Here is a 246,281-nt window from a genome sequence, read left to right on the forward strand (position 1 = left end):
TGCCACATAAATAAATAAATGAATAAATAAATACTGTATGTAGGTACAGTAAACATTAGAAAATGACAGACATATTTTTGTGTAATATAGATTCATCCCAGAAGGACTGCAGTGCTCTTGTGGACCCGACTGGTATACAACAGGCACCAAGTACAAGAGCGAATATTATTCCTACTTCCTCTTCATCTGCTGTTTCTGCTGTCCCTTGAGTCTTATCATCTATTCTTACTCACAGATCATCAGAGCTCTCAAAGAAGTAAGTTAATATACTGAATTAATCTTCACTATTTCTCTTTTATAGTACGTTGTTGCTCTTATATCGATGTCATCCATTCATTTCTGATAGGTGCAAACATTTTTATGTCATATAAAGAAACCATTCATTCTTAAATCCACTATAAAACAACAAATAAATTGAAGAATTTTGATTTATTTTGTATATACAATCTTGGCTTTTTGACATCCGTGACAGTTGCATTGTTTATTCTCTGGCTCATTGCCAGGTGGCAGCCCAGCAGGCAGAGTCAGCCACTACCCAGAAGGCTGAGCGGGACGTCTCCAGGATGGTGGTGGTCATGGTGGGCTCTTTCCTCCTCTGTTATGGTCCTTATGCTATTCTTGCCATGTACATGGTCAACGTCAGAGGTGGAGTGCAAGACCTCCGATTGGTAACCATCCCTGCTATGTTCACAAAAAGCTCCTGCATTTACAACCCCTTAATCTACTCATTCATGAATAAACAGGTACAGTATGTGGTCTAAAATATACAGTACATAATGAAAAATACAGGTGTTTGAGATTTATGTTGTCGACTACTTTTTACAAATATTCAGATTTATTTCAGTTACCCGATGAAGACTGCTGTAATTTAAAGGAAGAATTTGCTATAAATAGCCTCTTGTTTCAAATTGACCTAGGTGATGCTGTTAGTACAGTGGCACATCTAGTCTAAACAGGTATTTATATACCAATACACAAACCTGTGAAGTGTGTGCTGTAGACATTTCCTTATTCACATTTTTATAAATACCTCACTGTGCATAAAAAGTTTTCAAATGGTTTTAACTAAACGCTTAAAAGTTTAAATGAAACATTTATTTTTTTATTTAGAATGTTAAGCATTTTTTATACATCTTTCTCTTGTATAAAATTTTGCTTTTCTTTGCTCAGTTCCACGCCTGTATCATGGAGACGGTGTGTGGGAAACCCATCACAGATGAGTCCGAAGTATCCAGCGCCAGTAAAACTGAGGTGTCATCAGTCTCCTCAAGTCAGGTCAGCCCCAGCTGAACGACAAGCGATCAGCTCTGAGTTCAGACGTCTGCAGGGATACCTCCTCACTCATAAACCAAAGGGATAATCTTTAGAAAATAGCCTTAGAGAATTCTGGGCATCATCTGTATATTCATTGTTCTCATAAACAGTAGAATAGCGGATTTCATTTATTCATTTGAAAATAAAATCATATGAGCAGCTGAGAAAAACTGACTGAGACTTTTTTTGACACAGAGGCACATTTCTAGTTTAGTTACCATGCATGAAAATACCACTTATGAGACAACTGGTCTTTTAAAAGACAAAAAGGTTAATTATATCCCCATACATACATACAGTACATTGGGGATATATGCCTCAGTGTTTTGAATAATATTTTTAAGAATATGTGAAAATAGGATTACATTTAATTCATTAAATAGATCAAAAACGTTTAATCCAAAGGAATATTTATGAAAATGATCAGCTTCATCACATATTATTTATCTAAATACCATTTCATATATATGTCTTTTGGCTTGTCTTCAGACGATATTCTTATGAAAATCAGCAAAAAATGTTATTTTGTTATTCCAAAGCTTTACTGTTATTCACAATTAGCACCATTATTATCACTGTATGTGAACAAGTAAAGGTTTATTCCACGCTGAAAATAGAAGAAAAGAAACACAACGTTTCTGCTGTGGAGCCTTCTTTGGGTATATGTGAACATCCTGCTGTCTGTGGTGAGATTTTCATATAATGGCAACATCTGTTTCCTTTTTGTTCAGAAAATTGTGAACCACTGACATGATTATAAGTCAGTTTACACTATGGATATTCCAGAAGAATAAATTACAGCTCTGCTGGAGTTATTAATATTAAGAATACCTTCAAGGATCAAACCAATAGTGGAGGACCACCTTAGCAAAAATTGTGGCTGCCATTGGCTGTGAACAGATGAAGAAAACTGAGACAATGACCATATAATATTATTGGTTGGAACAGACAAGCCAATCTCTTTTTGAAACCACTATCATTACCAGCTTTCGCTATATATGTCACGCCCCACACTCTCCCTCGCAAACGACATTACATTCCCGGAACCTCTGCTTCCCAATCTCATCCCCGATTGAACCCAGCACATTCTCACATGCATCAGATTCCTCAAATTCTCACTCCCTAACCAATCATCCAATCACACCCCTTTCCTTTCAGTATTTAACCCCCCCTTCGCACACCTTCCCTCGGTCACTATTGAGAAGCCTTTATAGTATTCTCCAGTGTGTGTTTCCAAACCTTTTGACTGATCTCCCGTTACGAATCTTCTGCTTCCGCCTCTTGACCTCGCCCTTTGGATTTTGTCTTTTGGATTGTCCCTTTGCTACTCTGCGTCCTGTGGGATTCCGGTCACGCATAAGGATCCTCCTATTCCACCTATAGGCTCTGTGACAATATATATATTGCACACACCTCTCATTTTGTCACATTCTTCTCTTTTCAGCATGGAAGAAACCTTTACTTGTTCCTTTGCAGCCTACGTGTGCTGATGCAGCTCCCCACTTGTATTTCCATATTCCTTCGGTCTTATTCCCCATGGTTGGTTCTGGGGTTCACTTGTTTCTTTTGGGATTTGATTCCACATTCCACAGAATTAATTTTGGATATATGAGTAGCCAGGTGGGCATAAGCTAAAGGCTGTGTCTGAGCTTCTGAAGTTCTGGGAGAGTGTTAGGAAAAGAATGAATTAAAGGGAGTTTAGTTGATAATTGACTCTTGTGCTTTAACATACAGGATCCAGCCAGGCTGTACTGTAGTTCCAATTCGAGATTCTTGAAAGATTTAAGAGTGTTACAGAAGAAACTTGCAAGTATTTGTCTTGGAGTGGGTTTAATTAGTGAATGATACAACAAGAGTGAATTTAGTATATTTGTATCTTTGTATTCCTGGATATAATTTGAATCCTCCATCATGTGTGAAGAGTTAGAATTTGGATGCCAATAGGGTAAAGATAAGCGTAGTGCACCAAAAGGTCTCTGAGAAGACAAGAGATATCTTCCTATTAAAGGGGAAGCCTGGCCATTTATTAAGCCAATGTGCCCAGTTTAGTGCTGGGGTGTCCCTGGGTTTGTTGGAAATAGTTACTGAAAAGAAGAGAAAGGAGTGTTTCATGAATTCAGCTGTTCCAGCTTCTCCGGTGGCTTTCGGAAGACTTGAAGAGTTGGTCCGGAAGAGATGAAGAGGAACGCAATTTCATCTAATAGCTCTGTGCTTTTTGGGACTGAGCTGGCTGCTCTCCAAGGAGACCAGCGGTACATCCTAGAAGCCTGGAGGGGTTCTGAAACCCAATAATAGTGTCAGACTGTTAAAATGCCTGTCCTAAATGAGTGATGTGCTGTCTCCGGGTTAAAAGTCGTGGCCTGGGTGTTGGCATTCAGCAAATCTTTTGATTACAATTTGGAAGTTAGAAATTGGAAGGGTATAAACAATTCACATTTCCAGATCTAAGTAATTATCATTTAAGTTAGGTGTCTGAGTGTTTAATCTGTGGTGGAGATCTTCCACTAGCCCATAGAATGTATGCTATATAATGTATTCAGTAGCCAATGGGCATTTACAATGATATTATTTCATCTTAAATATAATCAATCAGTTGTATTCAGAACTTCCTAAAACTGAATAATTCAGTTCAGAAACCTCATGTATTCTTCACTATGCGCTGGAAGAATACCCCAGGTACTGTATCTAACCCATATAGTTTTCTTGTCCTATATTGTCTGAATATCTACATTAAAGAAGTTACTTTTTTAATATTAGCAATTAATAATGCTAGGTATTATACATTTAATCTAATGTAGCTTTTAATATTCTAGTCAATGCTGAATTCTTGTGTATTTATCATTACACAGGAAAATAACTGTTCTTGGATTTTTTCTGTAACTTGCCTTTTTAAAGGGCTAGCTCTCATGTGGGGGACTAAGCACAGATGATCTTGAAGAAAAATAAAAAAACACAAAAATAGAACATAAGTAGAATGTGGAATAAAATGACATCAAATGGTTTTGTTATTTTCAAAAACCAGAAAGTAACATATGCTCCAGGATAGACAAACAGTATTATCTAGCAACAGGCTGGCCTTGCTTTATATTATTCTTATAAAGCAAGTTATGAGAATAGGAAATGCAATGAATCTGGGAATGTCTTAAACAATTCTTGTCCTTTGCACGTCCTATGCTGGACATGTATTACTGTTGCACTGTCAAAGGCACAATGCAAAATGCTTTTCGCCATAAATGTATTTTTGATTTGCATATCACTCACCACACCTCCAGTTTTATAAATCCAAATTTGCCCTGAGCCATAAATAAGATTGCAGACATGGGTCTCTGAGTAGAAGAATGTCGTGGCAATGTATGGACAAATTATATAAATATTATGTTGAAAAGATGTTCTTTTAAAACACCTTTTAGTCATATTTTCACAGATTTTCATATGGTGAACTATGATTTTTGTGGTGCGGCATTTTGCCATTGTACTAGACTTTCACAACATGCATTTTTATAAATGCGTCTAGTTAAATTTGAATTTGTTTCCATGTAATCACTAGAGAATTCTGTTTCTTTGACAACTTTAAAAATAGTTAACATCATGTATATCTCATTATTGTGAATGTAAGGTGATATAGTATGTGTTTTCCAAAAATTGGAATCTTTTAACGTTGCTGTGGAAACAAAAAATAATTTAATCTATATTAATTTATCCTATGTAATGTATGTTTCATAACCAAAATAAAAGCATTGAATGAAAATCAAATCAATTAAGGATAGTTCTTTTTTATATTGTAGAAGATTAGAAGCCAATCTATAAACATTATTAGTGTATTTTCATGTCTCAACTCACAATCATAGTATGATCCCTGCAACCTCATATGGGTAGAATAAGGAAGTGTCATTATAGATGTGCTCAACCAATATTAATTGATTTTTCAGATTGTAGTTGAAAAATATGATGGTGCACAGTATTTGGATTAATTATTAATCAATTGCTTAAAATGGCTATCAGGACAACTTCTGTGCCAGTTTGCACATCCTCATAGTTTCCACTTATGACCTCTGGTTCATGTTTCACTTTTGACACCAAAAACATCGACTGGAACAACGTTTCCATTTCCTTTGAGGGCTTTGAGCACTGTGACGCAGCAAACGAGGCTGGAGGGATGAAAGTAGAACAAAAACTCTGTGAGCAGCATGTCATCACTCCAGCAAATTAAGGAGCACTGTCAGCATTCTCACAAGGAATTGAGGAAATCGGGGGAGAACTGATTTCCTAATACATTATATAAATGTATTAGTGTAAAGGCAGACCTACTTTGTTGATAACATTAGGTTGAAGACCAGTAAAGTCGTAGGTGCGAAACAAGACTTAGGAAGATAGGCTTACACATTTTCGTAGAGAAAACATAGTAGCTAAAATGTGTTTATCATGACAGATTTTCAGCAAAAAAAAATCTTCCACTTTTTCTTCCTTACCTCTGGACAAACAGTATCCACTGGATTAGCCACTATCTTAAAAATCTCAGGTCCTAACAATGTATCTCTTAAGATGGCTACCAAGTACAGGTTAAGATCTCGAGGGAGGGAAAGGGAAAACAGGACAGCTCAAATCTCAGCTGGTACTAAGCCCAGAAGTCTGGGATATCATTAACAGGTCCTAAAGTAACATGCTACACCTGAAAGAGATTTGTTACAATACTTAAGAACTTAAGAATGGTTACAAATGAGTTCCCGTTTGGTGGTTAAGAAGTCAAAAGCGACTGCGTTGCGTGGAAAGCTCAACAGCATGGAAGGTAGTTATACTAACCACTACACCACCAGTGCAGCAGTAAACTGGGATCAAGTCCCAGTCTTAGTCTATAGACCAGAGACAAGCTGAAAATGACCATTTCTGATACCACTTTTTTTCCATGGTCACCATGTAAATGGAATTAAAATCTATTGAGTAGATTTAAGTTTTAAACACATACTGTATCTGTCTGCAAAGGTCTATGGTTGCTTAATTATTAACAGGCAGGCATCTCTGTAGAGGAAAAGTATTTCAGTAATGGTTCAGCAAAGGCTGAGGCAGGGGCAATGTTTGGAGTGGCTCCTCAGTTTTCAGAATCTTTTATTGGGAATTTAAAAGATAAAGTCTGAGGAGCACAAACAACATGTACTGTAGGTGTATAGGGAGTTAGTTCACTGGCGCAGTTAAGACTCAAAACATTCGAACCGTCATGTTTTTTTAGTTTTGGCTAAAACACAAATAGCTGAGTTCTGAACATGCTGCAACTGGTTGAGATGATGTTTGCAAAATCCAGCTAGTATTGTATTACAATAATAAGTCTGGAATAGACGAAAGTTTTTGTTGGCTTTTCCGCATCAGAAAGATGTAGAGATGATTAAGGAAAGATGTGTAGGGATACGTGCAATGTTACAAGGAGGAAAAAAACATATTTGTAAAACTATGAATGTGAGCACCACATATATGTCTCGGGCCAGAATTACACCAAGTTACTTCATTTGAGTACTTGGACTGATTCCAATAGCCAAATTAAGGATGACATGTTTGCAGAGTTGATGGGGGGGCCAATCAATGTAAATTTGGTTTAATCTGAGTTAAGATGCATTAGTATATCCATTTTTAATGTTTTAATTTTTAAGTGACTGATTGATGTCAGTTTTCATGTGCATGTAAATATGAGTGTCATCAACACAGAAATGAAAGTTAATGTCATACCTCCAAACGATCTAACCCAATTGTAACATATAGCTCAACTGTCTGGGGACTCTGGGGATAACATTTCCATGAGAACTCACATTCGAAACCAGCCTGTGAGGACCAAGTCAAGCCACAAGTCCCTCTCCCATTCGGTCAGGGATCCCATCATCCAATTAATCAATGTATTTAATCCCAAAACCCCCTTGATTCAGTGCTCTGACATTGAGATACTGGTGTATTACAATTCCCTGCCTGCTTCAGGGACCTGTTGTTGCTAATTGTCACTCCATTGCACTCCTTGCTAGCAGTACTGAATTTAGTGGTCCAGTCCTGTGGCTTCCAGTCCTGTCAGCCATATCACAGCAGGCTCTCCTCTCTGTTTTCTATCCTTAGGCTTCTAGTAGCCTCTCTGCACCAGCTCCAGTCTGTCCAGTCATCTTTTTTCCAGGCTGTCTTGCCACTACACCATAGCAATTTTCTGTCACCAGTATGGAAAAGGAAGCATTCAAAGCCAGAAATCCTAACAGCTTGAACTCCAAAGATTGTTTGATCCAGTATCAAAGTCAATCTCTGATACTCTCTCAGCAACAAAACTCCTCTCAGCTCACTCTCAGCTCTCACTGCCAACATTTCTCACTTACATGACATGAAGCTATAGAAGCAACAGGGTGTATAGAATACAACTTGTTTCTATTATCAGCAGTGAACATGAAGCTTGTCACAGAACCAAAAGGCCCAAATGGAACATAAGAAAAAACATTTAAAAGTGAGAAGGAACTACTTTAATAATAATAATACTCCACTCCACTCAAAGTGCTTTACAGGTAATGGGGACTCCCCTCCACCACCACCAATGTGCAGCACCAAACCTGGATGATGCGACGGCAGCCATAGTGGGCCAGTATGCTCACCACACATCAGCTCTCAGTGAGGAAAAGAACAGAGTGATGAAGCCAATTCACAGATGGGGATTATTAGGAGGCCATGATGAAGGTAAAGGCCAGTGGGAAATTTGGCCAAGATGCCGAATAATGCCCTTATTCTTTTTGAGAAACACCCTGGGATTTTTAATGACCATAGAGAGTCAGGAACTCGGTTTTACGTCAAATCTTAAGGATGGCACCTTTTTACAGTATAGTGTCCCCATCACTATAGCAGGGCATTAAGACCCATACAGACTGTAGGGTGAGCATCCCCTCCAGCAGGAATCTTAGCTTTCCCAGGAGGTCTCTCATCCAGGTTCTGGCCAGGATCACACCTGCTTAGCTTCAGTGGGTTGCCAGTTGTGGGTTGCAGGGTGATATAGCTGCTGGATTCCTTAAGTAAAGCTTTATGGGAGTTTTGACCAAGCTGCCCAGCCAAAACGTTAAATCTGACATTCTGGTTTCTCTCAAGGAACTAATGGATGAAATCTTCAGATTAATTAACAAATGAAAAACTAAACAAGTAGGTTGGACCAAATGATTTCCGCTCATTTTTAAACTTACAATCCTAAAGGAGTAGCACTGGTCTTATTGTCTCAGTGTTGACCTTCTGTCACATGTGTACCCTTTGTCCTGTAAGACAAGCAGCAAGATACAGACCTCAAATGATGAAGTGAAAAACGTTGCCTCTATATAACCTGTGTAAAACTTCAGAGTATTATCTATATCTTCTGTTTAAATGTAACTATGGAGATGCTCACCAGTATAGATACTTATCCTAATAAGTAGTTATTTTTAAAATCTGATAAAACAGTTAAAGAATCTAAGCTGCAAGCTTTCAGCTGACCTCAGTAATACCTGTTTTCACTGCTGTTAAATCCTTCTTTACGTGATACTTAAGTTTCCTGTTATGGAATCAGCTAGAACTCTGCTCTTAATGGAAGTATTGTTAGAACAATACAAGCATAATGACAATAATAATAATAATAATAATAATAATAATAATAATAATAATAAATAGCTTTTAAACATTTAAAGCAGGTAAATTAAAATAAAAAAAAAACATATGTACTGATATGTGAGTGTGCTTGTGCAACCTATTCATATAAATTATGCATTTTGTGAATATTTTGATATATGTAGTTTAGAAAAATTAATTGTTTGACATTACTGTCAACAGGAATGTACACACAGTGAAAACTGGGTTAAACCACACCCACATATGGTCCACAGTGACATGACATGACTTCCACTGAACCTTTTAGTTGGTTTAAGGGTTGAAATGAACCTGATTTACTTAAAAAATAAATTTAATTAGGTAACAAGGTCACAACAAGAAAATCCTGACCTAACTTACAAAACACACAAGATCAAAAGTAATTTCCTTCCTGCCTTCACATAAGCATGCCAACCAAAACGTCTGCTCAGCCACTAACAGATTTCACATTGTTATCAAATGAGATTACTCTCTTTAAAGACTTTAAATGACAGAAGGCAGGGTTCTTACAAAACCTTAATCCCAAAGTTTGCTCTTAAGAAGATCAGGTTTTGATCCTGATCTTCCAACAGCTCTGAAGAGGCCCGGGACTTTAAAAATGGGATGCCTCAGGGCTTCCACCTACTCACACTAGACAGGTGTGCGGTGAAAATGGCAGGCACAGAAGAATTTTACCTCTTTGAGAACATCTCTTCTGTGGGGCCCTGGGATGGACCCCAGTACCACATTGCCCCAAAATGGGCCTTCCACTTTCAGACTATATTCATGGGGCTTGTATTTTTTTTGGGCACCCCTTTAAATGCCATTGTGCTCATAGTAACAATCAAATACAAGAAGCTGCGGCAGCCACTTAATTATATATTGGTAAATATATCTGCTGCAGGGTTTATATTTGTTACCTTTGCAGTTTTTACTGTCTTTGCAGCAAGTACACAAGGCTACTTCTTTTTTGGAAAGGTAATATGTGCTTTAGAAGCTTATGTGGGAGCAATTGCAGGTAAGATGTCTTTTTCATTCCTTTCTCCAGAATTTTTTACTTAAGCCGTTATGTCCACCTGGTTTACGGCACCAAAATTCAATCTAGTTTGTAGTGGTTGATGCTGAAATGTTTCTTTATTTGAACATTAATTATTGGGTGACCATAAATAACATATGGATCCCTTTAATACTGCTTTTAACCAGCAGAACAGCATCATTATTACAGTTTTTGATATACTGTATGGATGAAATGAATGGTGAGTAGTGATCTATTGTAGATGTGAAGAGAAAGCAAGTACAGGAATAGAACGTGATATTCCAGTACTTTTTCAAATGTGTGTTTTCATGCATGGCGTTCTTGACAGAACGCAATGACTTTCAGTTAGCTTGTTCAAATACAAATGATGCAGGCAGTTTACATATCAAAGCTAATACTATAACATTCACATAGAGCTTTGAGATGCAGAGTTTTTTAAAAACTTGAATTTAACAGCACCACCCATATATTTCTAATCTTAAAACTTTAACAGAAATGGGAAATTTGACATTAAATGAGGTAGACACTTTATTGTTATTTAGTAGTTAATCTTCAGATTTAACCTCAAGAAGTATTGTATTGTGGACATCAGGCCACACGTTTGTGTAGGCTGAATCATATCTAGGAACAGGTTATAGGTTTATTCCATGCTGAAAAGAGAAGAAAGAAAACACAATGTTTCAGCCGTGGGGCTGAAGAAGGCTCCAAAATGTTGTGTTTTCTTTCTTTTCTTTTCAGCTTGGAATAAATCTATAACTTGTTCCTTTGCAGCCTACGCATGCTGACGCAGCTACCCACCTGAACTGAATCATATTTATATTCTTGTTTTCGGTAAATCCACTCTGAGGCTGTCTGAAATCTTCACAAACTATTCAATTGCACAGCTTTTATTCAGTAATTTTGCTTGCTGTTTCACAGGGCTGGTGACTGGATGGTCTCTTGCCTTCCTCGCCTTTGAAAGGTATATAGTCATCTGCAAGCCCTTTGGAAACTTTCGCTTTGGTTCCAAGCATGCATTGATGGCTGTAGCCTCTACCTGGGCAATAGGAATTGCTATTGCATCACCTCCATGGTTTGGCTGGAGCAGGTAATTTGTAAGATTTCAGAAAATCCTTTTTTATTAGTTCCTTGCAGAAAACCTGTGGAATCACGCTTTTACTGTATGCAATAAGGTTTGGCAGAATGCTATTTTATTTATTTTAATTTCTTAACCCGTGAAATTTCTGAAGATGTAACCAGCCATCTTGATATGCTGATAAGGCTGGGCTAAGGTCGCATGTACAGTAGTTGTCACCAGCTTTCATTTGTAACAACTGTTTCAATTGCAAACCAGTAATCATTTACAGTAATTGATTGCTAAGAAATTATAGGAATTTACGGATTTAGAAAATGAGACTGGTATATTGACAGATCTACTGTCTACCCCAAATATGAATGTCCCTTATATAGATGATGCTTGAGTATTACTTGACAAAATCTAAAAAGAAAAATGGAAAAGCTCTGTAAAGAATACAGATTTTCTAACTACAGTTATTACACCATTCTCTATAGTTACAGTAACTACACTCATATCGATTAACCCATACCAGACATAAGTAACAGGAAATTATCATTCAAAACGTATAATACATAGCCATAAAATATAAATTATTAATATTTTAATTTATAAACCATTAATTGAGAAAACCAGTAATATCCTGAATTTTTGTGTTATGGAAAGCTGTTTACAGGTTTCTTTCTGATGTCTGTCACAGCTGCACATTTGTCACAATCCTGCTGTATACTTATAATACCTATAATTTATTAACCTAAATTTTCACAGGGGAACAAGTGGAACTTGAATTTTACTGCTTCTGTTTATCTAAGATAAACCTTCCTGGTACTGAATATTTATGAAACATTGCCTAGCTTTAAAAAGGGCACAGTAATTTATTTAATTAATAAGCAGAACATTGAGGATGAAGACCCTTTTTTACATGAACACAAGATCCCTTCAGATGTGTTTATTAGAAGGCCAATAACCTCGTCTAACCACTGTGCAAAGATCAATTTGGACAGTTTTTGTTGGTCTCCTTTCAGATGTGTTTATAAAAAGGCAATAACCTAGTCTAACCACTGGGCAAACATTAATTTGGACAGCTTTTGTTGGTCTCCAGGTAATGAAATTCTCTCCCAAGCCATCACCTGAGATAGAATATATATTGTATAAAATTAGTTACATATTTTTCCTTATACAAGTACAGTATATACTTAGAGACCAACTGGCCCTAAACTAACAGCATTAAAAGAGTTTCTAACAGACATTCTGGAGGACGGTTAGACTCTAATCTCACAAACTTCTGCCCGTCTATATATATAAATCTTGCACCCAGGACTTCCTTTCGTGTATCTCTCTCCTGTATCCTTCACCTCTAACTCTCTATCTACATCATGGCAGCAACTTTTCTAGTTCAATATTGACAATAGCGGAGGGAGGGTTGGGCATTCCCTTATCTGTACGAGTCACGCCAGATACTTCGTACATATTTGTCTATCACATTCATCATGATCTAACTGGATTCCTGAACATCAGTGTAGGTTATGGGAGCTTTATTTGTTTACCACCTATTTTGTTCCTTGACTCAGTCTCACCTAAATGTGTTTTGCACTACAGATTCATCCCAGAAGGCATACAGTGCTCCTGTGGTCCAGACTGGTATACAACAGGCACTAAGTACAAGAGCGAATACTACACCTACTTCCTCTTTTTCTTCTGCTTCATCTGTCCCCTGAGCCTTATCATCTTCTCCTACTCACAGCTCCTTGGAGCCCTCAGAGCTGTAAGTTAAAAGAAGAAGCTAATGTCTAGGGCTTTGTACTCACAGTCCAGTCCCCAAATCAAGCAGTACCTGGGATGCCCCACACATCATTAAAAGTTTGTATATGTAGACCACGATCATTCTCAAACATTGTCTTGAGCCCTACCAAATTCCACCTTAGATTAGGGGATTCCATTATCTTAGCCTTATTAATGTGACATAGATGATTCATCCTTTCAGGTTTTTTAAGTTTTCATTCTATTTGGCTGTAATTAATTAGAAAACTTGGTGAAATTATATTACTTTTGCAAATTTTAATATTTAGCACTCTCATGTTTCTGGCTCCATAAAATAAGCATGCTACAGTTTCCAAATTCTCCATTAAATTAAAAAAATATATCATTCAACTAAATTAAGAACGCTGTTAGGGAAAAACACAAACTCTAGTATGCCTACTGATTTTATAAAGCTAGGAAAAAAACATGACATTGTGTTTCCAAAATTTAGACATTCTTTATACTGTACATGTATTGTATTTGTATTTTTTCAGTTTGGCCTTATATTGGCATTTTGAAAACGCTCTTACTCTGGAACTATATAAAAACCTTAGCTGTAATACCTTGGCGAACATTTTGGAATTAGGAACCTGCCTTTTATTTTTTGTTGGAACACTGTGATCTTTTGGTACAGTGGGGTAAGTATGTGCCTATCACCCAGAAGGTCCCATGTTCGACCTTTATATTTGACTTGTTTATAAATTATAAATATTTCAAAAAAGATTCAAGGTCTTATGAATATGGCTTTACTTCTTTCCCACCTCCTCTACAGTTAAACAGAGACTTATAATAATAATTGCTTACACTCATATGGCGCTTTTCTGGACACTCCACTCAAAGAGCTTTACAGGTAATGGAGACTCTCCTCCACCACCAATGTGCAGCATCCACCTGGAATAATTAAGCCAATTCATAGATGAGGCCATGATTGGTAAGGGCCAGTGGGAAATTTGGCCAGGACACCACTACTCTTTTCAAGAAGAACCCTGGGATTTTTAATGACCACAGAGAGTCAGGATCTCGGTTTTACATCTCATCCGATGGACAGCACCTGTTTAAGAGCATAGTGTTCCTGTCACCATACTGGGGCATTAGGACCCACATGGACCACAGGGTGAGCGCCCCCTGGTGGTCCCACTAACACCTCTTCCAGCAGCAACCTTAGTTTTTCCAGGATGTCTCCCATCCAGGTACTGACCAGGCTCACACCTGCTTAGCTTCAGTGGGTTGCCAGTTGTGAGTTGCAGTGATATGGCTGCTGGTCATATCACATGCAGACAAATCCATAATGACACAGCATCATCATCATAACAATATTCCTTACACTTATATAATGTTGTTCTGGACTTTACAGGTAATGGGGAATCCCCTCCCAATGTGTAGCCCCCACCTGGATGATATGATGGCAGCCATAGTGCACCACACACCAGCTATCAGTGGGGAGGAGAACAGAGTGATGAAGCCAATTCATATATGGGGATTATTAGGAGGCCATAAATGGTAAAGGCCGATTGGGATATTTGAACAGAACAGGCATGGATGAGGCTTTACGTCTTTACGGTACCTTTGTACAGTAGTGTGTCCACACTACTATACTGGGGCATTACTGCAGGGCAGCACCCCCTACTAGTCTAAAACCTCTTCCAGGAGTAACTTAGCTTTCCAAGAAGGTCTCCCATCCAGGCTTATACCTGCTGAGCTTCGGGCTGCCAGTTGTGAGTTGCAGGGCGATATAGCTGCTAGCCGAAGGAACAAAACGTCTTTTACAAGACCTGTGACTAGCATCTTACGCAGTGTGTAGACCTACCTTGTGCCCTGTGCTACCAGTACAGTTTTCTGATGAAAGATGGATTAGACTAGTGATTATACAGTACTTCAAAGCAACACTTTTTGTTGTGACAGTAGGGTCCTTCACATAATGAACACCCCCACAGCAAATTCAAAAGACAGCTATCTGTATGGTTGTTGAAAACAAAAGAATTTTTGCCAATGGCTCATTGGGAGTACCCTTTTGTCTACCGCTAGGTGGCAGCCCAGCAGGCAGAGTCAGCCACTACCCAGAAGGCTGAGCGGGACGTCTCCAGGATGGTGGTGGTCATGGTGGGCTCTTTCCTCCTCTGTTATGGTCCTTATGCTCTTCTTGCCATGTACATGGTCAACGTCAGAGGCGGAGTGAAAGACCTCCGATTGGTCACCATCCCTGCTATGTTCTCCAAGAGCTCCTGTGTCTACAATCCGCTAATTTATGTTTTCATGAACAAGCAGGTAAGATTCCCAAAACATAAAGTCTTCTCCAAAGTTAGTGTTTTTATGTAGATGAACCCCTTGAGCTGTATCTCGGCTGGTATAGTTCATGGTTTTGTGATGTTTTGAAAACATATACCTTTCACTGAAATCTCACTTAACATTGTATAACCCTTAAAAACTAACCACCACGTAACACATTATTGAAATTAGGGAGGACAGCACTGGACTTCAATCTTCTTCCATTTTCTTCGATTTGAGTTTTTTCATCTGGGAACAGAAAGCAATCTGGCACATCAAATTTAAGTGGAAGACTTTCTTTCAAATGTAGCACCCTCTGGGAGCTTCTTTAAATACCTCCGCTGTTGCGCCTGGAAAAAAAAAAAAAGGCTGAAATGTGAAAACCTGCTCCCTTCCCCACTCAGTTCCGCGCCTGCATCATGGAGACGGTGTGTGGGAAACCCATTACGGATGAGTCTGAAGTATCCACCACCAGTAAAACAGAGGTGTCGTCGGTCTCCTCAAGTCAGGTCAGCCCCAGCTGAACGAGAAGCGACCCGCCATGACCTACGACTTCTGCACCGATGCCTCATGGCTTGTAAACAAGTGGAAGAGCTATTAGAACAAGGGCCCTCACAAATTTTGGATAACTGCTATTCCAGGACAAAGATTATTTAATCATAGTTTATTGAAAACACCATGTAAACCTTATTAAAAAGTCACAGGAGTAAAACTGGTCCACTGTAGATTGTATATTACATGTGGATTAGCATAATTTAGGTCTTTCATCAGTAGTTCTGATAAGAATGCATATATTCAGTAGCAATATTAAAAAGATGCCGTCAGAATATTAACAATGCATCAATTTTCAATCCTCCTGTTCCAGTGAGGGTCATGGGTAAGAATATCAGAAATCATGAAATAGGAATTAGTATAATAATGGTGAAGAATGCAGATCGTATCAAATAATTCAGATTTGAAAGAAATTCCATTTTTGGTTCTTTAACTCATCTCCAACAGTCCTGGATTCTTTAAGAAGATGGAGAAGGGTAGTTTATGTCAAACTGACAGCATTAATATTTATTGCTAGGATCTGTCAAATAATTGATCTAGTATTCTAGCACTTGACAGCACTAGCTTAGATTTGATGTTTCAGCTTGTAGCCGTTTAACATGCAGGTTCTCCATTGAACATAATTATATGCATGCTAGAAAAATGAGAACCTACACAAAAACGTGTAGAAACCTCCTAAATTTCTATTCAAAACCTGGTAGAAGCCCATCCCCAAACTGTGGTTTCATCTATTCCCTACATGAAAAATGATTTGGAAAGTTATACTTTGTATTCAGTCCAATTCATGTATACTGTAAAGTCACATTTGTTACACTTCAAACGTGCTACATTTGAGTTGTGGTACAGGGAAGCATAGCCCCAGTAATGACAATTCTGTAAGACTAAGTAAAACATTAAAAGGAGTAAGACACTCCACAGCTGAAGAAGCATTGAATATGAGGAGCTTAGATACAGTATGCACATTTTGTTTATTAATATGTGGACATGACTTTTAGCGTGATGTGGTATGACTATCGCCTATGAACTACCAAATCTCACATCTAGTATCAAAGAAAATTAACTGACCGAAGCCTTCCAGTACTTTTATAAAATGAGTTCTGTGTGGTGTGACTTGTTTATTATAAAGTTTTCATGTTTGTATCCCATTTTAAGTTTGAGAAAGAAAAAAAGGGCTTGGTTCAGGCCATTAGAGAACATTTTTTCTATTGACAATAAAAATTACTTAAAAGCAAAGAAATTATTCTGCTGTGTACAAGGATATATTGTAGTATGTTTAGTCTAAATAAAGATGTCTTGTGCACTTTAAAGTGGTATAATTTGACAGAATATACATTTTTTTAAGAGGAGACCTGTAACAAACAGCCATATGCCATATGTGCAAAGAGACTACTGAAAAAGTTTCTGGCTATCTGCAGACTAAGAAAAAAACTTTAACCGACATCAGTCAAGTAAGAACAGACTCATTTACAATAGGAGAGATGTACCTTATAAAACCACAGCGTCCTTAAAAGAGGTTTGAATACACAACCACCCTTTTTTGCACGCACAATCCAACTTTTCTTACCAGTTTCAACAACGCAGGGGTACAGATCTTCATGTTCACAAAGTGCTGGTCAGTTGCAGCAATTAAGCCAAAATCAAACCCCTTACAGGATTAAACCAGCAACACTAATGGGGGTGAACAAGACCAGATGATAAATTAATTATAACCTGAACAGACATTTCTCAAGTAACACATTTAAAAAAAAATGCAATACAAAAGTACTCTTAAGAGGGAGTCTCCTGCTTGACTGTAGTTTCCCAGGAATGGGACCCTCTGCCCAAAAGCAACAGAACTTCAAAGAACAATTTACTGGTTTTATTGAGAAAGACTGTCCATTGGCATGATTAAAAACTGTTAAAACATTCTGCTTTCATAGCATGTGGTATAACATTAACAGAGGCTTTTAACTTACAGTACAATAACAAGGAAATGACTGCACCATTCCACTGAAATGTACTACATGAAATACATCACAATTTTTTGATCATTAACAGTGGGGAGGGGGAAACAGTAACATTTCAATGGTAGCACTGTCCTATCCTGTATATAAATGTAATTCAATACAAAATATGCACTTTGTAGTGTGAAAAATCACATTGATCTTCTATAATACAAGCATGGTTTCAAGAAATAAAATTATATTCCTGGAATTGTCTACATTAACATCTCATACACCCAAGCTAAACCACTGGGTGTCAGTATGAATATACAATACAACTTGGTGTTTAAAAAAAACATTTAAGGCAACAATACACAAACTTTAGATTTCTCTAATGTTCGACTAAATCCCAATAGTGTTGTTTCTATATCCAAATGGGGAAAAAAAGAAAAAGGTAAAGAAGTTATGCTTGTTTCAAAGGCATTAAGTATTTTTGGAATGGTGGAAGTCCTTAATTCTCAAATGAGTTGGATTTCATCTGAGCAGCTTTACAAAAACGTCCAAATGTGGAAGCTTAAGTTTTATAAACTTAATCCTCAAACATGCCTCAGAAAAAACCCTAACATGCATGAAGGGCTCAAAGAAAAGAAAATGGCTACTGATGTTAAAGCAAAAATCCATAGTTTTCAAAATACATCCTCAGAACATCTAAAATGTGCATGTTTCCAAGCTGTCTGTTGCAAGACAAGTTCATAAAGTTTATTCATCTGAAGCAGCGGTCATGTTATAATTATAGTTGCCTACACTTATATAGCGCTTTTCTGGACACTCCACTCAAAGCGCTTTACAGGTAATGGGGACTCCCCTCCACCACCACCACCAATGTGCAGCATCCACCTGGAGATATCACCTCCTGCAAAACCTGAGGGTCCCTTGAAACTGAATTCATGTGAAACTCTAGCTGATTAAGAAGCTACTTCCCTTGAGATATTGAGATCTCAAGTAAGTTTGTCAATGGTGCTCAAAGGCAATTGAGAATAAACATATATTTGAAAGGACTGGTTCATTTACGTCTTCGCAATTATCATGATTTGAAAAATCCATGTGGATGACATGTATAGTTTTTAAAGCAAAATTTTGTCTTACAATACGTCTTGTTTTAAGCTATGACCTAAAACAGTTAGTATCCGTGCATGACTTGCACTGAATTTAATGCTTTAATAAGGAGCAAGGAGAGAGGACTGGGGATAAAAAAAGCACGTGGGCACACATTTAGTTTCAGATTATGTCCTGCTCTTGCACTTAATAGAGGACTAAGTCAACATTTTTTTGCCTATACAAGTTGAGCACATCACCGGATTATCAATCTAAAAAGGAGGTTTCTGAGCTGAGGAACCCAGGGGTCCTGCTGTTTTAGAAGCTATTTTATCATTTCACTTTTTATACATTTAAAACATTTTCAGGTGGTCTTTTCATTAAATTATTCAGGATCATTATGATGACTGAAAATTGGTTTCAGTTGTCTGAAGAGTTGTTTTTAAAAAAAAAGGATCCATAATCAGTGCTAATCTTTTCCACAAAAGAGACTCACTGCACGAAACAGACTTTTAAACGTATATGTTAAATGGATTCATTATAGTTGTACTAAATTCTGCAGTATCCAACTTATTTTTCCAATACAAATCACAATCTAATTGCTATACTGCAAATCCTGTACTTCCCCACATTTTGCAAATTAAGTAATCAAACAGCAAAACAAGCAATAATGAGTTATTTGGTATGTACTCACAGAGCAGTATCTTTAATATCCTACGAACATCAAACTTACAATTGGAGGTAGAGCTACAACTGTACCAATAAATGTTTACCTCATTTAAATTCAGAATATTTTTTAAATTGTATGGTATTTGTTTTATACAATTGTTAAAAGTACACTGGAAAAATAATTTGCACTCTTACTGTATTAAACTAGCTCCTTTTGATTATTAACCTAGGCATAAAATGGAAATGCATTCCCATTTTGAAATACAAATTTTGATTAGTGTTTATGTACTCCAACACCCAAGTCACAAAGCCAAAAAGGCTTGAAAAACATGCACCTGCCCAAACTGGCTGCCAACTTGAAATACAGAAGACGCAAACTCAAGTTCAGTAGTTAATGGAAATGGCACTCAACTACTTAGTTTAGGAAAAGCAAAACTTTGCTTAAAAAAGTCCAGTGCATTAAACAATGGGTTATATGCATAGACAGAATACTACATGCCAAAGCGGACGTGACATCAACTTAATTTTAAAATGTGAAAGTTAACCAACAATTCACTGCAAGAGGCTCTTCATTTCACAAAATCCGCAGGCTTGTATACACACAAAAAATAGGTAAAAGTGATATACCCAAATTTGATATAACAGTCTTGGTAGAGACTAAATGTTGGAACCGGAAGCCATATAAAATAAATTATCTAGTAAAGATTATCTACACAGGACTAAAACTCATCATGTCGTAATAAGGCTTCTCCAAAATCAGTCGCCTGGCTTCCAACAAACAAGTCATACTTATTGATTATTTCTTCTCTGGTGAGTTTGCCATCCTGAAATAAAAAAAAAAGTTGTGATTACTATATTATGAATTTTAAAGATGGGTTTTCCCTAAATGAAAGATTTTATATTTAAACACGCATTGAACAGCTGAAGCCCTGCTGCCTGACCTTGTCTGCGTCTGACTCATAGACAAGGTGTTTGGCCTCTGCTTCAGCGTGGTCATAGTCTGAAGGCAAGATCCAATCTCTGGTCTCCTCTTTGTCCATTTTTCCATCTTTGTTTTTGTCTCTGAACTCTACAAACTGCTCTCGCTCGGTCTTGACCCATTCTGGTTCCTGCGAGTCTCCGTCATGACTATACATGTCCCCTGTGAGGTAAAAAAGGAAAGCTTGAGCAATAGTAAGATCTTGGATTTCTCATAAAGATGGTGCTTAAATCGTCCACAGAAAAAGTTGAAGTTGCCCCAAACACACTTACCAATGTATTCTTCTAAATCAATAAAGCCATCACCATTTTTATCAATATCTTCCATAGATTCCTAAGACAAAAAAAGAAAAGGCACCAATATGATCTTCATCTGCTAAAAACATCAACTAATTCAAACACCCCTTGAGTTTCTGAAAAGTTGTTCAGATTATTCTCCTGTGAACTTACCAAAACTACTATATCCTTCATGTGGTCATATTCCTCTGGGTGCAGGAAAGCAGTAAATTCCTCCTTGTTTGCTATCATGTCTCCATCTTGATCTGCTGCTTTGAACCGCCTTTCATCCCTCATCATCATCTGCTTGTAGTTGAAGCCATCTTCTGGATCAGGATCATCTGTGGCCGAAGATTTTTATAAAAGTTACAACTGTTCTTGGAGTCAATTTTCCTTCACAAAAATCAAATGAAATGCACGCTCTTTCACCTCTACATATGCTTTGGATTAGCAGTGATCATTTTTATCTGCATTTTCATCACATTTTCTGTTGAAGGTCTCATGAGTCAAAGTTTAATTTTTTACAATGCAAACAGTTTAAAATTTTGGCCGATATCATATGCTACAGGGAGCCCTATATAATTTGATTTGACAGCATTCTGAATTTCACTCCTATCCATGGATGCACCTCCATGGCTACTACATCCTGTAGAGAGTTATATTCTGCAAAACAATTCTAAAGATCCTCAGCATTTCACTCATAAAATGCAAAAAAATATTCCCTCATGAAGATTCCTTCTGCCTATTTCTACAATTAAAAATTAGAAGGTCGAGTAGCTAAGGCAGCAACCTAGGAAGGAACAGGTAAAGGTTTATTGCCAAAACGGTGCGTTTCTTTTCTTTACCTTTTAGCGTGGAATGAATGGGCTTTTAAAGTAGTTTTCAGAACAGAACATTTCAATGACATTTAATATTTTTTTGCAGCCCCTCTCTCTCTCAAAGAGATCTAAGCAATTACATACTGGATTCCGTTCCTTAGTATTGTTCATATCACTGCCTGTAACCTGACAAAAAGTGGGAGCTGAATGCTTTTCTTCAGCTGAATCTCTCAACTTTCACCCTGCTGCTCTTACCAAGGAAAGTGCCATATGTAACATTTCTGTACTCTTCCCAGGAGATAACACCATCATTGTTTGCGTCAAAATCTTTCCACTGACGATCCACATTGTCATAGATGTATTTCTTTTGGGCCTTTTTAATCCATGCTTTCAGCTCATCCTCAGTAACATACCCGTCTTTATTGGCGTCGATCTGATCTACAATCATTCTATAAGAGAAAGAGAGCCGCACAGGTTGTTTCTGTGGAGTATCAAGAGAAACCTACCTAGAATGTAGCCATAAGTTGCATTTTTATACTCCTCCCAAGAAATGAGGCCATCCTCATTGAGGTCATGCCCCTTCCACTGACGGTCTACATCTTCGTAAATCCAGCGCTTTTGCGCAAATTTTATCCATTTTCTCATCTCCTCTGTTGTTACAAAACCATCTTTGTCTTCATCTATTTTATCTACAACTTTGCTGAAAGATGAAAGGCAGACAACCCCAGTTATAGTATTAGATGGGAGATGCATTCATCTGCATTTAGAAAACTAAAGCTGGATAGTTACAAGCTAATATATGGTTGGGTTAAATTCTGTATCAAGAGACCACAACAGGAAAAGTGTAAAAATCTTGACAACCCTGTGCCGAGAGAGACTTTTTATTTGCTTCTGATTTTTTTCTATAATGTTTTAAAAGGATTTCAGAAGATTAAAAAAAACATTAAATAATCCTTAATATGACATTTTCAGTTATTCCACAGTCACAGTGATAAAAAGAAACCAATGAGACAAAAGTAAAGTTCACCCATTTAACTAAAAAAAAAAGCTTGGTTTATGATACGGCAGAAACAAAAAGCATACAGGATGTTCATGTTCATATAAATGAAAAGCAAGAGGTTAAGCTACAGTAAGCACCTCTTAGGCAGTAGCATTATGAACCCAGAGTGAAAGATTCACAATTGTAGACAAAGATTAAATGGACATCACAACTGAAAGTCAAAGAAACAAGTCAAATATTTACCCACTAGCCTTCATATAAAAAACACAATAACAACTCTGGCACAAAACTTGGGAAAAGACAGCTTCCTACCCAAGCCTCTCTTTGCTTTCCTCTGGGGTGAGCTGCTCAAAGCTCTTGGCTTCGTTTGCTCCCAGGAAGGCGTCGTGATCATAATCGAAGTTCTCCGTGTCATCGTGCTCCTTGTCGCTGAGCTTCGGGTCATGGTGCACGCGCTCTTTCTTATCGGTGGGTTTGCTCACGGCACACACCACACAGAATGCCAAGTACAACACGAGCGTCCTGAGCTCCATCCTCAAACAGCTCACTGAAATGGAAAGCAAGAGCAAATTATACTTCCCCATCTACCCCCTCAGGCCCTCCACTCACGTTGAAACGAAAAAGCAAATGTTCTACCACCGCAGCTCGCTTCATCCACAATGCTGGAATTTCAGGCCTAGGAATTCACAAGCAAGAAATCGTGAGCTGCATTTTTTTTTGTTTGAAAGAACTGCGCGGTAAAACAAAGCGAACGCTTTTCCTGAAAAGAGTTTGCAAGAAAGCAAAACTATGAGCCTATGCGTTTTAAAGTGCTTCTCACTGGCGGACTTATGAATGATGTGGAAATCAGTTACATTATCTTTGCATATCTTCATAGAAGCAAAGTCTCAGTTAATGTTTTGATCTTTTGCCACCTAAACTATGCAAAAATGAAATTCAATCACATTAACTACTGGGAAAATATGTAAAGTCTCTATGTTACATGCAAATAAAAAAAACCATTAGGGTTAAACTAAACTATGACAATCAATCCCTGCTCTTTCTTAATACTCTGAAAGGTGGGGAATGATGTTCCTGATAATTTCAGAAGGTGAAGAGATGGCTAGGATTAGTTTTGTAATCATGCTTATACATGAACACAAAGTACAACTATAAACCCTGCACCTGTTCTCATCAGGATGTCACATAACTCCAACATGCTGAAAAAGCCTGACCTCAGGGTATACCAGCATGTTGTTGAACAAAGGAAGTAGATACACTACACTTAACACTCAGGCTACAACTGATCAAACAGTCTTCACCAGTGTGTGGAAAATGATAGCTTCCTCTGCTGGAAGCCGAACGTGTTACATCTTCAAAAAAAACCTTTCATGTTTTTACAGTTATAAGACTTCAACATTTCAGCCCCACGTTGATTAAATCAAGCAACAGATACATGAAAGCTAGGTTTGTATTGAGTCTAGATAGCACTGCAAAAAGGCGTATTCCATCTTGCTACAACTGTTCTAATTGTCGTCTAAGATTTACACTGCATTATATTTAAAAGAAAACGCACTAACACCTGAGCGGATGAAGTGAAAGAATGGCCGTGTAAATATGTATTAATTGTAAAATCTAATAACAGCCACTTGGCATGCGGTTGATATTCTGTAATTCATACAAAGGACAAACGTGTGAGAAAATGAACACTAGTATGTGAGGGAAAAGCTTATTGTTTGCTAATTTCACCGAACTATTGATTTTACGGATTAGGCTACAGTAGTCCACTACCATGTACCATTATACATTATTGAAAAGGGTCAAAAACAACGAAGTATCACCCCTTTAAAAACAAAAATTAAAGTAGCGCTGTTTAACACGAATTGAAAGTATCCGAAACACAATCTGACTATTATTTCTTGCCATTCTGACCAAGCCTGGAACCAACTAGATTAAATACGAAGCGGGTGTTGGGCTTTTTCTTCTGAACATTCAAAAGCTAGCTCTGGCAGCAAAATGCGTGTTTGTTCATAAACAAAAATACAATGGGCGCAGTCAAAAAGCACTTAATATTAGAAAGGATAAAAAGAAAAGGGCACAGGCAACACATCATTAAGACCGTTAACCGATAACCATTAGTACAGTCAATGCATTTATTAAACCTTAGTAACACACCATCAGATTCGCCTAATCTCCGAAAATTACAGGCTACAGGACCATATAAAGTGATCACGTTAAGATGAAAATGTTCTATTTTTCAATACGACATACATGTAGCTAAACCGAACAATACTGACATCTCCTTAAATGTACGTAATTTAGCCTTTTGCTGATGCCCAAAGCTGCCGATCGCAAAGCTTCCCAACAAGCGTATAAAAGCCAAAAGAGGGGAAAAAACTTCAATAATACAAAAACATTTAAAAAAAATTAAATATACAAACTGACTTACCACCTTCTTCTTCTCTACTAACTTACTCTAGTCTGCAGAACCACCCAGGACCGCCGGATATACACCCTCCGGCTCCTCAGTTTCCTGTGCACAAAAAAAAATCACGGACCAATCACAGTCAAGAACCGGCTTCGAAAACCTTTGAAATGCGGACACTTCGGCGGCTTCCGATTGGTCCACTTCATTGGAAGAGGGGCGATCCCATTGGTTGGGAACCGCCACGTCTCCAGGCTAGAGATAGGATTATGTGCTGAACCTTTTATAGTTCGGAATAATAGGGCGCGTACTTCAGGGGTTCGCATTGTGTCTTTTGATAAATGAGAATACAATACCTCCCTAGTAAAAGTAGTTTTGTGAATAAGGGATTTCGCTAAGACGCAGTAAAAATAATCATATTAAGCATGCATACAGTATATTTTGTTCTCTTTATTTAACTTTAAATGTTATCCCTAAAAAACGTGCCTAGCTAATGCCATTTATTATTTACTTGAACTGTTTGCATGGATTACGCCTTTACTGCAGTGAAATAATGGGTTAAGGGGTTAAATTAGCTTCTGACTATATATCTTAACAATTTGTTTGGCCTTTCATTGCTTCCCCATATTGTTTAGAAGATGTAAAGGATGTGACAACATTAACACCAACATTAACACCTGATATGAAGGTCATAAATAAGGGTAAAATAAAAAGAAAATAACAGTTAAATAAGAATGCTCTTAGAAGAGGCAGCATTGTCACTGACTAACACTTCAAATAAAATCCAAAGCGCGAACACCAGATCCCGAACAATTCTTTCCCATCTCCTTTCTGTAGGAAATGTTGTTTGTACTTTAACTCCTCTTCATTGTCCCAGTGAAAAAGTAAAGAGAACCATTTGATATAAACTAGAAGCTATTCCTTTTATGAACAATCTGGGAGAGTTTTGGGAAAACAAAAAACGATCTTGAAAGGTGGATTATTTCATAGACTAGTTTTAAATATAACTCTTTTAATACTCATGTTTAAACCTGCTATGATTATATTCAATTTTCTTTATAGATTTTATCCGAATAGATAATTTAAAGAATTATACAGAGCCACGTCAAGTAGGCCCATACTAAGATTTCTTTTACATTTTTACTTTTTTATTTTTGATTATATATGATATATGATCTTTAAAGATTTTAAAGATATTTTGAAGATTTATTGCAGCGCAGGAGAATTGATTTACTGATTTTTAATCCGTTCTGATTGTTTGTCCCTAAAAATGGCAAGGTAGCTCTTGTTGCTTAATATAATAAGAGTCACTAAAACCCTGGACGAGTCAGTTCAACACTCACAGAAAACTTTAAAACACACTGATTAAAGCAGCCAGCATATCTCCAACGAGTGCACTGTGGAAAAGCCCACAGGAAAACAGGGGAGCACATCAAGCTTCACACAGGTGGCACTGACCGGAGTCAAAGCCAAGTACACAAGTAAAAGAATATCCCAAGTTGCACCAAATTATTGTTATTCAATATATTTTGTAAGTGTAACGTTTTCAACTTCAAATGTAGATTTGGTTTGTCACTTAACAAAGGGCATTTATTGAGATAACGCAGAAATAACTGCACAACTGACAAACCTAACAACTTACACTACGTGCTCATATATACTGTATACACCAATAGACTGAAGTTAAACTAAGTAAGGTTGAAGAAAAGGATCTTAAATCTAACTACAATCAATGCCATCCTAATATAAGTACTCTTTTTAACATCACTTTATGAACCCTTTACAATTTCTTGCATTAGGAATTTGTCTTTTTGCATACCCCAGCTTGCTCTCCATGAGACACACAGACAGGGAGAGAAGCTTTGGGTCAGAGCACAAGGTTGGCCATTTATATGGCATCCCTAGAGCAGTTGGGTTTAAGGGCTTTGCTCAGGGGCCCCAACAGCATAGGATTCCTCTACCAGCTGCAGGATTTAAACCCACAACCTTCTAGCCACAGCCACAGATCCTTAGCCACAGAACCACCACTCTGCCCCAGGTTTAATATTTCTGGCTGAGAAGTACAAAGTCATTTCCAATAAAATAAAACAGCTGCCATGTACTTAAATTTCTGCGCAAAAAAGGGTACCTCTAGGTACTAGTGTCAGATAAGAACACAGAGTTAGATTTTGGGTTTATGATATTCACCAGGGCAAATTTAACTTCCTGTGCTTCATCATTTCCACTTTATATAAAACTAAAGTTTTTCCTAGATGCAAGAATGGTCCCAAGATTAGAATGTTGGCATTTATTTATAGTAATAAAAACTACTATTGAAAGACAAGATACTGTTTTTTACTCAGGAGCTGAAGATATTGGGCTTTCAGCAACAATTATTCACTATCAGATTTATAACCTTATGAAATTTGCATTATAAAACTGCAGAACAATGTGGGGACTTGCAATTACCATACCTTACCTAGTCGTATGTTGAAGTGAGCCCTCTTTCAAATATATTTTTTGTTGCAGCTATAAACAGTTAAAAAGTTTTTTTAAGTCATGTTTATGTTCTCCAAAGCCTCTGTGTATCTTGTATTTTTGTAATGAATGACTGATAGATTACTTAACCGATATCATGATGTTCACCTCAAAGTAGCACAAATATGATCTTCACATATAGGATGACCTACTTCCTTTACCTCTGAATTGCGGCACTGAGTTGGGTGAAACAGCATTTATTATGTGTTAGCAGCCCCACTACACAGCAGATCCGGTGGAGAAGTGAGAAATTGCTTAATCTGTTGAATTAAGGGGGGAATTTAGATAGGTCAGATTGTGCAAACCTAGAGTGAACTTTAGCCAGAGCACTGGGGTTACACTGGGTTACATGGTAAATGCCATATTTAACTGAAACACCACAGAACACATGACAAATCACTCAATTCCCAATCCTCTTAATGCAAACTGCATAGGTGCTTTTGAACCTTCAGGTAACGAAATGCTATATACATTACATTTAAGGTGAATTTTGCTTTAAAGACATTTAAAATGTAGAGTGGGTTCAAAATGCTAGAAGACATAAAATTAGAACTTTAAACACATATAATTTCACATATAAACAAAAAAAACAGTCAAAATCTAAACAAATATAAATATAAACACATATAAACAAAATTTTCTCTTTTAGAAACAGAGAAAGAAGAACTACAGAAATGGTTCATGTTAAACTTAGAGGAGGTGCTGGATAGCCAAATTTCTGTATCTAGCCCTCACCTTAACTTACCAGAAAATGACACCAAGTCATATAACCCTTATCCATCCCAAAACATCCGTACCCTATGCCTAATTCCTGTCTTTTCACCCTGTCACATTAGCCAGGCCCTAATACAAAATCACAGTCTAATGACCTGCAATTCAAATAGTTCAAATAAGTATTTGAACCCTAAACATTGAGCAGTCTCATTCAAGCTCAAAACCTCAGTGAACTCCAAACCCCAAACCTTATCCAACAGTTGCCCAATCCTAGCCTTAATATTACAGTACATAAGAAATCGCACACATAAAATGTGAAGCTCTGTACATCACAGTAACATAAGTCCATTCAGGGCTATAATTACATCAGAAATGTTTTCTTCATAGTAGTACCTGGGTTTTGATCATTTTCAGTTAGGCACAGAATAAAACAGGCAGGAACGTTTGTACAGTTTTTTATTAAGACCATAAGAAAAGTTACAAATGAGAATCGGTCATTTGGTCCATCGAGCCCATTTGGTAGGGAGTCTCTAATTTGTTTGGATCTGCGACAGCTGTTTCTGGAAAGAAACCAGGGTATTAGCTTTGGCAACGTGGCTGGGTATCTTGTTCCATACTTCTATAATCGTTTATGTAAAGAAGTGCCTCCTGTTCTCCATTTAAAATGTACTTTCCACTGGTGTTCTCTGGTTTGGTTTGTGTTTCACTATTGATTCTGAAGACGTCCACCAGGTTGACTTTGTCAGTGCCTTTCAGGATTTTGAATGCTTGGATCAACTGTATTGTTGGCAGTGGAAGAATACTTTTGTTTTGTTTATTCCTTGAAGGCTTATTCAAGGACTTACTTATAGTTTCTGATATCCCCTATTCTTGTAAAAAATAAAAATTCAGAAAAAATGTATAGCCTTAATTTCTATATTTACTAGCATATACAAGAACTAACAGAAGTGCTTTGACCTTCATTTGAAATGTAAGAGTTAATACACACCTCAACGATCACCAACCCATCAGGGTAACAGAAAAAAAGATCACCAAGCCATAAAAGTTACAGGAAATTACAAAATTGTAATTAATCAAAAAGTGGCATTGCATTCAGGATTGTTAGAAATATCTCATGGGTAGGTGACAATTGTAAGAGAAAATATGGATGTATCTGCAAGTCCAATGCCAAAATTGAACAGTTTTGCAAATTATTTTTATAAAATTCAATCCTGATCACATATCTTATAAAAAGGTAAAACAAGAAAAATAAATAAACTTTATTACATTCTGTATTCTAATTTGAATTGGCCATTGAGAAGTTCACAAGATAGAGTAGCCATTTTTCTTCTTTACAGATATCACACATATCAAAATTAATTCCCCATACTTACACTATATTGTTCTTCATTCTACATGACATTTTGTCTTGAATATTCTGTTTTTTTGTCAGTGCCACAATATAAAAAAAAACATTTGTGCATAGCTATCACTCACACTCTTGTTTAATGATTCTCCTTTTTACTCAGAATTGATTAAAGCAATACTGCTTCATCATGCTGATATTCCCCATTTCACTAGATGTTGGAGTGGTTCCCAGTAAAGTATGTTCGATTTTGTCATGTCTGCAGAGAGAGGGAAGCGTTCCTGTTCACGACTGAAATGGAATGCAACCTGATTTCAACTTTAAAAACACTCAGTTAAAAACTACAACAGACAATTTGTTCCAAAGTTTAACATTATATGGTTAGAATTTAAGAAAATACGCAACGTTCTAGTTAATATAATTCCTAGCCTTAGCATGGAAATACTGTATGTCAGTTTTAAAGTATTAAATGTCATTCATTACAAACCAATGGCTTTCGTTATTCTTCTTAATATTTCTCGGTGAAAAATCCTTTCTTTGCAGTGGTAGCGAGAGTTGTCCGTGAAGCTGTCCTGAAGATCTGATTTCAGAAGACAGATCAAACCGCCCAATAAATCCACTAATCCAATAACTAGAGCTGCCAAGGACACACATATTCCGTACATATATATTTTCACTAATGCTTTCATGTTTGAAATGCGATGTTAGACGTATTTCTTATCGCAGTACCCAGAATGAAATCGGATTGTGGTAACACCTGTAATAAAAAAATCGGTTAGCCCCACCAGACTTCTCACATGAGCTGTCGTAATATTCTTACGTACGTATGACGGCACTAAGATACCCTAAACTTATTGAAAACAAAGCAGTTACCAAGATGAAAACACTTAAGGTGACTATTATGCTATGATTTCCGTCATGTCAAGCAGAGGGAATACAGTCTATGTTTGTCAACAGGAATTGAGATCCGTTCTTTGGGGTTTTTATAAAAATGATTATACATCTTTGAAACTTGCGTATCTTCAATGTAACTACTGTACCTCATGGTATTAGTGTATAATAACAACATAAAGATCCTTCATGCAATAGTGTTCTATCTTAAGAGGAAAACTTACCAGAAGAACGTTTATGAATAAAATGAGTTTTAGACTTTATCAGGATTTTGCTGAATAGATCTCACTGTCGGTCTTCGGGGAGGTGTTCCATCTCTCTATGGGATTTTTCAGTTTGTTTTTTTTAAAGAAGTGGACTACGTGTACCACTTAAGCACCTCCTCCAGTCAAACTTCTCTTCTTCTTCTTCTTCTTTTGCAGTGTATAAGAGTCCGTAACTGTATTGCGAAGAAAATGCATTGCATTGCAACTGGAATTGAAATTTATACAATCTGAGATGATTGCTTTCCTTGTACTGTACAGTACTTGTGTTGCTAACCGAGACAGGAGTAGGTTACCAATGTCACAGATACAACAGAGTAGAGCTCAGGAGGCAATAAAGACCTAATAAAATAATTATATGCTGGTCTAAGTATGGCTATACCACACTGATGAGCTTATTTGTACTTAATACACATATGGTAGAACTATCTTCCTAAACCTTCAGACGTCTAACGATGTGACACGGTCAAACCTAATTGCTATTCACATGTCCCAGGACAGATACAATTCTCGTTTTAAAGTTTGTAGTTTCTTTCCTACATTTAAGAAAAAGGAGATTCCAAGAAAAAATATATTCAGACATTAACTATAACACCAACCAAATTCATAATCTATTAAATAATCACCCACAATACCGTAACATAAGAACAACAACAACAACAACAACAACAACAATAATAATAATAATAATAATAATAATTACTTTGAGATCATAAGTGGAATAACATGTAAGATTTCCAAGATGGGGAGACAAGTCCGTTTGTCATGTGAATTTACAGTATGTTAAATATGACAGCATTAAATATGAGTATACTAAAGTGTACCTGAACCTTCAAGGCTCATCAGTTTGATGCTCATCTTGGTTTCCATGGCGTCAATTGAAAGTATGTGAACCCTCCTGCTGGTACCATTTGTAAAAGCTGGCACACCAGAGAAGTTGGGCTATCCTTGCCCATGGTCCACTTGACCAGCAGTGTTCATAGCTGAGACCTATTCCCAAACTCTGTAAACATTCTACAATATGAAAATATTTCCCAAATGACTGTAAACACTGTGGTAAACCAAGAATTAGAGGAAAATCTCATTAGACCCATAAAACAGACAATGATGGCCTTATATATAAAAAAAGGTTTTTTCCTTCTCTGTCGTTCCAAAGCAAACAAGTGCAGTTGCCACCCACTAATTTACGAACTTGAGGTTAATTTTAACTTTTGCGCATTGCATTAATGAGACAATTCCTTTGCAATCTGTGCTTGTATAAAGGAGAACTGCTTACCCAAAGCTTACTCACTTCAGCAAGTCGGAACAGCTCAGCTTTGACTGGAAAACTTAACATTCTGTTCCAAAAGACAAAAATATTCCCACTAGACCATACAGTTTATCCTAGTCAATAAAGTCTCAATCCAGGAATTAGTTCCGTGTTCCTAAAATGTAATTTGTAAAAACAAATCTCATAATTTAGTAAATTATATTTTTAGTGTTTTTGAGTTGCAATGATTAATAATAAGATTATTTCAGATGTGCAAATTACTTTCCAATTAACTACAACTTCTATAGCTCTGAAAATCGTAGAGCATTTACTAAGCCTATGAGTCAGTGGTTGTGGAACTTGTTACTTCACGTCTCATCATTTTTTCCTGCCATGTGGCATGCCAACACATAATATTTTAAAGGCATCTAATATCCTTAAAAGTTAGAGGTGGAACTAAAGTCATCAGTGTCTGATCTGCAAATGAAGAGATAGAGGTTCATCCGACTCTTAAAATTAGAGTGTAAAACACACAATAGAGCCAAAACATACTTATTACAGTTAAAAAGTAACAGTATATCTAATGCAGAACAGAAAACAAGTACTCCTGTACATTCATTCATGATCAAGAAATATGCTTATTTCCTGAAAGGGTCTTGGCAAACCAGTACCTACCCTGATGGGAGACACTGTGGCCATGTCCCTGCCAGTCCACTGCAGAACAGTAATTCAAACTGGTTGAAAGCTCTGACTATCAAAATGTATTTTTAATTTAATCCATCTTCTTACTACTTTATCCAGTACAGGGTTGCGGAGAAGCCAGAGCCTGTCCTGGCAGGCAACAGGCACAAGGCAGGATACACTGAGGACGGAACGCCAGTTCATTGCAGGGCACAAACTGTACAGACACAAACACCAACACACACACACTCTTACTAGGGCCAGTTCTCCCAGAAGCCATTTCACCTTCCAGTATGTTTTTGGACTGTGGAAGGAAATAAGGGGAAAACATACAAACTTCACACAGATAGTGTAGCGGAGCTAGTTTGGACACGGTGACGTTATCGCCCTCCCTGCGCGTAGCAGGGACCTCAGCTGCCTGAGCTAGGGGAGGTCTCCTTTAGCTCATTGTTGCGGTATGCTGGAGATCCCGGTCCAGGTGTTGAGGGACGAAACGGGCGGCGGAGAGCACGAGCCCGCGCGAACCGCGACGGTTACAATAGCACCCCATGTGCATAACTAAACCCAGGGTTCCAGCTGCTAAATTATTTTAGCATACATAATTTAGGGTAGTAACTGTTGTTAGTAACATCTTTACAACAAACCTTCAGATTTTTGACTGCAATGATCCAGTAAATTCTATTTCCAATTTGAACATTTATGTTTGATGAAATATTTTCATAATTGTACATGAATAGACCTCTCTTAGTTTTAACTGTATAGATGTGCTATTATGGATGTAAATGTGCCTTTTCTTTGTATTAAACAAGGCATAATTGTTAAAATTTTACACATTTTAACAAGTTCAGAATGGGAATTCCCCATAAAAGAGGCTAGACAAAACTGTGAAAAAGCCTTTTGTGAATACCCAATATTATATCACAGTATGCAAAAACAAAATGCAAGGCAAAATATAAAGTTTAATATAGCCAACAAATATCGCCAGCAGCCATATCACCCTGCAACTCACAACTGGCACCCCCCTGAAGCTAAGCAGGTGTGAGCCTGGGTGGTACCTGGCAAGGAGACCTCTTGGGAAAACCTAAGGTTGCTGCAGAAAGAGGAGCCAGTAGGGGAGACTCACCCTGTGGTCTGTGTGGGTCCTAATGCCCCAGTATAGTAATGGGGACACTATACTGTAAAGGGGCACTGTCCTTTGGATTAGATGTAAAACCGAGGTCCTGACTCTCTGTGGCCATAAAAAATCACAGGGTATCTCTTGAAAAGAGTAGGGGTGTTATCCTGGCTAAATTTCCCATTGGCCTTTATCAACAATGGCCTCCTAATAATCTCCATTTTTAAATTGGACTCATCACTTTGTTCTCCTCCCCACTGAGAGCTGGTGTGTGGTGAGCGTTCTGGCGCACTATGAGTGCCTTTACATTTTCTAGGTGGGGCTGCAAACTGGTGGTGGTGGAGGGGAGTCTCCATTACCTGTGAAGCACTTTGAGTGGAGTGTCCAGAAAAGTGCTATATGAGTGTAAGGAATTATTATTATTAAAGTTTGATCAACAGAGATAGACGGTTAATGGTAAATATGTTGGAAGTTTTAAGACTTGGACTTCATACCCTAAGTTAAACATTCCCATTAGTTTAGTTATTGTTCTAAATATGTGGGGTAGTGGTACATTCCTGTTGGACATCACCATGAAAACCAAAATAGTTCGAATAATTAGGGTGTTTCACAAGAGTTCAGGTTAAATACACCTGTCTCTGGGAGGTCCCACAGTTGATTAGTAGTTTCATGAAGACAAAAACACATTCAAAGCAAATCCAGGTTAGGGTTTTTTGAAAAACATCAATCAGGGGAAGGGTATAGGCAATCGCCATCTGCGGTCAAGTAGCTGACAGTATTGATGTAGAGAGCTATAAGATCAACAAGTTTTGGAGGTAACCACAAATTTAACAGAAGCAGCTAGATGACAGCCACTGCTGTCAACAGAGCCAAATGCCACTTTCAGTTTGACATATGTAATCCTAACGCAAGAAATTACATTCTCTTCTGGTTTGCAACAAATTCAATGTTCTGGTGCAATCAGCTGTTGACATACCTGGCACATAATCAGTCTGCTCTGAGAGGCATGTTTGAAGCAGCTCTGGTTTCATCCTTGTGAGCATTGTGATGCTATAATAAAAAAAAGGTGCCAGCCGTCAGATGAGATGTAAAACTGAGGTCCTGACTCTCTGTGGTCATTACAAATCCCAGGGTGTTTCTCAAAACGAGTAGGGGTGTAACGGTGTCCTCGTCAGATTTCCCTCTGGCTTTTACCAATCACGGCTTCCTAATAATCCCCAAATATGAATTCGCTTCATCACTCTGTTCTCCTCCCAACTGCTAGCTGGTCGTGGAGAGCGTACTGGTGAACTCTGGCTGCCGTCGCTCTTCATCCAGGTTCGGTGAAGCACATTGGTGGTGGTGGAGGAGAGTATTCATTGCCTGTAAAGCTCTTTGAATGGAGTGTCTAGAAAAGCCCTATATAAGTGTCAGGGAATGATTTTTATTATTGCAAAATACCATTTTCTGAAAAGCAGGTATCTGTACCTGCCATCCCCAAGAGATGGCACCACTTACCTAGTGGGAGGCTCTCCCAAATTCTATAACAGTCATTGTAGCTGCCTAGACAGATTCCTGTTGCTCACACTGTTCACACAGATATGCTGCACAAATCTGGCATCATCGTAGAAGAAGTCTGTTCGCTACTGACATATCTGGTTAAAGAAAGGATTATCAGCATCATTACCGACACAGAATTGACATCAACTGAATATGATTTCCATATTGTACAGTATTAGATAATCACTAGTCTCTGATGAATTCTAACAGTCTGTGAAGATGTAGAACAGGCCATTAAAAAACAAATATGTACTGTAAATGAAGACTGATACTGTATTATCATGGTACTGTTAAAGTCGCATGGATAATCATTTTTGAAATGGTTTGTAACACTGCTAAGGTGTATGTTGAAAGTGATGTGCAAATTGAGGAATTTAGATTGGTAATATCCAAAAATTGTAGCTACCTGCAGATGTTAGCCACATATCTGGCCTGCTGATCTGCAGATTGAGAAAAGATGTTAATACCCCTTCAAATTCAGTTTTACTATGCGAGGTAAACTTAAAAATGTTTTTTGCCCTACATTAATGTCTCATCTAGACTTTCCTAAAAATTCATAATGATGATACACAACAATGTGTGAAATTATGCATTATGTGAATTATCTGTTTGTGTTGACATAGTAACAAAAGACTTTGTGTGTGTGGCAGGAGATATACTGTAAATGTTATTCCACCAGAATCTCTAAAATAAAAAAGAAACATTCCTAAGATTGTTGAAAAGTTATCTTTACACATTTGCCTGTTAAATAATTGAGTTATGAATAACTAAAAAACAATTGCAAAGTGTACTTTCTAATGGACTTAATACATGAAAATGAAAAATATACAAATACCTGCCTCCCTAAAAACATAAAATGGACATAAGACTGTATTTGTTTTCTCCTTTCATTGCAAAATTAAGAAACATCTTATAAGAAAACGCTTACAAAACATGGGGCTACAGAAAGCAGAAACAACAATATGCTGCATTGCAAAACATCTGCACATTTTTGCAGTTTCAGAGAATACTGTCATGCTGGTTCCACAATTGTAATTTTTTAAACGTTTTTAACATGATTTAGCTGGATTTAGCTCTAATCTGCCTTTTATCACTTCATATCAGTAATTAAACTCTTAGAGGTGTACAGTGATAAATATCAAAACAGATACAATACTGTGCAAATTTGTTTCAGGAAAGAACACAATGTAATTAGTCATCCCAGTCATAGGTGGTATGAACACAAAAATAGCCATTCACTTTACTTATATACTGAGAAGCATTCAAAATGCAACAAATGAGCATAGGAACCAATGGCATATGCCACGTTTTTAACGCTTCTCAATATATATCCATATTTCAATATATATAAGATGCAAAACCTTTTTAACAACCCTTACTTTTCAGGGTACATAATAATAAAGTGTATATGTGTACATACGTTTTCAGCTTCCTTTCTTTTTCGTTGCTCCGTAGTCATGGATATTTAAATTAAATCTCTGAACCATAAAGCTAGTTTTCGAACAAAGCTTGGCTCCACTCTTAGCCTAAAGCTCCTGTGTGTCGGACGCGTCTGCATCGTCTTGAGTCTGCTTATAAGCTGAACAGTCTGCAGTTGATAAGTCAGTACTACCCAGTTCCTGGCTGTGTTCAAAGGCTTCTGTATTTTCTGAATCGGTGACCTCTGAATCGGAGCTGGGTATTCCCATGCGCTCAGCACCACCAGTTTCACTTTTTTCTTCCATCTGATCCTTGGCTGTTGACGTGAAACTGCAGATTAGGTTGGATGACCGTCCCGAGAAATCCCCATCGTTCAACTTCAGCACCTCTATGCCTGTAGATAAAGACCACAGTTTGCAACTATAAAGTACTGCACAAAAATAAATACAAAACAAAAACCAAATGTTGCAAAAACGTATGCAACAAACCTGAGCTCTCCTGTCCTTCTTTCTTCTCAGACAAGAAAGTTCTTTGCATCATCAGCTTCTTCGCTGTGTGACACTTGTATTTTAGTTGGGGTTTCTCTTCCGATTCTGTGTCTATAAAATCAGAATGTGAGTGATAGCTTTGCTTTGAAAAGTGGTCACCAATCATTTTCCTGGTTCTAGTGTTTACTGAAACATATACAGATTCAGTATCTGCTGCAAGCTCTTAGAGAATGCTTTTCTGCAGACATCTAGTAAAATTCCAACACTATACAAAACACAAAATAAAAAGGTTTTAAGAACTGATGATCTTGCTTTATAATATTGTATGTATTTCATTACAACTTTTACTTGAAGTTTGTGGGAGTATGGAACAAGCTACCCAGCCATGGGTTGACACCTAATACTTTCCTCTCCTTTCTTATGTTCATACATATGGACATACGCACACTAAGATTTTTAGATAAATTTAAAATGTAAAGTGCTAAGTTCGTACTGTCTGGCTTCCATACATATCCATTTACTTACAATAAGCAATTCAAAAACAGAAACTGCATCAGAGTTCGTCTATAAATCCCCAGGAAAGTTAGGCTGCTAACAAATATTTTCCTTTGTTATTGACATACTTAGAAATAAAACGTACCTTGGCCATTTTTTTCTTCAAATATAACACAGGACCCCAAAGCATCTATTACAAATAAATGTATAGGTTAATACATGCAATAGAAAACATTGTAAATTAAGAATACAATAACTTTGGCAATTATTCCTCTCTCAAAACAGTTAAAATAACATCCTGCTAAAGAAAAAACTAAATTCAGTGTGACAAATACAATCATACTAAATGACAAAATGGTAATTAGATTACAATGTTGTTTTTGTCAACCTTATTTGCACCTGGTGAAGAGCTACAAAATTAAATGGCTAAGGAATAAATACAATGATTACAAGCATGCAGCACAGAGATACTCCAATACATACCAAATAAAAAAAAAAACTTACCTTCATACTTTCCAGCAAACACATATCTTCCCACTTGAATTATAGGCTGCTCACTATCGATTCCCTTAAATTTATAGAAGAAAAAATATTCTATCCATATATAAAAAAGGCACAACTAGACTGACAAACAACACCAACAGTACATTACTGTACAGTATCTCATGTAATATTCAGCCTCCATCCAATGGTTTTGTCGAATTACAAGCTATGTTACACTTGAAATATAAGCTACGTAATTGCAAGATATTTTATTTCTAAGTATGTCAATGTATACATTTATTTTTTGGGAAAAGAAACACAGACAGGTTCACAGGCTCAGGAGATGGTGAATAGGCTCATAGGAATGTTGCCAATGAAGTATTCAATGTTAAATCCCCATGTAACTTCACAGAGAGATCTCAAACTCAATACCTCAAGGGCATAGTGTCTTCTGGGTTTTTTTCCCAGTTACACGGCTGTGAGGTGATTTCTAGGTAACTGTACCTTTAATTAAGTGAATGTCTTGACCAAAGCAGTTAAAATAAACATGGTATTATCCTGCCTCATTACTTTCAACATAAGGTTATCTTATTACATTCATTTACATGTCTAAAAACCCTCAGGTATTGAATAAGTCCTTGAAGAATCAATAATACACTTACCACTATTTTGCAGTTACCCTTGCATTTTGTTAAGAAGTCTGAATTAATAACTCCTGAGAGTTCAACCACAACAAGCTGGTCCTAAATACAAGAGTAGAAAACATTTTGAAAGAGTGTTAAATAATGGGCTGAAAATTAAAATTTGATCTGTAAAAATCTAAACATCAATACACTTTACAAAAAGCAAATTAACATTACCTACCAATAAAAAATACTAGATAAATGATAAATGGCAGACCACTTTAGTGCAATTTAAATTTCCTCACAACTGTCTTTTAGTTTGCACTACGATCGTAACGACTTCTTTAAAAAAATCTAATTGAACTAGATTCAACATTTAGTAAATGTGTTCTAATGAAATAATAAATAAATTCGCACAAACCTCTTCCTCCCAGTCTCCATCCATGACGGCAATATTACTACTTTTCTTTAATCTAAGAGTACCGTGGAAAAAAATTAAACGGGAGACGCCATCTTTGCTCAGTACCAATAGACATAGAAATCAACTTCAGAACAATCGTCAGCGATCGATTTAAACTGAAAATAAAAGGAAATTTAAAGACTCAAGCAAATGAAAACGGATTCATTGATTTCATTGTGTTAAATGAGAATGCTTAATCCCTGAAATAATTCACTTTAAAAGGGTCCGAAAAAATTAACAGCATCTGCAAAAAAGATTAAATATAAATAACTCCCATCTTAAAGTGTCTTTTTTTTTTACATTTTACCATGTTGTCTGGTGATTTGTTATACTTCTACTGAACCCACTAAAAATGTTTTTTTTCAGATTTTTGAGATAATAATCTACTAGATGTTTTCGTCCTTTGCTTATAATGCAATATTTTTGTTGTTTCTGAAATGATTCCTCAAAAAAAGATAAAACAAGGTAAATAATAAAAATTCTTTGCCAACATTAAAACATTTTATTTCTTAATGATTTTATTGTTTTTACTCAAAATACAAATTCCATTCTTGATTTGTTGAGACTACATCATTTTTCTCTTAATAATACAATAATAATTGCTTACACACTTTTCTGGACACTCCACTGAAAGCACTTTACAGATAATGGGGACTCCCCTCCACCACCACTGATGTCCAGCCCCACCTGGATGATGCGATGGCACAGTACACTTAACGACACACCAGCTATCAGTGGGGAGGAGAACAGAATTTTAATGAAGACAATTCATAAATGGGGATTATTAGTCCAAGATTAGAAAAGGCCAATGGGAATTGTGGTCATGATGCTAAGGTAACACCCCTGCCCTTTTCTAGAAACACCCCGGTATTTTTAATGACCACAGAGAGTCAGGACCTCAGTTTTATGTTCATCCTTTTACAATATAGTGTCCCCATCACTATACTGGGGCATTAGGACCCACACAGACTGCAGAGGACTTCTCTACTGGCCCCACAAACACCTCTTCCAGCAGCAAACTTAGCTTTCCCTGGAGGTCTCCCATTAAGGTACTGGCCAGGCTCAAGCATGCTTAGCTCTAGTGAGTTGCCAGTTGTGAGATACAGGGTGATATACAGGAATGCTAATTATACCCTCCTCCCAGGAAAGCAGTGGCTAGCGACACCAATTTTATTTTTGTACCTGACCTCTTAGGCTGTTCCACAGTTCTACCTTAGCAGCAAATGGTCTATTACTGAGCAGTTTCAGAGAACACACTAAACAACATCCTAGAAAGACCTACTGTTGTGTGTGCTGTCTAGCTCCTGAAACACAGTGGAGCCACTAACCAGCTGTGAGCACTGTCCAACTGGTACTAAATGTTAAATTTATATTCCATAATTCATATAACATATAAATTCAATTCAATTAAGTTCAAAATACTTTATTCATCCCCAGGGGGCAATTTAAGCAGCAAGCTTTACAATATACAACCCAAGACAGAAACAAATACAAAAAACATTGCTAAGAAAAAATATACATACATATAACAGCAAACAGACCATAGAAGTGTTTGAAAATAACAGTGTGTAGTATTTGGGAAGGTATTAGTACATGCACATTTGTATGTGGGGAAGGGCTCTGTCCAATAGACATAATCTTGATAAGACTTCTTTACAGTCATTCACATCAGTTATCATGAAGTGCTTCGAGCGGTTGGTCAAAGCATACATCACCTCCTCACTGCCTGACACCCTAGACTCACTTGAATTTGCATCCCGCCAGAACAGGTCAACAGAAGATGCAATTGCCACTGCCCTCCATACTGCCCTCTTACACCTGGGTAAGACTGTGTCACCAGGCATAACTCAAACTCTGGCAACAAGTTTGCGGACAATACAACAGTCATTTGCCTGATCACAGATGGTGAGGAGTCTGCATACAGGGAGGAGGATGAAACGCTGGCAGTATGGTGCCAGGAGAACAACCTCTCTCTGAACATCAGTAAGACTAAGGAGATGATTGTGGACTATAGGAAACATCAGGGTGGAGACCACACACCTATTCACATCAATGGGACTGCAGTGGAGAGGGTCAGCAGCTTTAAGTTCCTGGGAGTTAACATCTCAGAGGATTTAACCTGGACCCACCACACCAACACCGTGGTCAAGACAGCACAGCAGCGCCTGTTCTTTCTCCGCAGGCTAAAGAAGTTCGGCATGCCATCACATATCCAGGCCAACTTCTATAAGTGCACTATTGAGAGCATCCTGACTGGTTGCATCACTGCCTGGTATGGGAGCTGCTCCACACGGGATCGCAAAGTATTGCAGAGGGTGGTAAAGTCAGCGCAGCTTATCACCAGCTGTGAGCTACCAAGCATCCAGGAGATCTACTCAGCTAGATGTCTGAAGAAAGCCAGGTCCATTGTGTACAAAACACATTTGCGTATTAGACATTGCCAGTAGTCAGCAGCTACAGTATATCAACCTGCAGCTCTCAACTGGCTACCCACTGAAGCTAAGCGGGTTGGGTCCAGTCAGTACCTGGAAGGGAGACCTCCTGGAAAGATATGGTTTCTGCTGGAAGAGGTGTTAGTGGGACCAGCAGGGGGCACCCACCCCATGGTCTGTATGGGTCCAAATGCCCCAGTATAGTGGTGGGCACCCACTATCTTTCAGATGAGACATTAAACCGAGGTCCTGAGTCTCACTGGTCATTAAAGATCCCTGGGCATTAATCGATAAGAGTAGGGAGTTATCCCGGTGTCTAGGCCAAATTTCCCCCCTCGGCCTTTGCCGTGGCCTCTAAATTGTCCCCATCACGGGGCAAGTGCGATGGACTGGCGCCCGGTCCAGGGTGTACCCCGTCTTGCGCTCGTTGCTTGCTGGGTAGGCTCCAGCTTCCCATAACACCGTATGGTATAAAGTGGTTTGATAATTGACATGACATTACATTCAGGTGGGTAGCTGGCCCTGCTAGTGATCATGATCAAATCCTGGCACAGGCATATAGTAGCCGCTCTCATCACATTGGTTTTTCCCAGTTTTTCGTATGTTCTCATTTCAAAGTAAATCATAAAGATGTCTATTTTGAAGACTTTGGGTGAAAATAATTTTGATGAACTAATTAAGATGGCAAATCCTTGACAAAAATAAATAAGAATGAACCAATATACAAGTGAAACAAGCTTACTTCTATGGCTTTACAGAAGCAGGTATGATAATATTTTACATATGAACAGAAAGATCACAAAAACATGCAAAAAATGGATAGTTAACAGCTAACAAAAACTGTTCCTTCATAAAATGATAAAATGTCTGATTACCCGGTGTCAAGGTGCAGGCAGGCTAAGCTTTTATATCCCACCATCAGCTAGGCTACTTTTTTAAAGACAATATTGCAATTACACATTCACAAAGTTATCAAAAAATGACAATACAACAGCAAAAAAGAATAGTTCAAGACCTTCACAAGCACACATTAAAAAATATTACATTTTGAGATTGTAAATTACTAAACAAGCATAGCTTTATACATTATACAGTAGCTATAATTGCTCTAGCTATAATTAACCTAATTCAACTCATACATACTCATACAATTCAAAGTTAATGATTAAACATTAACATGATTAAAACATTAGATGACTTTTATTCATTTATTTGTTTATGACTGTACTGTACAAAACTTCATCATTTTTTCTTATATGTGTCTTCTTAGTACTAATTTTTACTGTTGAATATGAAACAAAATCTTCTTCCTAGAAAAAACATTTTATTAGCATGGCAGGCATTTTTTATGTAACTACTGACATGAACATTACAGTAACTCCTGGACACAGAAGCCTGTATACATGTACTTTAATCTTAATTATTATTATAATTGTATTATTTTTTTCACAAATTTCAGCTTTTATTCACATTTTATTCTTGCTATCAAAACTAAAGTCTAGCATATTTTTCATTTTCCTCAAGTGAGTGGCACAGAGAATTTAAATATAGCTGAAATGTAAAATACCTTTTTTTAACTGTTCAGCATTTGATGTGTTTCTTAAAGACAAAATGAAGCAAAATAAAATAAATGAAAGGAAAATAAATGTATACATACCTCATTTCCATTGGTTTCTGTTGTGTTCATTTTGCCTTCAAAGTAAATAAATTATTGTAAACAAAAATGAAAAAACTGATCTTGACTGTAAATTAGAGCAGAAATGAAGCGGCGATAATAGTATAATCAGTTGATTCATTAAATTAGAATATAATTATTTTCTCCCTAGGACCAATTCTGAACATCTCAATGCCTTTTTTATAATACATCTGATCAATTGTGCAGTACTTTATACAATAATAATTCCTTACACTTATATAACATTTGTCTGGACACTCCACGCAAAGCGCTTTACTGGTAATGGTGACTCCCTTCCACCACCACCAATGTGCAGCCCCCACCTGGATGATGTGCCAGTACTCTCACCACACACCAGTAATCAGTGGGGAGGAGAACAGAGTGATGAAGACAAGTCATAGATGGGGATTATTAGGAGGCCATGATTAGTAAAGGCCAGGGACAAATTTGGCCAGGACACCAGGGTAACACCTAGTCTTTTTGTGAAACGCCCTGGGATTTTTAATGACCACAGAGAGTCAGGACCATGGTTTTACATCTCATCCAAAGGACAACACCTTCTTACAGCGTAGTGGCCGCATCATTATAATGGGGCATTAGGATGCACACAGACCACAGGGTGAGCGCCCCCTGCTGGCCCCACTAACACCTCTTTCAGCAGCAACCTTGGTTTTCCCAAGAGGTCTCCCATCTAGGTATTGGCCAGGTTTACACCTGCTGAGCTTCAGTGGGTTGCCAGTTATGAGTTGCAGGGCGATATAGCTGCTGGCAAATTGGAACCATTATCTACCAAACACTTTCATTTAGCCTGCCAAGTGGCTCACTCAATAATGGTGTTTTCATGAGCTGAGATCAATGAATACATGTTCAATCCTGGCTCATGTTACTAGTGGATTATGACTGGGATTCCCCAATTGGTGTCACATACTATAGGTGACTTGGGTGGAAGTTGGATGGAAATAGTTGAGCAGAGCTCTCTTGGTTCCCAGTGGCCTAGCAGCCCCTGTTATCTCTCAGGCACTCACAGGCTTGTCCTGGTGTCGATCAGATAAGTAGCTGTGTTGCCTGTGATGTGTTAAAAGACTAGAGGCTTGAAGGCGGGCATATTGGAGTTGTCAGCCTGCACCTCCTCATTCACTACAGTGTGTAGTTGCAGGGTTCCCAACTGCAAGCCAAGAAATGAAAAACACACATATGGCTATTTCACATTGGCTGGTCATAACAAAAAATTCTGTTTTATGTTGACATTCACACACCGAATTTGAGTAGAAATATGCTTTTTACTTTACGGAGTAATTTTATGAAATTAACTTTGTGATTCCTTATGTTTGTTTTTAATGGAAATGCTTCAGATAAGAAAAAAACATGATGTGTGATTAATTTTTTTCATAAGACAAACTTTGGTTTAAAAATACAAAAGATATTTACAGTATTTCACACATGTGCAGTAAATTCAGACTTTAAAAAGTATGTCAAATACTATTTTCTTTAAGAATATTTTTTCTAAAAAAACTGCTTTAGGGATTTTGTCTTGAAACATTCTATCACATGTTGGTACTGCATGCTCATTGCCTGCCTATTGCCTCCTTGACGCATACTAAGGTAATTATGTATCTGTTGTGGTGTTTATTGCTATAAAAAATGTATCAATTTCCAGCTGCTATTAGGAAGCTGGGGGGGGGGGGGTAGTAAATTAAAATAAGTGGTTCAGATTTTTTTTTCTAAAGTATGAAAAAACAAACCAGAATTTTTTGTCTCCCTTTAAATAGCAGAAAACATCTAAATAAATACTTAGACGTTACTGTGTATTTCAAACCATGATGTTCAGTTTTTCTTACCATGCCATGATAAACCATCCTTTTGCAGAGCATTCTGACTGAAATGAAATGTAAGGAAAAGCATAAAGTTAATGCTATATGTTCTGAAATACTGTCAAAAACAGAAAGAGGGTGATGATGAAGGGCAACAAACAAACTGATATAATCAAACAGGAAATTGCTGCTGCATATGCATTTACTTTTGCACAGATGCACAGCTGAGCCTGTGTCACGTCACTAGCCTGATGTAACCAGAATTCCCCAAGCAAGAGTGCAGAATTGCCAATGTGGCACCAAGGGTGATGATGGTTTAGTTAACTACAGCTCTCTCTGCTCTAGGACAAACAGAAACTGTGATGTCCCCTGCGCGTTTATGTTAATGTCAGTGAGAGACATGCCACATAACAACATAATGCCCTTGAGGATTCTCAATACTCATTCTCCGTTGGATTCTATATTGTATCAGGTCCCTTCATAGACTTCTCTGTTCGAGAATAAAACTGTTCTTTCAGTCTGGCAGTGTAGGACATGCCCCTTTATCGATACTCTCTGTTTTCTATTTATTAATCAAATCTCAATCAAAACACAAACATTTTCCTGAATGCCTATCATTTATGTTCAATTTGTTTATTGTTTTTTCAGGGAAAAGAAAGAATATTACATGGTACTATATACAATAATGAATAAATGTGAACAATCATCATGAAAGAGTTGGATGAGGAACTTTATATTAGGCTTCTGAAATACAGTATGCTCAGTGTTGTGATCCTTTACTGTTGTTGCTCTAAGAGACCTCTAAGAGATTGGTTAAGCTATCTTTTCTAAATCTGTACTGGCTATTCCCTAGGATGTTATTTCCATGTAGGTGAGCCTCTAGTTTAATTCTTACTATTGTTTCCTTTACCTTACATGTGAAAGAAGTAAGAATTTTTGGTCATTAATTACTTGATTCAGTATTCTCACCTTATAATGAATGGACACTACATTAGCAATTATCCAGTCCATTGATACTACCCCTGTCTTGAGTTGTGTCAATGGCTTTTTAGCCATCTGGATTGTATTCACTCTCCCAGTGACAGCGGCAGGAGCAGGGAGGTGTTTTTCAGAGTTCAAGCTGATTAAAACACACCTGAGGCCTCAGTGGACTCATGATGAGCATCAAACATACAGTGGGTTGACCGTTATTGCATGAAGATGTAATTAATGATTTTGCCTCCTGGAAATCTAGCCAAATCGATTTATAGAATATTTTTTATAAAACATTCCCATATGCTCATCCTTACTGATCTCATCTCTCTTGTTATTGAGTAAACTAATTTCTTAGTTAATTACATATTCATTTCTAGAATTCCTTGGACAAAGGTTTCAATGCAGTTAGTTTAACTTATGATTTGCTATAATTTGTAAATAACAGAGATCCCATCTATCATTATATATTGTTATTAATGCTCCTATTTATTACTTTCAATGTTAAAATAGATGTTATCCTTGTTCTTGATTCTTGTAACCTATTAATTCTGTGTTCTTCAAAGCTGGTTGATAGGTTTTCTAGTTATATAATTCATTTATTTAATTGTTCTAAATAGTAAAATAGTTTGGAGTGGGAGCTGATAATAGTAGTGTATGTGCTAATTACTTCCCCAGCTCAACCATACAATTTGTGTCATGTTTCTTGACTTAAATCTTTCTCTAAAAGCAAACAGGATCTGTGATGTGGTTTCACACCTTATTTTCTTGACCCTTGACTTGATTCACTGCTCAAATACTTCAGGTCACTGGGTTTTGAATGACAGCTTGTAATAGCTAGTGGCATTTTATCTCAGCATCAGCCCTGCAAGCATCCTAGGATTTTTATTTTTTTGGGGGGGTCATATTGGCCATAGAGACACCAAATTGTGAATGTGTAATGAAAAAAATAAAACATCTACATTTAATTACATTTTTAAATTAGGAGATCTAACACTGCATAAAAATATTGTAAAAATATACTTGAAGCTTTAAAAAACAGAACAGGGCAGAGTCTCTCACATTTTGCTCTGCTGCTGATGCTATTTCTGCCAGTGTGACATCAGAAGTGTTTGTATTTCTAGCTAAATTTATCTACATTTATAGTTCATTTTGTCTGCTACCTGCAAGTAATGCTCAGTGCTTGTCTACATTAAGTGACATCTGTCAGGTTTTTACCCAATGTTCAATACTGACTTTAATATTGTCTACTCTGTTTTCCTGATTCTCCTGTTTAACAATCATCTGTAGAATCATATTACTACGCCAAAACCTAGATCACTGATTTAAATTAACTGTAGTGGTACTAATTCAGATGCCTGTGGCACTGCAGTAAGTATATCACTCACCCTTTATTGTCACTCCATTAAACATCTCTGAACTGGAATGTACCTTTCTGATTGTACAATTAGTTTCCTTATGTTTCAAACATAATAACATAAACTCCCATCTTTCCTCTGCTTCATGTTACCCCTTTACAAGTCTTCCCTTATAAATGCCTAAAATAACATGAGATGGGTGCAGGACAAAACCTACAACAAAACCTACAGCAGAACTGTCACAATCCCTTCACTGACTTTGTGAATACAAGCAGTAGAGAGTGCCAATAAAAATAAGATGAAGAGAGGCCAAGATCAAATAAGGTCAGGAGGGGGACTACAGTGGCTCTGATTCTAGAGTGAAAATCATATATTTCAACACCCAGATATCTGAAGTGTTTTGTCCAATGGTATGAAACACCACTCATACAGAATAAGTAAAAAGTAAGGAACTAGTCACTAGTCATGTGTATCATTTCCATTCCTATTGATTTGAAATTTGAAATCTCTCTTGAAAAGCACTTCTTTGTTTGTAATTGTATTATACAATCTGTCATTGCAAGTAATTGTAATTGTAATTAAAAGATGAAATGGTGGTCTGCATACTATGCCCTTTGAATGTTTCCAGAATTCTGAACCATACACAGTAGATTCTGAAAAATTTAATTTTAATTCATCTAGTTTAAATGTTCCTGTGCCTGAATATTTTTTTTACCTCAGACTCTTCCATCTCTCCTGTCACTGTCGTACAGTGTTCATTCGTCAACTTTGGTCTTTGTTAGCCATATTTCTGTGATCTCATTTGCATCATAGTTGCCTACTGATTCATTCTATCTCACACATTTTTGCTTCTTATACTCTTAGAATTTTGGCATAAGCGCTTATTGGTATAGTCAAATATACTTGACTGGTTTTAGACACAATTATGGCGTAAATCAAAAATCTGTGTGCTTCTTTTGGAACTGGACGGGACAGATCATTTTAATACAAGGCTGGTACAGTACCATCCGGACTGAGTCCTATGACAATAGGTTGGTGGCACTTTGCATTAATTCATGGTGCTGTCATCTAGTGTACCTCTTGGTATAGACAGCCTTGCACAATATGCTTCCTTTAACAACTGTTACCACATACCATGAATATCAAGTAACCACAACTTGCAAGAAACAGTTATTTATAAATTCTCGTCAATGCATGTGGTTATGTGTTAGCTCTGCAGATGCAGAATGTTTCGGAATTATAGTGGTCAAGGTGTCTTGTTCAATAAAATGTTTTTCCATCACTGAGGACAGTACGTAACGTATACAGTGTGGGTTTAAAAAAATAGTAAAATAGAGTACTGTAGTTAAAACAGTTCTGAACTATAAATTGTATATAAATATATACAAACAGAATATTAAATATTATAAAATAAGATTAAATAAATTGCTGAGTTTTGTTCAGGGGTCAAATAAAACATAGCTGCTTAATCACCAACTTACGAAATCCCATTATTCAATGAGCCAATTGGAACTTTAATTCAATTACTTCTTTAGTGTTATAAGGTTCTTCAGTGAAGAATTTTTTTAATGCATTATTGTGTTTTGTGGTGAAGGTCTTGTTATGTATCATGTCTATTATTATGCACCGTGTTTTTTTTAATACCAGAGCTACTGGTAGAATAATTGTAAAATATTTTAAAATAGTCTTTAAATTGTAAAGGGTAAGTTTGGAAAATAATCATGAGATTAATTAAAACAGCTCTGAAATATTATCTTTGGCTAATTTGAAGTTGGAATAAGCAAAATGTTTTGAATCCTAGCCACACCTGACAAGATGTCCACAACCACATAAAAAATGGAACTAGAAAAATACAACTAATTTTAAACCAGTTTGGATTTAGAATTTAGGTAGGATTTGGTTTCAGTAGACCTTACTAAAATAACTTTTTTGAGTTTTTTATTAAGTATCCACTGCACGGAACACACATAAAATACACAATATGGTATATCTAGATATTCAGAAATCTTTTGATGAAGTTCTTCATTAAACATTAATTCACAAATTGGAGACCATAAACATTCAAGGTACTGAGCAATAGTAAATGGGTTGAAAACAGGAAGGATAAATGTAACTACTTAGTAGAGTACCATAGGGATTTATACTAGGACCACTAATCTTTCTGATTTATATTAATGAGTTAGCCCCATGTATCTAGATCCAACACTCTAGAAGCTGCAAAGATAATCAAATGTTTAAAAGAAAAAAATACCATTAAACAGAATATAGATATTTATGAAAACCATTAATGAAACTCTACAATTAGAATTAGACATATGAATAAGCCACTTTATACAAATATGTCATTATGTGATTTAAAACATCAACAGAACTTGAATCTTTAAGAGACCTAGACTTCCAAAGATCTTGGGCCAACACACTTTCACTCCATGCAGTTTTGTCCTTCAGACAATAAGGCTTTCTTTGGCAGAGTGGAAGATAAATTGTTGCACATTGTTGCACATGTTGCAACAGAATCTTGTTGCAAAATTGAGTATTTAATTGGTAACTACAGAAGTCATACTAAGATTTTTCAACCTTTAACTTGTTAAAACCCATGTCACACTATTTTGAATAGTTTGCAGCACCTGCAATGGCTTTGTTGAAACCCCAGCCAAAGATGCTTTGTAACCGTCATGTTTTGAAGAAAGGAAAGCATTAATCAGTTCTATGTGTCTGTTCTCTTGTGTCTAGGCTGAAGTAATCCGAAACACGTAATATTTCACAAAACCAGAAAAATACACTGTATTCTGCCCTGTTGATTTCTTCTACACACTAATAAGACAATACAGAAATGATAAGATGTCATGAGCGTCAATCACCAATCTAAAAGCTCGATCTATCCTGACCTGGTTTGGAAGATCCACTAAAATTATCTAAATTTTGCCATCAGAGTCAAAACTTGACTCTGATGGCAATTTAAACGGTTAATTTAAATTAATTTAAACGGTATACTATATACAAAAGCTATGAATGTCATATGTTTGAAAGGCTCTTAAGTCCCGAAAGCTAGCCCTGTTAAGTGAAGTACCATGCAACACCAGGTCAACAAGAAAAATGGGTTAAGAGGCCTGCCTACTAAATAAAATAATCCTACCCAAGACTAAATCTCCCTTCCTACAACATGGATGCCCCAAATTGAATATTATTATTATTAATATCTCCCAGTTGTAAAAATACATCACCAACCAGGAAAAAGAACATATTTTGCCTGAGGATTCCACATTAAAATGAAATGGGAATTTCCTAAAATAAATAGAACAGCAGATCCTTTATAACAAGGTTCAAATTGCTTATTCAGAATCTGGTCTCTAAGCCTGATCAGAACAAGGTACTCTCACATGGCACAAGCCTAGAGGAAGAGAAGAATGATAGTGTCTTTCTACTCTTTTTCTCCTCTCTTTTGGTCCCTATCTATCTCCACTCTTCTCCTTTTCCTATTCTGTCCCCTTCCTACATTCCTATCCTATGTTTCTCTGTTTGAGATGTCTAATGGTTTTAAGGCATAATGATCAAGCAGTTAATTATTTCGAGTAAACCAGAAAATTCCCTTTGATCACCTGTGTTTGCCTGTTTCTCAATCCACCTGCAGCAAGACAAACTCTTTAAATAAAACCTGTTGTTTTTAGCTTTTATGACCCTCCCAGTTGTGACAATTCTGTTAACTGATCAATAACAAAGAATTAAGAACCATTTCTGGTGCACTGATTTTGCTGTACAACATAGCCCTGTAAAAATATCTCCAGTGTCCTAAATGGAATTTCAACTAGACATCAGACAACAAAGACTCTAATTTGTTTAAAGCCAATTATATTAAGATTCAGTTCTCATCATATGGAAAGCTGATGAATAATAAACTATAACATCAAAAGTGGAAGTAGTTCTAATAACATTTGAACAAGACTATAATTTGATATTGACTGTAACAATAATTCCTGTCAATGGCAGCAGTTAATAGAACAAGGAAAACACAAACACTGAAAAGAACTGAAAAAGGATGGGGGCACAGATGGCTTAACAAAGGGTTTTAGGTGCATTAAGTAAAAATGTACAGATCTAAATATGTTTTGTTTCAACTGAAATTATTACGTGTATTTTTTATATTGGGTTTTTATATTTTTACGATATTACCTTGTAAATGACAATGTTTTATGATTTAAATTCCACACATACTGTCATTTAAGGTTAGGACATTAGTGCCTTGAATACATCAAAAATTATTCATCATCATCATCATCACATCACTTTTAATTACCACATATCCAATTCAGGGTCATGGTATACTCACAGTACAGGATGCCAGTCCATCGCAGGGCACACACAAACACACACCAGGGTCAACTTGTTCATAGAAGCCAATTAACCTGCTAGAATATATCTTGACTACCCAAAGAAATCAGAGCACCTGAGTAGTTATAGCACCCTAAGAATTGAACTCAGGGCCCCAGACCGGTGAGGCAGCAATACTAGCCTCTGTGCTACCATGCCCCACACAATAAAGTGTGATATATTTAAAATAATGACATTTTGTTACCTTTTATGTTCACAGCAGAGACATCCTTGAAAAAAAAAAGTTGTTATCATATTTGTCTTAAGAAAATGTTCTTAAATTGTATTTTTCCACATTACATAATTTACAAAACATTACAGTTAAATAATTTAGAAATTTGACGGATTAAGTCTATACAAGTAAGAACAATGTTTTTGTTTCAGCACTACAGATACCTACAATACATAAGCACTAACAGTGAATTAAAACATATCCTAATACTCACTTTAAATAGAGCTGAAACAGTATATTTCTATATTTGATAACATTAGAAATGCCAGGTCTTCTTGTACTGGCATTGACTAAGAGTAAAGGAAAGAAATGCGGTAAAGTAGAAGGAAAACAAAATGAATTACCTCTTCAAACAATTTCCTTAATTACCATGACAAATAACTACTCAATATATGGCCCTTTCAAATCAATATCTGTTATCCTTTCCTGTCCTCTTCAATCCTGATTCAATACAACTAAGACATTTGGCAGCAGCGCTTTCACTAAAATTTGTTGTTCATTAACAAATAGAAAACAAAACCAGTAAGATGCCATCACACCACAGCTGTCAGGTTTCTTGCATACTTCATAGAGTTTTCTGCATTCCTACTATATAGTTGTTCAAAAATTATGTGAAAAACATAAAAACGAGTTATGAAAAATGGTAAAAAAAACTGCAAAGGTCCTCAGCATTTTGTGTTAGTTTTTTTCTAAGCAATGAATACTGCATCTTCACCTAGTATTCTCTTATCTACTACTGATAGCCATAGTACCGATATTGTAATTTAAGTCTCTGGTGTTTTTCTATGTTAGCTAATAATTTATTCTCCTCTAAATATCTACATTTGGTATATTTTTACAGTATTTCAAATTTGCTAGATAAATTAATATTTCCTGTCTGTTCCAAGGTTCTGTCTACTGCTAAGTCTAACAAATTTTGTCAAACTGCATTACATGATTACAACAACTGATAATAGACCAATTCAGATTTTAAGATTCACATACTGTATATTAAATATCTTACCTTTTATAAGAATTGTAACAACTGCAATTATGCCAACACCAGCAGTTATCCCAGATGCCAGTAGCATAGTACTGCTGTGATAGTAACCTGCCAAAGACATAAAACCTTGTCACATATTGCATTTAGTTTTCATTAATAGTAAATGTTCAAAACGTCAACATAATTTTGGAATTTTACCTTTTTCTCTTTTAGCGGATATCCACTGAGATTTATTTAGTGTCACCCGAGACTGTGCATGATGCACTACACAGCTTATTTCTGTTCCATTGTGGCAGGCTTCAAAAGATATCACAAACTTCTTTGTGGCATTAAATGTCATATCATAGTTTTGGTCAAGTGATTCGTTTAAGGTTTGATATGTGCCACATGTACTTTGGAAATGCATCTCGATATTTTTGGGGTAGAAGCTATGTGTGCCACATGATATCAGAGAATGTGAAAGAGCTCTGAATTCCATAGTCTTTGGTGGAGCTGCATTGAAAAATAACGAATAATGAAGGCATGAAATATATACATACATAAGACTTCACATTTTTCCTTTTGAGTTTCTACCTTTTAATTTTGAATTATTTCTTCCAAAAGATGTAGCATGTAAGATGTCCTTCAGTAAAATGATTGCGAGAGTGATAAACATAACACCAAATCAAACTTTTGCCATGAAACCTATAGGGATATCTAGAAATCAACAACAAGTAAAAATGTTCTAAAGAGAGTATTGAGGAGTTACAATAATTTCAAATGAAAATACTGCATATCCATGATATACAGTATGTGCATATAAATATAATGTATTTGCAATAAGCTCCATCGCTTAGGAATTACCTTGTACACATAACTTGGTTCCATTTCCTATGCCTGATATTGCTGGTGGTGGGGTAATTTTAGTTATCTTACAAGTATAAATTCCTTTGTTTTGAACCTGGACATTTTTAACTGTTAACACGTATCTTTTATTTAACTGGTCATGTTGTGTGTGAAACTGATTTCCATAAGTAGTATCTGAAGTTATAACAATTTTGTCTTCTGTTGTATTCTCTGTCTTAAACCACCATTCTGTCTTTGCACGGGTAATCACATCTTTTCCATAGTAACAGCTGATATTAATAGTTCTCCCCAGGTCTTCACAGATATTTGGAAACTGTTCAACATGAAAAATGTTGAAAGATAAACCTGTAAATAAAATAAAACATAAGACAGTTGTTCAGAAAGCATAGCTCTTTGTTTAAAATGTCAATAAAAATAGCATTTTAATTTTTATTGTTTAGTACATTAGAGTTTTCCAATTACTGTATATTCTTATTGTCCCTAGAAACAACTTCAGTTGTATTTTAATATGTAGGTAAATATGCAACACATATATAAAGCTAAAAACATATGTCAGTTTATCATTGATATTAACATAACATATGGTTTTCATACCACATGTTCATTAACAAATTGTACAATTTGTAAAATTTCAAATACAACACTTGTATCTTTTCTGTGATTTGTCCTTTGCACTGTTTAATTCAATTCATCCCACATCTCATCAATGAAGAAAACTTCAATTTAAATTTAAAGCTAAGCTAAAGGAATTTAAAGCTAAATTATAATTTAGCATACCTGTAAAACATAGTAACACAAAGAGATGTTTAAGCAGATCCATTCTGGTTACAAGCTCTAAAAAAGTTCAGAACACATTACCTTCCTTTACAGGCATGGCTCTAGATATTGCACTAACCACAGACTTTAAACCCCGCCTTACTGCTAGATATGCCCAGTAAAGGTCACTATATTAAAATAACTAACAGACATACAGAAGGACACAAATATTCAAGAGCATTATAATTTAACACATTATAACCATGTAACAGGAACATGGATGTTACATTTAATTTGTAAACTTCTTACACTGAACAGTGAGAGTCAAATGTCAGTCCAATGTTTTGGTATATTGTTAGTTTTGTATATTTGTTTCAGGTGTTGCTCAGTGGGGGCAGTAGTTAACAATGCTGCCTCAATTACTGGGGTGCTGCCTGCATTGAATTTGTATGTTCTCTCTGTGTCTGGTGCCTGGTGCTCCAGTTTGGTCACTCACAGTCCTGGTAGATTAATTGGCTTCTGAGAAAACAGGCCCTGGTGTGAGGGTGCGAGTGTTTGTGTTTGTGTCTGCCCTGCAAAGGACTGGCATCCCGTCAAGAATGAACTCTGCTTTGTGTCTTTTGCTTACCAGATAGGCTCTGGCTTCCCTGAGATCCTGTCATGGACAAAGTAGTTAGAAAATGGATGGATGGAATGATATGTACTTCAGCTATAACTTTGGGAGAGCAATTTCCAATGTATTCAAAACATATTTTAACAGCAAGGTGGAAACTAACATTTTAGAACACTGAGTAGTTTGAGAGTTGTTTGAGTAGTTGAAGAACCACTGCAGTCCTGATTTAACACAAATTAAAGCCACCAGAGACTACATTAAGTCATAATAAGACTCTGAAAACCATACAGCTTTCTGAGGTTACACTGGGGAACAATGTAGGTTTTTAAGTTTCAAAGGAATAAGGAGTGGCTTCATTTTTGCATTTCCATGTTGAAAAATAAAAAGAATAAAATAATTAATTGTTTGGTGTTCAGGAAGCTGATTATTCAAGGTAACGGTAACACCAATCCAAAGCCCATCCCAGAAGCACTAGCGCAGAAAGTAACATCAAATAATAATGATGATTTGCATACTAGAAATACAGTATAGTGCTTTTTATCTCAAAATGTCACCAAACTTCATGCTTTTTCCTTTATTTATCCTCAGGTTTAACAGTGGAGTTAAGCTGAGTAAATTATTGGGACTCCTTTGGATCAGTTGTGTCCTCTTCCATATTAACTTGCATCCTGGCTCAAGGACAGCTATGTAAATACAGCCAAACAAGACCCATTATTCCAAACCTTCTGCATAAGGCCTTCAAGCTGGGATGTGCAAAAGCTGGTAAGCCCACCTGAAAATCTGTCACAATTTTATCAATGGGAATTCCCCCCAAAATTGTCTCAACACTTATACCTGCAGTCATTACCTCTTTATTAAAGAAGCGGAATTTAGACTCCAGCCTACTCAGTATTTGTCAGTATTTAATATCCCAATTATGGCAAAGGTTCTAGAGTAAGCTATTGCTTTTTAGTTAGCAGATCACTTATCTATAAATAAACCATATGAGCCTTTTATTAGTCTGCTTTAAGAACCATACAGTATGTATAGCACCAAAACAGGTCTTAATAGGGTTAGTAATTGATTATATATTGACTATAAATGACTGATGATGATTTTTAAACTGTTTTTTGCCCTACTGGAAATTAGTGTTGACTTTGAGACTATTAATCACACTATCTTTTTTATTGCTTCATAATGATTCAAATCTTATCTTGACAGAAAAAAAATAAATCAGTTCTTGTTTTTTCTCAACAAGGTTCATCACCTTTGGTGTCCCACAAGGCTCTGTTCATGGTCCTTTATATGTTTGCATGAAACATATGCCTTGTCACACTTCTTAGGTGTTTTTAAAATAGCCTATGAAGCAAAGGTGATTTCTGAAGTTATACTTATTGCAAGCTTTTAAAAATATATATTTTAAGTATAGGAAGTGGTTTTAAATTGAGCAGGAATGGATTGTAATTAGCGGGTATTTGGAAGATAGGATTTTTTATATTATTTTTTTATCTTTTCCACCAGGAACAGGATTCTGGCCTAGTTACTGTACATGGATGTGTGTAAGCAAGTCTGTTTGTGTCTGGGAAACAGGGCAAAAGTGCTTTCAGGTTAATAAAAGGATTTAAAAGGTCTTGAATATGCTTCAGTAGTGAGTCCATGGGGATACTTACAGATTTATCACACAACAGCATAACTTAATGAATGGCTCTAAACATTTTGAGTAGTTGGAACAGATTGGAAAATAGTATGAAATGCTAAATAAAGTAATATTATTAGGAAATGGGGTGATGATGTTAAATTTAGAAATTACTGTATTTCATGGTCAACACTTTTTGTCTTATCCGTCATTGCCCATTTTGGCCCATGTTGAGTAAGTGGTAATTTTATCCATTTCAGATGACCTCCCTGTGATCTTTTACTAGCATACAAAAATGTGAAATATCCTGTTTTTGCAGAGACATCACTGCTTTAAATAACAGGAAATCCTGCTGGTTAACAGATCAGAAAGTTTTGTTTTAGGACAGGAGTGTTTAACACAGCTTTAATTCAAGTAATGAGACATTGTTTAGACATAGGTTGCGTTAACTCTTTGAAACTGAATCTAAAATAAATAAAGCAGACTAAACTGCTACTCAGAATAATGACAATGATAAAATATTGTCATTATTGTCCAGAATTATGCAACACTGGTTTAAAGATGTTGTGGTCACATAGAAAAAAGGTGAATTAAATGCTATTGCTTATGAGGATTCTTTGTTGGTTTATTGTACATCTACTTTTTATAAAAATCAATAGGCCCTTTGGAGTCTTTTAAATTATTCGCTATTAACTTCTAGACTCCAGCTTTGCACTGATGATCTCCACCAATTAATATTTCTAATCTTATTATTTGTATAGCAGATAACAATGTTCCCGTTGACTTACATAGGAAAAGTTCCTCTAGTGTAAACACAAGGCAAAATAAGGTGAAAATAAATCATAACATTTCTATATGTGAAGACCAACTCAAGTTCATGTTTTACATTAAACAGTAAGACCTAAAATACCTTACAGTGTGGATACAGAGCAGTTTATGTAAACGTCCCGTAGATATTAGTTCCATGGTTACAGTGAATAAGTACAATTAGTTTGGATACCAAGAGTGTTTGTGTGAAAAAAACAACAGCTTTAATAAAGGATGTATTTCAGAGATGAGAGATCACAGGTGATATCTAAACAGATGAGTCTTGAGCAGGTGCTGAACACTGGTCAGGAACTGGGTCATTCTGATTCCTGTGGGTAGTTCATTCCAGCTAAAGAAACTGAATTGATGAACTGCAACCACAAGTGAAAAATACAATATTTGTTACAATATATAAAAATATATTTGGTCGCTGTTTTTTTGGTGTAGCCAATACTTTAATACTCTTTTCTGTATGTTTATCAATAGTGGGTACTGGACTTATTCAGCCCTGCACCCGTTGTTAGGTGTTTTTCTCTGCACACGGAGGATGTTTCTACAGATATCCATGTGCAGGGTTTCAGGATGCAGCCCTGTCTCACCCCATGGCCTTTGGTGAAGAATTTGGTCCTTTTGTTTCAAATTTTCACTGCACATTGGCTCTCCGAGTACATTGATTTAATTATGTCGTACACTTTGCCCCCTATGCCACTTTAGAAAAGTTTATAAAACAATCTTTCATGCCAAATCGAGTCAAATGCTTTTATGACTTTTTGCTTTTTCTCTCTCATTCTCTCTCTCTCTGCAGGAGCGCGGGCGCGGAGGGTGTGCTGTCTGTGCCGAAAAATAAAACCGCCGTTTTTCAGTCAACGAGTGTCTGAAAATAGAGTATTGTACTATTTTCGCCGAACCCGAAAATAGTACAATACTCTTTAGCCTATTTGTTCATATTTGAAATACCCCTTCAACTCAATATATTCGGACGACAGATTTAGCAATATCAAAAACACGACCAAAGCACCGAAACTTAAAATGCCAGCTACTCCCCCAGTTCCTGTTAGGCGCTTCGTGTGCAAAGTGAACCAATACCGAAACTGAAAGTACTGTTAAAAACAAACAACTCGTCTTCACCTACCTGTGTGAACTCTGGAGCTCGGCAGCACTTTGTTGAAAAGTGCAAAATCAAGAATCTTTGCATTCCGACAGGTATCTTCACAGTTCTTTACTTAAGAGTTACTTTGGCTTATTAATCTAACATTTCAACGCGCAGTTTTAGTAAGACATTTATCTGAAAATTAACCGAAAGTACCGCGAAAATCCTTTCGCTTTCGACCCTTTTTCTCGATTTAAAATGATCTCTTCACACATACAGCTGTGTCTTTTCGAAAACATGTTGCATATGTTTACACCAAAATCCATAAAGAGAATAGGGAGTTACTTTTTTTATTTTATTTTTTCATATATAGTCCATCGTTGTGCAACCTACACACTCCAAGACCTATTCAAGATCGTTTGGAGACACTTAAGTTTCGTTCTATAAGATTTCTATTTTACAAATGCTAGAATTGTTTTTAAAATAGTTTACTTTTAAAAAATATGTAATGATTCTCATAGCATTAATGTTATATCTTTGTAATTCTATTACTAAAAATTAAGCCGCTTTCCTTAAGACTTCCTTATCGTCGTAAATACTGTAGTTCATAAAAACTAGTAAAAACATGAAGCAAGGTAGCAATAATCCATGAATGTACAGGCATATTTGAAATTTGAAATAATGATGATAAGATAAACCTATATTTTTTCAAATATTTTATATCTTAAATCAATAAATATAATCTGTTATTTTCTATGTTTTCCTGTAAAAATATTAGGTGTATTAAGATACCAGCCCATGAACAAAAAACATTTTATCTTGTCACCCTACATGTTTTACTGTGCTTCATCACACTGAAGTCTTTCCTAGCTTTCACATTCTTGTTCTTAATGGAGGCAAAAGGTTCAGGAATTGTTTGCCTTCCCATACTACTCTTTTCTATTTATTCTTTGGATTTGGCTTTCTAAAGGATCATCTTTGCTGTTTCCTTTGATACAGACAGATCTATGAAGCTAAATCTGAAAGCGGGCTGTACAGCCTAGGAAAGGGTTAATATTGTACTATCCAACTGTTTTTGATTTTTGTTGTTTTCCTTTATCAACTTTTGTTTGTATGGCTACCAGCTTTTTGGTTTTATTTTTTATTATGGTTTAATTATGCTGAACATTTTACTTTTATTTCAGTACCTCTTCTTACTATAATTTGTAATGCATGTTCAATTACAGAGTCACAATGTCATATAATGTTTCATTAAAGTATATTAATTTACTTAAAACAGCTGTTATCCTATTGCACGGCTTATGGTTGGATTTTCCCAGATGCTAAAATCCATGTCGTCGGAAGCACTCCAAAGCCTTCTGTCTGAAAACATGCTTTTAACTGAAAGAATATTCATTTCAAGGAGTAACTAAGGTAAAGCACAATTAAATCATTTGTATTTCTTTATGACTGAATTTTAAATTTGTGCATGGGGTAGCGGTTTCATTAAAATTGTCCACACTTAGTAGAATTTGAGTAAGGTTGCCAAGTATTTCTGTAGCTTTGACTGCCAATCTATATTGTCATTTTACCTGAACCAATGCTGTAAACTGCAAGCAGAAGTGCATTAATTAACTTAAACATAAGAGCTGAATTAACCTAAAAGAAGATGAGAACATTAATCTTAAACTGTACATCATTCTAATTTACTATACATGTTGCCTCATTTCTTTGACAACAGATTATAAGCAAGCCATGTTCCAAGGAATAATTGAACGTTTAACTCTTCTTCTTACTCTTTCTGCAACAACAGGTAGGTAGAAATACTACTACATTTAATAGTAGTATTTTTAAACTACTAAATGTTTAATAAACATAATACTAACTTAGCTGCAAATTTAAAGATTGATTTATTAATTGACTGATTGTTTTCTTTTTTATTTTCGCAGGTGCACTTATCCTGAATGTTGTGGGAAATCAGAGTCAAAATGTTTTGCTTCCATGTACATTCAGGCCACCGATTAATTTTAGTGTTGAACATTTGGTTATTAACTGGCAAAAAGCAGAGCACAATACAATTCTACACAGTTTTTATGACATGTCAGACCATCCAGATTTCCAGCATGACCAGTTTAAAGGAAGAACAAAATTGTTTCAGCAAGAATTTTCAAAAGGAAATGCCTCTCTTTTTCTTATGGCAATAACACCACTGGATTCCGGAACATATATTTGCTTAACAGCCGTAAATGAAAAAAATGATTTTACAATTAATGAAGTGACACTCAAAGTTCAAGGTTTGATATGGCACTTAATTCTTTGTGTGTGTATGTGTGTGTGTATAGAGAATGTTGCCACTTCTTTCTGAAGTTGGTCAGTCTGTAAGTTTATAGACATACCAGATACTTTCTTAATGTGTAAATCAACTAGACAATAGCCAAGTCAATTAAGTAACCTGAACCTGAACCTGTACAGCTGTACAACAGCTATTTTACAATTCAATATTAGTTGAATTGAAATTGGAACATAATTTGGGGTTTAAATTGATAGGGACGGTCTATATGTATCCATGTGTTATTTTCTGTGTGGAGTCTGTTTGGATGTTTTTGTAAATCGACAAGTTTACACTTTCCTATATCGCTGTAATAATAATATTGATGATGATAACAGGATTATTTAATCTTGCTACTTCTGTTTTCTTTGCTGTTTTTGAATTAGTTTAATTGCCTGCCTTATGTAAAGTGCATGAAATGCCCTTTTCATTCAGTTAAAATACTTTAGCATAGCTAACATTGTATGTTTTTTATCACTGTAGTTTTCAGCCATGGAGGAGTTTATATTTGTTGAAATAGATTGTTCAGTATTTCTTGGATATTTAAAATGCCTTAATGAGAAACATAATGATAGCATAATATGAACCTGATCGCTTTCACAGTAGTTTTCCACAACCTTTATGTGACTGTGGACATTTTAGTGAAAAAGAAAATGTGTTTTTTTATATGCACAGTTGAAGGTTTAATGACTTCTGGGAAAGTTGGCCCAGGTGCGAGTGTATGCACATCTTTGTCAGTGTGTGCACTGCGATGATGGTGATGATATAGGGAAGTGTTAATTCATCAATTTACACAAACATACTAACTATACTAACATCATACAAAGAAAGTGATTCATGCATACTGTGATGCTGGGGCTTAGCTGTTACCACGATTGAGCTCTTTTTGGTTTATTCTCTAATATCTGGAAAACTGAGCAGGGAATAAGTGCAGGTGCCAAGTGCAGATTTATTCATTGGTGCCAAGTGCAAATTGAATTCACAGCTTATAGACTGAGTATATGTATATGTAACCATTTTAAACTGAAACTAAATGGTGTTTCTTTTTGGACTCCTAGCTCTCTGGCTAGACCTTATCCCAGGCGCTAAAAACTAGGGAAAGTGAAATTTAACAATCCTGATTTCATGATCCGCATAATCACGAGTACCTCTCGCCACCAATGCTCACACACGAATTAATCAATTGTCATTCATCACACTCTTCCCTGTTTATACCCTCTCACTCCACTCAGTCCCTGACCAAGTTCTACTTTTTCGACTTTGGTTTTTGCCTTTTGCCTTTGGATTTGGTTGCTTATTGGTTCCAGTCATCCTCACGCTTAGCGCCGCATAGGGTCCAACCTGGTGCTTCTAACGCCATCTTTGACATCCTGACATGCTGGCACACTTTTAACATTAGCTGGTCTTTAATTAACCCTCTTGTGGTCTCGGAAAGACTGTCTTTAGGAGACTTTCTGCTATTTGTGTTCTTTTATTCTACCTGAGTGATTTATGAGGTCAGATCTATTCTTCAGTTATCTCTCCCCACAAATCGTTGTTTTTTAGATCAGTAGGCAGGAATGGCCTTCAGGCTGTGCCTCCAGAACTCTGGGAGCTAATTGTTTTTAATTCTTCTCTGCTGGGTTTCCTTCTTTTAAGACATAATTTGTTATTATTTTCTAAATGGTACCTTTCCTTTTTCCAATATCAGTACAGATCTGGTTACACTTTGACTTACCATGGGTGGCATTTGTTTTTCAGATGTAATATTCATAATCTTATATGGTCAGTTTCTAATGTCTTTAATCACCACATACATAATATTGTGTGAATCATAAGCTTGGCTTAGATATCTTTTTCATTTCCTGTTACATTCCCAATGACATACTGTAATTGTACTTTGAAATACTGAATAGGGTTACTTAAATTATTATTATGGTTATTCACAGATTTGAAGGAACCAGATCAAAGTGAAACATGGGACACCAGACTTTTATTAGTCCTTTTGTTCCCAAGTTTGCTTGCTGTTGCCATTTATGTTATTCTAAGAAGACGAAAGATTCACATGCATGTGACTGAAGGTAAATTCAGCTTTCAGTTGTTTCTATATCAGATTGGCTATATGGCTAGAAAATATTTTAATTATTACAAGCTTCTATAAAAATTGATATTGTGTGATATTGTTACACAAATGTTGAACTACTACAACTACTAATGCAATTCTTAATTTTAGGCCAAAGTATTTTAAAAAGATTAAATCCCTTTACATTCAGTGGTAATGCTTTTTATGGCTAAGATTTTTTTAGTGTACTGGTTTTCACCTTATGCAGTTTTGCATATAATGGATTTACTGGATATACAATTATCAATATTATTATTATCAAATTATCAGATACAATACAAGCTGTTTGTTGAATTTGTTACATAGTTGAATATGTCCACATATCGGCTTGGATATTTGAGAACTTTGCCAGATGAGTTTTTCCACTCTTTATATAATTAATAGAAAATAGTATGATAGTGCAAACAAACAATCATACAGTAACATTTTACAAGTAAAAATTGAAATAACCTGCAGCAATGTGGAAACACTGTTGTGAAGCATATTTTTAAACTTTAAGTTAAAACTAAATTGAAATGTATGTAATAATATCTAATAAATATGTTTAGTTATATGAAATGTAGGCCAGAGGAACAAAATCTATGATTATGTCGAAGAACTTAACAAAGTTTACTTTTTGAAGAGTATGTATTGAGGTATAAACAAATTTGCTATGTCTGACTAGTTCATGCTTCTTTTTAATGAAATTGTTTTTTCTTTGTCCTTAGAGGGTGTGCCATTAATCAGTATAAAAGACCGTAAGTGTTTTTTTTTTGCTACTCCAAAATAATGTACAGTATATCACAAAACACAAAATGTGAAGTATAAACATATATGAACAATGTATATTAAATACTTTATGTGAAGTAGAGAATAACTTTTTTCTTGAAAAAACACTTGCTTAAAAATTGTGGGAAATGAAACACTTTTTTTGACACTTGACCAAATATGTTAGTGTTAACATGCAGGATAAAATGAACACTGTGTTGGATTGCATTTTCTAAGATGTTTGACATAGTTCATTAAACATTCAAAATAACGTTGTTTTTTTATGCAGATTTTGAAAGTATTTTTTTTCTTTTTTTAGGAGACATTGAAATGTACAAGAAAAGTATTTTGAATGAATATAACATGATTGATACAACACGTATTATATCAAGAGACCTTGATATTGTAGATCCAAAAATGTTGGCATCTGGAACTAGTAGAGAGCTAATGAACTACAATATGACAATGGAAAAAGAACCACTTGATGATTTCTTGACTTTGAAGCAGTGTCCTGCTGGAAAGCGAATTCTGCTAATAGCAGATGCTGGAGGCGGAAAAAGCTGCATAATGAAAACAATGGAGGTGGTCTGGGCGAAAGAGACAAATTTATCAGATACATGTATCTTGAACTTTAGCTGTACTGTGCTAAATTCGGTTAAGGCATTAAGTGTTAAAGAATTTTTAAATCTGAAAGAAATACCTTCGACCCTAGCTGATGCATTGCTCCAAAATCCTGATCGCATAATTATTACTTTGGATGGTTTGGATGAATTCATACATATGTTAAACTTACAAAGCACAGCCAACACTTCGGACACAGTCAGCTTTACAGATACATTACAGATAGGTGACCTGGTATCAAAAATAATAAAGAAGGAGCTGCTACCTCAAGCTTCTGTAATTGTCACTTCCAGGAGAAATTTTGACAGTTCTCTCCCCAGATGGTTTGACCGTTGTGTCATTTTACCAGCTCTTAACATAAAAGAAATCAAAGTATTCTGTGAATCTTTTTGTGAAGATCAAAAAATGTCAAATGACATTTACAGGCAAGTTATAGAAGATGAAACATTGTCTTGTTTAGCATCAGTTCCTTTGCACAGCTATTTTATGTGCCAGCTGGAAAAGACAAACAGTAAAATGTTAAACAAGTCAAACACATGCAGTAGTGTGTTCATTGGATATATATCAAGTTTAGTTAGCTCCACCTTGAAAGACTATGCAGATACTCAGGAAGAAGTTAACCATTTAACCATTAATGAAAAGGAAGAGAAAATCATTAAATGTGTGGAGAAGCTTGGGAAATTGTGTTTGGAGACCCTCAATTCTGGACAATTGAGAGTAAATAATATTGACATGAGAAAATATGGCTTGGAGCCCAAAGTCTTGGAGTACTTCTCTAATGTGCTCCTCAAGAAGAAAAATCGAGAAGAAGAATATTTTGAATTCTCTCATGGCGTTTTCAAGGAGCTTTTTGCCGCATCATACTTTGTCCATTCCATAGAAAATGACGATGAATTAATCGCAGCTCTCAATACATTGCTGTTTCTCAAAGACAGTATGAGCGGTATCTCAAAGACAAAAAATGATTTTCAACTTTTAGAAGATATGAAAACGAAACGATATACGTTATCCAGGCTTTTCATGGGGGTTTTGGCATCACAAACAGACCTCTTCTGCCAGACAGGATCTGACATTTCTGAGAACAGAAAGAAACTCTTGATGGAATGGTTTCAGGAGCGGATTCCAAAGTACACATCAGAAGACCAGCTGAATCTCCTGCATTGTTTGTTTGAGCTACAAGATAAACATGTAACATTCCATGTTTCGACTTACATAAAGGAGGTCGATCTACTTAACACTCCCCTAAGCAGTGTGGATGTCATAGCTCTTAGTTACAGCCTTCGACAGTGTAAACTTGACAGGCTTGATTTAAGATTGTGTGAAATTGGAGATGAAGGCATACAACAACTGAAAGATGTCATCGCAAACAGCAAGGATGTCAGGTATTTTAGTGCAATAATTCAATACATTGCTTTAAAAAAAATGTTTTTTGATAACTGTTTATTAAAAAATCTGTACTTTTTGTTTTTTGTTGAATAGAATCAGTGCCAACAAACTAACAGACAAATCTGCTAAAGTAATTGGCCATATCCTAAAACTGAAGGATTGCAATGTTGAAGAACTTTCGTAAGTATCTCTTTGAAATTTGTTGTTATTTTATATATTATGAGGTACTTTAAGATTAATCTGTCACACTAAAATTGTGCATACTAAAGTTAAAATAAGCAACATCTGTCTTATATTTAGGATTGGAACAAATAACCTTCAGTCTTCAGGGGCTTGCAAAATATGGGAAGCTCTTGAGGTAAACAAGAGCCTGAAGACTCTTTATTTACACCATAATAACATTGCTGATGAAGGAACAGAACAGATGAAGAGGTTCTTAAGCAAAAACACGAGGCTCGTTAAGATCAAGTGAGTTCAGGAATTCATTTATCCTATCTTAGTGAAATTTTTTATAAACATTCATGAATGGTTTTATAACCTTCCTTTGGATTATTGTTGCAAGTCAGAATTCATTTCTATGGAACAGTAATTGGGGGTTGATTTTGTTGTTAGCTATCAATATTTCTTTTGTTTTTAATAATAATTTGAAACTATTTTGATACAAATAATTAATGAACAAATCTTCAATAAAATTTTTCTTTGTTGCAAATATACTGTAGTTTTAGGTATTATGAAGGACTGTGTCACATGTTTAATAAACAGGGTTTTTGTAAATGTATATTCACAGGCATAAAAACACAACAAAGAGTATTGGAACCTGTAGTATTTGTTGCATTTTTAATGTTTCTCAGTATATTAATAGCTTACCATTTATTTGCATTTTGATTCAGTGTTTTAAAAGCATTCTAAACCTTAGTGTAGCACATTTTCAGGCAGTTAAATAGGGCTTTCAAATGGACCTAAGAACTTAAATGATTTAATTTGTCTATTTTTATAACCACTGATTCTTTCTACTTGTTATTTTAGTTTGTGTGGAAATAATTTTTCAACACGAGGTCTGGGAAACATCACAGATATCAGAAACTGCACGAAGATTGAGATTGCAACTACAATTACTGAGGATAAGCCATTCTTTACTTTTGTCCAAGAGAAAGTGGACACGTTGCAAGCAGAAATTAAACAGTATAACCCTGGATGGGTAAAAACATGCCTTGAAGCAGTTAAGAAAGACCTTGAGGAGAACATTTCATCTGAGGCACAAGCTTTGCTGGTGAAAATCAAACATTTACTAGATGAATTCAACCAAAGTCCTGTACCTGTTGTACAGTATGAGCACAGCCCTGTCTGAACCACATCTGGGAGAGTGAGCTGCTGCTCTTAGTCACCTGACCTGTAGCTGAAAACAGTTGGTCAAGAGACTTTTAAAGTCAGGAAGCAGAAGCTTCCTGTGTCAGTCTGTTGGAGTGATGTCTACCAGCTGAAGGAAAGAAGGAAGAACCTCTCTATGTGCCATTCACCTGAGGGAGAACTAACTAACTGTACATAAACAACTTTGTCTGCTCACAAAACTATGTCAATTCTGTGGAATGAATGTGTGAGTTGAGAGATTTGAGTTCTGTGGAAGTTTGGTTTTGAAGAGTCTGAGAGCTTGATCCCGGAAAGCAGTTTAGCTGCTTGACAATGCTAGAGATAGACTTCAAGAAGACCTTAATATCTTGAAAAAGAGTTTAGGCTTTTGTTTTGGTGTTTTGAGTGTAATAGATTTTCATATGTACCTAAGAACTTAAATGATTTCACTTATCTACTTTTATAACTAGTGATCTTTCCGCCTGTTCTTTAAGTTTGTGTGGAAATAATTTTTCAACACAAGGTCTGGGAAACATCACTACAATGCAACTACAGTTACTGAGGATGCACTGTAATTACTGTGGATACACATTTAAGATCTAGTTACAATGTGCCCAGAGTGGTTGTTGCACTCCATAAGGCCTTTAAGGATGATTCTTATCCAATTATATTAATCTGTTTTTTCTGCATGTTAATATCACATGCTGCTCTTAAAATTTCCTGGTATATAGCATGCTGATTTGAATTAAATGAATAGCTAGCCTGTAAGTCTTAAGCCAGGGATAGTTTGGAAATTTAAGAAGAAACCTGCAAGTATTTGTGTGCGTTTTGGAGTGGATTTGGAGTGGTGATTGAAGGAACCAGAGTGAATTTAGTATTTTTGTATTTAGGTATTCTTGGATATAATTTGAATCCTTTGTCGTCTCTGAAGAGCTGTTGAGTGATGCTGATTGTAGTTGGAAAAGGGAATAAAGGGGAGCTGCAATCCCAGATTTTCAGACTGGTTATTAAATCTTTGTTAAAAAAAACAAACCAATTCATTGATGTTATAGGAAACTTTTACGAATTGGAATTATTTGCAAAATCGTGAACTTTGTGAAAGTATTGTAAGTCACTGTGTTTTTGCAAATGGGCTCCTATGATCTGCGATGTGAAGGTTCCCTTCCTGGTCACTAGATGGATGCTTTATTGATCCCGTGAGGGAAATTGCAGAAAGTCACATTAGTCAGTGACTAATGTGATGTACTAGCAAATAAGTAGAGGTTGAACAGCAGATATTTCACTGCAGAATGCTCCAGTGTGATCTGAATGTAGAGTTAACAAGTATTGTAAGTTGGCAAACCTGCCTTGAAGTTGAAAGCAATAGTTCTATTTGATTAAAATATGTATTCACAGCTTGATTTTCAGTGTAATAAGCCTGCAACGCATCACTGGAAATTGTTGCCTCGTTCTGAATCACAGAACATGGTCCTGTGCACAGCTGGAAATGTCAGCTATTTTGTGACGTAACTTAGAGATTTTACTATGTACATTTTATTGTGGTTTGAAATGCACTCACCAATACTGATTCTTTCTAACCCCAAAATATAAAAAGTGTTTCAGTTCCCCTTTTAGTCAAGTGTGGTGTGCCAGTAGGCCTCTAAGGACACAAGGGGCATATCTTCCTATTTAAGGGGAAGCCTGGCCATTTATGAGCCCAGTTTATAATAATAATTGCTTACACTTATATAGCGCTTTTCTGGACACTCCACTCAAAGCGCTTTACAGGTAATGGGGTCTCCCCTCCACCACCACCAATGTGCAGCATCCACCTGGATGATGCGACAGCAGCCATAGTGCGCCAGAACGCTCACCACACATCAGCTATTAGTGGGGAGGAGAGCAGAGAGTAATGAAGCCAATTCATAGATGGGGATTATTAGGGAGGCCATGATTGGTAAGGGCCAATGGGACATTTGGCCAGGATGCCGGGGTTACACCCCTACTCTTTTCGAGAAACGCCCTGGGATTTTTAAAGACCACAGAGAGTCAGGACCTTGGTTTTACGTCTCCTCCGAAGAACGGCACTTGTTTACAGTATAGTGTCCCCATCACTGTACTGGGGCATTAGGACCCACGTGGACCACAGGGTGAGCGCCCCCTGCTGGCCCCACTAACACCTCTCCCAGCAGCAACCTTAGTTTTTCCCAGGAGATCTCCATCCAGGTACTGGCCAGGCTCACACCTGCTTAGCTTCAGTGGGTTACCAATTGTGAGTTGCGGGGTGATATGGCTGCAGTTTAATGTAAGGAATAGTCGGTTTGAAGAAGAGGAAGGAGTGTTTCCTGAGTTTGGCTGTTCCAGCTTCTCCAGGGGATTTTGGAAGATTTAAAGAGTTGGTCCATGGAAGATGAAGACGAAAGATATTTCATCTCATACCTCTGTGATGGAGTGGTTTTTGGGAAAGCGCAGGCTTCTCTGAAAGGAGACCAGGAGTCCAGAGGGATTCCAAAAGCCAATAATGGTGTCAGTCTGCCAAAACATGCACTTATAAACCCATAATATATTTGTTCAGAGTCTCATATTGCGGGTCGTTGGTCGGCATTCTCCACTTTATGTTAATAAAACACTTATTCAGCTGTGATAAACTGTATGGAGGTTATCTGTTTTGCATCTACAGTTCCCAGAGCCTTTCTTAGGCAGGGGAAACAGTGAAGTTCCACACGTACCAGAACATTGGTTCCCAAACACCTGGTTCCCTCTGAAAAAAAGCTTAAGAAGGTTTGTGTGAAATGAATATTCCAGGATGAGTGATCCAAAGTAGATATCGAAATTGACTAAGAAATAACCTGTACATGAATAGTTATCTACTGGAGATATCAATCAAATATCAATCTCCAGGCCTCTGGGGATCTCAATTTCCTAATATTGTTTTCTGTCTTTGAAAACAAATTGGTGAAAATCGATCTATACAAGTTAGAAACTGAATAGTAGCGTGGATGTGCAAGTACCTTTTAAACCACCAGGTGGCAGTACTGAACTACTTTAATTGACCAATACAGTAAATGGTGTTTCAGTGTATTGCAGCAGAAAATTGTATACTATAAACCCCAGAAGTATTCAAATATTCACACCCTGTGTCTTCAATTAGTTAATTCACTCATCTTAATTAACACTTGTTCAAAGTCAGAAGAGAACATTTTATGTAAACAGATTTTATTAAAGTTAATTGAAGCTGTATAGTTTTGATTTGTTGTGATCGCATTTCTGAAGACTAAACAACATTAATTAAGAACCAAGAAAATTAATTTCAATTATAATATTATAATAGCTATTATAATAGCTGTTATAATAGTAGAAAACACTGGTGGGGGCTATGAGAAAATCGTCGATGCCCATTCATTCATTTTTAAGAACAGATTAATCCAATACAGGGTCATGGTAAACTGGAGCCTAACTAGGCAGTGAATGAGTACCAGGCAGGATTCCATTCAGACAGACATCAGTCAATTACAGTGCACACACACTTATCTAGAGATGCCAATGGAGATAAGCAGCATGTCTATGAACTGGTAGAGGAAAGTAGTGACCAGTGAAAGGATGCCCTAGGGCATTTGAATTCGGGACACTAAAGAGGTGAGGCAGCAGTGCACTCTTGTGCTTTCACCGTGCTGCTCTCTCATGTCATACATGTATTTCTGATTTTATAAAAGATTTTTAAAACTTCTGATCAGCAGTGTGTTTCAAGAACACTTAACTGATGTCTGAATTTTAGTTTGGGTGCTAATAGATGACCTAATGAAAAGCTACTGATGCCCCCTTGAAGCAAAGACTAAGAAACCAAACATAATTCATTTTCCAGGGTAATATACCATGTCTTACTGGATAATTTTAAAAATATTTAAGAAACAAATCGATTCTTCTCACTTAATGATTGCACTCTAATGCTATTTGTGTGCAAGGAACGCGGCAACATCACCTGACAGCATAAAAAATCTAATGTTTCTGTAACTGATGGAGAGACCATCTCAACACACAGCTCTTTGTTCTGTTGCATGAAGTTCTTAATGAAAAGGAAGATGCTACATATGGAAAGTCAAAGGTAATCTTCCTGGCTTGGTTATGCTTTATATAGTTCTGAGCCGGAAAGCTTGTACAGCAGGCATGTGATCCTTATTACCACTTCAAAAAGCAGAGAGGGGAAGGCCAGAACACCCACTTCCCTTGTAAGTATTAAACATTTGCATGCAACGAGTAATTCTCGCATTAACATTCTGTAGGCTACTTGTAGTCTTCACAGAAGCATGAGATTTCTATAACTTAAAAATTCCTACCAAATAGAATGCATTAATTTTCCTTTGAGCTGAGAGCTGCAGCAAAGGAACTAGAAAGAGTTAATTTCGACAGTTTGACTTTCCTTTTCAGCATGAAATTCACCTCTTCATTTCCTTTAGATCAGCCCTGCTACTCTTAGGGTATGTAGGCTAAACAGGCATTTTTATTTTTATGTCAAGTCTAATGATTTCTGCATGCACTTAGGACATGCTTTATCAGATAAAATCAGGGCTATCTGTCAGAGGTGAACAAGAGGATTACAATTCCACTTTGTAATCAACCTCAAGTCTTATCTTAAGCATTTTTTAAATGCTGTGATAGACTTTAGATGTTAATTGTGTCTCATCCTAAATGAACTCACGAATATGTATATTTACTTTTATTAAGCAGTCACTAATACATCACATTGAATACATTAACAACATTTTGAGAACAAACATACAGATTGTTTAGTAATTTGACTGGCATTTACCCTATATTTAGAATTGCTTAATTCAGCTCTATGTTTGAATATTGCAGTCATGCAGTGTGCGGATACATTGAGGACATGCACAAGGAGACTGGCTGTTATGTGCCACCAAAAGTATCTCTATGTGTGGGTCTGTAAAAAAATAAACCATCTTGGTTTGTGTCAGCAAGTTTATATTTTGTGCCTTTGTCTACTCAACAAGCTCACAGTTAAATTCCACACACAAGCGCAAAACAGATTTCTCTTTTTAAAGGACACCTTTTTAATTTTTTGTATGTGCATTTGTTTTTATTCAGTTAGGTTGACAAAGAAATACTTATTTAAGATTAGTTAAAACTGGATTACACAAAGCTATGTTAAAATATACTGTAGATTATTTTAAGTATAAGTTTAAAACTCTACCAGGTCACTAAATACAGATGCAAGAACAGAATTTCAGACACAATAAATCATTTAGTGAGCACAGAATTGCATTACTGTAAACCTTAAAAGACAAAGATAACGTCCTACCAGGACAGTTGAAAATTGTTTTATGCATTTATAAATGATGGAAATGTTTTGAAATTATGTCAGCATGTAATTTATTGAGTATCTATCTCAGAAACTATAACACTATAACTATTAAGGCTGTTAAAACTGTAAATCATACTGAAATGAGATTCAGCTCCTGGGGTATCAATTCATATTTTGATTGAGTTTTATAAAGACCCACTGGGGAAAGAAAAACAGGTGCCTGTGTCATTCAGAATAAGACTAAAGGATTTAGGGAATTTGAATCCATTTGCTTTTAGCCTCAGCTCTCAGGTGTTCACCTCAATGTAAATGTCTGTTTAACCTTGTTTTCCTTGAAAGATGGGGGACTCTGCGCCACCAGTAAGAGGCTTTTCTAATTAAATCCTTCAGCAACTGTCACAGGCAGTCAGTCACCTGCAGATGAAGTCGTCAAGAGGGACCTTAGCAACGCAGCAACCTTGGGAACACCAGAGTTTACCATCACATGCTGTTCTCAAGCAAGACCAGGAGATATTCCATACGCCTAAAGAAAAGCATCTCAGCATGGTAACGAAAGTGGAAAGGGGATGCAGTTCGGCCTTTCAGGGAAAATAGTTGTGAAGCTTACTAAAGGTGACCAATGCTTCTTGCGTAATAAGGTTAAGATAAATGTCATTAGGCCTCAGACAGAACCCTGTGATACTTTTGAAGTTCATAATGCTTAAATCATCAGACTACCAAATGCAAATACCCTCGGAAGATGTTGTTCCTAAAGTCCTAGAATATATTACCTTGTTTTGAATTAGAGGAGTGTTGGAGTCATCATCCAATGCATAAAAAAGTTTCTTAAAATTGAAAAAAAAAACAACACAAAACCTGTTCTTGAAGTACTAATTCCTTCACTTATAGGAAATGCCCAACTTGTTATTTTATTTAAAATATGATTAAATCAGGTAATCAACTGAAATTCTGAAATATGTACAGTAATAGGGCTAAGAATGACTGTCACACAATGCTTCCACATGTATACTGTATATATAGTGTATATGAAATGAATTATGTTATTGAGTTGAATTGTTATGTAATTAATTTTGTTCTCTATAGCATTGTTAAAAGTATTTGAACCTAATTAAAAAATCCTACAATTTTCCAGAAACATGATTTGTGCTTAGTGATTTTAAAATTCCACAAAGAAATTATTCTGTTCTTTTTTATACTACTTTTGTCTCAGAATGTATTATAGAGATATATTACCATATCTGATTGAATGAATCACTTTACTGTCCTATAATCCCAAAACCTCTTTTATGAACAAATTTACTTAATGATATACAGTACACAATGTCGACTTAAATATTTAGTAGGTCTCAATCTCAGAAACACATGCAAATTGCATTCAAATCTTTTGCACTGTGTAATACATGCAAAGTTCAGCAAAATAAGTACTTGTAAATAGTAACACATGGAAATATTGAAATACAAAATATTTATAAAATAACAACTGTAACTTGTCCAGGAAAACATATCTTGAAAACAAGATACAACAGAGAAGACAAATGCTGCCCCAATTACATTTTTGCATTGGATGTGGTTTATTTAAAGAGATATAACTACAGTAAGCTTTCATTGCTTGTTATCATCATTCAATTTTTACTGTACAAATCTGCTTTTGTAGCATTTGTTCTCAATAGCTTGGCAACAAACCATGACTTACTGTAAATGAGCTCCTATAGAGACATGTTGACTGAAAAAACAGGAATTTAGACTTCTAAGTGAATGTATTACTCTAAACCTCACTATGATATTATGATACTTCGACTACTTAAACTCTGGCCTAAAGTTCACAACCAAATTTAGAGCTTTAAAAATATATTCTATTGTATATATTTTCATACTGTGTGTCAAGGCTTTGCATTTCATACGGCAACCTATCTCCTCCCAAAATATGTGTATTCAGAAGGTACAGGGATGTAACTTGACCTGTAACTATCCAGCAAAGGTGTGTGACAGAACTTCAAGGCTTACCTATTTAATTAGTACCACATTTTGTGTATTGGAGATTAACAAGCCATCGTCAAGACATGGAATTTCCATGTGATCATGTTTGTGTAACGACCTCTTGGGAAGCCATCCACTTAAGGTCACATCTGGGATTTGCATTTGTTTTTCTCTTACAGTGAAAGTTATATCTCTCTGGGACATGTGCAAACACACTGTTGTGATAGCAATAGGCGGGGAATGTGTGTAGAAGTGTTTTGTCGAACGCCCCTGCCCCCTTTTTTAATACTCCAATCCTCTTTGCTAAAGTGACGTATGCTCCTGTCAAAAACAGGGTTAAGCTGGCCAAGTGGAAGGATCTCAGGACAGCAGGGAAACAAAACAATCTCCCTGCCCTTTACTGAACAATCTGCCCCAGAGGCCTGCGAACTAAGAATCTACCGTTCATTGTAGAAGGCAGCTTCATCTGGGACCAGAGTGTTCTAACCAGGTCAGAGGAAACTAGGAATACCTCTCTTCAGCTGAAACCTGTTTATTATGCTGCTTCTGTTCTTATCATCGGATCCAATATTGTTGTTCACTTTGCTCACCATTTCAAGGATATCAGCCCATTAAATCTCTGCTTTGTTTTTTCAGCCTTGCTATGATAGCCAGATAGCGAATATTGCTCTGCTTTCAAACTAGAGTCCTAGAAATTGTTCAATAAAATCTGGAGGATCCATTTGTGTATCCTTCTGTAGGAATAAGAAGGCGAGCAATCTTTTTTAGAAAACTGAAAATATTTTGAAAGTCGTGCATTCCTTTGGCATCAGGAGGACTTGAGGGTTTTTTTTCTAAACTGAGAGCTGGTTATCCGCATTGAAGAACACGGTGAGAGTTCCAAGGTTTTTGGGGAGGAAGGGTTGGAATTAGGTAATTCGGAATCCCTCACACTGGATCTTGTGGGGATGGAAGGACACGGGTATGACTGTTTTGGAGAAGGGGAGAGAGAGCCCTATCAGATTGATTACCGGCGGATCGTAGGGGACACAGAACCTGCCAAGCCTCGCCTGTCTCCCAGAGAGAATGACCATCATTTCCATGGGTCACCACTCCATGGGAACCCCCATGGGCATGGGCATGAGACAGCGGCCCAGAGGTACAGTGCCACCCGCATACAGGCTGGATATGAGCCAGAAAGGTGAGGCAAACCTTTCAAACTGCAAATCTAAAAAGATACAAACAAGCCGTGAACAAACACTGACCATCCTACTGCTCTGTAGAGAGCAGTAAACTTAATACGATCATTTTCTGTGTTTTGTAGCTGCCTCTTCAAAACAAGGATGCTTTTTGCAGAGACAAAATATTGTAAATGCTGCACTGTTTAAGATTTTGTATTGCTCACAAGAAAGAAAAGAAAATCTCATTAAGCTTGTTATTAGTAAGGTATCAGGTGCTTACTGTACATAATGATGCCACAGTTTTACTATTTATAAATTAAAAGCAGAAATTCTAGACTATAGTAAGGGATCATCTTACGGCAGTTTTAATTAATTGTTTTTGTTAAATACTGCGACACATATTTCTGTGCAGGGTTATGTGATGTGCGGGATGATTAACTCTCCACACAGCATTGAGTTATTGTGCTATGTCTGCAGTACTGCATGTGGCTCATCATGTCCTTTAATTATGCCAAAATGGGGTTAAATGAATGTGGAAATTGGTTTTGTAATCTGGATTATAACATATGTTCTAAAATAGCTATAGTAATTATAATAATTTTCATTTAATAATCATAAATGTCTACATGGAGACCTGCTATGGAAACATTTTTTTGTTTACAGTGCCCCCTATGTCTGGTTTGCAAGCATAAAATACATATTTCAGAGAAAATAAATATACTGAGAGGCATTTCAACTGCAACAAATGTTACTAGTTTCAATACTTGTTGCATTTAGTGTTTCCACAGCACAGTATAGTTTCTTAAGACATTCCTCTAATTGTCATACTGTGCACATCATCATTATTATTACTGCTACCAGTACTGATTCTTTAGGAATTTCTTTTTTTCTTTATTCAATTTGCTGTGACCACTATTATTTGTCATATGCAATTGATGTGACCATAAAAAAACCATGCATTTCAGCAAAGCTAACGAAAATTCATTGATCTGCTTTTATGAATGAAAAAGAATGTTGCAGAGGCATTACAGTTGTACTCTGTTTCAAATATATTTTCTATGTAAATTTTAGGTTGTTAAGGACATTACAGTTCCATCCTTCTGCATGTCTGCAGATCTGATTTATGTTAACAGCATTTCATCTCTTTACTGCCTTTTAAAGATCTGAAAACTTTTCAGCATTGGCAGGGTGATGCATATAGGGACTGAGTCAGCACTTTCAAGGAAGCTCCTGACTGCACTGCCACAGTAATGGGGCAGAGTGTATTGATTCACTGCAGATGCGTTGTTAGAATTATATTACAGTGTTTTGAAATGTTTAAGGGAGTAGGATTATGAGACTAAAAACCTTAGGTTTTTTGGATCTTCTAGGACTGTAACTGTACATGCATTTTTCATGAAGTTGGAAGAAAAAGCTTTTGAAATCTTTTAAGCAGGAAGAATGGAACTGGAAAAAAGATGTAGCAAAGACAGATACAGTCCTTTCACAGCTCTGGAAGCTGACACACACCTGCTGTTTTTTTCAAGTTAATGAATTATTTGAATGTTTCAACGTCTAAAAATGTGGAAGGTGGCCATTACACTATTGCATTTCATAAGTACCAGAACACATCATTCCAAACTTTTCAGTAGAATTTTCTATTAAAGCAACTTGTTTGTTATAGGCTTCAGTTCAGCAAAGAACTCAGCTGGAAAGAAAACCAGATGGTGTGTGTGGTCCTCCTGGACCAGGATTATAGAATCATAGTCCCCTGCAGAAGCCAATTTTTTAAAACGTTTGGAGACACCAACTCAGGAATAGAGGAAGTGGGAGAAGTGAGGGTGAGGACAATATTGTTAATTTTTCTTTCACTCATATTCCTGAATGATTAATATATTTGCATTGATTAACACATAAGCACCTATTCTTTAATAATATATAGCTAAAATTGATTAGGAAGTTGTCTCTTATATGGCTGCTCAGTATGTGCACCCTTTTTTCTTGGAAAGCTGTACAGTTGGAGAGGTTATCTGGGTTGCCTGATAAGTCTTCATAAAGTAATACTACTAGCATATTATATATGTTGATTTCTCAGACTATTTCAAATACATTGAATAGAAAACATATTTGTTGTAGTGATGGAAAATGTGTTAAAATGTAATACATTAGAATATTTAAAGCATATATAAATATTTTGCTTTAATTAATCTTTAGCTCTTGGAATTAAGGAGGGAAATGAATAATCTTTTTTTTCTTGGAGCTGATATATAATCTTTTATAATTCTTTCTTCTCTTCTGTTTTTTTCTACAGTTTTTATAATAAATGTCACAACAAATACTGCAATGCTTTTAGTATTTATAACATTGAAACACAACAGAGAGAAAAAAAAAGAGTTAATCATTTGGGCAGAAGTCCTAGAAAATTAAATGTTACAATGTAATGTTTTAGAAAGATAATTATTCAGGCAATAGACATACATATCCCTCTCTGATATTCCCCTTATGAAGGCAAATATATTGGACTGACATGACACATCAGAGACTATATCTTCATCATTGCTTGTAGTTTATTTTGACAGAGAACGCAGTTATATATTCACAGAAGCACACAGTGTATATGAGAAATGCCTACAGTACATCTTTGGTCTAATATTCTGAATGCCGGTTTCAGATTTATTATGCTGAGTGCAAGGATAAAATTTCTGGCACTTGTGTTCTGACTGTCAAAAGATTTGGGAACATAAAATTCAATTATAAAATTAAATCTAGTGAAATAAATGGAAATGGAAATATGTTATTACTTTTTGTTCTTTTCATGGTTACTAATTAATCAATTGATTCTAGCACAAAAATAATGCTAAAAAAGGTGAGGACAGTTGATGTGGAGTACAAATTAGAGCTGATGCTGGTTCCTTTTCCAGATAAGCATTTTTCTTAAAGCAGTACTTTTTGAAGATCCATTATGACCTGGGTGATCAGTGGAGCAACACATACTGTAGCAAAACCATATTGCATTAATGATTGGCTTTTTCAAGACATGGAGGAAATCTGTTCATCGTATGTACTGTATATACACTGTACACATTATTAATTATTCCTCTCTCTGTTTCCAGACTGTTTTTGCTTTTGAGTTTTCTTATTTGCTCTATGTTTTAACTTTATCTATCTATCTGTTATAGATCTATAGATGTTTACATGTATTTTAAGTACATTGCTATTTCTTTCTGTCAGTGGTCTTGTTCCGTTAACTGCCCATTTTGGTGTATGACATTGCTTTTTTGCTTATCGACAAGCAAGATAATGGAACTACAAAGTCTTTTTGTGCAGCCTGAACAACTTCAATCCTCAAACTTAGAACAAACATGTAGTTTTCTGTTCCTGGTGTTTCTTATGTCTTCCCAATAGAAAATTTGAAAGTAAACCTGTTACCTTTAAGAAACAGAAAATATTTTGTGTTAGCCCTGTACCTTCAATAGTTGTAAAAATACATTACAAAAAGGCATCAATGCAAAAAGTGATTACAATGATTGAATCTGCTGAGTCATTTTTATTTTTTTAATAAGAAGTACACTGGGTTGTGGGGAGATGAGTATTAGTGAATCTAATTTATTATAATTTCTTGTCAATAAAGTTTCTGTAATATCATTGCTAAACTACCTTTGGAGATATCTTTAATCATTTTTGTTAATATCGATATAAAGTCCTTTAAATGCAACAAACATTTGCATGAAAAAATATGAATCCACTGTCATTTCCATTAATTTAGTTCATGATTAAATTTGTAAAAAATAAAAGATTTGCTTCGCACAAATATTGTTTGATTACATTTTGAGTTAATTATTTTAGTTGTTTAATTAATGGAAGACAGAGCTGATGCCCTGAAGATAATTAATTTACAATTTTATTAAAATATAGGTATAGTTTTGGGAAATTGTTAGGGAGAAATTGTATTTCTTGCCTTGCTTGAAAAATTGATATTCTAAAAACACATCATCGTTGTGGTTATTTAATTCAAGTCATTTTAATTTCTGAAAAGGCAAAGTGATTTGAAAAAAACTATGCTTTAAAGGTTGTGTACTGTATATCTTTTTTTGCATTTTGTACAAATTCTGATAGATACTCACGCTATCAGGTTAAGAAAAAGAAAAAACTGAAAAGAATACAAATAGAACAAAATCATTGCTTTAAAGATCTTCCATACACTGATAAACACTGATATATATCTTGTGGTCCATATTTGCTGGAATGTTTTTTTCAAATTTATGAAATCCTAGATTTATCGAGACAATTTCTGAATTATTTAAAGCACATTAAAATGTTGATCTGATCATCCATCTAAAGCATGCATTAAATGTTCTGTATTGTTGAGGTGAGGGATATACCCAGATATCCATGATGCCTGGTGCAATACTAGTGTGCATCCCAAAACAGTAGTTCTCAATCTGGGTTCAGTGGACTCATGGAAGTCATCAGGGACTGCCTACAGTTCCTCCACAAATAAATCATAAACTTTTCACCACTGAAATAGTAATGAACCTGTCCAACCCTGGGTTGGATAACCCAGGTCAGTTGTACTGGGATATACAATATATAATTGATCAATATAATTTCACTTCGTTTCCCACAGCATAAGCAATCCATAATAAGCTATTCAGAGTTTCTCTCCTGGTATTTACAATAGTCCCATCTCAAGTCAAGACTTTGAATAGTGCTCTAGTTAAGCCCTTATTGGCCCCTAAAACATGACCTGGACTAAAATTTGGTCATTAAAATATTTTAACATTTAACATTTAATATTTAAATATTAAATAATTATTTGTCATTTCATCTCACTTGAAGCTATCCAAATACTAAAAATACAGTTTCATCATGACTTAAATCAGGTCTCTGTTTATGGAATGTGAAACAATAAAAGATCAAATAGAAGAATCTATTGCATAACTGCTATACAAGGATGGAAGAGGTGCAAATATTGATAATTTTATCTGAGGCTTTGTTTTTTAGAAGCATGTGACTTGTTAAGCAAGCTTTCTGTGTGTGCCCTCGTGATGGTGGTCTTGTGTCATGTCCAGGGCATAGTCCTTCCTTTTGCCTTGTGCTTTTGGGTTTTCATAACCCTTAACAGGAGTCAATAATTTCTCACAGTGGATGGATTTTTAAAATCTATTATATTTTATATATTTATATATATAAATTATATTATACAATTATATTTTGTACTGTATGTATATCGAGTGCTGGGCAAAATACACAAGGATTTATACAAATAGTAAAAATCTGTAACAGATTCTTTGTAACAATTTATGATGTGTCCACAGTTGAAGTAAATGACAGCTCTCTAAGTCACACTGGAAACCAAAGTAGTTTATATGTATCACTACACATGTGTTATAGATTCTCTTTATCTATGAACTTTCAAAAAAAGAAACCCCAAATTATAGTAAAGAGTATTTCAGTCTTTTATTATTCATAAAAATTCAATAATATTATATTATTTTATTAAGAGTTTTTCTTAAACATGTAATGTAAGGTTAAATTACCAATCTAGACATAATATAACACTTTTTCCATGTTTGAACAAAGTGTTTTATATTTTGCTATTTTTCTAACAAGATTAAAGTAATTTCCATTTTCTTTTCAACATCTGTGGGGTGGTTCCACGAAGAAGAATGATCGATATATGCTAGTGGAAAACTTCATGCAACAGAAAGTTTCTTGTGTTAAATTTATCGAACTAGTAAGTCAGCACTTTGACAGGGTAGCTCTTTATTTCATGCACATCTCCCAGTAACTGCACAGTGCAGATAATCAGATTAGAATGGAAAAAAAACGAAGGCATTCTAGGTTCACAGGGGCCTTCATATTCTAACTGCCACTGTTCTGGCTAATTAGTCACATTTAATTGATAACAGCTGACTTTAAATTTGAGTGGTGTCCCCCAGTTCATGTGTCACCAGGTGCTTTTACAAAAGCAGTTTTGTATTACTGTGCCTTTGCAGTTCAAATAAATTACAGAGCAGGGGAAGAATTGCTGTGTTGCAATTCATATTTATTTGTGTTGGTGTTCATTCTTCTCTGATGCTGTGCTGGTTAAAAGTCTCATTTCCATATTCCGTAGCAGGGGTCTCCAACCCTGCTTCTGGAGAGCCTTGATAAAGCATGTTTAATCACCAATTTTTAAATCCCTGGAATACCTGGACAGGGATCAGCTACACTGGTGATTTGGAGATCATCGCCATCACCATCACTTTCGATAACCGTTTATCCAATGCAGGGTCTTGGTGGCCTGGAGTCTATCCCAGGAACCATTGGGCACAATGCGGGATTCCCTCTGGATGGAATGCCAGTCCATTATACACACAGACACAAACATACAGTACACACCCACACCAGGGCCAATTTCACATACTCCAATTAACCTACCAGCATGTTTTTGGTCTGCACCTGGAGGAAACCCCTACAAACATGAGGAGAACATGAAAACTCCACCCAAACAGCACCCCAGGAACTGAGTCCAGAGTCCCAGTGCTGTGCTGTGCCGTGCCGTGCCGTCATGGCAGCCATTTGGAGATCATTTGGGACAAAAATAGAAAACTCTTCAGCTCTTGCTTAATTGATCAATAACTTCCACGTAATCCTCATGTTTTGAAAACAAGTGATTCAAGGTGACCTATAAGATTAACTGCACTGCGTTCCTCCAAGCACAGGGTGCCTAATCCTGAAGATTTTTGATCCACTCATATTTGTTAATGGAATTACAGTTCTTATTTTTCTATTTGGAAATTGGGAGATTTTAAGTAATTTATGAAAAGCCGAAGATAAAAGGCAATCTCTAAATGATTCAAGATCTGAGAACAATTGAAGAGTTGTCGAATTAATCCTGTTAATCCACACCTCTTCTACAGGAAGCCTTGGCCTGATTAAGGAAAGTTGTTGTATCATATACTGTATTAGTTAAAAAAAAGGAAACATCTCCATTTTTAAATGTGCACTTAAGATAACAGCATTTCCTTTCCCTGGACCCTTGTGCAATAGCGACATGAAACATGAAAAACAGTTTGAACCTATTTTCTGTTATTTCACTTTCTGCAATTAGTATATTCTAGTGTTTCTGTCTTATTTGTGAATAGAGTTTCAGAATTTGTAAATAATTTAAATTTACCTCCTATTTCAAATGTTAGACAAGCCTGGTAATTTTGGTGATAATCTGGTAAATTTCTTCATATAACAAAATGGACAGCCATCGATTTCTGGTACTATTGCATGTACAAACGTGTACAAAGACGTTTGACTGCATTACTATTAGCAGAGGTACCAATGTGGTGAAAATATATTTGAATGCTATGTGGTATTACTGTCCATACTAGGGCTTAATGATGCCCCGTTTTGGACGATTTACACGCTTCTCTGAGGCAATTCAGCTGACGAAACTGAAAGAGTTAATAAACAACGCCTCCACCATTCTCCTCTACCACGTGTGATTTCTGTCTTGTAGTAGAGAGGATGTGACGCGTGTACAGATCCAGCTTTCATTGCGCTTAATAACGAGTTGAGAGGGAGCCACGAGCACTCATTAGAGGCATCTGGGTAGTGTTGTCTGTGTAGCGCTGAAATTGGGTCAGAAACGGGATAGGTGAACTGCTGCGTTTCGTTTATTTTACCTCCTTTTGCTTGCTGTTTGGACTCGGTTTTGTTACAGTCCGTAACATAAAGTTTGCTGCTGCTAAACCTGGGGGCATTGTGAATAGCCTTTGAATGAGAGGAAGACAGCGGTATTGAATATTTATCATCTACAAGGTGTAGTGTCTTTTTTTATTATTACGTTTAAACGAGCATGTGTTGAGGTTGTGTTTTTATGATCGCCCAGGAACGCTACTCGCCGCATTATTCTTTCCTGCAGCCGATTGTAGAATATGTTCAAACTGTTTTTTTTTCTTTCATTTTTGATAGCACTATTTTTATTTTCGGTTTGTTCAATGACAGGGGAATTAAAACGTTTGGCCCCTTTACGATCTGCAAGGCACGTACAAAAGAAAATAATGAAAACGCAGTCTACCTCGCATACTTAGAAATGTAGCTGCTTGTTTCATACCCACATGGGTGGCATCGGATGATGAAACATCTTCTGACATCGGATTTACTGGTTGTTGTCACTGGGTTTGTATGGCTTGTCTTTCCGTTTTATCGGATTCAGTACACGTCGACCCGTGTTTCTGTTGTCTTATAACTAGAATTAAATGAAACAAGGCGTGTCTTATTGATACATCTAGCTCATGTACATCTTTACGTTTTTACGTGTCTAAATCGAATTATTATAAAGGGCTTTTTGTGTGAAAGAAGGTTTGTATTTTCATTTAGTTATGTTCCTCAAGAGCTTGTTGTCTGTTTTTCTCAGTGGAGAATGAGATGGTGTGGCGTGCGCTCGTGTTTATATGTAATATAGGTCACCAGGCCAGCAGATCCGGGCTGAATCTGTGCCAGTGTGCGACAAACGCCAAGCAACCAAAAGTGTCTATTTTCTCCTTCTCTTTCCCTTCTTGACACTTCAAGTTGTCCACGAACGATACATACCGAAAGCTTTGAAAGGTAGTCTTGCACATCGCGAGCAGTGCCCCGATAAAGAAGAACTTGTGCAAATGTTCTTTATTTTTTGTCATTTCATATTAATACTTTCCCCAGTAGGTGATGCATTTGGTTATTGGTTGACACGGGGTGATGATTGAATCAGTTTGGAAGCATAATTTGATTGATATACAGTAAATACTGTTTTGGCCGATGTTTAATTGAGGGTTAGGTTTTGATGAAATGGACTGTTATTTAAAAATGAGTAATCTAAACCACAATAAAATATTTGGTTAAACAATCTTATGTCATAATTCTACACTTTATTTTTTTTTGTCTTTTTATCACTACCATAGCATGGCAGATTACCTGATCAGTGGCGGCACAGGCTATGTTCCTGAAGATGGACTCACTGCACAGCAGCTCTTTGCTATTGGAGATGGTCTCACTTACAAGTAAGTACTGTAGTTTCTGGTTGTTCTGATGAGTATGTCACCCATGCACCAGCGCATATAATGGGAAAAACGTTTTGAATCGGCAGATCAGCGCATCAATCTGATGCTGATGGACTCACAGCAGAACAGCTATGCTCTAAAGGGGATGGATTGACTTATGAGTGAGTAATCACCTGCTTTTTATTTCTTGGAATCCACGAATAAGCAATTTTGTAATGCTCTCATTAACATTGGATGGGCATAATTTGGTCAAATCTTTCAAGACGATGACTTTCTAATGAGAGAGACTGTATGACTAATACTGATTTCAGAATGTATTTGTTCATTCAACTTTAGGGAAGTTTGATTTGGGGTTCACTCATTCACCTCTTCTACATTTTTTCTTTTTTGTACCGAGGTTTTTGCTACAAATTAATGTGATATGAAGGAAAAAATGTGGGTCTGTGATTAAAAGATGTATTTATCTTTGCCATGTGAGTTCATGCATATCCGTATCTGTCATTCATATAATTTTTGTCATGTGGGATCTTAATTGTAGAAGAATTGATCTGAATTACTGTCAGAGTGTCTGTGATTAATCTTTTAAAAAAAGGGGAAGATTTCATTTGTAACGCATGCATCTAATTGGGAAATTAACTGAATTATTTAATTGAGTACTGAAGCCTGCCTTTAATCTAATCTAAGAGGATGCATTTCACATGATGAGCTAGTGTCTCGGTCATGTGAGACCATCTATAAAGACTACCAAGGAGCTTATTTTCAGATTCTTAGTTTTTCTTGAAATTTTATGTAGTTGTACCAAATAACTCCCTTTTGCTGTAAGGTGTCAAGCATTTTGATTAAATAACATTAAATATTCCTCCCTTTTTTTGTTTGTACTTTGCCTGCACTAACATGTTTTTTTTTTCATATTTTTTTGTGTTTTTAGTCTATATTTCGGCCTTTTGAGTAAAAAGAAAAATGTTTTAAGTTTTTTGTTCCATGTTTTATTAAATATACTGAGCATCATAAGAGATGTATCACTCTATGTATGTGTGTATGTTTTTAGAAAAAAATATTGATTTAGGGTATTTAAGGTATATAAGGCACACTCAAACATTTAAAGTTGAGTCATTGATGAAGCTGAAGCAAAAATTATTGTATTATTGTAGGGAAGGATTAGTTTGAATCGATTGCATATTTACTTGGCATCCTTATTAATTGGTCATTTGTGACTTACTGTGATGCAGCCAAATGACTGTTACATAAGTCTTAAATCTCCTCGTTAGTGAGAGTTGGTTTGGCAGAGGTGATCAGGTAATTTAACCTGTTGAATGTCAAGCCAGGGGAAAAATAAAGAAACAGAAAATAATTACCCTTCTTAAGAAAACCTTACTGCATTTTGGTATGTTGGAAGTCACTTTGGTGATGAATCATGGTTTTGTATGGAACATCCTGATGCAGATGTGCAGGATAATATGACTTTTGTGTACAGCAGACCAATTAGTGGGGTTGTCAAGTGTGATGAGCTGGGCAGGAGTGTGTTGTTGCGAAGGACCTCTGCTTGTAAGAATCGATTGCAACCTGATCGCAAGGCACTGCATTGATCCTCACGTGTTGCTCATACTGACATGACAACATGCCACCAGGACAATACATGCCCTCATGCTGCTTGTGAAACAGCATGTTTCCTATTGAAGAGAATGTGACAGTAATTCCATGGATGCCTCTTACCAATTGGATTGAATTTGTGGAATGAGTAGCTTCTAGGGGTCGGATACTAGTGTACAGACACATGCTTGTCCAAACACTACTAAATGAATGGGATAGAATCCCACAAGACTGTATTTGCAACACAGATGTACAGCATCCAGAAGTGGCAAGACGCTACTGGTCTGACTTTCACAATAGCTCTCCTGTTGATCAGCAGTTTGGCTCATCTGCTACAAAAATAATTTGAATCATTTAGAAAAAATAAAGAACCATACACTTGGATTACAGGGTAAACTCATTGCATGTTCTCTTTATAACTTGACTAATAAATCCTAAAACCCGCTACTGAGTTCATGGGCTATAAAGTATGTTTGTTGATATTTTGGATATGCATTTATTAACTGGAAAAAAAAATTTCACACCTGAAGCACTGTTTGGATTTTATCAAGGTGTTTTACCTATGAAATGCTTTTGAACCAAGGTATGCAGAGGTTTGTGGAGAAATTACATGGAAAAACGAAGGGGCATGAAATAATTTGATTTGTAAATTTCATACAAATTCCTCAAATCTGCTACACAGAACAGTTCAGCCTTCAGAAATGCCTTTAGAGCATTCAAAATGCTACCCTCTGCTACATTATATTATATAGCACTTATCATGAACGGAAGTGAGTTTTTTAAAAAAAAATCACAGCCCTATTTATAAAACACATTTTAATTTTAGGCACACTTTCATCCAGTTCTACAGGAATTGATTTTTAATTGGTTGTGAATTTGTAAATGATTATTTTGGATAAGGGATGGCACAGCATAGCGATTGTTTCTAGACTCCTAATGGGTAGGTGGTTGCTACTGGCAGTGCCTTTAGTTTGAGTGAGCCGATTTTCCCCAGTTGCCTCAGTCCACCCAGCTTTATGAATGGGGACGAGAATTTCTGGGTGTAATCCCTGCAATGGACCTGCAGGGGAAGGAGATCCACACTCTCCTTTCTGCTTAACATCATGGAAACCAGAATTAGCGAAACGTGGTACTGGTATGGGAATTACTTGTGCTTTTAGGCCAGTGTATGAGACCTTGCTCAATTTTAAATATTATTGGAAGGTTTTTTTTTTTTAATTGTGATTCTTTGGCCTTAAGACACCTAGAGAACATTCTGTGCTGATTATATCTGTCTGCACACCGTATTCTAGACAATGTCTTCTGTAATCAAAAACTGCTAAAACATCTATGGTGTAGATTAGTCTGACATTTTTCTGTGTGTGTGATGTTTGGTGGACAGGTGTCCCCTCCTGGGTATCTCATGCCTTCTGTCTATTGCTTGCCGAGTTATGCTCTGGCTCCCCACAATAAAATGGTTAGAAAATGCATGGATTGCCCGGATGTTCTTCGTTTCACAAATACAGGTGCAGACAACTAGAAACTAAGACCTTTATTTTTGTAGTGACACGTTTTTTTTTCTTGCATTCAAGTGTATGAGTCTCAGGGAAAGCCACGTATGTGCATATAAACGTGATGCAAAACATGCTTATTTCCACGAATCATTTGCAATTCAACGCCAGGCAATATGCTGATTAGGGAGTCTGCTTTCAGCTGCGTGGCAACCTTCAGATGGTATCCATAGAAACCCAGAATGACTTGCTCTGCAGATTTATTTCCTTTTGTAAAATGCTGTTTAAAAGTAATGTGTGATGACGTTTTTGTTTCAGTAAGGATCTTGGCACTAGAAGCTGTACTAATAATTTAGTTTGAGTTACATTTTCATGTTCCCTTATCATGATGGAAAAAAAGTGCTTCGACAGAATATTTCATAAGTCGCCTCTTTGATATGATGATTTCATTATTCCTGTATACTGTATGCTGCCTGTAAAAGACCATTTGCAAAGAGGAACGTTTTTGAATCCCCCTTATTATTGTTGTGGTTTAAGCAGCTGCAAAATAAAGTGATAAACATGTTTTTAAATGCCATTAAGGTGCCATGCACATGCTAAATTCTGCTGGGGATTGTTGCTTGTCCTTCAAAAGTCACTCTTTCCTTCCTTCAGGCCTTTTGGCTTAAGACCACAGAGTGTGCGGTGATTGGTTAATGCTTATTATAAAGTACTGTACTTCTTAAACTGCTGTCGCTTGTTGCTTGTTTTATGTTAAGAAGTAACCAGAAGTTTTAGAATGTTAACTGGTAAATGAGACACACTTTTAAATATGATGACGGACAAGTAATGAAATTTAAAGTTTTTTAATGTTTCAAAAAAAACTTTTAAGAATGTTAATCGTGTATTCAAAGAAAGAATTTGTTCAGGTATCCCTTGATTTTTTTTTTATTATTTACATGTTTGGTCGGCAAGTACAGGGTATTTAAGTGGAAATATATACCACACTGTATATTTGAAAAAATTCTGATTGTGCAGTAAATGCAATGTACAATGCCGGACAAGGACTCTAAATTGGCAAAATTATTGGTCATTTTGAAAAAAACTAAACAGGCACTTAAGGATTCTCATTTTCGGTGCTGATTGTGCCCCACCTTAAAGTTATTTTGAGAACGTTTTGTCCATTAAAACCACAAACCGTTAAATGCTTATGAAACAAGGGCAGTTGCTATTATGTTTGTCTTGACTGAACTGCTGACATTGTAACTGGAACAGTTCACAGGTGGCGGTAACTTAGTGTCTCTAATCTTATTGATATGAATTTCATTCCTCCAATAACATAGTTTACATTAGCTTTTACTTTCTGTTTCTGTTGTTACTCAGGTTATATTTCCTAAAAAGGTTCGGCAACGGAGAAGTTATTTGTTGCATGACCTCTTGTCCTTTTAGGACGGTTGTTGGCTAATCACTGCAGACAACTGGATTTTTAGTTTTGAATGACTTATTCACAATGTAAAAGAGACTTCAATACTGACAACAAAAAGCATAACGCATATTGCAGAAAAACAGAACTAAAATTCCTACGAAAAATGAAAAGTTTTGTTTTTCCAAAGAAAGTGCTGAAGAGGCTAAAATATTAACAAATCAACTAAAGAACAGTTATCTTTTCTATTGTGATGTAATTTTCTTATTTATAACCAATTAAATAAACCTAGTTATTTAATCAATGATGGCAAAAAAGAATACTATACAGTATGGCTGTGTTATTTACTATCTCTTACAGTTACAATGTTAAAATCTACAGACAAATCTAAAATCAGAAGTAAAGTTGCCAAGTTTTTATTCACCACCAGAAGATAAATGGAGATTTTTGTTTGCAGTCATGGAAAAGTAAGGAGTCTCTCACCATGGTACAGATAAGTAGAGAAATGCCCAATCCCAGTTCATACCGCAAGATGAGAACCTGTTCCACACAAATGTATATTATGTCTGGCAAAAATTAATAAGCAAATTGTACACTTATAACTGGAAAAAAAACACTTTTAAAATAGCCTATTTAACTTTAGTGTGAAATTACTGGCTGTTAAGTTTATTTTGGCTTTGCAAGAGCCGTCTTATAAACGGGATGACACATTAGGCTGAACGTTTCCACTGTGATGTTTATACTGTTATTTTGCTGTATAAATGAAATGACAGTTAGGCTGGAACATAAAGAGCTTGCCATGCCACCTGTACAGCAGGGTTGGTCTTCTGCTTTCAGTTTATTTTTTTGGACTACTAAAATGAGAAAATTTGATACACCTGTAAATGTTTTAAATGAAGTGTTACTGTATTTGGCACTCACTTTCTCGGAGTACAGTTTGCCAATGGAGAAAGATTTGCTAGGCCAAGTAAAATACTCTAAAATTAAACTTTATGAGCCCTAGTTAAGAGATGTCAGGTCGTCTGGCTGGCATTTGTACAAACGGTTTGCCTGAATTTAAAATAACATACTGTGTGAATGCTCTTGTTGGGTTGCTGTCACTTTCAGTTTTTATGAAAATGATTTTTTAGTTTTAAGAATTTTAGAATTATCAACAATTATTATTTCTTGCATTCTTAATGAAAATGACATAACATTGAATGCATTTGTTTAATTACCTGTACGCTATTTAGGTTACATTTTACAGAACTGCTAACCTTGAATTAATTGTCATTTTTTATTTTAATTCTCAAATCTATGAAAAAATACTTATTGAAAAATGAATTTTGAGCTGACCATGTGGACATGATGCAGCATAACAACATATGTGATCTTGTCCGTTAAGGCTTTTGGACTTTAGGTTATAGGTGGTCTTGTTGCTATATAGAGAGGTTTGAGCTCTTAATCTTTCTTTAATGGAGGATTTGTCTTTTGCAAATTGGGACAGGGGCTCTCAAGAGTCAGACTTGGAAAGGACGGAAGGAGTTTCCTTTACAAATACTAAAACTGAAATGGGATGAATGAGAGCCCTCAAAGTGCATACTTCATATTTTTTTTTAAAGAGCTTGCATTACCCTCAGTATATAATGTTTGATCCTATTTAAAACTATAAGTAGTTCCTTTCCTTGAGTGTCATATTCTTATTCATTGCATAATAAAGCTACTGTATTTATGAGTGTTTATTGGCTCAATCAGACTTCAAGCAGAGCAGATTATTAGGGGAAATAATGCATTGCATTGCTCACTGTCCTGTTTATTTTTTACTTCTCTGTATGCAGCCTTGACATTTGTGTTGTTAGGTATGGTTACATTACTTCTTATCTCGAATGCATTAACCAGTGTATCTTCTATTGGGCTTTGAGCCACAATCTGTAAAAGATACTGGTTGTGCTTTGAGGAAATTACTCTTTTTTTTTCATTGTTTTGACATTTCCTGGCCTGGATCCTAGAAAGGCAATAATCTGCATGGCATTAGGTGGCATTTTCTGCTGTGTAATGCATCAACTAATGGACTTTATGTAAACCCACTCCTTGCAGGATTGCATTTGGTTGGTAGCATAAGATCCTTTTTCATGGGTTTTGAAAGATCAGGGTGGATTAATATTCAGTGGAGCAGATAAGCAGGATTTGTGCTTTTAAATTATAGTAACTTTGAAATGGGGAGTATTTTTAGTTGTAGCCCACATGCAACTGGACAGAATATTAGTGGACTGCTAGAATCGGTATTACAGATTTCAGAGAACTCTAGTGGTCTGTGTCCACAAATAAAGGTTATTAGTTGGTAGTTGGTTATTAACTGTTTTTTAAATGATTGAATTCATTAAAGGGGGAAGGTAATTACTTTGCAGTTTAATATAACCTATACATTTTAAGAACATCTTTTTAGGTTTTGTTTTAACTTCTGTATAGCAAACAAATTGTTTAATTTTATGGTTTAGTGAATTGTATACCACCATTACTGGACGTTGGTTCTTCTGATATCAGCTACTGGATAAAGAGCTGAGAGTTTAATGATCGTTCAGATAACGCTAGCAAATAAAGCTTTTATAAATCCTAAAAGGGATGTTCATTTTGTTAACTTGATTGTTTTCATAAGAATTCAAACACGCATTTCCTCCATTTCCACAAAGAACAATAATGACAGGTTCAAGTATTAGCTGTAAACAATCAAAAGAAGATGATTTCCAGATTTAATACACTGATGTAGGCAGTGATCGCTTCAGTGATATTTAGTACAAATTTAAGGGAAAGATCAAGAAAGATTACATGCAGAGGTAAAATGACTGAATTAAAAGACTGGGTAATTTGCATATATTTTATTATATCTTGGTATAGTGTTGCCAGACTTCTGATGTAGCCCCAGACCTACATGTTAATCTGCCACGAATGTGTAAAGTAGCCTTATCAATCACATAATTTGGCCACAAGTCCTCAGGGGTTTTTCACTGTATTTGAATATCTTTTTCTTTGTATCCAATGAAAAGCACAACCCTGAAACTTGTTCATGTACATGACTGTGAGTTGTTCAGGACATGTTTAGCTGTAGAATTGGATTTGCTTAAAAACTGTCAAATAATGCTTTCTTTGAATGCACTTGGCCAGTTGGATTCAAGATTAACATAGGCAGACTTGGTTGGATTTACTCTCCAGATTGTTCCAGATTGACTAAAACACATAACTGTAATGAGCCAATTGAGTTTCAGGTGTGCTGAGACATAGGAACAGCAGCTATGTATGGGTTATAGTTTTTAATTTTTACATTTTAACCTATGAATGTACACCTTTGCAAACAATGTATCTGCCCAAAGAAAATCGTGAATGGTAATTTAAGTATCCTGTATGTTGTGATCTGAGATTCTGAGGACTTTGATTTATTTTAGTTACTGTTTGGTGCTGTAATATTCAGATGCTTATGGTTCTTAAAACTTGCCAGTTATTAGTTATTTATTTTTAACTCATCATAGTCTAAACTAAACCAAACTGCTATATTGAAAACAGCATGTTGAACTACTGTATCTTGGTGTTGGCGTTGCAGTGAAACTCTTAACACAGTGAAAAGAAAGACGTTGGTTAGTAAAGTGGTACAAAGGACACAGGCAGTAGTCTACTGAGCAATGGAAAAGAGTAATATGGTCAAATGAATCATCCTTCACACTGTTCTGAATGAGAGGGCGAGTACCTGTGTGGCACATGTGAAAAGAAAAGGCTCTAGTGCTTGTTTCCCCGCTGTGAATGGCTCTAGTGCCTCTGTTATGGTGTGGGGTGCATTTTCCTATTTTAGCTCTGCTCAATCCCTTAGAGAGCAAGGTGCAAGGTGCCAGTCTTCCAGGATGACAATGCCCCCATCCACAGGGCACATGTGGTCCCTGAATGGTTTGATGAACATGAAAACAGTGTAAACCTTATGTCATGACTGTCTAGGTCACCAGATCTCAACCCAATCGAACACTTATGGGAGATTCTGGAGCGGTGCCAGAGACAATGATGATGAAAATGATGGAATTTCTTGAAATGCTGTCACATTTCTCCAGTAGGGTTCAGACACTTGTAGGATCTGTCAAATTACATTGAAGCTGTTCTGGCAGTTCATGTTGGACCAGCACCCTATTAAGGTGCTTTACGTTGGTGTTGCCTTTACTTGAGCAGTTATCTGTACATTCTCCATATGTTTCCCTTTAATGTTAAACTGAAATCTTCTCCATCAATATCTCGGTATAAAATAAAAGCTGAATGACAAATATCTGGAGCATATGATTCTAAACTGCTTATTTATCCTTATCTGTGCAGTATATCACTTTACATATAACTTTGCACCTTGCAACATTATCAGTATTCAAATTTAGTTCCCAGTAACAATTATCTATTTCTTCATATCTGTTAGGAACATGCAAATATTAGTTCCAAATCTACCCTGAGTTATTGAGATCTATGTAGCCAGTACACAGTGTTCTTGCAATGTGCTTTGCAGGACTAGGTGAAATATTTTAATTGTTACTCTACCTCAATCACCTACAGAAAGCATTTCCAGAGGCTACTGTTGCTGCCATTGGTGGCCTGATACATTAAAGAAGAAAAAAACATTTGAAGGTTACAGGTGACGGCATGTGTTAAACTTCAGAAGTTTTGTATTTCAAAGGATGAGACCATTGCAGGTTTCTAGAATGCTGCTTATAATAGAACTGTAGACTTCGCAATCCACCCTTGTTAAGGAGGGGTGGTGATGGGTTTAGCTAGTTACAACACTTAGTGTGGGCAGATATTGGCAAGCTCTTATGTATGGGCTGGGACAGACTGTGAGCCATCTCAAGAATAAGGCTTCTTTTATTTAGTCAGCCCCTTGGTTGTATGCATATGTCTGTCTGTCAAGCCACAGAAGTCTTGGATCTCAAAACAGCAACACATCTTTTGTTTTTCACTTTGCTTAAATTTATACATGTAAAGAGATGTATGCAAAGTAATATAAAAAATGTTGAACAATAAAACTCATATTCCTTTGATGTATCCTTAACATGTTTTTATTTCTTGGCTAACATGTATTTAACTCTCAGACTATATCCTGAAGGGATGTCTAGAACAGATAAATATGCATCAAGAAAGGCAGTACCTTTTTCTTTAGGTAATATGTTGAAGTTTTTAAGAGAGAATTTCTAACTTATGAGGAGTCAACAGTCTTTAAACCACTAGGCTATTTTAGTTTTTAATTTATGCTTCTAAGAACAGATGTAATGCTATGGAAATGAAACCCACATGTGCTGACTGACGGATTGTATGGTGCTTTCCCTGCTTTTGAGCTCATTTAAACTTGTGTGATATTGATGCAGAAATCCTAAAATGCCGAGAGAGAAACCATAAAATCATAAAAGCTCGAAGGTAGAGCTTTTTTTCCCGTTTGCAACACAGACACAACAGTTGCCTTCTCAAACCTTCACCTTGAAAAAATAAACTTTTACTGTATTTGAAATTGTTGAAAGTGTAATCCAGCAAATATGAAAGCCAATTAAATGTGTATTTTTTTGCGCTACATCCTTTATAATCTTTCCTGTATTTATGATTTGTACATTTTTTAGTCTGTAATGTTAATAGTTTTTTCCTAGTCTTCCCACTACATCATTATAGGGATTGAGACTATGATGCAAATATATGATGAGACTGAATAATATTTGCAAAGGAAAGGGTCCAAGTCTCCCCTGCAGGTTAAATGCTAGCAGATTTCACATTCCAAAATAAATGAAGTATTTGGGTGATCTAAACATTGTGAAATTAGCGCCCTGAGTGTGGTTTAGAATACAAGGTTTTTGTTTGTCATGGTGCTCTTCTTTTTAAATAAACTGCTTAAATATAAATGAGCTTTGAGCAAACAATCCAAAGTTTTATAATACAACCTTTTCAGCAAATTAAATTGAACTCCTGTTCTTTTTGTTTATAGCGATTTCCTGATCCTTCCAGGGTTCATTGACTTCACTGCCGATGAAGTGGTGAGTAACGATCTCAGGATTAGTTACGTCCTTATGAAGTTCTCTTTATTGACAAGCAGTTGAGCAGGGTATGCAAATATTGTTAGCTGCAGTATACTGTAGTAAGTTGAAACCTGAACTGAAAATATTTGGAATATTGCCTTGTGAATCCAGAGAATACTAAATGGGTTCAATGCTAAATATGCAAGGTATACATGCATTGAAGATGGTGACTGATGAAGAGAGATATCTAGTGCCTTGTATCATACTCCTATCCACAGAGGCCTCCAAATGAACACCTCTGATGAAAAGGGAACAGAGGATATCGAACAGATATTTAATGTACACTTAGTATACAAAACATTAGGGAAACCTGCTCTTTCCTTGAATTAGACTGACCAGGTGAATCCAGCTAAAAGCTATTTGATTTCACATGTTAAATCAACCTCACTCAGTCTAAATTAAGGGAACCAGACAGGTTAAAGAAGGGTTTTTAAGGATTGAGACAATTGAGACATGCATTGTGTATGTGAGGGAGAATGGGCAAGGAAAAATTCGTAAGTGCCTTTGAACGGGGGTGTTATAGTACTGTAAGTGCCAGGTACGCTGGTTTGAGTATGTCAAGAACTACAATGTTTTTCTGGAATGATCCACCACCCAGGAGACATTAAGCCAAAGGCCAGCCAGCCGTCGAAAACAGGGTGGAAGAAGGCTGACACGAATTGTGCAGATTCAACACACAGATGGTCTACAGTTAGTCACCTGACAGTACAACATTGGTGCTGAAAGACCCGTAAAAGAATTCACACCTTATTGCACTATACAACACGAATGGGGTATGGCAGCCAACAACCTTACAGAGTTTCACTTTTTTCAGCAAAAAAAAGAAACTTCATTCCCTTAGTCCACTGCAACTGCAAACATTGGACACTGGAGGATTGGAAAACCTTGCCTGGCCTGAGGAATTCTGATTTTGTAGTTTTGTACGCTCAGTGTATTTAACGGAACACAACAGAGTTACAGGTTAGATAATGTCTTGCTTAATTCTGAAAGTTTTATACTGTGATCTTAATAGCATTGCACAGTTATTTTTTTTATCATAGCTGGATTTTTTAAAACATTTATATATAAAGTATTCCTTTAAAATCCACATGAAAACAGATAGACAACACCCTTCTACTCTTTGAGAGTGCAGTTGGTCCAAAAAGAACTTTTATCTCTGAAGATGTGTTTCCCAGAAGTATAAAAGGAGGCAAAACGTGGAAGACATTAAGCAGTAGCATACTGCACAACATTGTGGTTATAGTTGGATTGCTCTCTGAAGCCTGTACGCAAATAGCCATTGACCTTCACAAGGTGGGAAATGGCTGTAACAATCTACAAAAATCGGGATCTTCTGTAGTGTCCAATGTTAAGAAATGTGGCTCCTTTATACTACTAGACTACATTTATCTTTCTACTGCGAGACAAGTGGTTTTTGGAGGCAATGAGAAACCCAAAGGCTAAGTAAGAGATCTCTTACACAAATTTGACATCTTCAGGATACAAAGCCTACTACTTTAATGTAGTATGGTCAGATGAAATGCAATTGAACTTTTTGGACATGCTCATTAGTGTTTCTGCTTGATATAAAAAAAAGTATGAAGTACAGAACTTTGAATAAATGTGATCCTGCTATTCTTTGGATTAAAATTATGGCTTTAATCTGTGCAGTGCTATTAAGGTTACAGTATGACATTTGTTTTTCCAGAGTGACACATTATTCCATCTGTAAAAGTTTATTATACTATTCTATTACTATTTCATTGAGTATGTTAAGAACACAGTATATGTAAAGCCTAGGGTTGTGATATAGTCTTACCTCTAGGCACAAATGTGAATTCCGTTTTCATCTATAAAGTTAAGATGAAAATAATTCAGATTTTGTCAAAACTAAAAAAACAATGCATCATGTCCTGATAAAGTAGGTGCTAATAAGATGTTGCATTTGACAGAATTTTCTAAAATTATAAATGCAACAAATCTCAAATTCAGTTTCAGGATGATCCAATTTAGTTTGTGACATACAAACTTTAAAGCAGACATACAGTACATAATCTCTTTTGGAACTTTTTTTAACTATTGACGTCTTGTTGTACATGTTATATAAATTTGAAAAATGAACTCATCCCATTTTCCAAGTAGGAGGTATTTTCATAGGATTCTGTATGTTCAAAGATGGTTAAACTAAAAGTATATTGGCATCATTAAATTTTTTTTATGTACTGGGTTCTCCATTTCATAAACTTTTAAAGATACTTTTAAATAAACCTTTTTTCCCCTTAGAAATAAAATACAGATTTTTTGTGGATGTATGCTCATCTGCAGCAGTATCTTGAGACAAACTATTAGTTATACAAATTATTGTAATACAAGTGCTACATCCTCCTTACAGTAAGAGAAAAGACAATTTTTATAAGGAAAAGGGCTTGTTTTTCAGTCGGATATCTATGAACATAAGAACAGTTACAAATGCAGAGAGGCTCTTTGGCCCATCTCACTCGTTTGTTAATAACGAACAAATCCCAGGTGTTTCGTCATTTTGTTCTTTTTATAAATTCTGTAGTGTTGATCACATAAATGAAGTGCAGGCTAAAATTTTTTTTTTCTAGGTAAGCTTACGAGTTGCCCATGAGAGACCTCTATAGATGGTTGTTATAAATTAATGAAAACATCATTGTCACGTTAATCCCTCTCCTGTTAATTAACAAAGGAAACAGGTGTTAGCTGAGCCACAAACAGCAGTTAGCTGAGCTGTCCAAGATTTTGCCTTGTTGCAAAGCTAAGGGACTGGAGGTGTTGGGACATGTAAGTGTCTGTGTTTGAGAAATTTAATTGTTGATGTTTGCAGAAAGTCGTGATGTGGTTTTCTTGGAGCCCTAGTTGGATAAAATGTATAGTGGCCGAATAGAGTAGCAAAATTAAAAGACTGGAACACATTTTAAAAAAAATAATCCATTTTATGTGCCTTTTTTCTACTTTTTGTGGCTCATAACATTTGATGCTGCTGGCTGTTTTTGCATATTCTAGTCTTCTGTGTAATATAAATGTGCATAGGATATGCAGAAAGTATTGCATATTCATTCATACTATTGCCTACCTACGGTTAATATAGTACAGGCAGTGGTTTAAAGTCTGCAATTTAGTTTTTCTTCTTTCAAAACATTTGGGCACATCTTTTTTTCTGCTTAGCCTAGTTCTTTAAAAGGTTTTTTTTGGCCTGACTAATCTTCCAAATTCAAAGTTGCTTTTCTTAGAAAATCTTAAATTGGATTATTTAATTGCTCAAAGTATCCCATCCCTAGTTCCTTGTTCTTTTTGTAATACCGGCAAATTGACTGACATTGTTATTATGATTACTTCAGTTTTTAATGGAAAAGAATAATGTGATTAAGATTTTTTTGTTTCATTGTTGTTTCATTTTGCTGACAAACGGTCATTGAATTTTTGATGCTGTAGAACGCCCTTTTAGATGAATTGCTTGCATTTCAGTACTCTCAGCCATCAAGGGTTGGACAGTACATGCTTGATTTCTTTTCATTTTTTACATTCATTTAATATTTGGCGACCTGTAAAAATAAATCCATAAGGTTTGAAGCATTGAAGAGCAGGATTTTGACATTCATCCTGCAAACATTAGAACATTAGTATTGTGATCAATTAAGCAAGTGTTTGTGAAATAAGACTAAAGGTAATTTGGGAACACAGTCTTGAGTAACCTTCAACCCCCAAGATTTTCATAGCAGAAAATATTGCTTATTTTTTCATTTTTCCAACTGCAAACTTTAGAACCTCGTGGTTTATGCAAGGTAATGTTAATCTTTATAGACTTATTGCTATACTGTTTCCTTTGAAGTTGTTGTACTACCTGATTTCCAGAAAAAGATTGCTTCCCTATAGGGTTATATTTAATTAACCATGCAGATTTTTCCTTGTAGTCATTAATAGTGATACAAGTCAAAGTTAGATGTTCACTTTTCTTTTAAAAAGAGAAAACTGAACATTTCAGCTGTGTTCCAATATTCCTTATTTTCTACTTGTTCCTTGGCAGCTTGTGTGCTGAAGCAGATCCCCACTCTGTTTTTCTGTAGCAGTCTTTAAATGAGCTCTGCATCTTGTCTAGCTTGCTCTATCACATTGTTTAAAGCCTGCTAAAAATAAATGAATTTGTGACATGCCTTATCCTTTCTCTTCATAGTGAAGTCCACTTAACCGATCACTTTCTTACTTGAGTATTAGCCTTGGCGTCATCCGACAGAGTTGCGCACACATAATCCTCGATGTCCAGTGACTGCTGCCAGGTCGGGGTGTCTTTCTGTCTCTCACAGAGTTCTTAATTGAAATGCCGCCCCCCCCCCCCCCCCCCCTTGGGTAATGTGCTTTGCAAGGCCTAAAGAATTAAATTGCGGATACTTCTCTATACTTCATGCTATATTTCTCAGGTATGAGGAAATGCATACCATTATCAAAAAAAATAGTCATGTACTGTATTTTAATGTTTCTTACAGATTGTTTCCCTGATCATTGAACCTTTTATGGGGCACTCTATAATTGCGTTTTTGTAAGTGTAATGTCAGGGTGGTTGGATGTTACAAGTTCATTGTTTTAGGTGACTGCGAATGTTGCAGTGTGGAAAGGAACTTTATACTGTCCCTTATTTCTGTTGACCAAGTTGAGTGCATTGAAAAGCTCTCAAATAGTCTGAATTCTCTTGAAACTTGATTTTAATAGTGCAACATTTGTCTTTTCCAAGTTCCTTTAGTTAGCATGTTACTTACAGCCCATTTTTAGATGTAATTTGAGAGTTAAAAGTTCTTGAAGCTGAGCGTTCAAGAGATAAACCAAGTACATTATTAATAGATACATTTGCTGTCATTAATGTACTCTAAGGAATCAAGATAAAAAGTAATAGATTTTCCCTTTATTTTCCCCTTATTTTTTTGCTCAGACCAGGTTCATAAATATTAACGTTAAAATGAGCTATGTAAATTATTAAACTTTATTTATAAAAAAAGTATTTGATTTTGGAAGGCTTGTGTGCGGGTGAAACTTGACAAGTCTTGTTAGGTCTTGAAAAAGTGCAGTTTCCTTTGAAAGACAAATCACAAAGGAAGCAGATCGCAGCACAGGGTTTATATCAAACAAGTGTGATGTGTTGCACCAGATTTAAAATATCAAATACAAATGAGAAAGCTTTAATGTAGTCTGTGGTAAAAAGGTGAAATTCACTTAGATTACTTAATAGAGTTATGACTCCATTGAACTGGAATGTAGTAGCTTTTCTTATTAATCTATTATTTCCTGTTGAATCTGCGATCGTTACTCTTCTTTAAGCAGATGACTCTGTCTCTGAGTCGGGTCAATCAACACTCATAAATTACTTAATTCACAAAGTAAATTTTGTGATGATCCTGAAGAATTCAGGCCAGGTCAAAGAAACCAAGCACTCAAGAGAATTGTAACTGGCAGCTTGCTATAAAAGTCAGGCCATGAGCTGTTGATCTTGGGTTCTGCTCCAAGTGGTAAGTGTCATAAATGGTCAGTCAATTACAAGAAATTTGTACTTTCAATCCTTTCCGTGTAGGATCGATGCTGTACAGTGGGCCATTCTATTATTGAGTTATTGCTCAGTGTTATTTCTACCACCTATGTATTGTTTGCTGAAAATGCACTTTCTTTTTAAATAGGAATCTAACGTGTTTTATACAGACGTTTTATTGCAACAACATTCAGGTTTGTTTGAACATCCTATTTCAATCACGGCTGTCATTCATTTGATTTTGGGTGTAATTTTCAGATTGCTGATTATGGTAGTAAATATATAGGTTGAGCATTATGTAAAAGATGCAGGGGTAGCTTAGAGGAGCTCAGAAATTAAGTAATATCAAAGAACTCTACAGATTATAACTTTAAGTCAGTCTTTATTTGATGATTTTAGCTTTATGTGCAGTGGTTTGTTAGTTCTTTTTTAACGTTACTGCAAGTGGTCTTAAAAGAGAAAATGACTTTCCTGTTCTGATTTGTTTCTGTTTGGAGAAACTTAGTTCAGTTCTTATATCATTGGGCTATTTCTGCTTTACATTTAACACATTGTGCTATTGTTTCTTTTGTTTGCCTTCTGAATAGTCTGTTTTAAACAGATGTGATGTTTAGTTAAAATTTGTACATCCAGTACTGTTTAAATAAATCTTCATTGATAGTAGAAGTCTTATAATTGCAGTTACACTGTATTTAAAGTGTATGTTGAAAGTGAAATAACACCGGAAAAGTCTCTCTAGTCATTTCGTGGGGCTTGGCTGTGTTGATCACGGTTTTGTTTTGGGAATTCGGTTTGAGTGAGATAGGACAGGAGGCTTGTCAAGGCCAGTTGTCTGGGTCAGGGATCTTAATCTGTTTAGGAAAGCCTCTCGACCTCCATTAGAACCCTGTGAAGGTCACTAATAATAAACAGACACAACACCTTTCCCTTTCCCCATAATATTTTGTCATACTGCATTCTCTGTGTGTTTACCATTATATTTATATATATGAAAAAATCACATACTGTAAAAGCTTGAAGTAAGCTAAGTTTTATTGTTACTTAAATAGTTAATATATCAAAATGCTCTCATTGTCAAAGTGACTGCTTCATCCAAGATGACCTACAGTTCGGAGAGCCAACTATAACTACTGTATAAAGAATAAATACAAGAACCCTTAAACCACTACTGCCACTACAAATTAGGTATCAAAGTGTGTCATACTATAGCAGAAAGTGCAAGTTTACATTTAACCACCACCACTTCCACAAGGAAGTTCAGGAGTGTTGACAGACAAGACAAGCCAGTTTTACCTGGCTGGTTTAGATTGCAATCATTACCGACATTTGTTTCATGCTACATCTTGCACACATCTCTTCTGGCTTTGTCGCACTCATGCTGCCTCCACCATTGCAGCTACCCCTTGGTTAACTCCTTCCTCTGAGTAGAGGATCGAGCCTACGTGTCCGGTGGCCAGGAAGTTACCTCTTTATTGAACAGGTTAAATGTTTTTCGCTTAAATACTTGGACATTGTTATTCCTCATGAATTTATTTTTCTTTGTACCAGTTACAGGGGTTCCTGCACAAAATGCTCTCTTTTAGGCCTTAGCGGCAAACTGGCTGGGGTCAATTACACATCACTAAATTGCAGATTTTAGTGGTCACATTGGTGAAATTTATAGTATTGTTAGGCAGAAGTGCCCTCTGGTGGATACATTTAAAATTTTGTGCAATGTAAATTTTATACTCTGTTTTAGTTCTTTGCATTGCAGTCATACCAAACTTAAAATAAAACATTTTACACTGTAGGGGTGTAAGGTTTGGTATTTATATTGGATATTTTGAAACGTATTGCTAGTTATACCTGTGCAGAATAGTTTTAGGCACTTTAGAACTTGGCTGGATGGCTGTGGGCTTAAGTTCCAACTGAGGACACTGGAGCAGCTGCTGTTCCATTTGAGGAAGGTACGTGGCCCAGTTTGGCCAAGTCCCAAAATTTGACTGTAAAAAAATAAGTAATTTAGGTAATCAAAAATTCTGAGGATGGTTAAAAATGGGTGCCATGTTCAAATTAACAATGCTTCTGCTATGTCTACACTTTTTTTTTCCCTAACATGTTTTACAGCCTGAAGCTGATGTGTTGTACGAAGTTACCCCTAAATCACAACTAAGATTAATAACCGCTGACATAATTGTCAACGGTGACAAAGACACATTTACAAAATGTCTTTAAAAAAACATGCACTTTCATTATTCATAGTTGCAGAACAACTGCCTCAGATAAGCATGAAAGGGGGGCTGCTTATTAAAAAATTAACTTGTTAAATTACTACTAGTCACACATGTTCAAAATGATGGCACATATATACTGATGGAAAAAAGAAATGCAACTCCTCCTCCTCCACACTCTGGCCCTCTTGTCTGCGTGGAACAGGCTGAAGAGTGACTCATCTGTGAAGAGGACCTGATGGCACTGCTGACAAATATCCATCACAGCCTCTGTCTGGTCCAAGCCAGTCGGGTGTGACGTCTAGATGTGAGCGGAGGGCAGTTCCGGCAGTTTCAGCAGCAGTACGCGTGGCAGATCTGAACTGATCTCTCAGATGAATCAGACTGATGTGTTAGTCCTGCAGTGGTGTGGTCACTCAAGGGCAACCGGATCTTGGATGGTCTACTGAAACCTTCTCTGCAGTCGGGACACAGTGGAGCGACCTACTCCATAGTGTCTGGCAACGCTGGCACAAGACATGCCTGCCAATAGCCCTCTCCCTTGCTTCTGGTGACATTATGGAATGCACAGAAAACTAAGTGTCCTTTTTCTTGCAGTGACCTAAGCTTTGAGATAAGGCCTTTTTAAAGGTGTCCTGATCAGGCATTGTTCCACCTGAACCTCATTGGGTAAAAGTGCACCTAACAAGCTTTTGTGTGATTGACAAGTTGCAATGCCTCACTCCACAAGCTGTATTGCTGGTCAGAGGGCTTAAAACAAATTGTGAAAGTACGTAGGCTATAACTATAGTATTCTCGTTCAAAAAAATGTTGCAATTATTTTTTTCCCCATCAGTATATATAATCCAAATTGTTTTGGAGCATTACATTACTTGTTGAAATTAAAGCTATTTGTCCCACTTGCTGCTTGTTTCTTGTTGATTCATCCACAGTTTAAAACACCATGTTTATCACCGTCTGCAGCTGGATTAAAACAACAGCACAGAATTCCAGTAGGAGTAAAATGAAGGGTGATATCTGTTTAGGTGCATTACCCCTCTGTATACTGCATTATACTAGTACGTCTAAAATCTGAATCATGCATCTTTAATTTTGTGAGACCTAGCATAAAAACTAACGTAAAAGGCTTTCATTTGCCAGCCTTTCTTGAAGACTGACAAGTGTTTAGCAAACTCATTCCTGTACTTTCTTGAGTCAGAAACTTACCTTTGCATTTGCATTACAATTAATTACAATGTCTGGTTGCCCAAAATACTAGACTGATTCAGTAATCTGTCCTCCCAGTGTATGCAGCTCTAACATCCTGCTCTAACAACCAGTTCAAGTGTACGTGGGATTGTAATGTCATTTTTTTTAATTCAAAGTTTTACCTTTCTTAAACTCCTCCCTTAACTACTGCATTGGTAGGCACAATTATTGTCCTTATATGTTCACATACTCAGAATGATGTCACTGTTGTTTTCAGATAAGTTAAAAAAAACATTTCCTCATCGACCTTTCAGATCAATGCATGGTTTTCTTCTGATTGCCTTTCAGGACCTGACTTCTGCACTCACAAGGAAGATAACCTTGAAGACCCCTCTCATCTCCTCCCCCATGGACACTGTCACAGAATCTTCTATGGCTATTGCAATGGCAGTAAGTCTTTCTGAACATATTGCCTTGTATTTTGCTTCTTTGCTCCTTTTTTAAGGCAGATTACACAAAACAAATTCCCTTGCAGACAAGCCCTTTGGACTAAAGTTTCACATCTCTCCACGTTATCTCCCGTTTTGAAAGTGCATGAAAAATCGAAAACAAGAAGCACTTATTTACCCCAAGGAAAGAGGAACGAGCTACCCAGCTATTTTGTTGAAGCTGATGAGCTGCCTTCTCAACAAACGGCAATCCTTGGATTTTGGAGAATGGCCAAATCTCATATGGAACCTTGTTTTTCTTAAAGATCACAACATCAGCCAATAGTTTCAGAATTTCTGCTGCCATCTATGAAATTAAGTCCTGTGTATCTTTCATTTTAGAGAGCAGGAATATGAGTCACAGGGGTGGGTAAGACAATCTCCTGTTCTCGCTCACTCCCTCATTCCACCACACACCGAAGGCATTTCCATACTCAAAACATTTTTTCTTTTTTTCTTCGGTGTGATATTAGCCTGTAATTGTTTCTTTCCTCGGGTGGCACGGTGGGTCCAATTCCCGGACCTGGGGTAAAACCTGTGTGCAGTTTGTATGTTTTCTCTGTGTTCGCGTGGGTTTCCTCCAGCTGCTCCAGTTTCCTCCCACAGTCTAAAAACATACTGGTAGGCTACTTGGCTTCTGGGAAAATTGGCCCTGTTGTGAATGTGTGCATGTCTGTGTGTCCCCTCTGATAAACTGGCATGTCATCCAGAGTGTACTCTGCCTTGTGCCCAGTGTTTTCAGCGTTAGGCTCTGGCTCCCCTGTTGCCCTGATTTGGAAGAAGATGGATGGGTGTTTCTTTCCCCATGCTAGTTTTATTGAAAATCAGGATTAGCTTTTTTAAAAGATCATGTGCAAAATAGCTGTGATTGCCATTAAAAATTGGACATCTCTTGACCAGATCTGGTCCATTATTGTACAATTGTAGTGACTCTTTTGCTCCCAACCCACTCTTATCCTTTGATTTGTAGGCCATAGAATTCATACATAAGAAAATTAATGACCCATATGCACAAGTTTTATAGTGTTATTTTTTTTAAAAGGGATTTACCTGTGACAGAAAGTCAGCTGCATTTTGCTGTGTGGTATATATGCTTTTTCTTACTGACCAGTTAGCAATGGTGTTTTTCAGCTCATGGGAGGCATAGGTATTATCCATCATAATTGCACACCTGAGTTTCAGGCCAACGAAGTCCGTAAAGTCAAGGTAAGAGTGTCCTGTAAAAACTGTATTAATGATCAGTATTGTATTAACAACCCATTTCTTTCTCCTTCCACAGATTTCATTAATGTTGTGCGTGCTATGCATTCAAGCAGCTTTGCAATTATTTTATTATATCTTGCTGACTCAGATGTCAACTTTGATAATATTTTGTGCTGAAGCCTCAATCTGTTTATCTACAGTAATTATATACAGTAATTACTCCCTGGAATTTTATTAAGCGTCTTTTTATGTCTGTCAGCTCTATGGCTGAAAATTGCAGTTATTCTGTTTAAATAATAACAGTTCCCAATGGATTTGAGGAAGTGATTAATTTCTTATGTTGATGGATTTTTTTTTTAGAAATTTGAACAAGGCTTTATTACTGACCCTGTGGTAATGAGCCCTCGCCACACTGTAGGTGATGTCTTTGAAGCCAAAATCCGTCACGGCTTTTCTGGGATTCCAGTCACAGAGACGGGTAAAATGGGCAGCAAGCTGGTGGGCATTGTCACGTCTCGTGACATTGACTTTTTGACGGAGAAAGACTACGACACACACCTGAATGAGGTAAGGAAAGAGTTCTCAGCGTAAGTGGCCATTGTGTGATGGGTGACCACTTGAATCATCACAGTGAAGGCTAAAGGTTCATTTAGAGCAGTTTTCTCCAGACATTTTAAATACCTGATCATGTTTTGAATTTAAATGCATCTCTGTAACTTTCCCCAATAAAATATAGGATAAACAGTCTATTTTTAATTTGTTGTGTACGTCGGAAATAGATTAGATTGACAAATGTATACACAGTGTCCTTTACTCGTCATGTTCCAGTGTGATGACTGCACAGATTTTTGTAGATTAAGACTGCGTGTTGGATACAGTTAATCGTATCTGTGAGGTGGAGTGATAATTGAACTTGATTATTTTTATTTAGGATAATGCAGTATCACAAAGGTATATACAACCAATGGAAACCCTTTTTTGAAAAGCACAGGATAATTGAGTTTGTACTTTGATTTTGCTGTGTTTGTGTCCCCAAAGATCACGGTCACTTAATATGACCTTCAGTTGAATATCATTTTGCATATCATTTTACAATAATGATCTCTGTATCAACTCCAATGCTTTGTAAATCCAGCACCTGCTGGAATTTGGTAGCCAGCCCATCAATGTCCAGTTGAAGTAAGTAATTTCCTGCCAGAATGCTAATTTGTTCTACCTAATACCTGAAATTGCCTGTTGAGTTTCTCTGCTAGTTTGGCTATGTTGGCACAGAAGCTTTATTTTGTCTTTGATTTTTTGTATTATTCTCCCCCAACTTTTGAAGTACTGCAGCATTTTATTCTTGGGAGAATATATGGATATTAAAACCATAGATCTAGTGTTATTTTGAAAGCATTCACAGCTCTGCTCATAAAGTATGTGATAGGTCTCTGACCTTTCCCTGCAGTTCCTGCTTTATGTCCATAAGGAGTCCCAAGTCTAACATTCTGTCAGCAAGGCTTGTTCCATGATATTAGAAAAGTGAAGATTTCAGGGATTGATTTAAAATTCTTTGCAGGAACCTCTCTTGACTCAGCCACCTCATATCATTAAGAAGAATTAGTATCAGAAGCAACATCAAAAGTTGTTGAGTAAAGACTTGAACAAGTGCACTGATGGGCTGTTTCATAAATTGGTTTTACAGTTTTGACTATTATCACATGAGAGATTTGACAAAAGGGGGGGAAATCGGGATCATTTCTGCTCAATGCAACAAATCCTCGGGTTATTTGCCATGCACGACTGGAGCCGCATCGGATATGATGGAAAATAGTTTCTTACTTCAAATGTTTTTTTTGTGAAGTGTTTTGAATTTGTTGAGATTTTGGGTGAGAAGATCCTCTTTAGTTGTCAGTTGGGTTGTCTGTCATCGTCAGATTCATCAGATTTGGTTATCTCTAACCTTGAGGCATGTTCTCATTTTGTCATGCTAGCATAATCGCTAATCCCATGTTATTTTTACATTGGTTAAAAATTGCAATCCTAGTGATAATTGTATGCATATACAAGTAGTTGAGGATGGCCATAAATATTGATGTAACTAACAATTTTGCTTTCAGTAGACAGTTTTTGCAACCTTATGTGCAAGCACTTTTTAGCCTTTTCAGTCTTCTGCTGGAATTTGTATGTATTCATTGATTGAAAACTCATTCATGTTTAAACGTAACTGCATGTGCTTTCATTCCAAATGATCAATATTAAAGAAGGCCATTATTTTCCAGGTGATGACAAAGAGGGAAGATTTAGTTGTTGCTCCTGCTGGAGTCACCCTGAAGGAAGCGAATGAGATATTGCAACGCAGCAAAAAGGGTAAGAAGATGTAAGGGTAAGAAGGCCAGATAATGGTTCATAGTACAAGGTACAATCTCTAAACATTATTCTTATTCCTTCTTCTGTAAAAGTCTGTAACATTAATGGTGTCACACACTATCCTTAAACTGAGTCATTAAACCAAGGTCCTAACTTCTTGGTTGTTAAAGATTGCAAGGTGCTTTTGAAAAGTGTTAACTTCTACATGGTTTGCCCAGTCTGGTCTTGCTGAAGTTCTTCTTCTTAATCCAGTTGGTGAGGTTTGCCACTTTTCTACATAACGTGCTGCATCATGGGTTTGCTGGCACATTATAGTGGTCAATCAAGATTACCTCATCTATATATATGCTTTGGAATTGTTTATATATTGAATTCTCCTTATTAAATGCAAGGTTTTACATTCATGATAATAGTATGACCTAAAATCTATCCATCCTCATCTCTGTCATAATGCTGCAACTATGCTGGATACATTACAGTATGATTATGTAATCTTTGATATAATGGATCATCATCCTAACAATTTGCTTCATACTCTTACTTTAGATTATGGTTTCTATATGCTATGTAATTCATAACATTTTAGGCGCTGACCACTACACTTGCTTTGTCCTCTTTCCTGGATTTTGTACGTTTTTGTGTAGTTATTTATTATACTTTATGTATCTTTTAGATTGCATATGCATTTGTGTTTGTGTTCTTTGTAAGGTGCTTCAAGTTATTAAACATCGAACAGCATCTGTGCAGTTTGTCTTATAAAAAAAATTCAGTGAACTACCCCAAATAAAATGAGATGGGTAACATCAGCACCAAGAATGTTAGGAAGGAAAGGGTGGTGTACATTCAAATGAATCTGAATTGTATAAAGAGGATTACATTATTTAAATTCAAACAGGCTATGCTTTTAAATTGTAGATTTAGTCTTTCTATCAATCATTTCTAATTGAAAGTTAAATTTGTTTTATCATTTGTCATTTTTAAATTATAACCAGGAGTGTTTTACCTAAAACTGGTTTTACTGAATACTTTGAAATTTGTGTTAGGATATGTCCTAAGAGCCAGGAGAGCATTGCAAGAGTGCTACACTACTATAGGAAATATATTTAAAAGGTTAGTGCTGCATTCACCAATGGCAGCATTTTATTCACATAATGCCTTTAACAAGAGGTACTTAACAATTTAAATGAAAAAATGCAGAATCATACACGTTATTTATAACTTTAAGGGAAGGTGAAGCCAAAATGTAAATTCAAACATTAGAGCTTTAAACAAAAGTTCTTAATCTCCACATGAAGAAGTCCAAAGTCTTAGCCGAAGGCTGTGTTAGATTAACAAAGCCGTCCTAGTAACACTGCATATGTGAGCCTCAAGTTCAAGTACAGAAACATGGTAACATTCTAATGTCTAATTTACAACTGGTTTTGATTTTTGAGCCACCTAAAAGCAATGACTAGAGCTTTGCTCTGCTGAGTTATTTCCCCAGATGCTAATAACAGAACTTCATACAATTAAATTCTGATATTGTGTAACCAGATGTTTGTCAATGATATAATGAGTACCCAACAGTACTAACAAAACTGACTGCTGCCAGTTCATTTTAAGGGAAAAGTAAATCACAGTATTTTTAAATTGAAAACAAACAGAACAAGATTGAATGACCTGGCCTGTAGGCAGCATATAAATGTTAAATAATAAGGGCCCGAAACTGCGTCTTGTGGTATACCAGAATCAAATTCACAAAAGGAGAGTTACCTAGAAAGACTGCAAAGCATCTTTTGGTATGAATAATCTAAGCCAGTCCAGAGCAGTGCCTGAGGTACTAATGGCCTTCTCCAGTCTTTTGGGGAAAAAATGCTGTGATAGATATTCTATGATAAAGTAACAGAAAGATGAAGAGGCATTCAGAACCAGCTACCATTGAATGATCATTCACTCTTCGTCCAAGAGTTATCTGTACTCTTCTCTAAAACTGTACTGTAAGGGCTCAAAAATGTTAAGTATATCTAAATCAGTGGTTCTTAACCTGGGGTGCATGCACTCCCTAGGGGTGCGAGAATTTATTTCTTAAGGGATGCAAGACATGGTAAATTTGAAAACACAAATTACTTCAACAGTTTTAATAAGAAGCATGTGAATATATTTTCACAACCAAAGGGGTGCAGGCTATAGTAAAGATTTAAGAACTAGTGATGTAAATGGTCCTGTGATCTAATGGGTCTGTAGTTGCTTAGCTGTTTGGGATCAAGAAAGGACATCTTCAACAGGATTTTAAGTGCCGTTTTAAAAATGAAAAAACCACTACTTTATGAAAGGGATTTATAATATTGAGTCAAGCCTAATTGATAGAAACAGACACCAGTGCATGAATACTTGAGTTACTACAGAGGAGACCAAACACGTTTAATCTCCTACATAAAAAAAACTCTTGAAACTCTCTCACAAAGGCAGAATTAGGTTTTATTTTAGAAACTGCAGATGGGGCTATGGATGGGGCTAAGGCCAAATGTTTTTTGGCAGTATTTAAAAAATGCTTGTATTAACAAGATAATTACATTTTAGCAGGGCAAATTCCAATCGAAGGCACAGATATTCCAGTAGAAAATCTAAAAGTAAATGTTAGTAGCATAGGAATCTTTAAACTAGTTAAAACATAATTGACAAGGCAATAATGGAAGAGTGGCATTCCATACCCTAGTGTTTGCTCCACCTACTGTATGTCCAGTCATACCGAAGAAAATTTTCAACTTAATAGGATTTTTTTCAATTATCACTTCAATAGGAAGTTCTGTATATGATTTTAAACATTGTTCGTTTCATTAGCATTTGAAAAAATATTTTATTCTTTCTTTTTGAGCGCTTCATTTTCTCAATATCTGAGTGTACTCACGATAAAGTGTCATTCTTTAACTTTTGCTCTTCAGTTAACTCTGTTTCTGTCCAGTCCTTCAAATAAAAAAGGCCTTTTTTTAAAAAGTGGGGGGCTTTTCTGTGACCAGAGCCCATGCTTGTGAAGTGTGTTACAAACCTTTGGGTATGTTGTTTTTTTGCATAAACCTTGCCTTCATTTGGGATTTACTCTTCTCTTGCCTTCACTCTCTGGCTTTCGGTCACGGAAAGCATCCTTCTCTTTTTTTTTTAAGTTACGTGTACACTGCTGACTCTGTTCACCTTTGTAGGAAGTGGAAGCAGTTGGAGCAATGATCCCAATGCCTGTCCTAGCCAGGTGCTTAGCAACAGGACTTCAGGCATTAGAGGTATTTTAGTAGTAACATAAGGCATTGATTAACGCTGACTGGCTTTACTTGCTGGCTGATCGCTGGTCGACACGTGAGTGAGGGTTTTTATTTGCAGCTTGTGTGTGAAATGTTCAAACCCAACCAAAGACTTATCATTTGAATAAATACAAAAAATGTGTTTTAACAGCACAAAACCAATCATATACAGTACTTATTTGAAGGAATGTCTAGCAGCTTAAATACCATAAAGTTTATACAGTACTTGGATTTTTTTTTTGTCAGTTTTGATGGACTTCTTCATATAATGTTTTGGATTTGATCAATGTGTAAATCAAACTAAACCTGTTCATATGATGTATGCCATGATTATAATATCTTCATTGTTCCCAAGAATCCAACTCCATTAATTTGTTTTAATTAGTTTTTTACATGCTTTTGCTGTACTCTCAAATACATTCCTTGTGCTGGTGAAGCAGATTTGATGTTGCAGTTCAAATGAGTTTGCAGTCAAAAGAAAAAGTTTCAACTTGAAACTATTTTTTTAAATCTTAAAAAAAAAAACTTTTCTCTGGTTTCGATTAGGAAAGCTGCCGATCGTCAATGATAGCGATGAACTTATTGCCATCATCGCACGGACAGACCTGAAGAAAAACCGGGATTACCCGCTGGCATCTAAGGATTCGCGGAAACAGCTGCTGTGCGGAGCAGCCATTGGGACCCGGGAGGATGACAAGTACCGACTGGACCTGCTGATGCAGGCTGGGGTGGATGTTGTTGTTCTGGTGAGTTAAAGCAGAATTGTACAGTCTGCTGGCTTGTTTTTCAAATGGCTCTCCGCATGAACGGACTTGGGAGTTTAAAGTGAATTGACAATATGTCTGCTTTTTCCAATGCTGTGCTCACAGTGAATGTTTTCCCATTACAGGGGAACTTTTGAAAATTTTCATTTTGTTTGTATGTACATAACATTGTAGTTCAGTTATTGTAAAGCTAGGAACTATTTTTTAACAGTACAGATCAGTGATGTTTGCTCCATATCTGGAAGGGACGCAGAATGCCAGGTTATCTTTGATCGTCTTTGAGGAAAGAACTAAAACAGTTACTGAAAGACCAATTAAATGAACAGTCGATTCAAATCAATTCTTTAAGAGTTCTGGGTGGAATGAAAGTGGGGAAAACCCTCCAGGACCAGGGGTGAATACAGGTAGTGAACAAAAAATGGAAACTCCAATATGAAGTATTTTGATAGGGTGTTGGGCCACCATGTGCAGCTCTACAGTCTCACAGTGATGTCCTGGTCTGTGAAGCTCTCAGTAGACCAGTTTTTGATTACACTGGTAGCTCGTGCCTTGGGTTGAAATTGCAACCACTTGATCTGCAGTTGCTCACCCGTTACACTTTATACTTTATATTTAATCAGTCTGTCACAATCTTAGAGTATGCGTTTTTGCCCGCTGTTGCCCTTTGCTGATGTCTTTTCCTCAGACATCCATGCTGACATCACCTTAGACTCTGTTGTCAAAGTCAGCAGGTCTAGCTGTCTTGTTTGCTGAAGCACCTGCCAAATGAGCTCCAGCCATCAACTCCCATTCATCAAGTCTCTGAGGTCTGCTCTTGCAGTCATATAGTCTGAACTATAGGCACCCAGGCCTCTCTAGTTTTTTATACCTCACCCTAAGGGTGCTGGGATATTACTTGCTTGATTAATCCTTGAGCCACACCTGTGTGGAAGCCTTCGTTATCAGTACACGTAATATCCCTTATTTGCCCGGGTCTTTCCACTACCTGTAAAAAAGGTGCAGAAATAGAACAAATGTCATATAAGATTTATAAAAAGGTCACTAATAATTTCCTTGTTGTTCCCTGTATTTTAAAATTGTCTTTCTTTTTTAGGACTCATCACAGGGTAATTCAGTTTATCAGATAAATATGATAAATTACATCAAGCAAAAATACCCAGACCTTCAGGTGGTAGGAGGAAATGGTAAGTTACAAACATTAATTTTCAGACAATACATTTTGCTTGTGCTGATAAGTAGATGTTTTTTCAAGTTTGTTTGCTTTAATTCTGCTCACATGGAAGACTAGCATCTTTCTGCTGTTCATCTAACATAGCAGTAAGCTTTTAAATTATGTAGTACTATGCTTAGGAGAACCTGCAAATGCTGTCAAGAGAAAAATGATTTCCAAAACTCCTCAGTTTTTCAGTCATGTGGAGATGCAGTTAAATTTTAAATGTATTTAAAAAAAAACTAAATATTCATGCTGTCAAAACAAATAGAATTAGATGCCTGTACATTACATTCCTGTGAATTAGAAAACAATATTAGTCCTTTGAACAGCTCTTGCAGTGTAGTACAAAATAACCCACATTGTTCAATATGGTAGAGTCCATGTATATGAGTAAGATTACAGTACTACTTTTGGGGAAAAAACCTTGAAGTTATTTTAGAAAAAAATAAGCTTTAAGTTTAAGGTGGCATTATTTGGATATAAACCCTTGAGTTTTTGCAATTAGTGAGAATTAATTGTCTAAAATATATTGGTTGTTTACCATACTAACAAAAAATTGTGGCCCTTTTTGTGAAATTCTATTAAATAAATTGTTGGGCAGTTCACACACTTCATACACCGAACACATTTATGATTTAAAAAACCTATATTGTCCTTATACTTGAATAGAGAGGTAAAATTCATAATGCACACTTAATGACAAAACCTTTGGAAGACAGTGTTTTTCATGTAAAAGTGTTTCTCCGAGTCTGATTCATCACATTGAAACATTTTTAACAAATTTGAGAAATCTGGCATCATAATAAAATCATGATGCCTTGTTAAACAGTTCTCATAATTGGAATGCTTTTACACTTTCAACACAGGAGATGGTGGAAATTCTTTCCCATGAATACAAAAGGCATAAATAACTGCTTGAGGTGTCAACTGATGAGTAGAAATCAATGCTGATACATAAAGGTGTCGACAAAGTGTTAAGATCACATGCAGACAGGTTGTTGAGTAGACCAGGCATAAACCAGCTACTTGGTTTGGGAATCGGTTTACATTGGATTTTAAGCAATTTTGCATAAATATGAAGCTTACACTGTTTCACCATTGTTTTTCCACATGTGAGCTTTTTAAACTTTTACTTCCTTGCTGCATGTTATATCAACAATTACACCTTCCCAATAGTTTTCTGTCATGTTAATTTATTGATGTTTAATTAGTGTTTTTTTTTTTTGGTGTGTGACCAATTTAGTCTCAGTTATAGACAATTAGATTTAGATTTTTTTTCTTAGTTTGTTTTAATCTGTGACACCAGTAGAATACAATCCTGTAGATTCTGGTGTTTCTTTCTACATGAATTCAGAACTGAAATCGAGGAAAATATTAGGAAATGGTAAGTCAGCAACTGGGCTGGAGGATGATAAGCAGTTGTAATATTCTGTTGCATCTAAAGACTGATTTTTTGGATTTTTCACTTGTCTCCAGTGGTGACTGCTGCCCAGGCTAAAAATCTCATAGATGCAGGTGTGGATGCACTCCGAGTTGGAATGGGCTGTGGATCAATTTGTATCACACAAGAAGGTGATGAGTTTTCCAATTTGCCTTCTTGTGGATTAATGATATGGCATGCCAGAAGTTTTAAAAAAGCACTTGACAGTAAATATAGCCTTTCAAATCTTTGTTGTGCTTCTAAAATGTAGGTTTAAAAATGCGTAGGATTTTTGAAAATTAGTAGAAAATTGTTTTTGCCCCCCAAATTGTTGCAAAGGAAATAAAACGTCAGAAGAAATTTTTATTGGATTGTTTTGTATTGAATCCTAAAACCACAAATATCTTCAGAATTGTATCCCTTTATTAAAAGTGTTTCTATTTTTTGTTTGAAGTTATGGCCTGTGGTCGGCCCCAAGGCACAGCGGTGTATAAAGTCGCTGAATATGCACGTCGCTTTGGTGTCCCAGTGATCGCCGATGGTGGAATTCAGACAGTTGGACATGTGGTGAAAGCTCTTGCTTTAGGAGCATCAACGGGTGTGTATTTGTCAACTAAGTCTTTGCTTTTGACATCTGCTCCTGGCTTTTCGCAAGAACTGGCCTGCTGGTTTTGCCTGTGTCAGCTGCCGTGTTTGCCGCCATTTAACAACACGGAGTCGGAAATGTTCGAAGCTGCAAAACCAAATTGATTTTCTTTTCCACCCACAGTCATGATGGGCTCCCTGCTGGCAGCCACCACAGAGGCCCCAGGCGAGTACTTCTTTTCCGACGGTGTGAGGTTGAAGAAGTACCGTGGGATGGGTTCTCTCGATGCCATGGAGAAGAACAGCAGCAGCCAGAAAAGATACTTCAGGTCAGCGAGCAGTAACAGCTGCTTGTGTTGTCGTTTTCATTTTGCTTACCCTCTTTGTGCACGATTTCTCCTTTTTTTTTTTGAGATTGCATTATAAGGTGAGAATTTCTGTATTGATAAACAGTGAAGGGGACAAGGTGAAAGTGGCCCAGGGCGTGTCAGGGTCTGTCCAGGACAAGGGCTCTATTCACAAGTTTGTTCCTTACTTGATCGCCGGGATCCAGCACGGCTGTCAAGACATCGGTGCTAAGAGCCTGTCAATTCTACGGTAAGAGGTTTTGCTTTTACCCAAAAGAATTGATGCAGCAGTGATTTTGCAGGTTCTTTGAGTTGCGTTTCCTTCTTTAGAAAATGCACGTTTATCTAAATCCAAATGAAACAAAAAAATATTTCGACCTCGATAAAATGTTTTATTTAGAAATATTACGTGTGAATTGGTTCTTTACTTGAAGATGAATACATCTGAGTTTGTCAGCTTTGGCCGTTACATTGTGCAAGATAGTTTGAAAGTAAGTCTGTGAACAGTAAGCATGGATCTATGTGAATGGTGTCTATACCAGTTATGCAGGGGTGGTATATGTATGGAGTAACACAGAACTGTTTTACTTTATTTTTAACAGTGCAGTGTTGCAATAGCCCAAAGGTTTTGAAGAATCTAGAGGTTATGAAACATGCTGGTATCTACAGAAAAAAAGTTAGTTTTCCTTAAGAAGTTGTACAAGCTGTTTTCCCCCTGTTGTTTGTAGTTCAATGATGTACTCGGGGGAATTGAAGTTTGAAAAGCGAACCATGTCTGCCCAAGTGGAAGGGGGTGTCCACGGGCTCCATTCGTAAGTATCCATTTTGCAAAAAGAACAGGTTTTGATTGAGTTGCTGCTGTAATTTTGATGGTAAGGTGATCTTGTTTCTTATACATATTGCTAGTCTATGAGCAGACATTCTGAATGAGAATCACTAGTTAAACTAAACATTTTTCATTAATGCAGCGCAATGGGCTGGTATTTTTTTTACAATTTATTCTGCCCACAAGACTATAGAATGTGACTCAGGAATGTCATTTCCTAGACTTGCGTGGTTTTAATGCTGTAGAGTTATAGAGCAGTATACTGGGATGAGGATATGACCATAGAATTTTGATTTTTGAACATTTGTTCTTACATATGAACAATATGAAATCAGGCATCTCTAATTCTATCCAGTTTCAACTTATTAATTGGAGTATGTGACAGTGCATTGAAATTTACATGTGTCTCAGACCTCTGTGGTCTAATAGTAAAAAAAAATGTGCAACACATCTGTTATTACTGGAAATCCTCCTCAAGCAGTATTTAGCAGGGAAAGTGTGCTTGAAGTTGAGCTGGTGAACGGGCTTAGTCTTTGTTCATGCTTTGCAATTTTAATTTCTTCATTTTGCTTGTCTAAATTTGATTAGAAATATGATATAAGTTACACAGACTTTACAATTGCCTTTTTTAATGCAAAGAGATTAGTTATTGCCAATTTAATTATGCAGTTTCCAAGAATAGCATGTTATATGCAGTATTTTATCAGACTTTTCTGATAAAAAAAAATCTAAAAAAATATTTTTTACAGTTTTATAATCATTGTTATCATTTAATTGTATTATCAGGTTACAGGTACACAGTATTGGAAACACAACCCTCTTTTAATGGGTAGAATTGATAGTGTGATAAAAGGAATAACATGTTTCAAATCGGGGTATTTTTTTGCAATCTGTACTTTAACTTTAATTTAAGAATTGAAGCTTAGTAAAAGAATCAGAACAAAATAAACATGCCACTTCTGTTTGCATCTTATAGCAGGACAGTAAAATCTTAAGCCTAGTTTTTTTTAAGTTACTGTTAAAACCAAAAGTTAATAAAATACTAATTCAAGTCCAGGGTATGTTATTAGCTGACTTTTACTAGGATTCCTCAGGTGACGGCAAACAGTGAGCCTCAAGTCACTGTTATTTGGTGGGTCTGACTCTGCCTGGGCTTCTTCAGCTTGCTGTGTGACGGACACTGCCGGTACATGCAAGGCTCCTGGGAACTTGCAGCGTTGAGCAGTACTTTCTTCACTGACCCCTCATTTGAGCAAACTCTTTTCTTTGGCATCCTGTGATGCCGAAAGTGAAATAGCTCTGACAGAGGGGCATGTTGGTCCTCATTCTTCCCTATGTAGAAGAGGGGGAGTGGCCAAGTCACAGTTAATTGTCAGCATATTGCCAGTCATTCATGGACACAGTGTGAATCAAAAAAAACTTTGTCAATGTTGGGAGGTAGAATGAAACTCAACCCTGCTTGGTACCTGCTTCAATTGACGGTGAAGGCCGCTAGCATCTAAATCATTAAAGCCCTTGTTCGAATTTAGAAATGTGAATGTATGCACAGAGCTTTTCCCATAATGGTAGGTTTATTGTATTTTTCAACCTTCTCAAACTGAAAGACCTGCAAATCCTATTTTTCTCTGATGTGTTAAGATTGTGATAAATTTATAAAAACTAAGCAATTTAAAGAGTGCTAAATGCTTTCTGAATGAGTCCTGTTGTGAAGTGCTCTCACTATTTCTCAGATTGCTTGTGAACAGTAGCTTTTGACAATATTGAAATGTATATTAACTTATGTTAATGGTTGTAAACCATCTATGAACATGCTAATTTTACATATTGTTACATAGAATGGTACTTATGAAAATGAAACTGGTGATTAGTCATCAAATTTCTTCTTTTTCTTTTTTTTTTACTCATGCATTCATCATAGATATTCTTTTGTGCCATGTAAGTAATCCAGTCCTGTGTTAATAATGTAGAAATATTAGGCCAAAAAAGAGAACAATGCAGTTTCTGGTACAGGTTTTATTGTGCAATGACAATTTTTCCTCTTTGAAGAACTAAATTACCTGTCCCCATTACCTGTAAAGCGCTTTGAGTGGAGTGTCCAGAAAAGCGCTATTTAGGTGTAAGGAATTATTATTATTTATGGCACATGTTATGATTAAAGAGACATTTTTCACTGTACTTATTTTAGAATCTTATTTTCCCACGAACACCCTCAAATCTTCATTATTGTTGAGAAATATGAAAGTTGTATTTTAAATTGGTAATTATGCCAGTGTGTTCTACATCATTACTGCAAATCAGATGTGTTACAATTGTCCTTTTTTGCTGGCCTTTCACCTTTTTACACAAGGATTCAAAGTAATTGCACACAGACCAGAAGCTGACTTGTTTTATTACTATATTTGAAGTAAACAATACAAAGAGAGCCATGGAATTATTCTTTTAACAACTTACCTAAAACAAGTCATTCATATGCCAAAAATATCACAGAAAAAGAAAGATATATTAGTACTTCCACCTTCATGGAAAAAGCAAGAAATATTGAAACAATAATGAGCATTGCTACTGAACTGCCAATACATTACCTTACAAATACATTTGGTTAGTCCAGCTTTTTCCTCATTTTCTAATAAATTTAAATTATAGGTGATTATAGTGCTGATTCGGACTGTTGTTCATCATGTACTGTAAATGAATATTCTCTTTTGACTTGCTGGGGTAGTTGTAATTTTTAAGAGCCTTAGAAAACAATCATTCTAAGAAAAGTGGTGTCTCTACCTTTTTTGTTTTTTTAGCCTTCTTGTTAAGAAGCAGTTATTCAGAGTTTGCAATCGAAGTATGAGGCACTGGCAGGTGGAAGCAGGGGGTGAATTTTCAGCTGTTGCTAATGCACTTCCACAGAAAATTTGCAGTGTTGGCCATCGCTGTTGGGGGAATTCTGATTGGATGGGTTGTTGAAATAAATTGGAGGCAGTTTTAAAAGAAACCGTCCAGGATTCATCCCCTGTACTATTTGTTTTAATTGTTTCCACAGTTATGAGAAGCGGCTATACTGATGCAGGGGGCAGAGCACAGCTGCGGGTTGCTCCTAGTGTCCCAGCTCCAATGGCGACCAAACATAATGGACACATCTGAAAGCCAACATTGCATTCTTGCTACAGGGAGTTCAGCCAAGAACATGTACCAATTCCTGACCTGAACGAAATTGCACTACCACCTGCCAATGAAGTATCAGGGCTTGAAATAACTCAACCAATTTTTCAAGCATTAGAGAAATACATATAGCAGAATAACTGTGGAAGGGAACAGGTGCTTAAAAACAACATCATAGCTGTTTACAAAAATGACACTTTAATAGGATGTGAATAGTATTTGTACACAGCAACGCAGATAATCCCAGTTGAGTTCATTCAGGACTTACATGGAATGGAAGAATCTAAGACCATCAGAAATCACCAGTGATGTAGGAAATATGTATCTTGCTAGTTCAAGTGTTGTGTGGCAAATTTAGTTGTCAACTTGTTTTAAGCTATTACAGATATACTGAGTAAATGTATACACCGCAGTTTCTTTATAAATTAAAAAGGAACAAATGGTGTCTTGGTTGGTGACTTTAAGCCCCAAACCACAAAGCAACCATAGGAGATCTACAGTGGGTATTGCTGCAGTTTCAGGGTGGTGTGCAATAGGGTTCTTTTCATAGAGCAAACAGTTAAGTCTGCAGAACTTGAAAAGTAAGATCAATATTTTTTCAAAGAATAAAAATAACTGCAAACCTGTTATGAATTTGAGGTTATCCACAGAAATTTTTAAATAACACAAAAACTTTGTACAGTACATTCTGTTACTAAATGCACAGTTCTTTGTTCCTTTGTACAAGTGTGACATATTGATCATACTTGCATATGACGTGACATTTGAAGTAAATGAAAGGTTAGTTCAAAAGATGGCAGGGCTAAGTAGTTTAGTACTAATTACTGTATTGTTAGTAGTTTTAGTATTAATTGCTCATATTTAGTTATTTGGTGCATAAATAGTACAACTACAGAAAGTTTTCAAGCAGCTTTATTTTTTCATTTGAATGATTAAATTGCTTAACCTTATGATATTTGTCTGAAGGCCTACTATTCAAAAGGCATCTTGCAATATCCACTGAGCAGTAATTAACAGGTAATGCAGTTGGGACCAAAAGCTAAACAGTAGCCTTATATCAGGGATATGTTATACCAGAGAGCCTTATAACTGACTGGAATTCCATTCATATCTAACAATGAATTACCCAAATCATTTGTTTCATTCTCTAGATAAAAAAATAAGCATGAAGAGTTTACAGTATATCGCATTTTATAATGCACCTCTGAACTTAATTTATACCTGGCAAGTAGCAATGTATGGTTATTTTTTCATGTTATTGGCAGATTTTCATTGTTGAGTAAGATTCTGACTGAAATGAATGAAACTCCCAAATGAAATGACCTAAATTGAAATTTTGCAAAATGTAATGCTTGTTCACGATCCATATGGAATGACAAATGGTTATTAAAGCTTTACTTTTTAGGAGAATGCCAACAACATGCCTTGAAAGCACTTTCAGAAGAAATAATTCCTATTCCTCTATGGCAGGAGTCTTATTCCTCCAAGTTTACATTTTAGCAGGAATGACCAGCCTTAGTCTTTCTCCTTGTGTCTGCTATAGCTTTGTTGTTTTTCTTATTTTTTACAGAAAAGAAGTTTACTTTTTGCTGATACATGAGTAATGGATGATCTATATACAAATTAAATTTCAGCAGTGCTCGCATAGTTTTTAGTATATTTTGATAATGTACAGTTGGCTTTCTCCTGGAAGTTTTAGTATTATATCAAAATTTTGAAGACCTTATGTGAATACTGCATAGAATGACATAACTACTGTGAAGTCTTCTGAGTTTCTTGTCTAAGATGGATCGATTTAGATAAATACTTTATCTCACTATCCAGGGAGCCATATTTCTGTTGAACTCACTTCCTTGAGAACTGGAGGAAAAACTGCTGGTCTGTAAGTGTCCATCTCTAGATTCCAAGATTATGGCTATAAACAGGCTCTTGTTGAAACTATTTTTACTTATCCTTTATATTAACTTTTTCATTTATTCTAACTTTATTTTATTTGCTTTAATTTGCAAAAAATAACAGCATTGACCCAAGAAAATTATATATGCTACTCCACTCATTCTGGGGGTCATGATTTGTAAAAAATAATTTATTTTTGTCATTTATTGAAGAGCAGACTGTGTTAATATACAGTGCATCTCAATCTCTAGAAACGTTTGATAAAAATAATGTTTGTGAGCTCTTAAGTAACCCTTCTCAACAGAATTGTGGTAAAAATTGAAACTGTGAACAAGTTTAAAACCTTTCTTATGAATTTCCACAAGAGTACCATGTACTGTATGTACATTAATATGAATCAATTTTTTCTGTTCTTAAAAATACTACATCTTTCAGAATTTAATACTATGTATCAGCACAATCAACTGTTCAATAAATACCCCAGCTTCTGTGATCTTTGTCAAAACTGTTGATTCCTTGCAAAAGATAAATTTAATATTTAAGTTCCTTTGCAAGTTAACCTTATTACAATACATTGTATAAAGAAGTAGTTATCACGAAGTATGATTTGTTTACACTTATAGTTAAACAAGTTAAGCAGAAACTGGGTTTTAATTGGAAGCGTTTGTCTTGTTTTTTTTACTTATTACCCAGGTTAAGTTCAGAAGTTTACGTGCAAGAGAAATTTCACTAGGACTCTGGTAACTTGAGGATAAGATCTCCATTTCACCTGGTTATTTGCCACAAACTAGATCTTTTAAATACACTACTTCTCTCTGTTATTTATACTTTGAAACTGCCCGATTGTACTTTGGATGAAGTGCACAATCATAAATTACAAAGGAACTTGTTATGTTTTTTTCTTTAAAAATATTCAGTATTATTTTTAAAAAGCCATCTTCCGATGTTAACACTGCATTAAAAATGAAGTAATTTTGAAAATAAAAAGGATTTCTGTGCATAAATAGGGAATAAGACTTGTTTCTTTGCAGATGACATCTGTATTTTTCGATAAACATCTGTTCTGTCTTGTGTTCAGGAAGTGGCTGCTGTCCGATGAAAGATAACAATCATTTTGGTTTAAGCAATTCCCAGCTTCTCTCTTGGTGTACCAGTTTTATTTTTTTTCTATTCTAATAGCACAGAACAGTTGAGTATAGCAAAATCTCAAAGGTGTGTTCACTGCAGGATATTCACCTAAAGCTTTAAAATTGCTAATGCTGTTCAATATTGTAAAAGAAATAAAATGAAATAAAAATGGATTTGCATCTTTATTTTAATACACACTTTTCACTGTGAACCAGATCACTACTCTTTCCTTAGCACCACTGTTTCTATCATACAGAAATGTCCAACTTTGGATGCATTTTCTTGTGGTTCCTTTGTATTTGTGAAGGAATTCCAGATGTTTTTCTTTCCGAAGGAGGGCATAACCAATTCCACAAGGACAAATATCCCAAAATATTTTATGCTGTCCTAACATTTCATTTTCTGGCAAAGTCTTTATAATGGAAGTGAAAGGACTGTGGTTCAAAAGCAACTTTTCATGGCCCCTAAGCTCTAAGTGTTTCTTCCATGATGGTGACAATAGAAATTAAAAAGGGAAATCTTAAAGGAGAACAGCAGTGGATTTTAGAAGGAAAAAATGGAGATCTAGGAGAAGTGACCAACAGTAATTTATGCCAATGTAACTGCTCTGCCTTTAACTTTTTTCCCCAGGAAAGTGAACTCAAAACCTGTTTGATGCTTTTCCTAGTGGGAACTGGAGTCTCTTGTAAATAACTTACAAAATGACATAGCCCATTTTCCATTCTTCAGTTTGGAGTAAATGTCAAAAAGTGATAGCTTTTTATGACCCACTTTATTTCCTGGTTGGTCAGGATACATGTGATTTAGACAAGTGGGGTCATTAATCACCTCTGCTTTCTTTGTAAATTGAAAGTACAAGTCATGCATGCATCAGTCATTGCCTAAACGAAGTGTAATTGTTTATTGAACCAAAGTCCTGAAGTAAGCCCTAAGACCTGTTCATTGATTGTTTTGGGAAAGAATTAATCTTCTTAATTTACGGTAACACAATAGTTCTATAAAGTTGCATATCGCATTTTGCTATAAAACAGCTATGCACAATCTCTTTTCACAGTCATGATCTTGCATGTAGTCAAGCTGTCTTATCTAGTTCATGTCTAAATACTTGAGAACCCTTCAGACAACATGCAGCCGTTTAGGAATTAGCTAGTGTTTATGACCACTGATGGAAGACGGTTACATTGGAAAAAGAAGTCCTTTACAGTTATAAGTTACTTGTAAGTTTGTTTAGATTAAGAAACTGGTGGAAATTACTGTTAAGAAGTAATGTTTTACTGTACATAGTATATACATACTGTAGACTGAATAACTATAATTGATGACTTTCCCCACTATTTCTTAATTTAGCCCTGTGCTGCAGCAGTTAGGAAATACATGCACTCCGCACAGGGGCACAAATATTACCTCCTTAGTACCGCCTCTTTTCCTGTGCCTGATCATAAATGTATTATATAGTTGTTTAGTCAGAAAAAAAACAAGTTAAGGAGAGGCTGCTTAACGATCAGTATACTTAAATTTGTTGGAAATGATCAAATGGAAATAACGTGTCAAGCTCGGAACTGAGTGCAGAAACACGCAAGTCAAATGTCAAAACAAGCCGATCCATTAAAGATATCAATTGGCATAAGAGATGTGAAGCTCAGCTGGAATGGAAAATGACTGTTGGGCTTAATTGGATGCATGGCTTTCTCATGTGTAAAGTTTCCATTTTAAAATCCAGCAGACAAGGGTTGGTGGAATCATTGTGGAACATTTAAATGAGGGGCAGGGATCTTTCAACAGACAAAATCTAGTGTCTAAATGTACAAAATGGGATGAAGAAAGGTCAGGAAAATTGTAGAACTTACATAACATATTAAATAACTGCATTATTACTTAAGAAATTCTAAATGCCATAAACATGAGGCATAAAATACAAGAACTTGAAGCTACTGCATTAGCATGTGCTTATGACAAGAATAAATTTAACATAACTAAGAGCTAATGATGGATGCAAATGTAATAGAATGAATATGTATTTGGGGACTAGACAATATTACAAGCAAGAGGAGGAAATTCATCCTATTTGGCCGGTTTCACATGTGATGTATTTAAAAGCTAAAGGATTTCATCAAGCCATTTATTTAAACAAGCCAAAATATTAATAATAATATATAGCACTTTTTCTGGACAAAGCACTCAAAGCACTTTACAGGTAATGGGGACTCCCTTCCACCACCAATGTGGAGCATCCACCTGGATGATGCGACGGCAGCCATAGTGCACCAGAACACACATCAGCTATCAGTGGGGAGGAGAGCAGAGTAATGAAGCCAATTCATAGAGGGAGATTGTTAGGAGGCCATGATTGATAAAGGCCAATGGGAAATTTGGCCAGGACACCGGGGTACACCCCTACTCTTTTCAAATACACCCTGGGATTTTTAATGAAAGTTTTACGTCTCATCCAAAGGACAGCACCTGTTTACAGTATAGTGTCCCCATCACTACACTGGGGCATTAGGACCCACATGAGTCGCAGGGTGAGCACCCCCTGCTGGCCCCACTAACACCTCTTCCAGCAGCAACCTTAGTTTTTCCCAGGAGGTCTCCCATCCAGGTACTGACCAGGCTCACACCTGCTTAGCTTCAGTGGGTTGCCAGTTGTGAGTTGCAGGGTGATATGGCTGCTGGCTATAACCCAGCCACGATGTAGTTGGGTAGCTTGCTCCATTCTCCCACAACCCTTTGTGAAAAGTTCTGCTTCGTCTTCTATGCAGACTAAAGGAACTGATGTAACAGTTTATATATGACCACCTAATTCTCAACATGCAGACGTACAGTAGCTTACTCAGAAATCAATATATCGAAGGTGATGTGGTAATAATAGTGGATTTCAACTTCTCACACAAACATAAATTGGGATATCAGATGTGAGACTCATATTGATAAAATAGTGATGCTTCATAGACCCATTTATAACGGGACCTAGAAGGGGAAATTCTAGTGTTCTGAGGAACCATCTCATGAAAGAAGTCAGAGTATTAGCTTTTTTTCAGCATTTATGGGTCGTTTGAGATTTCCACAAATTACAGTGTAAAAGTCTAAAATTAGGGTTTATAATTTTGAAAAAACCATGGTGAAGTGGGACAGAGCTTGCAAACCGTGGACAGATACATAAAGCCTATAGGATGGTTATACTTCAAAAACAATGCTCGAGCTTAATTTATACATTATTTAAATTTTATTAAGTACAAATTAATTTATATTTATGACCACATCTAGGAAAATATGGTGAAAATACTTTAATCGCAATATAAGTCCATTGTCAGAATGCTGCTTAACCCTCATAAGGGTCATACCAGGAGCCTATCCTGGAAGCATAGAGTACTAGGCAAGACCCAAATCCATCTCAGGGTACACATACAATTTAAAGATGCTAATTAACCAAGCCAGTATGGTCAGCATATTTTTGAATGGCAGGAGGAAACCAAGTACCCTGTAAAAACAGGAAGAACACGCAGTCTCCACACTAAATCTTGGATTCACCCAGGAGCTGGGAGGCAGTTCAGCAAACTGCCAGAGCCACAGAGCTTCCCATCTCCTGTTCTGCCCTGACGAGTTCAGTTTCCATTAGGTCAGTATTTATTTTTACAGAAACTACAAATGTGGTTTCTTGGTGTCTAGATTATGTTTAAATCTTTACGCAGAGTATATTTAAAACACATTTTATTAAAACGACAGGAAGCATGTAAGATTCAATAAAGATTTAATAGTCTATCTGGAACATATTTAAACATATACTGTAGCAGTTTGTCTAATTGAACAAACTAGGCTTTCATTTACAATATTACAATAAACATTGTGTCAAACATCTCTTTTCACACATGCACATCCACAATAAATTGACTTATTAAGGTAAAAAATGTACACCTTTTCAAACAAAGCTGAAAGCAAATAAACACTATTATTTAATCCTATAACAATAAAATTAGTTTGTTTTTTCATATAAAAATCAAGAAACAATATACAAAAAGTATCACACGTCTTCAAAATGCACAAGTGCAGTGGTGCAGATGCTACAGTCCTTGACTACAGACTTTTAGCCTTCAGAACCTACCAGTAGATGGAGCTGCTACAAAACTCTTATTTTCAGTGTGTTATTTTTCATATCATATATAAATATATTTAAGAAAATGTTTTAACAAAACCATGTAGGAATAAAGGCTGTTAATATAAAATGCCATTGGATGTTTATATTCACTGACCGCAATGAGGTACTTCGACACTATGGATATTGCAGCAACACCAAAACGTCTTAACAATAATCAATATTATTTGCTTCTATGTTTTTATATTCCAGCTAAAGCTGTACATAATATATGCATGAGACTCATCAATAAGTGCTTGATTAAAATCACAGTATGATTAATTTATATAGGTAAATAAGAGGAGGACTGCATACATTTAATTTTTTAATAAATGTTAAAAATTAGAACATTTCAGAAAGGTAAATCAGCCCAAATGCAAATTTCTATACATTAAGGAAATTATTGAATGAAGTCTTTATTGATTTCTGCCATTCGATGGGCTCATTCCCCAGAAATAAAGCCTAAAATATCTACATAAATTCCAGGCCTAGATTAAACCTAAACCATCTTCTAAGTCCTTTCTGAGTAAAGCCCCCTGTAACTTTTGGGTATGTTAATTCTTCCAGGCCTTGAAAAGGAGGAACCAAGATTTAAAGAAAAAATCTAAGCCTTCTCATTTGGCAATATTTTATTGTCAAGAAAATTAGCTGGTATGCTCTTAAAAGCAAATGTTAGCACCTTTTTAACACTATGATTTCCTCTGTATTCTAACTTCTTCATTTTACTGCCTTTACAGTGCTTGGTCAGAGTGAATTTGATCACAGTGTCTTACAAGTCTATGGTATCACTACAGACACTCAGTGCATCAATTTGCCTGCAGACATTGATGAATTCTGCTTGAATGGCTAAATCAGGTTCTCCAGGCTTGTCCAATGATTCCCGGGAAGAACATTCTAAGGCTTGATAACGTCTCTGAAATTGAGAGACCTGATTTAGGTTTGTCTGGGACAGGTTGCTTAGCGCGATTTGATTACTACTCAGGGAGGAGTAACCCATCCTTTCTGGACTGGAGCAGAGCACCAGGGAAGATCCATCTAAGGAGACTTTGTAAAGAGAACTGGAATTGCTTCCTCTCCACTGTTCTGTGGAAGATGTTGCATTTAATGTATTGGAACTAGAGACAGACCTCTTCAAGGGTGGGACTGCCTCCATCTCTAAGCAAGAAGAAGTTCTGTACAGACCTCGATCTGCTGCGTTTTCCTTAAAAACTCTTTTATCTGTTGTGTTTTTCAGGTTGAGGGAAAGGTTACTTGAACTGTAGAGCTTAGTGTTCTGGAAGAGGCTTTGAGGAAAAAGGGCTTCGCTAAAGAGGGCTTCATCTATGCTGCGTCTCAGATTTATTGGTGAAGGGGGTCGAAGGTCAGCTGTGGAGTCACTGTCAATATGTACACTAGTGAAAGAGGATTTCTGTGAATTAGTTTTGGGCTTCATATTTAGGTCCATGTCTTTTGCTGTCAAGACCCTGTTGCTGTGATATAAAAGATCAAGCCCATCAATACTGCTGAGGTGATTTTCCACTAATGTATAAAGTGGAAGGCATTCTGATTCACTGCGAGCAATGGCATCACAGATCACCAGTTTTTCCTGCTGAGCTGAAGACCACTGGTAGTTATTAGGAAGGATAGGTGACTTCATCGTAACATGGCGGTGGGACAGGCAAAAGATGTTTGACCAGCAGGTGCGTTGAGGTCCATCATTTGAGCAAAAGATGGGATGCATGACAATAAGGACCAAAGTAAGGCACATGCCAACCTCACAAATCCTGCAGCTCAAGTGAAAGGCCCACCAGGGCCAGGGGTGGAATACTTCCATGCCTCCAAATCCCAAAGCATGGAGCATGGCATATAGCTGAAGACCTGCACAACATAGTGCAAACATGGCAGAGAAAACAGCTGTCACTGCTGCACGGTCCCAGTCCTTTGAGTCTGCGAAAGGGCATCTATTATATCTCTCTGTTGGTGGTGAAGTGTTATTCAGATGATAAATGTGCTTGGCATCGGCCCTCACATAACAGTAAAAGATAAAAAAGGATGCTGACATGAGAGTAGTCAAGATCACAAAGGTTCCTTGAGATACGAAAAAAAGGCAAGGGAGCTGAGTGAAGATCTGCAGCATTAGTATGGACCCAAATGTTGCTGAGAAATGCAGAATTACGAGGATGGTTAAGAAACAGGGATGCTGAAAAATGGAGTACGACAACTGCATCCTTGATCTCATGGAAAGGAGCAAAAAAACTATGCCGAAGGCTGAGGTGAGACATGGAAATGGCACTTCATAAAGGAGTAGAGTTCCAGTGTCAGGCAACTTGTCCTGGTGGCTGTAGGCATCATAAAATAGTGAGAATGCTCTACAGCACCCTGTTATTAAAAGGAAAACATTGACCATTGTGAAATAGCTGCATCCTGAAGGGCACCGAAAAGGGAGGCACAGCAGGTTTAGAACAGAGAGGAAGGCCACCAGAGAAAATAAGGATCCTAATCCATAGATGTGGGCTTCCCATGCTATCCCCCAAGTTCCCATCGCCGTGTTCCAGTCTGCATGAAGAGGGACAAACAGCTGGGGAGGCAAAAGCAGAAGGGGGTTGTAGGACTCATTAGCTGCACCATCGCTGCTTGGAAATGCAGGGCTCCACCCGTCAGAAGAATTACAGATCCCAGTCATATCCTGGTTGCAGTCAGGCAAGGTGGACGATTCGTTAACGGCCATCTCTGAAGGCCAGGCCTCGTTAGAAAGTGCATCTGTGAAAAAATAAAAAGGATCAATCAATCGAGGTTTATTTATCAGTGCTCGAACAGAACAGCATACAGCGGTGTTAAGAGGGATTCAGAGTTGAAGGACGGAAGTTTAGGGATTAGGTGAGGATTACGATACAATAAATGATGCAATTGCTATTTACAATACAATTACAGATTGTGCGGAAGTAACACAAGGATAGGAGGTATTTAGCTTTCATATGTGTGCAAAGTGACAGGTGGGTGCCGGTGCACCCTATCAGTTCAAGTAGGTTGCCTATTTGCCAGCAAATATTTGGGTAATTGCAGGTGTCTGCTGTGGTTGGCTGTCTAGGCCAGTTGGCTGGATGCAGAATAATGAGACACCACCTATGCATGAGATCAAATCTAAGGAATAAATAGTATCTGAGCAAAGAAAGACAAAGGCAACAAAGACAAACTGTATTATTGTTCTGCGTCTTATACTGTATGCATTGTGTTATTTCAATTTTATAAGAAGTAAATGTGTTCATGTAATGTGCTAATGCTGTTGTTCACTCTTCATTGTCCACAAAGGAATTGCAGCATGGAGGAGGGGTCAGAAATTCCTCCTGAGTCGAGTCAAAGCCTATAATGAAGCTACAGGAAGCACCTTCTCAAATAAGAGTTGGATAGTTTATTACAGAAACGTAATTGCTATACAAGTTTGGTCCCAAAATAGCAGCAAAGCACATTCATAGGCTTAAATGAGTGCCCTACACTACTTAATGGTATCTGATTATATTTTTTTAATGCAATTTTTGAAAATACAGATTCTTACTGACTTTTTTTCCAAATTAAAAAGTGGTATTTTCAAGACAAAGGTTATGGAAATAAATTTCTAATTTATTTAGTAGAAGCACATTCTGGCATATTCCGGTGTTAACAGTGAAAAGACAGACTGCAGCTGTATTTGAATAGCAAATAATTATTGCAGATATTCAAAGATGTAACAGCTGTTCCATGGATTTATATTAAACTGTGATATTAGAATGTGTAGACAAAAATGTTTCAAACTAAATCAAGTTTGCATTTGGACAAAGCAGGTGCTTTTAAATGTCCAATTGTTTCATTTTATTATTCATTTTAATGGTTTTTCAAATGCTTTACAATTGTTATCTGTGCCAGAAATGGTGATTATATATTACAGTACATCAAGCAATTTGGCATTTGGAATATAAAGAATAGTTTTTGAGAATACACACCAAGGTTAGAGATAGAGCAATATTAGTATTTTACTTTGCAGTCAGTTTCCCTTATTTTATAAATGAACTAGATTAATTTTCTTTGTCAATAGATACAAAACAAAGTTTTAATCAAAAATAGGAAAAGGGTACAATATTGGCCACTGTTGGAGCTCTTTGAGCTCTTTTGCGCAGGGAATACTACCAAAACTACAGTAGATTTACAGTAGTATTTTGCAGAACAGAATTATCAGATGAATTGCTTGCTGGTCATTTTAACATAATGGATTTGGATAATACCACGTTTAATAAGTACCTAGATACAATCCATCAATGAAAAAGATTTGATGTTTAATGCCAAATATCTGTTTAATTTAATTTAATTTAGCTTGATTTTTTAAATTCCAGTTTACATGTTGTTTCATTTATGTAAACAAGATAACGCTATGTTCTGCAAACACTCCAACTGTACATTTTGTATTAATTAAAGTTTAAATTCTTAATCTGCACTGCATAGATTTATAGAGATGAAACAGCCATTAAAACACTCTAAATATGTACCTTGTGCAAAAACCTTCAAATCACCTTCCAAATCCAGGCCAGTTATTATCATTTTGTCACTCTCTAGTGAGTTTATTTTTAATTAAAATAAACAAGGTGGAGCTTTTCAAGACACTTCTCCTCCTGGAGCTCCCCACTGCTCCAGTTAATCTGAATTGCTGAGGAGGTGGAAGAGAAAGTAGAATAAGCGCCCTAGAGCTGTAGAGCATTTACAGAATTTTCACTTGAAATACCAAAAACAAACATACTCACTCTTCCTGGAGTAACTTATTAAAACAAGCCTAATTTATTGAATTAACATGTTATAAAAATGGAAGGAATATTTATTAAATTTATAATTGCTGAAGCTCTACTGTGTAAGATGCAACCTGCATACTAATCTATGCCCCATTTATAGTAAAGAAAAAGAAAGTGACAGTTGATTTATCTTCTAATTGTCTAAATAAAGGAGTTTAGGACATGTATACTCAAAAACCTTTACAAGAGAATGAAGAGATATTTAATTGTACAATGTAATAAAAAGTATGATCTGTAACTTTGTTTACTGATTACGGGCTGATCCTAAATTTATCCTTTGATGGAAAAAGCCCTAAAATGGTCTTTGGCTTTTCAGCTATGACCCATCAATTTGCGAATAAGGTTTACAACCATTTCAGTCTATTTTCAAATTTATTACTGAGGACAGAAAGAGTTCTTTGAACGGCAGTCAATAATTTATCGATGTGTTCCTGTTTTCGGCTCTCTGTCTGTCCTTGTTGTTTTGGAACTTAGGTCAACCTTTAATACTATTGTCTGTTCTATTCTGCTAACCAGATAAGAACACACTGTCTCAATCTCAACAGTTTTTTTTTGAAGAAATACAGTTTGTACAAATTTGTTGTCAAATTCCATTCATAATCTGGTTTTATTCTTCTTGATTCTGGTCCCAATTTACTTGGTGATTCTGAGAATATTCTAAGAATATTGGTGAGATTCATCATAGGCTTGGTCTATGCCTTCGTTGCTGTGCTAATGATACCCAAAGCAGTGCATTCATAAAGCCTTATATGGAACTAACTGTCTTTGTACTGTCTCAATGTTCTAGAGATATTATTAAATGGGCAAAAAAAAAATATCTGCAGTCTTCCTTGAAGTTTCCTGAAAGTACGTCTCTCAAAAAAAAACATGGTTACTGTATGATGACTAACATTCCACATAAATTGTACAAATATGAAAATTGTAACTTGATTATCAAAGTTAAAATTATTATTAAATTTAAAGAGAAAATAAGGATTTTTAAAATTGAAATCAAACATTGCTTAGGTGGAAAGATGCTGACAAATTTACATAAAAATCTAACTTATTCTTTAACCTCCACTTCTGTTATCTGGAAATTTCAAATGACTACAGTCTAGCTGTCTAATTCTTGATGCGACACTGACCATTTTATTAATTAAAAACAACAACAAAAGACCATTTTGTAGCTAGATTGAAATAATAATATTAAAAGGACATAAGTTTAAAATCTATAAAAACAATACATATATATTATTAGCAATGATTGATGACCAAAGTGGAGTTTAAGGCTGAAAGTGAGTATGATATGAGTCGAAGCTGTTGTACATGGTAAAAACTATTTTAAATGTCAGTTTAGTCCCAGCAGAAGAGATGCATCTCTTCAGCCTTTGGAAAAAAAAGTTATTAAATCTTGATGCGTAATGGTGGTATTATTGGGTTTAAAAGGTGGATAAAGTTGTAAAAATTGCTTAGTACTGACATCTTTTATATACAGTAGCTAAAATGGTTAAATTAAGGGTGGGCCTGGGTTCAGCTCCTGGAGTGGTATCTCCATGGAGGTTGCATGATCTTCCCCTGTTTGCATGGGTTTTCTCCAGGTACTCCGATTTCTTCCCACACTCCAAAGATATGCTGGCAGGTTAATTGGTTTCTGTGCAATTGGCCCTGGTGTGAGTGTGTGCATGTCTGTGTCAGTGTGTGCTTTGTGATGGACTGGCATCCATTCAGGGTGAATCCCACCTTTAGCACAAGGCTCTGGCTCCACTGTGTCCCTAAGTTGGATAAGCGGTAATTGAAAGTGATAATGTAGTGATAATAGTTCAGGTGGGGAGCTGCGTCAGCATGCGTAGGCTGCAAAGGAACAAGTAATAGGTTTATTCCATGCTGAAAAAAAGAAGAAAGAAAACACAACGTTTCGGCCGAAACGTTGTGTTTTCTTTCTTCTTTTTTTCAGCATGGAATAAACCTATTACTTGTTCCTATGTAGTCATAATTATTGTTTGCTGCTTTGTGCTTCTCTGTTTGTGAGGTATGGAATCCATTTTCTAGAATTTACTGTTGCAGGGTTACGGTACTTGTAGTTACTGTACTGTATATCAGAATGCTTTCAATGTCCTACTCACATTCAAAGCTCTGAATGAGTTATCTCTAGCTTATTCTCTCTAATTTCCACCCCTTCTTGCATCTCTTTTTTCAATCCCTGAACTTCAGTTTACTATTTATAACTCAACATTAACATACAGGCATTTTGTTGGTATGTTAAAATATACTAGAATACTAACTATATATAAAATCTTTGGATATAATACTAAATATATAAAATCACAGTCCATTTCTTTTTCTTGAATCTTTTACATCCAAGATGAAACCTTATATTTATATGAGGTTTTAATTGTTGTTGTTAATGTAGCTTGTCAGACATTCAATAGAAAATTTACATTAAGTGTAGAAGACAACAATAGAGTTTTAGCTAAATAAATAAATTGACAATAACAGCACAAACTGGAAGGATAATCATTCTTGTTCATTTTATCTGGAATGTTTTTATATATGAAAAATGTGATATAAAATAGAGATTACTATTCTTGTTAACAACACTCACACACTCCAATAACACCTAAGCTTATCAAAGTATCAAAGTGCAAATTTAAAGTTAATACCTATTATGAAAATATTCTCAATATTACAGATTTGTTAGGAAATTCATTTATATAATAATCACTACATTTGTACAAGTTTGAATGACAAACTTCATGCCCACTGTCTTCAATTGTATCTGAAACAATTAGCTATTTGCAGTTCTAACCAATCCCTTATTTAGATGTTTAGTATTTCTTTTCATCACACAAATGTTAAATTTTTGTAGTTCCACCCTGTCTCCTTGTGTACAAATGCAATGTATTATTTATTGTTCTTTAGAGACAACTCCCATAGGTGTGTTTATTATTTCTGTACGAGATAATTTCCTCCTAAAGAAAATGTGTTCTAAAAATATGCTGACCGAGGCCATGAAATGATCATTGTGATACTGGAAACTACATTATTAGGAAACAACCCTCCACTTTGCTAATTAAAATAATATTATTTTCCAGGGCAAATAGAAGTGTGCTGGATTCAAAATCCAAAGGTCAACACCAGTATTGTTCTAAGAAATTTGATAGTTATTGTTTTGGATCAAAAGTGACCTAAAATACGGTATTGAATTTTAAAATGAGAAAAACTTTGTTATGCTAGTGAAGATCTTCAGCTCAATATGATTCATATTAAACAAAGTGAAAATGGCTTTATATTTAGTTTTATTCTAATATCAGAGGCAAAATGTATACGAATTCTATATTTTACTTAAATTGAACTCCAAATCACCCATTGAAGAACTGTTTTTGATTGCATATTGCTAGACACAGGAATATGGAGAATAATAAAGCTGAAAACATTATACAAATTTATAAACATTTTCCTAGACTACAACTATGAGTTCCTTCATTTTTTATTTTAATTGCTTTGGACCTGTTTCATCTTCTATATGTTTATTTTTTCATTCTGATTTTCATGAACAATTTGGTCATTTTTAAAATAACAGTGACATAGTTTAATTGTTCGGGCGGACACAAATTGGGGAATATATGCTAATATGCTAATAACAGGAAAAGACAAATTCCTAATGCAAGAAATTGTATGTGGCTAATAAAGTGATTTTATCTTACCTACTGTATATCATCCCAGAAATGTTCATGGAATCACAACCTGTGCATCTTAGACCTACTTGTGTTGTTACAGAAGAGTGAGAGCATTTATGCACCTCAGAGCACAGTTGTCATTTTACAGTTTAAAAATGATGAGATATAAAAATAGGAACTAACCAGGAACAACATTACAGCAGATAACGAAAAAAAAAATTACACTTGTCAATATTTTTATAGGTGTTGTCCCTTTATATGAGTACAGATACTGTTAGCTCTTCCTGTAGTATCAATCCTATGACTAGGAACTGTTATGTTAACTTGCAGTAGTTTTTCATGACAATTCTGTGTGTGACATCTGTTCTGGTCACCTTCCACGTGCTTTTAGAATACAAGTAAATGGTAAATACATTTGGACAATTGATAGATTTGCTTGAATATTTCTTTTATAGAACATTGTGAAGAGAAAACAAATTACTGAGGATACAAACAAGATTTAACTAGAACAGATAAACTAAAAATGTGTGAGGGTTCTATTGTTCTCTTGTAAAATAAATATTGAAACATTAGCTTTGAAAAATATTGATAACGGTAGCTTCGATCTTTTCACAGAGCAAAGAAAATGTAACTGATTTCCATTCCACCATAGTATAAATCTTCCAGAATACCCAAAGAAAACCTTAGAAAACTGTCTACAATCAGAAATAGAGATTAGTGTGCTCTTCACAAAACCAATGGTAATGCTGCTGAATGTTTGCTCTGAGTCTACACGGTAAATGGGCACTATTTAAAATAATCAGTAGCGTGCACAGCATTTACAGCAGGGTTGATGTATTTCTAAAATGGCTCAATGTGACCTTCACAGCAGCTGCAAAGCAGTGGAACAAGGGTTATTTTCTTAATTGTCTAGCTTGACATACTGTAGCAAGTTCTTTTAGGTGTTTTTTCTTCATGCTTTGTTCCTGTTTGCCATATGTCCAGTACATACTGTATATGAAAAATGTACATATTTACAGTATAAACATCATGGAAAGCCAAAACAAGTTAGACTCTTTGTGTTAGAAACTGAAAACAGAGCTTATCAAAAAACACAGACACATTTGTTTTTTAAATCAAAGCCGAAGTGACCTTCAGTGTGCTCATGGTTTTTCAATCCTACAGCTGGGACTGTTAAAACATGGGGCAACTTAGCAGTGTAGATATTTCTCTGTTAACTTCTTAAAAAGATCATATACTTTTCCCAAAGCAAAACACCAAAATATTAATCTCTCATTTGTTTATATATTGCAAAAATTAATAATTCAAAACCATGAAAATAAAAATGAGAAACAATGTGTAATACAGTGTTTCCTCTTTCCCTGAAAGTGAAAGTTTGCAGATCTAAGAGCCTGAAGGAGATTTCTGTCCATAGTACATCCTGTATTGATTTGATTTTTCATTTCACCCTTCAACTTCATAACAATTGATAAAATTATTATCTTTAAATAACATATATCTGCTTAATGTTTAATTCTCCTGTCAGAACAATGGCTCAAGAAATTAATAACACCTTAGCTGTTCACCACAGTGAGCCGACAGAACATTCTGTGGCGGTGGAGACCTTTGCTGATGACATCACTAAGTATAAACTTAAGGCAGTGGTACAGTTTGCTTTCTTTAATGCTAGTGAGTGTGGTTGATATCTGTGTTTCCTCTTTTTGCCTTTTGCAAGAAAGCAATGTGCAAAAATTGTGCACTTCGTGGATGACCTTAAGCAATCATCAGCTGAGTGATTGCAGCACATTCCTGTTGCTGAAGGTGTCTGCAGGATTCCTGGAAAGTAGGTCACTGGCACACTTTCTCTGAAATAGGTATACCCATGCTGGGTTCATTTCTTGTGAACATCTTGTACATCCATCTGTTTTCTAATGCTTCATCCAGTACAGGGTCACGGAGGAGTCAGAGCCTGTCCTGGCAAGCGGCAGGAGGGACACCAGGGACACACGGACACAAACACTCACACCAGAGCCAGTTTTAGAGAAGCCAATTAACCTTCCAGCATGTTCTGGCCTTTGGGAAGGGGAATGGGAGGACCCAGAGGAAACCCACACAAAAATGGGAAGAACATACAAGCTCCACACAACATTAGCCCAGGTCCAAAATTGAACCCTGAGCCCTAGTGCCTAAGCACTGCTCCACTATCTTGCATTGCAATTGAGATTCACTGGCCCTCAATTTGAGTGTGTTCAAAGAGATTGAGGGCCTTTGAATTTTTTTATACCCTTATACCCTTTTCCTGATTTGCGCCTTTATACAACTTTATCTATAATTTGTTTTGAAAGCTTTTTCATCTCCGTGGTTTAATCATTGCTTGAAATTCTCTTACTGAGGAACCTTACAGAGATATGTGTATTGATTCTGAAATTATGTGAACCATTCACATTCATTGCACGCAGATAGAGACCACTCAGCTAATTGTGTGCCTCATTAATGCAATGCTGTGTACTTACATTTATTTTGGATTGGCAATACTTACAAATTCTTAAATACTTATGCAATTATGACTTTTCTATTTTGCTTTCATATTAATCTATTTTCTTGTTTTTGTGTTTTCTTTGAATGTTTGGAGTAGGTGGTGTATATAAAAAAATTAATTGCTTCTTCAAAGTATCATAGCTTGATACTTGAAGCAACAAAATGTGAAAACTATGCAAGGGTCTGAAAGTTTTGCTTGGTAGGTTATATACTTATTAAGATACAGGACTCCACATTGTATCTCCTTATACGTTGATCACATTTAGCTCTATTTTGCCAATGTGTTTAGCTCTCTTCCTAATCTCTTAAAGTGTTTTGGTTCTTTCTTTAGTTACAAGACTAGCTGGACTAAGTTAGTTTTTATGCCTTTGACATCACCTATAATGGACACAACCTTTGTTACAGCATTTCTATTTTTGCCATTGCTGAGACTTTTGTGTATAAAGTAATTATAATTTGTAACATTGGTGAAGAGTGGAATGGGAACCCTTGATAGAATATTGACAAAGTTGCCACTTCCCATTACTCTGCACGGTAGAATATCACTATATGAGAAATTGGCGTTCTGTCAAGGATTAAATTCCTGTTTGCTGTGGTAACTGTCACTTTCTCTTAAATTAAGTGTGAATCTTAAAGGGGAACTGCAGTCCCAATTTTTCAGACCGGTTATTAAATCTTGGTAACAAAAAAATTACAAATTTCAAATTAAGCACAAAATTTGTGAACTTTGTCAACGTATTGTTGCCATGTTGATGCAACTTACATTCAAGTTCCCATGAATTGCCATGTAATGTGGCCCTTCCTGCTCACTAGTCCCAGTAATGAATAATGTAATGGGATGTATGAGCATGTTGTGGAGCAGACATTTCACAGCAGGAATTTTCCAAATGTGATCTGCATGCAGAGTTAACAAGCAAGTAGTATTTGTTGGCAAAACCATCTTGAAAGCCTGCTTGTTTACAATGTCATAGGGTGCACACATCACCGGAAGTTTTGTTGCCTTATTCTGAATTGCAGGTGCTGTGCATACCTGGAAATTTTGTCTGTCTTCTGGTGTAAATTGGAGGCTTTATCAAGTTGATGTGTATATTTTACCATTACTGCAGCTTGAAATGCACTCATCAATGCTGATGCTTTCTAACCCTGAAATATGAAACTAGTGTTGCAGTTCCCCTTTAACTCACTATGTTCTAAATTTGTTTTGCAGCAGCAGGAACCTCTGAATCTGATTAACTACTCTTGGCACCAAAATAGGCTAGGGGTTCGCCTTGACAAGTATTCAGTTTTTTTTACTGGCCCTTCCCACTCAGTGCTCTTTAACTGTAGTTCAATACAGGTACTCACTTCTGCTGAAACCATAGAAAATAATACTATGCATCCTCATCGGGGATCTACAGAAGGTACAAAGAGCTACAAGATCTTCCCATCTTACCTAAAGCACAAAAATCTATTGATGAGATTTGGCAGTGTAATTGCTAACACCAGGTTAATTTAGAAGCAAACCTTTATTTACTCAATCACCAATATAGTATAATCATGTTTTATGACTGATTCTCATCCTTTTGTCTGTTCCCTTTGGTGGACTTGTGGTGTTTTAATTCTGAAGGACACATTTGGTGATTCTGGCCTGTGTTCTTTCCAGGACTTACAAAGTCGATTTTCTCTTCCACGTTCTTCTAAATTTTATACCTCTGGCTTCTTTCATAGTTTCATGCTTCTGGTGTTCCCAGTGATTCACCTCTCCTCTCTCACCTACTATTGGATCTATTTAATAAATCTCAAACTGTTAAAAAAGGGTTTGCTTCAGCAATGTACAGTACATTTGTTTCTCACAGTATTAAGAGTTGATTATGTGGAACGTTATATCAGACTGGGAGGTGATCAGTGATAATAGTTTTTGCATCATCCAAAGGCTAAGTGCCTCAGCTTATCCATATTAATTTTTACCATAGGTCCTCACTCCATGTAGGAGAGTTCATATAAGTTTATTAGCACATGCTACCTGTCAGCTCTGTATATCTGGGGTATTGAACACTTATTTACATGTTTGGGAGGTTTGGAAATATGAGGGATCTTTATTGGGCTATATATTCTTTCCCCATCCTCACTAATTCTGTTAGTCTCTGGTATGTCAATGATGTTATTAATGCTCAACAAGTGAGTTTTATTAATAGGGATGACTGCAGTAAAAAAGGATTATTCATAGGACATGGATAGAGTCTGCAGTTAATTTTTCTTGTGTCTGGTTAGGATATTTACGTGATATTTTACTTATATACAGGTCCATAGTTTAGCCACACTCAGCCTCTCTCTTTATATTGGGGTTTGAGACACTGCTATTGATTAAGTAGCTCGGATGATGTGATGTTTTTTGCCTCCTGTATTTCCTGCAATGTTTTATTTCATTAATTATCACAAACAATACAAATGTTTAAATTTTTGCAGTATGAAGTCTATCAGAAAGGAAAGTCTGAGACTGGGGGGTATTTCACTTGATTATCCACACATTGTCAATATTATTAAAAGTCAAAATATAAACACATTTTAAGCTAATTGTGGATATTTTATTGCTTTTTACTACATATGACTCAATTCATAGCTTTATGTCTACAGAATTATTAATAAGAAATTATTATTAGAATATATTTTTAAAATAAATACTTTAGAAAAAAAGAATTTTATTAAAACGACTTTTCAACTTCTATCCTTGATATTTTTGACGAATGCAGAATTCAAGATGCCTTACAAATCACGTATTACAGAAATAAAGTTAACCATTTTTACCACTGTTGACACCTTCACACAACAGGGTATTTAAATTTACAACACATTGCTGAACAGTGGAAAGGACAATGCACTCAAAACTTTCTTTTTATGTGTTGGCGTATAAGTAATTCTTGATGAGTCACTTTATACTTCCTTATGAAAAGGAAACTTCCTTATTATAATTTATTAAAACAACAGTTATTTGGTAAGACCGATAACTAAACATTTTCCATGATTTTTGAATATGTGAATATTTCTTTAGTAAAATTCAAACAGAACTTGTTTTCTGAGACCGAAACAATATATAGTATGCAAAGGATGAGGGGAGAAAAAAAACTACAATTTCCACAAGTTGTTAAGGATGTGGTTATTAGTGAGTTAGGTTGTGGGATGATATGGACTTTTGCTTTCTCAGGAACTGATAATCTTTATTTAAGAATAATAGGTGAATGCTGTGAAATACTAATAAATATGTATGTTTACTTTCACATTACTAAGTGCTAGAAGGCTTATTGAATAAGCATGTTTTACATACGTATAGTGACCTAAAAAAGTCTTCAAAGCCAACACAGGGGTTTTTGAAAAAATGGAAGATTACAGTTATAGACTGTAAAAGTTCCCAGACATTAATGTCATTGAGACTCTGTGGCTTTATTTCAAAATTGCTATTGCAATGAGGAAACAATGTTCAAAACTCTTATACTGTATGTTGAATGTATACGTGTTTACATATGTTGAATTTTGTAGAATGTGCAAAGCTATAAAGCAGGTAAAGGCTCAGCACATAAAATAAAGAATGGTCCACTTTCTGGAACTCTGAAGTAAGAAATATGAAGTTATTTTTATTTCTTATGTTATGTAAAATTCTGATGTTTTATAATGAAGCAGAATACCATCTTTAATTTATTTTACTAGCAAAAAGAGAATACTGCATACAGAAATTGCTTTCTTTGATTTTGTTAGTTTTTCTCAACTGCCAAAACATTTTCGTTGCAACTACAGTAAATAGGGAATCCAAATGAATCAGGAATTATTAATCTGAAACCTTTTTTTATTATATACCTTTTATAAAATAAGTTAAAAGTTGATTGATCCCGAAGGGAAATTAAGGATAATAAGTATAACACATGATATCAAAATAAGTATGATAAGTATGATAACCTTTTTGTAATGTTTGATTGGCTATGAAAAGAATTCCAAAAACGTGATAATTGTTAAACCCTTGATTTTATTGATGGTCACTTCTTACTACTTTCTCTGCCAGGGGAAGCTTGCAATGAGACACAACTGAGATCACTGTACCTGAAAACTGTGGATCCAGAGCCGTGAAAAGGGAAAAGGTAGGTACTGAAGATCCAAGCAGATTCTCCTTCTCAGAGCTGTTGTCTGGTTGGTTTTCGGATTCAGGGTCAGACTCAGATAAGATTGCTAGAAATTATTTTAAAAAGTAGAAAAAAAATAATTAATGAAAGTATGAAAGTAATCCATCATGCTTTGCACAACAAACGGGCATTGAAAATGGAGATTTAACCTAGTTGTGTCAAACAAATCCCCATCATCTGCTTAACCAGCTCCATCCATCTGTATCTGTACTTTAAATAGTTTATTAGCTAGTATTATGTTGTGCTGAGAAATCAGTACAACTAAAATTATCCTATAAAACATCATTATAAGAGTCAATTATTTTCTCTAATAAAAAATATAGCGAAAAACCATTGTGAATATACTGTATGCTTTGTTTGATATACACACAAACCAAAAGCCAAACAATCTTGTTTCTTAAGGCTCCACACTAGTAGTGTACTAAATGACTTGACTAAAATGAAATGGATGAATTGTCGATTTCTGCCCTCAACACTGTAGTGTCTGGGTTGTTTGAATTGACAAAAAACAATTAGAAACTGAGACAGTGAACACAAGTAATACTTTAGGGCAGCTAGTATTCAGGGAGTCAGATCAATGTCAATATGCAATCTTATTAACACAATAATAAAAAGTGCAAAATTAACCAAGAGTGAAGATGCATATGAATCAAACAGGCCTGATACACAAAAACGGATGATCAATAATCCAGTGATTTCAAAGATACTAATAACAGGGTTAAATACATTGACTATAAAAATAGTTATTGCAGCCAAACCTGTAAATTAACCAGTCTTATACAATTTCTGCAATATTCGTACACTAGAAAGATAAGTAAATATTCAAGTACTTTTGCTTTATTAAAATGAAATGGATGAATTGTCTGCGATTTCTGCCTTCTACACTGTAGTTTTTGGATTGTTTGGAATGATAACTGAATTTGCAGGTGTTATTATGTAACCACTGGTGAAAGCATACTCATCCAAAGTAAAAGAAATAACCAGGCTATCCAGATAAGGTTTAAAAACAATAACAGGGGGAATAGCTGGATGTGGATGCAGCCTGTCCAGTCCTTGACCACCAGCTCTGTGCTGCAAGGATGTCCTGCTCTGGGCCAAAGGATGACCAGCAGGTGCAGGAGAAGAGAGAAAACCGTTCCTCTTAGCCTCCTGCTGAAAACAGCTTCTCACATGACAAGGATTCTGTGTTTAGCTTTGCACAAAATCAGTGTTCCTGGAACATGCACAAATCCCAGGACTTGGAAACATTATACTCCAGAACAATTTGAAGCTTTACAGTATATTACAGTATATGCCAATATTCAGTGGTGTTGACAAAACCATTACTGAGAGCTTGTCACAAAATTTCTAATGTGGTGGAGGATGTCTTGAGTAAACTTCTTGTTTATGTATGGTCTCTCGATCTGGCAGTTACTTTCAGCTCAGTTAGTTCTAGCTGATGATCAGACAAAAGCAGTCACAGTCAGGTGATTTGTCTTGCTGTCAAGTTGCCAGGGGATTCCAAAAGAGCATCCCAAACTATTTTGCTTTTAAGTTGCGTTGTCACAGGGGCCGACTGGTCGAGATGTCATCAGATAGCGTATCCATCCCAATGTGGCACAATTCTCAGTGGATTTATGACAGCTGCCTCCATCTGGGATTCAAGTACAGAGGTGTCTCCCTCTTGGAGAGGTAGACAAAGAAGTGTCAAAGTGGAAACTTCATAATTGGAAGAGTCATGATGTGTCCAACTTCTGATATCCTGGTTTATGTTAGCAAGCCAGCGCAACCTGACTTATTGTGTCCCACTGCATTCCTAAGAAAATGACTCCAAGGGTGCCATGGTGATTTTACATTTAAGGCAATAGAAACCTTATGAAACTGTTGCTGAACACTTACAACACTATTAATTATAATAGCCTTACTGTTATGACACCAAAATATAATATTATATACGAGAGAACCAGTCCCTAAAAGGTTACTTCACTGTACTCTGAGTCACAATTGTTAAATCTTCTCCTTCTGTTACCTCTGTAGTCTGATCAGTTCTGCTGCTGAAAATAACTCCTCGACTGCTGAACTGCAGTTAATTGGTCTCTGTTGTCCACTGTCTCATCTTCTCTGCTGCATTTCAGAAATGTTCAGAATTTTTTCTATTCAAAATGAAAACAAGATGAACCCTTGCACAGATTGCATAGGAGAAAGACCTAGGAAGGAGAATAGGGAATGAAGCTCACTTCAATACTGTATAAGGGCAAAATTGTTTCAACCTTGCTTGCAATATTCAAAGTCATATTGTTGACTACAATGAGTTCTGAGCATGGAGCTGTGACAGCGTGTGAGCTGCAAAAGAATATGTAAAGGTTAATGAAAAGTAGAAAGATGATGAAACAAGAATGTATTGTATATAACATATTCTTTAGGTATGTGGGTGCATGAGGGAAGTGTGTTACTGTGGTGGTTTGTAGTCAACGGATAAATCAATTTCTATTCTCTTGGCAATGTGCTGATTTGCATACTTTTATTGTCAGTTGTCAACAGGTTTCTCTCTGTATGATGATTCCGTTTCTGTTTCATCATGAAGAAATTGGAATGCATTTTTCTAAGATTTAGCAACACGCTTACAGACAGTCTACTACAGTATATATGCTCTGAAGAACTAAATCTGCTTGACATTTGGACATCTTTTAAATTTGAAAAACTGAAACACAATATGTTTATAATTTCAATCCATTTTCTAACTACTTCATCTAAATATTTTCCCAGAAGCTAATTAACCCATCCGTGTGCCTTTGGATTGTGGGAAGAAACTCACTCAAACACAGGAAGAACAAACACCACATAGTGCATCTACTGGAATTATAATAATAACTAAGAAGCACAAAGGCACATGCATCTCATTTTCAATTGCTGTCTGTGATCTTTGAGTCAGTGCTGATAGATAAGGAATTCAATGAGATTAGATCAGTATTCAATCTCTCCTCTCTTCATTGCAAGAATAGCTCTTCAGTAAACCTTTACAAAACATTATCCTCATTATTTTCACTGATATCGTTATGTGTCTATTTTGGCAAAAACACTGTATGTAACATGTATATAAATTATATGTGTAATTTATTTTTTAAATATGTCATTCAATTAAATAATATTTCACATTATTATTTTTTTTACCTCTTTCTAGCCCATGTTCAAGGGAGTGGAACTGCTGTCACGTAGTAGGACTGCAGACAGTACTATGCCAAGCACCAATTAAGGTTTCCTTGACTACACCACTGCACTGTATGGTAGCCAATTACTTTTACATTTCCACTGGGTTGTATCTGAAGGTAGGGGTAGTAATAAAGGCTGTAGAAAATAGCACAATTAAATCTCCACATAATGGTCTTAAAATATAATTGCTGATAGAGTATTTTTACAGGTTCGTTTCCAATGTTTATGGTTGCTTTTTTCTGATATATTAATGAATTCTATAAAGCGAAGTATTTTAAGAATTCTTTACTTTTATGTAACTGTTTTCATCCCTTAGGATTCCAACATGCTTTAGATTTAGGAGAGGATCCACCTGGGAGATGGGAGATACATACAGTAGCAGCCATTATGCACCAGCACCCCCATAACAGCTATTCCAGTAGACAAGTGAGGAATTGCTTCACCAATTAAGGGGACTAGAGTGGCTGTACTGTGAAAGACCAGAGTGGAATTACAGATGGAACAGTAAAAAGCTGGAGTTGGAAAGATTATTCATATTTGAAATAGCATCCTATCTATGTGGACCTCACTAGAGAACCACTGTCATCGAATCTTATTTAATGTACAAATATGATTGGATGATATACATTATGCTTGCAGATTTTTTTGTATTTTAATGAAAACGCAGCAAACTATTTGATCATGCTTCACTGTACAAATAAATTCTGATAGGAATTCATGTCTAATGCATTTATGTCTCATGAAACTATATATTTAAAAATCCCCTGCAAAGAAGAACTCCCAAAATAAATTACTGTATAAATATTTCATATGACAACTAGTGTAGTGCAAGTAGGCTTCCATGAGCTGAAATTGAGATTGATCATTTAATCTTGTAAACCTATGGTGTTAACTATCCAGTACAAAATGCTGAAATAATGTGATATAACTCAACAAACCTTTGAAATTACAATAAAGATATGTAAAAATTGATACCCCCCGCCCCGTCTTGATTTGCAAGAATACCAGAGAATGTACAATGTCTTGGTAACAGGGAAAGAAATGAAGGTAGACAGTATTTCTACATTTTCATTCTCTGTTGCACGTACAACCTTTATAGGAGACGAAATGTCCTTCCTTTGGTGCCTCACAATGTCATTTTCTTGTGTAGAGACTATTTTCATTTCTTAAGAAAAATGTAAATCTTGTCTTTTATCTACAAAAGAAGAAAGACACAGAGAATAGGGAAGAGGGTGGAGGGTGTACTGCAGATGCTGTGTAACATGCTCAGCATCCATGAAGAGGTAAGGAGGTTCCCAGAGGATTTGGCATATAAATGATTCCGAGTGCTTGTGGAATACTGATACACACTGCAGCTTGCATGTCAGGATTTTTTTTTTATCATGTTCCACCCCACAGTTATGGCAGGGTCAGTAATAACCTGACTTAAAACAGGTGCTTTGCTTATTAAGAATACTAATTAGACACAACAGTCATGAAGGAAGGGAACTGCTGCCATTTGCTGCGAAAGCATTGATTTTAGGAATTTTTCTGAATTCCTGGTTTCCAGTCTGGCAAAGAACAGAAAAGCTTGACAAAACATCTTTTGGTTTAATGTTAAATTAGGATAATTTCACATTTTGGGGTGAAAAGAAACCAGAACTCAGTGCTCTGCAAATCAGTGCCCAAGTGTCGATTCTGACTACTAATTAGAAGATTTTCTGAATAGTTATCTTGCCCGTGAGATCAATATAGGATAGCTAAAAAAGCTAATTCTTCTGTGCTGACTTTATTTTTTTGTCAGACAATGAAAAACACAAAGATTGTTCTTCTCCATATCATTTACAGATCTAAGAGGCTACATTTTATACTACAAAACACAGATCTATCAGATTAAATCAAAATCATCATAGAATTGTTTCTACATAGAAAGTGAAGAAGTAGAAAACCTGCACTGTGTCTTGAAATCATGTACAGCGGAGTATTGCATGTATATGAACCTATAGAGGTTAATTCCATGCTGAAAAAAGCAGCACACGATTTCAGCTGTTTGCCCTCCTTGAGTTGTGTGGAAAAATGGAGGAGAGAATGGTAAAATGAATATAAGAGGTGTGTGAGGAGGACATGAGAATGTGAAAATGAGTATGGGGATTTGGGAAAGAGACCCAAAGAGATGGGTATGTGAGCAACACCTTCTGGTGGAATTGTGAAAGAGTGAAATCTGTAAAAACAAACGTATAGGTTAAATAAATTTGTTTTTTAATTAGACGTTGGCTTCTGCTGTCATTCTGGAATAAGTATCCTTGAATCTCCGTGAAAGGAAGCATACAGAAGGATCAGCGCAATCGTGGCAGAGTGTTACAATGGGGAAATGTCAGCATAGCTTTCTATGAGACCACATATTCTATATGTATTTGAAATATATACATATCTACAGTTCAAGATACATGCAATACAGTACATTCACATACACCTACCCGGCATGTTGTTATACAAATACATAACCCCTTTCAAGATCAAAAGGAGGGCATGTTTGTCCAGAAATCACTTACAGAAAGTGCCCTGCCACTTACATTGGTGAAACGTATGGTGAAATGGTCTCTCATTGGTGAGACGGAGAGACCATTTCAGTGATCATCAGAACAGTGAGGAAGAGGTATGATGGAGTCACACATCTATACAAGTACGGTGTATGTCTAATTGAAGTGTGCCTTTAAAACAGAATTTAAATAAAATCTTGTTTTTATAAGTATTATTTAAGTTATAGTACTTAAAGTTCAGATGATGCAGATGAGTAACTTGATCTGTTTTTTTGAGTAGAAGCAACTTGGCAACAGTTTTCTAAGCATGCTCGGGTCTTTACACTATTGGTGATGGACAGATACAGAAGCGAAGAGCTCACTAAAATCATTTTAGAATAAATATTTTTTAAATGGAAGATATATTCTAAACTGTCTTAAAATTACATATCACATCTTTGGTACATAACTGACAGTGGAGATTGGCAACAGTTATAGGAGGAACATTTTGGATCTTTCTTTCTACTACTAATGTTTCCATCAGTAGACAAAATTATTTACATTTAAAGTCCCCAGTTATTTATAAGAGATCCAAAGAGATTATTTTACTTACTTTCAGCTGTATTTGTGGTTAACACTGAGGATTGTGTTAATTTTTGTACAACATCTTCATGCATCATCTTCTCACTGATGGTTGTTGTGGCCCATCTCATGTTTTCCTCCACTGGACTCGGGATTATAGCATTTTTAGATCGATCAAAATCTGTTTTCGGTTCGGTCTCCTTAATTTTCTCATCTTGGATAACTGCTAGAGTAGCTGCTGTTGGCAACACAATGCCAGCTAGACCAGCCCCTGTAGATGACTCTTTTAATGAAAGTAAAGGTTTGCTTGTTGTAGTATTCACCATACTAGAGGCTGGCTCACTAGAGTTTTTATTTTGAGTAGTATAGACTGTTGATCCCAGCATTTCTCTCTTAGGTGTTGGCGGCGTTATTTCATTAGTAGTAGCAAAAGTGTGCACAGGCAGAGTGGTTAGATAAGGAGTAGCTTTACTGTTATTACTGAGAAGACTGCTTACAGTTCCACTGTTAGTAAATGTAGTTATAGATGTTTCCTTTCTGTAAGGAAAAGTCTCTGTACTAGATCTTGTGAATTCAGAATTCTTCAGTGTAGACTTGATTATAGCAGGCTTGAGTGATTGATATCTTTCAGATAATCTATCAGATAATGAATTAGTTACTGAAATGCCTTCTGTACTCTTTGGAGTTGTTTCAGATTTTGTGCTGTACCTCTGAAGATCAAGAGGAATACTGAAAGGTAATAGAAGCAAGAAAGGGGTTTTGGTTTCCACTGTTAGATCTGTGGGTGTCCAGGATGGCTGAGACAAGACACCCTGGTTTTCAGATAAAGACTGGTGATGATCATTAGAATCAGTCTTTGGTTGTGGCTGAGGTGAAGTGTCTTCCAGTACATTCTTGACCAAAGTTCCAGCAACAAGTGTGCCAGATAATGAATGCCAAAGAAAGAATATCACCTTCCAGACTTGAACAAGCATAGTGCTTTTGCTAAAACATCTAATCAGAACTCTAATCAGAAGTTGAATTCCAACATCTCTCAGCCTTCATGGGGCTTTAGCATTTGGCAGTTGAATCACCTACAAAAGAGAGAGATATACAGGTGAAAATGAATTCCATTTAACAGTTCTGTTCTTTCATGACAAAGTATCCAGTGTTAAATGTGAGTTTGCTGCATTGTCTTTTGTGTACAATATGTATAAATATAATGTAAATGTATCTCAAAAATTAATTCTTACAGTTCTATAATTCTATTATTAAACACTTTTCTGATAAACTCCTCAAGATGTCATTTCACTTTAGAAGCTAGAATAAAACAGTGTGCACTCTCAACTAAAATTAGATAATTTCCAATTTTTTCAAATAAAAACATAGTAAAAAGAAGGTACCACAGATTAAAGCTCCATATAAGTCAGCGTGGGTATATAGTAATTTGGTTTATATTTTCTAAATCCTGAAAAGTTGACTAATACAGTTCAGGGGTCACTCACAGAATCAGCTTTGATACAAGTATCTATAGATACAGGTTTAGAATCACTTAGATCAGAAAACAGAAGGTACATTTTGTTCCACTGAAAATTGTGGATGTCTGCAACATAGCATGTCTATAGCCATGTTGTTGGATTTGAGTCTGTGGATCCTTCTAGAAAGCAAGAGATTATTTCTTACAGGATACACATACAAATAGATTACTTTGTAAAGACAAACTCATTATGCAATTAGCACCCATAGCAAGATGATCAAGTATCGAGTAAGATGGGTCAGAACGTAATTGTTGGGTTCATTTTTGTACTTACGATTGATTTGATATTTTGTCAGCCATTTACAGATTTTGTTTCCACTGGGAAAAGCAATAAGCCCTTAAGTCATCTGTAAATAAACAAGCCCTCTGGAGCACTTCGCAGGTAGTTACTGTCCCCAGAGCAACAACTAATTGCAAACAAGTCTGAGTCAATAATTAATTGCTTGTGATTAATCACCAATACTGTGAGGCCTGCCATTTATTTGATTTTTAATGTTTTTACCTCAAAATGAGTTTAACAAAGTTCATTGCTAGACAACTGTTTGAAACCCTGTAAGGATAACATGTAAATTATAGTATTAAAAGTTGACTTCATAATACTGTAATCAAGTTTACCCGGTTTATTCCTGTGATCCTGTTGGGTACAAAGGTTTAGATATACAGTTAAAGAGTCATGCGGACCTACAGTATGAAGCAAGCTCCCCAGCCATGTTCTTCAAGCTGATATTCTAGCTTCTATTAAGAAATGAAAAATGTTTTGATTGTAACAACCAGATAGGATAAATATGCCAAATGGCCAATCATTTGTACTGTATCTGTTCTTATGTTCACTCTTAAACTGCTATTAGTTGTAGCACAACAGATTTTAGATCTCTTTCAGAGAAATTAAAACACAATAATATTAATTATTTATCTTTGTACATTGCTTTTGCAGATTAATAAAAGACACATTTGCACATTAGTATATTAGTGTACTTGATGGAAACTGATTGTCTACATATACCATTTGGGGGCCTTTTAACAAATAATAAACTATAAAGATAGACGAGAGAGTCCAGACCTAATTTCATGAAAATACCAACAATCTTTTGAAACCACAAACTACAATGTTCCATAGGCGGTGGGTGTAACACTCTTATTTACTCTTATTACTACTCTTATTTACAGAGTAGTGTTCATCTGTGATAGCATTTCACAGTTTAACATCACTTTCAAACAGAAGGACACCATACTTTTCAAAGACGACTGTCCTGTTCAATCATGTTTAAGTCATTCATATTTTTCACTTTTCTTCCAATGCAATTTTAGCCAAAAGCACTTACATCTATTCCAGCAAGACAGATCAGGCCTCACAGAATTCAGTGAGTTCTCTACATTTCTGTGGCTTGATTTTTGTTGTTGAAGGTAAATACCAGTATGCACCACAAATGAAAACATTCTGAATAATAGTACATATGTAGAGCATTCAACAGAGAGGCCTTTGTCCAAAAATACATAATTCACAGCATGTTAAATTAAGGGAATATGATTTTAATGTATAATAATGTATATGATTCAAAAATACATTCTTATTAATTGATGTTGAAAGCCTGTATTATGTTTTCTTTAATATTTTCTTTACACTGTGTAAGTTCATTATTATCAAAATTCTTATTTTTTAAAGCTTCTAACAGTTACATTTAAAATATTTCATTGAATATGTACAAATCACAAACTCTTAAAAAACTGTTAAAAAACATTCACAATATGAAACATTAGTTGCAGAGACTCATCTCCAATATTACAAAAAAAGTGTTTACAACAGAAAGATTGAATTCAAAGCACTACTATGCCTTTGGAATTTTATTATAAAGTAACTAAAACTATATTTTCTATCTGGCCTGTAGTAGATATTCCCTTTGCATAAATTGAGCAGTTTTGCTAAATAGCTACAGTACATGTCTAACAAAAGTAGATTATTTGTGTTAACAGTTACTTTGTAGTGACAACATTGGAGCATCTTTGCTGTGGAAAATACATTTGCATATTTTGCATGATACTAGGTATTCACAGATTACAAAACAAAATGGTTGAATGGACACAGCAAACAGACAGTGTGGGCCCTACAGTGATTGTTTTGTTTTTCTGTCACTGTGTCAATTACCTCTTCTCTCTATTCCATTGTGAAAGAGAACCATCAAAACACCCCTTCAGTTTGGAAGCTTTATTTCTCTCCCAGATTTGGGTTATAGTTAAGGATTATCATCATTTCTGCATGCAAATTTATAATCTTGAATACTAAACACATTCATCTTTTTGACAAATGCAAGAACACACACAGTTATCCATGAATGCCAAATATTGTAGTCATTTTGTGACAACATATCCTGTAATCTTTGCTTTATGAAGCACCACTTTCTTTATACTCTTAATTCATTTTTATGTAAAAGCAAATTAATGGTTGTTCATATTAAGTAAACCTTTCTACAACTGCATTTCTTCGGAAAAAAAACCCTTTCACTACCTGTATGTAGAAGTAAAGTTTCCGTGCATGATTGTTAAATTTGATATAGTGAAAATGACTAAACAATACTGGTATTTGTTCAAAATGTTCTGCATCCTTCTCAGGCACAAATGTGCATTAGACAATAAATATAATATATGAGTCACTTATTTATTGTGATTAATGTGGATATGTCATGAATATATAAAAATAACTCTTGTCCTAATCTTTGGTAATGTAATGATAGCATTGCTTCTCTGTAATGTGTAATTCAGTTTAGGTACATTATGACCCATACTCCACTGAGACAGAAGCAGGTTAGGAAAACATAAAAATAAATTAATATCCGTGTCACCAGCTGACATATTAATGACAGTCATAAGGAAACATTTCAGTCAGTGCATCAACAGTTAAATGATTCATTACATGTGTAGAATTAACCTCATTCATTCACAACATTCTTCCCAGTTCTACTTTTCTACCTGACATTTGAGATAGAAAGTGTGCTCTACAGTGTGCATTCCACAAAGTATTGTATTGCATTTATTGAATTAATTTCAAAATTAGCTAAACCTAGGATTGGTGTTTTATTTTACTTAGGAGTCTTGGGACTTCAAACAATGAATATAAACAACTATTTTGGACATGCTATTATTCAGGCTCAAAATGCATTTTCTGCATGAAATATCTTTGTTTCATCTTGTAACAAGCAGTGTCCATGTAAAATTGTTTTAAACATTTTATTAACAACATGCATCAGACACAACATCACCTGTGAGTAGAGGCAGGCACATACTATCCTCAATTAATAATTGCCTCTTAATTTAGCTGGGAATCGATTACTTCTAATCCTGCTTAGATGACCACAGATATCTAATGAAAGACTTTAGAAAACAAATAAAAATCAATTGTCCCCACCAGCTATTGCCCTATATTCCATGCCCTTCTTCCTGCCTCTCCTTCCTGTCATCCAAATTATTTTATTCATTTGTTATTGTGTTGAACAGTTCTATGGAACTGTTTTAGTACTTAAAGGACATTCTAGTATTTCTTTTTTTAAAGATTGAAAAATATCACTAGCAGGTGTTAGTTTTCGGCATCATGTTTTTCTTTGAAATTTTCAGACAAACATTTGTTAAGGAATCAATATGTATACAAAATTTTACTGGGATCTTATGTGACTATTTACAATATGATAACATATGTTATGAGAACTCTCACTTATCTGGGCATACACAGTACAATTGAAAATTCTCAATGAAAACTCCCACGATCAGATGTGTGCCATTAAAAATAAATGCTTCTCCAAATGCTTTAACTTGCTATTGCCTTTTATTCAAATCAGTGTGTAGTTTTTGTCATCTTTTGGGAACCCATATGGAAGAACCGAGAGTATTTTTGACAGTGTTTATCTGATTTAATGATTTGCCAAAGAGGGCATTTGCTTCTATCAGGTTAACATTTTTAAAAATAGAACAAAATGCTGTTCATAGGAACACACACACAGCAGACGCAGACAGCCACAGACATACTACGTAAATTATGAGTGCATCGTCCTTTCCATTTTTCCTACAGCATGTTTTCTGAGACCTAACTTGTCTACAGATGAGCCAGCACTGGTTAAGACTGCAGCACAAATGACTCATTTTCATTTCAAGTCATGAACCAGCAAGGTTCATATTTCATGAAGCAAGCAAGAAAAGCCAGGAGGCTCCCTGATCTTTTTCAGAGTTGTTATCTTTTCTTTATGAAGAACAGGAACGGGTTCTGTTTATTCTAATGCACTGCTTTGTAAATTATCCCTCTCACCTAAGGCAGTTACAAGGAAGCAAAAGAAATACTTACTGTGTAAAAAATGGTATTAAAAACCTGAAATTCCCTGTGCCCTCTGCTGCGATGCTGTACAAATCCTTTTTCATGTGTGAGAAATTGAGTTTCAGCTTCCCTGCTCTCTCTCTCTCGCTCCCTCTCTTCCTCTGTCTCCCCCTCTTCTTCCCCCTGCATCAATCCGCCAGTGTGAAATTCAAATACACAATGCCTGTGGTCACACCTCACTAAGCAAATTATTCATTAGCAGTGGCTGCCAGTGCTGTGGACGCTGGGAAAGGGAGCCTCAGGAAAAAGGATGGGCTTCAAACACACCACTACTCTCTCCCCTGTTTCTCTCCACAGCAACAACAGCAGCATAAGCAGATGAGCCGTCCTAAGACGTGCTTTCAATAGTAGGTCACCATGCGCTTGTGACCCCATAGGCTTCCAGTGCTTGAAAGTGGCTTTTGCTTCCGGAAATGAGAACACTAAGCAGTCTGCAAGTTTTTTAAGGGACACACACAAAAAATGATCATTTAAATCCCAAGGGTGGTCCTTATGATCGAATATGTTATGAGAACTCTCACTTATCTGGGCATACACAATGGAACTTCTCAATGAAAACTCCCACGATCAGATGTGTACTGTTAAAAATAAATGCTTCTCCAAATGCTTTAAGTTGCTATTGCCTTTTATTCAGATCAGTGCATAATTTTTGTCATCTTCTGGCTCATCTGGAAGAGCCCAGGGTATTTTTGACAGTGCCTGCTTAGGTGATGGAGTCTAAATTTTTGTAAAAAAAAATTTCACTGCCTGTTGCTAAATCTTGCATCTTCTTTTGTGATCATATATTTACCACATATACTATACGTGGCCACATATTTTTGCCTAATACAAAGACGTTCTTGCAGGTTCTGTCTTAAACATTTGCTTTCTATTGAATCGTTAATATACTTTTCCTAGTAATTCTTAATCAAAAAATGTTTTTTTCTGGCTATATCACATGATTGCAAACAAGGCTAAATACAAAAACAAAATGTTTCAGTAGCTCAATGAAATAATCTGTAATCTAATATTTAGAGTTTATCCTGGACACAGAGTTTGTTTTTGTGAAAGGAACTGATAATCTTGTGTTTTGGAAATTGGGTAAAAGGGAGCATAAAAGCAACATGGAGAAAACAAAGTAAAACAGCAGACAACGTGCTTTAAGCTTTGGGAAATATGGTCTCCCAAGGTAATTAATGAATAGCAAATATAAAAAAGAGAAATATAACCAGATTGCAGTCCCCCTGTTGGTTTAGAAGATGAATATGTGGTTCCTGACTGAAATAGAGGCTCATCTGAAATGAACCTTATAGTATGTTAATTGGCACAATTAGAATTATTGGCGTAATATTATCAGAACAAATACCAATAAATAATGGTATATAAATAAATAATAATAAATTTCTGAAGATTTATCACGTGGACTCCAAAGCAGGATTTCTCATACTAGTCCTCAAGAGCCCACTGTTTCCTAGCTTGGTATTCCAACTGAATCCAAATAATTTAAAGGGGCCCTTAAATCTTATTGATTTCTGGAACAAATTCTTGCATAGTAGCCAAACATCATTTGCAGACCATACCGGTAGAATTTATAATGTGTCTTCTGTTCATCTTTTAATAAATCAGGTGCATTAAAAGATGAACAGAAAAGGTAGATATGTGCCAGCTCCCCCATGACACTATATTGGATAAAGCAATTAGAAAATGGATGGAAAGAATCAGGTTAATACTTCATACTGTACCTTAAAAGTAAGCTTTGAAGTAAACACTTGGAGATTCGGGGACTTGATATAGATGTCTTTTCTACTCACGTAATTAAGGCAGATGAATTGTCCAGTATAAGCTATGCAAAAAAGTTAGTTAATAATTGCAACAGAAGAGCTGATCTTTACCACCCACCTGCTCTTTATTTGTTGATAACAGATGTTTCAGGTAGCCATGGAGGGATTATTAGTATTAAAATTACCTAACCTACAGTAAGAATCATTATGGTTCATCATCTGTTCCAATGAATATGCAGTCTGTACGATTTGAAACTCTGTCAAACCAATTTATAGCTTGTCTTCACATAATTGTGCTGAAAGAACCCTTTCCTCATAACGTAAATGTGTGTATGCATGTTTAACTTACAAGTCTGAAATATGACTAAGATTCTTGTTTCTTTTTAATTTACCTCTTAATATTATTCTGATTTCACATTATGTTTTCCAGTTTGTGTGCGTCATATTGTGATTGTATTAATGTGTTCTATCTTACTGTTCTTGTATTTATACTCTCTATAAAAGTTCTATCTTGTAAGTCATCATGGACAAGGATAATTGGTATGCACATTGATTATGTATATTCATTTATATTTTGTGGACTGTTCCTTGCATTAATGACATATATTTTATTTAACCTCCACTTCATAAATGGGGATGTGTAATGTCCATTTAAAGTGTAATTATAATAACACACTTCATTTTTTGGGGATATCACCTTAGTGTAATTGATTTGTGGTTCGATGCTGCATGGATATGTACTGAGTATCAATGAATCAATAAAACTGCAACAAACTCAAAGTTTTCAGGAAAAATACAAAAACCTTTTCGGTAGCAGTATATGCACTGACATATTTTTTAACAGATATGACGTTAAATCACCATGAAAGTCAAAGGATTCTAGCATGTGTGGCCACTCCTAGATGCAATACAAGATGAACATCTGTGATGTACACTCTACACCAGGTGACAGATGCTGTTTTGCAGGATTTAGTTCCATTCTTGTAGAATTTAAAGGAGTATCTGTTGACCACTGTTGAAGCTCTAGACACCCCACATTGTGCCATTTTACCCCACCTCAATGTAGGTAAGGAAAGGACCATTCACAGCATAGCCATCACATTCTCATTTCGCAAGAAAGTTGTTACACAAGCAGCATGTTCCTGCTGGAATAATGTCAAGCAAGAGGGAAGGGAAGCAAGTGAGGTCATTTCAACATTCCTACTCTATACTTTCTTAATTGTACTTCAGGTTTGTCAACAGTCAACACAAAACTTTGATTCATCAGTGAAGCAGACTTAGTTTCAATGCAGATAAGCCCACCTATGGTGAGTCCAGTTTTCAACAAACCAATATTTGTTCTGTTGAGTTTCTGCAGGGCATCTCTTTTAATCCAATAGAAATATTGCTTTTGATTTCAGGAATTTAAAAGTAAAAGGAATTTACTTGTTAACCGATCACATTGGAAACTTTCTGTAGAGAAATTTCTGCTGCACAGCAGGTTTCTGTGCACAAACTACTTATTCGCTTGTACATTGCATTACATTAATCATTACAGTGACTAGTGAGCAGGAAGGGCCACATCACAATTTGCGTAAACTCTTGCTCTCGCCTGTGGGGAGACAAATTGTTTGTGACAACATGTTGACTTGCAGTACTTTCACGACATTTGGCATTTTGAACTTAATTTGAAATTTGTCAAATTTTTCAATGGATGTCAATGAATTAATGTTGTTAGCAAGATTTAATAACCGGTCTGAGATATTGTGAGTTCCCCTTTAATTGTTGACCTAAATAGAACAATACTAAATATACGTTTTCATTTGTGAACTGTCTTTCAGTGCACAAACTGAATCCACAGAACAGGTTATGAATCAGCTGAACTGCATGCGCTTAACATCTGTACAGCAAAGAAACACATTTAGGAACTGGGCTTCACAAATATGAAAATGCAGTGACAGAACAGCGTTACTATTTACAATGTTCTAGGATTAGGAAGACAGCACAATGCCTAGCTTGTGGGATTCATAAGAATGCTTTGTTTTATAGCAACAATGAATTGTTTTATTGTCTACAGCTACAAAACAAGGGCTGCTTAGACAAAGAACAGGCCTTTTGTATTGCACAGATGGATTTAGATGGAGGATGACTATGTTAGACTTTCGAAACCATCCTGAGACCTCTTTTCTGCATGCCATGACTCACTTATTACTGCATTATTTTTTAAAGTTATAATAATTTAACTTAGGCTTCCATAAAAACAACCATACCATTTTGACAGCCAGTGATTTTTGTTGTTGCTTGGTTTCTAATATGCATGCCATTGTTTAACTGAAACTCATAAATATCAAATGAGCGACTTCATAGTGTAGTGGTGGTTAATATTGACATTGTCACAATAAATAATCAGAAATGATGGCAAACAGAAAGAATTAGAAAGAATGGACAAAAGCTTAAGAATGGTTATGCTTAAACATTCGAATGAGAACTTACGATTTTTTTAAATTACATGTATAACTGGGACACAGCACCTTAATCACCACATTTATCATCATTATAAACAAACTGGAATTATTAATACTACATTAGGAAGACTTAAAAACAAGATCAGTATGCAAGTGAAATCTGTGTAATTAGTTCAGATATAATGAATAGACTTCACTGAGAAGGGTGAAGCACACTGTCTAAGCATTGGTGTTCTATTTTTGTTGTACTTCATTCCATTTAGGTATTTTAATATTTTTTAAATATAAAAAAATGTATCTGATAGATAAATATAATTCATGGTCCAGCTTAGTTCCATTTGTTTCTCAAAGAAAACAAAAAAGTCTGTTGTTCTACCTTCTCCACTATTGTCTTTCACCAAAGCTCCATGTAGATTAATAGCCCATGGTATTAATATTTAACATGAAAGTTATTTAAAATGGAATTAGATTTTTAATTACATCATTAAGCCGACTCTCAGAGAGAGGGCTAAATCTTCTGTCTCTGATCAGAGCAGCAGTACATTTTATACCTTGAGTGTTACATGTATTATAATAATAATAATAATAATAATAATAATAATAATAATAATAATAATAATAATAATAATAATAATAATTCCTTACACTTATATAGCACTTTTCTGGACACTCCACTCAAAGCACTTTATAGGTAATGGCAACCCCCTCCACCAGGACTACAAATGTGCAGCATCCACCCGGATGATGTGACAGCAGCCATAGTGTAATAGTACACTCACCACAGATCTAGTGTCCCTGTCATTATACTGGGGCATTAGGACCCACACAGACCGTAGGGTGAGCACCCCCTACTGGCCCCACTAACACCTCTTCTAGAAGCAACCTTTGTTTTTCCCCAGGAGGTCTCCCATCCAGGTGCTGGCTAGGTTACCGCCTGTTGAGCTTCAGTGGGTTGCCAGTTGTGAATTCTATTCATACTTCACCTGCTTTGCTTCATTAACTTGCCCATCTTTTATGTTCAAGGTTTCATGGAAGTAATAGCAAATTGAGTCTCTCAAGGGCAATAAAAAGACCACGTATGCCCTGTTTTTATTAACTGGGCCAAGTTATTATACTCATTGCCTTTATCCCCTGTCCTGACGAACTCAACTCGGGAGCAATACTTTACCCTGCACCGCGGAACAAGGCAGGGTTGTCCACTTTCGACACTTCTTTCTGCCTTGGCTATTGAGCTGCTCGCTATCTCTTTATGTGATTCATGTGAGGTGCACAGTGTAGTGAGTGCAGTAGGATTTATTTATATATCTAATCTAACTCTATTCTGCATACCGTGTTGATTTTAAAGCATTTTGATCATTTATGGGTAGTGTAAGATGACCACGAGAAGGGCCATCCAGGACAGGTATTTCAAGAATGATCAGCTCAATATACTCGACTTAGACCTGAGCAACATGGCCGCCAAGAGAAACCAGCTGACCCGCAGATGGAAAGGGCTTAGTCCGAAAAAAAAATGAGACACAGGTGTGACTCGTCAGGAAACAAAATATATATGCCCCGGAAAGAGCGAACTAGCGCCGAAGTTAGTAGGTGAATATATGTTAGAGGAGATAGAGGAATCGGGTTGGCGTTTGTACTGATTAACGGAAGGAAAAAAGGATAACGATTTGTGATTTAGACACGACGCGGATTTGTGGCACTTGATGGATTTTGGAACAAAGGAAAAACTCCACGGAAATTAAAAAAGAGTAGTGTAGTGTGAGTACTTTGTCTCATTTACATAAACTTTTGCCCTGGAGACACTACAGTAGAAATTAAATTGATGGGTGATTTTTTTTTTCCCCCATTAAAAAGGCTGCCACCCTATATCCACTCCCCATCTTACTCTTTAAAACGGAAAGCTCCAACCTTTCCTATCAAATAGTCATAGGAACAAGATTCTAGTCTCCTCTCTTGAAAGTCAACTTCACCGCCCATCTAGAATACACAAAACAAGATCTCATCTGGTGGTTCACCATGCCCCCATCAGTACCTGGTAAAATTGATTCAGTTACAATGGTTGTGCTTCCTATATATTTATACACAGTATTATTTGGCCCATTACAATATTTTAAAATACTTTTTTAATGAGATCCATCAAAATACTTTCACCTTTCACTCAGGATAACCCCCCCAAACATCTGCAATTTTATATAGAAAAGAGGGTGGCATGGTAGTTCATTTTCAGTTTTATTACTGTGCAAGAAATATGAAAAACCCTTTATAGTGGCATCTGATTTGGCTTGGCTGTAAACTGAAATTAAATCTTACAAACCTTCAACCCTTTCCATCTTGTGGTGCTCCTTTTTTCTCAGTTTATTCAGAACATAATACAACAGTCTTCCTATCTGAAACCAGTGGTTTGCTTCACAGTATGTCTCTCTCCCTGCATTCCCTTGTTAATACCAATCATGTATCCCCATTTCCTCAATTACCAGATATTCCTTCATTGGCATAGAAATGGGGTGGTGACAAATTGAGATCTCTTTGAAAACAGCATTTTTATCATTCAAGCAATTTAGAAATAATCTACCCCACTCCTACTTTTTTCAATATATGCAAATCAGGTTCTCCCCCAGAACTGATGATTATCTTCTTGAACTCTCACCTTATGACATATACCAGGTTTAATGTCTAAGGCTTACACACTGCTTCTTTCAATACATTGTCCATCATTGTGGAATCAAGACTTGGACATAATTATTGAGGAGTTTCATACAGTTCACAATTTATACATTGCTTACATATGTCAAAATCTAAACTTGCTCAGATTTTTCCTAATTTAAACCCAACATGTACCAGATGTGGGCAGGCCCTTGCCATTCATGTATACTGTATGTTTGGTTTTTGTGCTAGGCAGGTTCATATCTGGTCTTCCAGTTTTGATACTTTATTGGCTATTGCTCATTTTATTGCTTTCTTGGTGTGTCTCCTAATAATCTGACAGCCTTTGCAACTCTCCTTGTAAGGTGCCTTATGCTTTTTAATTGGAAGCAGGCTGCCCCACCCACATTTGTTCAAAGAATCAGAGATATAATGCAGTTTCTTCAGATGGAGAAAATCACATACAGTGATGCAAAAAAGAAAGAGCACCCTCTTAATATTCTATAGTTTTCCATATTAAAGCATATCGGACCTTCACACAGTCTTAACAGTAGATAAATCTAACCTCATATGACAGCTAACAATTTTTTTTTCACATCACTGTATATACTTAACAGGTCCACCATTACTTTTGTAAAGCCTGACTACCATGTCTGAACTATTTTGAGTCTGTGAGCATCCTTTCTACTGCCTAGACCTCCATCGGTTACCAGTTGAATATTCAGATTAATCTTGACAGGACTTGCTTCCCACCTTTTTTGCTTCCTAGAGACTGTTTAGTATATTGAGTATTTTGCTATGCTCTCTTTTTGTGTCTGTCTCTTTCCTTTAGCTTTATCATTTTTGTAAGGGACGAATTGAGTGGGAAATGGGAAGGGAACTGGAAATGTTGTATTTTCTCCTCCCATTAATTACTCTCAGCAATTTACATTTTTTAACAGTTTAAGATGCATCATGTATTTTTTTCTGATGTAAAATGCAATAAAAATACTTTTAAAAAAGACCATGTATGAATGTTAATAAAACCTTAGCATGTACCAGCAATAAAAGCTTTCCAGACAATAAAAGTCCAGACAGCATACCAGGAATCTTTGACTTGAGGTCATCAACGAACTGTGTGTGTGTGTGTGTGTGTGTGTGTGTGTGTGTGTGTGTAACTGGTCACATTAAATCTAATCTGTGCGTAGCTAAACAAAATGGATCCACACAATGGGGACACACAGGAACAATAGATGAGATGGGGCAGTTAAACATATGACATCAGCATAGAGGCCTGGTAAATCTCTCAGCCTCCGATGGTTTTCCACACACAAATTTATCTGCCTGGCTGCTTTTGAAAGTGATCCTGCTGAGCAAGGCCTCTGAGGTTTTAGTTAATCTAAACACTAGCTGAGCTCCTAGAGAAAACACTGCATTGATCATGATAATACTGATGTGGAGAAGTGAGGAAGGGAAAAGTGAACTAATCTGGCACCTCTACTCTCTTCTTATGAGCTCACAAAAGAAATGAATAGTTTTTAAAATTAAGAAACAAATGCCACTTTAAAAAAATCCCCTTTGGGTCTTCAACTGCCCAGTTTTACAAAGATACCCAGCTCACATAAGGCATACGCAAAATACACATTTTTTTACCGCAATGCACAATTTTTTCATAATTCTTTATCAATTCAGCAGTGTTATACCATAAATTAAATAAAGACATTGAAAACCAACTGCAAGGGAAAAATATTGAAGGAATCTTTTTAGAGTCATATGATGGTCTTATTCTTCTTTTAAACTTCAAAGAACTACTTAACACATCTGTATTTCCATTTGTTTTTTTCCCTTGGTACTGATGACCTCTACAGGCTTGTCACAGTTTCCAGCAGTGAAGAGACAATGTATTTAACTGACCTGCTTTGCCAGTCTTGAGGTTCTCTGTGGAGTATGCAATGAATTTAATTAACCAAATGCCAAACAAACTAAGTCAGTCTCCTTGAGTTTCACTTGGAAAGTTATTGGTATTTAGAGATGCGTATTATTTGATGAGATGTACTGTACATAAACAGTGCTGAATTGCCCAACATGTTAGCAGATCTGAAGTCTAAGCAGTCTCCCCTGCTTCCCAATTTGTGATTGCAGGGTTCATTGTAGTGTGCCAAAATATGATACTTCACTAGCAATTGTAAATGTATAGAAACATATTGCAATATTTCTGACCTGGTGATTCTCTTGATCTTGGTGTGGAATAGCAGAATTCCTAACCTCCTAACAGAGGCATTGCACAAATAGAAGCAACAGACAAAGATATTGACCTCATTGTGACAACTAGGAAAACAGCAGATCAACGTTAACATGCATGTAGACCAATTAGACTTGGTGACGAGCTTGATGATCAATACTATCTGTAAAACTATCCAGGTAGTATTGGGGACTTGTGCGAATCAAGGAGCAAATCCACAGATGTTATGTTGTGAGAGCAGGAGCTCATCCCCACAGCCCCTGTAATATATCAGAATGTTTTTTTGGGAAAAAAAAAACAGTAATGTCTCATGTCAAGCTGGTCTTACTGTTTTGTGAATTTGTATGGTCAGGAGTAAAATTCTTTGGGAGCCGCCTTCATTAGTTTGCATTGTGTATGCACTCAGATGCAGCTTTTAGTAAGGCCGATATAGTCGATCTCTATGATATAGGTCAGCTCCTCGGTTGCACCCATCGCAGATGAGGAGCTACCCCAAGGAGCCTCGGAGAAAGCTGTGAGGATTAGATGCTTGCCACCACAGTTTATTCATTCAAATGTGCTTCAGGTTACTCTGAAGTGCGGTTGAGCCACTGCTTGAGCCATATTGAGCCGTGACGTAGGGGTACACCTAAGGACAAGCAGTTTTGTGTCCATTTAAATGCTAGTCTTTTCTCTGTTTTATGCACTCTCCTCCCCATATTTGCGCTGTTACGTTTGTCCTCGAGACAAGTTTTGAAGTTGTTGCTACGGACCAATAGCCCCACCGTGTGGGATACTATAAGTTCTTCCTCATAAGGGAGAAAGGATTTAAACCCCTTTACTCCAATCATCTGGGAGAATGTCATGAGAGAGAGAGCTTGTATTTCAACTTCACCTTAAAATTCATAATATAGACATAAGGATCAGCCCTCACAGCCTGTATTAAATCAACTGAATTAGCTTTAAAGGCTAAACCAGCATTTATGTGTTTTGAGTCATCCATTCTTTTCTTTTTGAGATAGAATGTTAAACCCATGTTATGTTTTTATTCAATCTTAATGTTTTGTTCAATATTTTGATTTTTGTTAATGCTGCAGAAGGCTGGAAACGGTTCTGCAGCAGGAGATATGGTCGAAGCCCAGGCGCACGACTCGGGGCGGTTTCAGATGTTATCGCAATGATCAGGGAGAGTTATTAACGGGTCAAATGCAGGCCGATGTTAGGGGACGCAGCGAAGTAAAAAGGTGTGCAAAGGAAAGAAAAGATAAAATTCAAAGGAGCGCATGGCTCTCAGCCGAAATAAAAAGAAGCTGGCGACACGGCGCAGAAAAGGAAACATAAAAACGGATTTTTTTTTCTGGATCGAAGTATCGTACGTTTAAAGATAAAATAGAGTTATAGTCTAGATTGAAGGAAGGGGTTGCGATCGCTAGGTTCGCGAGTTTAGCTCTAATGACGGAGCAGAGATGGGGCTTTCTGAACAGACCTGGTGTAACACGATGGACAGGCGAGCATCGACAGAAAATCGGGCTCTTCTTAACGGTGAACACAGCACATTATTAATCGGACGTGTGTCCGGCGCAGCAACCACAACAGAGGGGGAAAGAGAGAGGCTATCAGGGTACAACACACTGGGGTCAACTTTTGTTTCCAAATTTGGAAGTTTAATAAAGATGAGTCAAGAAAGTTGACATTTACTTGTCCTTCAAGCATTTCTGAATGTTTGAGATTGACTAATCGCATCTAACACAACGGGGGCTCAGGCGGGCGCCCTTGCCGCATTAGGCCGGCCCCCCCACCATCGGGGGCTCGAACCCGGGACTCCCGCGTCTCTCTGCAGCGACCCAGCCTGGTGAGCCAAAGAGAGATCTCGCCCCAGCCCAGTAGCTGTGGTCCTGCTATCACAGGGAAGGGCGGTGACGTCACCTGCTCTGGTACGCCGGCTCTTACACTGTGCCTGTCGGCCGTAAGCGTTACACGCATTTATTGCGGTCCCAGAGTGATTTGCCAGCTTTTCTGCATATTAGGGCACATAGTTTTATTCCCTTATATTGGTTTATTTGCAGATTTTACCATCGTAAATAAAATTGTATTTTTTTAATGTGTGTACATCGCTGTTTGTTCTGACTGATTCCAAGTTGCCATAAGGTACTCTGAATTAACTGTCCTCTTTCTAAGTAAATTTAAACCACCAGATCTGTACATCGATTAGTTCACATCTCTTGGTGGCAGATCATTTAGCTACAGGGCCCATAAATTGTGCAATGACTTTCCAAAAAACAAAATACAAGAGATGCCCCTGTTCTTAAGTTGAGGCTGAAGGCTTATTTATTTAGTCTGTTTTTCTTAACCTGTAATCTAATGATTGCTCCCAGTGTTATATAATTTGCACTGGGATCCAACACTGAACATGCATTTCCTGAAGGCCTGGCATTAGCACCTGAAACTAGACTCAAGATGGATAGCATCCAGAAAACACCAGCTACTTTATTCAAATTCTGACAGGGCAGGATTCCAATTTGACAAGTACTGCAAGACTTTCTTTTAGAAGGAAGGCAACGTATAGGCCTGTCAGCTATCTCTAGACTGTATAAGGTATGATACTTTGACTGTATATCTCATATATACAGTGTATATATATAGACTGTATATATGATACTTTATGCATGATCTGTCCTGTTTGATTTATAATGGAGACAGACCAAACTGATTAGGTCTCAAGAATACAACTCACCCCACATTCCGTGAGGATGTCAAGATCAAAATGTGGCTAATTCCAAAAATGTCCCCAGATCCCAATTGTGGCAGGTTTGATCAGTGAACTCAAAAGGTGAATTATCAAACCATGCAGACACTAAATAGACAGCTCACACTCACTGATTAAGTGGTTTCTATTGAGTCAAGCACACACATCAAAACTGTCACTGCCTGAATCAAGAAAATGGTATAAAGAAGTTTGTTTTAACAGAGTTAAGACCCCTGCTGAATCTAGAGGTTGCACTGCTGCCATCTTGCTACCACTTACTCTCCTGCTGTTACAACAAAGATTCAGAGAAGATTTGAGCCACTCCTTTGCTTTTGCACAACTTGGGTAAGCAGTTCAAATAAACTTTGACAATTTTATTAGGGCTTTGTAAAAGAGTTAAATTTCTACATGATCAGAATCCTTTCCATAATTTTTAGCTTAAGTCTCTTCGATCACATGACTTGTACATAAAGCGAGAGGGGGATCATATGCATTGGTTAAACGAAAGCATTAGGTTTTTACGTACAATGGAATCGGTTTCTTTCGTGTTTCTGTTTCACAGCTATGTAAGGGGCTTAACAAAAGGGGAAGTGAAGCATTGAAAACTGTAGAAATTCTGTAAATTACAAAGATGCAAATGTACACAGAGCGAAACTGCGTTAGTATCCACTAATAAGCATTAAAAAAGAAAAGTATTAAAACTGCGTCCATCTTAAAAAGTCACAGCTTCCACGATTGTAAATCCCTGGAATACGAAGAGCTCAGGTTTGTGATAGGAGTTGTGGACCACTATACTGTATGTTGCGAACTGTAACATCCCGAGAGGCCAGCTCGTAGCACTGACCCCACAGGTCAAAGGCGAAGGGGAAAGTTCGTCACATTTGATCGAATTGGTCTGTTCGTCGAGTTGCTTACCAACCTTGTAAATATTTAATTGTGATGGTAACTGTTCTTTAAATTCTGTCCAGTGTCTTTTGATTTCATTTAAGAATATTCAACACGGAAACATGTGTTATGTTTTATCCTGCATATATTTGTCGATTAACGTTGTAATGTTGACAGTTTAGCATACGTCTTGTTTCTTATGAGGCTGAAGTTGGCTTCTCATTTTTTTTGCGTTTTGCGTTCCACCTTAAATGCTGCTGCAGTGATGTTATGTCGCCTCTACAGTTTTACTTAATGTTCGGCGGATTATTGTCCTATACAATTTTAAGCTACACTATACATAATTTCTTATCGCAGTTGTAGTTAGTTAATGGTTGTCTGTATTGCTTTGGTGCTATGGTAATGCATAGTTCATGCTGATAAAGTCACTTGAATTGATCATAAGCTAAACTCCAACTCGCACATCACTGTCACGTGAAGTTACAAAACCACACCAAGCCCGGGACTGGTGGGGTTTGCATCAGAACAAGCGAATAGTTAACAGCGAGGGACTATCTACAATTTATTGTCCTCTGTAGCAAATTATATAGTTGTCCAGAGATACTGTACGTTGCATCATTCTAACAAGTGCTCAAAACAGATGAACGCGCCATTGCACAAACAGCGTGTTGTTTTCTGCTGTTTATCATGCAAGTCTTTTTTTAGATTACAAATCAATTGGCTTGGATGATTAGCTGCAATTCGAACAATTAAGCTTCCTTGAACTTGCTATTTTAATACAGGGCAGGGCAGGGGAGGAGTTACAGTGCTCCACTACAACTGGCAAATAGCAACTGGCGGAGGCAGTGGTAGGTTATGTTATAGTTGATAAAATACGGTTTTTTTCCACCACTCTTTGCGTATAAAATACTTTCCTGTTAGCTGCGTTTTACGTTTGAAAATTACTCGATGAATTGTTTATTAAGTGTTTTCCGTCCATAAATGATCAGTCGGTAACCTGGGGAATCTGCATCGTGTTTCGTAAGAGAAAAGGAGGGGAAGATCACTAAAATCGATTGCACGATAAATTGTCTAACGAAAAAAAAACGAACATTTACTTCGTAATTGCAAGCATTGTACGTAGGAAGCATGCCGACTTGAATGACCTCTGTGATGCGAACGTCAGGCACTTTTCATCTTCGACTTCTGTAAACGGGGGGCGAAGGGTTTTGTAAAAACCGAACCGCTTTGGCGATTGTTTTTCACTGGATCGCAGTTTTGCAAAACGTATTCATTGCTCTCCGAGTATAAATGCGTTATTATATTTTTAAACATTGTACACCAACTACAACCTGCGAGACATGCATTTCTGTTTATCTTGATAAATGTCGTACGTCTGGTTCAACAAGTTGTACAGTGAAGTTTATAGTTTGCAAATGGAGTTTCTTAAATGAGAGTTAAGCTTGCTCTGGAATCAGTTGATAAGTAGTAAAAGAGGCACCGTGACATCATTAAGTGGTAGCTTACATTGATAAAGAGTCTTTAAAAGTAACCAACTGTGGGTTTTTACTTTTCCTCCATTATGTAAGGCGTACTGTACACAAGTCGGGTATAGTTTTAAAACCATTTCCTTAGTTACAGCATACATAATGATGCCCACAAGTTTTGAATAAGCGATTTCCAGTTCTTGGCAATTCTAAGAATGAACTTTTGTACCTTTTACTATCACTGTATTATTATGTACTAGGATTGTAATGAGCGGTAGAGCAAGGGAAATATCATTTAATATGTACATAGGTTAGGTCTTAAGCAATTTTGGACCCGGGTTTTCTAGGCTAGAGCTGTAAGTGGAGGAGGAAAACTACACCCAAAAGGGCTCAGAACGTTTCATAATTGAAACTCTTGAGCGTCACGTTTTTGCATTTTATCAATTGCATTTCACCAGCCTACAACAATTTTTGGTTTCCAGGTTTTCGGCTGAAAAAATGCTGTCCAGAATCCCTATTTCTACGGGAATCACTGCCCAGAGGATAAGCAAACTCATCACGTTTTATAAGAACGAGTCCAAGGTGGCCTCTTCGCTCTCACAGGCTGGCCACAAGCCTGTTATGTTGCTGCTTCCCTGGCTGGGGTCCCGCCCTCAGGCGGTGGCCAAGTACTGCGAGATCTACTTCAGGACAGGCTTGGACGTCCTGGTTGTGGAAAGTGATGTCACCCAGTTTCTCTGGCCACGACGGGGGCTGGACCACGGTGCAAAGGTACTGGAGCTGCTACAGACGGACACGTTTAACTCCCGCCCACTGCTGGTTCACGGCTTTTCCATCGGAGGCTATACTTTTGCTCAGATAATGGTCCACGTCACCAGGAATGCGCAGCAGCACCAGAGCTTGACGAATAGGATCAGAGGTCAGATCTTCGACAGCCTAGTGGTGGGTTCTGTGGAGCACATGGCATCAGGTAAGCATGCTGCAAAGAAAATCACACCGTGAAGGGCACCTCTGCACATAGGTGTCGGAGGATCGGTTGCGGTTGTAGTTTCATTTTGTGTAATAAATATTCTAACAGAATCAATTATTATGCTTCTAATAATGAGTGGGAGGGGGTTCTAAGAGTGACTCATTTTGTGAATTAAGTGACCAAGTATCATATTCTAGAGAGGTGACAGTCCAGAGATTCCTCATTTAAACAGCGTGTGTGATCATAAGCTGTAAATTTCTTGAAGAAAAATCTTCAGCTTTCAACTGTTTGGTATAGGTCCAAAAGAGGCATATACTGTGGTTTTGGGTTGGTCATGCTGCAAAAATATAAAATTACTTTAGGCAGGACAGCAAGCTTCCAAGCCACACGAGTACAAGCTGAAGCTGGGCAACTGAGCAAGATCCACATATCGGTTAGCTATTAAAAACTAAAGGGACAGGACACACTGAATGGCTTCCTCTGAGTTGTTCTTATGGTCTTAGATGATTCACTAGAATGTTGTACTGTTGCACTGGTGATTGTCTCCACATGCCATGAAATGGATTGGTCTCTGAAACTACAGTGATTCTGAACCTCTGCTATGCTCTCCCTATGACCTGCACCTTTCCTCCTCCGATTTTAATATCTTGTGGCCCCAGAAGTTGGCCACTGACTTCAAACGATAAACAATCTTTGAAATGTCGCAAAAACGTTTTAATAGATTCAAACGTTGGAAGCTTGTCATAGTAAATATAACAAGGTAAAGATATTAAAACTTTGCTATTTTACCTCATTACAGTTAAACCAAAGCTAGGGTAAGTTAGCCCTATTTAAGTGAATTTAAAAGGGCATTTGTGTTAGTACTGAATTTTTTTTTTTTAGGAGTTGGAAGGAGCATGTTTCCACGATTTGAAGGGCTGGTGCAGAAAGTCAGTCTTCTTTATTTTAGTCTCTTTAAGAAGTATACAGTTGATTACTACAATCGTGCCATAGACGTCTTCTGGAACAATCCAGTAAGAGCTCCAGCTTTATTTTTCTACTGTGACAATGATCCGCTCAGTGACTGTGAAGAAGTAGAGAGAGTCACTCGGCATTGGGAGAAACTTGGCATTCCTGTCAGGACGATGCGCTGGAAAGAGTCAGTACACGCTGGGCACCTGAAACAGCACCCACAGGATTACCTGATGGCTCTCGACAGCTTTCTACAGTCTCTTAGTGTGATCCCTTTGAAAGCTAAAATCTGAAAATGCAAAGCAGCTTCAAATTCATTGTAAACACGTTTCTAATAAATCATTGTAATCTATATCAAATTTTGAAGTTTCGTGAATTTATTAAATTTTTATATCAAAACTATTTTCACCATGTGATAACTTTGTGAATAAATAAATTGGAATAAAGATCTAGTTGCATGGTTGTTTTTGCCTACCTGGAAAACAAAGTGAAAGAGGAGTGGCCCTAACAAGAGAAAAGAACAGGTTTTTAAGGACTCAACTTGTCAAGAACTCAAGAGAACTTGATGTTGTAGTTCTCTTTTCAGATGCATGGACCGGTGATTGTTAAGAGTAATGTGCTGTGTAGTTTTCAGTTTTACCATGTTTAATGCAATTAATAGAGGGAAAAAAAACAAAAGATGCTTTTGTAGAGAAAAACAATTTTCTTTTTGTGCCACCTCCGCTGCAAAATGGAGCAGCAACTTTGTCGGACAGAAAAAAAACTGTTTATTTTTTAGATGTTGTCTCAAACCTTATCCAAAGATCTTTAAAGTTTTAGGGCCCCTACCAAATTGATGGTCTTAAGGTGGTAAAAATAAAGCAACACTCTAAACTTCTGTGCTCTCCATATGACCTGCACATTGCCACTTCTTATGGGCCCAGAGAGATGGCCACCGACTTCTCTGCAATATTTCAAAGAATGTTTGGAATAAATCCGATTCTAACTAATACAGTGTAATAAATGGCTATCAGGGTAAAGGAGAAGTGTTAAAATATATTGAATAATGACGACCGTGTTAAAGAGCCTCAAAAGACACCTGTTACTTCAGTGAATTCAGACAGTTAGAAGCTTCCCATGCAACATGTTTAAGAATCAAGGATATCAATTCTAAGTTATAAAAACTTTGCTTTTAAAATTTTGCTCCATACAGTTGAACCAACTCTTGGATAAGTTACCACTGTTTAAATGAACTTAAATTGTGATTTGTGTAAGTACTGAACAATTGGGTTTTATTTTTTCTTAGGAGTTGGAAGGAGCTTGTTTCCATGATTTGCAGGAGGTCACTACACACTGGGCACCTGAAACCGCACCCACAGGATGACCTGATGGCCCTTAACAGCTTTCTACAGTCTCTCAATGCAATTCCTTTGAAAGCGAAAATGTAAAGCAGCTTCTTAGTTTCAAGTGCATCTCCATCTCCATTTCTCCCAGGTCTGTCTGTCACCCAGTTTCTTTGGCTGCGATTGTGGTCACTGGGCCTGTACTTCACCAGGGTCCGTTTCTCTTTGCTGTTTTTTTTCCCCTCAGATATTCGGCTACTGTAGTGTCTATTGTCTGTTCAGGGTTCTGTAGCATATCAGTTTGTTGTTTGCAAGCGTGCGTCCAAGTCCATGAGATTTGGCCGATTCTGATTTGGGATGTTTAAGTGCGGCACTGTCCTGAGGCAGGCTGGTGTTGGTGGAGTGAGCTTCTGGACCACCTGGCTCAGAGGACTCTGGAGATCAGCAGGACCTTGTGGTGGTAGGAAGTTTTCACTGCTTTTTGCATGTAACCAATACTCTATTGCTGGCCTTTCTTTCTCAGTCTTTGTCTGGCACCCCTGACAGCCACTCAAATTCCTTTCCTATCAGTCTAAATATAGACTGAAGATCTTTTCTCCAAGAGACTCCTTTAAATACTCAGCGGAAAACAGTGCACATGCCAAGTAATGTCTTCCAAGGTAAGTTTGGTATTGTCTGCAGTACAGGTGGCAGTTCTGAAACGATGGACCACTCTGATGTGTCGGTCCTGCTCTGGTGTGGTCACTCGAGGGCGACCGGATCTTGGACATTCATCTGTCCTGCCGGTCTGCTGAAAACTCTGTAGTCAGGACACAGTGGAGCGGCTTACTCCATAGTGTCTGGCAATGCTGGTACATTACATACCAGCCTGCAGCATGCCAATGGCCCTCTCCCTTGTGTCTGGTGACATTTGAAGCATTATGGAATGAACAGAAAACTGACTAAATGTGGCCTTTTTCTTGCAGTGACCTAAGCTTTGAATTAAGGCCTTTTTAAAGGTGACCTGATCAGGCATTGTTCCACCTGGACCTCGTTGGGTAAAACTGCACCTAACGAGCTTTCGTGTGATTGGCAAGTTGCAATGCCTCACTGCACAAGCTGTATTGCTGGTCAGAGGGCTTAAAACTAATTGACAACTTTTTGTGAAAGTACAAAATACAACTATAGTATTCTCATTCCAGAAAATGTTGCGTTTATTCCCCACCCCCACCTCCCCATCAGTATACATTTCTTACCATTTCCTTAACAACAATAACAAAAGTTCAAGAGGAAAAGAAACACCACAATAGATTTTAAAGTTCTGAGGGTTTTGCCCGGTATTTATAATCACTACTACAGAATGATTAGGTACAGGTGTACTTAATTGAATTAGTTTTGTTTTGGGAGACAACTGCCGATAAAAGGAATGCCCTCTCAAAGTACCCTACCCCTATCATTTGTGCTATATTATAAGAGTTTTACTTCTGCGTTGCATTGATGATCCCTGCCTGTAGACCTCCCACATGAAAAATGTATTTAGTTCATCTACAGCATTATCTGGGTGTCTTCCCATCACTTATTTTGGGATTGCCCAATCTAAAATGATCCTAACACGCACACCAGCATGGAGGAGGGTATTGCAGGCTAGAAGCACCAGAAAAAAAAGGTAAGTTCTTAAAAAATAAGCAGAAGCAAAAAAAAGATAATGATTTTAGTGTAATATGTATAAAGTGAAAGCCCAAATAATAGAATTGGCATCACATCCTTTTATATTTTTGTTAAACTTTTTTCTTCCTCTCATCTAAGATCCCTGATGAAACTGGCCATTTTGTAATTTAAAGAATACTTATGTGGGAGGTTTCTAAAAATGACTCGTAATGGATGAAGTGACCATGTATCCTTTATTGTAGAGATCTAACAGTCCAGAGTCCCTTATTTCTCAAGGCATGTGGTCAGAAGGCTTATGTTTCTGGAAAACAACTCTTCAGCTGCTCTTTATTTGGCAGAAGTCCAAAGAGGTGAAAGTTGAATGAGATGTACTGTTAACAGGGTATTTTGGGGTTTGCTGTGCTGTACAAATAACTTCAGGTTAAATTAAGTTCTTGGATTATGAACCTTGCTAAACCTGTTACCCTACCTTCTTTCAAGAAACAGCTGAATAAGATCCACAGATCAACTAGCTATTAACCACCTAAGTGACAGGATGGTCTGAATGGCCACCCTGTTTTTACCTTACACGAGATGAGTCTCTCAGTGACATTACACTGGTGATTGTGACTGCACTAGCCATGGAATGGATTGTTAACTTGTCTGAGAGACCACTCTGAATTTCTACCATGTCCCACCTGGGTTCACATCTTGTGATACCAGAAAGATGGCTATTGACCTCAAACAATCTTTAAAATGTTGCAAAAACTGCAAGAAATCAGAGTAACAGGTGCAGTGCAGGTTAGGCTAAAAAGGGCATTAGGATAAAAGTTACGGAAATACATAATTAGTACTGTTCAGTACCCTCAAAAGACACCTTTCAATTTAAAGGATTTCAAAGCCTAAGTAATTTGGACTTAACTTAAAGGGGAACTGCAACACTATTTTTATATTTTGGGGTTAGAAAGAATCAGCATTGAATGCATTTCAACTAACTTGTAAAGCCTCCCAATTTGCATTTAACACAACAGAAGCAAAATGTAAATTGGGAGGAAAAAATATCGCAGTATATGGGCTAGCTCCGCCAGACTCCCCCCCAACCTTCCTGCATGCTTGAGACATTAACGCCATCCTGTTACGGAAACACATACTAAAACTGGAACGGTACAGAGAGCGTTTCAGGTCACACTCGACTGTTGCCTCTTCCGTGTAATCCAGCATCTTCTCCCCGCTCGCCCGAGTTCAATGGTCTCTTCCAACTTGAGCCGTTTTAAGAATTTGTATCTTCACTCTCCCCACTACAGCACTGACTATGAGACCGTTTGATAACTCGTTTTCTTTTTTCCTCCGTACAGCGAAATAGTACCGTGAACAGAGCCCCCAATCTAGCATGACTGATACCGTTAGACCAAGGACGCCGAGCCATAAAGATAAGACGAAACCGGCCTTGGTAGCACGTCCTGGTTTCTCTAGCGCCCCTTATACAGGAAACAACCACACAAACTCCTTTCCTCTCTAAGTCTAAATATAAACTGAGAGCCCAGTCTCTGGGGCCCTCCTTTAAATATTATCGGTGGAATGCGGCGCACCTGTCGGCAATGGCTTCCACGCCAGGTATTTAGCTCTCGGCATGCTAGTGCAGTAATCCACGCAGAGCTCTCCAGGTATTAGTGTTATTCTTGGTATAAATTATTATTCTACGGACAACGCCCTCGTTAATGACGCCCTCTTCTGGCGTAAAGCCGGTACAAAGATCTTGTGATTTTTGTCATGCTGTAAAAAGTTACAGAAAAAGAGAAAAGGCTATTCTTATCATCTCTGTCAAGGTCAGTATTATCACTGACATTTGTTAAATTTCTGTGTTGATTTTTTTTCACCGCCTACTTGCTTTCAAACATGAAATATAATCTAACAGAAATCGAACAGTGTTTTCAATAAATTAATATAAGAACTCCTTGCAGTAGTACGGTGCTTTTAACCATCAAAACACTTTACACAACTTCATCCACCATTTAGCTTTTGAGATCTAGTAAAATGCCAGATTAGACTACTTGTGGTAAAGATTTGTTCCATATGAAAACGCAAGGAAAGGCTGTGCTGGGATTGCATTATATTATAAAAGCGAGCAGTCAGTAGTATGCAGTGTCAAACCTGTCACTTGACCCTGTTATGTGAAGTACAGTGTTGACGTGATTTAGATTAAGTGATGATGCAGAAATGGGTTTTAAAGACAGTAAGAGACGTACCAAACGATGTCTAACATACCTGTAAAAGTATATTTTAATCTCATAACTCCTAACTGAAGTAAGAATGAAATCACGGAATATCTTTAAACGTAAAACTTGTTTAATGACTCTGTCATGAGGGGAGATAAATGTAAAAATACATAACATAATCAGGACAAACGATTATTTATTAGGTTTTCGTTAGGAACGAAATGTAAGTCACTGTGGCACATCGGAGGTGTTTTGCGACGACAACTTCCTGTTTTATTTTAAAGATGGCGGCGCAGGTATCCCAACGTGGGGTATATAGAAAAATGTGTAAATAGTTCCATAACCGTTTTAATTCTAATAGGGTTGTTTAAGTTTCGAATACTGAAGATTCTTAATGTTGAACATCCTTTAGTTTGCGTTCACTGAGTTTGAAATTTAAAGAAAATATTTTTTTAATATATTTGTTGGTCAGTGAACTCCAGACAGTGTTTTTTTTAAAGTCGTAATGGCTAATTCAACTTTGTTCGTTAGAAATCTACCGACCTCAGCGTGTAGTGATCGCCTGGAGGAGATATTCTCTGAAGTAGGACCAGTGAAACATTGTTTCGTGGTTAAAGAGAAAGGTAAATGCAGTCGATTTATATACATATCTTTTTCCTAACAGGAAAGTTCGAATTTATCTTAATCTTTATTCTAACATGGTTAAATACAGTATTTTAAGAAGATAATGTCGTCGCTGCGGCTATGTACGTAATATTTGAAAGTAGTCTGTCATCTAGAACTGGGTGGAAGGAATAACTGAGCGGTGCAGCTGTTAGATTTATTTTAAAAAAACATATCTAACAACTCAAGAATTACAGAAAATGCGTTGCTAACGAGCCACGTTTACAGACCACCTATTTCAGAAGAGAGATTTAGTGATTCTTGGGAATTCCAGATCTGTGAATGAACATACTACCTGCTGATACTGAAAAAAAAAATGCCTCACGTTATTTCATCTATGACACCACAAAAAAAAATCCACACAAGAATCCTCACACAATCCATTATATTACTAACCAGCGACATACTACGATTGAGCACATCATCCTTGTGTGAAGGGCATGCATGAGCTCCCATAGAAAGAGTCAGGCACTGCAAGTTGTTGTGATCCGTAGTAGTTCAGGTGGGTAGCTGCGTCAGCATGCATAGGCTGCAAAGGAACAAGTAATAGGTTTATTCCATGCTGAAAAAAAGAAGAAAGAGAACACAACGTTTCGGCCGTGGAGCCTTCTTCAGGTGTGAGCCTTCTTCAGTTGTTCTGATGCACTGCTCGTGAGCATCTTGTGTTGTGTGATCTACCAAACACGCAATCACACCATTGTTCACTGCACGATCTGCCTCTCCTTCAGTGAATTCAAGTACAAAGCTGTCCCCTTAAATCTGTCTTTCTCAGGGGTTGCTGACTACATGTGATGCTAGCTGGATAGTCAACTGGATAAATAATATAAAGGACACTTAACACTTTTCATCCTACCATTCCTCTGCCCTGGAAATATCCAAAGCACTTGTTTATTTGCTTTAGGTGGAGAAACATGTCGTGGATTCGGATATGTTACATTTTCCATGGAAGAGGATGCGCAGAAGGCCATGAAAGAAATCAAACAGTACGATGGACAACAAATTGTTCTAATGTTGGCAAAGAAGAAACAACACAACAAAAAGAAGAGTGGTATGTCAATGTACATTATATTTTGTAAATTAGTTTTTATATGATTATACATTATTTGTGTTAATAATTAAAGTCAACACAAGTAGTAGTAAAGTAAAGTCGAAGTGGTCAGTAATATTAAAGGATTGCTTTTAGAGATCTACTAGAAATGTTAAATGGCAGATAGACTAAATGGAGATCAGCTCAGACTTTTAGACTGTTCGAAATAGACTTCTAACATCACTAAATGTTGATTGAGTACAGTGTTATGCGGTATTAATTTAAAAATAATTTCCATCTAATTTTTTTAGCTTCCACAGAGCCAGCTCCAAAAAAGCAGAAACCGAAAAGTACGAAGAAGTCCAAAAAGAAAGCAAGGTTGATTATAAGAAATCTCAGCTTTAAGGTAAAGGCCCCTATAGGATTAACATGCTTTTGTGCAGTTCTTAAACTGACTAGCATAATGTTGCTTAGAGGAAATCATAATGTTATTTGCGCTTGCAGTGCACTGAAGATGATCTGAAGCAATTTTTCTCTAAGTATGGAGCAGTCCTAGAAGTGAACATTCCCAGAAAAGCAGGTAATTAAGGAACTGCATAATTAACATTGCAAGAAGTGATAGCCTGGCATTCATCACAGAACCATATTGTTTAGACTTTACTTACCACAGTTTTCTGGTAAACAAAGAGAAAACAGTCTAATAGCAAAAAAGGGTATGTTTTTGTATTAAACAAGGTACTAGCAACCAAAGAAGCTAGGTTATCCAAATGACCTCTCTTTTATGTAAACATGTTTATGTTCTTATGAATTATTACACTGACATTTTTTATTTTGAACTCCTTTGTGTTCAGTTTTTCACATTTGGGATCAATGAAGAATTTATGCAGTCTGTTAAACTAAACATCATGATCACATTTACCCAGTTTATCCAACTCCTTTGTTAAAATCAGGTGAATACTGCTTTATTTCCTGGTAATTAATATGATTAAATTACTTATAATAAAGCAATTAAAATAATTGAATTGAGAGGAAAAGTCCTTTACCAGAATTTCACACCTAGTTCATATACTGTAATGCAGATGGGAAGATGCGTGGGTTTGCCTTTGTGCAGTTCAAGAACGTCTTGGAGGCTGGAAAAGCACTGAAGGCCACAAATTTGAAGGAGATCAAAGGTATTGAGCAATTTTCTAATATATTTCTTCTAGAAGTCAAATTTCTGCCTTCATTTTAAGAGACAAGCAGAGTAAATATTTAAAGTAGTAGAGATCTGAGCCTCCCCTGTAATTTTAACCACTTTATTGTCACAATGTCAATCTTTAGAATGTTTTCATCTCTATTACCTTCACTATTATCATCATACTTTACTAATATTTCTGACTGGCCCATCTTTACTACTGTATTATTATTAGAGACACCTGCTTCCTCACTAGTGCCAGTGAGTTAAAGCTGATAAAGTGTAGCAGATGTTTGTGTTTTAGTAATCCTTTGAAGTTTTGGTATTACATCTATAATTATAATAATAGGAGCTTGAGTGGGGAATTGTCAGCTCATGGGCTGCAAAGGAACGGGTTGATCTTAATTCTGTGCTAAAATCTGAAATTAGAACAACAAAAAACAAGACAAAAGGAAAGCTCATAACAAGAAGAAAGAGAAACCAAGATATCATGAATGCAAGGGCAGTTAAAATAGAAAGTAATTAACCTCTTTTATATACTAAATCCATTTAAAGACATCTATTCTCTATTGTAATGAAAAGGATTTATTTGCATCGGGACAAGACAATGTTTATGAAGATATTCATCTTCCAGAAAGGAAAATTAAAGGACCATTTATGGAGATCATGTATAATATAAGAAACATGAAATATGTTATTGAAGATGTGTGTGGGTATAGTGTTCAACATTAGAAAATGTGCTATATGACTGTGTTGCATTGGTGGATAATGAAAAACACCCAAACAATGTGTTTTAGCAAATTTCACATTACAATTAATATAATTTTAAAAATAATAAGGATCCTTATTTAGGATCATGTGCAGTATGAAGTGTTCAGTGTTTAATATGGTTTCTAGCTTTAAACCAGTACCTACAGAACAAGACAAACAGATTCAAAATTGAAGAATACGTAAAGCGTACTGGTGACTTTAAACATATCCGAACCCCACTGGACAAAAGTCAAGTGGTCTTAAGGAACAGATTACCTTAATCCCAAACAGAAAAGATGATTCACTTATGCTAGGTTTGTAATTCATGCTCAAGAAGTGAGTACTTTTTATGACTTCAGGGTTTGAACTGGTCAGTGTGCTGAATGTGTGGTGACTCAGTGTCACAGCAGGTACTGGGATTTTTTGGCAACTAATTTTAAGCACCACCTTATATTACAATTGGTATGTGACAAACCACTCTCAAGCAACAAAAATGCAGGTCAAAATATAAAGGAAAGTTGTTCAGTTATAAAAATTAATAGAGCTTCTGTTATGATTGTCTGTCCAAGGCAGTCATTCTTCAAGGCTAAAGATGTTCCTTAATCTCCCTAAACAGTATGTGTTTCTGGCTAGATAATGAAGTGTTTTTATTTTTGTCAAGACCTTTTTGTAAAATTTTAATTTTTGATGTACCATTGTTTGATTTGCATGTTACCAGTCCAAATCCTGAAATTGTCTGTTTTACAGGAAGGCAAGTGGCTGTAGACTGGGCAGTGGCAAAGGATAAATTTATTGCTACGCAGCAATCATCCTCTACAGGTAAACTTATCTGGTTAAAATCTTACGTCTGTGTGTTCATTGGTGAGATGTTTAAACCTCTGTTGTATAATCTTTTACTTTATTGTAATAAAAAAACTGCTTCAATAGATTTTTTTTTTACAGAATGCATATCATTGCATGATAATTTTCCATTGCTTTCAAATCTTTTTTTAAGAGATCAGTTGTTCTTTTTTTAAAAAAAGTTTAAAATATATTTTTAACTTGAACTTTTATAGATGGAGGAAAGGTGACAGTCTTGCTTTTATTGTTGTACAGAATCTAAGAAGGAAGAAGAGAAAGAAGAGACAAGCGAGGATTCTGACATAGAGGATAATTCAGAAGAGGAAGAAGAAAATACTGAAACACCACAAAAAAACAAGTATAAGGATTTTCTTGACCAAGAATCATATCATTTTCTTTTTATTTATTTGAATTGTAGAAGTAAAGCCCTATTCAAAATGGGAAGGGAAATTCACATTTGAGTAATGTTGCATTATGCAACAAATTGCAGAGATGAGAAATTAACAGCAGAAACATTAAATAACAAAATTGTATTTTTAGGGCACTCTCTTATTTAGGAAAAATAATCCTACCATTAGTCTAAGCTTAATTTCCTGTTCTTAAAAGAATGACTGTGTTAATATCTGTAATTAAATGAGCATTCATAGTTTGCTCCAATTCAATTATAATAAAAACATTAATAATTGTAAATTTATTTTTCCAGTTGTTTGGTTTGAAAGAGTATTAGCTTCTTTAGCCAGTAAAATCAAGTGCATATTATTGCTAAAGGCATGTCAATTATTTGTGGGGCTCAGAACTGAGAAACAATGAAGATGCTAGTAATGTAGCTCATTGGGCACATGCATGACTGTTTACATTTTGCAGCAAGCAGAAAGTTCTGTTGATCAAGAGCTGTTGTTCCTAAGAGAGATAACTCAAGCCTTATGATTTCATAAACATGTCTGGTTCTGTTTGCTGTTTGAGTTGTTCAGATTTTTAAAATGAGATTAAGAATTTGAATGAATGGCTGTTTGGCAAACGTGATTTTAATTTATGAAAGAAGTGAACAATACAACCAAGTATCAAGTAGCATAACATCTGTGACTAACTTGCTAGTGCCATCTTCAGGAGATGGCTATGACAAAACTTACTCTAGAATTAGCTGCACAGGAAGATTGGCATAGATCAGTTGGATAGCTCAATACTGTATTAATAATTAGGGTGTTAATAATCGGTTCTAGCTCATTTTGACAGTGTAATGTTTTATACTGAAAATATCTGGTTCTTTTAATGTGCAGGTTTTGTGAAGAATTTCTGTGGTTACTGTATGCCTTATATTTAATTAATTCCGCTACATCTAAGAGTTTTAATTTTTTGTGCATAGGCCTATATGTCTATTGATATTTTCAATCTAATAGCACAAAATGCTTCTTATACATGGAAATGTCCTGTGGATTGATAATACATTATTGCATGTGCTGCACAGTCCTTGTAAAATATTTACTCAATGTTTCTGGCATGTCCTACTGCTCAAATCTAGGTTGACATGAGAAAATGAATTGTTATAATGCATCATATTGCTAAACTTCATTCTGACTGTGAATAAGACAAATGCAGCAACAATGTAACTGCAACTTTGGGGGCATAACTTTTATTCCTGTCAGTTGGACTCTAGAAGTACTTGATGTAATTTTGTTGATCATTAACTACATTGCTACCACCATAATTTGTTCTAAGACGACTTAGTTGCATCCTGTTTTTTACTATTTAACACTTTGTAGTACTTATGCAAGTAGTAATATATGGCACTTTACTACTGTGTTTCAGACCTGGGAAAAAAGCACCTGTTGAGACGGAAGAGTGTGAGATCGATGATGACACAGAGAGCTCTGATGAGCATAGCGCAGCTGAAGATCACGAAGAGGAAAATGATGCAGAATCTGAGGAGGCTGACTCGGATGGCAGTGACTCAGTATCTGAGAATGAGGAGGATAATGGTAAATCAAGAAAGAACACTGACTTAATCAGACTTAAGTTAATAATTCATTAGAATAATAATTGCTTACACTTATATAGCGCTTTTCTGGACACTCCACTGAAAGCGCTTTACAGGTAATGGGGACTCCCCTCCACCACCACCAGTGTGCAGCATCCACCTGGCCATAGTGCACCAGAACGCTCCCCACACATCAGCTCTCAGTGGAAAGGAGAGCAGAGTAATGAAGCCAATACATAGATGGAGATTATAAGAAGGCCATGATTGGTAAGGGCCAATGGGAAATTTGGCCAGGAGGCCGGGGTTACACAGCATTGTTATATGCAACCCTGTATGTTACACGGGGTTACATATTCCAAGTTAATGGAGTTTCAATAGTTTTTGCTACAGTGTGCCCTGTGCCTTTTTTTTAAGTTGAGAGTTATTAATAAGATAAAATTAATGGTTTCATAAAGGATTTGAATAAGAGTGAACTTCATTCATAATTTTCATTAATATATTATACATATTTGAGTTTGTGTTTTTTAGTGAAATCTAAATATATGAATATAAATCAGTACATATTTAAGCAAATGAAATGCCATTTGTATTTCTATATACTTGTTTTTTTTGTCTTGTTAAGAAATTCCTGCTCAAAAGAAGCATCATACCTCAGACGTCAACGAAGGAAAAACCGTCTTTATCAGGTGAGCGAGCCAAACCTTTCAACACTCTGAATACAAGGACTGATAATTTCCTGTAATTACCTAAATGAAGTTCTTCCTTTTTACCCCCCCACTTAAAATTACAACAGCAAATTTATCAGACGTTTGATCTATTCAGAAACAAACATCATGCAACTATATTACCAAGTTATGGAGGTAGAATTACATTCAGATGCTAATTGTTTATTTTATGCTTCCTGCAGAAATCTTTCCTTTGATACTGAAGAAGATGGACTGGAAGAACTACTGCTGGAGTATGGAGAGCTTAAATATGTTCGAATAGTTCTTCATCCGGATACTGAACACTCAAAAGGTCAGTTTGCTGCAACTAACATCCTGTTGCAGGTATTTTAAACCTCAAGGAGATAAACCTCTGATGTTTATCTTTAACAACCTTTTGTTCATCATAGTATTCTTAGTCTCTAGTCTTGACTAGAGATCATATTACATAATTGCTTCGATGTTCTTTGTTCCCAAATAATGAAATGCCAACTTAGTTGTAAATTGAATTTTATTCACTCTAGTTGGTCCAAAGTCAACACATTTACTAGAACATTGTTCTGATAGTGTCAGACTTAACTTTACAGGTATAAGACATTCAGGAAAATTAATATATTTGGAGATTTTCTTAATGAATAGAGAACAGAACAAATAAGGGATGAATATCTAAATTGATATGATATAATTAACCACATATGTGTAATAGGATGACTTCTCTTCCTAATTTCTATGCATTAACACAATTCTGGTGTAGTTTAGGTTTAAGATTTTACCAAATTAGGAGGATTAGCAAACACTGTAGAAGCTATTTGGAACAAATCCAGGTTTGGACAAATATGTTGAGTTCTGCATGCAAGAAGCACAAGCATAAATTATATCAATAAAATTTGAAACAATGCACTTGAAGAGGAGAGAAACCTAAGTGATTGTGATGACACCTCATTTAATGAAGAAGAGAAAAAGTAATGTTGGAATATATAGTTAAAACTGTAGAATTGTAAACAAGTAAGGTTATGTAAAATTATACAATCCACTAGTAAGACAATATTACATTTTGTAATTAATGCTTTTGCATTTAGTCATACTTTTACTAATACTAAAAGCAAATGGTTTAAGAATGCTTCAGAATGAAAAACACGATAGCATTTTTCCCAAAACTGGTAGAAAATTGCTTATGCAGTTTAGTTTTGGTGTTCATATGAATTCAAATTTCTTTGAAAATTCTGGAAAGCTATCACAATAAGCAAATGTTCTTAAAGCCTTTATTAAGCTGCATGCAAATAGCTTCCAAATGGGAAATTACTTTTTTATCAAAATGGATTAATTGACAAGTTTTAAGAAGTTTTGTATTTTGCTATCTCACAAAGTATCATGAATAAACTTTAAAATTGCAGTATTTTGTTTGCCATGATGCTCCGCCTCTGAAGCTGGTTTAGGTAGAATTTAATATTTCAGTGTGATAATTATTCTAGTTCTTCTTCTTGATTTTAATTATGGACTAACTTAATGTTATGCGAGTTTTCAGTAATTAACTGATGGTATATTGAATCAATATTGAATATCTCTAGTCACCAGGTGTGCAATTAACGCTGTATAAAGCTGCCAATTTTGACAAAGTTGTCCTTATTTTAGGCTGCATGTCCCCAGATCTTGCAGTGCTTTTGAACATGTGATTTTGTCTCAGTTTTGTAAATTTTATCTGTGGAAATCCTCTGTCCTCCTGCCTCAAACCTCAGTTTAAAGAATGATTTACAGTTTAAGAGTTCCACTACCTGGATTAGGGCTTAATCCAGATCTTATTTTTTTGCTATGATCTGAATTATATAACACCACACTCCTGAGTCAAAGCACTAGAAACTGGTTTCAAGCCATGAATTTTGCGGTACTTTTGACTTCCGGTTAGAATGCGGATGGGAAAGACGGCATAATACAGATCACCGCCCGGCAACTTTGAAATAAAGCCCTGAAAAAGTGTTTTTTTTCTACATTATGTTTGGAAAAGATAATAACTATGGCTGAAGGGGCTGTCAGGAGAAGCAGGAGAAAACTAACGACCATGGAAAATGTCGAAATTGCAACTTCGGACCGTAGTCGAAGTAGCTCAACGGACTCTGAACAAGATGGCGAAGACACCAGTCTTCAGAAAATATTATACGACCTTAGAGACTTCAGACGGGATAATAAAGAGCAGCTTACGGATATTAAACAGGAGCTGAGCAAGGTTGATAAGAGACTGGATAAAGCAGAAGGACGGATCGAAGAAGTGGAAACAAGTGTCTTAACAACAGAAACTGCGATAAAGAAACTCTTGCAACGACAAATTACTTTAGAAACTAAATTAACAGACCAGGAAGATCGCGCATTCGGATTTATGGAGTCCCCGAAGAATCGGAGGGTTGCTGCATGGTCACCTTCCTTGAAAATCTGTTAAGGGGGGAACTTGATTTACCGAAGGACGTGGAACTGGGAATTGAAAGGGCGCATAGAGCGTTAGTGCCGAGACCCAAAGGCCCGGATGCTAAACCGCGCTCCATTGTCGCCGAGTTTTTAAGCTACAAGATGAAAACTCTTCCACAATAACAAACTATTTTATGTGGATCATGATTACCCCCCGACAGTACTAATAAAACGTATGGAATATTCTGAAGTAAAAAAGTGCTGAAATCGCAGAAAATAAAATTTCAGACTCCCATTTCCAGCGAGGTTGCGGGTGTTTTACGAAGACGGCACCTGCCTATACCAGAAGCCACAAAGGACATGGGAGAGCAGGGTCTTAAAGTACAAGTTATACCTCCAGCGCCTACACTGGAAGAAGAAATCGAGCGACTGTTGACTTGGCAGGAGGCTGGAAGACGGGGTGGTCCTGGGAAAGACCAGTCCTTGAAACAGCAAAATCAGGAGAAATTACAGAGTTTCAGGAGAAGACCCCCCTCCCAAGATTGAAGAAATTTGATACAGTGAGTTGTTAAAAGTTGGTCGTGATTTAAAAGTTAAGGGGTTTTTTTTAAACAAGTTTCCTGCTGTTTTAAGAGAATTTGTAAATGTCGGGACAGATACTTGATTACGACCAGAGTGACTTTTTATTTTTCTGGTTACACTCCCTTATTTTTTCTCTCTTTATAATATAAGTTTGGATTTGCCACCGCGCCGCCTGCTTAAGGGCCCTCTTCCAGAGGAGAATGAGGATTTCCCTAACGGACTTTCCCCCTTTTTTTGTTTAAGAAAAAAAGGAGAGAAGCCCACATAGAGTTCGGTTGAAAAGAACCCCACGGTTGGAAGAAAGTACTGTGAAAGAGACGGAGATGGATACAGTTTTGTTTAAGATTGTTTGGTTAATGTTTTTGTTTATTGTGTTTTTTGATTGTGGTGCATTATTAGAAAAAAATGATAGGAAGAGGATGTTTAACAATATGAAACATATGTTGTATGGGAGAGATTTTGAAAGTTTTACCATTTACATAAAATATGTTCAAGCAAGACCTTAAAATAGTTACATTTAATGTTAATGGAGTACTTAACCCTATTAAGAGAAGTAAGATTTTGTCTAAAATGAAGAAAGAAGGGGCTCATATTGCTTTTTTACAAGAAATACATTTGAGTGTATTGGAACATGAGAAATTAAGGAGAATGGGTTTCTCAAAAATCAATTTCTCCTCATATAAATCTGGCCATAGGAGAGGAGTGGCTATACTGATATCTCAAAAGGTTCAATTTGAGTTGCTTACAGAAGTACTTAATGTATATGCTACACCTGGTAGTGATTTTAATTTTTATTTAAAAAATGGTCAATTTGATGGGTAATGCACAAGGGATCCTAATTTGTGGTGGTGATTGGAATGTGCATGTACAAATTTATCTTCTCGGAGAGAGAAGTCACTGTATAAAAAGATTAATGTACTGATGGGGGGAAATGGCAATAATAGAACTTTGGAGAGATTTCTTTCCAAGTGGGTGGGATAACACTCACTATTCCTTCCCTCATTTGGTATTTTCAAGGTTTGATTATTTTTTTTATACACAAGAGAGATAGACATAGGATCCAAGATTGTGATATTGGTAGAATTGATTTTTCAGACCATGCTCCCATGTCATTGTCCATACGATTAAGTAATAATCGGGGAGATACAACATGGAGGATGAACTCAAGTCTGTTGAACGATCCACAATGTAAAGAACAGATAAAACAAGAAATAAAACTATTTTTGGAGGAGAATGATAATGGGGAAGTGAGACCAGAGATGATATGGGATACATTAAAGGCAGTTATAAGGGGGAACATTATTGCTCTGAGCAGTCATAAGAAGGTAAAGCAACTACAATTATCTAATCTGAATATAAAGTTAAAAGAGTTGGAGAAAAAACATCAAGAAAAACAGGATTAAAAAATCATGCAAGAAATAAAGAAGCTTAGAAACAAAATAGATGTCTTATACACAAAGGAAAATGAAAAATAATATATATATTTACTAGACAAAAATATTATGAATCAGGGTCAAAATCACTAAAGCAGTTGGCAAGAAAATTAAAAAAACAACAGACCGATAAAACAATAAATAAAATAAGGGACAAGAACTGTAATGGTATATTATATAAATGGGAAGAAATTCAAAACACTTTTACAAATTATTACAGAAAATTATATACACAACCCCATTCAGAAAGTGAAGAAAAGATGGATACTTTTCTGGAATCTCTCAGTTTACCAACTCTTACGGAAGATCAAAATAATATATTAAAAACGACTATAACACTAGAAGAATTGAATTCAGTGATTACGAGCCTCAGAGCTAATAAATCACCTGGAACTGATGGTTTTAATTCAGAATGTTATAAAACCTTCCGAGGTGAATTAATACCAAATCTTCTTTCTGCTTGTAATTCGGCATGAATTGTTGGGAAAATGCTCCCATCATGGAGAGAGTCTATCATCTCAGTTATCCCTAAGGAGGGGAAAGATAGATTAGATTGTGGATCGTTCAGACCAACCTCAGTCCTTAATGTGGATTATAAAATTTACACAGCAATACTGGCTAATAGAATTGAAAAGATTCTCCCTCATTTGATACACTATGATGAAACAGGGTTTATTCAAAATAGACAAACCCATGATAACATTCGACACACATTACATATCATGAACGATATTCAGCAACATAATTTAGAAGCTTCTTTGATGAGCCTTGATGCTGAGAAAGCTTTTGACTCTGTTAGTTGGAAATACCTCTGTAGGGTTTTAGGTAGGTTTGGGTTTTGTGAAAATATTATTAAAGGTATTCAAACTTTATATGATAGACCAACAGCATGAATTAAAATAAATGATTATTTATCTGATAGAATAACTTTAGAACGAGGGACTAGACAAGGCTGCCCTTTATCTCCATTGCTTTTTGCTCTATATATAGAGCCACTAGCCCAGTGGATACGACAAAATAAAAGGTATTTCTATACAAGGTAATGAGCACAAGATAGCATTGTACGCAGATGACGTTTTATTATATCTGGAGGATCCCACTAGTTCATTTCTAGAAGTAATGAAACTCTTAGATAGCTTTGGCTTGCTGGCAGGCTATAAGTTAAATGTTCAAAAAACACAAATTCTAACTTTTAATTACAACCCTCCTGATTTATTAAAAGGCAAATACCACCTTAAGTGGGACCAAAGTTCAATAAGATATTTAGGAGTCTACCAAAATATATTTCAGTATTGGCAACAATTATTTATTAATTAATTAATTAATTAATTCAACAATTAATTATGGACCCCTTATAACTAAAATTAAAGCAGATATATCGAAATGGAGCCTAATCCCCTTTATGAGTTTCAGTTCTAGAATTGAATCTGTGAAAATGAATCTACTGCCTCGATTACTCTTTCTATTTCAAGCTCTCCCTGTAGAAGTCTCTGCAAAAACATTTTCGGAATGGGATAAGATGATTTCTAGGTTAATTTGGCAGGGGAGCAAACCTATAATTAGATTCAAAGCATTGCAACTTTCAAAAGATAAAGGGGGTATGGCTTTACCACATTTGAAAGATTATTATTATGGATCTCAGGTTAAACCTCTCATTAATTCCTGTAATCCAGAATATCAAGCCAGATGGAAAGATATTGAACTGTCCCTGGCAAATAGCCCCCCAATTCAGGCACTATTAGGTAATAGAAATTTAGATAAAATTACTGAAAAAATATTCAATCCATGGATAAAGTTTCAATTAAGGACATGAAATATGATCACAAAAGAGTATAATTTAGGTGAGGCAGTGAAGATACTCAGATGGTGTGCCTATGATACAGAGTTTAAACCAAATAAGTTGGATAATAGATTTAAATTTTGGATTACAAAAGGAATAACTGCATTTTGTAATATAATGGATAAGAATCAGCTACAAAGTTTTCAGTATTTGAAGGAGAAACATAATTTGGAGAATACAGATGTTTATAGATATCTTCAAATGCACCATTATTTTAATAAGGAGATTATAAGGGGAGATTTAGATATTGTTAATGATGGAGTAGTGGAGTAGTGAAAATAGTTACAGAAGCCTATAAATCAGAATTAGGTAAAGGTATTATATCTAGATTATATAAAAGTTTTATGGAAAAGAAATCATATTCTACAGAGTATATAAAAGATAAATGGGTGAAAGAAAATGAAGTTAGAATTTCGAATGAAGAGTGGCTTAAAATTTGTGAATTTCAATGGAGATGTACTAACTCGCATTTATGGAGAGAGTTTTGCTGGAAAAACATTGTTCGATTTTTCATTACTCCGGGTCAGAAGGCGCACCATACTGAGGAAAACTAAGTGTTGTAGACAGTGCGGAAACCAAGGTAATCATTGGCATATATTCTGGAACTGCCCTAAAATAAGGCTTTTCTGGAAAGAATTACATGAGGCCATGGAAACTAGATTTGAAAGGAATGTACCCTTTACATTTGAGGCTTTATATTTTGGTAAACTGGATTTTGATTGGAGAGGAACGGATGAATATTTGTTTGGAGTCCTTATATCAGCAGGGAAGTAAGCTATAACAAGAATGTGGCTTCTCACAGATCTACCAACAATGAATGATATGATTGAATTAATAAAATAAAAATATATAATGGAAAAAATAACATTTTCTCTAAAATTACAAATGAAAACATTTCTCAAAAATTGGTCTAGATGGGTTCAGTACATTAAACCTTTAAGGTCAGATTTTGTTGAGATACAGAATAACTGAAATTTAATAAGATACATATATGTAGTCTACTCTCTTTTCATATTCATAAATGTATACATCTTCCTTCTTTTGAATGTATATAGTTTTGTTAAATTATATAATTGTAAAAAACTAGGGGAACAAACAGGAATTTGTGCCTGCAATGTAAGGCTGAATAATGGATGTTAATATGTAAAATGGTTTTGTTTTGTTCTTTAAAAAAACAAAAAGAATTTTGTGGTACTTTCGCAGCATCACTTGGAAATTTCTCAAAGTTTCTGGATTATTCTAATAAAAGTTCTTAGGTTCTTAAGTGGCTCACCCACAAGAGGTGCTTGTGTGGAGCATCAGGTGAATTCTACAGATCAGACATTTACCAGTTCAAACCAGTCTTGAAAAATAATAAGTAGCACAATCCACTTGAAGCACTTAAATTAGGGATCAATAAATGGTAGTAACATCTATATTATTGTCAATAGTCTGTCAATGAGTCATGACCCTAACATGTCTATTTAGTGCATGTATAAGCATTATTATAAACTACACACAGTTTTGATAGTTTGGGGTTTTCAGGTGTGGAAAAGAATAAAAATACCAAGCTTTTAAAGTAAGCAGGTATCGTGTAGATGCTAGCTAGCCCTGCTTGATGAATTCTATAATGGTACCTGCAGTATGAATGCATTTCCTTTTTGCTTAACCATTGTCAGTTTACAAACATTGTGGGCTACTAGTTTGTATAAAATAGTAGAGAAGGTTAATTATGTTCTACATTAGAATTTATTGTAATAGTTCCTTTGTATTACCTACTTTCAGGTTGTGCCTTTGCCCAATTTAAGACCAAGGAAGCTGCAGAAAAGTGCATTGCAGCAGCTGAGGAAGGATCTGAGGTAAGACTGTCATTCCTAAAAAGATTTCTGGCTTTGGGTAGATTTTGTAAGATCTCTAGTTCTACTACTGTTCACATAATTAATCTAGAAGGAATGCACATATATTGATGTGTTAGACTAAATGTGGTTACATAAGTACGCAAGGGTACAAATGAGAGGAAGCAGACACTTCAAAACCTACAGGTCCATCTCCTGAAGCATGTTTAGGTATCTTAAATTTTTGGAAAACGTTTGAGAAAGGGCCTCGTTTTTAAATAATAATGGAATATTTGCCTGCATGGAAACAACAGATTATCAGGTACTGTGTTCTCCACTGCATTTGCTTATGTTTTGAAAGTTAAATATATACTTACTTTTTTATTAGGTACATGAAGTGTGAAATATATTTGCAGAAGTACAACATGTGAAATATTTAGTTTCCTCTTTTAACTTTTATTTAAGGTGTGTGTGTACATATTTCTTGCTGCTTTGACTGGAAAGAATAGATCTCAGTTATGTTTGAAATGGGTGAATTGTTACATTTAACATTATATTATGCTTTAGTTTAATACTCTCGATATCAGCATCAGGGAGCATTTCGCTATATAAGCTTTTGATGGTTGATTTGTTACCAGTTGCTGAGTATTCCTACAAGCTACAGATACTTTTTGCGGCAGTTAGGCTCTATTTTACTGTGAAAGGGTTCTACCTGTTTTTTTTAAGTGTAATATAAGCGTGCAATGCAGTATTGTTTCACAGTGGTCAGCATTGCTACTTCACAGTGCTGGGGCTCTGGGTTCAGTTCTGGACCTGGGCTGCTGTCTGTGTGGAGTTTGAATGTTCTCCCCATGTTCATGTAGGTTTCCTCCCCGAGTCCAAAGGCAAAGGTTAATTGGCTTCTGGGAAATTGGCCCTAGGTGTGACTGTGTGCATGTCTGTGTATTTTCTGTGTGGACTGGCGTCCCATCCAGGGAGTACCTTTTCTTGCGCAGTTGCTTGTCCGCATAGGCTCAGGCCTCCTGGCGACCCTTAATTGGAAGAAGTGGTTAGAAAATGGAGGGGTGTAAGTGGACTACTTACAGGATCCCTTGAAGTTAAACTTCTCAGATTTAGTGTTATTGAGCAGCATGAGTGATTCAGATAGGAATGAGTGCTCATTGCGTGCTTTTTATAGCTGGAAGCATTTTTGCAAAACACCCACTCACTTTATATTTCATATGCAGTGTAAGCTGACTGCCATTATTGAAATGAAATAATATTCCAATTTAAAACCTTGCAAGCACAATACCTGCAGGTCATAAAACAATTTTTAAAGGACTTATTTATTTTTTATTTATTTATTTTCTGTTGAGTGGTTACAGGTTTTATTGCATCGTACATTAATATATATGTAAAAGATAGCTTTCCTTTTCTGTGCTGTGTTGTGGCTCTTGAATAAATGCAGGATTTCAGCTTTGGGGTGTAGCGGCAATAAATTAAAAACATTCGTTATTGCTACATCCCAAAGCTGTGTGTTTTGAAAGGGATATCCTAGAACTGCCTGTTTGGATCCAGTGATGTTACTTTATGAGCCTTCCTGAAAATTAGTTGCGCCTTAAATGGGGACAAGATGACAATGAAATATAGCTAAACTGGAGCAAGAAGCATTTGAAATTTATTGTCGTACCTTTTTAATGAACATGTTTTGTGTTTTAGAGTGGTGGGCTGAGACTAGACGGGCGGAAGTTAAACATTGTCCTCGCGATAAGTCGTGAGGAGGCTATGAAAGTGAAGACCCAAAAAGTAAAGACGCACACGGGAACCCGGAATTTGTTTCTCGCAAGAGAAGGCTGTGAGTGTGTGCTTGCCAGATAAATCTGCTATAAGAGTTTCCTGTTAATGAATTTAAACTTAGAAGGACCAACTCTTTAAAGATGTTAAGAGGCCAATTTGATAGTTTCTAAAGCAAAGCAATCAGAAATGTTAATGGGAATATGAAAAAAAAGTTGCGGGGGTGCAGTGCACCTGTAAATTGTCTCATTACTGCAAGATGCTCTTGTTGTGACCAATTCTGCATGAAGGCAGATTGAGTTGCAAAGGAAATTAAAATGTCCAGCTCTGTTAGAATCTTTTAAGACCTTTGTGTGCAGGGCAGCTTCTCTATGTGAAAATATGAATCTTCATTTGCAGTGATTCGGGCGGGAACGGCAGCAGCTGAAGGGCTTTCGGCCGCAGATCTTGCGAAGAGGGCAAGGGTAGGTACTTGCAAAGGAAGCGTTTCACTAAGGGACAACAGAGTAAATTACCATGACCTATTTAGCCATCCATCAACTTTCTTTTCTGGCTTTATCCAATTCAGGATCATGGAGGGGAGAGCCAGAGCCTTTTCCAGTGGTTCCTAATCCTGGTCCTCGTGACCCACACACCTGCCGGTTTAATTAGATAATGGAAGGGTTACTTGTTCTAAGAAGTTGCTTCAATTACCACTAGTTTGGGAGTTTATTTCACTTACCAATACAACAGCTAAAACTCCAGCATGTTTAAGAGCTGGGAACAAATAGTTCAAATTCAACATAGTATAAAGTCAATGAAGGGGTTGATTGTGTAAATGGCTGACCCTGCACTCTGACCCAAAGCTCCTCTACCTGTCTATGTGTCTCATGGAGAGCAAGCTGGGGTATGCAAAAAGACAAATTCCTAACGTAAGAAATTGTATTTGGCTAATAAAGTGATTTTATCTTATCTGTATTCTGTCAGTCCATTGCAGGGCATACACAGGTGCAAACATACACACTCATTCCAGGGGTAATTTTTTGACAGAAATCAATTAACCTACCAGCTTGTCTTCGAACCCTGGGACAAAACCAGGAAAAATCTACTGGAAACCTACATGAACATGGGGAGACCATATAAATCCAACATACCACTCCAAGTACTGAACCCAGGGCCCATGACGTATTGCCCAGTATTATTATTTTTATTATTATTTAGAAAAGTAACTCCTGGAGTACAGCACATTGGTGCAGTGGTCCCCAAGGTCCTAAAATTAGGTAATGTATGATCCAAATATTTTGAAAATCTAGTGCTGTATGCGATTCCTGGGATGGAAATTGGCCTTGGTATGTGTGTGTGTCCTGCGATGGACTGAGGACCTATCCAGGATGTACCCTGTCTTGTGTCCATTGCTAGCTAGGATAGGCTCTGGCTCTCCCTTGACCCTGAATTGGATAAAATAGCTAGAAATTGGATGGATAGAAGTAACACCTACCGAAGTTAAATTACACTAATGTATGATTTGTAAGATCTGGTATTATGCCATATTCTGTACAAAATACATAATTAAAGATCAAGACGACCCTTCAATTTATATATACTTCTCATTTTAAATATTATGTGGCTTTTACATTTCACTGAAGCTCTCATTCTTACTCCACAATTTTGAAAGTTTAATGCATAACCATTCTTTGTCACATTGCATCATTATTTGCTAATAATAACTGCCGTGATGTACTTTTCAGTTTGAAGAACTTAAACGACTGAAGTTGAGAGATATTAACGTGTTTGTCTCGAAAACCCGTCTGTGTGTCCACAACCTGCCGAAGTCAGTGGACCAAAAACATTTAAGAAAACTGTGTTTAAAAGCAGCAGGGGGTGGCAAGGATGTTAGGATAAATGAGGTAAGAGCTGCCATTTCTGAATTCATTAAGGCAGATTTAGCTCTTTAACTATAAATTAAACATATATTGCTACTTTTCTCCCAGTGTAAAAAATGCCAGTGCTCATTTACATACAGAAGAACTGGATTTACTGTTTTTCGTTCCATAAATATCATGCATATGTGTTTGAAACCAATGTACAGTTACTGTTCTTATCTTGTTACTCTTCCAAATGCATTTTGACATGCATGCTTAATTAACAGATTTGTTTTATGTGTCAATCTTGGTATCCATGGGAGAAGTATCTTAGTTGACCATCTGTAGTGACACTTTTGTCCATTAGAGGGAGTATTGTACTGTTTATTATATTCATATTTCATCTCCAGACATGCAGGGCACAGAAATGTTAGACAACATTGCTGTAATTTTGAAAATAAACATCTTCTCATGTGATTGCTTTGACATTTTCTGGGATGTGCTGTATAAGTCTTTGAAGTTATTTTGAAACGTAAGAAAGCCATAGGAATGTAACATTGTAGGATTTTCAAAAAGATGGCGACACTGATAGAGATTTGCAGGTGAGCTGAGGTTTTTAAATTTTCACCATTTGGTACAGCTAAGACCAAGGGGCCAGTTCCTCTGCAGTCAACATGGTGACATGTGTTGTCCTACAGAACATGTTATTTCAGAGTGTCCAGAATAACATGAAAGATTTTGTCATTGAAAACATAGGAGTGTGAAGGCCATTTTGTTTGTTCCCCTCCAGTGTCGTGTGATGTACGACAGGAAGCCCCAGTTGGGAAAGACTGTGGGGCGTTCTCTGGGGTATGGTTTTGTTCAATTCCAGGAACATGATCATGCCCTGAAGGCTCTCCGTCACTTGAACAACAATCCTGACATATTTGGTCCACAGAAGGTCTGTAAACCTAACTTCATATGGTACATTTGTTTTCCAGATATGAAATTGTGGTTTTAATCATTTAAAGATTCCTGATGAATTGTGTAATACCCTCCCTCTTGGAAGATTTGTGGTTTTGGAAATGAGAATAACCACACTGGAAGTTAACATTGTACAGTGCATTTAAAATGTCTAACATTATTTTCTGTAGAATGAAATCATGCTGATGTACACGGTAAATATTAATACTGTAGTTCCATATTGGGATAAATTACCTTGTTTTTGTAAGTGTTATGGTGACATATCGTGAGGCAGGCTTCATGATTAAAAGAACCTACAATTCAATTAACTTATTTTTATATTTAATATAATGCAGATTATTTGAAACCTTAAATTTTTATTGGGCTTTGTGTGGTAATGAAGTTTCAAATTAAAGAAAATAACATTTTCACTAGATAATGTCACTTATAATTGAAACATTTGGCATTAGTTTTTTTGTTTGTATTACACCCTTTCTGTTTTATATAGCTTTTTCTATATGTATAGGTGTATTTGTGCAATATGTAGTTTGATTACATTGATTTTTTTACATTGGATTATAATGTGTATCTTAAGGATGATTAAATACATTATTTTTAATTGCAAGAGCAGACTTAGAGAAGACTGTGTGTATAAAATGGGAAGGAATTTCGTAAGAAACAATGGTTCCCAAGGCCAGCAGTTTTATAAGCTCACTATGTTATCGATACAGATTTATTGACACAATTAGTTATACTTTAAATGTAAGTGAAGAAATTTTAATATATTGTATTTTTTTATGTAGAGACCAATTGTGGAGTTTTCTCTTGAAGATAGTAGGAAGTTAAAAATAAAAGAAAACAGAGCACAGAAAAGCAAGGTAAGATATTTTTTTCTTCATTAATATAATAAAGTTATCAGAAGTTAAAAATGTTAAATTTGGACAATAGTATTAATGTTTGCCGGCATATTACCTTTTGTTTTATTGAGCCTTCTCAGTGCTTTTACTGTCACAATTAAAGGCTAACTGCCCTCTTTTTCCCTTTTGTGTTGGCACGAACAATTTCAGACATCCGAAAATAATATAGGAACATACGAAAGGTTGCAAACAAGAAAAGATCATTCACTTATTTAGCCTGCTTAGTCCTTATTGATCCATGGATCTCCTCTATCCCTTTCTTGAAAGAAGCCAGGTTATTGGTTTCAACACGCTGGCTGGGCAACTTATTCCATGTTCCTTTAAGCCAATGGGCAAAGAAGTGTTTCCTGTTCATGGTTTTAAACATTCCACCACATAGTTTCCACTTCCTCTGATTTGTGTATTGCTGTGCATTATGAAGAAGTCCATTGTGTTGACTTTGTCATTGCCTTTGAGGATTTTGAAAACTTGAATCGGGGCCACTTGTAGTCTCTGTTCAAGACTAAACAGGTTCGTTTCCTTCAGCTTGTCAATATAGCACATTTCCTTAAGCCTCAGAATGTGTCTAGTTGCTCTTCTTTGGGTTGATTTCAGACCAGTAGTATCTTTATTGTACTGAATCATTTTAAATATGTTATCACTAGGTTTTTGTTTACCTGTTTATTGCTTCCCCAGATTGTCTAAAAGATGTAACAGGGATATAATGTCAGCATAAACACCTTTTCATAATTAGCCTCTTCAGGCTTAATTTTCCATTTAGTATTTATAATTGGTGCTAATGCTTCAGTAATGACAATAATGAGAATCACTAAGAATGAGATTCAGTGACATGTTTCTTTTTTATTCTCATAGCAAAATGTGGCAAAAGCAGGAGAAAATAAAAGCAAGAAGAGTTCGAAGGTTCTAGAGTGTGGTCAGAAACGAGAGCAAGATCACTCTGAGAGCACAAGTTCTCGTCTGTCGGACATTGTAGATGTTGGTGAGAAAAAGAGTGGACATTGGTCAGGATTCCAGACCAAGCCAGAAGTAGAAAAAGTGGAACTTGAAGATGGAAAGAAGCGGAGAAAGATTCTGGACCTTCCCTCGCACAGAGGTCCTAAAATTAGGTAATGTATGATCCAAATATTTTGAAAATCTAGTGCTGTTTTAGCACTGTTTTCCACACTTGGTTCTGGTTATTGCCCAAACCAATAAGTTAGCCTAACTGGCCTGTTTGTCTAAATTTAGATCATCCTTTTTATGAATCCTAGGTACAGTTGTACAGTTGTTGATCAAATAATGTGCTCATTTAAAGGGACAGTGGTTCTTGGGGATTAGATTTCTTTCTGACTGATTTCTTAATTTAACATAAAACTCCTATACATGATGTACCTCTGAACAAAATGTGCTATACAAATGCATGCAGCTGTTTATTATATTAGCAAGAAAAGTAAGTAAGATCCAAAATTAATATTGGCTTTTGATCAATTGTAAGCAATATACATGCATCTTAGCTCCACACTTTTGAACTCTCTTTGGAAAAATCAAATTGTCAAAATATTTGGAAGCAGTACCCCAGATTATGTAATCGGGCATTTCTAGGAAATCAAGTCTTCCCAAAGCAGTAATTTCAGACTTTGTTTATCACTGAGCCAGTCTGGTTCTTAAGGGATCTTCTTTTAACCCATTAGGGTGAGAACTTTTAAGATACAATTTGTTTTTTAATTTCAGGTAAAGTAAAAATGTTCTCAAGTCACAAATGAAGTAATTTTTCATTGTGTACAATTTTAATTTTGTATTTATTTTAAAATCCAAATATTTTCAATATTTCTTCATGTTAGGCTCTGTGTAAAAAGTATGATTCTCAATGACCATTTTAAAATTGTAACAAATGGGTATAGAATAATAAGATTTCCTTTTGTACAGGATGTCTGACTCCCATTGGGAAAACATTTTTCGAAGTTCTAATACAATACAGGTTAAAAAATGTATAATTCAGGTTAAAAAAAACTAAAGTCAGTTATTTGGCCTCCAGGAACAGAAGAGCAGGAGGCTGGAGTATTTGTTTCAGTATTTCAGTGAAATACAGAGCTGTTACTAGCCTGTGATAAGTATTCTTGTTTCCTGTTAATTAATAGTTACAGTGAGTGGTCCAGTCGTTTTGATCCCTGAGGGGGAAGAGGGAATCTTCTTAACATATTTTTGTGTTTTTAATATTGTAGGTAAATTCTCAAATATAATGTAAAAAAAGAATAAAGTATGACTGAAGTGATATCTGGATAATGGCTTTGATTTTAGAAAATACTTCAGGTTTTTAGTTTCTTCTTTTTTTACCTGTTTAAAGGATTTAAGATGTACTGTTCAATTAAAAAGAGTGAAATTGCAGAATTTGTTATTAAAGGAATATGTTTTTCATCTTCATTATTTTTTTCTATATGCTCAGAAAAAGAGATAAAGGAAAACAGCAGCAAGTCCAGCCAAAGAAGGTCAGGGACCAACCCAGCAGGAAGGAACGCATCAAATCAGTCTTCATAGAAAAACAGAGCCAGCAAAGAAATCAGGTCAGTAAATTTACATGTTGCTGTATTAAATCCTAATTTGTGGCAGTAAGCCAACAGTAAAAATATACAGATGTTAATTAAAATTTTGTTCTCAAAAAGTGTTTGCTGTAAAAGATAGATTATTTTGGAGTTTTAATCAATTCAGACATGTTCTTTAGAAAGAACATAACTGTGACATAGGGAACAAGATTTTATGATGAACTGCAAAATCGCAGACCTTGAAGTAGCAGACATTTTCTATGTGATGATCTCTTTCTTATATGAGCCAAAGTAGTTTACCAGTGGTAAAATTTTTCACTGTGATTTTTTCTCGCCGTGGTTTAGTGACTATTTCCGTTGCAGTGCAGTTCTGTTTCATGTTGTTCTGAAGTTATTACTGTAGTTAATGTATACTTATGTACTTGAGACATCATCATAATGTAGCAGTTAATTTTTAAGTAGTATTAACATACCTTTATTATTACTACATTACTACATATTAAACTAAAAAGATTAGTTTTGTCTTATGGTCATTGACCCCTGGACTAGAATGTCCAAACAAATGTCCCAGTATTTTTACTTTATTGAAGAAGACGCTGTGACCTCAGAAAGTGAGACATTCTATTATTAAGATGTCTGTGTGCATATATATATTTTTTGGTTGTGAACATATTCACAAAAGACCTGAGGAGATGTTTACTGAGGTAATAGATGGGGACAGCAAATAGTGTCAGACCCTTTGTTCCGTACAATGCCAAAATGTCTTTTATGGATAATCTACAAAACATTTCTGGTTTCAAAGATAATACTCTAGCAGTTGCAGAGTTTCTTGTCTCCAAAATAGCACTCAGCTGGAGTTTGTTTTGTAGAAGGTCATTCCAAGGTAAATCAGGCCACCTTGAATGTGCTGTTTCCTGTGGTGATCTTATTAGAAAACTTTAAGGGTTCAATCTTAAGGTTCATAGCAGGATCATTGTCTTCCCACTTACTGTCAGGTTCTTTCTGAGCTGGATGTATGGTTTTTGTGTCATTGTGATGCAAACGGCTTGGTCACGTAAGGTCTGGAATTAGGGTGTCATCTTTTGAACATTAAAACTGTGTGAACTCTTTATTCTGAGAGTTCAGGTTAATCTTAAAGTAGTTTTCAAGGACATGCTTTTTATGTTTTCACCTATCAGCAGCTTTATACATGTTAACATAATCATTTATTTTTTGCTTTAGTAATTTTGTTTTTCCTAGTATGTAATCATATTGGGAATGTGAGTTTCCTCACATTCCTCAGTTCAACTGTTAGAAGGAGTACAGTATTTAAACTTACCTGTCAAGTGATTTAGGGTGGTGTTCTGTTTGGATCCTCTGTTTCGATAAAGAAAAATACAATCTCAGCCAGTTAAAATACAGAGCAGGAATACAATTTTTTTTTCAAATCATTAAAACATGTCCTCCAGCTTTTGCATTCAAAGTGACATCATTGGTAGATGCAACCATGGACATGCTTGTCTTTTCACTGATGTGTACCGCGGTACCACAAAATTGTGTGTACAATATATGAACATTCCTCTCAGTATCTGTACATTTCAAAGATCATGAGTGCTATTTAAATATATCTCTATTTGAATTTGAAGCCTTTGATTATTGACTACATTTTTATTATTTAATATCCTAAATTTATTCTTCTTTTTCAGCTCAGTTATGAAGCTCTCTTCCCAGTTTTTCACTTGTTTGTAATGGTTGTGCTGCTCAATATAAAGACTGATCTAGCATCCTGAATGTATTCTGTGCCAAGATGTTGCCATACCTTGTGGACAGGACCTCTTTGCAACTAACCATGGGAAAATCCCCTGTGATAAAATAATTGGCAGCTTAATGGATAACCACCAAATCCTGTCTTATGGAACCTCTTATTGACCATATTCTTACTCCCAGTGCTCATATTCAGTGCATTCTAGAAGAGCATTCCAAAAATACATTTCTTTTTTTGTCTATTAAACTGAGTTACAAAAGACATTTAGGAATGTTATTGCCATCATGGGAACATGAATTAGACCATTTCATTCCAGTTTCTCAGTCTGAATTGAGTCTGACATTCAAAATTCTCATACTCCACTAAAGTGCTAAAGCTGTTCTTGGGATCAAGAGAATGTAGTCTATAAATTAGGATAATTAACATCCTGTGTGTACTGACATCATAATGCACATTTTGTTGTATTAAGTTACCTCATAGGACATACTGTATATTCCAATATCTTTAGAGATTGACATAGACCCGTTTCTTTGCAGTATTTATTTGTGAAACATCCATGTATAAAATGCAATGTTGCAAAGGAGCAAGTAAAGGTTTATTCCACGCTGAAAAGAAAGGAGACATAAGGTGTCTCTTATTATGAAATAAACCTTTACTTGTTCCTTTACAGCCTACGCATACTGATGCAGCGACCTTAGAACTTGAAACTTGCACTTGTTAAACAGTGTTGGTGAAAATAGGTTTTTCAAAGTCCATAACCTTGGAATTGTATTAAAGGTACCTTTTCAATGATGTATGAGGCAGTACTGTGATACAACAACTTGAGTTACTTTTATATTTAAATTGAATGGCATCCTTTATGATGAAAGTTTAAAACTAACATGAAATTCAACTAGCAGCTTATTTCTGAAGATCACTTTTTTGGTTTTGTGTATGTTATAAAAAATGGTATATTAAATAGTACAAAAAATATTTTTTTCGGTTTGTTTTACAGACATCGAAGAAGATGAAGAATACATTCAGGCGTAAAGAGGATGATCGGTTTGACAGTCTTGTTGAAAAGTATAAGAAGACAATTCTTGGAAATCCCAAGTCATCCATTGTGAAAAAGGGCAAATGGTTCATCAGTTAAAACCAGCTGCAAAAAGCTGTTCGTTTCTAAAAAAGCCAGGTATTCTTCCACAGCTCAAACCAATTAGCTGGTGACTTAAAAATCTGTAATGCAGACATCTGTCGTTAAAATGGGTATTTTTGGTCTACTTCTCCCAATCAGTCACAAATACACAAAGCTGTAGACTTGCGGACCCATGAAGACTTCAGAATGAAGTTGCCTCTCATGTGTACAGAGAGAAGGCTGAGGACTTTTAGCAGTTTATCTTTTGGGATTTTTTCTAAGACCATGTAAAATGCAGTAAATACCTGAAGCAAAAATTGCAGCTTTTTTTTCCAGTTTTATAGGTTACGCAACCAATACCACAAGGCACTGTCATTTCCAAGTGTCCTGAGACAGATGAGCAATGTGTTTACTAAATTAACACACTTTATTTCAGAAGAGTAGGGTGGTAATTTTGTCTCCTTCACATGTCACATAGACATGAGTAATATTTTCCTTGCTACACTTGGTGTATGTCTCGCTTGTTAAATAAACATTGTCTGTTGGTACCCATTTAAACAGTTTTAAGTATTTGTTCCTCTTATATAAGAAATGAGAATTTTTGTCTTTTAAAATCTAGAGACAGAAATGCTTCTGTAACAAAAATGAACAGTTTAATGTCTAGAAGTAATTTGAAACTACCAGTTCTAACAACTACATGAACTAGACAGTTTTACTGAAATAATTTGAATAACATCTCTCAAACTCAAGCTTGAGTTTGAGAAGTGCCCTAAAAATAATTTTAAAAGGTACTTGAGTGACAATTGTCATAATACTATTTTAGATGAAAGGTAAACTGGTCAAGGCATTTGTATTCAGTATTTCTTTTAGTTTAATTTTTTTTTTATTTGGATGTACGGACAACACAGTGGCACAGTGGTTAGCATTGCTGTCTCACAGTTTTGTGACCTCGGGTGCTGTCTGTGTTGAGTTTGTATGTTTTCCCCATGTTCCTTGATAGGGATGTTCCCCATGGGTTTCCTCTGGGCACTCTGGTTTCCTCCTACAGTCCAAAAAACTGTGTGTGCTTTGTGCCTGTTGCCTGCCTGGATAGGCTCTGGTTTCCCATGGTCCTGAACAGGATAAGTCCCAGTTTTTCTTTTAAATATGAATAAATTCCATTGTTTGTGGGGAAATAATCATCTTGCAAGTGAAAACAACATAGAAGATTACGGACTTAGAACATTCCACAGTTGTATGATTTCCTGTAATTACAGAAAGGTGAACAAATTTAAAAAAATAATCTAAAAGTTCAATTTCACAAAAGGTCTGGTCACAAACAAGAATTCATTATCAGGATGGTATTGCAGGTGTTTCAGTGTTGGGCTGAAGGCACAGCTTGTCAGTCCTGGTCAACAGGAGCTTGCCTCGTTTGTCATTCCTATTGCACTTTGTGCATTGGCTAATTCTAATCTGATCAGCCCCCATTTCTTAGTATGAACTATAAACAACTCTTTGAAAGTTGGAATGGTTCAGACGTTGGATTTAACCCTTTACCAATAAAATGATTTGGGACTCTCCTAATGCAGATGAGTGGGACCCAGATTATAACAGATCTTTGAAAACTGACCTGGTGCCCAGTTGTTTTGGCTTTCCAGTGAGATATTATTAATTCATCTGATGTCATGATCCAAGGGCACTAATAACGTAATGTAAAAAATTAGCAGTACAAAATACTTAATGTAGAGTGGAATAAATAAATATTCACAATATGATCAGGAACTGATTCTCATATTATTAGATTCTCAAACTAGTTTACTGTAATCGAAACATAAGCAATGGGCATGTAAAAACAAGGATAAACCATATGACGGCACATTCAGAAAGTGAGTCTTAAGGAGGAACAAGATTATCAACGAAGATGCATACTTCATTTATGAGAAAAATCGGCACAGGAGGCAGAATAATTACTGAGTGATCAGCATGTGGATTAAAGAGGATATAAGGATAAGTGGGGGCTGAAAATAGGCAAACAGAGTGCTGAAAGGAGCAGTAGGTAAGAATAAGGAACTTGAATTAGATCTGAGCAGAAAGTGTGAGCAGGTAGGATCCTGTCAGGAGTGGTAGGTAACCTGGACTCTATCGTAGAAGCGTTGTGCACAAGGTGGGATTACACCCTGGATGTACCCATACACGGATGTGCAAATATTCTCTATACACATAGAAATAGTTTAGAGACACCAATAAAGCTAATTAGCAAGTATTTGAAAGATTGGAATAAAGGAACACTAGGAAAAGCCTATGCAAGCTCTACCCAGAAGGTGACCTGGTCTGGAGCTGAACCCAGGATCCAAGAGCTTTGAGTCTATAATACTGCCCACCCACCACACTGACTTCTGATTGGAGCAGTTGAACATTTTTCAAGCTCTTCAGGCTCATAAGATATGTAAATTCTACAGGAAGGTTATCCTCTAGGGCTGGAGCTGGAAACCCTAACTTAACATGTAATGAAGACAAACTTTCCAGTTTTCTAGAAAGAAAGAAGTGATGCTCATATTATTTCCATTCGGTGTTATTGCATACTGTGTTCTATAAATTTCACATATCTTCATTGTGCAATTGCTTACTGACTGCCAAAAGTGTGACAAAATTAAAGGCGCTAGTTATACATTTGCATCGTTTGTAAAATACTTTCTATGTAAATGTACTCAACAAAAGAAACCATTCAAAGTTATTTCTTTTTATTTGATTCTATCCACTTTGGATTAAACAAAAATGTGTTTGATTTTTTTTCCTCATGCTTTCCAGAGTAATATCTGGCTGCCATAATTTGAATACCTGATGTGATCTTGCTAAATATATTTGACAGACTCACATTTAGAATACAGTAACTCAGAATGAAATCTTTTGCACCTAGTAGCTATAAATCCTACAAAATGATCGCTTCAGGGAATTTTATTAGCTTGAATTTCATGGCATATATATATGAACAGCCATGTTGACTCCCCAGTTTCTCTAATTTGTCTTGCTCATCTTCTAGATTTTCTTATTCCCCTCTCTGGGTTTCTAAGTAGAGGTGCTTGTAAACTATAAACTTCCAAGCTCAGGATTATGAAGCATTTAAGTGAAGAGTATTTTAAAAGGAATATTAACCTTTATATACATTGTGCAGTTGGTTATGGCACCTTCATGGCATATAAGGAAATTATACACATTTAAAAAAAAATTATTGATGTGACAAAATTACTTAATAAGTGTGGTCTACAGTGAAATGCTTATCTTAGTCAAGTCTAGAGATTTTAAATGTTGTAACCTAGCAATGGGGTACATGACACCCTTGCATAAAAAAATTAAATGGAGAGGCACCACATGTATTGAGATGTTTTATGAGTTTATGAGTTATGAGTTATTTTATTGTTACATTTATGCTATAAATGTAGTGAATTTCAGAGCATTTTTCATCCAAATGAGATAATTCGATCTGACATAATCTAGTTAACAGCTGAAAGAGAATACATTCTTCTATAGCAGATAAACTTTTCTTTACATGAACCACCAGCCACCACATAGTGGCAGTCTGAGCTCAAAAGATGTCTTATGACTAAGCAGAATGTGAATTCACTTGTCCAATGGATGAGCCTGTCTTATGATTTAATCTAATTAGGAGTACTGCAAAAGGAATCATAATGCTTCCTGCAAAAACTGTGGTTTAAAAAATGTGTTTAAGGCATTTTTTAACTCCATCTGTTAATTTTAATTGTAATTACTTTTCATTCGGTAATTAAAACTGATGCTTAACATTACCTACAGCAAAATTATAATGTTCTTTATTCTCAAAGGGCATTGACATTGGCTATGCCTGACTAATATTACACTACGGTCAGACATGGTGTTTTTTATGGAATTGTATGAGATGTTAAAGGTAAGTTATAAAACTTTTTTTTATGATATGCAGATTACTGGTTAAAAATTTATTTTAATGTAGGTATTATGTTCTATTCTATTACTATTTAGATTACATCACATTCTAATTATCTATGTTCTGCTACAGAAAAAAATCTGTTACTAAAATTACCCAGAAAAGTGCCAGGAGTTTGGGGGCAGAGGACCACCTGAATAGTTCACTTAATTTGTACAAGCCGTAATTATACTTGCCTGAGTGCAGGCTGAGCTCTTTGAACATGGGTCCGGGTGTTAAGGACATTATAACAGAACATAACATGGTATGAGGGTATAATAATATATTTAAATGCTGAAAGACAGAATATATATTCTCATTTAAATCCATTTGTCCGATAATGTCAAACACTCTTTCTGGTCATCTAAGGAACTTATCACTGCTGCAGTCTAACAGATGTGCTGTGTGCTTTATCTCCCTGCTTTCTCAACAACAGAACTATGCCTAGCTGTATCTTACAATGAAAAAATTGTTATTAAAATGAACACATTCATGCTTGGAAATGGTTGACCTTTTTGTATTTTTTCCTCCCAACCCCCAGCTGAAAGGCACACTTTGCCTTTTTACAAAAATCTTCAATGTTATTGTTGCTGAAATAATATTATAGTCAACAGAAACTGGACCTAGGAGTGACATAGTTTAAAGGCATATGGTGCTCTTTGGGCTCTTAGGGATTCACCATTTTACAATAACCGTTTCAGATTTGCACCTGCTATGGTGTTTTAAATAAATACTACTGACATCATTCCATTTGCTTGCTAAGAAAGGAAAGTACTTTGAAATACGTGGCATTGTGGTTAGTGGTTTTATTTAACAGAAATTTGGGAGGTCAAATTCTAGTGTTGCACTTCTGCTCCCTTATGCTTACTCCATTACTGCACATAATTCTACATGCATCTTTTCAAGCACTCAGCTTTTTTGGTCTCATCGGAGATAAATATGTTTAATCTCTTTAACCTCAGAGTCTCCATGGAAAACTAGCACTCTGAACAACCACGGCCAAATTCCTTTTTTCCCTTCCCTTTTTCTCTGTGTCCTAAATGCGTCTGCTCTCCCTCTTTCCCATTTTTCTGGTTCTGGTTCAGTGTCTAACTCAACACACCAATGGCCCTTGCCTATATTCTTTGTTTCATCTCTGCCTTTTCCCCAATCTCCTTTCTTGCTGATTTCATGGAAAGATCCTGGTTGATGATACTCACTCCACCCTTTGGGTGTGAAGGAAACTGCATTAGTGTGTACTGGGCTTGGGCGTCCACGTTCATTGTCCTTGCTATTCATGGTGTCCGGGTTTTCCCCACCCCTTTACCCATTCTCTTGTTTGGTGTCCTACTGGTGCAGTGTTGGCCATTGACTCATCCCCCTCTCAAACTCCACCTGCTAATATAGCTAAGTATGTCTTCTTCTTTTAGGGGTTACACTTGTGATATCCTGTATCATCATCTATCTGTTTCTAGCAAACAGTAAGCATTTGCTCTCTACCTGCTCCTTCCTATTTGTGCGTCAGACTACTCTTCTGGGTCGCTGCAGTATCCTTCTACTACCCACCACAGGTTTCCAATCTCAAGCTTGTTGCTGCTGCTAGTGCTGCCACATGTTCAAGACTTGCATTCCTTTACTGCAAATCTAAATCTACTTGATCAAACATGCTCAAGTCTGCATCATACTGTACGTGCTTCTCATTCATTCCAAGCTCTTTGCATGTTCTGTTCGGTTCCAACTCATTCTTTACTTTGTGTTCAAATTCTGCGTTGGTCTTTTGGGGATCTTTTTTGGGGAGATTTTCATTGTAATCTCCTCTGCTAGGCGAGGTAATGCTAACGTATTAAGTATGCTATTCTTTATATTGATACCTGAAGAAGGCTCCACGGCCGAAACGTTGTGTTCTCTTTCTTCTTTTTTTCAGCATGGAATAAACCTATTACTTGTTCCTTTATATTGATAAGCTCATTTCATAGTTATTACAATTTGACCAAATTATTAAAATTGTGCTATTTAACAGGAGTGTGGGAGGACATCAAAATTCTAATAACTTCCCCTCTCTCCACCTCAACTTCACCTCTGTGGAACCTCCCTGGTTCATTCCTCTTAAGTAAAAGGGGTTTTGAGAGTTATGATCTCAGCCAGGTGAGTAAACACTAAAGTACTCTATCCCTTCATATTTGTTGGCTCATTTAATCATTATTAGAATTTGATCGAACTACTAAAATGTACTGTAGGATTTGGAATGTCAGTTTCATGAGCCAGTAATTCACAGCTTCAGGCTTAAAATTGTTTTAAAAAATTATTATTTAAGATTATTGTACTAAAAATGCTATTTGTTTGAATACATTGTTGAATTGTAGAATTTATTGATTTGCACTTTTTCTTCAGTATTCATACTAGTTTAATGGTACTCGAAGTGGAGCAATATGTCATAGTATGAATTGTATTTCACTTTATGATTACATTCAGTATTAAAACAGTGGAAAGGACTTAGGGTATCATCTTAAAAAAATAATACTGGGGAGCTTGTTCAATATTACCCAATCCATTGTATAAAAAAGCTCCTGATGTTGTCAGTTTTCAATGTACGTCCCATAGTTTCCATGTTCAGGTTTCTGTGTCCATCATGAACAAATTCCACGGAGTTGGCTTTGTTACTTTAATCAATTCCTCTCTTTTTTTTTCTCTGTTCAAGATAAGTTCAGTTTTGTGTCAATCAGTAAAGAATAGAGAATAAATATTTTCACAATATCCTTAATAAATGTTCCTCACAGTTACAGTTCTGTTTATTATATAGAGATGACTAACATCAGGCAATGTTCAGCTAGATAAGAGCATCCATACATCATGATGCATTCATAATTTACCAGTGGCAGAACAAGCAGGAGCTTGGTGAAATAATATTAAATAATATTCGCCTTATACTGCATATATTTGTACTGGTGTATCCACTGGTCAGTTAGAAGGCACACTTCACTGTATATGGTATAAACATCCTATTTGTCTATTTGTCAACTATGTGCAAAATATTGTTTGTTAGTTGTTTGTCACAGCATAGAAATATAATCCTTTATTCTGTGCTGGAGCTTGATCACCATGGCAAAGAAACCTTACCAGCTCTGCTGTGTTCATCATATACTGCATATTGGTGATTTAATGTATATGATGTGCTACGTCACAATAAAAGGTTTTCTGACAGATATTTTTGTGAGAAGAGATATGGGGATTTGAGAAGTGTTAAAATGTATTTATCTTAAATTGCTCAAATAGGAATATAGTTAGACCTGAAAATGTCAAGGTTTAAACTATATTACTCCTATTAATACTATTATTCAGTTATCAGATGCCTTTATTTGGGGTCACTGTGTACAGTAGATAAAAATATACATTATGTGTAAGTACAAGGATGTACATATAGGTTAACACAATTAAAATAAATATAGCACAAACTGAAAAAGCAACAAAAGTGCTATGCAATTAAAATTAAATTAAATAGTAAATCCTGTAGAGCAGTAATACAAATACTCTGTACGCATGTATTCCATTTTTACAGTCAAGAATTGCAATTACTGAGTTACAGTACATTACTGGTTTGAAAAGTAGGAATACTAGTGCAATAGAGTGTGTTATTGAAAAAATGTAGTGTACTTGAGAACAGAAAGACTACCAGTGCTGAACGGTGTAACAAATAGTTACAAATATGGAGTTATGAAAATGGAAAAATATCAGGAACTGACCATGCATGTACATCAATTAGTCAAATAATCTTAACCCCCAATTTGTAAAGATTTCTGCCAATAATATACAGTACCCGATTGTTTGGTGTAATTAGAGGCACATGAGATCTTTCCTCTCTGGCACTGCTTTGATGAAAAGAGTAATAATTCAGGCATGCTTGGTTAAACAAATATTTATCTAAAATGACAATACACACAATAAACTATACACAAAATAAACATACAACACAAAAGTCACTCCATGTACAAATTTACAATAAGGCATACCACAGGACTACATTCTAACCACCCAGAAAAAATTCCAGGCTGCTACCAAGTATTTGACACTTAAATAATGCTGTACAAAGGACAAAAGAAATAAGCTACCTTCTGAACTAAATGGAATACAATCTGCAGTTAAATCTCTCTGCAATCCTAGATGCCACCAAATGAATAGGAATGTATCTCTCTATTCTAAAACCAATGTCCAGCAATCTCTAACCAGGAGAGGCCATTTTTAACTAAGAGATTTTTCACAAGGGAAATCAGGGTTCACTAAAAACCACAGAATAGCAATCTCTCTTAACAAGATTCAAATACAGTTCTTAGCTGCAATCTGATCTTTCTCGGTGATCTGGAACAAGGAGCTCTCGCCTTTGAACTCTTCCTCTGTTCTACTCTACCTTCAGGTGATTCTAGCCAGGTGTTACCTATTGTATCTAAATCCTTAGAGACAGTTCCATAGTTACCTATAGATTTAACAATAGTTTTGTCTTTTAATGTATTTGCGAATACAAAATAAAAAACAAATATTTTTAAATGATCCTGAGAGAGTATTTCTCTCTATTTCATTCCTGAGGGAACCCAGGTATTTATTTAAAGAACTGTAACAGTCGAGCACCAAAGTTGTTTATGTGTACTTTCCTGAGGTTTGGAACTCTTTTGATGAAAGGTTTTGATAAAGGACAAGTTGACCTAAAATGTATTCTGAAAGACTTATGTTATCATCTGCATAACTGAAACTTTGGAGTAAATTGTGTTTAACTGCAGTAGTAAGTTTGAGTAATAGCCATGGAAAAAATATTTACTTCAGTTATGGACATACAGTATGACCTTGCTATGTTGTAACCATTTTTAGAATTCTTGTCAAGCTCTGCTTTTATGTAATAAAATATTTCCTTTGAAAATTATATCTTCTGAGCAATGAGCTGCACATTTTATTTTCAAAACTGAAAGCACTTTGAAAGCTCAAAACATGTAAAATACTGAATAAAAGAAATACATCAGACATGAAAAGCTGCAGTAAATCTTTTTAACCCATGCAAATTCCCTGACTCACTGTTGAGACAATTGGAATTAAATGAGGTATTTACAAAGCATTTATTCAGTGTTTTTACATGTTATATTTATTTCAATAGGTCCATTTGAAACAATTGAACAATAAAAACAATATTAGGCAGTTTCCTTCATGTTTTATTGTAACAGCTTTTTAAAAAAGGGCAATGGAAAATATTTTATGCCCTACTAAATATATTTAAAACTATACAAAGAAACATTTTAGAAAAGGATCTCTTTTAAAAACATTCAATAACAATTAATAGAAACACATGTAATAAATAATTTTGTAAAAAAAAGTTTACAATGCAGCAGAAAATTATGTAAACACTACAATAACTTAGAATACTGTAACAGTACAATCGTATTAACTATTTACTTTTCCTGCCTTCTAGATAAAACTTTTCTAGATAAAACAAATATAATTTAAAAATGTGTTTTTGTGGTGCAAGTGATGGAAAATGCAAACATTTCTTAACAAACCATTAAAATAGTTTGTCTAACAGGAAGACAGTATGATGTACTAAAAGTAACGAAAAATCTAAAATTATAAAAATAATATCTACATTTTTGCATTGTTTATATGACAAAAATGGATATACTACTGAATAAGGCAGTACAGAAAATTGCATTCAGTAAATAAATTAAGTGCTGTATGTGGATAGCAGTATAATTTGGTTTTCTGAGTAAGCAAAATAAGTACCAAGAACAACAAAGACAGACAACGGAAGAACTAACTCTACCCTTGATATTTTCTCCTAAATTTTTTTTCAATGTTTGATCATATTTCAAAGTCCCAAATATAAAATCTTTTTCCAAAACCTCCAAGTCATTGAGAACTGTCATCACTTCAGTAAAACAGTCATTACTGAACAGAAAAAAAAGAAACAGGCAGAAGAAACACTCATTTACATTTGGGTTTGTTCAGTGCTAGAATATAAAAGTTCCTCTTTCAAATAGTGCGAAATACAGTACAGCAAACAATTTATAAATATAAAAAACGAAAATAATTCTTAAAAAATAGTTGGTACTTAAATAATTTAATAATTTAAATAGACATTCTCTATTATTGGAGTTCGTGATCAGCAGTTCTTTAGTTGATCGAGATTTCTTATCAATTTGAGTAGATATTTCTGAAGTCTCTCCAAGGCAACATTTCCAATGGTGACATGGAAAGCAGCATTAGTCTTCAAAAAGCTCTCCAGGTGGCTCATGTTGCTGGATTTTAATGGAGCACAGTTGACTGACGTTGCTAATGACTTAATGATCATGCGGAGGTTGAAAATATCAGCTAAGATTTGATCCATTTCCTCCATGGGAAGACTGGATAAAATCTCTTGAAATGTGTGCAAATTATCTTCCACTGTTGATAAGCCTTCCAGCGTTTTATCATTGAGTGCATCTGGTATTAGCTCTAACCCGCTGAAAACCAGGTTCGGTGACATCTTAGACTGATGAAGAACAAAACAAAGAGAGAAAAAACAATCAGGTACAGACATTAGTAATGGGAATAATGTTTCATACTTCCTGAAATCTAGGAAAAAATAATGAAAATTTGAAATGATAACATTTTAATTATCTTAAATTGTACGAAATCGAAAGCTATAATTAATAATATATTGTAATTAACATTTAATAGTTGTATTATACAATAAAAATGAGAAAATGTCCATATTAATCTATTAGAACTGTAATGCACAATACTTAGAACACAATGATGGAAAATATGAAAAGTGTGATTTTTTTTGTTTCTTTGCATACCATTTTAAAATGAAAAATAAAAACCCTATGAATTATGCAAGATGAGATTTTATATATTTCTTTTACAGTTGGGAATTTAGTCTAAAGTTTAAAAAGAAACTAACACACTGTATCAGAACAGCAGGAAGTGCATCATGCAATACATTGCCTAAAATGCTCTGAAAAAGTATTTGCTCTCTATTTTATATACATACTATTTTGCTACAAAATAGAAAAATAGAAATAAATGTATCATTAAATAATAAAATAAATCATTTTTAGACATTTTTATTAATCTTTAACATTGTGCTGTCAATATGGATGTGTTCATATCCATTTTTGTAGACCTCCTTCAGTTTTCTTGTTTGCTTCTACGGGAACATCTAATATGGTTGAATTTCTTATGATATAACCTCTACCTTACATTTTGGTACCTCTTTCTTACAAGAGGTCCACAAGAGAACTACATTTAGAAATCACACTCAGATGTGTTTGTGTAATGCATTGCAAATTGGACTGTAAATATGTTAACAGCTTTTTAGCTGACTATTTTGTAGGTCCTGTCAAGATATAGAAGAATGTTTTTACATACATAATCAGTGTCTAAGATGCCACTGGGTGTAAATTATGCAGCTAAAATCTCATGTGTCCCATACCTGTATATTAAATACCATAATGGTATCATTCCAGTTGAACTCTATATACCCAGTGCTAGTTAAATATTTAATTGATCTGCTTACTTGTTTACTTGTTTCCTGAGTGTCAAAAATACCTGAATTCAAGGGTACTGTTTCCAGCACCTTCTGAATACAGAGGTTAACACACTCCTCTTCTCACCTTGCTTAGTGTTATTCCTGACCAAACAGCTTTTACTAGTTAATCACTTTATGAAGAACAGACACAGATGGGAATGACACAGTATCAGACATTCTCACAATGAGTGCTTCTTTCCATCTGCAGAGGTCCAATTGGACAAATTTCAGGCAGGAAACCTGAACAATGGCAGTTGTGTCTGAGCGTTCAGTATGTTGTGAAACTCAGAAATGGGTACAGGGTTCATAACAATTATGAATCCTATTTGACTTCTTAGAGCTGAAAGCAAATCTACAAAATGTCCCAAAGAGAAAGCTGAAATAAACTCAGCTGAAGCAAAATCAGAAGCCATTCTGCTCTTCAAGGAAGAGTATTGGGAACTCCTGCTGCAATGAAACTGTTACCTAACTTTCTGCTAGAAATAATTCTGATTTTCTTTGCATTCCTCTACTTTTTGTTATTATACATAAATCATCCAATGAGATCTACTGTAAAAAAGGATTGGTGACTTTTGACTGTACCACAGAACCATAGAAGTCAGCAACCTTTCATTGGTAGAGCTGGGCCCTTTGGCAATCTTCTTTATTAGCTAATTAGTGTAAGCTTATTTTGTAGCTGAGCATCCGTTAAGATAATTGTGTGCTCTGTGGAATCAGGCATTTATGTTTGTTTTTGTTGCTGAGCAACAAGCTTTAGGTGCATTTCATCTTCTAGCTGTATTTACTAAGATGCTTATTGAGCCACTCATGGGTCTGAGATGTTCGCTTCATCTGTTTAGGAACGTGATGCTCTGTACATCTAAATAAAACTCTGAACTTAAACGTTCGACACAGTATCAGAATAATCTTTGATTATTATTTGTTTTCAAACTGTTTGTTTAACACTTTGGCAAGAGTTTTTTCCTTGAGTTTTTTAGTCTTCTGTTCTTATTATTCAAACCAACCGATCTAAGGTGATTGATGCACCCTTTTAACACTGTGGATGACAAAAAAGCCTTTCATCTGATTAACTACATGGATTCATCAGGTCAAGATTATTTTAGGGCATCAAAACAGAAAGAACTGGAAAATAATTATAACATTTTAAAATTCTGTATAAAATGTTTAACACAGACAATTGCTTTCCTTAATTACATGTATTTTGATATCACCGAATTGTTCACTTATTTTTTAAATTAAATGGATTTGATAAAAACAACTTCATTCAGGAATGTACATCTTTATTTTTTAGTTAATGAATATCGCCAACATACTTGTGATAACCAAAGAATTCATGTTTGTAATTGATTAACGTAATTGAAATAATAGCTTATTATTCTACATCCATTTCTATGTGTTTGCAAGGACCCTGTTATATTGCCTTCGAGACAATGGTTGTGATTTGCTTATGTCCTTAAAAAGTACCATTTCTTTAAATATTAAGTGCTTGACCTACTTCTGCTGTATGTAAGGTCAAAAGACTTGGTAAATAATGTGATAAATACTGTTATGTATTTTTGTTTCTTTTTAATAAAAATGCTTATTCCATCCCAACAAATCAGCTTAGATAAAGCAATAAAATGTATTGACATACCTCATTAGTATGCTTCTGAATTCTAATAACTGTTGTTTGGGCCAATAGCCTGGCATCATTCTTAACTCTGTCTTCTGCAAGTGGTCTACTGTAACTCAGGGTTAGGAACATCCAGGAAGACAAACAGAAGGGTATCACAGGATATTTCATTCTTCAAAGTTTTTACCCTTACAAAACAGAATGAAAACGAAATAAATTATTGTTTAATAATGATACAATAAAGCAGGAAAAACTGATGACATTATTATTGAGACTTACTTGTACATTCATAGATTTGCATACAGTATGTTGAAGTGAAACACTAAAACAAAATTAATCTAGATTCAAAAAGTTTGCATTTTATGTTTAAAGTCACTATTATATTGTGAAGTGTTGATCCATTGGAAAAAAAACGCTATGAAATGTGAAGTTTTCTGAAATATTTGTCCAAAAATAAATGTTTGCTTATTTTATACTAAAATATAAAAGTATTAATATATTTATTACTTGTATAATTAGAAATGTGTTTAAAATGTCTTTAAACACTTAAACACTTAAACACTTAAAATATTAAACACTCAGAAAGAGCCATGGATATAAAAAGTACATTAAACATAAAAAACAAATATTTGCTAAAGCTGATTGTAATATACTTGCAATGTTTTATGTCTCAGAATTTAAACGGTACTTATCATTTTAACACTGTGACCTACTCTAGAACTTTAATTTAGGACTGATGTCTAGTTTTCCATTCCAACATTCTTCTGCCAAAAAACAAACATGTTTTTCTTTTTTCTAAGCTGTCCTTGCCAAAAGTCACATTTCATCTGAAGGCAAAAATGTGACTTTTTGCATTTTAAAACAAAATTAGTTAGAGTTATTAAACAACAAAGAAAAAAGACGATTGATGGTATTTTGGCTACTCCATTGTCTTGTATGGACTAGTACTGTATATGATTTAGGAAAATATGTTTTCATTTATTACACATGTCAATTTGTAACTAAATTAAAAACAGTATTCCTTCAATGGTTAAAAAACCTTATAGAATCAAATACCTAAATGCTAGATCATAAAACTAATGCCTCAGGCAGAAAACTTAAAGGAGACCTTCCACATAAAAAGTGTAACAGGAATTAACTATATGAGTTCCAGAGCATTAATGAGTTCTATATAGAAATTTCACATAGAAAAAGTAAAGCTGAGAGTGAACCTTACCTCTCTGTGCCCAGGGTCTGTGTGTCAACCCTTAGAAACCATCAGCTTTCCTCTTTTATAGGACTGAGCACAAAAGATTGAATCACCAACCCAATGAATCATTACCTTTTACCAAAAAAGTCTTTCACAGGATACTCCACTGTCCCTTTTAAAAAAACAAAAACAGTTCAGGATACTTTACTTTCAGTTTCTTCAAAACTGAGACTTACAGTGGATACAGTATATGATTTGCAGATGGAAAATGGCCAGATTTGTCAGAATGGAGCTTCATTATTAAAAACTGTAATTATTACTCCTGAATGACAAACTTTTATTTTTTGTTTCACATCCAGCACTACTTTTTTGACAACTTCAACTACATCCACCATCTGGATTTGCTGTTAAATGATTTACTAATTGCTAATACATTATATAAATGATATATATTAATTATAATAATTTAAAATTAACTTAAGGTAGTTTTTTAGGCAATGATTTGAGCTGATCTCCCATGCACAGGTACTGTATGTAAATCTCTAACCCAAACAGATTTTCTCATACAAATGTTAATAAATACAAAACAATATTTCTGCACATTAAGTTTTTTAGTTTTTGTAGTGCCTAGATGTTACTGAAGTGTTGTGCTGATGTCAGCATTCTGTCATTCCCTATTTTCTGCTGCACCAACGATTCACACAGGATCAACATTATCTAGAGCATCTGTAGATATCCGGACAGTAGCGTCTTGAATGAGTCGTTCCAGGAATTATGTCATACAGATAGGCTTGTGTCTTCTGTTAAACGTGTTTTTTTTAATTTATGAGTTCACATGAAGTTATATTACAGTAAAAACTTGGACTGCATAATTTATAAGCTTAAGATTTCAAGTATATTTATTGAGACTGGGAATGATCTTATATCTTATTTAATTCTTTATGAACAGGTGACATTTGCTATTTTATTTACTGTAGTAGACACATCTCCTCAGTTCTCTCCTTGTGTTTTTAAGAAACTGGTATTCTGTATCACACATTAGACTTTTCTGGGAGAACTGTAACCTTTCTGCATTCATAGATGTGGTCGATGGCCTGTGGTGGACTGCTGTGATATAATATCCTTTTATTCAATGTGGATGCTTCCAGAGACACCTGTGCAATTTTTGATCTGCTAGGCTTTTAGAGCAGACAGTCAAGTTGTCTTTAGAACCCATTTCAGTATCTGTCATGCTAACTCCATGCTATGTCTAACCTACTTGGGATGAGTTCTTATATGATATATCAGACAGTCTGCAGCAATTATAACCTTATAATTTCTTTTATGATCTCTGAATTTCTCCAACATTAATAATAATAATAATAATAATAATGTAATATTATACATGCAGTATGGTTGTCAAGTACCATCTTATATTAATACCTTGCACTTGATCAAGCACTAATCTGTGTGCAATGCAGGCAGGAAGTGTTAGTAAAATGTTCCAGATTACCTTTTCATACAGTACCTTCATAGAACCAGATGTATTCTAATGAAAGAAAACTGAATTAATCTCGTCACTCTTCCAGAGTAATAATATTTATTTCCTAACATGGTGACCATAATTTCTACAATATTCTAAAAGACCTCTTACCAGTGTTTTGAATAATTTCAACAGAATGTGATATGAATTGACATACTCTAACACATCATTAGCCTTTGTAACATTCTTCATATATGGCAGTAGGAGATACTGACAAGTTTACATACAAATCTAACTCATTTTTTATCCCCACTTTTGTTATCTGGAAATTTTAAATGACTACAGTCTAGCTGTCTGATTCTTGATGCGACACTGACCATTTTATTAATTAAAAACAACAACAAAATACTGTTTTGTAGCTAGATTGAAATAATAATATTAAAAGGACAAACATTTAAAATCTATATAAAAAATACACATATATTATTAGCAATGATTGATGACCAAAGTGGAGTTTCAGGCTGGAAATGAGTATGATATGAGTCGAAGCTGTTGTACATGTGAAAACTACTTTAAATGTCAGTTTAGTCCGTGCAGAAGAGATGTATCTCTTCAGCCTTTGGCTTTATACTCACATGTTTTATATACAGTAGCTAAACTGGTTGGAGGTTGTATGCTCACCCCATGTTTGTGTAGGCTTTCTCCAGGTGCTCTGTTTCCTCTCACAGTTCAACAACATACTTGTACTGTACATTAATTGACTTTTGGGAAAACTGGCCCATGTGTTTGTGTCTGTGTGTGCGCTGTGATGGACTGGTGTCTAGTCCAGGGTTATACCCTGCTTTGCACTTGCTGCTTGCTGAGATGGACTTCCTGTGACACTGAATTGGATGAAGCCCTTAAAAAACGGTTGGATAGTTAAATAAGCAAATTAACACAACCCCTTCTGATTAAAAGTTTTTTGTTTGTAGCCAAAATATGAAGGTCACCTAGTATCATCCCTAAATGTATTACTCTACTAAAAAATGGGTTTTGAAGCATTCTATAAGAAAATGCAAACCATTAACATTCAAGAAGATGCAGGACTAAGGAATTACACTTTTATCAATGTGAATAATAAGAGAAGTATAAATTCAAGGATTTTAATTTATTTCCAATTTACCTGACAACAAGTGCGTTTCCCCTCTGATTACAGGCAGTCTGGTTAAGATGAAGAGGTTGGTTCTACCCAACATAAAGATAGGTGTTTTCTTTACAGCTTTAATTCAGACATCATAGACAAAATGTCATACCCTCACTCGTCACACACAAATACTCAATACACACACAATACACAAGTCATACTCACTGCTAACAATCCTAATCCCATTATTTAATCAATAGCCTTGACGATATGCTATGGAAGGCAATCAGTACTGCCCACCAGACACCAAATCCTTCTAGTATTTAAAACCCACCTTCTCACCCTCCCATGCTTAGTCTTGGTATTCTCTACATGTCTTAGCATTTTCCAGTCTATTTCTGTGCCTTCTCATTTTCCAACCATACCTAATCTCCAGGATTGCCCCTGTACTGTGCTTGACTTCTGTGTTTTTGGCCCTGGACTGCCATTTCTATGCTACTTTGTACTTTCCCAGCTGGTACTTCACTCCGAGCGTGTCTGAACTTTTGACCTACACCTGTCCCTTGATATGATATGGTTTACATTTTGGCTTGTTTCCTTTTTCTCTCTCCTGAACCTCTACCTGAATCAAGATTCCTACCTCACCATCCTTGTGAGTGTAGTACTCTACTAATTAACTCTCCCTAATCAGGGCTTTCTTCCCTTATTATTGAGTATTATTACAGTGTTTTCTCTTCATTATTATTTAAACCATGAATACACATTATTAAAACTCTTACAGGTTTTGAGAGAAGAATTTTATATTAGTGTGGAACCTTATTTAAGGTTTTCTAGAATCCTAATATATCATAGGTTGGTTCATAGTTTACTTTTATGCATTCCTACTGTTGCTTGTTCAAAGAAATCAAGCAGGTCAGGTAACAAGACCTACCATTTCCAAATCCATGCCAGTTATTTACAGTTTAGTCTCAATGCAGGCAATAGAAATAGACAGAATGTAAAACTGATCAGGTCCCTGCAAGTGGAGTCAGGAAGAGATGTACTACACATGGTGTAAGTCTATGGAACAACCGTTAAGGTACAGTAAGAATAAGTTCATTAAATAAAGAAAATGCGAATGAGACTATCTCCAACCTGATAATCAATGTGACAGCCATGCAAATAAATAAAGTACTAACAATTAAAATTTCAAATTACAGATAGGTGGTGCTATACAATTGTTGCTAGCTTTCCCATAAGGCATAGTGGAGCTTACTCTCTGTCACAAGTTAAATGGCTCTGACAGGAGAGCATGTTGGAAAAGCATGTTCACAGGTCCTTACTTTCCTCATGCCGGAGCTGGAATCATTACTAGAGAGACAAAGACTTAAACAGTTTGCAAATCTAAACTGGGTAGAAATGTAATAAAAATTAATTGTCCATTACAAATCAAAAAAATATTGCTTTGTACTTATGGTTATACCAGTATATAGTTTCCGCTTAATATGATTAAAGAAGTAAATCATAACATTTTTGTTGGGATAATTGATTATTATGGGAAATTATAATCTATAAACCACAACCTAGGATGTACATAACAATCCAAGCACGTAAAAGAATGGTAAAAGGTTTTGACATTTGTGCATTCAAAATCAGTTTAATCAGAAATACCTTTGTGTAGATAAATTATTAGTTTAGGTTCTGGGAGTTGATCCCAGAATATTATCCACTTTTTTGAAACACGTCCAGCCAATTTTTGAAAGCTCGCAGAGAGGGTAAGTAGCAGAGAGACCATCCAGGACAGCACTCATTTAAACAGAGCAGAAGTGACAATTGCACAAAGACAGTGCTTTCTATAATATCTTAGTAATTATTATTCTATTGAAAAACAAATTATGGAGATATTCAGACTTTTCATAAAATATCAAATTAGTATGCCACATTCAACATAAATATGCAACATTCAATGAATGATGCAACTTTTATATTTTGAATTTAAAATCTTTATCTAGTTTTATGTTTTGACAAGTCATACACAGACCACAGTACTTTGCATAGCTACAATGTGGAAGCTACTGTAAGTAAACATGATTATTGTATTTCCACAGGGAACCTTCCAGTATTTCTTAATAAACCTTTAACCACTGCAGGAAATGACAAAATACCTAAAATAAGTTCAAGCATGAACCATTCTGAATTTTTTTTTATGAATTGACATCATTAGTACCACCCTGTGGATTATGTGTCATTAAATATACCTTTACTCCTTTTACTCATGCACCTAAACTTACATAAAATCACTCAAGAAGACTTTACATAAAATCACCTACTCTGTATATGCCTTCTGTAAGATGTCTACCAGGTATCATAAGGTATGAAGTAAACTTTTCCTTTTACTATTTTCCTGAAGTTCCTTAATAATATTATTTAGATTTCTAAAACCAACAATATATGAAAATATTTTAAATAGAAGATGTCCCTCACCCCATCTAGCTCATTTAATTTTTTAACAGGTAATTGATCCAGAGATCTCATCCTGTCACTTCCTGAAAGAAGTCAGAATATCAGCTTCCACAACATGCCTGGGCAGAATGTCCCAGAATCCCACAGTCGTTTATGTAAAGAAGTGCAGTTCATCTTTGAATCTGACATCCATATGGTTAACTCTGTTAACCTGTTGTTTCTGTAACCACGTCTTTAAAACATAAAAAAGTCAATATAAAAAAAATACTACAATACAATACAAAAATTGCTATTTTATGATGTGGTTGCCTATAAGATACGGATATTTTACTGACCCATCCAACGGTAGATGATGCTGCCTTCCCTGCTGTCTCTGTCCTGGAGGAAGTGGTTTGTCACTGTGCCCAGCATGACCTGCACAGAACCTCTAGAAGTCAAGGGTGGACAAATCTCAGCCCCCTGTGTGACTGTCGCAGTTCCACTCGGGCTTGTGCCCTTGCCGCTCCACCCTGCCACTTCATCCTGCAACACCTGGGCGTGAACCCGGGTCTTCATCTTAATGCAACAGGGAACCAGCCGAGTGAGCTAAAGGAGACCTCCCTCAGCCCAGCCGGCTGAGGTCCCGGCTGACACTTGGGAGTGCGATGACGTCAACTAGCTCTGCTACACCTGTAAAGGAAAACAGGGAGGCTGTATGGTATTGATTTTTTGGAGGGGATCTTAATGGGATGCAGCCTGCCATTGGTTGCGGAGGGCTGAATTTTCCCCCTTAGGTTCCAGCTGAGGGGGGAGGAAATGTGGTTTCAGTCAACCTGCGACTAGGCCTCAATTTATGCTTCTATTGCTTGTAAATAGTCACTGTGTTAGGTAATTAGTTAATTAATGCGCTAATTGGTTTAAAGTTAGCAAACAATCTTACATGGGTGGAATAAGGTTTGTTTGGTATATAAAGAACTCTATGTTGGTGGTTGGGTGCTTTGTAGAGCAAGTAAATGAGAAGAGTTTGTGACAATGAAGGTTCCTTTAACCATTTACACAAATTCTGGTAATGAGCAAAAATAAAAAAAAACATAGCAAGCCAGTTATTTGATTTCCTATGTGTTACATATAGCACTGAAAGTTTCAGAATAGGCACTGCAGAAAACTCTGATGTGAGGTATGATACTGTATATGATTTCACCTCAATATTTGAAATTCATTAACATAAGAAAAACTGGGCGTTTTCTTTTATGACTCATGTGTTAGCACTGGGTGTAGTATGGAAACAGGTCTAGGTCTGAGCCCCTGAGAGGCAAATGTCTGCATGTCACGAGAATCCCCCTGCTAACTTTTAATTTTAAAAAGCATAATCATCTTCTCACCTAGGGGTTTGCAGATTGAAACGAAGACTGCTTTTTATGGGAGGAATTCGTCTGTGACTGCCACAAACTAAAGCAATAACACTGATTCAGGTGGATTTGGAATTTCAAGTTATTTTGAAATTGCTAATAGAAAATGCAGTAAATGAAAGGATAATCTTTATTTACCTAAACTGAAGCATTGACCCCATGATTTCACACTTAACAGTAATATTTTTAATGAAAACGCTACATGATATCTACAGTATCTTGATTTATGATGAAAGCTGATGGAAAATGCCATACTGAACTTTTACAAAACAGAACATTCTTAGACTTTTTGTACATTTTACTAACTGGTTCTACCTATTGTACTAAGGTAAATATTGTAATGATCATAACCAAGCACTGGTGTTCTTACTTTGAGGATTCAATGCTCTCTTGGGGAAAAAAAAAGTTATTGATTCATGACTGCGTTTTTGCTATAACAAAGCATGCATTTTCATACCTGTTTTTTTGTAATTACAAAGAGATTTTCACTAAAACACAAATGTGTCCGCCATAGCTGAATGGAAGATGCCATCCTCACAGCATGACCTCCCACGACACAGGTCTTCTGTGCATCTACCTTCCTAGAATATGTATACATTTTGTCTATTTATCTTGTTAACTAGTGTCTAGGGTATATAGGGATATTAAACATCATAAGCAAGCAATAATGTTCTTACGTTCAAAATTCAGTTCTTAATTTTAATGTTAAGGTAAAAACAATTAATTCTGGGTGATTTGTTTTAAACTTCAAGATTCAATTGAAAGGTTTAACATCTAAAGTCATTTGAATTTGAATTTCCCATCTGTTTTTGTGGAATGAATTACGTTTGTAAATAGGGTAAGGATAGACACTAAAAAGGACACTATGTTCCTTTCAACCGAAGGAATAAATCCACTCAAGAATGGATTCAGCACCATGGACACCCTAAAAATATAAAGAATAACGTTAAAGAGAGTTAGTATAAAACCACAAAGCCAGAATGCAACCATTATAAGACGACATTCTAAGTGTTTTACAGAAACAAGATATTTTAAAAAGACTTTTAGTTACAGTTACCTGTGAAAAAGAAGCTGGAATAAAGCTGAATGGAACCTAATTGTATCACTTTTGATTCTTTTGATGACATCATCCCTTTTGCAACAAGTCCAAAAGAATTACAAATGGCAAGCTGGCAATAAACTGTAACTAAACAGGTACAGAAACAAAACCCTAAATTTTAATGTGTATGCTTATTTCCTGGAGATTCAAGTCAATGGATTTATACTAGAATAAAATAACAACAAAGACCAAGGAAGCTGGTTCTCAAGAGACAAAAGGAGATCATCAGACCTAATGGAATATACTGTACATAGGTACAATTAAGATGGTTGCAAGAACAATAGTGATTTAAAGAGCAAAATAAAGGAATCTGTGTCACGATTGTAATCCCTCCCCCTTAGGGGCTCTCCAGCTCTTTAATTTTACCTGATCTCCTGCACCCGCCTCCTGTTCCAGTCTCCCCTTTAAAAGCCAGACACTCCCACTATTCTGGACTCAGCTTTGTAAGATGGACGCCACAAGGCTTACCTATTTTCGGGGTTGTCCGAAGGGCACCTTCTTCACGCCCCCCTGTTCGTCTACCAGCCCAGTTCCTCGTCTCTTCCCCATGTCTGTTCACTCCCTTCCGGTTTGTGCTGTCTGCGCAGGGTCCTGAAAGATGCTTTGTGACAATCTGAGCATGTACCATATCTGTGCATGAGAAATACTGTAGCTATAATCATTTTTGTTATTATAAATGAGATCTTTCTAGACTCAAACAGAAAAAATTGAATTAGGTAAATGGAGTTACAAGGTAGCCAAGCAGAGAAGTAGGTTCAGCAAACAAAGGCAGCTACCTAACAAAAGCTTAATGTCCAGTTAAAGGAAATAGGTTTGAAACAGTTGAAATAGGTCCAAAGAGAGACATGGTGATGTTCAGGACCGAACTCCCTGCTTCTGTAGCTGTTGGAAAGCAGCTAAACAATTCTGCAACAACAGCTTTCCAGAAGCCCACCACCTTTGAAAATCAAGTGTGTCAGAAGGATTACCAAAGCCCAGTTTGAAACAGTGGCCCATATCAATGTCAAAGCAGGTCATGTAAAAGTTGACTTTGAGACATCTCTTCAAGACAACCTGCAACAGAATTCCACCAAGACAAACCCTCTCTGATTGCTGCTTTGGCTGGGAGGCTTTGGCATACCGCACTGAGCTGAGCTGGGATGGAGAGCTTTGGAGTTGGAGATTTTGCAAGACACTGAGCATCTTGTTAAGCTGTCTTACAGATGTTTAACAGTAAAGCACTGGTTATGTTGTGAGATGGGTATCAGCTCATACATATATGAGACTACTGATACGATAGGAGTGCCTCTTAAACCGTTCATGCAGCTTTGCAGCTTCTCCTGGAAAGTGATTCTTTCCAGGTGGTAAACATGTAAAGGAACTCAGGACATAATGTTTGTATGATATGCCATCAAAACCACCTCACTTATAGGGTGTCAATGACCAGTAGTTACCATGGCCCCTTTACCAAATGGATATCCTCAATCAATCCAACCACACCACAGCAATACTCATGGGGAACCACATTCAACCCCTGTAAGTCAAAGGGTGTGTGGAGTTGTGGTAGACAGCATTTCTCACTGCTGTCTATTAAGGCTAATGCCTTATAAGGTTATCCAAAATTCCCAACTCCAAATGCTTCTTAAATAATTTACACAAAACAGGTAATGCGAATATGTTAAACCACTTTAAAAATGTTACACTTCACTTCACACAAAAACCCAAATCCACCCAAAAACATATTTTACATATACTCTTTGAAAAAAAGGTGGGTCATGAAAGTGCACATCTTTATTATGAAGCAAAAAAAAAACCCACAAAAATGACAAAAGGAAAGAAAAAAAATGAAATAAGGTAAGAGTGCTGTGGTTAAAAATGCAACTGATTTCTTTTAGTAAAACTAAACATGACAGTAATGAATAGAAAATCATCCAGTTAGTGAGGTTCCAACAGGATTCCAGCTGAATTCAATAAAGAAAAGCTTATACCAGGGTATGTCTGGCATTCTTTGCTCCACATGTTTATAGTTTCTTGAATCAGCATTTTCTCACCAAAATAACAGTCAATTCAATAAACTATAAAAAATGGAGCAAAGACTGCACGGCATACTTTAAAACAGTCTAACTGAAAATGCAGTTGGAAATTACAATTAGACTTCTTTTCTTTCCACAATAACAGAAGATACATTTTTTAAATTGTAGAAGTGAGACATAAAATTACATAAAAATAAATGTTTTCTATTTTTTTGTTCTGAAACTATGACAATTTTTGAAACCCATAAACTCTATACAGTAGAAGAGTGTATTCATAGTTAAATATCTTTTATCTGTACTTAATAACTCTGTTGTCTTTCTATAGCCTACGTGATAGTGTTTTCATGTAATTGTCCCAAATACACGTTTTGCCATGGAAGCACAGTAACACTAAGGGACTTGATATTTTTGGCACTGTAGAAGTGAAACCATCTGCAGTTTCCATTTCCCATTTTTTTCCCAATGGCATTGTCCCAGTGGCAGCCTCTTTTTGCGTAAGTAATAATTCCTCTAACCCACTAGATAATTTAAAAATTATTAACTCAAATGCAGCCTTATATCACGTAGGCTATGAAGTACAGCCACACTCTCCCCCCATTAAAATGACATAAGACATTTCAGGAGATGGACATTTATTCCATAATGCTGCATGAATACTACTTTTTCTAAATGTCTTTGAAAGTGACTTTTTAAATAGGGAAAGTCATAGAGAAGTGTTTATGGCTTTTAATGAAACTGCCAGATTTTGATGTATCTGAAGCAGTCTTTAATGATTAAAAGGAAGATTATCTCTGTGATCTCTAATGCTTATCTGTAACAAAGATTATTAAATAAATAATACAAAACTTCTAATAATGAATATATTAACAGATAACAACAGGTAAAGGCACAGCCCCTAAATTAATGAGTTCTAAAATTTATGCAGCAGTAAATATTCACTTTTCATTCTTATATATTTAATCACACATATACTCAAGCGATCAATAATACTTTAATTTTGAATTAGAAATGTGAGATCCTCTTTTTAAAACATTCAGGCACTTAAGATTCCAAAGCTTTCTCTGGGGATTTAATCAGCTATGTGTTCTGAATACAGGGCTCCAAATAGTAAAACGCATGGAAAACACAAGTAATGGATAACTTAATAAAACAGTATCACACCATAATAATTTGGCTGCCACCATAATTATTTTTTATGTGAAAAAAGACACAAAAACAATAGCTTGGGTTTTAACACTTGATATGATCATTTCTTACTTTTTGCACAGCTTCAGTTCAACATTAAATACTGTATCAAGCTCTGTAACTGTATTAAATACGGTGTCCTCCAATGGCACTGGGTCCGTGACATCTAAAACTGGATTTTCTCCATAAACTCTGATACAAGTCATTTCTCATGAAAGTATATGACTGGTCAAAATAAATGTTAATACTTTCATTTTAAATAAAGTCAATGAATTTCTTTCCTCTCGGATTCAGTGAAACCAAATTAATAGTACAGAATTTTATTTTGAAGGAGCAAAAATACCGGAACAATTGGCAGCCGAGTTGTTGGTTAGGTGTTTGCTGTTGAGTAAGATGTCATTCATTAAAGAACTGAGAACTTCCTCTCAGCCTATTTTGCCTAGACTTCAGAGCTTGGAGTCTCTTGCTGGAAGTCTAAATTAAAACCAAATAACATTCTGTTAATTTTCTCAAAAATTCCTCAATAATGGACAGGCTAAGGAGTAAGTTAAGAAAGGATCTGCAGATGCTCAAAAGAACACTACCTCATTTGTGAAGCGCTGTGAAGGATATCTCATGACCTGGATATGCATGGTCATCTCTGGAACTGGATCATTAACCTCTATTGATCAGGTAGCTAATGACAGCAGCAACATAATGAATTTAGCTAATTACAGAAACATTGTGTCTGCTTGTGTTGCTTGAAAATGCTTCCATACATATTGGGGGGTGCTTCACCATGCAGCATAACAATAACCAAAATACCCTGGCGATGTAATTTAATATGTTTTTTGTGATGAAAAAAGTGGAAAATCTTATGCTGGCTGGAAGTAATTCCAGCTGAGCATTCATTTTAGATGCTGAAATAAAAACTGAAGTCAGAACACCCCAAGAACAGGCAAGTGGCTGCATCAAGGAAACTCAAAGTTTACACAAAGTGTTTGGTGAACTTGATGAGACAGACTTCAGGCTGTTATTGCCTAAAAGGGTACGCAACCAAATACGAACTTTTACATTCTGAAATTTATTTGAAGTAATTGTGTCCTTATACTTACAGTACGGTAACTTGAAATCTCTGTGTAGAACACAAAGTATGTTTTGTTCTAGTATGATCAAATGTGTAAGATGTAGTATATATGTATGGAATATATATATGGATAGAAGTACCCCAAAATGAATACTATACAGTACTGTACTTCAGCAGTATAATATATTGCACTATAACAATACTATATTGTTATTTATATTAATTTCATAAATATTAATTTTATTATCTTGAATATAAATTGCTTCACTGTAAAGCAAAAATACTTGTTTTCATTGCTCTTCAAATACCTCCCTAGGTGACTGTGTATTTATTTGATTTCCAACAGATGTGTGGGTTTTAAAGGTAAAGCTCAGCTGAAGATATTGTGCTCTTACTGGCTCTGGGTATGATTAATTTCTGAGCTTTGGGGCGCACTCAAGCAAGAAGCTGAGTAGCTTGGAATGCCTTGGTTCTTCTTACTGACCATGATCTCACAGGAAGCTTAGCATTAAGCAACATGCCAAGAGTATGGACTGCAAATATCAGCATATCGTTGTTGCCACAGAAATTAATTAATTCATATCCAAAAGTAACAACAATGAACTTAGGTCATCGAAATGTCTGGCTGACTGTGCTAAACCTTACAGTTGCAAAATATTTGTTAATAGCTTGCGTGCATTTTTAAATGGACATAAATATGCATATGTGAGGATTAAAACAATTCAACAACATAGTCTAAAAGTTCATGAATGAGACAGAGAGGAGGAAGAGAATAAAATATTCCATCAAAAATAAAACTAGTCTAAGAAAAGAATCTGAAATAACATTCATGAGATTGCAGTAAAGAACTCTGGTTCTCACTGTTTGTACATTTTTCTTAATCATACACATTTCTTTACAATTGTTCTGAAATCACATTTTTTGTAATACATCAAAATCAGGAAAAGCAATTCTTCAAGCATTTTTCCCCTCTGCTACATGACATTAACCATTGAAGTACATACATGCCTCTTTGCTTGCTTTACTCCATGCATTATCAAACAGATGAATAACTAGCACTGATTTGTTACTACACAAAAAACATTCAATGAACACAAAGGAAGAGATTTTAAATGCTAACCCAACCAATCCATCACCCTGCATGCCTCGAAATGCACCGGTTCTCCTCCATCTTCGCCTGCTTCCTTGGCTCTACTTAACAAAGTGGAGTGACAGCACACTTGCCTGGGGTTTGCCACTGGTGAGGAAAGTGAAGTATTGTGCTGCTTGTGTTAATTAGAGGGACCTGCTACCTGAATGGATGGAGTTGAAGGCCAGTGATGCAGCTATAATACATTAAAAATGTGCTGTTTAACATCCATGTATTTACATGAGCTCTCTTGAGTTCCAATTGACAATGCAAATGCGAAAACAGATTTAAAGGGAGGATAAAGATAAATTCAATAATAATAATAATTGCTTACACTTATATAGCACTTTTCTGGACACTCCACTCAAAGCCCTTTACAGGTAATGAGGACTTCCCTCCACCGCCACCAATGTGCAGCATCCACCTGGATGATGCAACAGCAGCCATAGTGTGCCAGAACGCTCCCCACACATCAGCTCTCAGTGGGGAGGAGAGCAGAGTAATGAAGCCAATTCATAGATGGGGATTATTAGGAGGCCATGATTGGTAAGGGCCAATGGGAAATTTGGCTAGGACGCCAGGGTTACACCCCTACTCTTTTCAAGAAACACCCTGGGATTTTTAATGACCACTTACACCTCTTCCAGCATAATAATAATTCCTTACACTTTAATATATAATTCCTTCTTTCCCAGGAGTCTCCCATCTAGGTACTGACCAGGCTCATACCTGCTGAGCTTCAGTGGGTTGTCAGTTATGAGTTGCAGGGTTAAACAAAATATTATTATTATAGTTCAACTACGATTCTACAATGTTCTGCTTTTAATTCTACATTTTCAATAAAACTTAAAAAAAAAAATCGTGTTTTATTGAACAGAAGTTCGGGTGGAGATCAAATTCTCATTTCTTTCACTTCCCTATGTATAAAAGCTCCCTGGGTGCAGATGACAAAGCTTGTTTCTTTCCCATCATCCCACCCTCCTCCCCACTTCACTTCACAGCACTTCCTCCTTGGCTCGTCCTTCATAAGGGAGGGGAGATTTGACACTGCTGATCTCCGAGGAGTACCTTCATTTCCTCAGCCAGGTGAGCTAAAGCCAATGTATCAGCTAAACTATCTGTTTGCATTCATCGATTTTAAAAATTATTTACATTGATGTTACATTCGTCGTCTGGTTTCGTCATTATTTGAATTTTAACTGAACAACTGAATCGATAATGCAGTGGTCCGCACCCCACCCCCCAGGATTGGACTTTCCCCATGACCTTTTCCCTCTTACCCCATCTTCACCTCTTTTCCGCCCTTCCCGTATATAAAAACGGGAGAAATTCCCACTCTTTCTCCTTCCCACCCCTGCGTTCAGCGGGTGTCTGTTCTTTTTGCTCCGTTTTTCCAGTTCTTTCTCCCTCCGTGACTAGCGCTGCCGCCTGCAATGAAAAATAAAACTGTCAGTGAGCCTGTGAAAGTCGTCTGCACCCTTTTGTTGTCCACGTTGCCGACACACAGCCGAGGGTTCTTGTCATTTATTTTCATCAGGTTACTTTAATAGAAGTCTACGGAGTTGGTCCCATGCGATTATATTTTCTGTTTTCACATATAAGCATATATTGTTAAAAATAATTAGAAGCTACTTCAAACCACTGTTTTTCTGTTCAAATGTTTTGTTTTTGACTTGGCGAACTTAGTGTATTCAGTAGCTTGCGGAATAAGGGTGTAAACATTATCCATGGACGTGTACAAATCCCAATTTTCAACCCACGATGAAGAATGTGTTTACAAATTGCACTAGGAAAGAACGGAAGAACCGGAAGCATGTATTTTGTTAGTAATGATGTAAACTGATGTCTGTGTTTATTTGTCTTGCACAATAATATTGAGTAACAACTACCAATGTTATTGTAAACAAAAAAATATATAAATCCAGAGGTAAATATTGCTCTAAATATTTTTTTACTACTTAATTAGCATATGTTAGTTTTAAGATAATTTTTCTGTGTGATATTGTTTGTTTCACATTTCTGTCCTTTCAGACAATATTTTTAATGGGATGCAATCCTGTTTTCTAGTGAATGTCCTGGATGAGTTTTATAAACCTGTATTGTATATACTGCACATCACAATATTAAGACATTTTGTTATCAGTGCCTTGTGATGGACTGGTGTCCTGTCCAGGGTGTCTCTTTCTTTGTGCACATTGATTCTCTGGATAGGCTCCAGCTTCCCCACTACTCTGTAGTGCATAAAAAGGAGAGAAAATTTATGGATTTTGTAATCATCGTCATTTTACTGGCATTCTATTACTGAAATAGATCTACGTACTTGAAGAAAGAACATAACATAACAGAAAGAACATAAACTACTAAGCCATGTGAAATTCCCACAACCTTCCCTGAGCACTTTTTGTTGGTATAGTCCTTCCTATTTCTCTGTATCAAAATATACCTCTTGTTAGGAATGACATAGTGTCACCTGGATTACACTGTTTATCATGTTTTCGCTTTTTACTATTCCTGCAATGTGTAACTCATTACAATTATCTGTTCACTATAATACCAGATTTCTTAAGATCTTAAAAGGGCTAAGAGATGACAAGTGCATCAATCTGAAACTGTTGATCTTCTTTTTGTTTAAAGCAGTATAAAATGTGTTTTAAGAATCATTATCAGGATAGAAAATTAATTCTTCTTCCATCCATCTTCTTTGACAGACTATCAGATTTTGACATGACTATTAAGTAGTTCAGTTTAGTTTCTGTGTTGTATGGCACCTAGCCCATTTATGACTAAAGTTTTCAGACTCATCAGAGGCACATGATGACAATAATTGTGTTTTCATGCCACAAGATGCCAAAAGATATTTGTCCTTTTGGTTTGTTGTAAAGTGTGTTGTACGCTTTTTAACCACTGTATATAGGGCCTTGCAAAAAATATTAACTCCTGTCCAATGATTTCCCATTTTGTTTCCTTTATAAAAAGCAACGCGTGGTTTTATGTTAATTAATTATAAACTATGATCTCATCACAATTAGGACACATGAAGTATTCTAATCTAGCATGTTTCAGAGGATTAAGTCACCTGAGGTAAGCTTGACATTCCTTCAGTATTCTAAGGTTTCTGTGGTCTGGCAGTACCTTATTTCAAATATTACCTTTGGGTTCTTCATATGAGACTTATCAGACTTATGGAGTTTGAGCCCTTTATCTCAAACCCAGTTAACAGATCCAATAGACCCACTCTTTAGACCCATCTTGGTCTAAAGAAATGTTCAAATGTCCATGACATCAGCCTGTCGAAATTTCAGGATCTTGGAAAAACCTACAGTGTCAAGAAAAAGTTTGAGAATCTCCATTGTAATCATGAGAATGAAAATTTCTTACCACAATAACATTGTTAATAAAAAACTAGTCTTTTCCTAATTAATTAGAATCCCCCAGTACAAAGAATTACTTATACTTTTTTGTCTGTGTTTGCCCTGTGATAGGTTGGCTTTCCATCCAGGATGTATCCTGCCTTATGTCCATTGCTTGCTGGGATAGGCTTCGGATGTCCTGTATTGGAAAAAGCGGTTAGAATATGGATAGATGGTTTTTGGATGGGAGAGGTTTTTTTTGCCTTTTTAAAGCCGTTTAGTAATGGAATTTAGGTAGAAGTAGACAAGATTAGGGATGACTGCCTCCTCAACTTTTGTTATAAATTTAATATACAATTCCATTGTTCTATTTCACAGTTTCTTATTGTTGTCTTCTTGGGTTTCCAATACTCAATAATAATAATTCCTTACACTAATATAGAGGTTTTCTGGACATTCCACTCAAAGCGCTTTACACATAATGGGGACTCCCCTCCACCACCACGCAGATCCCACCTGGATGATGTGATGGCAGCCATAGTGCGCCAGTACGCTCAAACATCAGCTATCAGTGGAGAGGAGAATAGGGTGATGGAGCCAGTTCATAGATGGGGATTATTGACAGGTCATGATTGGTAAGGGATACCAGGATAACAACCCTACTCTTTTTGGAGTATTCTCGATCGCATTTAATGGCAACGTCAGCTCAAAGATTTGGTTCAAACCACCAAATGGAAATGAGCATGCCGATTAACACTAGGATGAGAGAGAGGGTCAGGATGTCTAATCCAGTAGACGGTGCTCTCTTACAGTATAGTGTCCCCATCAATATACTTGGGTATTAGGACCCCCACAAACAGTGGTGCGAGCACCCCCTACTGGCTCCTTTAATCCCTCTTCCAGCAGCAACCTTGGTATTTCCCAGGAGGTCTCCCATCCAGGTAACCACCAGGCTCACACCCACTTAGCTTCAGTAGGCTGCCAGTTGCGAGCTGCAGGGTGATATGGCTGCTGGCCTATATCTTATTGTAAAAAATCTTTAAAAAAGATAAAAGAGAAATTTCTGTCTTTGTGTTGTTTTTACTATCCTTTTTTCAACTACATGTATGTGTGTGTCTCTATATCTGTAGTTGTACACGTAGCTCATGACTGAGATTAAATCTGTGGAAGCACATTTCTTTAAGCTTGATCTCTGGAATTGAATCGTGCATTTATTTCATGACATGTTTCCACTGTTGTCAAGTAAATATTGTGTGGGAATAGCAAAGACAGTATCACAGCAACACTGCTTAAGGATAACAGCTGAAAGAAAATCTGTCATTACTTACAATTTGCTTCACCTACCACATGCTGTTTTAAGGATATTGAGAGTAAAAGCCCTGAATAAGGAAGTTAAAAAAAATAAAAAGAGGTTAGTCTTTTCCTTGATTCCCAGGGTTTTGAAGTGTGCTACTATATAATATAGTCCTCATACGTTTTGGAAAGTGATAAGGAAGGTGAGTCATCTGACATATATCTTATATTTTAATCCATGTTATACGTTGTTAACAATAGAATACCGTTATATGCTCATGTTTATATCATGTGTAAAATTAGCACATAGCATGTTACATATAAACTTTTGTAAATGTAATTTGAAAGAGATTTTATTACCCCTTGCATTGAAAATGTTTCTTTTTATTTGTTCCTGTTCACCCATTGAAAACAACACTTCTTGCTGGCACACTCTATAACCATGAATACTCTTACAGATACAGTAAGAGACTTTTGCTATCAAAGTGCTATCCTTTTCAACCCAAGGGCAACATTTGTTATAATACCAGCCTAATGTTTTTCTAATTGTTTTTGAAAGCAAAACCTATTTTTTACTTTCTCAAAATGTTTTAGTACTGATGGAGAAATTAATACCCTTTTTAACTTGCGTTTGCTAATAACAACACTAACCAGAACCAGTTCTACTGGTCAAAACTGTACCCCAGTGATTCATGAATTTCATGTCCAAAATACTACTGTACAGGATGTATTCACATGCATACTCATGGTCAGCTATTTTGAAATGGTCATAGTCATTAGCTGTTTCATAACAAGTTTGAGAACAAGAACAAATTTATTGTTTACTTTTTTTTCTTCGAGCCAAATGACTAAGCCAGTGAAAGTGCAGAGACGACATGTATGTTGTAATGATCTTATTGCAGAGACCTGTGGTTTTCTGTAATTAATGCAAACAGGGTTGCTGATACTCTATTGGAACATATTATCCAAGTCAAAATGTATACTATTTGGGGAAAAAAGGGAACAAAAAGAGAAGAAGTCAAACATCTGTGATGTAATGATAAAAATTTCTTGTTGACGACAGATCTGGCAAGTATTCTAACTATAAAATCGTGACTGTAAGTGGTCCACCAGCCCAGTCTTTATATACTGTTGATCTTTTCTGGACTCATTCCAGAGCGCAGTGTGTACAGTAAAGGACTTATCATTTATTTTCCTAATTTGGAGAGGCAATTTGAATTACTTAGAGTTTTCCTCTTAGATGTATTAGCGCATTAAATCACTGAACAAACAGAATGAAAAAACAAATTTTCACGTTCTTTTGTTTCTTACTGATCAGTCCGTGGGGGCAAATATTTTTTTCTCCAAACCAAATTATAGGTTTTTTGTAGATTTGTAAATAATGTATTCTATGTTCTAAGCCTTGTTCTACATAGCAAAGATTTTAGTAACCTTTTTGATAGAAATAACATTTAGTAGTGATGGTTATTAATTTTATTGGTGGCTACTGTATCTTCATACTGTATAGTGTTTACTAATATTTTACATGGATGTTCTAATTGTGTATTTGGTGTATATTAATTGATTTTAACTCACTAAATGATTGTTTAATCATCTAATTGGGTAATTATTTAATTAGTATTTCTGTCATGTTGTATGTTTCTAGCTAATTACTCTTGGGTGATACTGTATGTCATCTTTGTTAAGCCAAATTTACATGTTCTGATGAAGTTTTTGTGTGGAAACATTGAAAGAGTATAATAAATTATAATTTTTATTTCTTTTTTGAACTGTGTAATTAATGACAATCCATTATTCTTTAATTTGATGGTATTAGAACTTCTATTCATTTGTGTACCACACTACAAAAAGCAGAGGAGTAAAAGAATGGATTCATTTCTGGTTTTAATATTTGTAATACACAAGCATATTAAAAGAACTTCATCTCTTCAGTGTAATGCAGAAATGAAGATGGGATTTATAAAACAAGGTTAAACTAGCTGATTACTTCTGGATCTAGAAAGAAACAAAGGCCAAGGGGCACAAAAAAGATTATAATTACGACGTAATGCATCTACATTCAATAGGAGGGCATTTTTTACACAAATAGGGGGGCATCCAGAAGCATTGTTGTTGAAGTTGATTCCACTGGATCTTTCAATCACTGGCTGCATGATGCCCTTGGATTGAGCCCAAATATCCAAAAAAGCAGGATGTGCCAAAACACCAACTTTTGTCTGTAACCCTTCTTATGTTCATCTTTAATATGAAAGGATTAGGAACCTATAACTAAATAATACTGTAACGAATATGCTTCTGCGCATAACAGGAATCTTGGCGGCCCGGGCTGAAGAAGGTCTTCTTTCTCTCACCTGTCAAGAACCCTGTTGAGCAATGCCGGACACCCGGGTTCGCTCCCATGTGGTGAGGGACGAACTGGGGCGGGGAACGGCGAGGGCACAAGCCCCAGAACCTGAATCCGCTATGATACCTTGTGGTACAGAAGTAAATGGTATATAAAAAACATCTCTGGGAGTTCAAGGTAGTATAATATTTACATATTTACTTTGACCCTGTGAGGATTTAACGGTGACCACTGTCCACCTTTAGACATGATGACTACTCTTTTCATGTTGGATGACTGAGATGCAGCACACCTGTGAATCGAGAAATTTATGTGTGATGAGTGCAGCTCTCCTTTCCCCTGCTGCGCTCCTGTCCTTGAGAGCCCCTTGGGCTCTGAACTTGGGCAGTTCCACTCCTTTGACTATGGGTTTCTGCCACTGCAGAGTTTTATATTATCTACATTTAGAAGGGCACAGAGCTCTGTTAGTCAAGCATGTCAAATCCTTTCACACTGTGTATTTCTGATGAGGTTGGTAAACACAGAGGCTACCTGGGCATGATGCTTTGGTGTTGAGCACTGGCAACTGTTTATTCTTTCTGAAACCTTTAATGAACATCATCAATATGCCCACTTCTAATCCAGTTTGACTCAAATTGTTAAAGATGTGTTACATATTTCAACATTTGATTAAAGTGGGTGATTTCTGGTGTATATATTCACAATATGAACATTTTTCTAAGTTACAGAAGAGAAATCAGTAATTAACTTTCCAGATAAATTCTTTGGAAGAATATTTTGATTCTGTATACATTTTATTAGCATAACTATTTTAGTTAATCTTAAGAGTTTAATACGCTTGGCTAGTTATAGCATCTAAAAGTAATACTAGCCAAATCTGAAACAAAAAGAAACCTTAAATATTTCACAGATAAGTCTTGCTGCACAGTAATGGATTTACAAATTAATTATTTGTATTTAAATCATGTACAGTACATACACACATACTGTGTGAGAAGTAGATTGATAAAGTGTGTTTGATAAATTTAACAATTTAAGTTCTAAAAGCTGACGTGACTAAAGAACATCTAATTTAGTTACATATTTAATCAAGAGGTTTTTCACTTTACAGCTTAAACATTCATCCTTTCTTGTGGTCAATTAGCTGGCTATTGCTACCAGACCTTCCATATCACTTCCTTGCCAAACTATTTATGAGCTAGCCTCTGTTGAGAACACAAGCATTGTATCCGTTTGTGGTAAGTTTATGCTTTTCTTTGGCTCCTACTAAGTTACCAGCTAATGAAAGATTTTCCTCAGCACTTGTGTAAAATCTGACACAACCCTTTGTGTGAAATCTTTGGTAGCACCAGCACCCTGCGTCCAGATGGATCTCATAAAATTTGCAAGGTATAGGGAAGCCAGTTACATTATTGGAAACCATCAGTCAAACACAATACATTGACATGGAAAGGAAACACTAACATTAAACATTCTCCCATATTTTTTGGATAAGCGTATATCATGTTTTATCCATATTTTCAATCATGCATTACAACAAAACTTACAGTTGGTGTATCAGATTCACTTCAGAATGATGAAAAAGAAGACCCAAAACAACTACTATTCTAACACATCCTTTCAAAGGATAAATGGAATGGCATTTTAACACATTTTACAGCTTACAAAAGTTAAAACGCAAAGGAAAAAAGCAAGCTGAGTCTGTAAGTAAAGATTTCTTTAAACATTGTGTGCCACATTCAGTGTACAGTAAATGAATTATGCTCTCATAACAAATTTGATTGACGATTAATTTGGTACCAGGACTAAACAAAACACTTTTTTAGGGGATATCTGTTGAAAGAAAATACACATGTAGATGAAGAAAATAGTTGCTGGCTTGAAGATATTGAAAATGAATCTTGAACTCCTGGAGTAGACTTGAGAGAAACATTTACTTTTTACTTCTGCTCTCAGTGCAATTCCCATCATTTACATTACCGAAATACACAAGGTTGCCAGCTGTGGTGTGGTATTTTAGTAGCTGAGGCTTCAGCTGAAAAGCCTTTATGCTGTCATACTGCTGGTTGGTGAGCTACCTCTTCCTTACATTTGCTCATTCAGAGTGCTAGTGGAGAATGATAATAGTGGTAATTTTTTGCTTGAAAAAAAAGTTGAACATTTATCTGCTTAGAAATATTTGAATTCCATGTGATGATCATAATTGTGTTAGCTCATTGACTAATCACCTAATTTTTTGTGATAAATCACATTTCCATATTCTGTATTCCCCTCTTCCAACAGGAACTGCGAGCAATTCAAGGCTTTTGCATCTGCGTTATAGAACACAGAGAAAGGTCTTTAATGTGTTGCACATCTGCACAGAAAAGTCATGGTACATGTCTTCAGGTTAAAGTGTCATTGCTGGTTTTTGAGAACGATGAATGCTGCATAACAGCTATGTCTTTGTAGGATATAAACTTTCAGCTTCCAGTGTCAGACATTCTTTTAATGAATTTGCAATCTGAACTCGCTTTTCTGTTCTTGGAGACTGGCTCAGCCATACTTACTGTTGTAATACATTAACGAACCATGGAGCCTCTTGTCTGGGGTCCCTTACTGGGCACAAAGCCTCATTGTGAGTTCTTTGGCCTTTTTTGCACTACCTGTGAATTGGAACATGACGTTGCCTGTTCTATTTTAAAATTTCAAAACATTGTACTTCAATATTCCCAATAGATTATTCGCTGAGAAGACCTTACCTTCTCTTTCACATCTGAAAAAAAAAAGTACCATTTCAATTAACATTTTTTGTCTAACATGCTCTTTCAGGTTTGTTGTCAATATACCCTTTTCACTATATTTTCATTTTTGCTATATTAAACTATATGCATTTAATTTTTGAAGGTGATTTTTCTACAATATTTTTTCAATATCTTTTGAGAAATTCTAAAGACATGGGAACATTTACAAAGAGACCAATCATCCCATCTAGTCTGCTTACAAATATTGGTAATCATAAATAAAAAAAAAACATTGCAATAGGTAGACAGTAAATAAAGAAATGTTCATTTCATTTATAGAGTTATTCTCTACAGATTTATATTTACAGCATATCTCTATAAATTGGAGTGCAGCAGACCAAGCTAAATGTTGCTGTGGTGCTGATTTAAGACTGACCAACAAGAACTGGCAAAAATGGGGAGGTTGGACTATATAAAAACCTCATTGAAAAATTATGTATAGTATAGTGCAACTTAAGGGAGGAAATAAGACATGTACAAGTAGAGTTCTGTGTTTCTATAGCAACAGAAACTAGAGCACAGCTGACCATGATAAAAGAGCCCCTAATGCCCTTGTGTTTATTTTTGCTTCAGTGTTTTAGGACAGAAATTAGTTGTTACTTTACAGGTATCACTCATGTCAATTGATGACATAGTAACAAACAAACAAACAAACCAATTTAAATATATACAGTAATTTATAATATTGTGAAAACCGTACCAAAACATAAAATAATTGGAAAATAAACTCCAGCACTTTATTTCATTCTTGTAAATGTAAAACTATATACACTGAATGCATGAAGGTGATAAAATGTTTGTAACTTTAACTGTAACTTTAAACACTTTAAACATATAAACTACATTATTACAAGTATCCCACTCTGAAACCCAAATGAGAGAACATAAAGTGATATTTTGGTTGTAATTTTCTAATTTTATCCTAATTTTCCTCCTGCATGCACTGTATAATCCACAAAAGGTCACGTCTTAATATTAGGTTGAGAATTGTTTTAATTCTGCTATTAGTTATTTTACTGAAATTTGAAAAAAGCCTCATTTTAAACTTCTAACACAACTAGAAGTATCAACCACCATTTCAGATTTCTGCCAGATAAGAAACTTGAAAGAATTATTAATGTATTACAGTACCTCTCAGTTTCTCAGTCAGTGTGAAATAAGTCAGAGCATTAGATTTTCGAATCTTGCAATACATCTTCAACAGTTATTAAAACTTAATTTTTAAAATGATAAATAATACCAAGAGGGTTCAGCTATTGTATGGCTTTAAGAATGCAATAATAGGAATATAGTTATGAGGAAGTGAATCTATGAGGGCAGGGTATGAATTACACTTTCATCTCTTGTAAGCTTGAAGCTTAATCAGTTGTCAACAGCTTTATGAATGCTCCTTTTATAAAGTGCCGAAATAACTGGTTTAAACTGGGTTTAACTGGTTTACCAACATATGACTAATAACCCTTTGTAATTTTAAAATAAAAATGTGAACTTTGGCACAGATTGAAACAGTGATTAGAACTGGCAAAGTGTGAAGGGATACTGTCTGAGGTGCCATCATGTATAAATTCACTCCACAATGATGTTCAGTTATGTGTAAAAGAAAATCTGAATCAGTGAATAATTGTGGGATGTCTGCCTTCCGTATGAAACATCTACATTGTATTTCAGAGGAAAGGGTATGGTAATCCTAACATTAGCCAGAGAGTTTATCGTTTTACGTCATTTACCGTAGAATCCGCTAAATCAATTTCCAGTAAAACCCTAATGGTCAAAATCCTCTTTCTGTTTTTCTTTTCAGGGGGGATGAATGTTTGCTTTTATTATCCACATTCTTTTCCATTACTTTTAAAATAATATCAAATATATTTTAAGTGGAATGATTTGTGTACTGAATATTTCAGTCTTTAACTGTTAAATTCCCCCAAATAGTCTCTATTTTCTCAATTGTTAAGGATTTAGACTTTTACAAGTTAAAAATAACTTTTCATTTCTGATTTAAAAAGATTGATGTGATCATTTTCATCAGTTTCATAAGAAATATGCACACAGGGAAAATACTTATTTTCCAGCTGATCAAAGATTCCACAGTTCTTTATATTGAAGCAGAACTGTAATTTAAGCAGTGCAATATTCAGTTCTAGCCAATTTAATAAAACATTAGGTGTAAAAGGTCTCACTAACACCTCCAAGTGTTTTCTGTGCCCTGGGGGAACGATTCTTTTTCCGCATGATGTGGAAGTATTTGGGTGTGACTGGGTATTAGGGGTGAGCCTCAGCAACGATTATTTTGTGAAAAATATCCCTCTGGGTTTTCTTTTGCTGAGCGAAGACTCATCACTCTTTTCATCAATTTCCCTTCGGGATTAATAAAGTATTACCTATCTATCACTAGTTTTGCCTGTTCAACAGAGGCTGCTTTGGCTGACTGGTATTCCTACTGCTAAAAGTGTTTGCTCAGAGCTGGCATCCTCTGCATTCCATTCCAAATGTTGAACATATAGAACTCTACATTGTGTGGAGCCAATGGCCTGGGGTGTGAAGGATGGTGGAAACTGTTTAAGGTTGGGGAGTTGTGCTTGATGACATGAGAGCACTGACTTCTCCCTAAATATTGCAATCCTACTATTTTTTGTTGCTCCGGAGAAATGGACTACTACAATTTTCTGCTTAGGTAGGCCATAGGGTACCCCTGTCCCTTGAAATTTGAAATACGGGGACTCAGTTTAGCAAAAACACATTCACAGCACTTAATTTCTTACTTGATTCTTGGTTTGTGTTAGTTCTGTAAGCGGGAAAGCTATGTTAGACTTTGATAAGATTAGGATTTAGGATTCAGAGTGTATCCTAGATCCGATCAGCCATACATGCTTAGCTCCTTTAATGATAAGATGTACTTCACTGATCCTTGTCAGGATCTTCAGATGTGGATCTGAAGATGAGCAAGAAGTTTGGACTAGCTGGAACTATTGGTTTGCACTAATAGCCAACAGTAACCTGTTGAAACAGATGCATTTTGCCAACAATGTATGCCTTGTGAACAGATCAAGTAAGATCACCTTAAGTTTACTTTCCCAAAATGGACATTTCATCTTTTAATATCACATGGTCTTAGTAGTCTGGAATCTTGCATGACCTTCTACTACAAAAGTAAAAACAAGGCATAGTGAAGTTTAACCCGCCTTTCAACTTTTTCTTTGAAAAGCTGACAAAATGGTTAGATTGGAAGCAGAGCTTTGTGAGATTCAAGACTTCACATTTACTGAGGGTAGTGAGAAAGAGGACTTTAGCGTAGTGCTACAGAAATTTTGTGAGTACTTTTGTGCAAAATGAAATGTAATCATGGATGCTCCTCATTTCATCAAAGAGTGCAATGCCTTGGTGAGACGGCAGAGGGTTTATTAGAGCCCTTTATGAACTGTCAGAGCACTGTGACTTTTGCACAAGCTTAGATGAAAATATCCGTGGTCACTTTGTAGTAGGCATTTTTGATAAAGAGCTCCTTCACGGATTACAGTTAATGGCCGTTCTCACATTGGCTCAAATGATACAGACAGTTTGGCAATAAGAGGAGGTCACATATCAAGTTAGCCTGCAAGAGGACCTTGCATGATATCACACAAAAACAGCAAAATGGTTTGGGGAGTCAAAGGATAATAGAATTACAATGGGAACCAAACGAAACAAAAGGTAATGTGACAAATGTGGAGAAATGCAACACAGGAAGGAGGAAAGGCTTCCTGCAATGAGGCTACTTGCAACAAATATCGTAAAATTGGGCTTTGCGCTAGAGTGTGTCACAGCAAAATGGTGAGTGAAGTCAAAAAACATGCTACATACTTCCTAGGGTCAGTGAGCAACTCGGACTTGAGTGAAGAGTGATGGACATTGCACATTCTCGTTGGTGCCACTCCAGTAAGAGTTAAGATTTTCACAGGGCTTGATGCAAGCATGTGTGAAGAGACTTTCAACATTCTCATTCCAAAGAGAATCTGCAGCAGTCTGGCATCTCACTATGCAGCCCTAGGGGCCAACTAGATTGCTTAGGGAAGTTGCAGGTCAGCATGGAGTACACAAATAATCATTACCCCTTCCCAGCTTATGTTATTCAGGGACACAACATGAAAAACATATTTGGCAGATCTGCAGGATCTGAAATGATCCTTGTGAAAAGGATTGAAAATGTCCACAATGCATTTGGAGTACTCGAAAAACAGAACCCCTGCAGATTCAGTTAAAAGAGAAGAGAGAAGGCAGAGCACTATGCAGTACACAAAGTGTGTTGGGTTCCCTGACTGCTGATGTAAAAGGTTAATGAGGAGCTCCTCAGGATGGAGGAAGATGGCTTTATTGAGTGAGTGACTCAGCCAATGGATTGGTGTGTGCCCTTTCTAAAGAAAATGGGACTGTGAAAATTTGCGAAGATTTAAAATAAATAACAATAAATGTAACTGTCAAGAGAGAAAGATTTATTCTTCCAACCCCAGAGGGGTTCCTATATCCCTGCACCCTGAGATTAGTAAAATGACCACATTTATTACCCCATTTGTGAGATTATTTCTGGAGGTTACCGTTTGGAATAACGAGTGCCCCAGAGATCTTCCAAAGAAAAAGGATAGAGACACTGCAAGGTCTGGATGAATTTGTCGTATTCACGGATGACATCCTTGTGTACAGGAATATCTTGGAGGAGCAAAACGTAAGTCTCAAAAAGGCCCTTAAAAGATAAGGTCACTTTATTAGCCATTAGGAATTTGTCTTTTCACATACCCCAGCTTGCTCTCCATGAGACACACAGACAAGGAGAGAAGCTTGGGGTTAGAGTGCCATTTATATGGTGCCTCTGGAGCAGTTGGGGTTAAGGGTCTTGCTCAGGGACCCAATGTCACGATCGTAAGCCCCTCCTCTTAAGGACGCTCCAGCCCTTTCTTGTTTGTCTTTGATTTTTTGCACCTGCCTCCAGTTCCAGCCCCCTTCCTACAAAAGCCAGACGCTTTTACCAATCTGGGCTCAGCTTTGGAAGCCCTGAAGCCCACCTACCAGCGAGTCCAGGAGAGGCTGGATGGCATAGGTTTTGCAACGGTCTCCTGACCATCTGGGTCTGGGACTTGGAGCGCCTGGCCCCGTTACTCCTTTTTATTCCCCCGACCCTTCGCAGGATCCGGCTACGGCTTTTAACTCCTGTCTTGTTTGTCATGGATGGATTAACCAGCTCTGGACTTTTGCTCACCCAAGGATTTTCTTACGGACCCCCTTTGGACTTGTTTGTCTTGGTCACGCCCCCCCCCCCCCCCCCGAGCACCAGCACATTGTCGACATGCCCCCCTGTTCTTCTACCAGCCCTGCTCCTAGTCTACATTTCCCGTGTTTGTACCCCTCCGGATTCTGCTGTCTGCATAGGGTCCTGAAAAATGCTTCATGACACGCAACGGAGTACGATTCCTCTGCTAGCCACAGGATTTGAACCGGCAACATAGGCACAGATCCTTAGCCACAGTGCCACCGCTCTGCTAGCTAGTCGTATCAGATTATTACTTAAGGTTCATTGAGATATTATACTTACCCTCAACCACAAACACACAAGTTTCCCTGAAGTTGAAAGGAATTGGCGAGACAGTGGGACTTTAAGCATATTACCTGTATATCAAGCCCTCAGAACCCTTACACAGAGTGGGCAGTGCAGACTGCAAAGAGGATCCTTAAACAGGATGAACCTCTGCTTGCCCTCATATATTATAGGTCAATACCATGTGCCACTACAGGGGCTGAGCTCCTAATGGGGAGAACAATTAGAATAACTCTCCCCACCCTAGAGAAAATTTAACACTGACCTTAAAGATGGTATAAGAAGCTATTTTGTGTAGACTCCTTTTGCAGCAACTACAGTCTTTTTGGTAAAGGCTCTGCCAACTTTGCAGATTGGCTTGGTGCAATTTTTACCCATTCTTCTTGGCAGATTTGCTAAAGCTTTCTTAAATTGCTTGGGGGCAGTGGTTTTTGTGTCTTTTCACAAATCTCAAAAAGATTCAAGGCCACTCAGAGACATTAACTTTCTAATTCTTATGCCACTACAGTACAGTTTTGGCATGGTGTTTTGGATCATTGTTTGGTTTTAAGCAGAATTTCCTTTATGATTTGCCAGTATTATGGTCCATCTATGTTTCCATCACTGTTGACAAGCTTCCCAGTCCCTCCTAATGAGAGGCAACATTATAACATAATGCTGCTACCACCATCCTTAAATGTAGGGATAGTGTTGAGTTATGCACTATATTGGGTTTGTATCAGATGTAAAGTTCCATATTTAGACAAAAAAATCTGTTTTTTCTAGTCTAGCCAAAAACCCTTTGGTGCTTTGTTGCAAACCCGATGTGGGATTTGAGATCCCAATAATTTGTTTCAGTTCTATACATTTCCTCTTCCTGGAATGACTCATGGAGTCCTTCTCTCATCTCAGACACAGAACTCTATAACACTTTCAAAGTTGGCCTCACAGAGGCATCCCTATTAAGCTATTAATTGTTACTTCAAAGTGTCATGACAGGAAGTTATTTCTATAAAGCAACAGAACGGGAAAACTGTGCCAGGGTCTGAATACCTTTGCAAGGCACTGCACACCCAATAATACAAGCCTTATAGTAAATAAAGTCAATGGGGTGACAAACATTTAGCAATGAAAGTTTTTTGGTGTCTATCTTGAGGCCGTGCATTCAAAAGGAAGGAAGGAAATGCTCCTCTTGAACATTCAAAGGGAAGAATTGGATTACATTAACTGTGGCTGACCCTGGCTGCCCTGACAGACAGCTTCAGGGATGGATGTTCTGACTCTGTCTGGGTTGGAAAAGTAATGGGCAGTTGTATATCCAGTTTAACATTTTTTATGTTGTTCCTTTCACACAATGTGACCGTTTTTGGGTACTGTAATGAGTATTTTAAAGTATATGCTTTAGGTTTTACAATTTTTTTCTAGAGGAATGATAATTCATGTACATGTAGCAAAGTCTGCTTTTTGATTACAAAATGCTCACTTCTTTAAGTTCTCTAGTTTATTAAAATGCAATGAAATATATTGCAAATAATTTAAACTTGTGATGGTTTTTACTAGTTCAAAATGTGCTGTTTTAAAGAATGGTTTTAAACTACATAGTACAAAGAGTTCTGTACAAGCCACTTTTAACAGTTTCTCATTCTATTCTGTTGCCTTGCCTCAGTAAAGGTAAAGACCTTATAAACTATGTAAAAAAAGACTACAAAATAGACTTCATACTAAGTTGCAAAGATAATATCAATTATCATAAATAAAAATAATACACAGTAAAAATGTTCCAACCCTTAATAAAATATGTAACTTGCAGGTCAGTAAACAACCTGCTAGTTATTGGCTTATGTAACTATAACATAAAAGGTGGCATTGAAAATTCAATAGACAGGAAACCTTGTATTTATATTTTGAGTTGTCATTCTTTGAACAAAGAATTACAGATAAGCACTTTCACAAGCTTTGCGGGTCACATCATGCAGACACTTAGAAAGCTGTTTGAATCATACCTAATTTGTTCTCAATGCCTTCTAGGGGGTTTTAGCTGCAAATGAATCGTTTCAAGTACAACAAACTCACATGTGGCACACTAAGAAACTATAAAATTGATGTTAAAAGTAATAAACTGGACAGCTTGACTCATACATGTTTAAAAGGAAATTGGGACATCCTCACAAGTAGCATCACGTAAATACAGTATATGAGGATTCGGAATACATTAACTATGACATCACAATTTTAATATTATTCTTGTTTGTGATTATTCTACTCATGTGAATTTCTTCTTTGCGTCTGTGGTGTGCTTAACCAGTCAAAGATATGTAAGGAATGTTCACTAATATCCTTGACGGTGACTACTCAAAAGATCTGGAACTAGAATACTCCGGGTTACAGTTTCTCAATGTGTTGTTCATCCTGCCGTTTCTGATGGACAGGACATTTTAATGACTCACAAGCTACTCATAAAAGCACAAGAAGGATGGAATTACACCTGAGCT

At 36.1% G+C, this 246,281-nt stretch overlaps 11 protein-coding genes and 1 long non-coding RNA gene across 21 annotated transcripts in view; 6 read left to right on the plus strand and 6 right to left on the minus strand.

Moving 5' to 3' along the window:
- Nucleotides 1–1,885, plus strand: part of LOC102691285 (opsin 1, short wave sensitive) — a 5,033-nt gene extending 3,148 nt beyond the window's left edge. The window contains exons 3-5 of the mRNA XM_006633219.3: nucleotides 91–256; nucleotides 504–743; nucleotides 1,171–1,885. Coding sequence (XP_006633282.2) covers nucleotides 91–256; nucleotides 504–743; nucleotides 1,171–1,290 — 526 coding nt within the window. The 3' untranslated portion in view covers nucleotides 1,291–1,885. The remainder of the gene's footprint in view (nucleotides 1–90; nucleotides 257–503; nucleotides 744–1,170) is intronic.
- Nucleotides 1,886–9,549: 7,664 nt separating this feature from the next.
- Nucleotides 9,550–17,626, plus strand: LOC102682172 (short-wave-sensitive opsin 1-like). The gene is made up of 5 exons (XM_069192571.1): nucleotides 9,550–9,928; nucleotides 10,865–11,033; nucleotides 12,600–12,765; nucleotides 14,826–15,065; nucleotides 15,470–17,626. Exons 1-5 carry the CDS (start codon nucleotides 9,583–9,585, stop codon nucleotides 15,587–15,589), a joined length of 1,041 nt encoding a protein of 346 aa, XP_069048672.1. The 5' UTR covers nucleotides 9,550–9,582; the 3' UTR covers nucleotides 15,590–17,626.
- calua (calumenin a) lies at nucleotides 17,461–24,889 on the minus strand. Of its 3 annotated transcripts, none has more exons than XM_015352226.2 (7): nucleotides 24,804–24,889; nucleotides 22,688–22,922; nucleotides 21,631–21,824; nucleotides 20,732–20,898; nucleotides 20,555–20,615; nucleotides 20,245–20,444; nucleotides 17,461–20,127 (listed from the first exon to the last, which is right to left on the minus strand). In XM_015352226.2, the coding sequence occupies exons 2-7, from the start codon at nucleotides 22,906–22,908 to the stop codon at nucleotides 20,023–20,025; spliced, it is 948 nt and encodes a 315-aa protein (XP_015207712.1). In that variant the 5' UTR covers nucleotides 22,909–22,922; nucleotides 24,804–24,889; the 3' UTR covers nucleotides 17,461–20,022. The 3 variants fall into 3 exon arrangements, with proteins under 3 accessions (XP_015207712.1, XP_006633280.2, XP_006633281.2); XM_006633217.3 differs by lacking the exon at nucleotides 21,631–21,824 and adding an exon at nucleotides 21,882–22,075 and having other exon boundaries at nucleotides 24,830–24,870; XM_006633218.3 differs by having other exon boundaries at nucleotides 24,830–24,865.
- A 10,069-nt stretch (nucleotides 24,890–34,958) lies between these two features.
- gtf3c6 (general transcription factor IIIC, polypeptide 6, alpha) lies at nucleotides 34,959–39,135 on the minus strand. The gene is made up of 6 exons (XM_006633258.3): nucleotides 39,022–39,135; nucleotides 38,640–38,720; nucleotides 37,999–38,062; nucleotides 37,640–37,684; nucleotides 37,000–37,110; nucleotides 34,959–36,905 (listed from the first exon to the last, which is right to left on the minus strand). Exons 1-6 carry the CDS (start codon nucleotides 39,043–39,045, stop codon nucleotides 36,619–36,621), a joined length of 612 nt encoding a protein of 203 aa, XP_006633321.2. The 5' UTR covers nucleotides 39,046–39,135; the 3' UTR covers nucleotides 34,959–36,618.
- Nucleotides 39,136–39,578: 443 nt separating this feature from the next.
- Nucleotides 39,579–54,573, minus strand: LOC107077991 (uncharacterized). Its single transcript, XM_015352256.2, has 8 exons — nucleotides 54,514–54,573; nucleotides 53,734–54,081; nucleotides 53,089–53,382; nucleotides 52,912–52,998; nucleotides 51,882–51,906; nucleotides 45,006–45,043; nucleotides 43,150–43,184; nucleotides 39,579–42,802 (listed from the first exon to the last, which is right to left on the minus strand). Exons 1-8 carry the CDS (start codon nucleotides 54,554–54,556, stop codon nucleotides 42,701–42,703), a joined length of 972 nt encoding a protein of 323 aa, XP_015207742.1. The 5' UTR covers nucleotides 54,557–54,573; the 3' UTR covers nucleotides 39,579–42,700.
- Nucleotides 54,574–57,728: 3,155 nt separating this feature from the next.
- LOC107077992 (uncharacterized) lies at nucleotides 57,729–58,748 on the minus strand. Its single transcript, XR_001478974.2, has 2 exons — nucleotides 58,660–58,748; nucleotides 57,729–57,898 (listed from the first exon to the last, which is right to left on the minus strand). It is a non-coding gene; the product is annotated as an uncharacterized lncRNA (long non-coding RNA).
- On the plus strand, nucleotides 58,375–68,117 carry LOC107077990 (NACHT, LRR and PYD domains-containing protein 1 homolog). 3 transcript variants are annotated; one of them, XM_015352252.2, is made up of 10 exons: nucleotides 58,376–58,730; nucleotides 59,897–60,030; nucleotides 60,338–60,409; nucleotides 60,546–60,890; nucleotides 62,854–62,985; nucleotides 63,734–63,763; nucleotides 64,093–65,776; nucleotides 65,874–65,960; nucleotides 66,081–66,248; nucleotides 66,807–68,117. In XM_015352252.2, exons 3-10 carry the CDS (start codon nucleotides 60,352–60,354, stop codon nucleotides 67,126–67,128), a joined length of 2,826 nt encoding a protein of 941 aa, XP_015207738.2. In that variant the 5' UTR covers nucleotides 58,376–58,730; nucleotides 59,897–60,030; nucleotides 60,338–60,351; the 3' UTR covers nucleotides 67,129–68,117. The 3 variants fall into 3 exon arrangements, with proteins under 3 accessions (XP_015207741.2, XP_015207738.2, XP_015207739.2); XM_015352253.2 differs by having other exon boundaries at nucleotides 59,937–60,030; XM_015352255.2 differs by lacking the exon at nucleotides 63,734–63,763 and having other exon boundaries at nucleotides 58,375–58,730.
- A 6,660-nt stretch (nucleotides 68,118–74,777) lies between these two features.
- Nucleotides 74,778–122,821, plus strand: impdh1a (IMP (inosine 5'-monophosphate) dehydrogenase 1a). 5 transcript variants are annotated; one of them, XM_015352228.2, is made up of 17 exons: nucleotides 74,778–75,580; nucleotides 84,458–84,556; nucleotides 84,643–84,717; nucleotides 95,004–95,052; nucleotides 104,356–104,457; nucleotides 105,627–105,701; nucleotides 106,059–106,265; nucleotides 107,960–108,047; nucleotides 111,866–112,065; nucleotides 113,177–113,267; nucleotides 114,773–114,868; nucleotides 115,171–115,314; nucleotides 115,486–115,630; nucleotides 115,755–115,898; nucleotides 116,377–116,460; nucleotides 118,393–118,409; nucleotides 119,506–122,821. In XM_015352228.2, exons 1-17 carry the CDS (start codon nucleotides 75,348–75,350, stop codon nucleotides 119,604–119,606), a joined length of 1,950 nt encoding a protein of 649 aa, XP_015207714.1. In that variant the 5' UTR covers nucleotides 74,778–75,347; the 3' UTR covers nucleotides 119,607–122,821. The 5 variants fall into 5 exon arrangements, with proteins under 5 accessions (XP_015207714.1, XP_006633277.2, XP_015207715.1 ...); XM_015352230.2 differs by lacking the exon at nucleotides 74,778–75,580 and adding an exon at nucleotides 83,052–83,336; XM_006633214.3 differs by lacking the exon at nucleotides 118,393–118,409.
- A 3,558-nt stretch (nucleotides 122,822–126,379) lies between these two features.
- prrt4b (proline rich transmembrane protein 4b) lies at nucleotides 126,380–154,276 on the minus strand. The gene is made up of 4 exons (XM_006633257.3): nucleotides 154,004–154,276; nucleotides 148,192–149,233; nucleotides 141,812–141,937; nucleotides 126,380–129,516 (listed from the first exon to the last, which is right to left on the minus strand). Exons 2-4 carry the CDS (start codon nucleotides 149,132–149,134, stop codon nucleotides 127,547–127,549), a joined length of 3,039 nt encoding a protein of 1,012 aa, XP_006633320.3. The 5' UTR covers nucleotides 149,135–149,233; nucleotides 154,004–154,276; the 3' UTR covers nucleotides 126,380–127,546.
- Nucleotides 154,277–166,074: 11,798 nt separating this feature from the next.
- LOC102690134 (transmembrane protein 53-A) lies at nucleotides 166,075–170,545 on the plus strand. Of its 2 annotated transcripts, none has more exons than XM_015352164.2 (3): nucleotides 166,075–166,168; nucleotides 168,657–169,144; nucleotides 170,027–170,545. In XM_015352164.2, exons 2-3 carry the CDS (start codon nucleotides 168,673–168,675, stop codon nucleotides 170,386–170,388), a joined length of 834 nt encoding a protein of 277 aa, XP_015207650.1. In that variant the 5' UTR covers nucleotides 166,075–166,168; nucleotides 168,657–168,672; the 3' UTR covers nucleotides 170,389–170,545. The 2 variants fall into 2 exon arrangements, with proteins under 2 accessions (XP_015207650.1, XP_006633275.1); XM_006633212.3 differs by lacking the exon at nucleotides 166,075–166,168 and adding an exon at nucleotides 167,129–167,556.
- Nucleotides 170,546–175,201: 4,656 nt separating this feature from the next.
- On the plus strand, nucleotides 175,202–201,866 carry rbm28 (RNA binding motif protein 28). Its single transcript, XM_069192574.1, has 19 exons — nucleotides 175,202–175,882; nucleotides 176,824–176,970; nucleotides 177,261–177,355; nucleotides 177,454–177,529; nucleotides 178,029–178,121; nucleotides 179,621–179,692; nucleotides 179,969–180,071; nucleotides 181,520–181,689; nucleotides 182,311–182,374; nucleotides 182,596–182,705; nucleotides 190,409–190,482; nucleotides 192,157–192,292; nucleotides 192,631–192,695; nucleotides 193,959–194,117; nucleotides 194,863–195,012; nucleotides 195,818–195,892; nucleotides 196,784–197,037; nucleotides 198,354–198,471; nucleotides 201,189–201,866. The coding sequence occupies exons 1-19, from the start codon at nucleotides 175,765–175,767 to the stop codon at nucleotides 201,324–201,326; spliced, it is 2,217 nt and encodes a 738-aa protein (XP_069048675.1). The 5' UTR covers nucleotides 175,202–175,764; the 3' UTR covers nucleotides 201,327–201,866.
- Nucleotides 201,867–210,823: 8,957 nt separating this feature from the next.
- On the minus strand, nucleotides 210,824–215,620 carry lepa (leptin a). Its single transcript, XM_015352200.2, has 3 exons — nucleotides 215,599–215,620; nucleotides 214,404–214,570; nucleotides 210,824–211,729 (listed from the first exon to the last, which is right to left on the minus strand). Exons 2-3 carry the CDS (start codon nucleotides 214,551–214,553, stop codon nucleotides 211,361–211,363), a joined length of 519 nt encoding a protein of 172 aa, XP_015207686.1. The 5' UTR covers nucleotides 214,554–214,570; nucleotides 215,599–215,620; the 3' UTR covers nucleotides 210,824–211,360.
- Nucleotides 215,621–246,281: the final 30,661 nt, after the last annotated feature.

Source organism: Lepisosteus oculatus, chromosome 7, assembly GCF_040954835.1.
Source record: "Lepisosteus oculatus isolate fLepOcu1 chromosome 7, fLepOcu1.hap2, whole genome shotgun sequence".
NCBI classification, from domain to species: Eukaryota; Metazoa; Chordata; class Actinopteri; order Semionotiformes; family Lepisosteidae; genus Lepisosteus; species Lepisosteus oculatus.

Bases quoted from the DNA above. Each gene is read 5' to 3' on its own strand.
- LOC102682172 (XM_069192571.1), top strand. From the start codon at position 9,583: ATGGCAGGCACAGAAGAATTTTACCTCTTTGAGAACATCTCTTCTGTG. The intron at 11,034-12,599 runs GTAATTTGTAAG...TTTGCACTACAG, and splicing joins CCATGGTTTGGCTGGAGCAG to ATTCATCCCAGAAGGCATAC. The intron at 15,066-15,469 runs GTAAGATTCCCA...TTCCCCACTCAG, and splicing joins ATGTTTTCATGAACAAGCAG to TTCCGCGCCTGCATCATGGA.
- calua (XM_006633217.3), bottom strand. The intron at 20,616-20,731 runs GTAAGTTCACAG...TTTTTGTCTTAG, and splicing joins TGAAGGATATAGTAGTTTTG to GAATCTATGGAAGATATTGA. The intron at 20,445-20,554 runs GTAAGTGTGTTT...TTTACCTCACAG, and splicing joins TGATTTAGAAGAATACATTG to GGGACATGTATAGTCATGAC.
- gtf3c6 (XM_006633258.3), bottom strand. From the start codon at position 39,045: ATGGATGGAGACTGGGAGGAAGAG. The intron at 38,721-39,021 runs GTTTGTGCGAAT...TCTTGTATTTAG, and splicing joins ATGGAGACTGGGAGGAAGAG to GACCAGCTTGTTGTGGTTGA. The intron at 37,111-37,639 runs GTACGTTTTATT...CTGATTTTATAG, and splicing joins TGAAGAAAAAAATGGCCAAG to ACACAGAATCGGAAGAGAAA.
- LOC107077991 (XM_015352256.2), bottom strand. From the start codon at position 54,556: ATGGATCTGCTTAAACATCTCTTTGTGTTACTATGTTTTACAG. The intron at 54,082-54,513 runs GTATGCTAAATT...TTTTATTTACAG, and splicing joins TGTGTTACTATGTTTTACAG to GTTTATCTTTCAACATTTTT. The intron at 43,185-45,005 runs GTAAGAAAAACT...TTTACTTTGAAG, and splicing joins GGATGGTTTATCATGGCATG to GCAAAATGAACACAACAGAA.
- LOC107077990 (XM_015352252.2), top strand. From the start codon at position 60,352: ATGTTCCAAGGAATAATTGAACGTTTAACTCTTCTTCTTACTCTTTCT. The intron at 65,777-65,873 runs GTATTTTAGTGC...TTTGTTGAATAG, and splicing joins GCAAACAGCAAGGATGTCAG to AATCAGTGCCAACAAACTAA. The intron at 66,249-66,806 runs GTGAGTTCAGGA...TTGTTATTTTAG, and splicing joins ACGAGGCTCGTTAAGATCAA to TTTGTGTGGAAATAATTTTT.
- impdh1a (XM_015352228.2), top strand. From the start codon at position 75,348: ATGGAAGGACACGGGTATGACTGTTTTGGAGAAGGGGAGAGAGAGCCC. The intron at 95,053-104,355 runs GTGAGTAACGAT...ATTGCCTTTCAG, and splicing joins ACTTCACTGCCGATGAAGTG to GACCTGACTTCTGCACTCAC. The intron at 108,048-111,865 runs GTAAGAAGATGT...GGTTTCGATTAG, and splicing joins ATTGCAACGCAGCAAAAAGG to GAAAGCTGCCGATCGTCAAT.
- prrt4b (XM_006633257.3), bottom strand. From the start codon at position 149,134: ATGCTTGTTCAAGTCTGGAAGGTGATATTCTTTCTTTGGCATTCATTA. The intron at 141,938-148,191 runs GTAAGTAAAATA...AATAATTTCTAG, and splicing joins AACCACAAATACAGCTGAAA to CAATCTTATCTGAGTCTGAC. The intron at 129,517-141,811 runs GTACAGTGATCT...ATTTTTTCACAG, and splicing joins TCTGGATCCACAGTTTTCAG to ATGCACTTTCTAACGAGGCC.
- LOC102690134 (XM_015352164.2), top strand. From the start codon at position 168,673: ATGCTGTCCAGAATCCCTATTTCTACGGGAATCACTGCCCAGAGGATA. The intron at 169,145-170,026 runs GTAAGCATGCTG...TTTTTTTTTTAG, and splicing joins TGTGGAGCACATGGCATCAG to GAGTTGGAAGGAGCATGTTT.
- rbm28 (XM_069192574.1), top strand. From the start codon at position 175,765: ATGGCTAATTCAACTTTGTTCGTTAGAAATCTACCGACCTCAGCGTGT. The intron at 177,356-177,453 runs GTAAAGGCCCCT...TTGCGCTTGCAG, and splicing joins TAAGAAATCTCAGCTTTAAG to TGCACTGAAGATGATCTGAA. The intron at 179,693-179,968 runs GTAAACTTATCT...ATTGTTGTACAG, and splicing joins GCAGCAATCATCCTCTACAG to AATCTAAGAAGGAAGAAGAG.
- lepa (XM_015352200.2), bottom strand. From the start codon at position 214,553: ATGAAATATCCTGTGATACCCTTCTGTTTGTCTTCCTGGATGTTCCTA. The intron at 211,730-214,403 runs GTATGTCAATAC...GTTCTTCATCAG, and splicing joins TTCAGAAGCATACTAATGAG to TCTAAGATGTCACCGAACCT.